This window comes from Phyllostomus discolor, chromosome 10, assembly GCF_004126475.2.
Source record: "Phyllostomus discolor isolate MPI-MPIP mPhyDis1 chromosome 10, mPhyDis1.pri.v3, whole genome shotgun sequence".
Lineage (NCBI taxonomy): Eukaryota > Metazoa > Chordata > Mammalia > Chiroptera > Phyllostomidae > Phyllostomus > Phyllostomus discolor.
Genome location: NC_040912.2, coordinates 80,640,652 through 80,926,967, shown reverse-complemented (window position 1 = coordinate 80,926,967; position 286,316 = coordinate 80,640,652). Strand labels below are relative to the sequence as shown.

Here is a 286,316-nt window from a genome sequence, read left to right as displayed (position 1 = left end):
ACCTTTTCCACACTGAAGGGTCTTCAAAAGAAAAATTCACTGAAGCCAAATGCAGCCTCTCACAACAATGCCAGCTGGCCCACTGATACAGATGGGTTCCTAGAACACTCACCTAATGGGGAAAAACTGTACTACATGGGGCCTGTCCTCCAGAAGATAATTCCAGGGTTTTTTGGGGCTCGCCTTATAGCACCCAAACCCTCTGGTTTCCTGGCATTGTGTACTTCTGATTTCTACCACCGGTTACTTGCTAAACACATCTTATGGGACAAAGAGTGCCCCATAATTCTTACATCGTTTTAGTGATTTTAAAACCTGTGCCGGCCTAGCATGTGCCATTGTTCCACAGTCATTTATCAATGAAATCACTACGCTGGTTCATCTAGCATCTGCGAACTGTCAGGTTTCTTTCGTGCTGGTCAACACTCCCACGCTCTGACCACAGCATATGACGGGCCAGGTTTAACCAGGAATGTCTCTGTGTGTGCCCTGTGGATGAGCTTGGGCCGAACTACTTGGCCACACATAACACGGATGACCTCATGGGCCCACATAACATCCCAGCGTTGGGCCACTACAGCTGGTCAGATCGGGCCAGCGTCTCTATGGTTACGTTGCTTTAGATCACAGGTGGCAAACCCAAGGCCCACAGGCCAAATCCAGCCCTCCACCTTGTTTTATCCGGCCCGGCACCTTGTTTCTACCCTGCCGAGCTCTCGCTTAACTGTTAAGGAGCAGTTACATTTACACAGTCCTAAAATTACATTCGACCCTTTGAAGGCAACCACGAGGCTGATGTGGCCCCCGGTGAAAATGAGCTTGACGCCCCTGCCGTAGATGTTCAGAGGAGTCGGGGTGTCACTCCTGCTGTCAGGAGTGTCGGCAAACGGCTGCCCTGGTACAGAGCTGAGACAGTAAGCCCCTAAGTCAGGCAGTAAAACAAAGGCCCAGATAGTTGGTAAGACTCTGCGAGTGTAAGTAACTACAGAGAGAGAGAAAAGTTGATTGGAATTAGTGACCACTGTCTGGCTATTCGAGAACCTGACCTGTCCTACAGGGACAGCAGTGAGGCTCCCCGTGGCAGCTGCTGCCGGACGCTCGGGGGAGCAGAGGCACCTGGCCTGCCACTGAGACAGAGCCTGTCTTATAGGCCAGCGCTGTCCTCTGCCCAGACCGGGCTCAGGCCCAACCAGACCGCTGCTTACGGGGCTAACAATCCCTGGTCATCCACCGCCACTGCACGCTGGGTGTTAGCAGCTCTCCCTAGCAGTCGTGTGTCTCTTGCAAGTGTATTCTAATTTGATTTTTATCTTCTGTCACAACAATATACGGATGGAGAAGCTGTAAATGATCACCTTACACCAGCTCACTTGACTGATGGCGAAGATGAGAAACAAAGACTCTTAAGTATCATTGCATCTTATTCTCAAGTCAATGATCCATCAGATTCATTTAGTCAAAGTTGCCTTCAAACCACCTTTAAGTCGCCCATGAAGTACATGGTATACAATCTCTTCCGTTACATTTACACGGCACAAAGCTCATGTGCCATCTTTTAATAAATAAAAAAGCTGCTAGTTTTCCCTCCAGTGTCAGACTCGATCCCTGTTTCTCCAGGTGGATACCAAAAAAAGCAGCTGGCTTCACACTTGGGGCCCATGTTGGAAAAAGTGTCTCTAAGCACTAGAATCCCCAGTATGGCAAGATGCTGAAACCATGAATACACAGAAGGAGCAGAGACCGCCCCAGCTCACAGTAGCTCGTTCTACAACTGCCCTCACCGAACTCGAGCTGAGCATAGCTGCCCGCACAACCTGCGTGGCACCTCGCCCGCGTCCCAGTCCCATGTGACTGCCCGTGTCAGAACGGGGCCCCCGCACTGCACCCTTCCTCAGGCCTCACCGCGGAGGCAGCGGTGCCCCTCCCCGGGCTCGTCCCACAAAACCCCAGCTTGCTCTTGTCTCCCGCGCCTTGCAGAACATGCCACCCGTGAGGTCCTCAGTCTGGGGCTATGTCGCAGCCAGATGCAGGAAAGGTATAAGCTGACCATGTGCAAGTCTAAATGTCACTAACTCCCCTAGTACGACCAGGCAATGTCTCAAAATATTTTCCCTTCAAAAAAAAAAGAATTTCCCTTCACCGCCCTGTTCCTCCCCACAAGGCCTTAATAGTAGAGAAAAAAAGAACTCATTCAGCTGCACAAGGAATGGAAATGCTATGCGCAAAGCCTCCCTCGCTCCAGTACGGTATGCACTGTCCCTGCAGGGGAGTAACAGAAGGAGCATTCAAACGTGGAGGCCTCGCAGAAAAACAAACACCAGGCGTGTGTCCAGCGAGCAGGCTGCTCAGTGGAAAGGAAAACACCATGTATGTGTACATGTGCCCTGTGAACCCCTGTGCGCAGGCAACTAGAAAAACACAGAACTTCAAAGTCACACAAATGAAAACTGACTGAAGGAGGAACGAGAAGAAGCAAAATTCTGCCCTTAAATCAGAGCCAGGTAACTGCTGATTTGCACAAAACAGTAAATCTGAAGAAGCCTATTAAGACATCAAGTAACTGAAGTACATCCAATAACAAACTACAGCCCTTCTTGATGATTTTAAATAAGGTGGTTTCTCTCTCCCTTTGTTTGTTTGGGAGGGTTACAGTTTCAGGATAAGCTTTTCAAGTTCAATGTACTTCTTCGGTTTCCACCATCAATCCCGAAGTCTTATTTTCCACATGTGAGTGACCTTCCTTTTATGGTCGGTGTAGCAATAAGTTTTCTTAAATTGCATCAACAGAAGTTTTCAAACATTTTTAAAGGAAAAAAAGGCCCGTCTTGCAGGGGTTCTTCCCATCATTCCATTGGTTTGTGAGGCCGGGGTCCCCACAAAGCACCCAGGGCGAACGTGACCTCCACGATTACAACCACTGCCACCCCCCCCCAACTGCACCCTGAAACCTGCTGGTTCTGAGCTCCGCCTGCATCTCGGGAAGATGACCTCGTCTGAGAACTCTGTGCACCCGCCCATGGTCGCAGAACTTACGGCGAGGAGAGGCTGTGTGGCCCTGCATCAGCCCGTGTTCACCTCGGAACGGCTGGGTGCCCCCCCCCCCCCCGGGTGGAAATGATCCTGTCAGTGACACAAAGTGTCACTCCCGAGGGAAGCCCTGATTTCCAAATGAGCTGTGTTCACAGGGTATGACGGAGGGACCTTCCTCCCCACAGAGCCACTGTGGGAGCAAACACACAGTAACAAGGCTACGGTGACCGATGGCAAGGGACACCCAAGCCTGCAGCGGCTGGAATACCCTCAGGGCAGTAAACCTCTATTCTTCGAGGCTGCAATTCATTCATTCCACTGACGACTCAGCCATTTCGGATCAAATCTTGTGAGCCGGGTGGTATGATCGAGGTGGGTATCGTAGATTTTCATCAACAACCAAGACAGTGACAGTAGAATAATGACACATTTTGCATGGTTCATAAACTGGTTCCGAAAGTGACCGCAGAGAAACAAAAGTATTCTGACCAAAGCCAGCATGTCTGGACTAAGATCTACTATTTATTGGGTAAGTCTGCAAAGCACTGCACATCACGTACATTATCTCCATTGTTGCTCACGGAAGCCCTATGAGGTAGGTATTGCGTCCAGATCTTACAGAGAATATAACAGTTTCAGAAAAATAAGCTGTCTGCCCACAGTCACACTGCTCGGGAGAGGCCAAACCATGGTATGTTCCTAATCTGTCTCACACCGCAGGATGCGCTGATGGATAAAACGCATCTGCACGTACCAGAGCGGCACGTTTTCAGAGGAGCAGAACCACTGCACTTTCTAACTGCATGTACTCTCAGCATCGCCTGTGTGTGTGGGAAAGGTGTCATAAATAATCCTCCAGTTTACTGCTTCTGCTAGAACGTCCTCAGAAGAGGCATTGTCGGTGAAGCTGCCCAACAAGCCCTCCAAAACAAAAACGCACAGTGAAATGGGACTTTGCTTACATTTAGTGCAAATGACAGTTTTAGGGCATTTGCTTATGGCTACACCTGCCTAGATACGTGTAACAAGGTTCAGGGTTGTCACTGTAACAGCAGAAGACAGGAAACAGCGTGACTATTCATCAGTAACAGATTAAATAAATTACGGTATATTCATTCAACTGAATCTTATGTAGCCAGGAAAGGAAAGCGATTCCGTATTCCTTACACACGGGCATGGAACAGGAAGAAAAGGTCGGGGCAAAGCCTATGTACGGCTGTTTCCATCCGGGTAAAGGCCCCGCGCACGTGTGTTTGTTCAGGCACCGAGTCTTTCGCAAAGGCGCACAGTGAACAGCGCGCAGTGCCTGCCTCCTGCGACAGGAGCTGGGAGCTGGGGGTGCGGGAGGCCCTTTATTCCGAATCAGGTGCAGGAAAGTGATACAAACATTTTTAATTTTTAAAAATGGACTGAATATACATTCAACAAATTATAGTGGCAATTTCTGATTGCAGGGAAAAAAAATCAAGAAGTTTTCTTGTGAGAATCACTACAGTTGTAATGCAAATACCTTTTTTTAATGTGAAAAGGCATCATTTTTTCATCATGTAATGTCAAATGTACCTATAATCCCTTAAAATAAGTATGATTCTTTTGAGTGAAAAGAGCCAGATCAAATACATCATTAAGGAAAAACACACATACTAGACTATGAAGTCTACTGAGAACAAAGGCCATTACTTTACATATTTTTTAAATCCCCCAGTTCCTGGTGGGGTTCTCAGAATGTAGTTTCTCAGTTGTAGTAGTAAATTGATTGATTGGTTAAGTTAGCAACTATGGAGTTATATATGTCATTTATACTGAGAACAGTATAAAGTAAACGGATAATTCACCAGAAACTGGCTTCTAGATTTTAATTTTAATGACCTTGAATCAACATAATTTAGTACCAAATGTTTCAACACCTATTATAATCGCTAAACTGTGAAATCAGCATTATTTATATCTGATCAGCTATACAAAACTCAGCGAGTTTTCTTACGAAAAAGGCAGTAGAAGTCCCAAAGAATAAGGGAGAGACCGCTAATGAAAGGCCATGTTTACTAATCTAGCACCACAATTCCAGCCTCAGGACCTCCCAAGCGACTGGCAGGAGGAAGGGAAGAGGGGAGGGCGTTGGAGACGTGAGGGCAGTTCTTAACTGGTGGCCCCTGAGTGCGCTCGCAGGCCGTTCGGGTGGAGCGAAGGCAGAGACTGGAGAGTAAGACACAGGCTTTTGGTTCACAGGGTGCAGGAGGTCCGCGAGGAGAGACTTCCGGGGGCAGTGCTGGTTCGGGCCTCATGAACTAGGGGGCTTCTTCTTGGCATCCAAGTCCTTTTTAATTTCTTCAAGTTTTTTAGCCAGGTTTGGCATCTTTCAAGAGAAAAGAGACTATTATAAATTTGTATCTATATAACCAATATCCTTTCACTTCTGTTCCCCCAAAGATAAACGGTTATTGTATAAGTGTTTATTTTCCTCTGAAAGAGACCAGCTAAACACTGGTGGTTTTAGCCTCCTAACTGCAGAAGGAGGAGCTCAGACGCAGTGCGCTAGGGGGCGCTCCCTGCCTGAACGCCACACCCGCCGCCTTTGACTCTTACATGCCCACTGAGCCCCTCAATCCCTGTGGAGCGGGAGTCGCACACAGAAAAGATAAATGTGGTGCAAACTGATAAGGCCCTTGCCTAGACAATCGTGTGACTCAAGTGAAGGTTGACAGAGGGAATTCCCTTTGTCACACCAAAGCCTCACTACAAAACAAAAGCTAGTACCACTTTTCCCCTCCTTGTGTCTTTAAAACAAGCTCCACCCTTCCAGGATCACCATTCACGGGCAGTGTGCCGCCTGGTTTTCAACTTCCCCATCTCTAAAGGGAGGCAAACACAACGCCCACGTCAGAAAACTGCCCCCTTGAATATGCTGCGTCATATAGATCCGCCTCCAAGATTCCTAGTCCTCTCTACTCCTGGGCACAGGGGCTGAAAAGATTATCTGATTAATCTTTAAGTTCTTGCTTATCACATAACACTGCCACAGAACTGTGAGAACCTAACTTAATATTACTCTGGGCTAACAAACACGGCACAGGATCACCACAAGACCATCTAAAGTGATGGGATTTTGCCGTCTTGTGCAATTATGAAGGGCAGATGCTTCTGTGACTTTGGAAAATCTTTCTACAAAAACAATCAGGGCTCCCCCCCACCATCTGTGGACCCCCTCTATGCCGGGGGGCACACCTTACTTCAACAAAGACAAGTCCCTACGAATCGGTTACATGGGATCATGGAAAAAGTGAATTTGGTCACTTACGTCATAATTCTGAGCCAGATACATTCCGACCAGGTTGCCAAAAGTAAATCCAAGCTGAAAGAAGAGAACGGGAAGAGTTACACTGGATACTGAGCTCGGTGCCGTCAGACGCCACACCAAACAATACAAACAATATTCTCCTAAGGAGCTAAGCCCAGCTAGAAGCCCCAGGGTCCTCTAGGGATGAACGGTGCACAGTGTTAAACTCACATCTTGCTCCTATGAAATAAACTTTAGGCTTACTAAGCTTTAAACACCAAAAGCATAATTTAAATTGGTTTGTTCGTAAATTAAGAAATATAAAAGATGCTATGATCTCTGATCATAGAAACTTTCTGATCATTTGACTAATCAGACACATGTTATGAAATAGTATTTTTATCAAGGGGGGGCACTAACAAGCAAAAAGATTGGCCCTGGCCGGATAGCTAAGTTGATTTGAGTGTGCCTGATACGCCAAAGTTGTGGGTTCAATCCCTGGTCAGGGCACATACTAGAACTAACCAGTGAATGTATAAGTGGAACAACAAAGTGATGTTTCTCTTTCTCTTTGTCTCTCTCTTTCCCTCTCCATCCCCCTTCCTTTCTCTCTAAAATCAATTTTTTTAAAAAAGATTTTTTTCACTCCTATGGGTTGAAACTAGGTAAACAGATATTTCCCAAACCAGAAAGAGTATTAAATTGCTTAAAAGAAAAGGCGAAGGGGAAAAACCAACTGGGAATGTTAGCTCCAAACCAAACAAAAAGACTATGGGGTTGAAAAGTTTTCAAAAAATAAAAAATAAACTAGAGTTTTGGTTCCACTATTATCTAACTGTTCCTGTAGACAAGAAACTTAATCTCTTTGGAGCTTTGCTAATTTGAACTTCCTGATTTATAAAAACATTAAACTAACAATATTCCTTCCAGTTCCAACATTCTAGGATTCTTGCTTATTACCATGTTATCTCAAAATAAATACGGTATATCTAATGTGGCTTCATGTTGGCAACTTCATCAGACATCAGAGTGCATAAAAATACAGCAGGTACCTAAAAACACAAAATAAAACAAAAACAATGGGCCACTAGACAAGTCACACCCAACCGTACTTTCGGAACACTGCCAGGTCTCCCAGCGGGACTCTGGAAAAGTAAATACCCAACATAAGGAGACAAATGTTGCGCGTGAAGAGAAATGTAGGGAAAAAAATGTGTAAAGTCCAAAAGCAGTCACATGTTCATGGGATGTTTTGTAGGCAAGTTTAGACAGTAAATAGTTAACAATCTAAATAAAGAAAAATCTAAAAAAGTAAAATCTAAGTTTGAAAACTGATAACTCATTAGCCTGAGAAGTTAGCCAGGAGCCAGATGACAGGAGGTCTTGAATGAGTCCAAAACCCCTCTGCAGGCCAAGAACTCTCAGTATCTTCCAGGCCAAGACCGGGAGCCTAACGGGTAGTCCATCCAGTTGGCTAGATGCTATCCCCATGGTCCCCTCCACATCACATCACCCCCCTCCCCCAGTTTTCCCCGCGGAGAAAATAGCAAGCAAACATGAATGAATGGTGTCTCCCCCCCAAATCAATGAAGATAAACAAAATAGAATGGAGGGTCCGGGAATAAGCCTTTACAGTTACAGTCAAGCAATTTTCCACAAGGGTGTTAAGACATTCAATAGTTTCTTTTTTTCTTTTTTCTTTTTTAGAGTGAGGGAAAGGGAGGGAGAAAGAAAGGGAGAGAAACATCGATGTGAGAGAGAGAGAGCAATTAGTTGCCTTCCGCGCACGTCCCAGCCGAGGTACGCGCCCTGACCGGGAATGCGGGACAACACCCAACCGAGCCACGCCAGCCAGGGCGAGACATTTAATAGTTTCAAAAAATGGTGCTGAGACAACAGGGTGTCCACCTGCAAAACCATGCAGCTGGGCCCTACTTCACATCATAAACACTTAACTAAGAAGACCTAAATCCAAGAGCTAAAATGATCAATCTCTTAGGATAAAACACAGCAGTCAATCTTCATGACCTTAGGGTAGGCAATGGTTTCTCGGGTATGCTACCAAAGGCAGAAGTGACCTAAAAAAGGATAAGCTGAACTTCATCAAAATTAAATAAGTTTGTAGTTCAAAGAATACCATCAAGAAAGTGAAGACAACCCACAAAATGGAATAAAATATCTGTAAAACACAGATCTAATAACAGACTTTTATACAGAATATATAAGGAATTCTTACAACTGAGTGATAAAAAGAATAACTACCCAATTTAAAAGTGGACAAAGGATTTTAAACAGACTCTTCTCCAAAGCAGATATACAAAATAAATGGTCAGCCAGCAAATGAAAAGATGCTCACCACTGTTAGTGAGAAAATGCAAATCAAAACCACAACGAGGGGCCACGAGACACCTAGGAGGGTGGCTGTAACAGAAAAGATGAACCAGTGTGGGCGAGGATGCGGGGCATGGGAAGCTTCCCACACTGCTGGTGGGAATGGAAACCGGTGCGGCCACTGTGGAAACCAGTCTGGCAGCTCGCAGGCGCCATCTGATGCTGCAAGTCCACTTTGGGGCACATGCCCAGGAGAGCTGAAGCATATATGCACATGCAAACTTGTACACGCATGTTCACAGGAAGACTCTTCATAATAGTCGAACGGTGGAAACAACCTAAATGTCCACCCACTGGTGAATGTATTAACAAGGTGGGTATATCCATACCACGTACTATCAGCCTCAAAAGAGAATGAAGCACTGATTCACACAACAACATGTATGAACCTTGAAAACATTACGCTAAATGAAAGACAGCCAGGAAAGACCATGTATCCCATGACTGCATTTAAAGCACATGTCCGAAGAGTCACACCCAAAGACACACGAAACCACTCGGCGACTGTCCCGGGCTGGGGTCAGTGAGAGGAGTGGGACACGAACACTGGTGGGCACGCGGCTTCTCCCGGAGGCGAGGGACTGTTGCTAGGAAACTGCACAACTCGACGGACGTCTTAGAAACCCTGGCTCCTACACTTCAAATGGGTGAATTACAAGATGTAAATTGAACATCAAAACTATAAAAGAATCAGTAAGGTTTGGTAAACTATCAGCTACACGGGATAAAACTGAGGAACTCAAGAACAACTCAAGGTTTCCAGGTGGAATAAATGTTTTAAAAGCAGGAAACATCAGAGCAGAAAAGCAAGGAACACTCAGACGAGGCGGGCTTTGTGCGCGAGCTCCCGGGAAAGCGCTGCCAGTCTCCTGCGCGGCGGCCGCAGCAGGTGAGTGAGTCCCCACGCTGCCTATTAACAACGCAGAGCACTTGGTTGGAAAGGAGGGAGCAACTCCAAAGCCCTCTGCCTTCTGACCATTTGCTGCTCAGTCCCTTCCCCATCAGAAAGTTACTACGTGTATAAATCACCCATCAAAGCTACAACTGTTGACTTGGGATGGCTCCTGGCAGTAACCTAGAGTGAATGCAACCCGAGGGATTGGAATGTGACTCATCAAGTTGCACTTTCAAAAAGTACGTGCCCAGATCAAGCTACGACAGAATCTGGACCATCTTATATTTACTGACAACAGCTTACGAAATCTAAAATCTCGCCTTTTATTTAGCCAATGTAACTACAACTAGCACTTAAAAGAACACCTAAAAGTGATTTATGGTCTCAGGGGAGAAAAGCTGCACACTGACAAGAAAGCCAGAAGTACACATCATCGAACAATGAAGATAAATTGATCATTTTATCTCTCAATTTTAGGCTCAGCTGTAGCTGTCAGAAGCCCTGTCCATTCCAGGGAGGCAGAAAAAAGTCACCCTTTTTTGTGTCCGACTCTTTAACCACGAAGATTTAGTGTGGGGAAACACCATCAACGGCTTCAAGTGACAAAAACCCACGTTCCACAAATTAAACAAAAAGCTGCCGAGGACACAGCCTACATCCCTTCTGCTACCACCACAGGGAAGCACGATTTTAACCTACAAACTAGTTTGGGGGGGGGGGGGTGTAAGTTAGGTTTTATAGTCAATAATTTCCCTTATAGAATGAAGAAAGAAAGAAAAAAAGCTGTTAATTCGCTCCCAAGCCAGTGAACTAAATGGGGACAGTCATGAAAAATTTAGCAGGTGGGACTCCAGAAAGGTGCGTCGGGTAGAACTGGTTTGCTTATTCTCAGAGAAGCCGATGCAAATATTCAAACATCTTATGGCTATCTGAGAGGTCATCAGGCAAAAAAGGAATACCTAATTAGATCAATGAAATCACAGGGTATGTGGCTTCTTCCCACGGAATGTACGACCTGTTCTAGGAAGACAAGGCTGAAACCCACAGAGGGGCAGTGAGCGGCACACAGCAGGTCGCCAACAGGCAGCCTGAACGGCCACACAGTTTTAAGTACTTTGTGTTAAAAACCCAATGTAACTCACACTAACGTATTAAAGGAGAAAAGTCATGTGGTCACCAGGTGGGGAAAGAGCATGGTAAAGTCAGCAGCCAAAAACTCTTAAACTATCAGAAATAGAAGAGAATCTCCTTAATCTGTTACAAAATATCAGAAAATAAACCTCGCTGAAGCTGGGGACCATTTCCGATACAAGGAGAAACAAAAGTAGGATATCCACCCTCGTTCCTTCTTTTATTTTAACATATAATCTTTGTATCGCTTTTTTTTCCATTACCATTTAGTCCTCTTTACATGCCCCCCTAGGCCTGCGCACTCTCACTGCTTTTACTGCAAGCCCTAGCTTGAGGAGGGAAAGGGAGTAACAATCGGGAAGGAACACAAAGCTGTCATGTTTGCCTTCACTGGGGACGTGACTGCCTTCCTTCCAGCACTGCCTTCCCTGAGTCACCTCCAGGTGACCCTACCGACGGGAGACAGGCAGACTTCGGGAATGACATGCATGCAACAAAACTATCAGCATTTCCCCAACATCAGCAACAACTAACTCGAAAATGTAATTTTAAAAAGGATGCCACTCCCAACAACAAAATTCGACATAAATTTTTAAAAAACCAGGGGCAAGACTAATACGTCGATTTAAAAAAATGATGAAAGACATGCATGTCCTAAATAAATGGAGAGATGGATCAGAACAGTGTAAAGATTTCAGGAACTTAAGTCCTCAGAAGGCTCATGGAAAAAGATGGGAGTTGGGCCATTAGGAGTATTAGGGAAGGCAAAGGCAAAAGCAAAGCAAGCAAACAAACAAACAAACAAACATGGGAAGGTACGAAAGCAAGACGGTCCACAGGTTGGCACGGACAGGGAAGTCTGGCCAGCCAATCCAAAACAGAGGACGCACACTGACGGGCAGTGGGGAAGGAAACGGGGCCAGGTGGTTATCATCCGATGGGGAAGGACACAGAGACACTGACAGTTTCTGAGCATGTGAACAGGCTGCTGATTCCAGACGACCGCTCCAGCAGCTGCGAGGGGACGGAACCAAGGGCAGCAAGGGAGGGAAGCACGCACAGAGCCGGAGGTGACAGACAGACAACCTTGCTCTTCTCTGCGGCTGCTCCGACCACATCGGGAGCGGCACATTTAAACAGAATTCAAAACTAGACTGCCTATTCAGAGAAGAGGAACCAGCCTGAACCTGAATCATAAAGAAACAGAGATGTCTAGCCTACAGGAAAGACTGATGGGGTGGGGGAGGTTACCAAGATATGCTCCTTTGCGTATGTAAAGGGTTGTCCGTAGGTTAGAGCCGCTGTTTATCATGGAGTAGAACTGAGTGAGGAGACGCTGACCGAAATCGAACTCAAAGACCTGTGGGAGTGCTGAACCTGCTGCCGCCGGGGGTGACCCATCGTAAGCTGGATGCCCTTTTCGTAGTGGAGACGGGAGCATCAGCATGTCAGCTGGACTGGAGAACCTAAACCAACTTTCCAACTCAAAACCTGCATCTCTACACCGGGCAGGCTAGTGCAGCTTGTCCAAAGGTGGGGTAAAAAAGACCTGCTCTAGGAACTTGGCAGTGGGAATGTAAGGACAGAACCTTCCATAACATGAGTAATGAAGACTTGATGGCTTAAAACAATAGCTACATTTACTGAATGCTTACTATGTGCACGCCAGCTCTCTTTCATGAACTAATTCAAGCTCTTCACAATCTTACAGAGCAGGTCCAGTTACTGCCCAGTTCGTACTGGGGAAACTAAGCCACAGATCAATTAAGTCACTTGCCCCAAATTACATAGCAGGTAAACATAGGTGCCAGGCACAGCAGCTAAATGACATGGAGAATGAAGGGGAAAACAATAAGATTATGTCAATATTTCAAATTGTAGAAAGCCGGGACCAGGGAACTAAGAAAGAAGCTGGGTATGGTTGGCAGGGTGGGGAAGAGGTGATGGGTCCAGGGTATGTGGAGTCTGAGATAGAAGATATGACAAAAGATATTGAGTAGGCAGTTTTCATTTTCACCAGTAGCTTCCAGTAACTTGATTGACTGCAATATCTGAGTACATTGGCTGTCTCCCACTATTGGCTTCTAGTGGGTGGAGGCCAGGGGTGCTGCTCAGCACCTTCCAGTGCATACGATGGCCCCACAGCAAAGGGTTATTTGGCCAAAATGTCAACAGTACCGAGAAACTTCGCAAACCGCTTTTGATACATTCCATCCGTCACAGCACCTTCTCCGTGCACTGCAGAAATCTTTTTTTTTTTGCGTTTCAGTTGCATTTTTACCTTTCCTGAAATAATAAAGCGTAATACGCCAAAAATGTTGAATATCTTCTTCCATCTCCAATATTAAAATGGCTGCAAAGAAATTCACCAATTTTGATACGGTTTTTTTAAATGCACGCTGAAATGACAGCTGTCACAATACAATCTAACAAGATTGTTTCCAATGAAGTTAAAGACATCTAAGCACTACAGAGCCATCCTGCAGAAAAACTGAATGAACTTTTTGGCCAACCCAGTGATTCTTTGCTGGGGGGCTGTTGTGCACACTGGGAGGTGTTCAGCAGCTCCGCCGGCCTCCACCCACCAGTAGCCAATAGTGGGAGAGAGCCACCATACTCAAAATATCCAAATCAACAGTTATCGGTGCTAGTGAAAAACGTGTCTTTTATTTTACAGAAAAAACTACACAGACTTTTCTGCCAAGCCAGTCACCGCCATCAAGGGAGCAGCCACAGCAGCAGCAGGAGAGGAGGTGGCAGCAGGACGGCAGGAACAGGCTCTCGGGACCGGGATGCCAGGCAAGCATTTTCATCCCAGGAGGAACGAATGGTTCATAAGCAGCACAACCCCGGGGAGTGCGTTTCAAACAGTGCCCCAGAAAATGACAACAGCAAGGAACATCATGCAGGGCGCCAACATGTGTGATGCCAGTGCCCACGTGTAACTCGTGACTGTCCCCTCACTGCCAAACGCTTCCCTTCCCCTACACTTCTGAGGATACACTGACCCCGTTTCTGAGAAGCAACTAAGTCAGAATTACTGATACCTTGTTGATGAGAAACTAAACATGTCTGAGTCCTTATTAAGTGTCCCTGTTTTAACTACATCTATGTGTTAACTCATGTTTAATCCTCACAACAAAACCATGAGACAGGTTTCCATTTTCAGATGTGGAAACTGAAGCATGGAGAATTTCAATCAGCTGCCCACGTGCCCACAGCTTAAAAGTGATAGAGCAGGAGTTCAAACCCACGAGTCTGACCTCATAAACACTAGGACATGACCGCTGGACCCCAGGTAAAAGCTGGGGAGACCTTAGGGATCTTCTACTTCAATCCCACTGTTTTATACCTGAAATGGCTGTTTTACATGTGAAAAAGCAAACAGAAAGACTTGTTCGAGTTGACCGAGTCGGTCAACCGCTGGACAGAGATACAATCCTGGTGAAAAGTAATTCTAGCCACTTCTTTCAGCACGTGCAGTGAGAACAGAGGGCCAGCCTTACTTCCTGGCTGGGAACTCAACGGACAGCTTCAGCCTCTCCCCTTCACCAGTCACATCCGTGTTTATACACAGCAAAGGTTTATTCCAAAACCAAATAAACCCACTCTGCAAAAGCACTTGGAAAGTTAAGGATAACTGAACCAATGTCCTCCCATCTCATCAAGGAGCTGCAGCTGGAGGCTGGCACTCAATTATACACTTTGGGGCAAACTGATATTGTTTGAAACTGTTTCCTACAACTAAATAACAGTTATTATTTGTGACTCCTATTTAGCACACTAGAGAAACTTCCAGAGACAAAGCAGCAGCCCTTAGTTGGGCAATTTATGTCAAGGATACCCCCTTTTGGCGTAGAGAACTCAAAGTCAATTACCATCTCAAAAAGGAGGGCAGCAAGTGCCATTCCCCCCTAATCTCCTTGATAAAGAACTTAACATTTGAGAAAGCACCTCATCCCCAGGGCACCAGATTCCCATTAGTCACCTGGAATATATTACAATACCGGCCTCTTACTAGAGGTAGAAAGCATCAAGTGTTGAAGACACAAACATTTGGAAGACTCTCTCTTCGAAATCTGATTGGCAAGACCGCCTGAAACCTTCACCAGGCAATCTGGAATACACCGAGCTTTGCCAGAAAACCCGTTTTTAACCGAAATAAAGAGCCCCAAGAAATAATCTGCTTAGTCATGGTAACGGTCACTTTCCTCTAAAAAGAGCACTTTGGAAAAACCACTTGTAGACCAGGGTCTGACTCATGCCAGCAGCCAGCCGTCCTCCAAGTCTGGAAGCTGCAACCACAGACGAGGGCTCCCTAAGCCTCCAGCTCTGACTCAGTGTTTCTGCGCCTCCCGAGGTGGCTTATGATCGTAACTCAAGAGTTTATTCCCGGCCCTCCTGCGTCCTCAGAAACGCGAAGCAGCAGGGCCACAAGTCTGGACCGAGTTTGTGCCTGTGTCAGGGCGGGAGGACAGAATGGGGGACGGGTGACGATAAGACATAAGGACCCAAAAGCTTTATCACGAGGATGACACAGGCACCCAGGGTAAGCACGATGGCTCTCAAAATGCACGGTCTGACACATCAAAGTTTTCGGGGCTTGAATGGCTGCAGAAAAATACCCGCGCAGAGTCTGAGCGAGGCAGAAACAAAACCCCGCAGCCCACCCCGAGAGGCAACGAGCAGGCTCGGTGGGGCTGCGGACCCGCGGGGCCGGGGCCACGCCCATGCCCCCCGGACCCAGGCCGGATCGACGGGGTCCAGAGCCCCCGAGGGTCCTGAGCCGAGCCCCCAGCCTGCTTCTCGGCAGCTCCACTCACCAGGAATTGGAGCATGATGTTAGCGAAGAGGGCGAGAACGGCGGTGTCAACTCGGTGGGCCGTTCCTTTCCTGCCTCCCCCGGTGCCAGGGGCGGGACCCGCATCAGCATCCGGGTCACCCCACGCCCCGCCCTCTTCTCCTCAACTCACCCGGAAGCCGCTAGTGGCGCCCCGGCTCCCCCTGGCGGAGCGTCTCCGAATTACTGGTTGAGTGGGGCGACCCGTGAGAAAGCCGGGGTGGCATCAGTCAGTCCCAAGTCCCAAGCTGGGCTGGACGGTTTGGAACATTCAGAATCGAAGGCCCCAGTCCCAACATCCCGCTTCTGTAACGCTGGGTCGGAGTCCCGGAATCTGCATTATTAGTACCAGCACCCCAGCCATTCTGTTGCACAGCCAGGCTTAGGTCCTTGGGACCTACAAGCACTGCAGGACGCAGAGATTCCCACCCCTGGGTGCAGAGCAGAATCACCTTTGGAGCTTTCCAGTCTGGTCTTCCCCGGGCCCCACACAGAATCTGCCCGACGCGAGGAGGGTTGTTTTTGCAAAAGTACCACCGGTATGCTATGTAACCTGCCGTGAAGACCTATGATAGAGATTAGGTGCCTAAGTAGTTAAGATGGAGACCTTTGGAGTCTGGCACAGCTGGGTCCATTTCACCATGGCCTTGCATCTCCTGGCAGCCGTGAACAAGTTACTGAAGTTTGCTTTCCTTCTCCGTAAGTGAGGCTTAGCGCCTTGCTGACTTGTTGCAGGGATCAAATGAGACAATGTGAGGGTCCAAAAATTGCTTGTCATGTGTCTGGTGTGGACAGTGAGCTCTGGAAGAGGTCTCGTGTCCTCTGTTCACCCAGAGCTACCCTGACACTGTGGGCCACTCTACTCCTGGTCCTCAAATCCCTCCACGACTCCCATCAACACACACACTGACAAAGCAAGTCACCTTTCTCTCTTTGCACTCAGCTTTCTGAATTCATCCTTATAGCTATAAAAAGTAGAACTCCGGTTCCAGATAAATAACAATCAAATCATAGGAGTTTTAACCACATGGGAGTGTATTATCAAGTGGACAATGATGAGGGATACAGGAAAGCTCCGAGAATGTAAGCATGTTTCTATTTCTGCTTTTCTTCATACATCTGCTTCATTGTTCTCTTTGCCTTCCTTTTTTTTCTGCTTTCTAGAATACGGTCCATTGTAACACGTATTTGATATTACTCGTTAAGTTGTCCAACCAATAGAAGACTGGATCACTCTTTCCTAACCGTTTTCAAATACCTGGGAAAAGAAGGCAGGCTGGTGGAGCTGATGTCAGATTCTCCCAGGTCAATTACAATGAGAAGGGGCGGGGTCTCATCGAACTGAAGTGGCTCCCACCAGGGAGGAGATGCTGGTAGATGGCTCTAACTCTATTTTCCAACACTTCGAGGGTAAAAACTTTGCTCAGCCAAGTCCAGGAGGAGATGCTGGTAGATGGCTCTAACTCTATTTTCCAACATGTCCAGGGTAAAAACTTTGCTCAGCCAAATCCTGACCAGGGCTTCTCAGACTTTAATATGCAGACATATCACCTGGGGACCTCATTAAACTGCAGGTTCCAATCCAGGACACCTGAGTTGGGGCCTGACATTATACACTTCTACTACGCCTCAAGTCGTAAGACCCAGACCGTGAGCTACCTGAGGGTACGGACTTCATCCCTTTGGTTCATGACTTCATCTGCCCGGCAAGTGCCCGGCACAACCTCTGAACACAAGTATTTATTGAAGTCTTTGCATGAAACCTTATTCCCTTTTTCCAGATAGTCTTAACTGAAACCTGACTTTTTAAAAAAAGTTTTTGACTGATTGATTTGAGAAAGAAACATCAATTTACTGTTCTACTTACTCAAGCATTCATTGGTTGATTCTTGTATGTGCCCTGACCAGGAACAGAACCCTCAACCTTGAGGCATCAAGAGGATGCTCTAACCAACTGAGCTACCTGGTCCGGGATAAAGCCTGACTTTTCTGCTAAGACCTTTCAGAGGCTCTTCTTTCTCAAACAACCATAAGCTGTGGAAAATAAAGGCAGAACTCTTTTGCTATTTTGAGGTTTTTACTTAAATGTCCTCACATAAAAACACCTCCTTGCTCTGGCTGCTGTGACTCGGTTGGGTGTTGTCTCACAAACTGAAAGGTCACCGATTCAATTTTAGTCAGGGCACATGCCTGTGGTTTGCAGGTTCGGTCCCCAGTTGGGGTGCATCCAGAAGGTGGCAAATTAATGTTTCTCTCCCTTCCTCGCTCTCTTAAATCAAAACTTTTTTTTAAAAACCCACCTCCTTTAACATTCATGTTCTCCCTTTACTCTTTCACAATGCCTTAATCTACTGACTCACTAGGCAGCCCTCTCATTCCCTGAAGGCTTTAGCAGCTAACAGCCCTTTCAGCCCCATGCTATCATACTCATGGGTGACTTCGAAGGCCATGCACACTTGTATTCTCCAGAATCCTAACCCCTAGTAGCGGCCTTCATCTTCATACCATGTTGGCAATCCACTGCCATGTTTCTAACACACACTTTTTCCTGTCCTGGACCTACTCCACCTGTGTAGAATTCATTCTCAGATGGTACCTCCCATCCTGCCGACTTTGACCTTAGCCAGATGTGCAGTCTATCAGTTGTTCCATATTTTCAGCAATGAGTTCTCTTCTGGCTTCACTCCTTTTCTCTCTGATCTCAACCCCAAGAGACTGGAACTTCAATCACGGCGTATTAGCCTCCATTCTCTTATTCGTGGGTCTTCTATAATACTTGCCTCTTAAAAATTCTAATTCTTAATCAATCTGCCTGTTTCAGTTCCATACCAGTGATTGTGAACATCAGACAGAGAACAGGTGGATCCTTCAGCAAATGATATTGACCTACCTTGGTTCTTTGGTATTTTTTTCCACCTGGAAAAATTAATAATTTGGGTTCTGATCTCATACTTTACACATTAAAAAGTTACAGTTCAGTAACAAATTAAACAAAACAAAACAGAAATATTAAAATTTCTAAAGAAAGAAATTCTTTTATAACCTCCAAATTGGAAGATTTTTCACATGACTAGCATGATACAAAATGCAGAAGTCATAAAAGAAAAAGTGAAATCAATGACAGAAAAATAAAACTTTTTTGTATGGCCAAAAAAAAAAAAAAGAGAAACATCACTTGTAAAACAACTGACAAAGAACGCCTACAAATCAACAGACCAAAATCCAATAAAAGGTGGTCGAAGGGTGTGAACAGCTCACAGAAAAGGACACAGAAATAGCCTGAAGATGTAGAAAGACACTCAGTGGCATTCATACTCAAAGAACTGTAAATTACTACCATTTTTCTCCAAATTGGCAGAAATCGAAAAGCTTGATAACACACCGTATTGGAAAGAATGGAGAACCAAGCACAGCCATACAGTTCTGATATGGATACAAACTGTCAAAACTTCCTTGGAGGGCAACATAGCCAAAATGGTCATACATTTGAATTAGCATACTCTTTGTCTCAGCAACTGCATGAAACTGAGTATGCTCAAAACCATACAAATGGGTGAGTGGAGCAGAACAGAGGGCCCAGAAACAGACTCTCGTAAACACAGTCAACTGCTCTTTCACAGAAGAACAAATGCAGTACGATGAAGCAAAGCTAAGGCTCTTCAAGAAAATGGTGCTGGAACAACTGGACAACTACAAGGGAAAAAAAAAAGCTATACACACACCTTACACCCTTCAGAAAATTAACTCGAAATGACTCATAGCACCCTGGCTGCTGTGGCTCAGTGGACTGCGTGCCGGCCTGTGAAGCAAAGGGTCACCGATTCAATTGCCAGTCTAGGGCACATGCCTGATACTTCAATTAAAACTAAAACCTTCTGTTCTGCAAAAGACAACAGAGTTAGAAAAGAGAAAATATTTGCGAAAAGTGCATCTGATAAAGGACTGTTATCTAAAATGCACAAAGACAGCCAACAATAAAACAAGCTGATACTAAAAAATGGGCCACAGACCTATATGGAAACCTCACCAAAGATAAACAGGCGGCAAAGAAACATATGCAAATATGCTCCCATCACATGTCATCAGGGATATGCAAATGAAAATGAGAAACCACCTCATGCCTAGTAAGTAGATTGGCCAAAATCCAGAAAACTGACACCAAATGCTGGTGAGGATGCAGAGCGATGGTAACTCTCTCACATGTCGGTGGGAATCGAGGTGGTGCAGCCGCTTCGGAAGACAGTTTGGTGGTTTCTTACAAAATAGAACATAGGCGTACATGCGATCCAGCAATTGTGTCCCTCGGTACTCCCTCAAAGGAGACGAAAACTCACGTCCGCGTACAAACCGACGCAGAGATCTTTATAGCAGCTCCGTGCCTAATGGCCCCAACTTGGAAACGACCAAGATGTCCTTGTAGGTGAATACTTAGGTAAACTATGGTCCTTCCAGGCCACGGAGTATTATTCAGCACTAAAAAAGGAAGGAAAGAGCTATTATGCTGTGAAAAGACAAGGAGGAAGCTTAGATGCATATTACTAAGTGAAAGAAGCTAGTCTAAAAACACTGCATACTGTACGATGCCAACTATAGGAACTTCTGGATAAGACAAATCAGTGGAGACAATTAAAAAAAATCATTGGTTGCCAGGGGCAGGGTATGGATAAATGAGCAGGCAGAGCGCAGAGAATTTTTAAGGCCGTGGAAATACTCTGTATATTTTGATGAGGGACATAGCTCATTATCCATTTGTCCAAACCTGTAGAATGTACATCCTCAAGAGTGAAGCCTGAGACACACACCATGGGCGCTGGGTGATCACGCTGTGTTGATGTAGGCTCACCCTGGGTAGAAATGCACCCCGCTGGTGAGTGAGGCTGCTACCGGAGGGTGCTATGCACGTGTGGGGGCGGGGGCATCCTGGAAATCTCCGAACCTCCCTCTCGGTTTCGGTGTATCTCCCTCAGTCTGCAGAACTGGAACCGCCGCTGATGGTGTGAACAAACAGGAACTCTCCCTCCGTGGGTGGGGGAAATGGGTGCGAACGCTAAGAAAAATATTGCAATGTTTAGTGAAATTAAAGCTCTTCATCTCCAAGGATTTCCATTTCCAGTCACATAAACCAGGGAAGAAGCCTCTGGCATGTCACATGTCCGGTCCCAGGAGACACACAGGATAATCATCATTGCAGCGCTGTGTGTAGTAGCAAAATATTGGAAACTTAAATGAATACTAGCCTACCCCAGTGGAATCCATAAATTAGGGTGTTTGTAAAATGTGATACTTCGGTCCAATCCTTGCAATAAACAGGAATGAGGAATTACCAAAAACACAATGTTGAACAACAACAAAAAAATCAACCTGCAAATTGCTCCACAGTATGATGACACCGCTATAAAGATTAACAACGTATAAAACAGTACTTTTTACTGCCTATGAACACATATGTGAATGACAAAGATCAATATACATGAATTTTGGGCAAAAGCTACCTCTGGGAGAGAAGTAGGGGGAGGGGACCGGGGAGCTCACAGGTGCCTCTGCTGTATCTGCCATATTGTATCTCCTTAAAAAAAAAAAGAGAGAGAGAGACTCAGAGCAAATATGATTAAGATTTGATCAATCTGGGCATAGGACATGAAGAAAGAGTGGGCACTTGCATGTTAATTAGATTATGTTATTTTGTATGATTGGAACAGTACACAATTTCTTAAACTAAACTGAATGATAAAAACAAGTCAAAGGGGTTTTTTTAAACAAGATATTCACAGGCTGAGAGTATCAATGTGCAGATTGCAACGGGCAGGCCAGTGGTTCAATGGGGGGGGGCGGGGGACGTATCAACCACCACCGGCACCCAGGGACCAAACAGCGCAGAGGGACAGACTGACATGCACCCTCTGACGCGTGCCGAGGGCATAATCCCACCTGGAGAACGGCAGTTTCTTGCCAAAAATGTTTAACCTGAATCTAACTTAAAAAAAAAATCAAATTGTGGGAACTTTTTTTACCACAGCTAAAAAATGTCAGTGTTCACTAAAGAACTCTTCCCTCTCCCCACAGAAACGGAGAGGAAATGTTCCAGAATAAAAAGATGACTAAATGAATGGATGATTCCTCATCAGTAAATCCTGGGTAAAACACAAACGCTCAAGAAGTATTTTGGGGGCAACTGAGGATATTTAAATAGGAACCAAGTATCAGAAAATTTCCTGTGAGATGTCCTGCGTGTGCGGGTGATGCTGTGACTAGGGAGGACACACCCCTGCTATTACTTGCTGATAAACACGACAGAGAAAGCGCCACAGCGTGCACACGACTCTCCAACAGTTAAGGAAGGAAACGGACGCGTGCACACATGAAGGAGCTGAAGGGACGTGTGAAATGTCAACTGGGAAGCCAGGGGAAAGGTGTATAGGTCACCTGCAAATAAACACAAGAAATAGGTGATTTTATAAATTCTTTTGCCCTAATTGTAGCTCTCCTACTAGTTATACAAGAAATGTAGGCAGATAATTAGAGAAATTTCACAGTCATTTCTAAGGAACAAAGGAAAATTAATTCATTGTCATTTAAATGCAGAAAAGAAAAAAATTTAGGGAAGATGGCTTGACTTTCTGAGTCACTCCTGTAACACATGATTCACAGTGCTGAGTGCAGTGCCCCCTTAAAGAGCACAGCTATAGGGTATTACCCACCGTGCCCTGCAGAGTGACCCTAAATACCACAGAAGTGTAATGCAGCTACAGAGAGAGAAAAAATGAGAATTTTCACACTAGGCCTTTAATTTAGCATTTGGAACTGTATCCCCTGGGAAAACCACCACTACGGAAAGTTTATATTGATACAATGGATTCCTAATAACATCAATCACTTTCCAGATAAAATATCAAAAAAGATTAACTATACATTTGTTTCATTTTGTTTTTTTAAAGGTGTTTATTTTTACTAGCGAGGATAAAACCGGGCAAGGAAGTTTACAGAAAAAATGTCCATATATAAAGAAAGAAATAGCAAAATATTTTTTGGTCATAATTTAGACACAAACTAATGTATAAAAAGGAGACGGTTTCCCCCAATTCATCTCTTCCCCAGGAGGGTGCAGAAGCGCGGGCTCTCAGTTCCGGGATATCCTCAGCAGGCCCCGAATGCGTCTGACAAGAGCTTGTATAAAACTATAGCGAGAACGAACTTTTGAATACAGTCCTTCAATGTCCAGGAGCTTCTTTTGTAGTGATTCTCCAAAGGCGTTGATGGCGTCAGCCTGAAGCTACAGGGAACACAGATGACATCTCACTGTTAACACTGCAGTCCCAAGGTTTATTTTATTCTGTGTCTTCCAATTTAAAATACCTCGGAGTCTTTATAATGCTGGTCCTTTCCCATGTCCCAAATTGAAAAAGAATCACATTTTCCACCTAAGAATTTATTCATATTGCTTTTCCCCTTTCTTTTCCTATATGAATGTGTAAAATGTAAAGCCTGATTTAAATAACTACCGATGCTGCTGTAGACATGTGTGCAAAACATTTCCCGAAGGGCTGTGCAGAGAGTTGCTGAGGCCCTGGCTGGGCAGTGCAGTGGGTTAGGGCGTCGTCCCGACAGACCAAGGTTGTGGGCTGAATCGACCAATAAATATGTGGAACAGCCAATCAATGTTTCTCAAAAACGAAAAACAAAAAACAATGTCTCTTTCTCCCCTCTTGCTAAAGCCAATCAATTTTTAAAAAATTTTTTAAAAGTTACCAAGAGTAGATGCTTTTGGAGAAACAAGCAAAGGATACACTGGAAAGAACTTGTACTTTTAACTTCACATTGCAATTAAAAAAAAAACCAAAACGTGCACGCTTTTACTTTAAAACAAGTGTAAGTGGGGGAAGACAATCTGGTATACACTTTGGACCTTAGCTGTATTTCAGAGTGCCTATGTAGTTTCAGATGGATCTTTTTGGTGTCACAGTGAAAAGCTAAAATCCAGCACAAAATTCTGTGAATCTACCTGCCTTCAAGTTTGGATAAAAATTGAAGCACAGAGAAGGCTATTTTTCTAACTCTAATAGACCAGTCTAATGAAACAGTCATTAACTCAACATATATTTATTAAACAGCTTCTGGAAGGTATATTCTTTAGCTAATCTGCAGATGGCCTCACTTCACATTAGCCCCTCTAAACAAACCACGCTAAAAAATAAATTCCTGCTACACAGTCCCTCAGAGGCAGATGTAGCCAGGGCTGGGATGACAGCGTAGTGCCCACAACGTCTCATGAACTTGGATCTGAAAAGTGCTGTGGCTGTGCCTTTCTCTCTGGGTAAGGCCCAACCTTCAGCTTTAAGAAAGGCAGTGGTTTAGGGAAAAACAGAGCCTTTATCACATCACAGTCAAGGACATTTCCTTTAGTGGCCTCAGGGCAGATCTGGCTCCCAATACCACGCACACACCTGGTGACGGCTGTGCTCCTAAGGCTTTGTGTCTGTCTCCTACGAGGTTTTCATTCTAACTGTTTTCGGAATGCTCCTCACGCACCCCCAACACTGCCGATCAGGGGCTCCCAAGTGCACAGTGCTACACGTCTACAGTCACGTGCCCCACAAGGAGGTGCTGGCCAGCACTGGACCGCCCGTGTCACAGAGGTCCCGCAACATCCAGACGGAGCTGGAAAACCCCTACCACCTCGTGACCTCGCTGCCCGTCACTAGAGAGGGACGGTCTGGTGCACTGTCTGCTCACAAGCGACTCTGCAAGGACGCAGACTGCCCTGGAGGTATTCCCGAAGAGAACACCACCTCCCCGGAACAGCCCCTGGCAGGCCCTGGGGGGGGGGGCGGTCCCGAAGGACTGGCGTCGCTGCCCCCGGGGGCCTCCCAGTGGGACGAGGGGTGGTGGCAGGACGGCCGGACCCTGCAGGGGCCTGGGCCAATGTCTGTGTGTGTGTGTCTTAGTCTTTAATGAAAAGTTCAAAAGTAAATGTAAGTGAATAAATAATAGGAAGCAGCTAAGCTTATAGAATAAGGCTATAAAAATATTTTTGTACAGTTGTATAATGCGTTTGTATTTTAAGCTTTGTGTTACCACAAAGGAGTCAGTTTTTAAAAAATTAAATTTATAAAGTAAGAGTTATAAGACGCTAAGATTATTATTTTTCCTTGTTTCCTTAAGGTTAATTTATTACTGAAGAAAGGGGAAAGGAACACGTTCAATGCGGCCTGCGTGGACAGCGCTCGTGAAGTCCACAGCAGCGCGCAGCGCCGCCTGGGACCTTCAGGCTCACTCAGCGCTCATCGCTGACTCACCCGCGGGCAGCTGCCGGCCCTGGCGCTGCCTTCAGGGTAAGTGCCTCTACAGGGCACCACTTTTTATCTTTCATACCGTATTTTTACTGCACTTTTCCTGTACTTAGGTACGTGTGGTACCACTGGGTTGAAACTGCCTCCAGCATGCAGCACGGGAACATGCTGTCTGAACCGTCTGTGGCCCGGGCGTGTGGCAGGCTCCCCCACGCAGCTTGGCATGAGTGCGCACTGCGGAGTGCGCCAGCACAAAACCACTTACCGCCGCATTTCTAAAAACGCGTGCCATCCTTAAGCAACACGTGACTCTATAATGCTACCATCTACTACGGTGCAATGTGTAATGGCCACTCACAATCTCTTCACCAAATTGTTTTCTGAAAAATTAAGTGTTTAGTGATGCTCTGTGCCTTAACATTCTACAAAGTCAATTTAAGAAAACTAGGAGTTTCCAGATCGCAGGCCTACCGGTCACTGAGCTCCTACTCCGCCCCAGACACTGCCCGGGGGCTCCCACGGGAAGCCTTGGTTAACGCTGGCCAAGCCAGGAATGAGGCCGGACTCTCCTTCCCGTCTTTTCGACGAGGAAATGGAGGCTAAGTAAGGAGTTCGTTGTTCCACGTCACACAGCTGCTGGGTGGCCATGCCAGGATTCCAATCAGGTCTTTGCCTACAGCCTGAAAATGACCATGTGACCAGCATGCTAGACCTCTTCCTTTGTCCTGTCAGAAATAGCCACAAGAGTACCAGAACGAACCCTACCTGGTCTATGTCGTGTTGGCTCACCACAGTCAGTCCGCTTCTAAAATCCACATTGGCTTCAGAAGCGAAGGCATCTAGGGACAGAAGACTCGGTCAAACCGTCTTTGCCGGCGTAACTCTGCGGCGCCGTGGAGGAGCCTGAGGGCAGCGAGCTGCAGGGCCGCGGAGCACGCGGGCCGAGGCTGTGATGCTACCTCCCCTCTCGGGAAAGGGCGGCCCCGGGGGGCACGCTGCGGGTCCGGGCCAGGGTTCTCCCGCTCGTCCCCTGTGTGTCCCCCAAGGGACCCACTACTCGCTCACCAGTCCCCGAGGCTCCCTCCCGCAGCGAGAGCCCTGGCCTCAGCTGACCCACTTCCATGCTTCTGAACAATTCCTTGTGCTTAGGGGACTCTGCAGCTGGGCCACCCCGAACCGAAAGAAGCTGAGAAGCAGTGAAGGAGCAGCCTCTAAGGTGCTTTTGTGTCCCGCACCGTTTCCCACGGACAGAGGGCAAACACAAAATAAAGCTATGTCGAATTACTAAGTAGCCCTTGATTGTCCAACCCACTCGGTAACTGAGACACATAAAAAAACAAGTTAAAACGTGACTGTTTTTCACAGCACTAAAACCCAAAGGCATTTATGGTTCATTATTTCGCAGAACAGAGTTTACCTTGTAGCCTTCTGCTTTTAAACAGGGTCCTGGAGGCAAACAAAGAATCTTGAGAATCGGTGGGCGTGCAATGTAACAGGTAGTACTCCAGATGGCGCCAAAGAATAAACAGGCAGGTCTCTATGATAACTACGGAGGAGAGCTCGGATAAAGGAAAACGATCTCAACACACGTTTTGTACAAACCGGTTTTCGAGGGGGAGAAAAAAGGAGACTGCACCTTCTGCTGATGTACCCACGGCCTCAGTCTACCGGACAGCGGTGAGGCTCCACGGAACACGTGCCCCCAGAAAGCAGTGAGGTGCGCTGAGAAGGAGGTGGGGACTGTGGGGACCGTGGGGCACTATGCCAGCAGTCTCCAGGGTCCTTGGCTCTTGTCCTGACGGAAAGTGTCTGTACACATTAAGAGGAGTACTAGCTACTCCAAAAGATAAGGCGATTTTCGATGTGGAACTATATCAGGCAGGTACTAGAAAAAAAAATGAGCGGTGACTATGTCACTTTCCACGTGGTTGTGATGCCCTAACGATGTGAGAACAAGCAAACAGCTCCTGCCCTTGCAGAGGCTCTGAGAGCTGCCACTCGTGCCCCGCTGTGACTTCGTTAAGGATACAAGAGCAAAGGGAGAGCAGTTTGGCTCGATTGTTGATCAGCTTCACCAAACGCCGTCTCGCTAGAACGTATTTCTGGGCCGTGGAGATTTTATCAACACCAGCGGGCATCACGGACTGACACAACTAAGAAAAACAAATAAATACAGTAAGAAAAATGACACCAATTGTTAACAAACATTTCTGGTCACTTGTGATAAGCACTGTGCAAAATATTCAAATAAGTTTAAACACCCTGGCAAACAAGAGTTATTGTCTAGCTAGGAAGCTAGTAACTAAAAAACAAACCAACCAACAAACAAGGAGCCAAAGAAGCAACTGAATTACAAACGAATATTCATCGGTTGCTTTTTGAAGAAGTCCTGCCCCTGAAACAGACATTGCCAGTCTGCTGAGGGGCCGATCAACCCTGAATTTCCTGGCAAATTAAGGCGACACGGGGCAGGTTCCCCAGCAGGAGGTGTAACAGGGCCACGCAGATTTCCGCAGCAGCTGTCAGCACCTTCGGAGGACGACGTGGACTAAAGAGCGTAGAAGATACACTACACTCACCCACCAGGACCTCCCGCCACCTCTCCGTCTGGCAGACCTGCAGGCACACGGGTCAGTTAAAACTCGGACACCGGGTCTGGCAGAGGGCGAGCTGGTGCGGGGCTGCTGGAAGGTCACGGACTTGACTGTGAAGCTCCGGTTCCCCCGGCCAGCACCAGCATCGCCCACAAGCTACGCGTGAGGGGGAAGGGCTGCCAGGCGTAAACCGCACATCTCAGCGACCACCTGCACGCAGTCAGTAACCCCTGTGTGGCTCTGGGTAGTCAAACTTCCAGGGCCTCCGTTTCCTCATCTGAGAAACGAGAAGGGCAACGTCATCCGCTCGGGGGTTCAGGCAGAACCTGTAGCTCACGGCCTGGCACGTCGTAAGCACTCAGTGAACGTTCCCTAAGACCATCACAAGAGTGGGAAGAGGGAGTAGGCTTTGGCTGCTCTGAAGAGTTTTTCAGGAAAGCTGGTGCAAACCAGGAGTGGCAAGATGGTTCGACATCCAGGCTGCCGCAGGACACCAGGGTGCTTCAGCACCGGCCAAGGGATGCCTCGGAGTTCGGCTGTGCCAGATGGGAAGGATGGTGGGCTACGCAGGGAGAAGCCTGAGCCACAATGAACGCCAGGGAATGACTCTGGGTCCCTGAGAGCCGCAGTCACGTCTCATACGTCATCCCACTGTCTGCTGAGACCTCTTACCTAGGGAATCACATCTGCTGAACGAGCACTTACAATAGAAGCCTAAGTTTCTCAGCACAGGTTTTAGAACATAAATTACCAAACCCCGTATTCAAAGGGCAGCTGCCGTTCCACTGAGTGGCAGGTGGCTTTCTTGAACAGGTGTAACTTCACTGTCTTTCATGCAAGAGTTTCTATGCTTATGAGGCGTGGTGCTAAGGCAAGGGACTCTTCCTCAAGCCACACGGAGGAATCATTTTAATTCCTTCCGTCTTACCGCACACGTCCGTCATCTTCACCTACGAGCGTGACACCGGTCACCGGGCCCTTGCGAGTGAGGTCAGGGCTCCACAGCTCGTTACAGGAGTCATACCTCTTTTATCTCGTCTGGCGGAAGCTGCTCGACGTTCTGCAGCTTGTTCACACTCCGTCGGTGGCTGTCGTAATAGCTGAAGAAGTCGCTGGCGCTCTGTTTCAGCAGGTAGACAATGATGCCCAAACCAGGCAGCCGCCAGTATGGAACCACGGGAGCTTGGGTATCTGATGGAGTTGATGATAAAAAACAGTGTTCCACTCATAAGCATTTTATATGAATTTCAAATGACCTGTTTTAAAACAAGGGATGCCCAGGAATTTAAGGGCATGTAAACGATCATTAAAACCAACCCAAGACTACTCTTAAATACCACTGGCAGTTCAAAGGAGTGGCCGGGAGCCACTGCATGCATCAGGGGCGAACAGAGGGCTGAAGACCTTGAGCAAACGAGGACATCAGACGCATGGACACAGAGAGAGGTTACCCTTTATTGGGTGAGGACATCCTTCAGAGCCCCGCGTTAGTTAGAAACTTTTACACACACACACACACCCAAGCCATACACACGAGTTTGGAGTGTCCTGACCCCAGGAGGAGCTCCTGTCTCCCCTGACTACTCTAGTTTTAGGGATTCGTCTCCAGCCTGCATCTTTTGGGTTGCTGAATTCCCAGCTCAAAGTCATTCTTCCAAAGAGAGAAGGAAACACCAGCTAAGCCATTCAAAAACTGTAATTGGATTTGACCTTGAATGAGCCTTTACCACAGTGACTCCATTTGGGTAGCAGAACAAAACGGTCCTCCTTTTACTTGATGGCCTCCTGATGGGGCAGGAGGGCCGGCGAGACGGTGGAGAGGCCGTCCGCAGGGGGATGGGCAGGGGGACAGTCACACGGCTGTTCTGCAGGCAGCGTGGGTGCGGCACCTAGGGCACCTGCCTCTGAAGGGGGGGCTTCTTGAGAAACACCTTAGTGACTTCAAGTTCGGTCTGGAGACGGCCTTCGTTGAACGGCCCTGACGGCGGTGAACACCAAAGGGGGTCTGCATTTGCCCCCCTCACTACCGCCTCCCTCGACTGGGCTCCCACGTCAGGCCTCACGGGTCTTCGTGCCGCACCGCTTCGGGGGAGAGCAAGCAGCCCCGTGTCAGTGCACGCGGCCACCAACCAGGATATCCCAGACTCCTCTGATCTGCCGGGTCTCCCGCGCCAGTCTTCAGTGACAATGTGGCGGGTCTTTCTGACACGGGTCATCTGCACAGAGCCTTCTCCTGGTGACCTCATGGACCCTTGTCCCCACATAGCGAGCGTATGTGTGCTGCCTACCCTGGCAGGAAGACAGCCACCATGATGACGGTCTGACGCCAAGACGCCGCCACTGCATTTCGGGAGCTCTTCCCTACTACCTGGTCCCGTCTAGAAAGCCCTAGTGTCCAGAGGCCATCAGACGCAGACATTGGAAGGGGGCGGCTCGTAAGAAACCTGCCCACAGAAACAGCTTCCCCGGGGAAGGTCACCAGGCCCAGGCCGCAGGGGTGCTACAGGAAAGGGTCCCTGGATCACAAGTAAGAGTAAATGTACTAAATGTAACGACAGTAGCAGCAGCAGTAATGGAAATAATAACGGCTAACATTTAGACAGTGGGAGTGCCAGGCTCTGTCCTAAAGCACTTACATAGAGTAACACACTTCATCCTCACAGTAATTTATTCGAGCAGAGCCTGTTATTTCCGTTTTGCAGATAAAGAAACCGAGGCACAAGGAGGCAGTCTCTCTGAGGTCATGCCAACAGTCACTTGCAGAACCGGGACACAAACCTAGGCAGTGTCACCCGTCTGTGTTCTTGACCAGTAGGTTACACTGCCTCTCTACAGCTCAGTGTTCGCGAACCTACCGAGTACCTGCCCACTCCCGTGTGCCTAGAACTGACAGAGGAAAATACGAGTAACCCTAATTACACTTCAGGGGGAAGGGGACGGCCCTCCTGAGGCAGAGACAGAGGTCTCCTCCAGAGCCTAGGAGGATTAATAGACAGATTCATGTTCACGGACAAACCGCCGACAGAGAGGGGGCAGGCCAGGCTGAATGGCACCGCGGGTGACACGCAAACCACTGTTCTGAGCGAGGGGCTCCGGTAGGACGGCCAGTCACTCCAGAGTGAAGGCGACCTTTCACCCTCGCCGGGCCGCCAGGCCACCTCATGCCGGGATCAATCTCCCCAAGGTGGGACCCTTCCCACGGGGGCACCTGTTTATCCTAGTGACCTTCCTGGAAGCCAACTTCCTGAATACAGGAGAAAGCTAGACAATGTAGAATCAATCTGCTTAAGGCATTGTTTTGTATCTCTAAGTGACTTAATACTCATTTATCCCACACAATGCAACCATAAAGCTTTATAGCTACTTCCTCAATTTCTCTGAAACATACTTTCCCCTAAGTAAGACTACTCCCCAAATGAATCACTGAACGAAAAGTATCCTAGAGTTAAGGTCTCTTACTAGATAGTAAGGACTCCTGCTTCCAAGTAGAACAAACTAGAGTCGCACCAGAGCACGGGTGAAAAACCTGGACATAATACAGAACGACTACCCGAAGGTGCCCGAGGGAACAGGAGCAGAGACACACTGGCGGGGAGTGCAGTGCACAGTTCAAAACTACCCAACAGACAGACAACTAAGAAAACAGGAGCCATGCTCATGAGGCAAGAACACCAATCAAGTCTAATCTCAGATGAACCAGATGTTGGGAACTAGTAAATGAGAGTTTCAAAGTAGCTAATCAAGAGAAAACAAAATATGCTTATAATCAATAAAAACCACAGAAAATCTCAGCTGAAAAAATATGATATTAAAAAAAAACAAATGGAAACTCTAGACCAGAAAGAGACCATTTCTGAAATAAAAATTCACTGGGTATACTTACCAGCCCAATGGAGCTGACTGAAGAAAGAATGAGTGAACTTGAAAATAGGAGAATTGAAAATATTTAAAGAAAAGAACAAAGAGAAAAAAGATTGGAAAAAAAACAGAGTCTCAGGGACCCATGATACCCATGACCCATCAAACAGTGTGATGTGTTTGGAGAGAACGGGGCTATTATGTTTTCATGTTTTTCACTCAGCCAGCTCACTCCCCAATCCTAGACCTTTACTTTGGGGACTCGGCGACTATTCAAAACTATACTCTGGTCACAAGACTCTTCTAGACGGGTCGGTCCTCAGAACATTCTAGAATTCCTCTACTCTCTCGAGCTCCCCAGTCTATCCACAGGTCTGACAACAGAACCTCCTCACCACTCCTTCTTAAAGTTGTTCAAAAAATTTCTAATTGCTACTCATAAAGAAAAAAACAACACATCTCCCTGGAGCCCATGAGTGTAACCACAGAAGCCCCGCGGCGCAGAGAGAAAGCGCGAGGCTCACCTTGCCGGGGCCCCTCTCTGTTCACGGTTTCTGACAGGCTGGGCGTGAAGAGGCACACGGCCTGCTGGAAGGCGGGGGAGCTCTGCAGCATGAGTGACTGGCAATACTCCATGACGTTGGCACAGATCTGCGCGGAAGAATCAGAGATAGCGCAAGGTTAGCTCCCCAAATGTCCTCACGTGGGGATCCAGATGTGAAGGAGAATGAAGTTAGGATCAATTTGTAAAATCACAACAAAGTTATAAATCAATTTGTAAAATCACTCAGAGGTTGCTGTTATCGAATATTTCTAAAACCATAAAAACCTTAAAGACCAGGCACACAGTTCTCAGTTCTCGCACCTGCTGCATCGCCAGTTCGATCTCATCTTTCTTGCTCACTCTGTCTCCCTCCACGTGATCATCCTGGAACTTGAACTGCCGGAGTCTGTCGGAGCCACCGAAGCGACTTAGCAGTCCCAAGCACTGGCGCTAAAGAAGAAAAAGATACTTTGTTCATATCTAGTTAAATATGTTTACAATTAGTGACTTCTCTTTCTGGAGGGACATAAAAAAGAAAAACTCAGTGGGGAGTGGAACTACTGTTTAAAGGATCTGATTTCTCACTGCCAATGGAGTCAACTGAAGTTTGCAATATTAAAATTCACCTTTTTGCCAATGTTATACGCTTGGCAGTCAACTCATCACAAGAATGCCATTATTTAAGAGCAGTGAATCCCAACTATCTAAGTGTTTGCCAAAAAATTCTCTGTATCACATCAAATAATTCCTTGGTAGATACTCACTATATCGACACAAGTCAATCAACAACGAGAAGCAAAGTGAAATGGCAAACAGAAGACGACCTGTAACAAGCTCGTCCGTGATCATGCTCAACTAAAGCTCACGTTTAAAGGTTGCCACTCCTGTGGCCACTTAGGAGACTTCATAAAGAGGTTGGGAACACACAGGTGTTTCTTGGCAGATAAAATGCCATCTGTTTGAAGTGCTGGCCCATTTCATCTGAGAATACAATTTTCCCCAAGGTGTCAAAGGGAAAGGATGAGCTTTTCAAAACTGGCAGTGTGTCCAGCGGTTAGTGCACGGGTTTGGAATCAGAGGCGTGGACTCTATCAGCAAGTGTGTGGCTTTCTGCCGCGTGACCCGGAACAAGTTACTGAACTTCCTCAACCTCCACGGCAGGGGTGCCAAACTCATCTTCACCGGGGGCCACACCAGCCTCGCGGTTGCCTTCAAAGAGCCAAATGTAATTTTAGGGCTGTATAAATATAACTACTCCTTAACTAGGGGCAAGGAGCTAGGCACTGCCGCCAGGTAGAAACAAGGTGCTGGGCCGGATAAAACAAGGTGGAGGGCCAGATTCGGCCTGCAGGCCTTGTGTTTGCCACCTGTGGTCTACGGTCACATTTCTGGAGTGATAATAGCAATTCCTAGCTTAGAGGACTGTTGCCAGGATTATCTGAGGCACTGAACTGTATTTAAAGTGCTTAGTATAGTGTTCTGCACATAGTGCATGGACAATAAAATCATGTGTTTTAAAAATTGGTATTACACACCTCCATTCACATACACACACACACATACACACACACACATTAATACCTTATTTAGACTGATGTTTAAATAATAAGTTTGGATAAGGCAAAATGTATTAAGGAGACAATAACATAAACTTACTTTGTCAGAATATTTACATCTATTTTTAGAACTTACAACTGGCTGCTTGCTGTTCTTACAATAAAACAGATGCACTAACACACGTCCTGAGGTCACCTTATGAATGATCTGTCAAAACTATCTTTGTCTCCCTACCAATGAAATAAGTTAAAAGGCTGAAAAAGAAAACAACAGCCCAGAATATCTGGGTTTTGTTGGTAAGAGTGTAACACAAATAACGCAAAAGGCACACACGTGTGAACCCTTGGCCCAAGTGATACCGGTGCTGTTCCTCAATCTACAGTTTAAAATCTCGTACACAAAAATGCTGACGGCAGCATCTACTTCTGGAAACTTGAAAAACAGTTCATGAAAAGAGGACTGGTTAAGAACATTGCTGTATCAAAGCCAATGGACTGTAAGTTCGATACATGAACACAACTATGCTGCGGCCAGTAAGGAGTGAAGGTGATCAAAGCAGGCCGGGAGGCTCCCTGAAAGACTGTGATAAAACATCTAATTGATAAGCTATCGAATATGTTTGAATATATTGATACACAGTTGGAGAAAAGTTTATGAATATATTAAAAAGAAGTACACAAAAACCAGGCAAATAAGAAAAGTACTTACTCAGGGAAAACAACGTTATGCAGAAAAGTAACATATTGTCCACAACAATTACACAGTAATAATAATGTAACACTAAACACTGACCTAATCGAAATTGTGATACAACTATGTTGATAGGGGTGGGGGGGGGTATAAGAAATATATATATATATTTTTATGATGGAAAAAGGGAGTAAAGAGATTCCCAGCCTCCTTGATGGAAGTCAACAGATGATTCCTAAAACTGGGTAACCAAGCAGCAGCAAAAATAAGCGTGTTATTTAGGGATGACAAAGAATCAGTTAGAACCGTTGAGAGGGTTGGCCCAAACCCAGGGAGCAGCATGGGAAGGATGAGCGGGTAGTCTGTTGAAAGTCTCACAGCTGCTCTTCAGAGGAATAAGAATCAGTTACCTGGAATCTTCCAATGTGTCCCTGTAGCTCCATTAGAGACCCTTCATTGACGTCAATATCCAGTTCACTCAATATACCTAGGAAAGTTGGAATGCTTTCAAATGCAATTTTATCATCAAGAAAATAAAAACATTAAAAAGGTAGGAAGGCAGTCCTAGGGCTTTCTATTTTTTATGTGCATAAACAGACAGACTGTGCCAAGAGGAAGTTTGGAGAAACAGTACAAAGATTCGTATGCAATCTAAATCCAGACTGGAGTAGTGAACCGTTACTACCAATTTCCAAGAAGTCACGTATAGCTGCCACATAATAAAAACCTCACTCTATGAGGTGTGCATGTCAGTTTGTAAAGAGTCCCGTCCCTGAAAGTCCGCCCGGCAGCCTGGACTCACCGGGAAGCGCCGCCTTACTTATCACCCCGGTGAGCAGGGCCAGCTCCTGCAGGGAGCCGGCGCTGGGGTCCTGGCAGCGCAGCACGGCCTGCGTGGTGTCCGAATGCGCGATGAGAAACTGCAGCACCTGGGCCGGGGAGGGGGAGGAGAAACAGGAGACGCAGAGGTGGAAGCATTAGGAATTACAAATGTATAACTCATCTTTCTTGTAATGTTGAAGCGATTAATTCAACGTAATGAAGGAGAACATTAGACAAGCATCTGCTTTTTGCACTTACATACTTTATTTATTCTGGAAGTAAACATCTACCTAACGTTCTTAAGAAACATAAGGTATTATTTCAAAGTTTAAAAACTAAAATATGTAGAAGCTACTGTGAAAGAGTATAATTTAGAACTAGTGTGTGAAAACTATTGTTTGACCCCTATTTTGTGTCTTTTTTCTCCAAATGGAACCAGAATGTAAGTTTAAAACGGGCATCACGATGAGCTGCTGAAGTTGCCTTGAGAAAGTCTGACGAGTGTGACAGGGGACAGCCACACCAAAGCTTTCGTTTAGTTCTGCTCTGGGGCGGGCACCACGGATGCGGTAAAAAGCCTGCCCTTCAACCCCTGCCCTCCCACCCGGCACTCACACTGCACCATCACGGAGGACTCTCATTATTTTCCCACGCAATTCCTCCTCAACCGGACCACAAACACCCTCACAGAGACTACGCCCAAACAAGCCAGGCCTGCGAATCTATCGGGAACTGCGCCCCTGTTTACTCGTTCAGTTCCGATTCCTGGGCCTGGCCCATCGTCGCCGGACGTGAAACTCAGTAACCCGTGTTTGTTAAAGAACCTTCTAGCCCTGGATGGCATAGCTCAGTGGATTGAGCACGGGCTGGGAACCAAAGTGTCCCAGGTTCGATTCCCAGCCAGGGTACATTTCTGGGTTGCAGGCCATAACCCCCAGCAACCGCACATTGATGTTTCTCTCTATCTCTCTATCTCTATCTCCCTCCCTTCCCTCCCTAAAAATAAATAAATAAAATCTTAAAAAAAAAAACCAAAACAAGTGTCCTTTAAAAAAAAAAAAAGAACCTTCTTAGGGGATTCTGTTATAGTCGGTACAAGACTGGTATTGGAGAACCAACATCTTATGCCACGATGGTCAACTTCTACTAAAAAAATTTAATCTTAACAAAGCAGAAGACAAGGGGAGTCTTTGAGTTTTAAAGGAGTGACTCAAAGGCCCAGACGGAAGGGGCAGAGCGTCGCCCAGGCGGGTGCAGCCCAAAGCCAGGTGCGTGCCAGAAGCAGCGGCGCCCTGTCCTGGTGGTCAGCCTGAACTGACAGCGGGAGAAGCAGACGGAAGTGCCATAAACTACCGCCGTAAGTTACTAGGACGCAGTTCCTGAGGGTATCACAGTGGTAGAGCAATACAATTAGGCTGTAATTCATAATGATAAGCCCATAATGATAAGCCCAGTTAATCACTATATTGCATTATTAGTTTGAAGAAACAAAGAAATACATAATTTGAAGGTTTCATTGAAAAGCAATGAAAATAAAACTGATTTCTGGTGCTCAAAAATGTTTTTATGAGTTTGAAAATTCATTTATTTAAATCACTTCATCCTCTAAATACCACTGATAAATGTGGCGTATCATCTATCTTTTGCATTTTCTGCAAGGCCTGACACAGTTTACAGCCTCTTCTCAATCAATACCTGGTTAAATCACATTTTAGAAGCCAACCTATTCCTACCATAGTAACAGCCTTCTTTTATGAAGAATGAATTGACTGGGTTGACCAAAAGGTTCACTTAGTTTTTTCCGTACCATAGCATCAGTAGTGCTTAGTAGTCTTTAACTTCATTTGAAACAATTTTGTTAGCTTGCATCATGACAGCTGTCATATCAGCATGCATTAAAAAAAAACTTATCGAAACTGGTGAATTTTTGTGCAGTCATTTTAATATTGAAAATGGAAGAAAACATGCCACACTTCCAGCACATTATGCTTTTTTTAATTGGAGAAAGGTAAAAAAACACAACTAAAATGAAAAAAAAAAAAGATGTGCACAGTGTATATAGAAGGTGCTGTGACTGATCGAATATGTCAAAAGTGGTTTACAAAGTTTCTTGGTACTACTGACACTTTGGCTAAATAATTCTTTGCCTTATGCAATGGAAGATGTTTAGCCGCACCCCTGGCCCCACTAGAGGCCAATAGCGGGAGAGAGCCAACACACTCAAAATATCCAAATCAATAAAGTTACTGGTGAAAATGAAAAAATATGTTTTATTTTAGAGAAAAATATAAAAGGACTTTTTGGCCCACCCAATAGATCTCTTGCCTCCTGTGTCACTGTTCTATTAATTAGTTGTGTGGTTTCATTCAAACGAAAGCATAAAAACAGGTCAGTGAAGTTCAGAGCAAAGCACAGGGTCCCGTTGTTGACGCCAAGTGCGCCACACACAGGACCCTTCCCGTAAATTCCCTCACGCTCCCTGTGCCTGGGGCTCCCACATTCGGAACGTGAGGCTGTGGCGCTCAGGCCAAGTGTTCCACACTAAGATGTCTAAGATTTGTGCGCTGACGTTCCTCTTACCTGCCCTGCTGCCTGCAGGTGCTGGGCCATGCTGGACGTGAGGATGACCTGGCACAGGCGGAGAGCTGGGAGGAGAATCTGACGGTACCGGTCCGCCGGGGTCGGGATGAACACTGGGGGGTCCCTCATGCCGAACACGCTTCATTCGTTGCCAGCGAGCAAGGAGAGAGCAACAGTGCAAGGGTTAAGGCGCACTTGGGCGTGCGTGCCTGACCGTCCATCTCCATGGCACGCCACCGCAGGTGGCTGATGAAGACGCGAAGCGGCTAATGAGCACTCTGCACCCCACAGAGACAGTAAAACCCAAGAAGCTATCTGAATTCTGAAAAGTCTTATAAGATAATCAGTGCAATTTGAGAAGACAATGCTTGAAATGTCTTAAACATATTTATTCTACTCTAAATATTCCCTTGGGCCCTAGAAACTATGAGTAAGACACAGATAAGAACAAGTCCTTCCCAAATTTCCCTCTCTTGTAACCAAAGCCAAAAATGAACCTACATTTGCAGTCCACTATTTTTTCAAAAACACATGGCCCTGGCTAGTGTGGCTCAGAGGTCTGAGTGCTGGCCTGAGAACCAAAGGGTCGCCAGTTCGATTCCCAGTCTAGGGCACATGCCTGAGTTGCAGGCCAGGTCTCCAGTTGGGGGCACATGAGAGGCAACCACACATTGATGTTTCTCTCCCTCTCTGTTTCCCTCCCTTCTTCTCTCTCTAAAAATAAGTAAAATCTAAAAAAAATATATTAAAAGAACTTTTGGATGTAAAATAGTTCTACAGCTAATCCTGAAAAACTTGAACATTCACTTTGACAATGACTCTTTTGAAGAATGAATAAAAGGAAAACTGACCTTAGTGTTATTTGCCACTAGGAGGGCAAGCTGTTTGCCTACGAATGTCACAGCAATGTAGACAAAAAAGGAAAACTAAAATCTACACTTAAACTGAACTGGGAAATCTGCTGAACAGCTTGAAACTCAATATAATTTGACCTGAAGCTTTCAAATTGGCAAGCAGCTGGTAAAACGTTAAAATGAGAAAATACAAAATGTTATCCCAGTCATCAGGAATAGGAAATCCACAACAAACTGTAATTTTACCACGCTAGTTTAAAATACCACTATAACTGAAAAGAGTATTTCTACCGAACAAAACAATAAAATTGGGAAGAAAAACATTTCCTTTCAAAATGCTCTCCCATTTCCCACTTACATAACTGCTCTACAATGGAAAGCTTTAGCTCCCACCCACTTTTGCCCTTATTAGCAACTTTATTAGTAAATGGCAGGGTTGCATGACCGCCCCCCCAAAAAGTCATCAAGGTAAAAGACTACCACTCAGAATCATGAACCAGTGGCAGCTCCGGCTGGTGTGGCTCAGTGGATTGAGTGCCAGCCTGTAAACTGAAAGGTCGCGGGTTGGATTCCCAGTCAGGGCTTGTGCCTGGGTTGCAGGCCAGGTCCCCAGTGGGCGGTGTGCAAGAGGCAATCAATTGGTGTGTCCCTTACTGATTAATTGACCTTTCCTTCCCTCTCCTTTTTCCTCCCCTCCCCTCTTCCTAAGAAGTAAATTAAAAAGTCTTAAAAAAAAAAACAGTGGTAAAATTATGTTGAAATGTCTTTCTTCCTTAATAATCCTTCATGGGAAACTCAACAGAACAATCTGTATGGACACTTACCCCTGCGGGTCCATTTCCGGGCGCATGTCATAGACCTGGCACTGTGCCAGCCTCACGATCACCCCCGACCTCAGCAGCTCTAAAGCGCCCTGCTGTATCTTAGCCACTCTGGTGAGAAACGCCTGAGGAGTCACCAAAGGAAAATCGTCACCACAGAGACCACACCCCAGGCCGCAGGCAGAAACGAGACTCTCGCGGCACATTGCCGATCCCGAGCCATCGCTGGAGAGAAGTTCTGAGCTAGCTACGAAGGGGCACACTGCACCACCTTTCTCGTGGGATTTTTTGAGGATTAAATGGCACAGCATATCTGAAGTGCCGCATACAGCGTTTTGCACAAATTAAGTATCCAAACAAAGAGTAGTTTCTGTCATCACCAGGTGGGCTCATGGAGGGCAGGGAAGAGTGTTTTGCTCACAACTGTGTCCTCTCGTACCTACTGCCGTGCCTGACGTATAATACACATTTAATAAATACTTGTTGAATGAATAAACGAAGGAGGGAGAAAGTTAATCAACTTAAGTCTAAGACTCCAGTGCTCCTACTATTGTGACACTGTAACATTCTTAAGCAGGAGAAAACAGAGAAAACAGATTTGGAGTCAAGGAGATGATGAACTACAGACTGGACTGAAAACCCTGTGTTTGAGGTGGAGCCAGCGCATCCACACTGGAATGCCCAGGAGGCAACCACCGTCCCAGAACCTCGTGGTGGGGGGGCCGCTTTGCCCCCGGCCCTCCTCGGAGAGCACGGGGTGCCGCGTCACTCACCACCACCAGCAACCTAAGGAAGGAGCAGTTCCGTTATCCAACTAACTCTCTCAGGATCACTGCCACTTAACTTTGGCATGCCTGGGAGATACATTTCTGGGATATGTCCCCAAATTTAAAACTCTGTAGAACAGTCACAGTTCACATGATAGAAATATTCCCAAGGTATTATTTCACATTAACATTGTGTACTACATCTATCACCACAGGAAACAAGCAGCAGATCTAACCTCAAATGAATACAGAGCCTTACCATCTTAGATTCGTAAGTATAAAGGGCTTTTAAAAGCGGTGGTTGCGGCGTGAGTAAGCTCTGCAAAGTATGGTCATCCTCTACCAAGCTGTCCACCAGCACCTTCAAATAGCCACTGTTGGACAGGTACAGGAGCCACTGCTGCTGCTTGTCCACGGCGACGATCCGATCGAGTAGAGCCAGCGCCAGCATCTGAAGGCACATCAAAGCACGAGCGTGGGGGTGGCGGCCGACTCAGAGACAGGGGCGACCTGCGTCTGCAAGTGGTCCCAACCCTTCTCACAAGGAGAATCGATGCTTGCAATAAAACTTTCTTGTTTTTTTGAGAAACTGAAAGCTACATATCCAAAATCTCAACTGATCAATAAAAGGAAAGTTTTCAGGATAAAGTTTTACTTTAGAAGCAAAACCCAATACATTAAAATGAGAACATTAAATATATTTCAGCAGAACCTGAACATTACTTGTTGAACAAAAATTCTTTAAAATAACCTTTTCCTTATAGTGATAAAATTTTATACATTCTAGAAAACACAGAAAATACACAGCCTGATAAACAGTCTGAGAAGCAAAATTAACCTGGTGTGGCTCAGCAGACTGAGTGCAGACCTGTGAAGCAAAGTGTTGCCAGTTCCATTCCCAGTCAGGGCACAGGCCCGGTTGCGGGCCAGGTCCCCCGGTAGGGGGCGTGTGAGAGGCAACCACACACTCATGTTTCTCTCCCTCTCTTTCTCCTTCCCTTCCCCTCTCTCTAAAAACAAATAAATAAAATACTTTAAAAATTTTTTTTAAGTTAAAAGAGTTAATCCATTTTAGTTTATCTCCTCCTAGTCTTTTTTCTATGCATAAGAATACATTTTTTAAACATAATTCAGAATTTATCGCAGTTTATATTTTACCCCATTTCTTAGAATCCTGTTTCCCATGGTTTTTCAAATGCACGATTCACATGTTATATAACTTCCCACTAGCAGGAAGTTATCTGCAGCATCTCTGTTGTTTCTACCAGTGTCAGGTGAACCTCAGAATCAGCAAGAAGATTATTCTGAGGGAAAATTCTGAACTAATTAAGATTCTAAACAGAGTTAAGCAAAACATATGACTAAACCAAATAAAAATTCCAAGTGACAGTAAATAAGCAAGTTCACTAAAATACACTGCAGAAAACAATTCTCAGTATGTAACATGCTTCTAAAATGTTGAGTCAGTTTATGCCTTCGCAAGTTAAAACATTTATTCAATTATAACACTGAACAGGAGTTGCTGTACCCTTCCAATCTCATGGCCGTCACACGCGTCCCGACAGACCACTTCCATGAGCGCGGCGCCGTAGCTCTCGATGATGGCGATGTTTTCTCTCTGTAACTTACTAAACACGTCTTCAGGGGCTGTCAACCTTTCCCACATGGTTTTTTTGGCTACAAGAGTGACAGCAGAAAAATCTTAAATACTCCAATAAAAAAGGTTTTGGTCAATGAATCATTACGCTACAAGTGCAACATGCTAGTAGGTATTAGCTATCAAATTACAATAAGGGAAAATCGCAAATTACAAAGACACAAAATGAAATATGACGATGTGAGGTGTTACGGTCAAGAGCAACAACATTCAAGGGAAACAAACAGAGAAAACTTAAAACTGAATGCTAATTCTCAGATCTGTCAGATATGCAAGTTATTTAGTCTTTGTAAGTCAGGTTCCTTTCAATCAAAACAGGGAGAAGGGCTGGCCAGTTTCTAGTAGTTTGGCTAAAGTAGAAGTAGTGTGGAAAAATAAATACATAAACATTAAAATTCAGTTTCTGTTTCAAAACAAAACATAAAGTAGGTACAGTGTCTGGCACAAAAGTATGTGTATAATAAATACTGTTTAAATTTAATATTTCTAATTTGAAACTTAAAAGCACTATTACCTGGGGAAAAAAGTACTTTGTTATTTAAAATAAGTCAAAATAAGATGTAACTATGGTTAAAAAAATAATTAAGTGATAAAATTACTCTAACAATAGATCACATGAAATTTAAAGACAAAGAATTTTCTTTCACAGTTGCACTGCTTTACCACATCGTGATAATATGACATAAAAATCACGATGTAGAGCTCCACCTAGCGGTTGAGTGTTGATTTTGCCAATTCAACTGAACACAAAATTAATTTTAGACCAGAAGAAAATAGGGGAATTGTGTTGAGGTAAAGGGGGAGTGGGATCCCTATTGCTGTCTCACTAGAAAAAGCTCCTATTTGTTTAAAAGGCTTCTCTGAACTATTATTTTTAATAACCTTAAAAATATTTTTGTGCATTAAGTGGGTAGGACACTTCTCTAAATACATCATTTGGCTATTGTTATCTTCTAAGAACGATATTATGTAAAACTATATAGCCAGTAAAGAATAACATTAGATAATCTGGGTCTTAGACTCAGAGTGGTTTTTAAGAATCTATGTACAAAATAACAAATACTCATAGGGTTCCCAGGAGGGCACGGGAGTCCATTATGTAACTCTGGCACAGAGCATTATACCCTGACTAGTCTGCTGTCAAAAACATGTTTCACATCTGGAGACCAAAGAATCTGGCTCACTACTATTAATTAAAAACACGAACTACGTTTTAGAAAGCAGTGTTTATCACTATTTTAAATATAAGTATCTTCTGAAGAAGTAATTCCACTTCTCAGAATGTGTCCAAGAAAACCTCACAACCGTGTATAAAAAGACATATGCATGCTATGGATGAGTGTGTGGATGGTAGAGGGCCATTCAACACAATCCATTGAAAGAAAACTGTGCACACTCTTATCAGGGAAATTCCACAGTGAAGTATTCTTCTTGAAAAATACATAGGCATGTAAAAGAATATTTGATGCAATATTTTTTATAGTAAAGTTAGAAATAATTCAAATGCCTATGAACAAAGCCAACTGTAATGTAATAACATTACCTCCGAGCTCTGGAAGAACACAGCCATTTTAAAGGTTAGGGTTAGGGCCAGAGGGAGAGTTACAGAAATATAGGCTAAGATCCTATTTGAGGGGTTTTCACAGTTCTCACGTGTTACCTTTATAATTTTAGAAAACTAAACATTCTTCCTCTACTTTAGAGTAAGTCCCTTTCATGATTCCATCAAGGCTCATTTATTTCAGCTTGGCTTAGACAGCAGATAAAAAAGTGATTTTTAAAAGTTTAACCCATCACTAAAACCAGAAAAGTTTAGGGATCTATCTAACTCTACCTGCTTCCAAGGTGTCGGGTTCATCTGGTCTCTGGGCGATCTGCAGGTAATAGAGTAGAGAGCCGTACAGGTGTGTCCTCACTCGCTGGAACCCGCCACCTAGGGAGACACAGAGAACACTTTTTTCCAAACCAAAGTTAAAACAAATACAAAAGCTGTAATTTATAGAAAATTCAGATGAAAGGACCTGTCTTCAAAATGAAGTCTAAGAGTTTCTTCAATATGATGTGAAGCGAAGAATCTCCAATAGAAGCGAAACCCACCACCGGGTTCTCCGCGGGCGCAGGGGAGGCGATGGAGCCCTCGAGCATAAAAGCGTAGTGGGCCTCTCCGAGCCCCGAGGCTAACGGCTGCTTCTGCTCCGTGCGGACGGCCTGGCTCAGGTGGGCGGTCAGGGTGAACACAGCACCTGCCACCACGGGCATCAACTCCTGTGCTGCCTCGTCGTCCAGTATCTTAGAGCAAAGACAAGTCAGAGTGAGGACCCTGCTTTTGGCTACACTCACCGATACGCTGTATGTATGCTCAGCTGTTCAAATACCATAAGAACGAAGACAGCGCTGCACTGTTCAAAGAAAACAAGCTAGTACGAGTACATACGATGCTGAGTAACGCGTGCTCTCGACCAGAAGGGATTCCTTGCAGAACCCCCTAGGTTTTCAGGGGCCAATCACATAAATGGCCTCACCACTAGACTGTCCCATTCCGTAGGTCTGGTGAGATCTGTCCATGAGAATTTTTTTTAAAACTCCCTAGATAATTCTGATACACCCTCTAGCTGACAGCGGGCATTGTAGAGAATCAATACCTTTCTCAAGGAAAGGCTTCACACTGGTGTTGCACGACTCTATGTATTCCTAGTCTAAGTGGGAAGTAAAACGGAGAGTGGCACACTGTGTGCACACAAGCATCTGTGCAGCAGCGTGAAGTAGCTGAGGAAGCGCGTCACCTTATCATGCACATCTTGTAAAATATCACGAATAATCAGCTGCCGGTCCTCCGCCTGAATGAGGTCCTGGGGACAAGCTGTCAGGATAATCTCCACCAGCTGCCTCCACGACTCCAGCACGTGCCGCTTTGCGTGGAGACACTGCAACAACTTGTTCCTCGCCACCACGTACTGGAGGATGGTGCTGATCTCCTGGAGCCCGAGAAGTGCAATCGCGAGGTTAATTAGCACAGGGCAAATTAACACATGGCAAAACAGCTCCCTATTTTTTCACTGCCAGTTAATCTGAAAATGCTGACATTTGGGAAACCTTCCACACATATGCCAGCCAGCAGACAACTTTCCATGTTATACTGGTAGCCAGTGCTATGAAAAATGAAAAATAATATATATGGCTCTGTGTGTGTGCAAGGCACAGTGCAAAGGTGGTACACGAATGGCAACCAGCTTTTTAACCCAGTCTTCTTTCTCCTCGCAACTATCTACGTGTGCTAAATCCTTGAGCACTACAGTTGCCTAAAACCCAGGTTCTGTGGCATTTTCCCCTGATGTGTCTTTCGTACCTTTCCCTCTTGTCTGGGCCCAACCAGCTCTGTCTCCACATACGTGGTTCTGCCCACCTGACCTCTTACTCATAATTCCCCACTCATGTGACAAATGACCCTCTTCCCTCACTGACAGGCAGGAAGTGAAGTCTAATATGCAATATGGACAGGAAGCACTTCCTTAACCAATCAAGCAGAAAAAGTGTTACTATGATATCCAGACATTCACTTCAGTTCAGCTTACAAAAATCATAAAATCAAAAATGAAAGATTCCATTAAAGTTTAATTTTTAAGTCATTTACTAATTAATGAACTACAAGTCAATTTACTGTTCACTCTGTCGTCTAACTGGCACATCAGGGAGTTCAAGCAGTAAAGGGTTAGAACACACACACACACACACACACACACTCAGCAGGCTCACCTCCATCAGCAGAGGCCTCTGTCCGATGGCCGCCATGCCCTGAAGGGCATTCACTTCAGCTACAAGGACCCTGTGAAGAAGCTACGTAAGTGGGTAAAGAGAGAAAAATAAGACCATTTCAGACACAGAGAGAACAATACCCCTAGCAATTCATATAAACTGCCCTAGAAGGAAAAGTTTCAGGTACCTTTATATAAAATCTAACTGTGGCACTGTCCTGTTCCTAGTCAAAAACATCAGGTGCCCCTCAGTGCGAGGGGGGTGCCCAGGAGCCTCTGTGGCAGGTAAGTCAGCGCAAATGCCCTGGTTATCTTCTCCCTGCTAGCGAGGCCATTACCACTTACCGGGCAGAAAGGCAAACGGTTAAAACCACTCCCCAGTCGCAGCTGGGAGGCACGACGACTGAGAGAAAGGGGATGAGGAACCTTTTAAACAGGCAAAGTTAGGGCGGTCTACTCAGTCTGATTTCCCAGCTGTTGGAAAACTGGAAACCACAGTCCAGTAAACCAGTGCCTCTACCGGGAAATAATCACAACCTCTATCAACCAGTACCTCTATCAGAATATAATCAGTATATTATATATGTAATTTTTTAGTTTTATTTTATTTTAATTGTTCAAGTAGTTTTCGGTCTTTTACTCCCATCCCAGCCCACCCCCCATCCCTCCCCCTGAGAATATAATCAGTATGTTATATTTCTGTCTGATGAAGCAGGATGAACTACTGGGTACCGCACACACTGGAACCCCATCCTCACCTTGACGTTGCAGACCGTCTGTCCCCGCAGGTTCTTATGTTCACAGTTCGCTATAACTTGTTCAATCTGGACCCGATCAAAGAAATCCAACTGCAAAGGCTCGGGGATCTCCTGACTGAAGTCAATCGAGTCGAGAATACTTAAAATTTTCCGACGTACTGGAAATAATAAAAAGTAGTTCAATTTTACTCGGGACATTGAGAAGAGCAAGCCACTGTGTGCCAATCAAAGACAGTGAGTACTATGTTCAAAGAGCGCATTAGTCTAGAAAATAAAATAAATTTTCTATCTAATATATCTATTTGCAAAAATATTTTTTTCCTATTTATCATCCTAGTTACAACTTTTTTTTTGGATGACAAATAATCTTTTACGTGGCCTTTCTATACCAGTTAAGAATTTGAAGATGCGGGCATGAGAGTTATCTCCTGAAACTCTACTAATTGTGCGTTCCGAGGGCTTTACCTTTGGTAGCGGTGTCAAAGTGAAGGAACCCAGAGACAGACCGATTTTCATCTTCTACTCCTCCTTCGCCATCTGTTGGAGCATCCGTAATCACAGATCAGAAAAAGAACAACATACTTGTAAAATTTATTTGAAACTAACAAACATAAAGTGTTCTCTTTCTAGGTCACTGTTTCTAGGTCAAAGAGCCCTCTGCGAACAGGTAATTAAAATGCAAAGCTGATGAGGACTTACCAACCGCATTCCTCTAATTCTTTCTGTCCCTGTGGGAACCACTTGACAATTGTAAAGAGGATAATCAGAACTCCAAAAGAGGCAGGACCCAATCATGTCCCAGAGATGATTAGAAAAGCTTGTGCTTAATTTGCATATATAATACACACTGAAATATCTTAGGTCACGCTGGCTCTTTGAGACAAACTCTTCTGAAATCTGTGTATATATTAGCTGGCCTGAAGGTTGTGGGTTAAGCTCAAATCTGTGTAACTGACTAGAGCAAAATGTGGATGCTTCAAACAAAATTAAATGACAATTATGGGATAAGTCTACAATTTTGTGCTTTAAGGAAAAATCCTAAAGGCAGAAAGAACTTGTTTGGCCCACACTCACAAGCTCAGCACGGGAGCCAGACCTGTGCCTGCACCCACCCAGACCAGGCGGCAGCGCGGGGCCGCGATGGCCGCAGCCGCCTGCTCACCCGAGTATGGCTTCACGGGCATGTCGTCCAGCAGGAGGTGCAGGAGCCTCTGGGTGTGCGACCGCTGGCGATTCAGAGAAGTCACCCTTAGCTCTATCGAGGCAGTCTTCATCAGCCACGACATTTGGTTCAAAATAGATATTTCGTATTCTGGAAGTCAAATCCGTAAGTTTAGTTTCCCAGAAAAATAACACGAGATCAGAATAGGCCTAAATTCCAAAACTCATCACATATTTTCTCACAAAACTTAGTCAATAATTTATGAAACTTGGCAACATGAAAATTTATATTACTCTGTAAAATGAAAAAAGAAAAAAACATGCCAACGGAGGAAAAAATAAGGTAGTGTATTCTATAAAAAATGAGCAAAAGCAAATGAAGAACGAGATCAAGTTTCCATTACCAGCATAGTGTCACACAGATCCACAGAATTCTGAGTCCCTCACATTCTGACATTAATACAGAAGGTAATACTTAAACAAATTCTCAAATATATAAAAATATTTAAAAATTAAAAACAATCATAGCTTCACTTTTATTTCATAAGACAAACACACTTTAAAAACTTACAATTAACTTAAATTGTGTAACTTTCTGACATCCCTCAAGACAGCCCAGGACATCTGGTGGAACATCTCACCAGGGGCGGGACGTCCCCCCCAGCAGCCCCTGGCGAGGGGCAGCCGGGGCACTACGCTCGCCCACGGCCCTGGCCTCCACAAGGGCCGCAGGTGACCAAGAGCGGGAGCAAGCCGGGGCGCAGCTGCCAAGGCACCTCACCACGCACACAAGTTCGTGTGGGACACGGCTGAGAGGCGTGCGGTTGAGCCCCTCATGAGCAGAGTGCCGGGGAGCAGCTTGGGGTCTCCAAGGACAGGCGGGCTCTCGAGTTCATCAAGAAAAGTGGTGATGGTTGGGGGGAAGGTGGACACACATCCACACCAAGAGGAAGAGAGGGGAGCTGAGCCCGTCCTGGTGGCCATGAGAAAAGCAGCTGCCAAGCAGGACTGAGCCCCGTCCCTCTCTGCGCGTGTGAAAACAACAACAACAACAAAACCCATATAATTACGGTTGGGAATCACATAAGTTTTTGAACCCAATATTATTATAATATGCCCAACTTTGAAGTCCTACCTTGTGACAGTATAAACAAAATACACCAAATACTACTACTGCTGCTACTACTGCTACTACTTATAATAATAATAACAACAACAATAATAATAATAATAGTGGGCAAAGCTGGATCAATTTTTTTAAAATGTACCATAATAGGCAAGCCTGTTTTTCCAGTTAGGCATAAAAAAGGGTTTTTAAAAACTTTTTAAAAAAATTTTTAGAGATTTTTAAAAATTTATTTTTAGAGAGAGGGGCAAGAAAGGAGAAAGAGGGAGAGAAACATTAATGCATGGTTGCCTCTTGTGTGCCCTCCTGAACTGGGGATCTGGCCCACAACCCAGGCACGTGCCCTGCCTGGGAATCGAACCGGCAACCCCTTGGTTCAGAGGCCCATGCTCAATCCACTGAGCTACACCAACCAGGGCAAAAAACTTCTTATATAAACAAATCTTAGGACTAAAACTATGATACACTTATGAAAATGAAGTGAAAATTTTTTGCCAATGGATAACTCCCAAGGGTTTCTGACACCATTGCTCTACTGATAATCACTAGTTATAAAAACTTGTTGTGACCTTTTGGCTCTCGGAGCAACACCATGACGGTGGGCAAGAAAAAGCACCTGATGAAAGGTGGCAAAAAGGGAGCAAAGAAAGTGGCCGATCCGTTTTCTAAGAAAGACTGGTCCGATGTGAAAGCACCAGCTACATTCAACATCAGGAATAATGGAAAAACACTAGTCACGAGATCTCCAGGAACCAAAGGCGCATCGGATGGTCCGAAGGGCCGTGTATTTGAAGTGAGCCTAGCTGATCTGCAGAGTGATGAAGTTGCACTTAGAAAATTCAAACTAATTACTGAGGATGTTCAGGGCAAAAATTGCCTGAATTTCCATGGCGTGGATCTTATCCGTGACAAAAAGTGCTCCACGGTCAAAAAATGGCAGACCATGCCTGACACTCATGTTGAAGTCAAGACTACCGATGGGTATTTGCTTCATTTGTTCTGTGCTGGTTTTACTAAAACACACAACAATTGGATTCAGAAGACCTCTTGTGCTCAGCATCAGCAGGCCCGCCAAATCCAGAAGGAGATGATGGAATCATGACCCGGGAGGTGCCGACAAATGATTTCAAAGAAGTGATTAATAAACTGATCCCAGATCGCACTGGGAAAGGCACAGAAAAGGCTCGCCAATATATTTGTCTGCCCCATGAGGTCTTCGTTAGAAAAGTCAAAATGCTGACGAAGCCCAAGTCGGAACTGGGAAAACTCACGGAGCTTCCCGGTGGGGGCAGCAGTTGTGGAAAAGCTCCTGGGGGTGGGACAGGCGCTGAAGTCGAACGAGCTGATGGAGACGAGCCCCCAGACCATGAGTCTGTTTAAATTCAGACATTTAATGGTGACAAATAAAAAGGCCTATTTGTGATTTAAAAAAAAAATTGTTGTGAAATCATTGAGCCTGGATTTCCTAAAACATAAAGATGATGTGAAGTAGATTTTAAAAAACTCAACAGATCCCCACTGTCTGGATATAACATGAATTCAAAAAAACTGTTAAAAGCTGATCAAAATGAAAATTATGTAATGTAGAACCCTATAAAGCATGGGTAGCCTGGGATCATTGTGTTGGTCAGGTCAATAAACTAAGTTATAAGTAGTTTCCCCCATAATTAGTTTTCTATTTTTCACTTCGAGACCTAATATAGTTTTAATATATATACAAAAAAGTAACATAAAACAGAGATTTTTATAAAAATTATTTTACTAAAAAAAATCTGAATTTCCAGAATTTTCTTATCCTTCAACACAATTTAAAAATTTTGCTAGGAAGGCGATCAGATTTCATCTCTGACAGACTTTCAAAATCATCTTGTGCTGGCAGCTAAAACATCGGTCTTCTCTAGCACAAAGCACAAAAGCAACCCAAAGTGGCAAGCTAGTGACAAAAAGAGAACAGAATTCCACAACCACAACCACAACCCACAAATGTTACGTGAGTAAACCCACTCAACATGGACTTTACTAATTTTTTTTAAGGAAAAATAATGTCCTACCTTTGTTAGAAAAAGGTAAATGTTGCAACTGAGAAAATAAGAAGTCCTGGCTGGTTCTCAAGTACCGCAGAGTAGGGCCGGACGTGTCGGAGCAGGCGCATAACTGATAGATCACCTTCAAGTTCAAACAAGAAAGCCCCCAAGTCAATGTTGTTCTTATACATCTTAAGATAGCTAAAGCTACTAAGCAGAAGCATCAACAACACAAGCATAAAACCTAGAAGCTGGGCGTTATAAACAGTCCTTAGCACCTTAAGTCAAGAAGATATGTTAAAATACAAGTAAGAATGATGAAGACATTACTCTAGGACTAACTGTGAAATCACCCTAAATATATTTATTAACATCTACACATACAGTTAATTAACAAGTTTTAATATTTTAACTACTATTAGTATCAAATTACTTAGAAGTAACTTCTGCAAACCATAGTTTCTTTCTTTTTTTTTTTTAAAGATTTCATTTATTTATTTTTAGAGAGGGAAGAGAGGGAGATAGAGAGAGACAGAGAGAAACATCAATGTGTGGTTGCTGGGAGTTATGGCCTGCAACCCAGGCATGTACCCTGGCTGGGAATCGAACCTGGGACACTTTGGTTCCCAGGCTGCGCTCAATCCACTGAGCTACGCCAGCCAGGGCTACCATAGTTTCTTTAATCCCAACCTCAGGGAGATAGATTTACTAGAATTGAAGGAACTGAAGAATTACAAAAATCTACAGATTCAACTAAGTTACAAATATAAACTCTAAATAAAAAGTTAACAAAAATAATAGAAGTAGAAATAAATGCTTTTATATCAAATATAAGAAGATGTGAACAGCTATAATAAATATCGAGATTTCCACTAGATATATGAATATCATCAAGAGATAAAAATAGATGAAATGACAAAACACATTTTACAGGAGAAAAAATAAAAATAGCCAGTAATCAAAGAAAAATGTTCACCCAAAGACTTCTGGCCAAGATGGAGACGCAGGTAGACACACTGTGCCTCCTCACACAACCAAAATAGGGACAACAATTTAGAAACAGAATAACAACCAGAACTGACAGAAAATTGAACTGTATGGAAGTCCAACAACCAAGGAGTTAAAATAGACACGTTCATCCGGACCAGTAGGAGGGGCGGAGTCAGGCAGCCAGGCAGAGAGGGGTCACGGCACAAAGAGTGGTGGGACTGGGCGCATAAGACATCCCGGGTGTGCAAGACCACAGCAGGTGAATCCTGGGCATGCAGGTGGTGGCTGGTAGACCCCAGGCGCAGGGAGGCAACCGGCTGACCCACCGAGGCAGCAATTGTGAAGCAAGGCACTAGCCACAATCCAGGGTCCCAGAACTGGGAAATAGAGCCTCCGGGCACTGATTGAAAATACCTGTGGGGATTGAGGCACAGGGAGACACCCAGACTCACAGGAGAGTGCGTTGGAGAGACCCACAGGGTCCTGGAACGTACAAAGGCCCACCCACAGGGGAATCAGCACCAGAAAGGCCCAGTTTGCTTGGGGGAAGTGGGAGAAGTGACTGAAATCTGGCAGAGAGAGGAGCAAGTGGCATTGTTCCCTCTCGGACCCTGCCCCCACAAACAGCGCCACAACCCAGTGACCGGGTTGCCCCGCCCTAGTGAACACCTGAGGCTCCACCCTTCATACCTAACAGACTCAACAAGACAAAAAAAAATGGCCCAAACGGAAGAACAGATCAAAGCTCCACAGCAAATACAATTAAGCGACCAAGAGATAGCCAACCTATCAGATGCACAGTTCAAAGCACTAGTGATCATGATGTTCACAGAATTGGTTGAATTTGGTCGCATATTAGATGAAAAAATGAAGGCTATGCTGAGTGAAATAAAAGAAAATGCACAGGGAACCAATAGTGATGGGAAGAAATCTGGGACTCGAATCAATGGAGTGGACCAGAAGGAAGAAAGAAACAACTAAACAGAAATGAAGAAACAAGAATTCAAAAAAACGAGGAGAGGCTCAAGAACCTCCAGAACATCTTTAAATATTCCAACATCCGAATTATAGGGGTACCAGAAGGAGAAGAGGAAGAGCAACAAGTGGAAAACTTATTTGAACAAATAATAAAGGAGAACTTCCCCATTCTGTCAAAGGAAATAGGCTTCCAGGAAGTCCAGGAAGCTCAGAGAGCCCCAAAGAAGTTGGACCCAAGAAGAAACACACCAAGGCACATCATCATTACATTAGCCAAGTTAAAAATGAAGGAGAGAATCCTAGAAGCAGCAAGAGATAAGGAGACAGTAACCTACAAAGGAGTTCCCATAAGACTGTCAGCTGATTTCTCAAAAGAGACCTTTTAGGCAAGAAGGGGCTGGAAAGAAGTATTTGAAGTCATGAAAGGCAAGGACCTCCATCCAAGATTGCTCTATCCAGCAAAGCTTTCATTTAGACTAGAAGGGCAGATAAAGTGCTTCTCAGATAAGGTTAAGTTAAAGGAGTTCATCATCACTAAGCCCTTATTTTATGAAATGTTAAAGGGATTTATCTAAGAAAAAGATAAAAAACATGTACAGTAAAATGACAGCAAACTCACAATTATTAACAACCACACCTAAAACAAAAACAAAAGCAAACTACGCATACTACTAGAACAAGAACAGAACCACAGAAATGGAGGTCACATGGAGGGTTAGCAACAGGGGAGTGGGAGGAGGAGAAAATGGGAAAAAGTACAGAGAATAAGTAGCATAGATGGTAGGTAGAAAATAGACAGGGAGAGGGCAAGAACAGTATGGGAAATGTAGAAGCCAACGAACTTATAAGTATGACACATGGACATGAACTAAAGGTGGGGAATGTGGGTGGGAGAGGGTGTGCAGGGTGAAGGGGAGTGAAGGGGGGAAAATGGGACAACTGTAATAGCATAATCAATAAAATATATTTAAAAAAAGAAAACTGCTCACCCTTTGCAGTAACTTTTAAAATATAAAGGCAGTAAGACAGGCCTCCAATGCAAATCAGCAAAATGTTTAAATGTGAAAAACAAATCCCAGTATTTTGGCAAAATGGTAGAGAAAATTTTCGTTCATGAGTAATTCATTTTATAAATGTTTATTAAACTCTTTTCATGTACCAAGCACCATTTAACACCCACTGTAATTGTTATAATGACTTCCGAATCAAAATCTCAACTCATAAAGCTATTCGCATCCTTTGACCCACACAGCCTATCCTCACTATTGGCAGAGTTGGTACTTGCAAATTCAGCTACGTGCTGAAATGTACTTGTAACTCCAAAATCAAAACTTGCATGGTTTTGCAGTCATTCACGGAAAGGCACCAAGGGTGCCTTGGTCATTCATGTACCAAGCGGTAAAAAACTGGAGTGGCCCAGTTCGATGTGCTCTGCTGAGACTGAACAAGGCAAGGCTCTGCCGTCCCGCTTCAGTTCTCACACCACAAACAACTGCTCTTCTCCCTGTGCGTCAGTGCTCCGTTTTGTGCTTGTTCTTAGTGATGTTACTGGCTGACATGGTCCCTAAGCCTAGTGCTGGGATGCTGGGTGGTGTTCCCGAGGGTGGGAAGGCTGGGATGTGGCTTACGGAGAAAACATGGGTGTTGGGCAAGCTTCCTTCACACATGAGCTGCAGTGCCACTGGCTGTGAGTTCAATGGTAGTTAATTAATTATATATGCAAAGGTTAATTAATAATAAAAATATTAAGTAACATATAAAATAGTGTCTATAAACAGAAACACACATAAAACGAAGTGATGTATTCATTAACTGATGAAAATGTTGAGAGCAGAGGCTGGCAGGACTCTGACCCTATGTCTTCCCTAGGAGCAATGGTTCAATATTTGTTCAATTCAGCATTCACTGTAAATATATAAAATAAATTAACAACCAACTGCAAAAGCAGAGGAAAAAAAACTAGAAATGACCAAAATATAATTTACATTGAAGTTGCATAGAGAGTTTATACACTGAGCGGGAAACCCCCCACACAACTGTGTGTCCACTGAGATTAACCAAACAAGCAATATGTATGCACAAGGTAACATGTAAGGTATCACAAAGTGAAACTTCAACAGCCCTTCTGCAGCTGTATTCTTATCTCTCAAACAACCTTGACACTGATTTAATGCTCTGTAGACAAACAAAAACTGGTTAATATGAACTTCCCAAAACAAAACAAAAATCAGTCATTTGTACCAGATGCCGAGTGAAGAAGAACCAAGCACAGATCCCCGAAGACGTGGCACGAACTGTCACGGGGGGAGGACACAAAACGTGCGTGCATTCCCGCGGCACCGCAGACATTCTGCACGCACGCGCCCAGCATCCCCCCTACCCTCCAGACAAGGGAGGAAATTCAGTCTCCGTCCTTAAACAGCAGCACAGCCACCTGCTCTGCACCGAGAGCCGCTCTCAGGCTTCAGCTGCCAGTAGCCGGGAGCTCTCCAAACCTGCTTCCAAAGACATCTGCAAATCGAACTATCACCCGCATCCCCCCGGGCTGAGCCCTCCAACCCCGGCAACCCCCAGTCTTCTTTGAAGTGCACATGGGAGGCAAGCAAGGTGGTCAAATTGTCTTAGAACTATTGGTAGATACTGTCCCCAAAACTGCAGAAAATTTTTGTGCATTGTGCACAGGAGAAAAAGGCATTGGCCTAACCACTGGAAAATCTCTCCATTCAAAGGATGCCTGTTCCATAGAATTATTAAGAAATTTAAGATTCTGGGTAGAAACCTCTCGAATCAGAATGGGGCAGGTAGAGAAGTATTTAGGGTGAAAAGTTTGAAGGTGAGAATTCCTGTTACAAGCACAACCAGGAGGGTTTATTGAGCACGGCAGGCTCAGGCTGCGGGACCCACGGCTCTCCGTTCTTTATCACAGCAGTTCCGACTCCTCATTCGGACTGGAAACGTGGCATTTGGCCAAGTAATTAAAGGAATGGGTGTGGCGAGGGTTCTGGAAAATGTATAAGTGAAAAGTGGAAAGCCTGCCAAATTGTGCATCATCGCAGAAGGTGGAGAACTGACGGGGACAATTGAGGAATATTCCCAAAAGATGGTTCTGAAGACGGTCATCCAGATTTCCCCCAGGATGGAGATATGGATTTAAAAGATGTAGATAAAATGTTACTAATAACAAAAGACTTAAAAAAATAACATTGGAAATACTCTTCAATCCCAGAACTGGGAGATGGCCATTAAAAAACACACAGAAGTTTTAAGGTGTGTGGAAGGTTCGAAGGATGTTACTGAGAAAGCAGATGGCTCTGAGCCACAACCTGTATCTTTAGGCTGCACGCTAAATATCGGTGCTTGTAAACTGATGTCAAACTGTCAAACTGTTACTGATTAACAGTTATCTGGAGGCTCTTGAAACAGACCCACTGAAGACCGAAGCACTGTACCACGGAGCAAGGGCGGCAGGGGCTGAACGAACGCAGCAAGCGCTGGCTGATCTTAAGAAAGCCCAGTAGACAGCTCCAGAAGAGAGCTATCCAGGCAGAACTGCTGAATTCGAACACAAGACAAAGGCACAAAAAGATACAGAAGGGAGCACATACAAAAATGTTTGCTTAATAAGGAATTCAGCTTTGCTTAAACATGACACCTTGATGGTATAAAGGCAATAAAAAAATTTAAGGGATGTTGTCTATTATATTATATATGGTCCCTAATTGCCTTCCTTGACACTTCAGTTCCCTATTGTTTACAGTTCAGAAATACTGATATGGGTTCACTGTTAATACAAATATTACAAAGTAAAAGAGAGAGAGAAAGAGAGAAAAGATGTCAGGCTCAGTCTCGACTTCTCACTTCTTGTACTGTTGGATGATGAAGGTTATCAATAAGGCCTGAGTTATTTCACTTTGCTACAGTCAGATTTATTTAAACAAACAAGCTCTTTTTAGAGGTTTGAATTTTCCTCTGAAGCATAAACCTACAGGCAAAGAAAGCATCTTTCGTTAACAATGGAGTGGTGCTTGTTAACATGCAGACTCTGACTCAGCAGCTCTGGAGTGGAGCCTGAGCTTCTGCATTAACAAGCCCCCAGCTGGTGATGCTGGTGATGCCGGTGTTGGACCACGTTTTTAGTAGCGAAATCACAGGCTGCTGGTTGGTACAGACATGTTTTGGCCAGTACAGTGTTTTAAAATCAGAGGGTCTGGCAAACCAGGGCCTGCATTCCAACATCATAAAAATTAGCAGGGGCTGAGAGCAGGCCAAGTACTCTCCAGTCTGTCAAATTCTCCTCTCCCTCCCTCTTCCCACCTTTACATCTTAAATCTGCCTTCGGTCTCTTACTTCACCTGCCTAAGCCCCTTAGCTTAGATGATTAAGCTTCCCCATGTGTGTCAAATTCTACAACAGTGTGCAAAATAAATATACATCGAGTTTCTTCCCCCATTAAGGAAGAGTTCACTTTGATTCAAGCAAAGTAACACCTAGCTCAAGTACTTACAGTAAAGGCTGTTTGGACAGCCAGAGGACAGAAGAAAAAATCAGAGGGTCTGGCAAACTGGGACCTGCATTCCGACATCATTAACTTCTACTTAGAGGTATTTTTGTTATTTTTCTGCTTTCTGACAAAAAGAAAAGCAGCAAAATAACAAAAATACCTGTCGGTAGAAATTAATGATGTATTTCTTACCATGAAAATGTGAATCAGGGTGCCATGTAAACTGAGAAACTAGTTGCATCTTACAAAGCCTAGTTCTTAAAATATTTGTAAAATGGATAAAATAAAAAATAAACACAAGTATAAAACACAAGTGAAAAACAAGTAAAACAAAAGTTCTCATTATAGTTTAAACTTTACACTAATTTGACTTCCTACCACCTTACATATCGCTATAGCGCTGCACAATTTACATGGTTCTTAAAAAGAAAGAACATGGTTCTTTCGCTCACATTCTTACATCTTACTAAGTCCAACAACACCCGTTTCACAGAGCGCAGAGCACAGAGAAGCTTCACGGCATGCCCAAGGTGCCTCAGCCAGCAGGGGGCAGAGAAGGGGCAGGAGTCTGCTGACCCAAACCCACCGCCCTCTTCCCCACAAAGAAGCAACTTGAAACACAGCATCCTTGGACAGTTTCTACACCACCTGGTCAAAATCCATCTCGAAAAGCCAATTTCCCTCATTTTTCAAGTGATCAACGTAGAGGATCTACAGATCTCTAGGATCTTGGAGTTTGTGTGTTATGACTTTTACCCATCAATGAAAGACGGGTCCTACTGTTATACTCTCACTTCTGTGCGGTATCCAAGCCTCGAGTTAAGTTTCTTCTATTGAATGCTGCTGCGTGCGGCCTGCTGCATACCTGGTAACACAGCTCAGCGAGTTGAGGAGACTCTCTCACGGCCACTGGGCCTGTCCTCCCTTCGGTCCCCTTCTCCAGGATGTTCAGGATGGCGTGAAGGCATGTCCGAGGGCAACCTAACACTCCTACGTGAGACCAAAGGGAAGTTCAACTTTCTTTTGAAGTGCCTGCATTGAAAATCTGAAAATACCTTTATAGAAGTTAAATTCTTTCAGCATCTGCTCTGCTGTAATCAGCTTTACAAATATTGATAGAAAAAGTTGATAAATACTAATTGTTTCAGGCTCATTCGTCCATCCAGACTGTCAGTCCCAAAGACTGACCATCGCACTACGTTATTTACTTCTTTCAGTGAATTACCCCAGGAGCCCAGCATCCAATAAGTGACTATTCAGCTACAGATGTATGGAAAGAAAGAAATGTGTACGTGTCTCACGGTGATACCTGGGTCTTGCAGATTTGTGGTGCTGACGGGCTTCTTCAGTTCGAAGCCCAGCAGGTAGAGAGCGAGGCTGGGTGGGTTGCGCTCCAGAGAGGTGATGAGAAGATTCAGGATGTGGATTCTTGTTTCATGACGGATTCCAGCTAGCTTCTTTTCAAGTTCTGAGCCTTAATGTGAAAACCACAAACAAAATTAAAAACAATAACAGCATAAGTCAAATTTAAAAATATAAAACTTTTACTCCAAACCTCTATCTTTCCGTTGATTTCAGTTTACCTGGTCAGCTATCACACTGAGTTCAGATTTACTAAGAGGTTTCCCAAAGCCTTACACATTCAGGCTAGCAAATTCTCTAAGTTCTCGTACACCAGTCACCACTAGACAGGTAACAGTTTCCTGAATATTAAGTATTTATGTAAAGTCAAAAATATACATGTTAACCTAAGACTTACCCTCTTCTAGACGTATAAATTCTTCTGTATCTTCACTATCCAAACACTCCACAAATCCAGCCATCAGCTTCTGACTTATACTCTAAAGTCATATAAAGATAAAAAATAAATGATAAAAAGTCTCTAAATATTAGAGAAACTATAGTAAATATGACATATAAACATTTGCCTACAAAGAAAGGCAAATAAATCTACACCAAGTAAAGCATTTAGGTTTCAGTTACATTTCTAATAGAACACTCAGTTCCTTAAATTGCCATGTTAGCTCTCTACAAAAATAAAGAAATAAAATTTTTGTTTATTTCTTTCAAAACTTGCTTCCCTATTTGTCTTTCCCAAAGAATGAAACTAAGTTTGTTTGTTTTTTAAAGTATCATTAAATTGCTGTTTTATGACTCTTCGTTATATACTAAGTGCTATGGAATCTTAACTAAAATATAAAATTCTCATCTTCTATCTAAAATTCTCACCCTTAGAAATGTACTACTTATCACTAGTTTTATATTTCCGGGCTGAGAGATGAGATGCTGCTCAGTCTCCTTATGAAACTTAGCAGGGTGTTAAAATCGGTAATAATTCACACTCAAATGAATGCCAGTGAACTGAAAAGCTTCGTCTTCACCATCCCTTGATCATCACTCAGTGTTCGTGAACTTCACCCAAAAACCCGATTAGCTATCTGTATTTTACTACAAATAGTGGTTCTCAGCCTGGAGGGCACTGCCGCTCCAGAAGGCACTTAGAATGAGCGAGGGCATTCTGAGTTGTCACAGCTGTAAGTTACTACTGACACACAGTGGCAGAGGACCAGGGATGCTAGGAGTCCAGCAGTATGATGGACAGCTGTAACACAAAAAAGACCTGTCCCACCCAAAATGCCCCCATTTCAGAATACCAGCCAACACAGTGATCCGATGTAGAGATACAATGGCAGAAATGTACATGAAGAGAAAAAATAGCAAGCTCCCAATTGCAGCTACTCAGCAAAGACAGATGATAAATTAGATTAACACAGAAATAGCTAAAAACTCTCTATAGTGTCATACCAAATGAAGTGCCACAAACGTGAGTTACTGGAAAGCCACAGAAGTAGACAACTCACAACAGTGAGATACATTCAGCACGGCAGAGGCTCACGGAGAGCAGAGGAGGAGACAACAGATGCAGAAAACCAACGGAAGTTATACTCACTTCAACGCGCTTGGAGTAGCAACTGTCTCACTGGACATTACAGTAACATATAATAGTACAAATAGTATCATCACTACTACAGTATATGTTGTATCACTGTACTATTTGTTATTTTCTTCAAATATAAATCACAACCCCTTACATGACTAGGTTTTCACCCAACATACATATTTACTCTTGAAGAATTTTTCCAAAAATAAGATTCTTCCATAGACATTGTGGCTTCCATACGGACTCAGAATGCACAAAAAATTAGCAACCACAAAATCAGTTACCTGGTCATGTGTGAAATCTCCAACCAATTTTATCTGAATATTGGTGTTGCAAGAGATACAGCAGAGGATCTTGGCACTTTCAAAAGCCAATTCTGGATTAGTATTGCCGTGATACAGGTACCTTTAAAACAGGTAGAAAACATTGAGGAATACCGTGATGAAACTTGACTTCTCACTGTTCTCGATAAAGAACATTGAGAAGCGGGGCTTCTCCTACCCACACTGCACTTTGGGTAAATCAGACAACGCTTTCCTCTTCTAACTATGGGCAGCCTCTTGTGGGTTGAATCGTGTACCCCTGAAATTCCTGTGTCGATGTGTGAACCCACAGGGACCTTGGAAACAAGGTCTGTGGCGAGGCAGTCAACCGAGTTAAGGTGAAGTCACTAGGGAGGGCCCTGCTCCAATGACTGGTGTCCTCAGAGAAAGGGGAAGTTTGGGCACTGCCGCCCAGGGAGAAAGCCACGGAAAGCTGACGGCAGAGGTCAGGGGAGGCGTCTACAGGCCCTGCGACGCCAGACCCTGCCAGCGGCCACCGGAGGCTAGAACGCATCCAGTGAACAGTCTGCTCCGGGTCCTGTCCTGCACACCTCCAGTTTCCCTACTGGAGCCGCAAGACACTAAGATTGTACCATTTTATACCTGGAAATGCTTAGGATGTAAAATAATTAGGAAGAAGAGGAAGAAACTGTAAAGGAATTAAAATCACAGGAGCCAGAGAAAGCAAGAAAATGAGGCCAAAAAAAAAAAGGCGGTGCATTAGGGATCTGACCAGTCTTGGAAATCCAAGCTGGATCACCCAGCTGACTCGTGCCGTCCTCTCCACCTGCACCTGTGACTTACCTGGCGATATTCACCACGTTATCGGCCTTCTTGGTTCTGGGATTGATTCCCTGCAAAAGCTGTTCTAGAGGAGAGACTATCAGAGCCAGCTGACTCTCCCTCAGGAGATCCATGAAGAGGTTTTCCTTCTGCAGGGTAAGATTGAGAAGTGCCAGGCAGTGCTGCACTGCTTTCTCCAGGTGTTTCTTCCCTACAAACCAAAAATTGAAATCACGTGAATCTTAAAAACGCAGTCGAGTCTTAGGAAAACAAGATAAAAGACAAGTTCTAGACTGAAAAAGCCCTCAAGTTCTCAAAGCGTTCACCGCAGCCCCACGAAACTGCTCACCCTTGTAAGTCATGGTCATTTTTGTGACTCAGATGACTTTTATGCAACGGCTTCCAGTCATTTTTCCTGTAATTTTCCCTAATTATTTAGAGCAGTGTTTCTCAGAGGGGGTGGGGGCGGGGGAGAGTATTCTGGCCCCAGAAGACACTGGCAATGTCTAGAAACCCACTTGGCTGTCACAACTGGCCAAGTGCTACAGTGTCTAGTGAGTAAAGGACTGCAATGCACAGGACAGCCTGCACAACAAAAATTATTCAGTCCAAAATATCAACGGTGCCAAGGCTGGAAAACTGTTGGAGTAATACACGATTATTGTGGAAAATTTAGAAAATAAAAAAGCTAAAAATATCAACAAGGATCATTTATAATCCCATCATTCAAATTTAAAATTCGTGGGCTCTGAAGCCAAACTGCTGAGGTTCGAATCACAGCTCTGACACTTCCTGGGGAAAGATGTGAAACCTCTTTGTGCATTAATTTCCTTACTTGTTAACAGGATATGGTAATATCTACCACAGGGCTTCCACACAGATTAAATGCACTAATACATACTTTTCATTGTACGATTCCCTGAAAACCCTACTATAGATGCAGAGAGAGAATCTTACAAGTGAAAAGGAACTTCAGAGATAATCTGATTATTTCACACCCACAGATAAAAGACAAACTATCAAAGCTGTTCCCAAGACACAAAGACACTCGGGCACGCACCAGGGAAAGGGGCATAGGTGTCAAGCTGCTTCACGCCTTCTTCCAGCAGACTCAGAGCAAGCTCCAGCATCGGTGACTCGTTCAGAAGGTGGTACATCAGGCTAAAGCCTGGTGGCTTATAGGCCATGATTTCTTCTCCTACATAGAGCATAACATAGTCCAAAAGACAGTGAATTAGTATTTTTCTTATACCTTTGACTCACAAGAAATGTATGAGACTTATAAATTAAATGGCACCTAGACAGATACAGGCAAAGTTTTAATTTAGAGACAATACACAGACTATATGGTGGTAATCCCCCAAAAGGCTGATCTGCATACAGCGACCAGTCTCCTATGACACAGTCCTTACAGATACTAAAGAATCTGTAAGGCAACCTTCTTTGTCTTCCCGTAAGTAAATTTTACTTTATTTTGTCTCGCTAAGAACAAAAAGATTGAATTCTAGTTTAATTTATAAACAGAAAGTATATTACATATAATATATAATTTATAAATTATAAAGTTCCGTAAGTAGCTGACACCTTGTTTGAAAGTGACCGAATTAATTACCTTGTAGCTCCACAAACTGGTCTACAAAATCTTCAAGTTGAGGCTCGTAATCTCTGAGCAATTTATAAAACACCTCCAAAACAACTTCAGCCACTTCCCACTACAGAAAGACACGAGTATTTCAGTAACAGTAACACAGTCCAAGGGGAGAGCCGGGCGAGGCTCTTCCTCCCCCCACCCCGCTTTTCTCCAGAAACGAGTGAAGTCCATCTGCTTTATTAATTTATTCTAGGCAACACAGCAACACACAAATACCAATTCATTTTGCTTTATGTTGCTAAATGACAATGAACTGGCAAATTCTTCAAGGTAGAACCTTGGAAAAGCCCTACTCTTAAAGCAGTGTTTCTGCAGCAGATATCTGGGCTTCATTAGCAAATCTCAAGCACTTAAGTGTCTAGTCATAGTCCATTTATAATTAAGCATCAGATTTGGACAATTTTCCAAAGTGTTAAATAGTTCCAATTTCCTCTAAGAATCTCAGCTGAACAGGATCGGAGAAATCGCCTCCTCCACCCACCCTTAGTTCCCGGGTGAGTCAGTGATGCTCAAGGCATGAATGGTTTCCCCAGGACCACAGAGCTTGGCAGCAAACCTGTGGGAGGTCAGGCCGTGAACTTGAACTCCAGACCAGTGTTCTACCCTGTGCCTTGAGCCAAAGACATTAAAAAGATATAACCACTGGTAAGCTTGCCCCAAAAGAACCCATTATCATCTCTTTCTTAAAAATGTTTTTAAAAACTATGTAACAAAAAGAAAAAATATTTATGCCAAAAGAAAAACAAGTATCTACAACAGTACAGACAGTAAAATTAAAACTTCATTTTAAAAATTCATGGCATAGCCCTGGCTGGCGTAGCTCAGTGGATTGAGCACAGGCTGCGAACCAAAGTGTCACAGGTTCGATTCCCAGCCAGGGTACATGCCTGGGTTTCAGGCCACAGCCCCCAGCAACCACACATTGATGTTTCTCTCTCTCTATCTCCCTCCCTTCATTCTCTAAAAATAAATAAATAAATAAAATCTTTAAAAAAATTCATGGCATAGAATTTTTAAAAGGCCGAGTCTGGTAACTGTACACAGATTTTTTAAAGTTATTATTTTAAAATCACTATTTTCACTGTACATAATTTTATTAAGGCTGAGTTTGGGAACTGGGACTATAGCGTGATTTTTTTGTTTTTAAAGATTTTATTTATTTTTAGGAAGGGAGGAAGGAAGGGAGGGAGAGAGACATCCATGTGTGAGAAACATTGATTGGTTGCCTCCCTCACGCCCCCAACGAGGGATCTGGCCAGCAACCCAGGCACGTGCCCTGACCAGGGATCAAACCGGTGACCCTTTCAGTTTGCAGGTCAGTGTTCAACCACTGAGCCACACCAGCCAGGGCCAATTTTTTTTAACTATTATGTTTAAATTATTCACTTTTCCCTTTTTCAAAATTTCAAGATCAGTTATTTAAATAAAAAGGCTTATCACCATGTAATAATAGGTTTCAGGACTGACAGATACACACGCTGCCTCTGACACTGCACACTGGCTACTCATCTCAATCCAGAGCAGTGTTCCCGGCTCTAAGTTACGTCTGAGGAAGACACTCAAGAGCAACAGTCACAGAACGGAGGGCAGATTCCTGGGGTAAACGGGTTGGGCGGGAACTGAAACGAACGGCAGGGAAAGCAGCAGCACAGAAACGGGGACAGGCTGGGCGAGAAGCGGGAACGCCGGGGAGAGCGTGGCTGGCTGGCGCTCTGACACGTAGGTCACTAAGGACCCTTTTAAGAAAAGGAAAATCAGATATCCCAAACACATGCAAAAAATGTCAGGACAGTTTATCTCTCATGCAATAACTCCCATGAGTGAGGTATGGCTGCTGTTACTGTTTCACCCAACAAGGAAACACGTTACCCAGGGTAATTCCAGGGCCTAAACGAAATGCGTGCCCCTCTCAGTGTTCACTTTCACTACACGAGAAGCAAAAATTATAAAGCAACTGACACGAAAATGAATGTCAGCTACTTGGGACTAATTTAGAAATAAATATATTCAATGATAAGGCAATGAATAACTAAACTATGCTAGATACAAGTAATGATTATGCAGTCATTAAAAAGACTGTTTCCAAACAATCCTCATTATGTTTAGTGGCCAAAAATGATACAAACTAATGTAACTAATTATCCCAATTTAAGTACATATGCACAGGATAAAGACTAGAAGTAGTCATCTTTCCTTCGGCAACAAGATTATGAATGACATAATTCCTTGTATTTTTATTTTTCTATATTTTTCCAAATTGTTCCAAATGAGCATAAACTTACTCTTATAATCATTAATACAACAAATAAACCTAAAAGGTTCAAAAACAGCAAACTATAAATATAAGGCAGAAATGTCCCTACAAGATACACCCTAGGGTACTCTGTGTGGCAATAAACAGCATTATCAACTAAAGTGAGTTACGTCAGAACCTGGAAGGGTCTCTTACACAGTGGTTATGCCTGAGTCTGAAATCAGAGTCCTAGGTTCAAATCCTGGTCCTAGACTTTAGGCAAGTTCCTTCCCCTTGCTTAACCTCCATCTGTAAAATGGGAATATTAATAGTACCTGCCTCACAGTGATACTGGAATTATGTAAGTATGATAAGTGCAATTGTGAGTGTGTTGCAAGCAGAACAAACGTGCATCAATGTCAGTGCTCCCTCAGCTTTTATCCACGGCAGACATACCGAAATGGATCACGATACGCTTTTCCACTAAGCCAGACAGACCCCACTACCCAGAAGTACCACTAATAGACAGAAATTGGTACAAATTTAAACTTATTTACGTCCCTAACCTAAATTATCCTAACAAAGGACAGTGTGTTTCCAACTGAAAAAGGTGTAATATTCTTGATTCCATTTGGGGCAAAGTTTGTTCATTAAGGATCTGAATGACTATGAATTCATATCAATTAAATTACTGATCACTAAAAGTCAGTGCTTTGGTTTTAATGCCCAAAACTATTTTTTAATGCACATAAAATAATCAGACCATAGACATTTCAGTATTAAGACTGTGAAGTGTACTAATTTGTAAAAGCTAAAATGAATTTGCAGCATCTTATACCTTTAATAGAAAAAGCAACAATAAATGAATAAGAAGAAAGTTTTTCTCTGAACATAACCTTTTCAGCTGGTCTCCGGTAAGCTCTTGTGCGGAATCGGAGGAACACAGAATCTCTAAGGAACTGCAAATAAGGGTCAAAGCCAGGGGGCCGCAGTCCAGCACCCAAATTAGAAGGAAATGAGCTCTCCACCAGGGTACTAATAAGCTGGCAGAAGGCCCGTGTCAATGGGTATTCTTCACACCGGGATTCTATTTCATTTAGCTCAACCTTCCAAAGGAAAATAAAGAAAATTTGATCATATAAAAATATCAGCTATAAGGTTCAAAGCACTTTGCAGATATTAACTCATTAATATTTCTACAGTATCAAACCAAAAGACATGTAACAGGTTATTACCATAATTCATTTAGAGAAAAAAAATCACAAAATATTATATACTAGATCTTAGCCAAAAGGCCAAGCAGCGATACAAAGTATTACATGAATCTAGATCAATGAGAGGAATTTCAAATTTACACATACTGTTCCCAACTCTGAATTAAAAATAGAAATCCCAAATGTTTCTTTAAAAAAGAGAGAGGGGGTACAGGGAGAGAAGGAAAGAAACAGAGTCCCACTTCAGCCTGACCCAAGTAAGGTCCTTAAACGGAGCTCAGACTAAACCTCCAGCCTGGACGGCTGCCACGGGACATCCTTCCCCAGCTCTGAAACCCAGAGTACTTTGGTTCCTTTCATAAAAAGTTTCAGCACTGACCAGCAAGCCCTTCAAATGAAAATACATTAAATTTGAAAATTACAGGAACTTAATAGAGTAAGAATAATTCTTGGTCCTTCCATCTTGTGAGTATATCAATACAGCAGTCAAACTAAAAGGAAAACTTTACCTCTATACCGATAGCATGCCTCTGGCTTGGAACCCTTACGGTCTGCAGTATCTTAAAAAAATAAAAATGAGATGTTAGGAGCACTCCTCACTCATCAACGAAAAGTACTGACTTTGCGATGTAACAGTCACAGTCTTCCCCACCACACCCACAAATCTTACAACGGCAATCCGAACGGACGACTGAGGGGTCTCGGAGGACTCTCATTAGCAACCGTGTCAGGGCTGGTGGGACTGCCAATTACCCTGGCTTCAGAAAACCGGTCATTGCTAAGTGCACACAAGATGTGTTTTCAGCAGATTTCCTCTCATATGTTCTAGGGCTGAATCTTAAAAGGATTTATGGGTTGAAATCTCACCAGTGTTCTAAACACTGGTGTGTTTTATAACCAGCCCCACTGTTGGTACCAGGAACCAAGAAGTACATTTGTTAAGAACAGGTTTCTTATGTGGGCGGAAGTTCTGAGTTAAGATGTTCTGTTCCGACCTTGCTAGGACCATACAGTCAATTTACTGTTGTGTAACCTAACTGTCTTTGCAAGCTGAGAATATACTATTAGATGGGATTGCTTAAAAAAAAAAAAACAGTCTTACTCTGAGGACAGAACTGTCTAAACCCAATCACACTGCATCTCAGGTCTAAAGAGGCACCAAGCACTTAGGACGCTGGTACATCCCGAGACACTCATGAGTGAAAAAATGAAGCATCAGTACTAAACCAAAGTGACCGGGCCTCTCAGCACATAACAGCTCCCTCAGTTCTTGTTTGCATGAAGTATCATTGACACCCTCAGGACACATATGCTAGGATGTAATTAGAATATTTTGCTGCTTCAAAACAGTTGCTTCTAGGAATAATGTGTTAGAATCACGGGCTCCCTTACGTTGTATTATTGCTAAGACAAACGGTCCCCCAACCATTTCCCTATAAATACCTCTACATAGTATATTCTTATTTTCCTTTTCCTCTTACCACATATAGAAAAACTGTGCCTTGGAAGGAAAAGTCCAATAGGCCTCACCTCTAAAGAAAGAAAAGGTGGCAGACACTCTTCCGGCACAGGACAGGATGTGCACAGAAGGAAGCAGCGGAAAAGAAAAATGGGCACTCCCCACACTCAATGAGTGCAGGCGGCTCCCGAAGGCTTACACAGATCACCCTGGCCTCGAAGACCGAGCTGAGGAGTTCTGTCCCTTCACCGATGTCTTCCACTGAAAAACTAAGTCTTCCGGGAAGAACCCGTCTCCGCTAACCCAGTGACACTGTCACTGCTCCCAGAGGCAAACCCAAACCTACTAGTTTCTAATGCTCAGGACCAAAAGGGTAACTTGTAATTGGGAAGCTCACAGTATATAAGTTTTAAATCGGGTGCTCTTTCTTGTATATTATCAAGACTCACTTTCCAAACTGTAGTAAGGTAAATAAAGGCGCCTGTAACACTACCTGAGTGTATTCCAACGACTGCCAGAGGAGAGCAGCGATTTCGGGCGATTTGCCAAAGGCAGCCAGGGTCCGCAGCAGCTCGGCCTTCAGCACCGGGGGAATGCTGCACTGCAGGAGCCCCAGGGTCACCACCACGGGGGTCCACTGCGGGTGCTCGCAGAGGGCCAGGCGGGCGTTTTCACTCTGGGCATCGAGCACAAAGAGAACAAGAGACTCTCCATTTTTAAAAGCTAAGAGAAACGGCCAGCAATCATCTAAATTTCTAGCACTTACACCGAGTGTTCATAGGCTTAATACATGCTACAATAAAGAAAGCATGCGCGGCTTATGCTTGAAGTCTACCATTGAAACAAATCAGACCACTAGCTCGGTCAATGTAAAGAACTGAGGAGAAATACCCTTTGTAAAACTAGTTTCACAGCCCTAAGTGTGGAAATGATTCGTGCAGAAATAAATGGTCTGCCAGGGTCACATAGATCTTACGTAGGCACTTCATATCTTTTCTGGGACAATGTACTGTATTGGCCGAAAAGTTCATTTATAATTTTTTTCCCATAAGATGGCTATAGTAGTGCTTAGTTGTCTTTTAACTTCACTTGAAACAATTTTCTTAGATTGTATTGTGACAGCTGTCACATCAGTGTGCATTCAAAAAAATCAAAATCAGTGAATTTTTGTGCAGCCAGTTAATTTTAATATTGAAGATGGAAAAAGATAGGCAACATTTTCAGCATATTATTCTTTATTATTTCAAGAAAGGTAAAAAACGCAACTGAAATGCAAAGATGCGGGCAGTGTGTACGCTGTGACTGAGCGAGCGTGTCAGAAGCGGTTTGTGAAGTGTCTTGGTCCTGTTGACATTGTGGCTGAACAGTTCTTTGCCGTGGGGCTGTCTTATTCATTGGAGGATGTTTAGCAGCACCCGGGCCTCTATCTACTAGAAGCAATAGCAGGAGATAGCCGACATACTCAAATATCCAAATCAGTAAAGTTATCGGTAAAAAATGAAAAATGTGTCTTTCAGAGAAAAAATGTTAACAGATTTTTTTGGCCACCCCAATACCATAGTCTACTGTAATGTAACACATAAATGAATATGTACTTGTCCTTTACAGAGAAAAAAATGGAGGGATATATGGCAGCAAATATTCCATTTTAATTCAATAAGAAATTATTACTAATTTTGTTTTGATGTTTAATAATGTTAAGCATTATTGGAAAAAAGGGCGGAAAGGACAGAATAGAAGACACTATTCCCATCCTTCAGTCAGAATGTCAGATGGAGCAACTTCTCTTTGCTCTGTTGGACAACAGAGGCAAGTAGCAGGGACCTCTGAGTGGAAAAATTATGTAATGAAAATAAGGTGTTGTACAAAGACTAATTTGGTAGTGGCAGGTAAGATGGTTTGGTGTAAGTAGAGAAGAGTAATTCAGTAAATCACTTTTCAATTATAAACATTCTTTATGTACACATACACACATCCACACCGACACAGGGAAACCTTCTAGAAGGATGAGCACCCAACAACTGATTCTTACTTGCCCTCATAAATATTTTCTTCCAGGTTTATGTTGTCATTTTCTTATGAGTTTATGGCAATAAACAGGACTACTAGAGACTTCCGGCCAAGATGGAAGCGTAGATAGACACAATGTGCCTCCTCACACAACCAAAAGAAGGACAATGACAATTTAAAAACAAAAAACAACCAGAACTGGCAGAAAATTGAACTGTATGGAAGTCCGACAACCAAGGAATGAAAGAAGACACATTCATCCAGACCGGTAGGAGGGGCAGAGATGGGCAGCTGGGTGGAGAGGACTCACGGCAAAGCGGAGGCTGGTGGGCCCATGGTGGACCCAGCGAGGCGGCAACTGTGGAGGGGCGTGCAGCATGAGGCGGCTCGTGGACCGGGTGGTCCCACATTTGCACGCAGATAAACCAGGCAAAACAAAGCGGGAGCTGGAGGGACCGCACAACTCAGGGCTCCAGCGCAGGGAAATAAAGACTCAAAACACCAATTGAAAACACCTGTGGGGGTTGAGGTGCCGGGAGAAATCCCCAGCCTCACAGGAGAGTTCATTGGAGACACCCACAGGGGCCTTGAACATACACAAGCCCACCCACCCAGGAATCAGCACCAGAAGGGCACAGTTTGCTTGGGGGAAGCAGGGGAAGGGACCAAAATCCGGCAGAGAGTGGAGCAAGCCCCACAGTTCCCTCTCAGACCCCGCCCCAACACAGCATCACGTCACAACCCAGTGACTGGGTTGCCCCGCCCTGGTGAACACCTAGGGCTCTGCCCCTCATACCTAACAGGCGCGACAAGACAAAAAAAAAAAAAAAAAAAAAAAGGCCTGAATGGAAGAACAGATAAAAGCTTCAGAAAAAATACTACTAAGTGACAAAGAAATAGCCAACCTATCAAAAGCAGTGTTCAAACCACTGGTAATCAGGATGCTCACAGAATTGGTTGAATTTGGTCGCAAATTAGATGAAAAAATGAAGGCTACGATAAGTGAAATCAAGGAAAATGTACAAGGAACCAATAGTGATGAGAAGGAAACTGGGTCTCAAATCAATGGAGTGGACCAGAAGGAAGAAAGAAACATCCAATCAGAAAACAATGAAGAAACAAGAATTCAAAAAAATAAGAGGCTTAGGAATCTCCAAGACATCTTTAAACATTCCAACATCCTAATTATAGGGGTACCAGAAGGAGAAGAGGAAGAGCAACAAGTGGAAAAGTTATCTGAACAAATAACAAGTGGAAAAGTTATCTGAACAAATAATAAAGGAGAACTTCCCCATTCTGGCAAAGGAAATAGACTTCCAGGAAGTCCAGGAAGCTCAGAGAGTCCCAAAGAAGTTGGACCGAAGGAGGAACACACCAAGGCACATCATCATTACATTAGCCAAGATTAAAATGAAGGAGAAAATCCTAGAAGCAGCAAGAGATAAGGAGACAGTAACCTACAAAGGAGTTCCCATAAGACTGTCAGTTGATTTCTCAAAAGAGACCTTTCAGGCAAGAAGGGGCTGGAAAGAAGTATTTGAAGTCATGAAAGGCAAGGACCTCCATCCAAGATTGCTCTATCCAGCAAAGCTTTCATTTAGAATGGAAGGGCAGATAAAGTGCTTCTCAGATAAGGTCAAGTTAAAGGAGTTCATCATCACCAAGCAATTATTATATGAAATGTTAAAGAGATCTTTCTAAGAAAAAGAAGATAAAAAAACATGTACAGTAAAATGATAGCAAATTCACAATTATTAACAACCACACCTAAAACAAAAACAAAAGCAAACTACGCATACTATTAGAACAGGAACAGAACCACAGAAATGGAGAACACATGGAGGGTTAGCAACAGAGATTGGGAGGGAGACAGTGGGGGAAAGGTACAGAGAGTAAGTAGCATAGATGGTAGGTAGAATATAGACAGGGGGAGGGTAAGAAGAGTATGGGAAATGCAGAAGCCAAAGAACTTGTATGTATGACCCATGGACATGAACTAAAGGGGGCAAATGTGGGTGGGAGGGGGTGTGCAGGGTGGAGGAGAGTGAAGGGGGGAAAATGGGACAACTGTAATAGCATAATCAATAAAATATATTTTTAAAAAGAAAAAAAAAAACCAGGACTACTAGAACCGCACCATCCAGAGGTGAAGAAACAAAGACCTTAAGAACAGAATCCTACAGGAAGCTTCCCATACAGACGGCAGGGTAGGTAAACACCGTGCTCACCTCCTCTGATGCCCATATCAAAATTACATCCAAATACACCTGAAACCTATCGAATTTTATTAACCAATGTCACTCCAATAATGTCAATAAAAAGGAAAAAAAACAATGAAAAAAATTACAACTAAATTATAGAACAAGCATCCTTGACAATGACCAAAAAACTAGCTAAACAGAACTCTTATAACTAAGGATATAAAGAAGCCACATCAAGACTGGGTTATGCAATGAAATAAAAAAAACAAAGCCAAACAAAACAACAAAACGTAATTCTACACATGTGCCAAATTCATCCCTAACAAACAATGATACACAAAAATCTGGGGGCTCCATCCAGTGCCACTGTGCTGGAAAACAAAGTTACACTCTTACGTGCTGTGGATGGGTCACCTACCCAAGTAATGATGGTGGACGTGAGCTGCAGAAAAGCGATCAATCCGTCCTGCTCCTTCTGGGTGATGCCACGCAAAGGAAGGTGACGGTACTGGACGCTGTCTGCACTCGGGAGGTCCTTCCGGAGGTGCTCGTGGTAAAGCATTAAGGAGTGAAAAAAATGCTCCCAGGAAACAGGACTGCCCCCTGCTCCCTGAATATTTTCAACTGTAAGGAAAGAGAGCACAAAATTTTCTTTCAAAAATGTCTAAGCATTTGCTTGGAAACGGAGGAAGAATACAAATGTAAAACAGTAAGTTTTGCTTTGCCCTGGCCAGGTAGCTCAGTCGGTTAGAGCGTTGCCCCAATACGCCAAGGTTGCAGGTTCGATCTCCGATCAGGGCACATACATGAAGCAACCAATGCTTCTCTCTCTCCCCCTAAAATCAATAAAGAAAATTTAAAAATCAAAGGAAAAAAAACAACTACAACCTTTGTCTTTGTCTGAGATAAGTAATGTGCTGAAAAGGGGCCAGAATCCACGTGTGAGCTAGAAGTCTGGATTAGTTTTCCTCAGGACTAAGAAGGGGTGGCGCCCAGGTAAACGCCAAGGTGAGCCACCTGGAGGTCAATTCTCCACTTCACAACCAGAGCCCCTCCGTGTTGTCGTGTAACTGTACGGGGCCACTTCTCCCACCAAAGAATTCCCAAGTGTGGGGCTTAAGTTCCCACAGAGAGAGCTAACTAACTACACTCTCGATTTGTAAACAATGCTACTGGCTCCACACCAAGCAGCACGAGCAGAAGCACAGCACATGGGACCAGCTGGCCTTGACAGAGCAGTCAGACGCCGTCTCCGCAGCCAGGCCGGTCTCCGTTCCAATTGCAGCTCCCCAGTTACTTGTGACTCTGGGTAAATGACTTCTCTCAACCTCAGTTCCCTCAATGTGAGAATGAAAGAAATAACATCTACCTAGGAAAGCAGATGTTTAATAAATATTTCCTTCTCTTCCCTTTTGCTGTGTTTTTAGTTTAACCAGACTCGAGTCTGAAAGTTAAATGAGGACTTTGGGAGAGGGATGAAAGAAAAACCATTAAGTACAGACATTCAGAAAACAAGCACTTATGAAAATAAAGACACCGAAATTATGCCACGGGGTGTGTATATGGCTCTGAGCACCAGGTGCGCTCTTAAAAAAATTTAAGTATTAATTTTGATTTCATAAACTAAACTGTATTTTATAAAGCAAATGATAAAATTCCCTCATCTGTGAGACCATAACCAAGGCATCGCTGCGCATACAGCCACCCTGTACTTCTCTCCCTGTCACTGTAAACATAACTTACACATCTGCAGAACTACCACAAGTAACCAACAGTCTTCCAAAGACAAAGGGATACCGAACCCCAGGACGTCGCAACGAACCTACACGACACCCGGGCTTTGCTCACCGTGACCGCTGCCGTTGACCTTGAGCAGGCTGAAGCAGTAGTGGGCGCACTGGGGCCCGCTGGCCAGCCCCCGGAGCATCTTCAGGTAGGGAATATAGATGGTTGGAGGCAACAGGTCACCCATTTGCCTAACAAACTTTGACAAAACAACCTGAAAGAGGTGGAAAGCATTGGTTTACATAAAGCGTATCTTAAATCTAAGGCATCGTGGACTAGCTAATAAACACTACATACTAACTAAAACTAATGAAGTACTCTGATTTAACCCCCCAAAAGCCAAAATAATCTGGTATTCTACTTGGGGAAATTTGCTTTTTCAACCTTGTTATTAACAATTTAATGCAATTACAGAATATTTTTGTGAATATAAGGTACATTTTTTTCCCAAACATCTCAACGTCAGAGAACATAAGACTAGTCACATTTAAATATGCAAAACAATTGAAAAAATTTACCAATGTAAAAGTAACCTATAAATTCAAAGATAAACCTAGAAATCAGAGTTCCTAAATTCCAGTCAAATTCAATATAAAGACCTTGTAACCTAAAAGAATTTTCGGTAGTGACCTGAACATATTTTGTCTGTGTTCCTGCCAATACCATGTTCCTACACTCCTGTTCTGTAAGTCCACCTGTTAGTGTTTCCTTCTTTCTTGTTTACTCCTTAAATCTATTATCGACAGCTAAAAGTATTATTCAGACACATTAGTTGGAACTCTAAGCTGAAATTACACAAGTCTCTGGAAATTATTATTAAATCTGTTAGGTGTAATAACGATTTTGTAATTACGAAGAAAAATACTCTTATTTTTAAGAAACAAATATGGGCCCTGGCTGGCATAGCTCAGTGGATTGAGCGTGGGCTGCGAACCAAAGTGTTGCAGGTTCGATTCCCAGTCAGGGTACATGCCTGGGTTGCAGGCCATGACCCCCAGCAACCACATATTGATGTTTCTCTCTCTCTCTCTTTCTTCCTCCCTTCCCTCTCTAAACATAAAGAAATAAAATCTTTAAAAAAAAAAGATAGATATTAACTTCACCAACAAGAAGGCACCACTATCTCATGCTGCCTATAATTTACTATAAAATACTCTGACAAGATAAAAGTAGTAAAAATAACTGCAGTAGATGAAGCAAACATGGCAAGATATTAATAGCTATAAACTGAGATGTTGGATGTCATTAGAATTAATTTCTCTTCCATGGTTGAATATTTTCATAATACAAAGTTCTTTTTTAAACCTTTAAAAATGTTAATAAATCCACCCTGGCCAGGTGGCTCAGTAGATTGGAGCATCATCTCACACACCAAAAGGCTGTGGGTTCAATCCTGGTCAGAGCACACACCTAGGTGGCAGGTTCAATCCCTGCTTGGGGGATGTATGGGAGGGCACCCATCAATGTTTCTCTCTTATATTGATGTTTCTTTCTCTCCACCCCGCCCGCACCCCTTCCTCGCCCTCTCAAATCAATAAGCATATCTTTGGGTGAGGAAAAAAAACTGAATAAATCATTTTCTAAAACATTTTTTAAATGGGGCCAATAATAAAACAATAAATATAACAAATACAGTAAAATAAATGGCATCTGATGATAGGCTCCAGCACAAATGGAAATTAAATACATGGAAACTTCTAGAACAGGAAATCCCAAAGACAGATATGGCAAGCCATCTTATTTGCTACTTCATACTTCAGTTAATACAGGACAGAAAATGAGCTTTTTCCGCATTATCTACTGACTCATAGGCATTCTGTCATCATTATAACTTCCCAGCTTTCTCATTCAGTACTTGAGCCTCTCCTATGTTCTCCAGCCTGTTAAGAATGAGGCGCACTGGTGGTTGTCGTGTCTGTGGAAGACAGGCTTGTACTAGTGAAACTCCAACAAGTTACACATGAAGAGACCAGACACCCTTCTGTCTCTCACAATCTGACACATACCTAGTATGTTATAAAGCCTGGCTACATGAACTCCAAAATAATCAGAACTCAACTGTGAGAGTTTCAAATCTCTTTAAATAAAAGGAAAAAGTGTAAGCTTCTAAAAGTTACACTACTGGCCATTTGTGTTAATAGCAATAAATCAGGAAAAAACATTGCCCACGTTTCCAAACTCCCAATTACCACCTCAGAGTGGAAAAGTTAACAGTGAGAGCACACCTGGCGCTGAGGAGGTCGCTGGTGAGCCACGCCGAGGTAGGAGCCCAGGAGAGTGGTCGTCTGCAGAGGCTCCGAGGGACACCAGTATTCTAGGGCGAGCTCCAGGTTGAAAGGGTTCTTCTTATACAGCTCCCCAATCTGCAGAGAGTGAGCAGAGACTGTGGGAAGATGCATGCAACTCAAAAATTACTTTTAAATGAAAATTTACATTCTTAATGAATTCACCTAAGATAGTGGAGCTAAAACTTCCAAAGTTAGGAAAAAATCACGTAAGAAGGAAGACGACAGTCCACCCAATATAATGGCTTACCAAGAGCATTAGGTGTTCCAGATCCCTCCTAAGCGAAATGGGGGGTTCATTACCCATCTGCATACTCATGTGAATCATTCGAGCATCTTCATCGGCCCGGTTCCTCAACTGCTTCACCTAATAAATATATTACATGTGGTTTGAGATGTAAATTTATTATGAGTGAATAACACTGAAGTCAGGAAATCAGGCAACAATGTAAAAGTGATTACATAAAAGACAAACTGTTTAAATACCAATTTTACTTTAATGACATGAAGAACTATGCTAGCAATTTTATTATATTACTATCCAAAATTTATAGTATCTTCTTTAAAGATTTTATTTATTTATTTTTAGTGAGAGGGGACAGGAGGGAGAGAAACTTTGGTGTGAAAGAGAAACATCGATTGGTTGTCTCTTGTATGTGCCATAATTTGTAATATCAATATCTTCAAATTTCAAAGCACTTCCCCACAGTAGAGAAGTTGAGTTGTACTATAGTGTTTCCCAATGGGGACATCACTGGTGTTTTGGGCAGCACATTTCTTTACTGGGTTGGACTACCCTGAACACTGCAGGACGGTTTAGCATCCCTGGGCTACCTACTAACCACCACCAACACAGGTTTTGTAACAAGCAAAACCGGCCCCGCTCTTCCCAGACACGCTCTGAAGGGCATTCCAGCCCTGGCCGAGACTCATTACCTGATAACATTTGTATGAACTAAATGCCAACTGAAACAAGAAACTACTTCTCCCTTACAAAAAACTATCGCTAGATAAATCCAAAATTATAGTTGGAGATTTCAACACTCCTCTCTCAATATTCAGTAAGACAAATACGCAGAAAATCAGCATGAATATGAAAGACTTGAACAATACTATCAACCCACTGATCGAAGAAGTCTTAAAGAAAATTAGAAAATATATTAAATTGAACAAAAAAGAATACACAACATATCAAAGTTTGTGACCTAAGCCCTGGCCGGCTAGCTCAGTTGGTCAGAGTGTCATTCAGATTTGCCAAGGTTGTGGGTTTGATCCCTGGTCAGGGTACATACAAGAATCAACCAATGAATGCATGAATAAATGGAACAACAAGTCAATTTTCTCTCTCTCTAATTTCTCCTCTGTCTAAAATCAATTAAAATTTTAAAAAATTTTTTGACACAGCTAACACTATAATTAGAGGTAAATATATAACATTAAATGCTTCCATTAGAAATAAAGGCTTCAAATCAATAATCTAAGCTCCCACCTTAAGAAACTGAAACGAGAAGGGCCAATTAAACGGGAAGCACAAGGAAGATTGTAGTAAAGAGTAGAAATAAAAAATACTTAAACAAAGTATAAGAAAATCAACGAAGCCAAAGCTGGTTCATTGGGAAAAAATCAATAAAATGTATAAACCTCTAGCTAAGTTAATTTAAAAAGAGAGAAGACACAAATTACCAATATTAAGAGTGAAAGAGAAAACATCACTACAGATCCCACAGGCATGAAAAATGTAATACAGGAATATTAGAGAAAACTTTATACCAACCAATTTGAATGAAATGGACAAAGTCACAAACCACCAAAGCTCATTCAAGAATAATCCTGTAGGTATTTTTAAAAATTTTAGTAGCCTGGATTTGTGTGAATAAATTGTGTACCCCATCCAAGCCATTTATGATTTTATATATTCAGATTACTCTCATCCTTCATTTCCAGATACCATTATCATTCCATAACCAAAGTCCCGTCAGTACTACTAATTAGGAAAAACATTAAGCCCTAACCTTTCTAAGACTTCATTTCTGCACATGTAAAACGAGAGGGCTTCTTCCTATTCCAACATTCTGTGGGGTTAATGTATCACGTCCTTCACGGTTGTGAGGGGTCCAGTTGTCTGCCGTGTTCCTTGACTATGCTAGTCCTGAGTGAGCTACCTTTAGCTTAAGTAAGTCCATAGTAACTTACTGTCTATACCTCGCATTGACTTACTATTACTACCTATGCTTTTCTGTGTGTACATCTAACCTCTCCAGCTAGGTTATAAATTCTTTGCTGGCAGGGAAATGAGTCTCCTACTTGTCTTCTTCACAACTCCTATCACAGTACCTGGAAACACGAGAAACTCGATACACAATTCATTAAATAATGCACTAGCACTTCATTCCCTGATTGTTTATTGTCATATCGGTGTTTTTTTCCATTTGCTTTACGTTTTTCAAGGGGTATGGTATCAGAACCATACAAGGGCATTACACATGTAGGTCATTGAAGAGTGCTTTTTAAAATATGCACACAAAAAGTGATTTTATAGGACTTCACTCCCTCTTTTATTTCCTGCTACCATTTTGATGGCTTTCTTGGAACAAAACGGCACAGACAGCATCTGTTATGAAGGAACTGTCTGATATGGCTCTAAGAATCCATTTTTTGGATCAAACCCTTTATTCAAAAGTAGCCTTTGCATTAATTTCTATAATCTATATGTTACCAGTATCAACGCAGAAGCCCATTTATATACTATAATTAAGAATCTAAACAATTACCTGTGCAATGACAGTTTCCACTATGGCTTCCAAAATTATGTATAGAAATATACACAAAGCAACTCAGCATCAATCCCTAGGGTAGCATGGCATTAATAATTTCGTACCCATTCAACATTTTCACTGAACTATTACTCTCTCATTATAAACCACTCTCAATGTGAAATATTTCTTTTAGCTTACTCTCGGTTTACAGGTTTTATTATTTCATTTTCATGGATCACAAACTAACTCACAAGCTGTAACAACCTCTGTCAAATTTTAGTCTATACTAAAAGATTTTATTAGTTTCTAAAACAATATTAGTTTCACTGATAAATTTTAAATTAATTTATAAAATTCTTCTACTACTTTTTTTTACTCATCGTAAATTATTTCACCAACCTTCATTGGCATAAGTGCAAGGAAATCTGTGATGAGGTTGTGGATTCTACGAATATAGAACTCCTCCTGATAGAAGTTTTCCGACACCACGACGGATTCGGTGAGGAAGAGGAAGACGTTGTCAGCGATCGCGAGCTCGGCCATGGCTTCATCTGCTTCCGTGAATTCAGCGAGAGCTAGAAATGTATTCAGAGAAACAGCACATGGAAGAAAACTTATCAAACTAGATGACAAGCAAAGTCTTTAAAAAATAAACTAGATTACAATATCCCGTAATATTCTGGTGTTTCCAAACTGCTCAACCTCCTAGCATGTGCTATGCACCAAATGAAACTGGATTTAACTCTAATTGACTCACAAACCCCACAGAAGTAGTGAAAAAGCACATTAGAAAGCCACATGCTCTTCACAGTAACATCATGAATGATGAAAAATTACTACAGAAATCTGCGATGTAACACTGATGTAGTCAGGGAGCTACTATCAAAACATTAGCATCTGAAAATGATGCTAAGGCTTTAATCTCAGTCAATGCAATGATCTGGTCATTCAGAAAAAGTCTTCACAGCCAATAAGTGAGGCCAAAACTTGAACACAACCACCTAAGTAACTCTACTAATTTGGTGATCAAGTAGCAAAAATTGAAAAGCAAATCTTAACCTAAAGAGAAACTGGTCTACTTGTAATTTTTTTTGGTTTTTGTTTGGAAATTTCAAATTATCTTAAAAAAAAAAAAAAGACCAAACCTCCACACACCCATGGGCTAGCTTCAATATTACCCATATGGGCAATCTCTTTTCATTTGGATCTCCATGCACCCTCCCTCTCCACCAAAATTAGATTCAAGCAAATTCCAGACAATTTAACATTTCACTGGTACTTCAGCATGCAACTCAAAGGTACTTTAAAAAGAAAATAAACCAGGAACAAGTATAAAGGACACATGGACAAAAACTAGGGGCGGGTAGAAATGGGAGGGAGGTGGGGAGGGCTGGGTGGGTGGGCTGGGAGGGGAGTAAAAGATAGAAAATTGTACTTGAACAATAAAAATAAAAATAAATAAATAAATAAATAATAGAACTAGAAAGAAAAAAAAAGAAAATAAACCACATACACATACAATACCATTATCATATCTTAAAAAATAACTCCTCGATGTCAAATATCCAGACAGTACTCAAATTTACAACTGTCTCATAAATGTTGTGAAAGATTTTGGTTTTGTCTTTTACTTTTTATCTTTTGTGCAGTTTGTTTGCTTGAATCAGAATCCAAAGAAGAGCCACATATTGCAACTAACTGATACGACTGTAGGCTCCTCCTCAATCTTTAAAATATTTCCCTTGTCCTTTATTTGCTGAAGAAACTGGGGCTTCTATCCTGCAGACTTTCCACAATGTGGTGTGGCACGCATCCCAATGGTGCAGTTACCACATTTTCTGTCCTCCAGGCAAACGAGAAATTGGCAGTTTTCTCTAGAGAGGCTTGATCTTACATTCAATTTTCTTGGTAACAGTTTGTCTTAGGTGAAGTTGTGTCCTTCCACCGAGGAACACACTGCTGGTGACTTCTTCTAAATTTCACACATGAAGATGCGAGGTGAGTCTGTGGCACTCTGGCTTTGGAAGGGGACTGCCACAGAGCTGACTCTGCCTGACTGCCAGACCAAGTGTAGACACAGCGCGCCACCGAAAGTGTCTTCGCTGCTTGGAAAGGGTCGGGAGGGAGCTACACCAGGATAATCTCACCCAGAGGAACAGTGCTGGGCTTTTTTGTGCTTTGTTTTGTTCTGCATTTTGAAGTAAAACTTACATACCTATCCATTCCATACAAACTCCTTGAGAACAAAATAGTTTCTTAATTCTTATTATGAGTAATAATGATTACTGAAATTACCAATTAAGTAAATATTAATAATAATAACAATAATTCCAAATCTTCACTTGAATTCATAAGTGTTGGAATTAAAATTGCATGATGATCAATTCAAGAACTATTTATGGAAGACTAGGTAATAAGTGGCATTAATAGCTTAATGTAAATTGAGTCTTAATGTTAAAATCAGTATATTTAAATTTTGTGAAAGTTTATCACAATTCCAAACACATCCTTTATAAATTAATGCAATAAACATGTTTGATAAAATTTTAAGAAGTCTATGAAGAGAGTGGGGACTAATTTTTTTAAATTGAGATGTTTATTAAAACTTCTGTTATTTCAAGAAATGCCCATTTCTGAAATATAAGATAAACAATTCATCCTTTGTAGCAATTTTTAAAATTCAGTTTTACAAAAAAATTAGTTTAAAAATGTTAATTATAATATCCCTAATTATCAAAGCTTCTAAAAGGGTATGGGCATGTAAAGCTAAAGAGATTAAGTCGCCAAAGACCTAGGAGTGCAAACGGAGTCTGGGTGCCCAGCCTGCGCCTACCTACTCCTCCACGGCCAGCTGTCCCACGTTCTGTCGTGCCTCTCAAGGTCAGGGCAGCAGTACAGTAACTTGCACGTGAACTTAATGAAGCATTGTATAGCCACTTAAAAGTTTAAAGGGTCATTTTATGACCCCCTCAAAAAATTAGACTCCAGAAACAGAATTTGCACATGATTATAAATGTCTAATTAGCCATCTATCAGCTTTAATAAAAAACCACTTGGCCGAAGAAAATCTGCTAATATGGAAAATGCTTTCTGCAGCCCCTTTGGGGACCGAACACCACCAGTGCACAGGACCTTCCGGAATCACACAACTGGGAAGACAGTGGAATCAGCTGACACACCAGGACTAGAAAACATGTACAGGGATGGTAAACTTTAATACAGTCTTCCCAGATTGACCGCAAAAACAAGCGACCACTCTGGGACTTGGAATGACAACGAAAGCCCAGCTCTCAGCCCGTGAGTGTGCACCACTGCTTGAGCGTGATAATTACACGAATGTGAACAGCAGAGTAGGGTGTGCGCAGTGGGCAATGAGTGGTTAAATCAGAATCCCACATCCATTCTTGATTCGAAGATCTCCTTTCTAACGTACTGTATTTAAGGGAAAAAATATTTCATATAAAATCTCTTTGGGAGACAAGGGGGAAAAAGCTGTATTTCTCCACCTTACAAAGTTTCACTTAACACAGTTCTGGATATCTTCCTACGCTCATGGTTAAATGTGGCAAAAATAACACCCCTCCCAAAATACCATTAAAACTGATACGTTCCTTCTCATACCAGAATCTCCTACAGTCAACCCACCTGTCACGTCAGGTAACTGAGACACTCCCCGCAGCGCCAGGGCCCAGGCCAGCCTGACGGTGGCCTGCAGCCCCGGCAGCTTCCAAGGCTGTGAGTCCTGGAGGCGAGAGTGGATGGTGGCGATGTACTGCCGCTCCGTCAGCAGTGGGAGCTGCTGCATCATGTCTGCAAACACAGAAACAGAGCGCTGTGCCACGGAAGCAGGGAAATGTGCGCTTGGACACGGAGAACTAATGTCTAAAAGTCAGAAACATCACAGAACTTTCATTAAAGAATTATGACTACTTAATATTAAGGCTTGAAAAACCAAAAATTACACTACTGTAAAAACTGCACACAAAACAAAAGATATTAATAAACCTAAATTTTAATCCATTATTTTCTATGGGTTTTAAGTGTACTATAAATAGATTAGAAAAATAAAGAGCTGCTCCTGTTTTCAGTATATAAATTCTAAAATATAAATCAATGCTACTTAAAAGTCAAAATATTAGAACCTTACTATATAAATAAGCCAACCTGTATTTAAAATATCAGGTAAAAACTGACCAAAAACAGGAATGCAAACTGCAAACAAGTACCTACTTTGATTGTAACAAATGAAATAGCCAAATGATAATCAAAGAATTTTCAAATTACAGTTCAGTTGTACTGTGGTACTTCAAACGAGCACAGAATTCTGAATACTAATAATAAATAAATAAGTAAATGAGAAACCACTGATCACCTAAGATTTCACTTATTTTCTTATACTTCCTGTTGATGTCATCTTGTGAATAATTAGTTCACAACTTTCAAGAACACATTCTTTTTTGTTGTTGCTGTTGTTGTTAAATCCTAACCTGAGGATATACATTTATTGATTTTTTGAGAGAGGCAGGGAGAGAGAGAAACATCAATGGGCTGCCTCCCGCACATGCCCCAGCCTGAAAACAAACCCTCAACCAGGTGTGTGACCTGACCAGGAACCGAATCCATGACCTTCCGGTGCATAGAAGGATGCTCCAACCAACCACGCCACACGGGCGAGGGCTAAGAACACACTCTTTATTTAATTTCCTATACTTTGGAAGTTTCTGTCTACTACTGTACATGCACTAATAATTCACTTCTCCCATTTATTAATCATTGATAGACAGAATAACAGAAATTACAAATGAGTTAATCAATCTAAGCACCTGAAATTGATACAACCACAACCTAGTGCCAAAACCTTTACATCTTTGTTAGCCTATGAAACTTTCCAGGCATTTCCCTGTTTTTGGAAAGTCCCAGTTTACAAACTTTCACTCATACAGCCTGCCCCTAATTAGCTCCGTGATTCACTGCAGGAAACCTGACCAATGTGCTAACGAGCGGCGGCACTCCTGTGCGAGCACGGGAGCTGCTTCCTGTGCGACACACGAAGGCCTGTGTGACGGCCTGACAGGAGGAGGGGGCTGTGTTTTACATGAGCCTCTCCCAGGGGCTCAAGACAATCCCCCAAGATGACAGGCACATGTCCCTTCTCCTCATACACCTGATGACAGAGGTAGATGATGCAATCTAGTGAACAGTGGATAATTATTGGAATAATTATAAATATCTATTACACGAAATGGTAATAATCTTTCTCTGGGGGGATCATTTTTGAGATCCTCAGTTCTGAGCGGTAACTGGTTATGTGGTTACCAAGTAAATATCATCTGCTTCAGAGAAAATAAAAGTCAAAGATGATATGCTACTAAAAAATAGTAGCTCTCTCTTAGAATGTTTTCATGAAAGGTTTGAAATGTAAATAAATAGTAAAGAAACAAGCAATTAAGTAAATTAGGCATGTGTAACTCATGAACCTGTGTTACATAACCTTTAACACTTTCCCATTCCAAAACCCAAAAAACAATAAAAACATCAAACAGGATTATAATTATTGTTTAAATGTAGTCTCATATCTAAATATTCAAATGCAGGACATAGGCTGGGTGGAAGAGAGGAAAGGGGGGAAAATTGGGACAACTGTAATACGGCAATAAAATATTCAATTAAAACATACACAGAGTCCAGCAGAAGTAACGCATGCTTGAGTGTGGTTGGTGGGGTAATAATATGGGTGTAATAATTTATAGTTTTAATGTGAACATGTCACCTAAAATGTCATACGGTGTGTTTGAGTGTGATATTGTTATGTTACAGAATTTACATCTTATGATTCTGTAGTAAAGAGTTTGTGATAAAAAGGGGGTGTTATTTGTGCCAAACCCTGTATATATTCAAATATAAAGGAATAAAAAGTGTACATAAAGGAATAAAAAGTACAATTTTTAACTGTAGCGGGTAAAACAGCATCCTTCTTAAATGCTATGCCCACAACCTTACATCTGATTCCTAGAAATAAGTGCATTGCATTAGCAGGGATGGAACCCAGTACCGTCGCGCTCCTCTATGTTCTGCTCTACGAAGCTGGTGTCGAAGCAGTACAGCAGCGCCATCAGGAGAGCCAGGTTCACTGAATCCAAGGAGCCGTTCGCCTCCACTGTCACTCTTTCCAAGTGTCCGATAAGGAGCAGGGTGTCATCTTTGCCCAAAGGTGACTGGCAAGCCCAGGCGAAAAGGCTTTCTGCCAGAGACTGCCTGCACTCCTTGATGAGATCAGAAACCTGGAAATAAAAATGTATGATTAAATATGTGTACAATAAAAATGTATAGATAAATCACACTGAAGCCTGGCCTTACTCCAAAATCTGAACTATCTTTTATAAAGGCTAGCTAAATAAATGTATCTACATCTTACAATCTCACCTCTGAAATTCTGAACAAACCCTATTGTTAATTCCTCGTTCTTAAGTTCCAAGCTCCTGTGTGGGAAAACCAATTTCTGGAAGAGTTCATTCCAAAAGAAGAGCTAGAATGGCACAAAGGAACTAGAAAGAAGCTAAAACAACCACTAGTCTATTTCGCAGACACAGTGGCCTAAATACTGTAACATGCATTATTAATTTTCCTATGCCTGTACCGGAAGAATGTTCTAACTGTCAGGACTTCTCTGCCTCCGAGATTGGACAGCCCATGAATCGATCGTGTGAAGCCTTGCCTCTTTGCGGTGCTTTTCACTGCCCAAACCTCTCTCGCGCTGTAGTTTCTCAAACTCATTGTTCACATCAATCTGTGACACCAGAGTGAGGATTTTGTAGGTCAGCCCTTGCTCCATCAGCTCATCTGTAAAGCGAGTTGTCATGGAAACCAGTTCTGGGCTGTAATAAAAAGAAATCAATAAACAAAGTTATGACGACTAGTAATGCTTATACTTCCTCATTAGATGGATACCGCAAACGCTCTTTTGACAATATGTTGTGTTACTGCAAACAACCGATGAATTGCAACCTAGATCTTTTCATCCTTCTTGGATCACTGAGTTTCAACAAGCTTCTAACCACAAACAACTGAATCATCTTTCATTTGTAAACAAAGCAAAGTACATTTAAACACGTTGTGTCAGTCTCAGCAGAGAAAGGGAGCATTTATGACTTATGTTACATTACTTAAATCATACATATTAATGAGAGATTTTTGTTGTTTCTAACATTACAATTCTCCAGGTAATTTCTAATGAACCCCTGAAATCCTAGGAAGCACACAGACCTGAGTTCGAGGGTCCACGTCTTCCCTCGTCTAGACTGTATCAAGGCTTTCAGGGAATTTGCAATGCATCGCTTTCCATCCCAGTATAAAAGAACAGCTACTAGTCCTCTGGTGAGGCCAGGAAAGTGTGGCTGCTGGTGCTCTCCTAGAAAATGGAGTGGAGAAATAATTTAGTAAATGAGTACTTATGTAATGTGCTTAGGATGAGACAAAAATCACTGTACCAAGGTTCAAAGAAATCACAGATTCTCAGGGCTTAAGGGCCCCTGGGGTCCTCTACCCCAAACATCCACCCACTGTTTCATTCTCTTTCTCAGGAAATCTTTCCAATATTTAGAAGTTTCTTTCCCTAGAGTCTTTTCTGTTTCATCTTCGTCACTCACCCTTTTAGCTGTTCTCCTTCGAGTAAGTTCCACTTGGTCTTTTTTTTTTAATGCACCCTGCCTATAGTTTCAGTCTCCTTTCCTATGGCTTTTTCTCCCCTTAGTTCACTTACCCCCCCCACGCCCCTCCCTTCTGTCCCCCAAATCCATCTCACTGCTCCACACCTCTGTGCAGCCGACTGCTTCGTGTGGATGCCCTTGGTCCCCTAAGCGCATGCCTATTCCATTTGACATACACCAACTCACTTTTCAACACCCACCTTAAGCCTCACATCTTTGCGAAGACGTCCCTGTACAACCCAGGGTCAGTTTAACCCTCTGCCCTCCAGACCATCACTAAGTCTTGCACAAACCTGCATCAGCGTACTTAATGGTGCTGTGATTATTTGCTTCCATGTCTTTCTCCATTACTAGACTAGGAGCTCCTTTACACTAGTTGAGGTTTGGTTCATCTTTATATCCCTGGAATCTTAACACAGTGTCCAGCCCATGGTATGCAAAAAAATAAATTTTGTTAAATAAAAATTCTGAGTTAAACTCAAAACTCAAGCATGTCCAGTTAACATCTCCATCACGGGATGGGAAAACCACCTTATTTATTCTCAATGTCCCACTTCTTCTAACACAGCCTCATGTGTGGCAGCCACATTGACTTCCTTTCACTTACACTGTGTACATGGCTTCATGCGGCTCCTTTGTTATAATTACAATGAATTTCTTATTTTATGGAAATCTCTGTTTTTTTTCTATATAGTAGCCAAAGAAACAATCTCAAAGTTATTCTAGATTAAATCTTCTGATTAAAATTGCACTTAGAATAAAATCCAAATAATTTTCATGGCCTGTATGACCGAACAAGGTCTGGCCCTGTGTGTGTAGCTCCATGAGTTAGATCATCATCCCAATACACCATGGTTGTATGTTCAATCCCCCGTCAGGGCACATACAAGACTCAACCAAAGAATGCATCAATAAGTGGAACAACAAATTGATGCTTCTCGCTCTCTTCCCTCCCACCTTCCTCTCTAAAATCAATTTTAAAAGATTTTTGTAAAAAGACTGAGTAGGGTCAGATTCCTGCTGTCCTCGTCTCCCTTCTCTCTGCCCCTCACTCCCAATGTTCCCAGGGGTCTTTTAACCCTTTCTCATGCCTCTGTCCTCACCTCAAGCACCTGCTGTTTGCTCTGCCTGGGAACTCCCTCCCAACAGCCCTGGCATGTGTCATCCTGAAGGCCAGGTCAAGTGTCCCAATGTCACCGAGGCCTTCTCTAAGTACCCTATTCGACTTGCCTCCATCTATCTCCCACTGCCTCGCTTTATTTTCTTCCTAGAACTCTGTATTATTAAAGTGATCTTATTCTGTCCTAGTCACTATCTGAATCACTCCTTCAAAGAGCAAACTCCAAAAAAAGCAATGACCTTACCTTCTTCCTCATTATATGACAATAAGTGCTTTGTGCCATAGAATTTCTCAGATGCAGCCCGTGATTCTTTGCTAGTGAACAACCATGTGAAAGCTTACATTAAAAGTTAAGCTACCTCAGTGCCTCCAGTCACTAAAGCCTTCCATTAGCCAAAGGGAAACGAAAGGAAATATTCTGAATATAGCTTTTCAAATCAATGGCATCCTTAGAAACTATTTTGGAATCTAAACTGACCCACTACCTTGAACTCCGAGTGAATAATTTTGTAATTCTTACTACCTTCCTGTAGGTTCAGTTAAATGCCAACCTACCAGCAAGGAGAAGCTCAACAGCTGCTAGTTCTCCAATGTCAAAGAGGTCGCTGAGGATGAAGGCCTCTTTAATGAGCTGCTCGGGAAGCAGCCGGGTTCCTTGCTGACCCTGGATGGCCACTCCCTCCGTGCTGGCTTTCTGAACCTTCTCGTGTTGTTGGACATTCTTTGGCTACGATGGCAAAAATAAGTACGGTCATGTAATGAAAAGAGTCCATTGGAAACGAGGTCTTACACAGCTACCTAAAGAAGTTGATTCTAAGGCAGACTGGCAACATGACAAAAGAGGTATTTCTTGCCAGGTCATCTACAATTAGACCTTTAGGAGGTGGCATTTTACATTACCTTCACCTTTTTACCCTACTACTGCCTTCTCAGTAAGGGCTTCTGCTGAACTCTGAACTACAACATTTTAAGAAAGCACACAAAATAGCTTACTGCTTTTCAAGTTTCTAAGGAACTTTTCCATTTATATGTTTAATAAATAAAAAAATAAACTCTTCAAGTGGAAAATAACACACAGATATATGAAGTGTTGCATTAATTAGTGGGGCTAATGATAGCTTATTGGTATATTATTTAAAAAATACTCTTCTCCCCCAAAAAGCCTTACAACTTGGTTCCGATATTTAACGAATAACATATAGTCCAGAATTACTTCATGGATCACACTATCTTAGACATTTTTACACCTATAAAAAGGCTACGAAGGTCATTTACTCCAGCCCCTCTATTAACAGGGGGAAGAGCTGAGGCCCAGATAAGTCAGATGGCCAGCCTGCGGGAAGAAAACTCCAGTGGAAGAGCCCACACCGGAACTCGGCTCAACTGGCTCCCAAGCTGGGACTCTTTCTAAGAAAAATAGCTAAAAGTCCTAAAAAGCAAAAGGCCATTTCTGGTTAAAACAAACTCAAAAATAGTTCTTATATGATCTTGTTAGTTTATAAAATTGATAAATGGCAAGAATAGGCATTTCCAAACACAAATCCTCTCCTCTTAGTACTCTATTCCTGGATGAAAAGGATTTCCAGATGCAGTAATTAATGATACGCAAGATTTGATTTGTTCAGCTAATACAACTCACATAACATTATGAAGAGTTAAAATTTTGAAGTGTACCTGGAAACAAATAAAATCATCAATCTTACTGAGCTTAGAATGAACCATAAGTCACAAATTCCAAGGAGGCTCATTTTTCTAGAATATACTGAACTCTCTAAATTGTATTCAAATAGTAATATATCTCCGAGCTAGAAATAAATCAATATTAACTTCTCCGGGAAACACAAAGAAACTAATAACTGGTTCTAGGAAACAATGACATTTTGAGAGAAAGCTCGAAATCAATGGACAAGTACAAGTAACATATTTCATTTACATGCATTAAGAGTTTATGTGCTCCTTCAATCTTTAAAAAAAAAAACAAAAAAGCAAATCCAAAAAACAAGAAAGAAGATTTCCTACTGGGTTTCTGAACAAGGAGATGAAGTCAGGTTTGTGTTTCTTCAAAATCATGTCAAGAAGGTGGATGGCTTCAGGCTGTCTTCTCCAGAGAGCATTTCCCACTGTCTGCCAGATGTCTTTGTAAGGGCCCCATAAACTAGCAGCTTAAAGAAAAAAATAAACAAAACCAACATCAAATAAAACGATACATTTGGAAAATAACTTAAGGTGTTGTCTACTCATTTTAGTCATGCTCATGGATACTTTTAAATACACCAAGTTATACAAATAAACCAAACATTAACAAAAAAGCATACTTATTAAAATTCTCAAGCAAAAATAGAAACATCATTTTTCTAACTTAATATACTGTAAATTCTGACTTTAAGTTGGAATATCAGCCGAACCTGGTTTTCCCACTTTATTAGCTGTGTGACAAAGAGTGAGAAAGTAACCTCCTTACACTTCAATTTCCTTTTGCCTAAAATAAGGACACCACCTGCTCCCTAGGGTTGAATGACTAAATGAGACGCACTAGATAAAACACACAATACAGTGCCCGGCATACCTCAGGCACGCAACACATGTAAGCGACTTTCCGTCCGAGTGAAAAGCCAGATTGGGGGATATCAGTTTGTAAAACTTAGCATCTAAGAAAAAAGAGCATTTTGGCCAGGATACCAGCTAATAAAAAAACAGCACAGAGTTATGAAATACTTTTGTAAATTCATGTAAAAAGGGTTACGTTTGGATTTGTGAAGGTAATAAGAAGTAATACCGAACTTTTGCTATGTGCCACTGAGCACAGTTCTAAGCTCTTTCCATGTATTATTTGTCTCAGAACACTATGAGGTCAGTGCCATGTCTTCCTCCATCTTTACAGACAGGGAAACTGAGGCACAGAGGTCAAGAAACTCACCCAAGGTCACCCTGGGCAAGTAGGTAGGGTGTGAACCCAGGCAGTCTGGCAGCAGAATGTGTGCTAACCACTAAGCAGCACTGCCTCCACACGGAAACAAGAAGGTGAATTTAGGTATTTCAGACATGTCCAGTAAATAGCCTGGGATGTAAAGAAATTAAGATCACATCTAGACATACCCAGGCAAATTTACATAAACTCAGCCAGATTCACTTATCTAAGAATATTTAAGCTCCATGAACAAACAGTATGATATGACAGGGGACAAGAAGAGAAACAATCCTGGTTTCCTTTTTTTTTTCTTAAGATTTTATTTATTTATTTTTAGAGAGGGAAGGGAGGGAGAAAGAGAAAGAGAGAAACATCAATGTGCAGTTGCTGGGGGTCGTGGCCTACAACCCAGGCCTGTGCCCTGACTGGGAATCGAACCTGTGACACTTTGGTTCGCAGCCCAAGCTCTATCCACTGAGCTATGCCAGCCAGGGCTACAATCCTGGTTTTCAAAAACTTGCAATCAAGTTCAAGAGACAAAGTGTAGGTAAGTGAAATATTCCACTAACAATACAAAGAGTATAATTGTCGCCGAAAACAATGTAAGAATTTTAAAAGATCAAATGATGGTCAAGGACTTCTAAGGAATGGCTATACACTTGTGCAGCAATTTGAAGGATGAGAAAAATGTGGGTGACAAAGGACAGCCAAGGGAAGGTGTGAAAGAGAATTCAAAGAGCATGTGTGAGAGAATGGTGTCAGACTGGTGGCTTTCAAAATTCGTTTCACTATAGTCCGTGGTAAGGAATATCTCATATCTCAACCCAGTACACACATACATGCAGAAGTCAAACAAGTTCCATGTGAAATACTAACATTCGTTCATTTATTACACCAGTGCACTCATATTTTGTATACTCTTTCCTTTTTCAGTGGAAGACCCATTACACTTATTTAAAACCCATTATTTGAAAGACACTACCCTGAAGTCCAAGGTTCTGTCTTCGAACAATCAGATATGGTTCCCATAAGTGTTTATTATAAAGACTCTGAAAGGGAAACTAGTCAAATCCAATCAGTCACTCAACAGACAACACTTAGAAATAAATAACTATACTAATTGTAAAATTATCCTAAACTATAAAGGATGCTCTGTAAACACATTTAACTGGTATCTGAGAAAACACAGAACCAAATAAAGTTACCAGGACAATACGACTGCCATGAAAGTGAACCTAATTAAATGCACTACATTTCTAGGAACAATGTCAGAAGAAGGCAATCTACTGGGGAATTTTTTTAAAAGAGGGATGTGTAGACAGAGGACAAGACTAAATCAGTCAAGCTCGATTATTCATTCACTCAACAAACACTTATGGAGGGCCTGGGACTATAGACTAAGCAAAACAGACAGGATGCCTCGTGGAACTTACAGACTGACAAGTGGGACATTAAACACAGACTAAAAACAGGTACCAGTACAATAAAAAATGTGATGAAGCGTAGCGCTGAGAATATATTAAAGGGAACACCTACCCTAATCTGAAGGGCAGGGCGGGAAATGGCATGTCAGGTCTTTGGCGTGGGGGAATGGAATCAGAATGCCTCAACCACACTCAGAGAGCAATCCTCCAACCCCCTGCTTTGCTCCCATACTTGCCAAACCTCTGATTAGAAATACAGAGCGTCATATAAATTTCTAGAGCAAAGAATGAGCTGACGCACCAGCAGGAGTACCAGCGTAGATATACTTCCCATTCAAGATCAATAAATTGGCATACTGGTATGGCATATATCTGTCTGTTACTGAGTTTCATTAGAGAAAGTCAACTACTAGGATCTGATCAACTCTGGACACACTAATAAAAGAGTTCTGGACCTGTCAAAATGAGGGCCTGCCCCTGGGTTCTGGTGACACCCCATCAGATGCTAGTTGCATGGTGCCTAACTGACTTCTCTAGAAATCGCCTTCTTGGCCCTCTCTAACTGCAAAGGATGTGTAGTTTTGAGCCTTGGATTTCAGAACAAGACGGCTTTTTTCCTATTGGTAAATGGGAAAGTTTCAAGTACTAGTAGGCAGCAGGATGAAATTGGTATTGTAGGACAAAGGCATGACTGGTGGACTCTCTAGAATAGGGAGTGTCAGGAACCAAGGATGAGAGGTAAGCCACCCCTGAGGTGGGAACCTAAACTACAACAGTGAAATAGACAAGGCCTGTTTGTAGAGTCAGAATTGGCCATTGACCGCCACTGGGTGCAAAGACAAGATACCAAAAATGACTCCTAGGCAAATTTGAATCTTGCCTTACAACAAGTACTTAAGAACTCTGACAAACTAAGGGGAGGGAAAATGCTGGAGGGAGTGGGGGTATCCGGCCAGGTGTGTGAGGACAAAGGGGGAAAAAAATGGGATAACTGTAGTAGCATAATCAATAAAATATACTTAATTTAAAAATAAGTAAATAAAAAGGAAAAAAGACCTATGGCAAAGAGTTGACAATAGAAAGTAAACTCTGTAAAAATAACACAATATACAATAGAACTGTGAGTAATTAATAAATTTCCCTGTATTGTACACACTAGCCTCAGTAAGTTCCGTTTCTGAAATGGTTTGATTTGAAACACTCAGCTTTGGATAACGTTTCAAGAATATCAGTCCTGTGCAAAGCAGAACAAAACGGGGCGGGGGGGGGGGGGGAGACTGCATAGGGCCAGAAGAACAAGGTGTCCAAGAGTGTTCTTGAGTGAGATTCTCGACAAGCAATTACCACACAGATACGCTCTTAATCGTGCCCACGAAGCTAAGTACATTTCAATCTAGCCACTGCCATTCTAAGCAGAAAATTCACTTTCACAATCCTTGCCCCGCCCACTAGGCGCCAACAGTGCTTCCCAGGAATCGTGACAATCAAAGTGCACCCACTCTGTCAAACGCCCCTGGGACGTTTGAAATTCCCCGGTTGAGAACTGCCAAAAGAGAACCCACCCCAAGTCTTTCCGAGTTCCTTCACTGCCTTCTAGATTCCACCTCGTCCCGAAGATCAAACACTCCAAAGGTACAGGAGCATCCAGAAATGACCACACCCGCAAGCAAAACTGGAAGTCATCTGATGAGCCCAGGGCACCCCTTCTCCTTCTCCGCCACCTTCCGAATTGCAGGGTTCATAATCGGGGTCCTCGCTTCCTGCAAAACCCCCCCGGCCTCCACGAATGGTCCCGGTGCGAGTTGTCAGCCCGCGCTCGTGGCTGAAAAATATCTCAGGTCCTCTGGCCTCATTGCCCGAGACTTGAGTATTCTGGCGAAATCCCGGCCGCAGACACATAAAGGGGTGGGGAGTGGGAACGATCAGGCTCGGCCCTGGGCTGCGAGAGATAGAACGCGCACGATTGCAGTGAACCCGGTCCCCTTGCCTCGACCCTCAAAGCTCAGCTCCAGGAGTAGAGCCGCAGCGCCATTCAAACAGGGGAAGGGCCGGCACGCTAGGTCCAGAGCTAGGGAGAAACGAGCACTATGCACAATGGGAGGCGTACGCTCCAAAGAACCCCACAGCCCGGGTGTCTCCCTGGAAAACCGATCGTAGCCCTGCCCCAGTTTCCCTTCGGCCCCACCGCACTTACCCGAATTTACCGCCAACAGCGTCGCCATCTTGGAGGCGCACCAACAGAGGCCAGTGCGCACGGAAGCCCCAGAAAAGTGGGAGGCTGCCCGGGGCGATACCTGAACAGAAAGGTACCACGCTGGCCCCTCCGAACTGCACGCCAGACAGATCCAGGGGTACAACGACTCGGAAATCTGCTCTGGGTCGCAGAAGTCAATTTTTGCCGCGGTTATTAGCATTCAAATAAGGCGAGGGCAACCCGATCGAAAAAGGGAGGTCCTTGATTTAACGTTAATTGTGCAGTGCATCCTGGGACTTGTAGTTTCTTGTTAATAGTGAATAGAATTGGTGAGGTGGGACAAAAAAAGATATTCTGAAATGACTCTCATTTAAGATATATAAGAGCCGTAAATCCAAATCGTCATCTTCATTTCAAATTAAATATTCCCTGCATTGCTCCCTTACTTCTGGGAATGGAGAAGTGCATAAGGTGCCTAAACCCCAAACAACCAGTTTGAGTTGTTACAAACTAAGTTTTTATTACATTTCAATATATAGAGTGCATTGAGTCAAACACAGTTGCATAGAGTGAAACAAAGAATAACATTTTATTCTGAAGTTTTCAGATGATACAAAATTAGAATAATGAACGCCCAGCTTCAATAACATCGCCAATTCCTGGACCCCACCAGGGTCCCCAACACGGAGATTATTTTATTTTTTTTAATCCTTACCGAAGGATATTTTTTATTGCTTTGAAAGAGACAGTGAGAGAGAAGCAGTTGGCTTCTCTTAAGTACCCCAACTTAGGCATGTGCCTTGACTGGCGATCGAAACCATACCTTTTGGGCATACTGAAGAATGCTCCAACCAACTGAGCCACATCGGCCAATGCCAATATGGATATTATTTTGAAGCAATTTCCAGACATATCATTTCATACTAACAAATACTTTTCTACTTAAGCACCCGCAAATAACTGGACCTTCTTTCTTTACTTGATAGATTTTAGTTTGCTAATTTTCAAACTCAAATGTACCCATTCCCATTTGCTATCACATACCAGATATTTATTGAGAATGTCACAGCATAATGTAATAATAATGCATAGCATGATATATGTATATATTATTTTATATATTTTATATGTTATTTATATATTATTATTTCATTATCTCATTTAATCCCTGAAACAATGCTATCAGGCAAATAATATAATTATAGCTACTTATCACAGATGCCCCTGTGCCTTACTGCCTCACTTTATCAACTCCCCCAACATTCCACTGCGGCTGGGAGAAAAGAGTTTGTATTCCCATTTCCCTGTTGGAAATCATGATTAGATAATTTAGACAAAATCACAGAGTATGTTGTTAAGAATATCAGGCATATTCATTCCCCTGCACAAATAACACTAAGAGAATGTATATTAGGTGGAACACAAAAGTCATCGGTGATTTTTTTTAAAGTCATTGTTATACAGAGAGAAATACCTGCCAATTAAAGTAGTTTTAAGGAGTGAAGGGGAAGGGAGAATGAAAAGGCGAAGTTTAGTGTGAAAGTGAGAAGAATATTGAGCAGAAACTTGGCAGGAAGAAGCATTCAGAGAAGATTTTCTTTCTTAGCACAATTATGACAAGCCCTCCCCTCCACAAAGTTGTATCCCACATACTTCCTTCTGGGTAGGTCCCTTTGCTTTCTATGAGGGAGTTCAACTTCCTGCAACTCCCCCTCACCCGCCAGTCACACAAGCATTCTGTCCCCTGACCTGTGGGACATCACTTTCCTAGTGTTCCTTCTTCCTCTCCATTCCTCTTTTTAAGTTTCTTATGAGAACTTCTCTTCCTCTTCACACCATTAAATGTAGCTCTTCCCTTTCTGTCATCTCCAGCCTCTATTCTCTTTCTTCTATGCACTTCCGATGGCTTCTTACTGCCACCTCTGAACTGATGAATTCTGTATTTCTATTTCTAGTCCAGTCCTCTCTGCTAGACTTCAGATTTGTGTGTCTAACTGGTCTACCCCACTTCTCTACTGATTGCCACTGAGGCATCTCAAAATCAATAGATTAATGCGTAACTTAAATGAGCACTCTTCTCTTAAAACCTCGCCACCTGCCCTGGCTGGTGTGGCTCAGGGGATTGAGCACAGGCCTGCAAACCAGAGGGGCGCTGGTTCGATTCCTAGTCAGGGCACATGCCTGGGTACAGTCAGGCTCCTGGTAGGGGGCACATGAGAGGCAACCACACATTGATGTTTCTCTCCCTCTCCTTCTTCCTCCTTCCCTGCTGTCTAAACTAAATAAATAATTAAAAACCAAACAAACAACAATAAAAAAAAACCCTTGCTACCTGTACCCACTTGGTTGCCAAAGCCAGAAACCTGGGAGTCTTTTTAACATTCTTCTTCCTTCAGTTGCCAAATCCTCTCCATTCTACCTCATAAAGATTTCTGGATCCCTTTACTTCTCCTCTGCCCCTGAGGCCGTTGTTCTCTTCAGGTCTCATCTTCTTACACTTGGTATTTTGCAATTGTCTTCCCACTGTCCTTGCTGGTTTCCACCTCGTCCCCCTCTCTCAGATTCCCAAAGGGATTTTCAAATATGCAAATGAGATCATGTGCTTGCCCTGATCAAAATGTCTCAGTGACCTATTCTAAGGGTAGTATTTGAAAACTCCTTGGCAAGGCCCTCATGCCACTTCCCAATCAGGTTCAGCCTCTTCACCTTCACTCCTCCTCAACTGCCCTTTACTCCGCCCATTCTGGATAGCACTGTTATTCCGCCCAGTACAACATGCTCTCTTGTACCATGTACCGATGCCTTTGTACCTGCTGTTCCGATTACCTGGAATGCCCTTCCTTCCCTTGCCCATCCTTCTGTTGACCACCCACCAAGTTATCCAAAACAGGACCAGTCCAAAACGGGACTGGTCTTCCAAGTCTCAGGGCTGTGTTAATGATGCCTCCCTGATACTATTCTTCATTCCCCCTTCCAGTGCAGGGGTTTCTTTCCATACATCCTTGCTGCACTGTGACCTACCTCTGTATTACAGCTCTAGGTGCCAATGATTGTCTCCCTGTTAAAACAGTTAGCTTCTTGTAGAAGACTGTTATTAAAAGGTCCCCAATAAATCACACTCCTTGAATCCAAGCCATTATGTAATCATCTGCCACATTGAATTTGGATGAGCCTTATGACCGGCTTGGACAAAAAAAAAAAATGCAGTGGAAGTGACATTGGGCAATTTCCAAGCCTAGAATTTAAGAGGTCTTGCTGTTTCCACTTTCGCTCTTTCCCTCTTTTGCTGCCCTGAGAAACCATGCAAGTAAACAAGATACATAGCACTCTAAGCATGTTTGTTACATAAAAGTAAACTATTTCTAAGGCAAAATAAATGCTAAATGGACCAGTCCCATTATGCACGGGGGGAAATAAGTTCCAAGCACCCCAGTGGACGCCTGAAACTGAAGATAGTACTGAACCCTGTATATACTATGCTTTTTCCTGTACCTACATAACTATGGTAAAGTTCGATTTATAAATTAGGCACGGTAAGGATTAACTTGCTTGTAACTAATAATAAACTAGAACAATAATAACAGTATACTGTAATAGAAGTTATGTGAATGTTTCTCTCTCTAGTAACCAATCTGATAACCACCCTGGCTTCTAAGTGACTAATTGGTGTGGATATGCTAACAAAGGTTGCGATTCAAGTCCTGGGCGGGACTGACGGAGATTTCATCACACTCCTCAGAACAGCTGTTGAAAACTTATGAATTATTTATTTCTGGAATGTTCCATTTAATATCTTCAGACTGAGGTTGGCCGCGGGTAACAGAAACCGTGGAAAGCAAAACCAAAGGTAAGTGGGCACTACTGTGTACTTAGATACACATTCAGCCCCTCCGGCCCCCCAACCTTCAGCACGGCAGCCCCCTTCTTCGTGGGGCGCTCCCTCTGACCACCGTGACCACATCGTCCTTCCCTCGGAATCTGTGTCCGCACTATATTCTCGCTCTACAATACATCAACCCCTTAGTCCGGTCGCTCTTCTCAGGCATCACCTTTCCCCACCCTGCTCTTGTGCACCAGGCTGCATGAAAGGCTATGCTCTCCCGTAACGTGTTCTAATTTTCCACAACTTTGTCCGTCCCTCTGTACGTAGAAGAGTAGAGGAACCCAACAGGTAGCCAACAAACATTTGTTAAATGAATACAGCTGGGGAAAGGTCAAGCTACTACTATCTCCTGACCCACTGCCAGACTATATTGTCGACTCCTTGAAAACAGTTTCATAACCTACCATCTCTCTGGCAAGTGCCTAAAAACTCTAGAATGAGAAAACTAGGTCCCTCCTTTGCTAATGCTCGGACTACCAATACAGACCTGAAGAAGACAGGGTACTCCGTACTGCCTTTTATGAAAAGCCAGGCTCCAGCTGCGGAATCAGCGGGTTGAACCGCCTCGAGAGGTTTTCCTATGGATACATGTGGGAATTTTGGTGCTGGCAGAAGGCGCGTGCCACCACGGAGCATGGCACGAAACAGGGAACGGGTTGGAGATGAGTAGTGTAAAAGGACTGGTAGCAAAGTCAATTGGTCCGATCAAAAGAGTCTCGATTATGCTCTGGGCACTAGCAGGAACACTTGGCTCCAGTCCAGGGTGGAGAGTGTGTGCAGGCGAGTGGGGAGTTGTGCAGGAAGCCGAATTCTGTCTGAGTGTGATGAAAAGCAGGGCATTCATCACATCCGAAGAACACTCAAAGCGAAACCATGTACCAGGAACAAGAAAGCATTAATTGAAATAAGCTACGGCACTGTTCAGGATATGATGTAAACTCAGAAACAAAGGACAATAGGAAATATTCCCCTGCACAAACAAATGCAAAAATTAATTAGACGATCTTAAGAAAGATTCCAGATCGACAGGAAGCTGTCGTGGGTGTCATTTCTCTGCCACAATTGGGCTTATGGCCATCAGCAGTGATGCGTATTTTATCATTTCTCATGTCATGGAAGAGTTGAGATTTTAAGAAGATACTGAAAATAAAGTACCACATGCTGATGGAGCTTAGGAGAGACTTTTATTGAGACAGGTTGCCCTGAATCTCATTTTCTACTTTGCCAGTGACTTACTGTGTGATAGTGAGCAAGTTACTTGACCTCTCTGAGCCTGTGTTTCCTCATCTGATAACATAGAAATAAGAATATTTTCCTTGGTTTGCTGAAAAGATTCAGTGCAATAGCATATCAATTTAACACACAAAACTTAGAAGATATTCTGTTGTAGTAATAGAACAATCAGAGCAAAGACCCATGAAGGGGAACTTTGGAAATTAAAGAAGGGAAAAATAAGCTACAAATAAGAGTGTCTGATAAAGATGGGTTAATGCAGTACTAATAATAGTGTGGTGTCATTGAATTCTATTCATGAGATTCCCATGGCGATGTTAACTCAACCATGTTGCACAGCCCTATACATTTTAAATTGCACATTTAATAAGCACTTATGTAGTCATATGGCTAATTTAAATGCTTTTAAAATTAGATTGAAAATTGATGTGGTCAGAGGAACACAGAAGTTACTGTGATTTTAAGATTTCAATCTCCACCCATAAGCATGACAATCCTAAAGCAAGGTAATCATTTTTAAATGTAATTTAAGAAAAATAAGAACTAGCTAGCCTTGAAATACTGTTGCTTCTTGGTTTCTAAAATTACCTCTGCATAATACCTAGAGAAAGATTGGGTACCCACTTTTTTATTGTGATAAAATATACAAAATCTAACATTTACCACTTTTTAAAAGATTTTATTTATTCATTTTTAGAGAGAGGGGAAGAGAAGGAGAAAGAGAAATATCATTGTGTGGTTGCCTCTCATGCACCCCATACTGGGCACCTGGCCTGCAACCCAGGCATGTGCCCTGACTGGGAATTGAACTTGCCACCCTTTGGTTTGCAGCCCATGCTCAATCCACTGAGCTACACCAGCCAGGGCTAACTAACATTTACCATTTTTAAGTGCACAGTTCTGCAGCATGAAGTACATTCACACTATTCTGCAGCCATCACCCCCATCCACCTCCAGGAGTCCTTCAATTTTCTCCACTGAACTCTGTAGCCATTCAATTCTCACTCCTATTCTGCCCCTCCTCCCCAGCCCATAGGCAGCCACCATTCTTCCAATTCCCCACATTTGATTATTCTAAGTGGAATCATACACTATTTGTCCTTTGTCCATTGGTGACTGGCTTATTTTCACTTAGTATCATGTCCTCAGGTTCATCCATGTTATAGCATATGTCAAAATTTCCTTCCTTTTTCAGGCTGAATAATAGCCCATTGTATGCACACACCACATTTTGTTTATCCATTCATCTGCTGACGGACACTTGGGTTGCTTCCACCTTTTGATTACTGTGAATAGTGCTCATGAATGTGGGCGTACAAAATCCCTTCGAGTCCCCACATTCAGTTACTCTGGGAATACACCCAGGAGTGGGACTGCTGGATCGTATGGTAACTCCGTGCCTCCTTTCTGGGGAATCCCCATCCTATTCCACAGCAGCTGCACCGCTCACTTCCCACCAACAGGGGACAAGGGCTCCGATTTCTACGAATCCAAGACAATGAAGCGGTATTTCATCGTGGTTTTTGATTTGCGTTCCCTTAATAATTGGTGATGTTGTCCATCTTTTAATTTGCCCATTTTTTAAAATCCTATCATGTTTTTTTATTGTTGTTGTACAGTTGTAGTTCTTTATATATTCTGGATGTTAATCCCTTACCAGGTATTTATTTTTGTTTCATTTAATATTTGTTTTAAAATGCATTATTTTTTTTAATAGGTTCGTTCTGCAAGTGACCAGGAAAATGTTTTAATTATGTTCAAGCCTTTAAGTTTAGGTCACTCAAAGGGCTCCTTCCTTTGTTCATTTTTCAAGCAGTGAGAGTATAAAAGAGAAAACTGAAGACACCATAAACCCAGTACTGAGATTATCTGAAAAACATAATTTTAATAACACTTTTGGTTGGTGATGTTTGGAAACCTTGATACTAATTAAATCCTAAAACTAGAAGACACTTATGCAAATCCAGTCTATCTTCCTGCCTTCAGACAAGACAAGGCATAAAGAAGTCAGAGGAGAACAATTCTCTGAATAAACACCATTTTTCTCAAAGAATGATTATAAATTTAGGAAACACATGTGACAGGTGGTTTGAATCAATTAAGGTATACATATTAGGTATTAAGTATTTTTTAATGTAAAAGTCACTGGTGTCACCCTGGCCAGTGTGGTTCATTTGGTTGGAGCGTCATCCTGTAACCAAAAGGTAACAGGTTCGATTCCCAGTCAAGACACACACCTAGGTTGCAGGCTCTATCCCTGGTCCAGGCGTGAATGATCCCAGGTCTGAGCACATATGAGAGGCAACCAGTTGATGCTTCTCATTTGTATCGATGCTTCTCCTTCTCCCTTCCTCTATCCAAAAGCAATGAAAAATTGTCCTCAAGTGAGGATTTTTTAAAAAGTCACTGGTATCATTTCATAGTTGCGAATAAAACTGTACCATCATAATGGAGATATAGGAAGGAAAGAGTATGTCAAGACTTCAAAAAGAAGGGACCCCTTCATTAAGAATACACACAAGCCTAATCACAAAATTGTAACCCACATTAGAATGTATGCTCTGTGTAAGCAAAATATTTATTTTATTCACTCATGTCTCTTGAGGACCTAGAACAGTACCTAATACCCCACAGTAGGTGATCAATAAGTATTTGTTGAATGAATAAATGTGCAGAAGAAAAAATTGGTGTATGGAATAAGATTAAGAGAGAAAGAACTATTGAGAAGGGTCCAAGAAAAGAATTACAAGGAAATTTAGAAAATATCTTAAACTGAATGAAAAGGTACCTTGTAAAATCAAATCAAATTAAATGTGTGTAGAAGAAAAAAACAATGAATGGAAATCAAGCAAAAAGAAAATGGAAAAAAATAAAGTCAATGAAATCAACTGCTTGTTCTTTGAATAAAATAAAATTGATCTATGCCCCAGCTGGTATGGCTCAGTGGACTGAGTGCCAGCCTGCCAACCAAAGGGTCACCAGTTCAATTCCCAGTCAGGGCACATGCCTGTGTCGTGGGCCAGGTCCCCAGCACGGGCATGTGAGAGGCAAGCACCCATTGATGTTTCTCTCCCTCTCTTTCTCCCTCCCTTCCCCTCTTTCTAAAAATAAATAAATAAAATCTTTAAAAACAAATAAATAAAATTGATCTAGAAAAAAAACCCCACAAATTACCAATACCAAGAAAGAAAGAGAAAACATTGCTTCAGATGCTACAGACATTTAAAGAGAGTAAGAGAACATGAGCAACTCTATGCCAATGTATTTGACAACTTAGAGAAATGATCAATTTCCCTAAAAGACAAACATTTCCAAAACGGACAACCGAAATAGCTTTATATCTGTTAATGCCATTGAATTTGTAATGAAGAACTAACTATTCAAAAAGAAAATTCAAGGCCTCAGCCACTTCCTTGGTGAATGATAACAAATGTTTAAGAAATGATACCAATCAATCCTGCACAAACTCTTTCAGAAATCAAAGGAATAAACACTTCCCAGTTAATTAATCTTATGAGGTCTTTATTAATCTGATAAAGTCAAAGACATTACCGAAAAACAGAAGAAAACTACAGACCAATATTACTTGTGAAGATAAAATGTCAAAATCCTTAATAGGAACAAATAGAAAAACCAACTCAGCAATACAGAGAAAGGGTAATTAATACATCTGGACCAAGCGAACTTTCAAAACTGAACTTTAGCACTTTCTTTTCAATCACAGAAGGATGGACTTTTGTGAATTCTGTTTGATAAGGAGAGTAAATGGCATAAGAGAATTTGAGAGTATGTATCCAGAGACATTACTAAACCAGCTGGAACCTTTGCCTAGGCCAGTCCAGGCCTTATCCCCACAGGACACTGGCAATCACAAATCTAGGTCTTTTGCTTCCCTTTTACCAAGAAGACATACCACCTTACTTCTGGTAACAATTGTTTTGTTTTTCATTTTTCCGGAAGTAATTCAATCAGCAACTTCTTGATGAGAAGGGGACACACTCCGATGTCTGGATTGGACCCAGTCTTCCAAATTTCTATGACACACATTTACAATCTGTTCCTTAGCATTTGCTGTAGTCTTAATATTTGTATCCCTGCACATTAGAATACATGGAAATCCTCATCCCTAATGTGATGCTATTAGGAAGTGGGACCCTTAAGAGGTGATCAGGCATTGAGGATGGAACCCTCACAAATGAGATGAATGCCTCTACTAAAGGCTCCAAAGCACTGGCTCTTGCCTTCCACCAAATGTGAATACATGAGAAGTGAGCACCCTGAAAGAGGGCCCTCACCTGCCCGTGCTGGCACCCTGACCTTGGACATGCAGCCTCCAGACTGTGAGAAATAATTCCAGCTGTTTATAAGCCACCCAGTCTATGGCATTTTGTTATAATACCTGAATAGACGAAGACAAGATTTCTTGCACATGACCATTTCATGCAAATAGTACAATCACCACTTTAGTTTATAATTTGTAGTCATTCGTAGTTTCACTCTCAGATTACTCATGTGGCGAAGTAACTGCATCAAGGCTAAATCCGTCACCAATGGGTGTGAGAGCAGAGACCACCTTCCTCCTCTCACCGTTGACCTTCAGCGGCGAGCGGAAGCACCTGGCTCTGCAGACAGTTCAATCCGTGGGTCCGTGACTCTCCAAGGATAACCTCTCCCTGACCTCATTCCACAGTTCTAAGACATTTTATTGATTTTTAGAGAGAGACAGACAGACAGACAGAAACATCAATTTGTTCCATTTTTCATTTATGCATTCATGGGTATGCTCCTTGTATGTGCCCTGATCGGGGATCGAATCGGAATGATGTTCTAACCAACTGAGAGATGCTTCCTGCAACCAACCTGTGTGAATGGTTTCCACCCCACCCTTGACTCTGTCAGTGCATCTATTCATTTTTTGTAGGACTTAGCATAACTGAAGCTCTGCATTTGCTTTTTTTTAAAAAAAATATTTATTTTTAGAGAGAAGGGAAGGAAGAGAGCAAGAGAGGGAGAGAAACATCAGTGTGCAACAGATAAATTGATTGCTTGCCTCTCACACATGCCCAGACTGGGACCATGCCCACAACCCTAGCATGTGTCCTAATTGGGAATTGAACTGGTGACCTTTGGGCTCACAGGCTGGCACTCATCCACTCAGCCACACCAGTCAGAGCTACATTTACTTTTTCACTTGTGAGGAAGAGAAAAAGCAGTCCTCTGATACCCAGGAACCAGCCCAATATAATTTTTCAGGCCGGTGCTGCTATGAGCTGGCCTGGCACTCACAGCGAGATCTTGCTCTTATCCCATCGAACATAAACAATGTCACAGAACATTAACTTCAAACAAGAGCACTCTGTGACCATGGTGAATCCTAAAAACCAAGACCACTTATAATCATATCCGAACAGAGAGAAAAAATTACCACTGTCCAAACTATGGAATACCAAATATCCTCCCTCCAGCTCACATGGTTAACTGCCACTTCTTCCTCAGTTACAACTTTAGCCTTACTCTCATGGGCCCTCCCTACAGATGAGATGTATTGGTATGCCCTGGCCGGTGTGGCTCGGTTGGTTGGAGTGTCCTCCCATGCACCAAAGGCTCGCAGGTTCGATTCCTGGTCAGGGCACATACCTAGGTTGCATGCCCGGTTCCAGTCCAGGCACATGTGGGAGGCAACCGATCCATGTTTCCATCCATGTCTCACATTGATGGTTTTCTTTTTTCTCTCTTTCTTTCTCTCTCAATTCAATAAATGTATCCTAGGGCAAGGATTAAATACACACATACATACACACATATGTATGTATATATATTCATATGCCCAATCATAGAATTACCCCCCACTTCTTGGAAACACCCAGTACAGACCAAACTCTGTTTCTGTGGACCCTCCTCTAAATTGCCTAACCCAAAGCCAAATCCTTTTTACTTTTTTTAAAAATTTATTTTTAAAGAGAGTGGAAGGGAGGGAGAAAGACAGGAAGAGAAACATTGATGTGAGAGAGAAACATTGATTGCCTGCCTCCCACACGCGCCCCAACTAAGGACCCAAAGTGCAACCCAGGCATGTGCCATGACTGGGAATCAAACCAGCGACCCTTTGCTTTGCGGGATGACACCCAACTAACTGAGCCATACCATGAGGGCAAACCCAAATTCTTTAAGTCTAACACTCTCTTACTGAAATGCCCTCAGGGTTCCCCACAGTGTGCATTCTTCTTATCAGCAACAAGTTAATAAACCCAACTTATCCAACTACAAGTATGTCCTAGGTGTATTCTTGATGAATACAATCCGTGGGCCTTGCACAGTGTCTGGTACTTAGGAGGTGCTTAATATCTTGGATAAATAAATAAATGAGAATGAGAATCCTAAATTATGTAATCCCCACCTTCCCGGGCAGAGGTGGGGGACCTGTCTGGGCGGTTGGTCTTCCCAGGAGACTTCTGCCTTGCTGCGTCACTTCATAGCTATCCACCTTCATGATCACCCTCCTTACACTCTTGGTGCTTTCTTCTCTATGTCTCTTGCTACACAGAGAAGTTTTCAACTATTTAAAGCATGTTCAGACCAAAATTCTTCTGTGATCTTGGCTTACAGAGTTCTCAGCACTTAAATATTCTCTGGATGGTAGCCGGCAGGCCAAATGCCCGCCCCTGGGTCTGCAGCGTGGTCCTCTGTGATGTTCTTTCTGAGCAAGAGTTTCTTTGACAATGCTCTGCTGACCCCCTCATTCACTCTGCCCAGCTTCTAATAGAGTATTCCATCTCTGTGTTGAGGTTCACTGATAAGGCTCCACAGTTTTTCGTTGCTTTTTTCGGATTATAACAATAACACGTGTTCACGACCGAGCATTTAACAACACAGAGTGGTGTTAAAAAGCTGAGATGAGCTACAATCCCATAGCCAGGGGTCTTGATTTAATTCCAGGTGGACATCTTGGTACTAATATTAACTACTAATATCATATATTGACTTTGTTTCTCATGTTCTTAGTAAGAATAATTTCATTATTTTTCCAAGTTACCACTCTCAACTTTATTTCTCTCCGAGAACATTTTATGTGGAAACAACTCAAAAGCCAGCATATTGATCCAGCGCATGGATGTAAGGTCCTAAATTTATGTAGCTGAATGCCCAGTACTTAAGATTTAGATTTCTTCCAATTTTTCATTGTTACAAATACTTCAACAAACATCTTTATGTATGAATCTTTGCCCACATCCTTTAGAAGGGTTTCCTAGAAGTAACATTATTAGTTCAATATGGCTGAATTTTTTTAATACTCTCAGTAGATCCTGAAAAATTGTTTCAAAGACTTTACATTCCTGCTGGAGGCTGTATCTGATTTTCCAACCTTTACCAACTCTAAATATTAAAACTTAAAAATACAGGTTATTGGGAAATTTGTATTTTTTAAATGGTACCTAATTTTAACTTGTTCCCCCCACCCCCACTTATTTGGATGTGTCTGGAGACTTGGAAGCGTGACTGCCCTGCCTTCTCTTACAAATGGGCCTTGACAGCTTATTTGGATGGCCTAGCGGGGGAGCGGATGTATGCCCTTGACGGAGACCCGGTCCTCTCTGTCACAAGAGTGGTCCTCTTCCACCCAGGGCAAGTGCTCAGCCTCGGGAGTGGGCCGGCGCAGCACAGGGAGCGGTCAGGGAGGACTGTGACACCCGCCTGGCCAGCCAGACCAGCAGAATCAAACCTGGAGGTCGGTGGGGTGACAGCTGTCACATCCTAACTTGTATTTTTAATTGCTGGTTAAGGTCGGGAATTTGTTCAAATAAATGTCTTAGGAGTCCAATTACTCTCCCTACTCTATAGTTAAAGCATAATTAAAGCGTCGTCTCTTAAAGGTGATGTCGGTGATAGTAGTTTTCTCAGATGGACAGACTATTTATTACAGGACCTCCATAAATACGAACGAGAAACAAGACAAGTCTGATAAGGAGAGAGACTATTTTAAATCAAAACGGAGGCAGAAAAGTCAGGGCGTGTGGTTGCCATATTCATATACCATGCTGACTCCAGAATTACTGGTGCGGAAGAAACTGCCAGGTCACAATTTCAAGGGATCAAGATTTAGAAAAAGATTTCAATAAATTTTGCTTATTTATTACGTGCTACTGGGTTAAGCCGTGACTATGAGTATAGATGCGAGGAAAGGGAAGGCAGCGTATTCCAGGCAGGAACTCAGTTCTGCCAAAGGTCCAGAAATACCCCACGCTATCCTGGCAGTACTGAGCAATCCTTTACATTTGCATTTTCCTCAAAACAAAGACCCCAGCCTGCAGCCAGAGCTACTTCACCCCCTCAGAGTTCTCTGAACAAAACTGCCTGGATCCAAACCTCTATTTTTAACCCCCTGGAAGCTCTTTTAAAATTAATCACTGGATCTGAGCATGTGAAATATGTTCTGAGCACCCCAAATAGCTTCAATTATATTACATTTTATTCAACTAAATTCAATCCAGCAAACAATTATTGAGAACCCACCATGAAAAGCCAATTTTTAGAAAGAGGCCCATAGGAATAACATATTTCAACACAAAACCACAATCATTGGGACTCTATGAAATGGATAAATATAAAGGAGCACAGAAATCCAGGTAAGGGACAAGAAAAACTCTTACCTCTTCTCCTTTTGTGGGATGGGCGAATCAAGAATTTTTCAGGAAGTAAGGGAGAGAGAGGAAGAAGAGAAAAAAGTGGGAAAAAAAAGAAAACAATTTTAGTTTCTTTCCCATACCCACAGACTTGCCCTTCTGGCAATTGAAGCCCCAGTTCAGCTTCCCAGATTTACCTGTAACGGAGGGAAGTAGCCAAAGCTTCGGGGCGGTCGGCTGAGAGTACTGGGCAACAGCAATGGGCCATGGGCGTGGCTAGCTATGGAAAACCAGATCGGCATTTATGAGACAAACACATGTGACTGCATTTCCAAGTTTTTCTAAACCGCGTTATTGAGGTATGACTGACGTGTAAAAAGCTGTGCAGATTGAATGTATCCAACCTGTTGAGTTTGGGGATAAGTATATACTTGTGCAACCATCCACACGATCGAGGCCATAAGCATATCCATCTCCTCCCAATGTTTCCTCCCACATACTAATAAATAATAATTATATTATACTAATTAATAAATTATTATTATGTGTGAGACAGGAACACTTAAGAACTATCTTCTTAAAAAGGTAAAAAGAAAAAAATGCATAAGAAAAAAAGTAAAAAAGTAAAGGAAGCAACCTCTTTGCAAATTTTTTTTAAAGATTTTATTTATTTATTTTTAGAGAGGGAAGGGAGGGAGATAGAGAGAGAGAAACATCAATGTGCAGTTGCTGGGTGTCATGGCCTGCAACCCAGGCATGTGCCCTAACTGGGAATCGAACCTGCGACACTTTGGTTCACAGCCCACGCTCAATCCACTGAGCTACACCAGCCAGGTCTTTGCAAATTTTGAGTGAGCAGTAGCTAGCTACAAGCAGTATGCCATGTAGTAGATCTCCAGAACTTATGCTGCATAACTGACACTTTGTACCTTGTGACCATGACCTCCACATTCCTCCATCTCTCCAGCCCCTGGCAGCCACTTCTCTGTTCCTATGAGCTTGACTATTTTAGATTCCATATGTATTCAATATAAATAAGATCTGCTGTATTTCTAACTAAATGGATCTTTACAGGTTACGGAGCCCTCTTTCCTTCATGTGTTATCTCGTCTGTTCTTATAACAATTTGGTAAATGAAAAACTATTATTCTCCAGTTTTACCAATGAGAAAACTGAAGATCAGATGAGTTAAGTGACTTGTCCAAGACCATCCAGGAAGTGGCCCAGTGAAGCATAAAACCCAAGTCTTCTGACTACAAGTTCAATGCTTTTTCCAAAAGAGAAAAGCCAGAATACATTGTGAAGCTTGCTGATAGTATTTGTGCAGCCAATGGCTCCTGCTCCTCAGACTATAGAGGTCCCCTTTAAACCTGTGCTGAAAGCTAGACTTGAAAGAGGCAGGGGGCAGGGGAGGAAGTTTTTAGTTGCACCATTGATTTAGGCAAAAGATACATAGCACTCTAAACATAACACTCTAAAATTTTCAGCTGCCCCATAAAAGGGGAGGTAAAGCTAAATAAAGAGAGGTACGCAAGATCAACTATTAACACAACAATACTATCATATTACTATCCTATTTTCATGATGTAATAATACTTATTAAGTAAAAAATACTTAATGCTCAAGTAACACTTATTAAGACCCATTTAGTGCTTACTATATTCCAGGAACTGGTTAAGGGTGGGTAAACTCATTTAACTCTCATTACAGTTCTAGGAGGCAAGCACAAGTGTGATTCCCATTTTACAGGTGAGGAATCTGACATACGGAGAGGTTAAGTTGCTTAAGGTCACACAAGCAGCAAGTGACAGAGCCTGCTACAAACCCAGAGAGCTGGGCTTCCCAAGGCTATGTAACCACTGTCTCGCACTGCCTTTTCTGGTGCCTGCAAAACCCCTTCCAGGAACAGCCATACCTGACTTTGACGTGGGCTAGGAACGTCCCCATAAACTGTGTTCCCATGGCATCTTTTACATCACCTGTCAAACATTCCTCACATTTCCTGTAATCACTCGTTTAATGGCCTATTAACCATAGTCCCAGAGTTATGGAAGCAGATGCTGTGACTCTCATGAGCCACTGGAACCCAAGCCCCTGGCTCAATGCCTGGACCACAGTAGGTGCTCAATGCATACTTATTAAACTGATTAACAGATTAATCTAACCAGCACTTCTTTAATGTTCACTATGTGTCAAGCACTGTTCAAAGGGAAAATACTTAACAACCCTATGAAGCATGTACTGTTTTTCAGATAAGGAAACTGAGGCACAAGAGAAGTTGAGAAAATTGAACCGGTAATAAGGAACAAAGTCAAGATTAAACTCAGGCTGTCTGACTTGAGTCCATGTTCTTAACTGCTAAGTGCAATGAATACATGAATGAAGAATGACATACCTACCTCTGTATACTATACAGTCTGGGATTATTTATTCCTGAGGCCTTTGTATGCCATTTGTTTTCCTAGCAGCTTCTTGATGGCTTCCTTGATGGCCTGGGTTTGTAATTTTTCACAGGCCTCCTCCAGTGGAAAAATGATGAATATTACAACAGCAGCTTGGCTGAGTGAAGTACCAGATATGCCTGTCTCAGTTACTCTGCTTTTAATTTAGTCTCTACAAATGCCTAAAAAAAAAAAAAAAGAGGTGGAAACACTTGTCTAAATCTTTGGAAGAAAACTAAAAAACTGGATTCTCATGGCATTGCTAGATGTCAGTAAAGTGCCAAATGGGGAAAAAAAGGCTAAAAGAATTACTTTATTTCCAAACCTGCAGCATTATATTTTGCTGAAACCTTTCAGATCCAGAGAAAATGGTGAAAAATATTGAAACGAAATTAAATACATGTATTTAAAATAGCTAAACAGAAACTTCTGCTATGACATTTTCTACAGTTTATTACTTACTTGATTTGTTCTACTAAAGCTTGTGCCATGCAAAGAGAATCCCGGTTCCTTAACAAGTATTTGTACCTACTGGAATATTGAAAGAAATGAAAGGTTGCTAGGTGGGAAGTAAATGTGCCTGAACATACAAGGATTTTTCAAAAATTCTTATTATTTTTTTTATCCTCACCCAAGGACATTTTTTTTTCATTGCTTTTAGAGAGAGAGGAAGGAGGGGAGAGTGAGAGAGACAGGGGGAGGGGGAGGGGGAAAGAGAGAGAGAGAGAAGCATCGATGTGAGAGAGAAACATCAATTGGCTGCTTTCTTGTACACACCACAACCGGGGATCGAATCTGCAGCCTAGGCACGTGCCCTGACTGGAAATCAAACTCATGACCTTTTGGTCTGCAGGTTGACCCTCCAACCAAATGGACCACACCAGCCAGGGCAAGAAAATTCTTAAATCTCTTTTACTGGTAGATGGAGCCCTTGAAATGAGAAAAATCACACAGAATGGAGCCCTCGATGATGAAGCAAGAGTTATCATGATGAGGTCTATGTTTCTCCCACTTGATTCTCACCAGAGTATGACACCTGGCTGCAGCACACGGGCCACCTCGATATGCAGCGCTGGCCTTGCAGCCCTGCAGGCGCTCACTGCACACATGCTGGAGAGAGGGTCACACAGAAGGGAAGACACAGTACTGTGTATCTAACCCCTGTGTTCTAGAACGGCTCTTCAAGAATGGAATTGACCCCTCCAAAGAGATAAAGTGAAATAAAAAGTCCTGTTTTCCCCAAACCTTTTGAGACAATCAAACCCAGAGGAGAAATTAGATATTATTTAAACCACAAACCAAAAGTCTGCAAGTGGAATCGTTTTTCAAGGTCTTCCCGATGAATCATGCATGATTACAGTTTTTGCCTCCGTCTCTGTGTTTGTTCCCCAGTAGAAATAATTTATTTTATTTTGGCACCACATTGAGTATGCAGTGAAAAGAATGTCTCCCTCCCACCCCCCACTCTCAACCAAAGATTCCTTACTTGAGGGAATAATCATTACTAGTCTCCTGTGTATCCTACCGGAGATATTCTTTGTGTATACAAATTTTTTTTCACAAATGATAATATACACACACCCTGCCTTTTTCATACTGTGATGTGCTGAATGTGGCTTCATACCAGTATAGATACATGTATATCGCTTTTTAGAGGACTCTATGGAATTCCATTATATGCCTATACCACTATTTTTTAGCCAGTCTACTGTCATTAGGCATTTTGACCTTGTTTTTTTTTTTTTGCTATCATAAGCAACACTGAAAAGAATACACCTAAACCTACAGACCACAAGTATTTTAGATGGAAAATAACATTAGTAAGACACTGAAAAAGGATGCTCTTTGAAACATTTTGGGGGGAATAAAATTATTTTTACCCCCCAAATTATTTTTTTAATGAAACACAAAATCTCTAGTAATTGAGAACATTGAAATATAGTAGAAATTAGAAGTTTACAATGTGCACGAAACCATGGATTTTTAAAAATAATTACTCTTTTTATAAGTAGGATGGTTCAAGAGTTAAGGGAAGTGTTTGGATAGCAGAATGAGATGGTTGAAGAGAAATAATTTTGGCTACATGTGCACGGATGTTTCCAGTGTAATGGCCTCAAAGCTGGAAAAGGTATAGAATACAGGACTACAGTTTGAAATGACTAAGGCTGGGAGAAGGATATTAGTCATGAAAACACAGCAGAATGAACAGGTTCAAAGAGGGTTGCAGGAAAACACAGCAAAGTAAGAGGCAGAGGACAAAGGCAAGGGAGTTAACAATGGAACTAAAGGCAAATCTCCAATTACAAAGAAATAATAACAGCATCCTAAGGGTGGCTACACAACAATGGGCCCAAATAGGGTCAGCATGGAAGCCTCCTTGCAAATATGATTATGCATGTCAACCCATTACCAACCCTGGTCCATCCAACTTGGGCAAGGAGCAGCTGGGGACAGCTGGGGAAAGCAGAGGAATCAATTAACACGTCACCAAGTTCTGCTGGAGTTTCTGGACAGCTAAAGCTCAGGCTCTGCAGCTAGAGGCCTGTTGTGGACCTAGTTAGTGATGCAGGCGGGGAGAGTGAGCCAGGCTTTACCTGTGGCGGGATGCCACAGATGTCACAGTGTGGTCTGAACCGTGCAGAGCAACGGCGATGAGAGTGATGCCCACGACATCTGCCCTCTCAACCAGACTGCTCCAGCTGCCAGCCCCCGCATCTGCCTGTTTTCCGAGCCTGCTTCTCCACTTCCCCACCAATTCTGTGAGTCATCCAATATCCTTCTAGTAAATTTATTTTCCACTTATGTTAGCCAGGGGTCCGTTGCTGTTCTTTGTGTTCAAGAGCCCTGACTGACAAAGTGAACATGAAGTTAGCAAGCCACTTCAGCTACAGCCAGCCTCTGGCAGACAAGGACAGGGACAGAGATCCCCAGAACTGGGTCCTAAATGGGATAACTGCTAACACTAGCCTGTAAACTTGGTCTCTCTTCAAGAAAGGCCAGAGAAGCAAAAAGCAGGGCAAAGGTACATAACCTTGGGGATTAGACGACACTCCTTTCTTCTGATGAGGTTATCAGGACTGTCACAGGGTAAGTGTCTGAAGGTGCTTCTCCCCAGCAAAGGGCAGCTGGGTGGGTACAGGAGAAGGGAGGGCAGAAGTCAAGAGGAAATTGATGAAAGTATCCAGAGCAAAACTGCACACTTCAAATCCAACTGTTTAAAAGGAGCTTCGTGGCAGGTGGCATAGGGTCTATCGCTTGGAAATGCTAAGTCACCCAGCAGGCTGAGCCATGGGGATCCTAGCACAAGAGGGAGTGGAGCCCTTGAACTTGATCCGTTAGCAGAAGGAGTTAGCGTCATTTGCTTTGCTCACTGCCATAGCCTCAGTGGTGCCTGGTGCATTGTAGGTCCTCAATAAGTACGTGTTGAATGAATGAAATATTTGTTAAAGGTTGGACGCCCACCATTAGTCAGCATTAGTCACATCAGGGCACCTCACATAGGCAGGACGGAATGACATTTGGGTTTCAATCCAGACCTGTCTGACTCTGAAGTCCAAACTATTAGTCACTGGGCTCCATCATCTACTCCCTGGACCCCAGAAGCTGCAATTGCTCGGGATTCTGCTGCCTGCCAAGCCATGCAAGACGCCCACCATGACGTTGGTGCTCACCAAGCTGTCACCTGCCCTGCTCGCCATCTCCTCCCTCACTGGGCATCGTTGTGGCAGTTATACTGGATCTGTCACGTTGCCAAAACTCCTCAAATTCTGGGCCAGTGTGCTTTGGATGTCCAGCTTTATGAATGACTATTAAAGTCATGATGTTTGGATAGCAATGTCACACAGCCATTTGAGGGAAATTGCTTTTTCAGAGTTGACTCATGGCTGACATTTCCTCCTCTCCCCAGTACATATACCTGGGTGCACTTGGGTGCCCACATGACTCAACTATGAGTTTACAGAGGGCGTTAAACTGGGACACAGATCAGAGTGAAAAATCATGACTCAGTATCATCCCCCGGCCCTCCGGGACTAAAGCTTTGTGCCAATCCTGTACGCTAGGTTCTTCCCTAAAGGTTCGTCTCTCTGGAGACTTTCAGGGATCTTCTCTCACAGACTTCTAGTGGCTGTCCATCCCTCTGTCTCCCAGAGGGGGCCATCCTGTGTCTCCCAGCAGTACACACAAATGAGATTCTCCCAGGGATCCCTTTAAGTCAAAGTTAACAGTTTCGGGTGTAATAAATTCTCTTCCACTTCCATGCAATAAAACCAACAAGATGAGAAAAGGTTTAAATCAAGATTTTATCTTACATGAAGAGGTATAAAAAGCAAAATGAGAGTGATTGAAAGCAGGTCAGTGGTGGCTTGCGGCTGAGGTTAGGGAGAGAGGATGGACGGCACAGGGGTACTAGGAAACTTACTGGGTGAGCGCGCTGTTCTACACCTGGGTCATGGTGGGGCGTACATGACTGTATACCTGTTGTACGAGGTTAGAGTCCTTCAGGCACAGACCTGGAGGGAAGAACTTGGGTGGCAGTAGTCACGTGGGAGATGATTGAACAAGTAAAGGAAGTGGAAAAGCGTGGAAAGTGAGACAGGGAAGAGAGAAAAGGGGAGTGTTAATGATCAGTTTAGCCCTGGCTGGTGTGGCTCAGTAGATAGAGCACCAGCCTGTGAACCAAAGGGTCGCCAGGGTCGATTCCCAGTCAGGGCACATGCCTGGGTTGCAGGCCAGGTCCCCAGTTGGGGACATGCGAGAGGCAACCAATCTTTCTTGCACATCAATGTTTCTCTTCCTCCCTTCCCCTTGCTCTAAAAATAAATAAATAAAATATTTTTAAAATGGTGGTGGGTAGGGCAAGGGAGAGTAATGAGGGAAAATGGGGACAACTGTAATTGAACAATGAAAAATAAAATAAAGAAGAAAATATATGATCAGTTTACTGTGGTAGCAACTGGTGTTTAACCCTGTATTGGCTTGAGGTGTATTCCATAATCTCTCACTGTTTTTTAGACATTTTATTTTAAATTTTTTATGTATTGATTTGAGAGAGAGAGAGGAAGGGAGAAAGAGAGAGAAACATCAATTTGTTGTTCCATTTGTTTATGTGTTCATTTGTTGATTCTCGTATACCTTGGCTTACCAGGATGCTCTAACCAACTGACCTACCCAGCCGGTACCTAGATATTCTATTTTTAAAATGACTTTTAGGAATAACTTCAAAGTTAGGGTAATGTAGCCTTTCTCCTTAGAATTTGTTCTCCTTTTACCAAGTACCTGCTGCAGTCAAGGGCAAACTGGGTTAGCTAAATCACCCACTTTTATTTATTTACTTTTAGAGAGAGTGGGAAGGAGGGAGAACGAGGAGAGAAATATTCATGGATGCCTTTGGCGCACCCCCTGTTGGGGACCTGGCCTGCAACCCAGGCATGTGCCCCGACTGGGAATTGAACCGGCAACCCTTTGGTTTGCAGGCCAGCACTGAATCCACTGAGCCACACCAGCCATGGCCCTACTTCGTTGTTAAAGTCACGCATTTCAGGTTCCAGTCAAGGAGAGAGGGTCTCCAACTTCAGAGATATGTTGAATTCCAATTCCCAGGTGTCTCTGGGAGTCACTGGGAGGGGAGGTGTCTCTTAAGCCACTCCATTTTCCAGCTGTCCCCCTCAGACTAGCAAATGGTTTCGGGGTAAAAGCAGTAGCCCTTTATGATCTTTAACAAGGAAAGGGATCTTTATTTTTGTCAGCCAAAGGACTTAGTTTTGATCATTAGCCAAAGGCAGCCTTGTCTCTCAGATGCCTTTTTTTAAAAAAATGAACAAATGCCCCTTGGACAGAAATGGCTTCATTTCATCTCTTTAAGCTGCAATTCTCTCCCAGGTCAAGGTTTCTATATTATGATGTCTTTGATGCTTTTTAGTAAATGCTGCTAGTACTTATCCAACTTCTCTTTTCGTTGTCTTAGTGGAAGGATAAAGGATAATTAGCCCCAAGAGGCAGGATGTGGAGTGAAGAGAGACACGTCTGGATAGTCGTGGAGATTCATTCCTGTTCCTCTTCCGATACTGTGGCAGATAAGGTAATATTTCAGCACATACTCACTCCACTCAAGCCCTAGGAGAGGAGTCTGCTTCCCAGATCTTTTGATGTTGCACTTGGCCATGTAGCTTGCTTTGACTCCTGAGATTTTGCCACATGTAGTGTAAGGGGAGGCTTCAAATGTGCTTACATATCTGGGCTTGCCCTCCTGCATCTCTGCCGTTGCCATGGGAACTTTCCTGGGGGGGGGGAAGCTGCTGCCCCTTCAGCCTGCATCCCACAATGAACGTGCATGTAAGCCGTCCTGAGCCTAACCCACAGAGGGGCCAACCCCGGCTGCTCATGCAGCCTGAAGCACAGCCATCCACAGAAGCCCAGTTTAGGTGTGATGACCCCCAGCTGACCTGAAGTTGCATGAGAGACAATATTTTATTTTAAATTTTTATTTTTAACTTTATTTTTATTGTTGACACCCATACAGATGTCCCCATTTCCCCCCTTTTGCCCACCTCCACCCAGCGCCTGCCCTTCCTTCCCTCTGGCCATCACCATGCTGTTATCTGTGTCTTTGTGTCACATATGTGTTCTTTGCAAACAATAATTCTTCGAGTCACTGAATGTTGGGAGTAGTTTGTTAACACAGCACTTTTGTGGCAATCGCTAAGCATACGAGTCGCTGAGCAAGAAGCTGGCTCAGCAGATTTGAGTTACTGCCATAGAAGAAAAGGCTATTATCAGAATCGGAGCTCCAGAAGTTTCAGTCTCCTAACAGGTCATTTCACCAACCAGGAGGTTCTCACTGTCACATAATTGCCTGGATACTCCCCCTTTCCCCATCCTCTGCACGTAGCTAAACATCACAGGAGTATGCTCCATCACCTGGAAACTCCCCCCTTTTGGGGGCATACCTAGTCTACTTGTGCCCGGCTTATGCACGTGTCTATAGGATAATGCCTTGCAGGATCTCGGGCAGGTCTTCCCCACTCACTCTGAGTTTGCATTTACTCTCTGCAGCACTAGCAGTATGTGTGCCTCTGTCCCTTTGTGCCATCAGGGGACGGGTGGGTCGGAATCGTCTTGTCCGCTACTACCGCCAGCCAGAAATCACTATCCCCCTGTTAAAAACCCATCACTGAAACTTAGCAAGTCTTATTATTTCGTGTGCATTTTAAAATGGTTTCATAGTGTTATCGCTAACCCATAGAAATGCTATTTTTTTGTATGTTGATACTGGAGCCGACAGCCTCACTGAACTGTCTAGTTTTCATTGTTTGCTCATATAGTCTCTCGAATTTTCTATGGTGATGGTTCTGTTATGTGTATAGGATGAGGTTTTCCTCTTTCTAGTTCTTATGTCTTGTTTCCTTTTTATGTCTTTTTGCAGTGGTTAGACCCCCAGGGTGATGCTAAATGGTAACTGTGATAGTAGTGAATGAACATCCTTGCCATGTTTTAAAGAAATGCTTTTAAAATTCTATATTAAATGTAATATTTGCTATAGGCTTTTAGGAGATTAAGGAACTTTCCTTTTATTCCTAGTTTGTTAAATATATATACTTTAATTTTTAAACATTGACTTCTTATTGAAAGCTTTTTCTGTATCTATTAGAATCATCAAGGGTTGCCAGTTTGATCCCCAGTCTAGGGCACATGCCTGGGTTGTGGGCCAGGCCCCCAGTAGGGGGCGTGCAAGAGGCAATTACACATTGATGTTTCTATCTTCCTTCCCCTCTCTAAAAATAAATAAAATCTTTTCTAAAAAAGATCATCATAGGTATTTCTTTTTTGTTTTTCCTTTCAGGATCATCAAGTTTATCACAACATTTAGAAGAACCAAATACTTTAATAAGAACCCCCAGAAACATGGGAGAAAGGGGCCCCAGGAAAAAGTCTAGTCTCTGGAGTTTCATTCAGGTGGGAGCCAAGGGGTGCACTGGCAGTGAGGGCGCCCTCTCCTCTTGACCCCCGGGGGCCACCCTCCCAGCTCAGCAGGTGTCTGGATGTTTCTGAAGGCCACAGAAATGCAGGGCACCCTCTTGATGTGAGTCCCGTGCAAGAACTCCGCAGCAGTCTGCACACCTCTGTCGTCCACTGGACCGAGTCCTCTCACCTTGCACACACACAGGGTATTTCTGGCACTGCTCTCGTTTGCAACTGTTTGCAGCCAGCCTCTGCAACTGTTTGCAGCCAGCCTCTGCCTCATCTTCTGCACCTTGTAGCCAGCCTCCCTGGAGCTCAGCATCTCCAAATTTGGCATTTAAAATGCAGGGAGTGCAGCTTGACCTCCCCAGAGTCTTTCACTGTGGCCCTGCCTTGGCTGTCCACAATTTTAAAAATTATATTGGCTTGACTCTTGTCCTTTTGAGATGCTGCTTCTTGGTAGTCGGCCTATAGAACATGAGTCTAAATAGGAAACTAAAGGCCCGCATAGCCACCCCCTCCTTGTCTTGGGGCTGTGGCCAGAGGGAGGGGCTGGAGTCACCATTAGGCTGCCCAGAATGAAGAAAATTTCCCATGCTGGTTCCTTCTGGGGCTTCACCACTGCTGCTGCTGTGGGTGGAGGGGGAGCCCCCAGGGCCACACTGGAGGGCTGGGCTGGGTTCCTCATCCTCCATTCCAAGCTGGGTGGGGCAGTGGTGGTCCTTGACTGAAGGCAGGTTGGGGGACTGGCAGGCTCTTTGGTCTTTTGCCCCGATGGCTGAATCTCATGGGTTGGGTCAGGAAAAGGGCAGGGCCTGACCCTGATGGTGCAGCCCCTCACCTTGGTTTTCCTGGTACTGCAGATCAAAGTGCCCTTCCCTTTACTGTACTTTCTTGCTGTTACTGACTCCTGGGTCTCATCCAGCTGAGGTTCTTCATTATCTCTGTTACCTGGGGGCACCTGTGAGGCCCGAGTTCCTCCTTCTGGCCCATGTTGAGCCACACGGTTCCTTCATTATATCTTCTAGGGTTTTGCTGGGGTTGAGGGTCATTAATTTTTTCAAAGTTTTTGACATTTGCCCCAGTTGCTGAGCTGCCACCACCAAGGACTCACAACCTTCACCTTGATCTCCCCTTGCCTCCTGACTCCCATCCCTGCAGCCTGCCTCCTCCCGCCGCATCCTTCTACAGGCTGTTTCCACTGAGGAAACCAAATAGTATAGAGTGTCTGCTCACTCTTTCAACACTTTTGCTGATGCAAGTAAGGGTGACGATCTGCTTCCTCCTGGCACTGAGAATTATATGCATATAAGAATTCAACAGAGAGCCCTAGCTGGCGTAGCTCAGTGGATTGAGCTCGGGCTGTGAACCAAAGCATTGCAGGTTTGATTCCTAGTCAGGGCACATGCCTGGGTTGCAGGCCATGGCCCCCAGCAACCGCACATTAATGTTTCTGTCTCTCTCTCTTTCTCCTTGCCTTCCCTCTCTAAAAATAAGTAATAAAATCTTTAAAAAATATGTTTTTTAAAAAAGAATTCAACAGACAAATGGCAGTAAGCGCCTTCCTGCTGTCCAAGGGATGTGCCTGCAATGGTACTGTAAAATATGTAGAAGTGACTCAGCTACAGGGTGACCCACACAAGAAACACATGCCCGTTCTCCGTAGAGGCTGGACTGGTTAAGGACGACCAGCTGAAGATTCACGGGCTGTAAGTGCTTTTGGCTCACTGAAGCCTAAGTGAGGATTCCCTTGCAATGAGTAGAATTTCCCTCCTTCTGGCCCTTGTCACAAGTTTAACAACCCCACAGCTTGTGTCGTGTAACCATTTGGGATCTGCTTTTAACTTGGACTAGTGTAACTCCATGCAATAAACTGAAAAGAGTCAAAAAAAAGTTTTTGACGTTCTATAGATATGACATATGGGACGTGGCAGTGCCCACTCAGTATCTGCTGCTTCACTTCCCACAAACTGCAGGGTCCTTGTCACCACTCTGCACAGAAATCCCCCCAGGCTCTCTATATCAACCCCAGGGTCACCACAGGTTTGGCACAGGGATAGCTCTGGGGTGGCACAGAACACGCTCAGCTCATGGCCCGTAAATTCACTACTGAGGCCAAAGTCTGCAAGTTTTACATTCAGCTCAGCATCTGAAAGTATGTTCTCTGGCTTCAGGTGCCTGTGGATGATGCCCCTCCGGTGACAGTAGTGCACCGCTGACACTGGCTGCCGGAACAGGGCCCGGGCCTCCTTCTCGGCCGTGCAGCTGTGGTCCTCCGAGTAATCAAACAAGTCCCCTCTGCTCGAGTACTCCATAGAGAGGAATGATGTTTCCCTGGTGGCAATCACCTAGAATAACTTTATAATATTTGGGTGATTCAAGTGCTTTGCACACTGGACGTTTTGAAAAAGGCTACAGGAACCCAGCTGATTGATGAGTGACAGCCACCTCTGCCCTGGCCAGATTGTGACAGGCCAACCTCACTTTGGCAAAGGTTCCTGGCCAGTAGTGTTCAGGCGCTTATAAGGCCAATATGGGGCTCCTTGTCAGCAAAGAGAGTTGCAAGTGCCCTTGCCATGGTGACTTGCTAACTTCACTAACTGAAAGTGCTATCAATACTAAGTTTACTAACTATGCTACCAAACAATGCAAACTATACTCTACTAACTGCAGTAACTAATACTAACTATGGTAACCAATGTTAACCATGCTTAACAGTACTAATAAACAATGCTAACTATACTAACTATACCAATACCAATTATATTAACTTTAAAAATTCTAAGGGGTATTTGAGATCTTGTTCCTCGGTGCATGTTGTCAGATTGGCTCAAGTAAACTCTTATATTTTTAGCCCTGGCTGCTGTGGGCCAGGGGACTGAGCACTGGCCTGCAGACTGAAAGGTGGCTGCTTCAATTCCCAGTCAGGTCACATGCCTGGTTGTGGGCCAGGGCCAGCTGGGGGTGTTTGAGGGCAACCGGCCTATGTTTCTCTCTTTCTGCCTCCTTTTTCCCTCTCTCTAAAATAAATTAATTAACTAAATCTTTTTTTTTAGTTTAAAAAAGTCAAAAAAAAAGTTTTAAGTTTAAAAAAAAAAATCTAGGCCCTGGCTGGCATAGCTCAGTGGATTGAGCGGGCTGCGAACCAAAGTGTCGCAGGTTCGATTCCCAGTCAGGGAACATGCCTGGGTTGCAGGCCATGGCCCCCAGCAACCGCACATTGATGTTTCTCTCTCTCTCTCTCTCTCTCTCTCTCTCCTTCCCTTCCCTCTCTAAAAATAAATAAATAAAATCTTAAAAAAAAATCTAAAGAGGGACCTGGCTGGTGTGGCTCAGTGGATTGAGTGGCGGCCTAAGAACTGAAAGATTAGCAGTTCAATTCCTTTAGGTATCTATACACACACACACACACACACACACACTCCCAAAGACCCAGAAGTGAAACTCTTTGGTTGTATGGTATATATTAATGGGCCATTTTGTATTCCTCTTACATGAATGCTTTAAAAAATCAACCTGATAGGGGAACTCAAGAGTTAAAGGTTTGAGCCTTAATTGATAGGCATGAGTGACTAATGCACATGGAAAGCTGTCATTCTAGGAACTGGATGGCACGTCCCACGTGACTCCAGGAGACCCGCCAGCAATTCAGCTTTGGTGCCCCAGGGGGTCTGCTAGCAGGGACAAGGTATTTGAGTTGTTCATTGACAGATAAAGAAGTGCTGGGAAAAACCGCCCCTGGACTGCAACTCTTACCTGATTAACCTTTTCCCCAAACCTCTTACCTACACCCTTCCTTCTCCTTAGAAAAAGGTCTGCTGGAGATGCGATGTTCAGATGGTTTTTGAGGGTATATAAGCCACCGTCTTTTTAGATAGCTGGCATCTGAATAAAGTGCCCATAAAGATACAATCCTTTTCTCTACTTATTGGTTATAGTAGGGACAGGCGACGTAAATGCTAACTTTGCCAGTTTCAAAACCAGCCAACTACAGCCTTACAGCCAGCTAACCATCAAGTAAATAAAGTTTTATTGGAAACAGGGCCAAGATTAGGGGGAGAGAAGTGAAACAAGGTTTTATAAATTCAGGGGCTCATCTTGTCTTTATTTTACACTTTAGGATTGTATTCATTTTCTGGCATCAATTTTGATTGTTAAAAATGTTATATCAAAATATCGTTTACCTGTATACTGCATCCTTTGGTGCTTGCTTCAATTTTGTGCTCGAGGCAAAAGCCTCCCTCACAGACCGTAGTGCCAGCTTTGTCCCAGCCCCAGCCCTGCCCTGGTCTAAACCACTCATTATCTCCAGGCTACACAATAGCTTCCTAACTGGTCTCTCCACCCACCTGTGATTCCTTCCCCACGTGGCAGCTACTGGGATCTTTTGAAAAGCTAAATTGATTTGTGTCACTCTTGTGCTTCAAATCCATTCAATCATCTCTTAATCTACTTAGGATAAAATCCAAATTCCTTGTAAAACCCTGAGTAATCTGAAGGTTGCCTTCTTCCCTAACCTCCTCTCCTTCCATTCTGTCTTTGTCTGCTCCGATTTCACTTGCTAACTTTCTGTCCCTGGAATGTGCTAAAGTCATTCCTGTGTCAGGGCCTTGACACGGGGGCGTTCTTTAAATGGATGATCCCTTCTAACCTTTCAAATTTCAGATTAAGTATCTCTTTAGAGAAGCTTTCCAATCCCAAGTAAATCCCTCCTGATATTTCTATCGTTCTGTTCCTTTCCCTTCCTATTACTCTGACAACATGCAGAATTTTACTTGCTTCTTATTTTGTTACCTGTTTTCCTTTAAACCTTAAGACCTTTGAGAGAGCTTACTGCATTGCTCACTACCATATACGCCCACTATTTAGCATTTAAATACTCACTAAATAATTAAAACTAAAAAAAAATAAGGTGTTATGGTGGAATGAGCCGCCAGAGGGAAAATAAAGGCAGGGCCCTCACCATTACAACCTAACAAAGAACTTAATACAGGAGGCTAAAAAGCCAAAGCTCACACCGCTGGCCCAGGAATCCTGAGACTGGTCCAAGAAGGCTGCCAGGCATTCAAACAACAAGTGAAAGTATGATAGTGTAGGAGGTGGGAGGGCCCTTGAAGGTCTGGGTGTATCATCTCCACCAACTGGGAGAAGGAAAACCTTGAGACCGTGTATTCATTCCAAGGCCTGGAGGGGGGAAGGGGGAAGGGGGAACTACAGTGTCAAAGAAAAAAAACCTATAAGACAACTTTAGGTTAATTGCCTGCCTCCTGTCACATATACAAGATGAACAAATAGAGTCTGGAGCAAGATAATGATTTTGGGCTAACAGACCCCCCACCCATACCCTACATTGGGGGAGTCATGTCTCTCCAGGGGAGAAGCTGGTACCACCTTTACCCACCAATCAAAATGTAACTTCTTCACTCCCACCCCAGCAACTATATAAGTCCCCAGAACAAAGGGCTCTCTTCTCTTGGCCTCCTTGGTTATCTTGCCACATGGGGGACCCCTGGCCAGCTGGCCTCTGGTTGGAGGCGGGGCCTGGCCACTCCTGGCCACCCTGGCTCTGCTCTCCTTTAGAACTTAGCATTAATAAGCTTTGCTTAAATGCTAGTCGTCTCACTGGCCTGTAATTCTTTACTGTGGTGGCAAGAACTGAGTTTCTCCTGTAACAATGGTAAAACTCAAAGTGAATGGACTTTTAGGGGGAAAAAAAACTCCACAAATGTTCATTTATATTAAATGAATATTAATCTGGAAATAACAAAGGTCATAAAATGATCATTTCCTTTGGCCTAGCAGGCCTACATTTGAGACAATATCTCAAGAATAACTTGAAATTTTATTGATTGAAAGTACTGATACATGTATATAACTTATGAAGGTTGAAAAAATGGAAAACAACCCGTAAATCTGGTTGCCCATTAACCTTCCCCTGGTTTCATTCTCCTTCTCTAGCCTAGACAAGCCCAACTACATGTTGCTCCCATAGGAGAGAGAAGGAGAGTGAGAGAAACATTGATGTGTGAGAGAAGTGTTGATCAGTTGCCTCTGGCTCGTGCGCCCAGATGGGGACCAGGCCTGCAACCCAGGCATGTGCCCTGACCAGGAATTGGACAGGTGGCCTTTTCCTTTGTGGGATGATACTCAACCAACCGAGCCACACTAGTCAGGGAATACAGCCATGATTTTCAAGTTCACCAACCTCAAATGGGCAATTATCATTTCCCTGAAATCTTGTTGTTTTTATGATGAAGCTGTTTTCCTGCTCTGTACAGATGTTATTTCAATATTCACCATACTTCTTTTACTAAAGGAGCTACCCTCTGCAAGGCTGTTTAAGTCAGAAAACCTGAGAGCCATTCATGAGAACGTCCCCGTTATCCAGTTCATCACCACGTCCTAGTTTCAGTCTCAAAAAGCAGATCTGAATTCATCACCTCTTTTCTATCTTCAGTGCCACCATAATTAGAACCAGTATCTGGATGACTGAGATGTTCTCTTAATCAGTTGCTCCATTTTCATTCTGTTTTTCCTACCCACTCTCCACACAGCAGAGTGATCTATTTTTAAAAATGTATAAAATTAATTCATACACACAGTAAATCAATACAGCAATTTATAAAGAAAAGGTTATTTTTTTCCCTGTACCCCTTTCCAACTGCAATCCCCGAGGTAACCAACCACACACTAAAATTCAATGTGTACATTTTCCCCCATTCTTTTTTCTGTGCTATACAGAAATATATTCAAATATTTCTATTGGTTATTTCTAAAAATGGATTACATTCTGTACAATATGTCATGTTGTTATTTACTTATTCTTTATCTAATACTATGTCATGGACATTCTTTCAGGTCAATATACTATTTCCCTTTCTCTTATTCATTGATTGATTGATTGTTTTTTTCCCCTTACTCCTTTCTCTTTTTATTTTTTATTTTATTTTTTTTAAAGATTTTATTTATTTATTTTTAGAGAGGGAAGTGAGAGAGAGAGAGAGAGAGAGAGAGAGAAACATCAATGTGCGGTTGCTGGGGGTTATGGCCTGCAACCCAGGCATGTACCCTGGCTGGGAATCGAACCTGGGACACTTTGGTTCCCAGCCTGCGCTCCATCCACTGAGCTACACCAGCCAGGGCTTCCTTTCTCTTTTTTATATAGCCATGTAACATTCCAGAGAGTGAAAGTAAAAAAAAAAAGTTAATAATTTCCCCAGTGATAAACATTCAGTAGCATGTCTTTTAAAATGTAAAATAGATCATGCGTCTTTCCTTCAAAAGCTTTCTTTTCCCCATGCAGTAAGATCTACATTTCCTAGCATGGCCTGTAAGGCTCTGGAATGATCTGGCTCTTGCAAGCTCTCTTTAAATTCATTTTACACCACTTCCGCCCTTGCTAACCATAGCCCACACTAGTAAGTTTTTTTCCACTGCATGGTCCCTGTGTGTTTTCTACTCTTAACCTGTACAGGTCTTCCTTATCTTCCTCTTCCCCACCAATCTAAATTAGGTTCCCTTCTTAAATGTTCTCATCACATCCTATAAACACCTTCTGAGTACTCATCACCAATTATACTTACATATAATAATTGATATTTATATGTCTGATTATTTCATTTCTACCTTTTTCACTAGGCACCATGCTTTCTGAGGTCCGTGTTTGCTGTACCACCAGCACTAAGAACAAATGCTTGAAGGTAATTAATTAAGTGAATAGATGTCCTACACTGAGGAATCACTAGGCAGCTCAGTAATAGAATTTCATGTTAATTAACTTTTAATATTACACGAGAATTGTTATATAGATAAGTTTATATGAAGTATATACACATATATACATATAATATGAAAAACTGGTAATGTAGGATAGTAAAAGAAGCATTGGCCTTAGAGGGTAGTGACTGTGACTAATCGGTTGGTGACCTAGGAAATGTCCGTCTCCACCAGCAATTTTCAGCTGTCATATTGTGAGAGGCATACTGGTGTGCTGCAAGAATTTTTAGAACATGCCATACCTGACTACTTACTTAGTCAGGGTTGCTCACCTTTTCCCCCCTACGTTTTCAGATTTTAAAAAATGACAACAACCAACACAACAATAGTGGTCTGGTTAGATGAATCAAAATGATACCTATTTTTGGTCAGATTGGCAAAAAATATAATACATTTTGTGCTGTGCCACAGAGTTGTAGTAATTAGTTTATGCGTGTTAAGAGATGAAAAAGGTTGAAAAGTGCTTGTCTCCACCAATGAATGACTCTCAGTAGGTGTGGTATTGCCCCCTAGTGTTAGATAGTCTGGGAGGTACTGCTGGCCTTTGGAGAGCCAGGGCCACTAAGCAAGGATTCCTGCAAAATGTGCCTGTCAGTGTCCCTCACAAAACACCTGCTTATCATGACCTGTACTTAACACCTGACCTATTTTATACATGAGCCCAAAACTCCTTTTTTATTTTTACATAATTCTAATAGCAAATATTTTAGGAATGTCTGTACAGTGGACACTGAGGACAGACTGGTGTTGTCCACCAGAGGTGGCTGGAATACCAGGTGTCAGATGGCATTCATAGCTTTCACATTCACGGGGATTTTATTCACAAGTACTGGCAAATGATGATTCCGTTACATTTGCTAGAACAGTCACGTCTGAGCATTTGTATATTGAAATATAAATTATTGGATTATACATTCCTTTCTTTGTTTTTATACATGGCACATTATTTACAAAATCATATATGTAGATAGGTTATATTATCTATGAATTTAACTTTAAGATAATAAAGGAGATGTTACAGAAATCTTTATTTAAAAAAGTTATGTTGGGTAAAATAAGGTTGTGAACCATTACTGATTGAGATGATGATTCATAATGGGAAGAGTTCTTATTTTGTTCTTTTTATTAGTTTGTTTGTATTCCACTATAAAATTGGTAATGTGACAGACACACATTTAAAAAAATACAGGGGTGGGCAAAAATAGGTCTACAGTTTGTATGAAAAAAGACATACAGATTATGATTACTAATAAATAATAGTACAAGAATAGACGGTTTCCCCACTCACAACTGTAAACCTACTTTTGCCCGCCCCTGTACCGCTCCCATCCTGTTTAGATAGTTCATCACTTAAAGGTGAATCGAAATGATTTCCCAAGTTTCCTTGCTAGATAATAATTTTATGATTCTATAGCTTGAAATTTATGATAAGTTGTGAATTTATTACATATCTTAAGTTTTCACCACGTAACTGTTGTCTTTAGGCTTCACAGTGAAGAAACGGAAATAAAAAGAACTAATGTATTAAAAAAAGAATGAAGGCTTGTCACTATGAGATTGGGCGCACAGACTTAAAATCGCAACCTCTTTATCTATTTCCTTTCCCTGTTCTTTTTTCATAATTTCATCATTTACCGCACACTACGCATTTAAATCATGTATTTTTTAAAAATCGCCTCCTTTCCCTTTCCCCTCATCTCAACACACACCAGGACACAGTAATTCCTAGAATGGAAAGAGGGAATATTGTGTTTTGCTCACCAGTATCTTCCCATGTATACAACAGTGCGGGGCACACAGGAGGGCTCAGTGAGTATTTGATGTATGAATGGCAGAATACACGCCATAAACAAAAACGACTGTTTCGAGCGCCACTCTCACCAGAATTCTAGGAGGCAATGGGAGGAACCAGGAAGTTGATTCCTGTGACTTGGCGCACATAGGGATTGCGGGTGCATTCTGATATTCCTTGGGATGCATTGTGTGTGAGGATTTTGTGAACTTCGTGCAGGGCTGCGCAGGTTGGAAATCAAACAGTAACTTGCACCAAAATCCTCATAATGTTCTCAAATTTCCATAGTCAGAAACACGTTTTTGTAAGGGCATTGGTCTTCCGTTCTCTTGTTCACCGGTACAGGGCAATTTAGGATATTTCTTCACTGGAGATTAATGGTGAGGATGGGATGAAGACTGGTGTCTCCAAAATGTGCAAACATAGGAAATGAACTAACTCTCTTTTTCACAAACAACCAATTCAGTATCAAATTCTCACCCTAGATTAAATCCCGCGCTCCTCCTACCTTGCCAATCTGCCTCTACCCCGCCCCTTTAATAGCTATGGTAGGCGGGGCAGGGGAGCGACATTCTTGGCTCCCCCTAAATTGGTTAAGCTTGCCCCGAGTTTTGCTATCTCACATTTGAGCAAGCACAGAGGAAGCGTAACCAACCACTTAACGAAGATCGCCGACCAAATGAGAGCGGAGCAGCACACGCGGGCAAAGAAGGAAGCAAAACACGAAGAAAGGCAGTAGTCTAGCAGCCACATGAGGTGGGCAATCCCATCTGCCCTGGGAGGTAGAACTTCAACTCCCAGCTTGCAATTGGGCAGTCACCGCCCGAGGACTACAACTCCCAGAGTGCTGTGGGAGCGTCCGCCTGCCACTCCTCCCGCCCCTCCCCCGTCCCTCCCTGCCGGATCGGCGTGCGCCTGCGCACGGGAAGCCGGAGGAGTCTTACCCTAATGTAAGATGGTGGCCCGTCTGGCTGTGGAACCCACCGAAAGCTGAGAGTGTCTCTCTCAGCCGTAAAGGTCGGACTCGCTGAAGCAATCAGGCCCCGTTCTGAAGAGTTTTTTCCCCGACACTTGTCCAGTGGTCTCTTGTGAGGACGCGGCAGCTCGTGGAGTCGGCTAAGAGAAAAGCGAAGCAAGGCAGGCGGGTGAGTCTATGCGGGGCTGGGCTTAGGGGAAACCCGGGGCTGACCGGCTACGAGAGAGCGGAGGCTTCGCTGGAACTATGCAGGCCGCACCCCCCTCTCTCCCCACCCCCCGCCTCATCCTCACCCTCCTCTTTCTTGGTCTTCCTCCTCCTCCTCTTCCTCCCTCTCCTCTCTACGCCACAGCAGTTACCACCGGGAAAAGAGAGCGGGGCAGAAGGCGGCGTGGCGGCAAGCACCGACTCCTTGGACAATTTCTTCAATTGGGGGAGTCGAGGCGGCTTTACGTCTTCAGCTCTCTCCCCTACATTTTTGTTGGGGCAGGAATCTTAGATCAGGACTCCTCGCTTTCCTAGCCCCCTTTCCCCTCTCTGACGTCCTTTCCCCGTGGCCCCGTCTCCCACGACCAAAGCCATCACTTCCACTCTGACCCGTGTTGCTGCTGCTCATTAATCCCACTGCTCGTTGCCCATTCGCCCCGCTGCTTGTTTTTTGCTCCGCTGCTACTACCACTCTGGAGTTAGCCTTTTGCCCCTTTCTTGCGCCTGCCGTCAGTCTCCCGTCTGTGTGCTACAGTAGAGCTTCTTCCGATGTGTACAGTCGTGCCTTTAACCGCATCTGTCATTTTCAAGCTGCCCCTTAAGTGCCTAGATGCTGCTGCTGCTGCTCATTCTAACCCACCTGTTTCACGGCTTTCTTGGAAATTGTCCGTTCCTTTCCTCTTTCCTATACGAATTCTTTCAACGTTCACTTCCAGAAAAAAGGGGTGTCCCGTGTTGGCCCCTGAAAAGTCAAGGAAGTTGGGAAGTGAATGAAGTGAGGTAGGGTACTGTCTGAAACGTCCTGAGTGAAGAGCGTTTACTTAGGCTACTCAGGAGAGGGACGTTTTCGTGTTGTTTTCAGCGATTTGTGGATTATTCACTCTGTTGGGAGGGGTTTTTTTTCTTTTTCTTTTCGGACCAATTTGTCCATGCTCCTAAGCGTTCTTCTGAATTGCCTCTCCCCAGGACACTTAATGTGGGCTCTAATTATACTAACACATGTTAGCCTTGGCATTTCAAAATAAGATAAATCTGGCACACAACCAAATTCGTCTGTGAACTCCATAAGCAAATACATGTGATATTTTGATTATGTGTAGGTTACATGTGGGTTACAGATCCCTTCCATATTGTGACATTGATTATTGAATAAGTGAATTATATTGATGTTCAGCTTAATTGATGACATATTTTATTTATGTTTGAGTGGAAATTTCCTCTCCAGCCAATATCAGACTTAGTATTTTTGGATGGGAAGTTCTCTCTTTTAACAGTTTTAGAACGGTAAGTATCTGAATACACTGTTTTTTTTTTTTTTTTTGAAACCCCATTAGGATTTTAATGCAAAAGAAAAACAGATTTTTTTCTTCCAAAATTAAATCCCCCATTTTTCCATAGAAAAGACGAGGGCTGGGGAAAAGAAATGACAAAGTGTGCACATACACATTTGGTAGCAATCTTTGTCATTAGTGTCTTCATTAAAAAACAGAAAACTAGTCGTGGGTGGTGTGGCTCAATGGGTTTGAGCACTGGCTTTGGAACGGAAAGGTGGTCAGTTCCATTCCCTGTCAGGACACACACCTGGGTTGTGGGCCAGGTCCCCAGTAGGGGGCGTGCAGGAGGCAGCTGGTCCACGTATCTCTCGCACATTGATGTTTCTCCCCCCATTTCTTCTCCCCCTTCCCCTCTCCCTAAAAGTAAGTAAAATCTTTAAAAAAAGAAAGTAGAAGCAAGAGGTAGCTTATGAAGTGTATGTTTTTTGTCAAAAGCTGATTTGTAAATCAGCTTTTTCAGTGTAAATTGAAATACACTGATTAATGGCATAATGGGAAGAAGGAGCCCTAGCTTTAATCAGACCACTGTGAAAAAAAGAATTACCAGAAAAGTGAACAGGATTACATATACCAGATACATACATCTCATGTTTAAATAAGATTGTGTTATTCAGATATATGTAAAAATGTTAAAGTTCATAGTAGTGATCTCATGCAGCAATATACTTATTTGCAAAAAAGTAACACCTCAATGTAAATACAGATACATAGTTACCCTTTTAATCACTTTTGCATGTTAGTGTATTGTGATTTTTACAAATTTTACCTGTAATACTAGAGGAATCTTACATTTGGCGTTATGGTCACTTGATTGTGATATGTGGTCTGTTTAATCAACTGTAAACTGAGATAGAAAAGCCATTTATAAAACTTCTTTTTTTCCTTTTAGCTACTTAAGCCCCAATTTGGAGAAGCTAAATAAGTCCCTACTGTTGGGAATTGGAAGCAATTTATATAGCAAACCTTGTTCTAAGTTATAACTTGAGATCTTTAAAAAATATTACTTACATTTAATTTGTCCCAGGAGGAATGTGTTTAATAAAATTGATTTTCACTCTTAAGTAAAAATGTATTTCATTTTTCTTTGTAATATGCTGGTGGAGAAGCTTTCCATTTTGAACAAACCTAACATACAGGTTTGGAAGCCCTTGGCAGTCATGCTTGGCTCAGTTGTAAGCAGTGTGTTCAAGAGAGGACTGTTTGTCTGGCAGAAGACGGTAAATGATTTTAATACATCTTTTCTGTTGTACAGGTATTTTGCCTCAGTAAATAGTCTCAAGTAATTTTCTCTACTCCACACTTTCTTCCTGAAGTCATCAGATTCTTAGTTTCAGCACTCTGCAGTCAAAATGAGTTTACTTTGAGATCTTGATCACATCTGAAGATACCTAAAGTTTTCTGACATTTGGAGAGTAAATAGGGAGCTAAGGTTTCAAAATATTTTTGTATGGTTTAAATTTTTAGATGTAACATTATGAACATTGCAGCTTCACTTTTGATTGTTGGAATACTTTTTGCCAGGTTCAGTTGTTGAATTCTCCAGGTGAATAGATTATTTCTGTAGGAAGGTGTGTGAGCACCAATTAAAGTTGACTTATTATTATAAAATTTGTTTTCATGAAGTTGCCAGAAAAATCTTTAGTTTATTAGGATGAGACAATCAAATGGCAAAATGCAGGGAAATTGTCTTGTAATGCCTTCAACTTCAGTCTGAAGGGAGTAGTACTAATAACCTGTACCTATTTCTGGGTAAAAGAAGGAGGGTGTTGCTTCCTGATGAACTCCTCGCATTCGGAGAGTTTTATTTTAAAAATTATTTTACTTGTCTTAAGAGAACTGAAAACTGTTTTCTCATTTCAACAGTGTGTTTTTACAAGTCTTCTCTTAGTCTCCTTTTCTACTGCTGTTTTTCGGGTGAAGCCACACTCTGTATTTTCATGTGGTTTTTATTTTGGGGGTGATGCCCACAAATAATGCCGGAAAGAATCTATTTTAACTCTGTTACTCTTTTTCTAGACCTGGTGAAATAGAAAGTTTTAATTTGTGAAAACTTTAGCCTCTGTAAAATTTGGTTAGCTTTGTGTTATTAAGTATAGTACTGTTTTCACTTTTTGTGAAAGAAGTTACATCATCTCATTTGGTTCCAAAGAAAAACAGTAGTGAAATAGGTTATAGAGATTTTTAGTGTTCTAGAAATAGTATAAGTAGAATGTACTACATACTTTTCTCAAAGGATTTCTTAATCTAAGTGGAACTTATAAATGGTTTTCATCCCGCTGGAATAACATGTATTGGATGAAACTTATTAACATATTCTGAGATATTTTTTAAATTTTATTTTTCAGTTACACTTTGCATTTGATGACATTTGTATTAGTTTCAGGTGTAGAGCATAGCATTTAGACACCATAGACTTAAAATGTTCTAACAGGTTCTGAGATTTTAAAAGTTTATGTTACCTCAGAGATAATAGGAACAAGTTGCAAATGTCCATTCTTATATAAAATGTGGCAATATCCCTGACATTTTGAAGATAGTAACATATGTATATTCTTCAAAAGTTGAGAGTACACAAACTATACAGACAACAAAATTTACTGAGTTATTTAGTGATGCAAGGAAAGAAGAAAGTGGACTTTTTTTCCTTTTAAGTGGGACTTTTCAATCATATATTTAATGATTTTCTGAAAGAACTTTTTCCAGAGTTGTTTTTCATTTCATTACGTGGCCTTCTTTATTAGAAAAGATTTTGTGGTTAATATCAAATTTTTCAAGTGTGGTAATAGTAATTCAGTGGGTTTTGTCACATTTCTGTTTTATGCTTTGATTGATTGATTTATTTTGTCAGGAAGCAGTTTATAGAAGAAAACATTTCAGTGCTCTTTTGGCCTTAGGTTAGCCATTCCATAGCAGACTTTTTTCTTTTACCAGAAAAGAGAAATTATTTTTACTTGCTAAGAAAACTTAACTTTAAAGATAGTACAAGTGACAAGGCAATTTGAGGATGAGTTTTTTTTTTCCTAAGGAGTTTATTTGTGAGGATGGTTTTATTTTTACTAAGCTCATTTATATAAGAGCTTTACCCTGTTTTAAACTTTAATTGTATTGGGGATGGGTGGATGATGTATTGCTATTAGAATGAACCTTGCTGTTAGTATATGTGTCAGATACCTGTTTAAATAAAATACGCTTTTTTATTTTTTGGTTATGGTAACCCACATCTCACCTCTTGAGTATCTAGGGAAAATTGGAGAAGAGGAAATCCGAATAATCAGATTGGTTTGTGTGTATGCCTAAAAACAGTTTGGGGGGGGGGGAGTCAAGGCGAAAGAGCAGTGTAATGAGAACAGAATGCCAACATTTTAAGATAGTAGGTGTTGTATTACAGTTTTTGGAAGAAATTAGTGAATAATGTTGTAGGGAAAATTGTATTGATTGAATTTTGAAAATTAGCTATACACTGAAATATAAAAGGGGTGGAGTATTCTTTAGCAGCAACAAATGCATTGTTATTCAGCCAAATATCTGAGATTTTTAAATCATGTTTTGCAGTCCTTGTAATGAAGAGGAAGTGCTAATTTTTCTGATTTTTTAAGGACCTAATTCATTCCCTGTTAACAGGAATAGGTGTCTTCAGATCGAATTTCCTGAAATAACATTGACATTTGTAGCAACTTTTCTTTCCTGATTTTCTGCTTTTCCTATTTTGCTTATGATTTTTTTTCAATGTTCTTGATTTTCAGCGGTTGTTTAGGTGGACCCTTTTGAGAATACTATAATTCAATAAAAATTGGAAATATAAATAGTATTGTTTTTAGTGGTAAGGTTAATTCTTTCTTTTGATGGAGATTCTGCCTAATTTTGATTTGATTTTCCCCTTTAATTTTTATTAATTCTTAGGTAAGGATCATGAAAGTTCCCTGCCAAATTGGGATTGGGTCTTTCCAGAAATTTTTTTCTTACTCTAAATGTGGACCTAGGTATTTGTTGGTTAAAGAAAATGATACAGTGTATTTCAGTTTTGTCATTGAAAATGAAGTAAAGAGACTATTAGTATTTTTTTAAATAAACTTTTTAATGTGAAAAATTTTAAACAAGTATAAAAGTGTTCTCTATGTAGCTGTCACTCCAAAGATGATCAATTCACAGCCCATCTGGGTTCATCTGTATCCACTCTTACTTCACCCCGAGACCCCTGCGCTTTGACCTGGATTATGTTGAAGCAAATCCTAGCCATCTCAGTATTTCTTTTGTACTAGACCTCTCTTGACATAAAATATCTTGTATTTTAAAATCAGAGTTATTCAGTTAGCTTGTCAAATAATCTTTGAGTACTTATAGACCCATTCCTTGGGAAATGGTCCTATGACTTTTTTGTTTTAATTTTATTTTTGAAGTTAGAGAGAGGGCAAGGGGAGAAGGTGAGGGAGAGAAACATCCATGTGAGAAACATCGATGATTGCCTTCTGTATGTACCCTGACTAGGAACTAAACCTGCAACCCAGGCATGTGCCCTAGCCGGGAATTGAACCAACAACCTTCTGGTTTGTGGGACGAGGCCCAAGCACCTATGCCACACTGGCTGGGGCTTGTTTTAAAATTATGTTTTTTATTATTTTTTAAAGATTTTACCACCTTCTGAGAGTTTGTTGTCTTGTTGGGTATATTTCCACAATATAATTAGTGTTATTCAGAGCATTAAGCATTATACAAATATTGTGTGATACATATAGCCTGGGTCATATGTTAGTATAGGGGTATCTTCAGACTAAGTTCTTGGAGAAATGAGACTTGAATAAAGAATATGTACTATTTGCATAGGCAGACATGATGTGAGAGGGATGTAAGGAGTTTGGTCTCGGTGGAATAAGATGTTAATTTTCAGAAATGGTGTTGGAGAAGTTAGTATAGTAGGGTAGAGCTAGATAATGAAAGGTGTGCTCAGTGTCCAGTTGAATTCGATCTGTTAAGCAGTAAGGAGCCATTAGAGGTTGGTGGGGGACAGGATATGACAGTAAAGGTGCTTTTTAGAAAGATTGCTCTTTCAGTAGGGTGCAGCATATTTTGGGGTTAACAGCTGAGTGTGAAAAATTAACGTCTATGCCACCAAGGTAAGGGGCCGTTGGAGGGATGTTAGTGTGGAAATTCTACAGGGTTTGGGCTAATTGATCCCTTTTTTTTTTTTTCAGTCTCTTATATCCCAAAATGACACCAAGGTTTTGGAGAATAGAGAAGTGAGGAAATGTCTATTTGTCTTTGATAGTAAACTGCAATTTGTTATCTAAGCCCAGCTTTTGGAAAGGAAATGGTGCATGATTACTCAAATAAGCTCAAAAAATTTTCAGTAGAAAAAAGCTACCAGTTCCTTCAAATAGTTTTAGATATTTTATTCATGGGCAAATAAGAGTTGGGAAGATAAAGAAAATTTTATTATATGATATAAGAGATAGAACATACTTCATTTATAATAGAGATAATTTGTCCCTCATCTGCTTCTTATGTGTTGTATAAGTTCAAAAGGGGCACTAGGTAACTTATATTTGAATGGCTTATAAACAGTGTATATTATAACCTGGGTATCTTTGAAGTTTAATAATGACCTGATTAGAAGAGAAGACATTCTGATGAAATAGGGCACTAAGTATTGTCAGCTCCAAGCTCCCTTAAGGATGGAGAAGTTTAGGTCAGCAGGCGAATGAAGAATGTAGGCACATTATTAAATGAAAGTTTATTCTTTAATTTATTTTGATATACTTTGTTTCGCAAAGGTGTTATTAAAAACAGGTCTAGTTCAACAGCAGCAATGTTTATTATATTTGGAATTTTAAAAAAGATCTGAGACCTTTGAAGTTATTCTTTGTTTTGGTTTGTTGACTGTTCATTAAGCCAGCTTTCTTCATCTGTTCTATTGTATACTTCTAGATAGCATGTTTCCTTTCTGTTGGGAAGGAAAATTTCACGTTTTATCTTAAAGCAGGGGGAAAAGTAGATCATTTGCTTCTGGCTTTGTAAATAGTAAATGACTAGTACAATACTATTTATCATAGTTTATTCTTTCCTGCTTCCTTCAATAAGATGTATATTCCCTCCCCACAGTATTTAGTGTGTAGCTCTCAAGGATTCTCACAATGAATCTGAAACTGTCTCAAGCTTAAGTGCTTACACAGCTTCAAACTTAAATTTATCTTAATTTACTAATCATTTTAGGGTTTGTTATTATAAAAGATATGACCTACCATAATGCCATGTACTTCTTAGGTACTTGGGAAATAATAAAGATAAAATCGATGGTGCAGTGTACTACATTATTGGGAGAATCTTTGTTTGATTGACATTCCTTCCATCCTAAGACCTCCTTAATTCTAGTAGTGTGAATGAGCTATTTTTACATTTTTTATTTCTTTAGTTAGCTGTTCATATGTGCTAATATGGACACTAGAATAGAAAGCTATTGTCCTCCAGTTTAACAGGAGCTTTACTGTGTTAATTTTGGATTTAAGATTGAATTGAGATCCTCTGTGTGCAGAAGAATCTTGAGAAGGATTATTTATGAACCTTAAGTGCATGTGGGAGGGAAGTAAATATCAAATATGTAGTATACTATTTGAGAGTATCTTCAGTGGTAGCTGCCAATCCATTCTTTTCCCCAAGAAATTTTAACTTAATCCTTTTGAGTGTGGAGCCATTTATATAAGTATCGTAGTGGATTGGTGGTGGGGAGAGGAGAAAATGTCTCCCTGCTCCAAAGACATCTCTTCCAGATTTTAATAACTTAAGTTAATATCAAATTGTTAACACAGTATATTTTTCACTCATAATTCTTGGAAGGGAGCTGATTTTGTACAAGTAGATTTGGGGTTGCCTTGGGTAGTCGGGAGGTAGGTGCATTGTAAACCCAAGAAAAAGGAGGAGAGGAAGCAATATTAATTGGGAAGACTTCAAATTCCAATAATGGCTACTGTGTATTTTTGCATGAGGCATTCACGGCTCTGGATCATTTGCTGCCTTTGGCTACATACTTTAGGTTTCCTCGGTTAGGTTGTCAGTACTAATTGAGAAGGCTACCAGTTTTAGCTTTTTATGAATCAAAACTATTGTCCATCTAGGCTTGTGCATTTTAACCTTTCCAGCTCAACACCTGACAAGTTTTGTGTCTTTACCAGAAGGAAAGGGAAAAGGGAAAGAGAAGAAAGTGGTAAATATGATGATCTCCATCTGCTCATATGTTAGGGTTGTATTATTCTAACATATTGTGTATGGAAGAAACTCTGCCTTTCATTTTTCATTTTATGTAGTTATAAAATAGCTTCATGAATTTATCAGATGAATCCTTAGAAACCCTTTGTTTGATCCTTTAACCGTAGAGTTGATGATAAGTTGAAAGGTATGTAAGTTAGATGCTTATTGAAACTTACTTGGAATTTCTGCTTCTACTAAAATCTTTTGTCTTCCTGGACCTTGGTCTTCGTGTGAATTTTGCTTCCAGAAAGTCAAGTTAGCCTTTCTTTAAGGTAGTTATCTTCCTCGAATTGTATTCAGATCTGTTTTGATCCCGATGAAAACCAGTATGACAGTAAAATACTTTAATATAGGAATGCTAACAAAAGAACATATGTCATGAGTAACCATATTTCTTTTGCCATACCTAGCAAATATTTTCAGCAGCTTTATAGAACTCTGAATAATACACGCTTGTGCTTATAGATTATACTTATATGGCACTAAATTCTAGAATTTAAAAAAATTGGCATGATATTAAAGGAAATATTAGTCTTTAGTATTTGGAGTTAAGGACTAACTTGAATGATTTTTCATAGTTGAACACAGGTTTCCATGCAAGCCCTTTGAACTCTCCCTCTTTTTATTTATTGCTCCTATTAGGAGTGCAGTATAGTATGGAGACAAACTGCCTGCGTGTGAATCTTGGCTGTCCCACTTAGTACTTTGTCGGACTTGGAGCAAGTTATTTACCTTGTTTGGGCCTCAGCTTCCACAGTTGTAGGCTGGAGATATTAGGATTGTTGTGTGGAATAAATGAATTAATGCATGTAAGTGTTTGGGGTAGTGTTTGGCATGTAATAAGCCCTATATAAATGTTTGCTATTTTTATACATTTGAAAGAATAAAAAAATCCATTTTTTTTGAACACCTCGTTTTTTATTCAATATACCTTTTTATGTCTTAAGTATGGGCATATGTTTTCATTAGTTACAGTATCAGCTGGAAACATAGGTAAGATATTGGATGGAATAATCAAAGAACTGGCCTTTCTGGAATTTTTTTGAGTCGGGGGAATAATGTAAATGAACCCTGGGTAGGTATGCTGGAAAATGGTTATGGAGTATTTTTGAACAAAGACAAGATAATTTAGATTGCTTGATAAGAGGAGAATCATTGCAAGATTTTATTTTTTTTAAGTCAGCAGAGTGCTGTGTTTTAAATAGTATTTAAATAGTAATAGTAAATTCCAGATGGTGTTGAGGTTTTGAGTGTCCTTGATAGCATAGGTTCGTTTGTTTGTTTGTTTGTTTGTTTTGTCTATTCTGTTCACTAATCCATCCAGAGTGACCCATACAGTGTGCCTGGTTGGAGAGAGGTGTTAAAGAAATATTTATTGGATAAATGAACTTGAAGGAAAACTGAATTTAAACAGAGATAGAAGCTCAAAGGACCCTAAATAAACTTTTGGTATTGCCACTTTTAAAGAAGTGAGGGGAAAAGGTATAAAGGAGCAGTTGGAGACATAGAAGGAAGTTGGAGAAGTATGTCTCGGAAAATGAAGGAAGAGATTTATCAGGAGAGAGAAATTACGAACAGAGATAGGAAAGTCCAACATAGTATCACTTCTATTTGAAGACGTAAATGATTGGCATAGTCTAACACAACACTCAAGGAGCATGAGAATCCATAAGCCCTTTGCTCATGGCGTGATGATTACTAACTACATTAGAGCAAATTTAATAGATTGGGGATATAATTGGAAATGTAAATCAAATTGGGGTAGGTTAAGGAAAGTAGTATAGTGGAGATTGTAGGTAAAGACCATTCAGTCTAGAATGACTGGAAAGAATGGCAAGAAGCAGCTCTCGTAGTTACTGAATATATACTTGGAGAGATTCTGTGTGTTAGAGATGAGGAAAACTTGAAGCGATTTGTGCTGAATGTTGTTAAGTTTTATAGTAGACAAGACTTACTATGCATGTTGTTTCAGGGCTCTGCTACTTGAGGAAAGCTCCTAATCTTTTTATTTTTTATTTTTATATTTTATCGTTTATGCTATTATAGTTGTCCCAGTGTTTCCCCCTTTGCCCCTTCCACCCAGCCTTCCTTTGTTTGTTTCTGTGCATTCGGTAGAGCTGCTATGACTCTCTGTTTTGGTAGCATGGCCTAATGTAGTATGTGTCCTATAGGGCCCTGCAGCACAGCCTCCCCTATCACCCAACTGGGGGCTCAAGGTGTGCCCTTTGTGTGGGCTGAGTACATCCTCTTATGGTTGAGCCTTGATTGTTGTTGGCAGGTCAATGGGAAGGATTTACCCAGGCCAGTCAGCAGCAAGGACTGGCTCTGACCACTGACCACCAACCTCCACCCTCTGTGGAAGATCAGCTGTGTAGGGGCAGGGTGGTGGCACTCCAGCATGTCTGCAGCTGTCCATTGCGTGCGCAGGCTCTGGGGTTTCCAGGTGGTTCAGTCCAAGGTCAGCCCCCACCTGTGTTTTGCCTCCCTGCTTGGGCTATAAAAACAATCTGAGATGGCTGCTACTTGTGCTGGGCTTGGAGATTCCCAGGTGAAGCCAAAGCTGTGAATCTAGGCTGGCTGCTGCTAGTGCTGTTCCTGGGGCCATTTAGCAAGAGGTACGGGCACTGGTGCTCACTGAGGCTGGCTGTTACTTGTTTGACAGGATTTTAGGAAGTTATAAAGCATGAGCCAAGACCAGCCATTCATGAGAAAGCTGCTGTTAACCACCTGGGTGGGCCCATAAGTTGGCGGGGGTGGAGCCTCCGGGGATTTCAGGATGAGGGGCAGGGCAAACAGTGTTAGCCAGGTTGACTGAGTCTCAGATATGGTAACTGCCTGCCGGCTCTGTGGCTCTGTAGCTCTGTGGGGTGAGGGTTCAGAAAAGGGACAGTGACCTCTGCCCACATTTCTGCCTGGAGAAGCTCCTGCCTTGATGCCAGACACTTCAATTCCTCTGTGTAGACTACTGGTGCCTTTCCAGCTGCTGGAGCCCAGAGGGAGTAAGTCTGAGTAAGTCCATGTGCGGGTTCTTTTAATTTTTTTTTTAAGATTTTATTTATTTATTTATTTATTTTTAGAGAGGGAAGGGAGGGAGAGAGACAGACAGACAGACAGACATCAATGTGCAGTTGCTGGGAGCCATGGCCTGCAACCTAGGCATGTGCCCTGACTGGGAATCGAACCTGTGATGCCTGGTTCTCAGCTCGTGCTCAATCCACTGAGCTACGCCAGCCAGGGTGGTTCTTTTATTTTTTAAAAGATTTATTATTTATTTTTAGAGAGAGGGGAAGGGAGAAAGAGGGAGAGAAACATTAATCAGTTGCCTCTTGCATGCCCCCAGCTGGAGACCCTTGCCTGCAGCCCAAGCATGTGCCCTGACTGGGAGTGGAACCAGTGACCTTTTGGTTTGCAGGTTGATGCTCAATCCACTGAGCTACCCAGCTTGTGTGGGTTAAAAGGAACTGCTTGGGACTATAGAAGTTTCTTCCACCTACTCAGTCTCTGCTGGTTTTTGCAGCTAGAAGTTATGGAGACTTATCTTTCTGGCACTGGAACCCTGGGCTGGGGGGCCTGGTGTGGGGCTGGGACTCTTAGTTCCCAGGTATCCCTCCTGAATTTTTATCCACCACACTTGGATATGGGGCCTAAGCCGTTCAGCATCTCCACCTCTCCTACCAGTCTGGATGGATTTGGTTTCTTTAATTCCGTAGTTGCCAGACTTCATTCAACTCGATTTCTGACAGTTCCGAGTGAGGTAATTTAGTGATGTAACTTTCACATGGTCGTGCGGGAGGAGAGCCATGTTTACCTGTGCCGCCATCTTGAGCGGAAGTAGCCTAATCTTTCTGTGGCTTATTTTTCTATGTGGAGGCAGTGGTTAGCTCCTATTTTCTAGATCTGTAGTGAGGATTTAATTATTGAATCTTTTAAAACCACTTAGAACAATGCTTGATATGTGGTAAATGTTTGATAAATGTTAGCTATTGTCATCCACTGCTGAAAGGGAGTACAGAGTAGACTTAGAAACTTGAAGAGAAGAAATAGGGGGAAAAGAAATTAATAAAGTTACTGCCAAATAGGGCAAGAACTAAATGAAGAGGTCTTAGAACCTTGCTCTGACTTTCCCTCTGCTTGGAGAAGACTTTTCCAGATATCCACATACCTGCCGCAAACTTCTTCAGATCTTTGTTCAAATGATATCCTTTTCACTATGCCTACCCTGACTCCTTATTTACAGTTAAAATCCAGGTTCCTCACACCATTATTTGTAATATTTTTGTTTTTTTTTCTATAATACTTATCTTCAAACATATAAACCACTTATTCATTATAGTGTATACTGTTTGTTGTTGATCTCCCATCTACTAGGGTAGGGATGTTTGTTTCCTGATGTATCCCAGGTTCTGTGTACTTGGTACATAATAGGTGATCAGTATATGGTTTTTGAATGAATAAATTATTTTACCATTGAAGTTAGGTGGATGGTAAAGTTAGGAGAAATGAATTCAAGGGCTGGTGGTGCTACTTTTTGGAGGAGAGCCCATTTTCTGAGATTGATGGACACTACATAAAAGTTGACCTCAAAGACTTCCTCTGCTTTCTCAAATAAGTTCTTGATCCATTTGATACTGGTTTTCCTGGAGGTCACTTGGGAAACCCACTTGCTGAGAAAAGGAAAATATAAGATGAATCTTTTTTTTTCCTACAATAATTATATTTTACATTTGATTAGCTAATAAAAGCTCATCTTGAGTGCTCATTAGATGCAAGGCACCGTTCTAATTTCTTGATATTATTAATTTTCTGAAGTTCTACAACAACCTTACTAGTACATTACAGTTTCCTTGCAAGCCATCATTAGGAGTGGGAGAAGCCATTCGATCTGAGGCTAACAGCATGCTTCCCTGACTCTTGTTTCGGTGGACAGGGAGCTTCTGGTTACGTCATTCTGCATGCCAACACTCACAGCCTTGGCACTGTTTCTTGCCTGAAGTCCATAAGGACTAATCCTGTTATAACCTTTGTTCCTTTTTATGTCAAGTCACTGTCAGTCTTTCAGGTGACACTTCATGTCTCCCACTGTAATCCTTGCAATGTTCTGAATGATTCCTATCTTTTCACGTCTCTCCATCATCAGCAGCATTTTCCTGTGTCTTTGTTTTTCCCCTGGATCACTCTCCTTTCTACTTTTCTGTACCCCTTTAAAGTGCTTGCTGTTGAGTTTTTCATTTTTTCTTATATGCCACAGTCAAGGGTCAGCAGGGAGTTCCATGCACTGGGTTTTTTTTTTTTTTTTTTTTTTTTAAGATTTTATTTATTTATTTTTAGAGAGAGCGGAAGGTAAGGAGAAAGAAAGGGAGAGAAACATCAATGTGTGGTTGCCCTTCAAGCGCCCCCTACTGGGGACCTGACCTTCAAACCAGGCATGTGCCCTGACTGGAATCAAACTGGTGACCCTTTGGTTCTCAGGGTGGTGCTTACTCCACTGAGCCACACCAGCCAGGGCCCATGCACTGAGATTTAAGAATATATTTCCCATTCTGACCCCCTCCACTGAATTGGAGTCAAAGAGGGAGACTGGTTCCACTGAGCCTGGAAATGGGGCAGATGTCTTCCATTCTCTTCTTCTCCCTAAACCTTGTATGTTAATAGGTTGTATTGTCCATAAACCCTTATGTTTGCTGGCAAGTCCTGCACCCTGGGTTACTCCTTATCTTTTCTTGACTACCTTAACTCCTAGCTCACTGTCGTTCTTACTAACTCTATGCCTCTTTTAATTCTTGGTAATTTCAACGTATGCTATCTATGGTACTTCCGGTACTGTGACCTCTTAAGTTCTAAATTCCTCTTTTCTGATAATCTTGCTCTCTCCCTTTTCTCAGCCACTTACTTTGCGATCATATTTTACACTTTGTTATTACCAATATATTGGACCCCTCCATGATTTTCAATTCATGCATCCCTTTTTCTTCCTGTCTATATTTTTATCTGTTTTCCATCTGTATTTCTATCTATATTTTCAGCTCACTCTACGTACTACCCCAACTCAACAGTCTTTTATTGTCATATAAAAGGACCTTCAGTTCACAGATTCTGTTCCCTTTTCACTGGACCTTGCCCCCTTGATTACCTTTCTTCCCTCCTTGCATAGTGTACATTCATTACCTACTGGTCAGTTACTGTCTTCATTCCCTTCAGTACACTCTCAACTCTCTTGCTCCTTTCTTCTTCATACTTACTTGGCAAAATCTCAATGCTATGTAAATCAAATTCTCTCAGTTGCAAATGACTGAAGAAAAATACAACAATGTGACCGCTCTCACTTAAATTCATGGTAAGAAACCTCAGGTGGCCCTTAATATTGTCTGGCAGTCATAGCGCATTTCCCTAATTTATTCAGTTTCTCCACTCCTAGATGGATTAGTGCCTACCCTTGCCTTTCTCTTTAAACTGTTCTCCTCATGTTCACTTTGAGTTTATAGATCTGCTTTCTACTTCATTGAGAAAATAGAAGCAGTCAGAAGAACGCTTACGGGCTGTACTGCCACACCTTGTGTAGCTGCTGGTTTGGCTCACAGACCTTGCTTGCCTTTGTTACTGTAGATGAACTGTCTTTACTTGTTTCTAATCCCGGTTCCTCTGGTTGATGCATTAGATCCCACCCCCTTTCATTCACTCTGGACATTGCTCTAGTGATCCTCCCCTGCCCGCCCCCCCCCCCCCCCCCCCCCTTTCGTGCATCATCAGTTCCTCTCTTCTGGATCATTCTCATCAACATGCAAATGTGCTATTATTTTTCTCATAAAAGTATCTTCTCTTGATCACTCTTACTTGTTTTACTCTTATTTCCATTGCTGCAGAACCCCATTAAATCATTGTCTAAATATGTTTGTTCTAGTTTTCTCATGTTCTCTCTACTCCTATTCTACCCAGGCTTTTGCCACTACCATTGTACCAAGATTGTTTCTGTTCAGGTCTCCCAACAATGACGTTGTTAAATCTCATCAGTGCTTTGTCATATGTGATCAATATACATTTGATGAAGTTATTTTTTCCTTTTATATACTTGTTTCACTTGCCTTTTAGGACACCACATCCCCCGGCTTTTCTCAAAACTCATGGGCGGCTCCACCGCCTTCCTTAGTAGAAGCTCCCTTTTGCCTACTTCTATCACTGGAATGTCCCAGGGCGTCGTCCTTGATTATCTTCTCTGTCTGCTCTCACTACCTTGTGATCTCTGCTAGTTTTGTGGCTTTGAATATCTTCTAAATGTTGACGACTTTAAATTTATTTCTCCAGTTCAGACCACTCTACTGAACTCTAGTTTTGTATCTCTGTTGCCTACTCAATATCTCAACTCTTAAATACCTCAAACTCAACATGTCCAAAAATAGTCTTGCTTTTCCCTCCCAGATCTGCCCTCTCATACCTGCTGTACCCACATACATAGGGGTCTGCGTCTCAGCTGTTGGCGGCTTCGTGTTGGTCAGACCAGAAATCTTGGAGTCATTTTTGATTCTGTTGCACTCACATTCCACATTGATTCTTTCTGTCAGGAAGTTACTGGCTGTACCTTTAAAACATATGCAGAATTGAGCCAGTTTTTACCATTTCCATAGCCACCATCATCTCTTGCTGGGTAATTGCAGCAGCCTTCTAACTGATTTTCTTGCTTTTACTCTTTTTTCTTTAGTCTATTACACAGCTGTCAGAATTATCCTTTGAAAACACAAGTCGGATGTCGAGAGATTTTGTTCCATGTTTAGCAAATTTCATGAGTTAAGATGAGAGAGTATTCTAGTCTTATTTTACTAAATCTCCTTTGCTTGGAAGGCATCTTTACTATAGGCTTTGATTATGCCAGCTTTTATGGGTGGGGAGGAGTTGTCAGGGATAGTTCATGGCCTTCTTCTTTTCTTCTCACTAACCCTCCACCCTAAAACAGGCAGACTTGACACCTTTATTCCTGAGGAAATTACAAAGAGAGGGTGTGAGTTGGTTGGTATTCCAAAAGTTGCTTTGAGTGGAAGACTGAACCACCCTTTCTTCATAGAGGTCTTTATTTTACTGCAGCCTCTAACCTCCTTTAGCAACCCTTGCTTTGCCCCTAACCCCTGCCAAATTTAGTGTCCTTCTACCCGTACCCTTCTGTATTTTTCCTTACTTCCAGATGAAAGTGTTGTATTTCTTAAGACTTTGACTCTATTTAAATTAGTATTTTATTAAGGGTTTTTAAAAAATTTAATTTATTCTTAGAGAGAGAGGGAGAAGGAAAGAAATGTCATTGTGAGAGAGGCACATTAATCGGTTGCCTCTCCTGCGCGCCCAGACTGAGGACTGAACCCACAAGCCACACATGTGCTCTGACCAGGAATCAAACTAGCGGCCTTCTGCTTTGTGGGTTGATGCCCAGCTATTTGAGCTACACCAGTCAGGGCTACATTAGTATTTTATACTCTTAATTTACCTCAGATATCCTGAAACCCTTTTTTAAATAAAGATTTTATTTATTTATTTTTAAAGAGAGGGGAAGGGAGGGAGAAAGAGAGATATCGATCAGTTGCCTCTCGCACATGCCCCAGCTGGGGACCTGGTGTGCAACCCAGGCATGTGCCCTGACTGGGAATCGAACCAGCGATTGGTTCACAGGCCAGTTCTCAATCCATTGAGCCTAACCAGCTAGGGCCCTCTCTACATTCTTTAAAGATATTTATGTTCTTTGAAGGAAATGTTCTCTAGTGAGTTTCTCTTTGATTACCTTTCAAAGGCTTCTTTTGTACTGGAATCAACAATTCTGTCACAGATGGTGATGTGTACATACATTAACTCTCTCTTGGTTTTAGATCATTTTAGATTATTGTACTTAATCTCTGGGTCTGCAGGTAGATATATTCCTGTTTTCTCAAGCTGTTTCTTAGACCTGTGTTGTCTAGTGTGGTGCCCACAAGCTACAAGTGGCTATTGAGCACTGGAAGTGTGGCTAGTCTGAATTGAGGCGTGTGCTGAGTGCAAAATGCCCACTGGAGTTTGATTCCTCTGTACAAAAAATTACAGAATATCTCATTAGCAGTTTTCAAAATCATACATGTCGAATTGGTACTATTTGGGATATATTAGGTTAAATAAAATTAAATACCTATCTTTACCTTTTTTAAAATGTGACTAGTAGAAAATTTAAAATTATATATGTGGTTTGCATTATATTTTGATTTGACATTGATATCTTAAACTTATCTTCCTCTCTGCCCTAATAATTTTAGAATTATTTTAACTCAGGATCTCTTATATATTCACTAAAAGTGATTTTGGTATTACACATTATAAGAGGACTTTTTTCTCAAGTTAAATACTTTTATGTTGTTATCCTTGTTATTAACTTTCTCAAAAGTTTCTTTTTTAAAGATTATTTGATTTTTGCTATATCCTATTTGTGGTACTTCATAAGCACAAGTTATTCTTTCTGTACATTGCCTGGAAGAATTTTGGAGGAATTTAAAAGTATCAGAGTTGATTTTTAATTTACTTTTTAAAAAATAATTGATTTTAGAGAGAAAGAGGAAAGGGAGTGATAGAAACATCAAATTTTTGTTCCAGCTTATTTATACATTCATTGGTTGCTTCTTGTATGTGCCTTGACCAGGGATTGTACCCCAGCCCTGGCATGTTGGGATGACACTCTAACCAACTGAGCTATCTAACCAGGGCATTTTGTATTTTCTTGTTAATATTAGGACTATTAATAATACATTTTACAATTCTTCTGTTATTAACATTAACTTTAAAACTTCAGATAAAGGCAATTTCTATATGATAAAAAAGAAAATGGCTTGAAAACTTTACATAATGAGGACAGAGATTTTGTCTGTTTGAACATAAAACCCAGTAAACATATAAATAAGCAAAAACACCTGCTTTGAGTCAGTGTGCTGACACAGGTTTTATAAACTTTATAAACACGGGCCTTAGGAGCCACTACTGCTGTTTCTCTCTCATGTTATAATACTTTAAAGATTTAAGTTTATGGTTGTATTTTTATTACCCTTTTTGATCTGTTGGAGAAAGATTTATGTTGGGTTCAATGAATATTTTTTAAGGTTAAGCCTTGAACTGTGTGTTTAAAACCAAATGGTATATGGTTCAGATCTGGGTAGTTTTTAAGTGAACAAGTGATTATTTGGTAGCTGTGGACTATTTAAAGGGAGATATTTACTTCTGAGTTCCAAAATACATTTCACAGCAATTCGCGTCATGTTGTTACCATAAAGGCATTAACAAAAATGACTTTGTGAGACTTTGAAAATAATTTATTTACTGGAGAACTGTTATTTTTATTATTATTACTCAAAATGTCCACAGTGCATACTTAGGTATTAAAAGTTATATAAAAGCACATTCACAAGAAGAGTGTACAAGAAGTAAAAACATTTGGGCCTACAAGCTTGAGTCCTTTTTTAAAATGATTGGATTTGATAAAAAGGTTTTATAAACAAGGATTTGGGGAGAAGACATCTAGGGAGAAAAGAATCAGGAAAATATAGATAATAGGATTGTGGGGTCAAAAAAGAAAAGTGAGCTCACTAAACTCACATTCCTAGAATGGTAACTTTTCATAGACTCCTGAAGACAGAAACAAAATTTTGCTACTCATTGATTTTCTGGATTTTAGAATATCACCTTTACCTTTTTGGTTCCTGCTAAGCATTCAGGATTTCTCTTGGCTGTGTAAATAGACTAAGATTTAGATTGATCCTTAAGAATAATTTCTTAATCCACCTATGTTGTATATATCACTTTTTAAAAAATTACTGAGTAGTTTTTCATGGTGTGGATGTACCACATCTTTGTTTAACCATTTACCTGTTGGATATTTGCATTTTTTTTTTTTAGATTTATGGCTCTATTAATAGAGCTGTTAATGAATATTTGTGTGCAGATTTTTGTATGAATGTAAGTTTCTTGTTCTGGGATAAATGCACAAGAGCACAATACTGGGTCATCTGGTAAGTGCATACTTAGTTTTCAGAAAACTGCAAAATTATTTTCTAAAGTTGCTGTGTGATTTTGTATTCTCACAGGGATTGGAGGAGTTTCTCTGCATTCTGCTTAGATTGTGTGTTATCCCTGCTTTTTATTGCAGTCATTCAGCTAGGTGTGTAAATGATGTCTTATTGTAGCTTTATTTGCACCCCCTAATGGCTAAAGATACAGCACATTTTTTAAATGTTTTTATTGGCTATTTTTTTGTCTTCTTGGGTGAAATGTCTGTTTATGTCTTTTGTCCATTTTCTAATAGGATTTTTTTCTTGCTCTTGAGTTTTGAGAGTTCTTTATATATTCTAGATACAATTTCTTTGTCAAATATGTGGCTTGCAAATATTTTCTCCCAGTTTGTTGCTTTTTTCATCCTCTTCATGAGTTATTCAGAAAGTTTTTAATTTTGGCAAGACCCATTATGTTACTTCTTCCTTTTATATATTGTGCTTTTTTGTCAAGTCTAAGAATTCTTAAGAACTAGAGTCCAAAGTCTTAAAGATTTCCTCTGTTTTTTTTTTTTCTTAAAAAAATTTTTAAAGAGTTTATTTATTTTTAGAGAGAGGGGAAGTAAGGGAGGCAGAATGGGAGAGAAACATCCCTCTTGTAGCCTCTCTCAAGCCCCCAACCAGGGACCTGGCCTGCAACCCAGGCATGTGTCCTGACTGGGAATCAAACCTGCAACTTTTCAGTTTGCAGGCCAGCACTCAGTCCATTGAGCCACACCAGCTAGGGCTTTTTCTAAAAATTTTGTAGTTTTGCATTTTACATTGAAGGTTGTGATCCATTTAGGGCTAATATTTGCATAAGATACAAAGTGGAGGTGGAGGTTCTCTTTTCTCTTTTTCTTTTAAGTCCACTTGGTCCATCACCATCTGTTTGAAAGACTCTTCTCCATTGAATTGGTAGTGTAGTATTGTCAAAAATCAGTTGGATATATTTGTGTGAACCTGTTTCTGGGTTTTCTGTTGTTTCATCCATTTGCATATCTGTCTCTTCCTCAATACCAGACTGTTTTGATTACTGAACTGAGTAGTAAGCTAAAACATCAGGGAGGGATTCCTGCCACTTGATTCATATTTTTCGAATTTGTTTTACGTTTTGTAGGATCTCTTCCTTTCCACACAAATTTTAGAATAAGCTTTTATCTATACCAGCAAAAAATCTTTTTGGGCTTTTGTCAGTTATTACAAAATTACATTGCACCTATAGATCAATTTGGGGAGTATCAATATCTTTACTGTGCTATGCCTTCCAATTAGTGAACATGGTCTCTCCAGTTATTTTCATCTTTGATTTCATTTATCAGCATTTTATGATTTTCAATATACAGATCCTGCACATTTTTAAAGATTTATATCTAAGTATTTTGTTTTCTTGGAAGCAACTATAGATGATGTTGTATTTGTAATTTAGGTTTTCACATATTTATTGTTAGTATATAGGAATGTGATTGACTTTTGTGTATTAACCTTGTATCCTAACCTTGCAGAACTCATTAATTCTAGGGGATTTTTTTTATAGGTTTCTTGGTATTTTCTAGGTAGAAAGTCTTGTCATCAGTTTTTTTTCTTGTGTTCCAATCTGTTAGACTTATATTTCCTTTTCTGACTTTATTTGCTTGCTAGAGCTTCATAACTGTGTTGAATAAGATTGATGAGAACAGTCATTCATGGCTCATACTTGAGCTTAGGGGGGAAAGCATTAGTTTTCACTATTAGGTTGTAATGATTGCTGTGGGATTTTTATGGATGCTCTTTATCAAATTGAGGAAGTTCCCCTCTATTCCTAGTTTACTGAGAATTTTGTTGTAAATTTTGTCAAATGCTTTTTCTGTCAATTGATAGGATCATGTAATTTTTCTTATCACTTTGATACAGTAGATTACATGGCTTGCTTTTCTTTGTTTATTTAAATATTTTTTATTTATTGATTTTAGGGAGAAAAAGGAAGGGGGGAGAGAAATATCGATCTGTTGTTCTACTTATTTACACATTAATTGGTTGATTCTTGCTTGTGCCTTGACTGGGATCGAACCCACAACCTTGGTACGTAGGGATGATGCTCTAACCAACTGAGCTACCTGACCAGGGCTTGACTGATATTCAGATGTTGAATCAGCCTTGAAATCCCAATAATACTTTTATGCATTGCTGGGTTTATTTACTAATATTTCGTTCAGGATTTTGCATCTAAATTCATTGGTTTGAAGTTTTTGTTTTTGTTTTTGTTCTTTGGTACTGTGTGTGTCTGGTTTTGGTGCCAGAGTGACATTGGCCTCATAAAATGACTTGGGAAGTATTTCTCCTCTTTTCTGGAAGAGGTAGTATAATAGTAGAATTAACCCTTTAAATTTTTGACAGAATTCTCCAGTGAAGCCATCTGGGCCAGGGGATTTCTTTTTCCTGAGTTTTCAAACTATGAATTCAGTTTATTTAATGGTTAAGACTATTCAGATTATCTGTTTCATTTTTTTTAGAAGTTTTTTCATATCTTTATTGATTTTGCAGAGAGAGGAAGGGGTGTTAGAGAAAGAGAGAGAGGGGGGCGGGAAGAAACATCCATGAGAGAGAGAATCAGCAATTGGTTGCTTCCCATGTGCACCCCAATTGGGGATCAAACCCATAACCAAGGCAAGTGCCCTGGCCAGAGATTGAACCCTCAACCTGTTGGTGTACGGGACAGTGCTCCAAGCTGCTGAGCCACCCAGCCTGGGCTTATCTGTTCATCTTGATTGAGTTTGGGTAATGTGTGGTTTCTGAAGAATTGGTCCATTTGTTCTAAGTTGTTGAATTTTGAGTATCAAGTTATTCTTAGTATTTCCTTATTGTCCTTTTAATGTCTGTGGAATCTGTAGTGGTAATCTATTTCATTCTCATATTTATGATTCCTGAGTTTTCCCTTTTTATCTTTGTCAGTCTTACTAGAGGTTTATTAATTTAAATATTCATTATGAGGAACCAGCTTTTTTTTTAAATGAACTTTTTTCTCTTTCAGTTTTATTGATCTCTGCCCTTTATTTTTTCCTTCCTTCTACTTGCTTTGAGTTTATTTTCCTCTTCTTTTTGTAGTTTCTTGATGTAGAAGCTAAGGTTATTGATACAAGACCTTTCTATCCTGGCTAGGTAGTCCAGCTGGTTAGAGTACTGTCCTGATATGCCAAGTCTGCAGGTTTGATCTCCAGCCAGGGTACATGCACTAATCAACCAGTGAATGCATAAATGAGTGGAACAACAAATTGATCTCTCTCTCCCCTCTCCTCCCTCTTCCTCTCTCTCTAAAAATAAATAAATGAATTTAAAAAAGACCTTCCTTTGTCTCTGATGAGAGCATTTTTAATGCTATAAATTTTCCTCTAGGTACTGCTTTAGCTGCATTTGACAAATTTTAATATGTTGTATTTTCATTTTTCTTAGCTCTGTGTATTGTAAATTTTTCTTTGAGACTTCCTGCGTGGTGAATGGATTATTCATGAGTATGTTGTTAAGTTTCCAAGTGTGTGGAGTTCTCTTGAATTCTAGTTGGAATCCATTATGGTCAGAGAATACTCTCTCTATGCAACTTTCCCTCCACTTGCTGTACCATCTGTTCTATTTGGTTCATGTTCCTTATGATTGGTTTGTGCAGCATCATTGGCATTTGCTTTCTTTTTATTCTTATTTCCTCCCCATAGAATTCTTTATTTCTTGTAATTTCTTTATTTTCATGTCTCACTTGACATTTTTTATAGTTTTACACAAAATTTAATATTCTTTTTTCTAAACAGTAACTAGTTTTTATCTTGGCAGTATAATTTGTGCTTACAGTAGTGACAAATTGACCTTGAAATTTTACCAGTACGAGGTGAAATATCATGGTTTGTTTTTGCTATTCTTTCAAAAGGTACCCACACAGTATGATTCCCTGGATGAACTTTGCAAAATAGAAATTATATCCTCACCTTTAACAGGAACCTAATCAACAAAACAAACAGATAAGCAAAATATAACCAAAGACACCGAAATTGAGAACAGGCTGACAGTGACCAGAGGGGAAAGGGGAGGGAATTTCAGGGGAAAAGGGAAAGGGTTTGCAGGAACAAGTAAAAGGACACATGGACAAAAACTTGGGGGGGGGGCGTGGAAACAGGAGGGAGGTGGGGAGGGTTGGTTGGGGGGTGGGCTGGGATGGGGGTCAAAGGCAGAAAACTGTACTTGAACAACAATTAAAATAAAAAACAAACTGATTTGGAATTCAAAAAAAAATTATACGCTAAGCATATTGCTTGGCTGTACATGGGAAGCAGATTTGTGTTGTCACCGCACCTCACAGGACACAGGATGAACACCTTGGCTCTAATATAGGGCTGATACCAGGTGTTTAATGAAGAAGTATGATAGGAATTGTCAGAAAAAGGTTAAAGGATGTGGACAGGATTAATTTGTGTGGCTTCGTGAAAAGGTAATACTTGAATGAGTGGCAGGTAGAGTGGGAAAGAACATTGAAGTGAAACTGGAGAACAGTATCTCTATGAGGTGACTGGACCAAATGAGCATGGCCTGTAGGAAGGAGAGTGTGGAGGACGTTCTATGAGGCCATAGGGCCATGCAGTGCTCCAGAGGCAGTCTCAGACAGAGGGTTGCTGAGCACGGAGAAAGTATTTAAATTTGAGCAGGAGGTAATAGCTGATTTAAAAGTTCTTAATCTGAAGAGGGACTTGAGGGATGAATTTAAAGCATTAACATAACTGGGAGCTTGCTAGAAATGCAAAATTTAATACTTCACCGCAGACCTAGAGAATCAGAAGCTTCATTTTAAACAAGATACTCATGATTTGTATGCATGATCAGGTTTGAGAAGCACTGGTCTGAGGGAAGTTATTCCAACAGAACTGTGTGCAGATTGGATTCTAGAGGAAAGAGATTTCACTTAGAAAATTATATTCATTATCTAGTTGAATTGGAGATGAAAGGGCATTAACTTAAGAGAAAGTTAATAAAAAGGAATATAAGCAATAGGAATTAATGAGCAGGGTCTAGAGAATGCAGGAGAGTGCTGAATGGAAGATTGTGATCAAATTTTGGAACTGGGCAACTGAAAAACGGGTAGGTCCTTGACAGGAAATAAAAAGCCTAGGTGTCATAAAAAAGCTGTGATTATTTTTTACTCCCCACCAGAACTTTTGTTAACAGAAAATCAGCATGGTAATAACACTGGAGAAAATCTTTTAAAAAAGCAATGAAAAAACTTCAAAATTCCTAAACCCTAAAACAAGTAGTATTTTCATTTTTTGCATGTTATCTCGATTTCTTATTAATTTGTGAAATTGTTTTTACATTGTTCTTATTAGTAGAGAGCTATTTCTTATAATTAAAAAAAATAACAGCGATTCCAGTATTTCCATTTTAGATTGGTAAAGATTAAAATGTTTGGTTCTGATAGATCTTAGAGTACATACTGGTGCAGTTTTGTAAAGGACAATTTGGCAATGTCGTCAAAGCTAAAAATTACACATACTGTGCCTGATCCAGCCATTTAATTTCTAGGAATTTGTTCTACAAATATATTGCTTCTAGGACAATTAATCTGTGTGCTAAAGTGTCAGCTTTACGAGTTCGGAGTATCAGTGTGTTCAGGAACATATTTTTCTAATGCACATGTATAAAATTGCATTATCATGGAAGAACTTTTCAGTTTATTCTGATTTAATTAATCCTTTGAAAAGTTATTTTGTTTTATCCAGCATCTTCTGATACCTCACAATCTTTTCAAAAGTTATTTTATGATTTCTTTAGCATTTCGTATTTTTAGGATTTTTTTGTCAATTTCAAAGTCTATATTTAAAAAAAAAACATCCTTGCTTTGGATGTTTTTGACTAAAATTTGCAGTTATTTATATTGGGTGAAATTTAATGCTTTTAAGGGGGTTTTCTTTTTTTGATGCAATTTGGTTGTACTAACAACTGTAAACCTACTTTTATCTCCCCCTGTATGTACATGTAACATCATCGTTATTCATTCATCTGTTGAAGGACAGCTAAGCTGCTTCCATATCTTGGCTATTGCTAGTAATGCTGCAATCAACATTGAGGTATATGCATTCTTTAGAATTAGTGTTTCGGGTTTCTTCAGATAAATTCCCAGAAGTGGAATCTCTGAAACATAAGGCAGTTCCATTTTTAATTTTTTTAAAGATTTTATTTATTTTTAGAGAGGGGGGAGGGAGGGAGAAAGGGAGAGAAACATTGATGTGAGGGAGAAACATCGATTGGTTGCTTCTTGTACTGTCTGGGGACCGAACCCACAACCCAGGCAAGTGTCCTGACCTGGAGTCTAACTGGTAACCTTTCGCTTTGTAGAACAACACCCACACCAGTGAGCCACACCAGTCAGCACCCATTTTTAAACTTTTGAGGTAACTCCCTACTGCTTTCCATAGTGGCTGCTCCAGTCTGCATTCCAACCAACAATGCATGAAGGTTCCCTTTTCTCCGCATCCTTGTCAACACTCGTTTGTTGACTTATTGATGATACCCATTCTGACAGGTATGAGATGATATCTCATAGTGTTTTTGATTTCATTTACTTGATGATTAGTGATGTAGGGCGTCTTTTCATGTCTCTTGGCCATCTTTATGTCTCTGGAGAAATGTCTGTTCAGGTCCTCTGCCTATTTTTTTAATTGGATTTTTTGGGTGGTGTTAGGTTGTATGAGTTCCTTATATATTTTGGATATTAATCCCTTATCAAATATATCATTGGTGAATTATCTTCTTCCATTCAGTAAATTATCTTTTTGTTTTGTTGATGGTTTCCTTTGCTGTGCAAAATTATTTTTAGTTTGATAGAGTTTCATTTGTTTGTTTTTCTTTTATTCTTCTTGCTCAAGGAGAGAAAATTTAAAAAATGTTATTGAGATCAGTGTTAAAGAGTTTACTGCTTATGTTTTCTTTTAGGAGTTTTATGATTATAGGTGTTACCTGTAAGTGTTTAATCCATTTTGAGTTTATTTTTGTATATGGTGGAATAAAATGTCCAACATCTTTTTTTTTTGCATGTGTCTGTCCAGTTTTCCCAACACCACATTTTGAAGAGACTGTCTTTACCTCCATTGTATATTCTTGTTTCCTCTGATGTAGATTAATTGACTGTATAAAGGTGGATTTATTTTTGGGTTCTCTATTTTGTTTATATATCTATTTTTATGTCAGCCTTACAGTTTTGATTTTCGTAACTTTGTGGTATAGTTTGACATTAGAGGGCATGATACCTCCCACTTTGTTCTTTTTCAAGATTTCCTTGGTTATTTGGCGTCTTTTGTGGTTTCATATAAATTTTAGAAATAGTTTAATTCTGAGAACAATTCCATCAGAATTGTTCCATTTATTCGTATCTTGTTCAATTTCTTTCTTCAGTGTCTATAGTTTTCAGAATATAGGTGTTTCATCTCTTTTGTTAAATTTATTTCTAGGTTTTTTATGCTTTTTGATGTAATTGTAAATGAGATTGTCTTGTTAATTTCTCCTTTGAATGTTTGTGGTGTATAGAAATGTAACAGATTTCTGTATATTGATTCTGTGTCCCACACCTTTACTGAATTTGTTTATTCTAGTAGATTTTTTTTGGTGGAGTCTTTATGGTTTTGTATGTATATTATCTTGTCATTTGTAAATAATGAGAGTTTTATTTCTTCAGACTCAGATACCTTTTTGTGTATTTTTCTTGTCTGACTGTGGCTAGGACTTTCAATACTATCTTGAATAGAAGTGATAGTGGACATCCTTGTCATTTTTTTCTGTTTTTCATCATTGAGTATGATATTAGCTGTCAGTTTGTTATAAATAGTATTTACTATGTTGATATTTTCCTTCTGTGTCATTTACTGAGAAGTTTTATCATAGAAAGATGTTGAATTTTGTCACGTGCTTTTTCTGCATCAATTGAGATGATCATATGGTTTTTACACTTTATTTTGTTAATGTGGTGTATCAAGTTCATTGATTGATGGGTGTTAAACCATCCTTTCATCTCTTTGGCATTAATCCCACTTGGGCATGGTGTATAATTCTTTTAATGCACTGTTTATTCTGATTTCCTAATATTTTATTGAGAATTTTTACACCTATGTTCAAGAATATTGGTTATTAATTTTCTTTTTTCGTATGGCCTTTTTGGTTTTGGTATTAGGGTAATGGTGGCTTTATAGAATGAGTTTGGACGTATTCCTTCCTCTTCAGTTTTTTGAAATAGATTAAAAAGGATATTAATTCTTTGAATGTTTGGCAGAATTCACTTGTGAAGCTGTCTGGTCCTAGACTTTTGTTAGAAGTTTTTTGATTACTACTTAAATTTTTTTGCTAGTAGTCAGTCTGTTTAGAGTTTGTATTTCTTTCTGGTTCAGTCTTGGAAGATTATATAGTTCTAGAAATTTATTCATTTCCTTTAGATTATCAAATTTCTTGGCATTTAATTTTAGTATTCTTTAATAATTCTTTTTGCTTTTGTGGTGTCACATGTAACTACTTCATTTATGGTTTCATTTACTTGGGCTGTCTTTCTCTTGATGAATTTGGCTAAGGGTTTGTTCATTTTGTTTATCTTTTCAAAGAATCAGCTCTTAGTTTTACTGTTTTTTCTTTTCCTCTCGTCTCTTTGATTTCTGTTTTATTTTTGCTTTAATCTTGACTGTCTTTTTTTCTTTTCTGTTTACTTTTTTTCCCTTTTTTGTTTTTGTTGCTTGTTTAAGTGTAAAGTTAGGTTGTTTATTTGGGATATTTTTCATTTGTTGAGGTAGGCTCATATAGCTATTAACTTCCCCCTAGAACTGCTTTTTCTGTATCCTATACATTTTTAAAAGTTGTGTTTTTATTTTTATTTGTTTCAAGATACAATTTAATTTCTTGTTTGATACCCTCTTTGATCCATTGGTTGTTCAGTAGGATGTTATTTATTCTCCTTGTATTTGTGTTTTTTTCAGTAGTAGTTTTCTAGTTTCATGCCATTGTGGTCAGAAAAGATATTTGATAGGATTTCAGCCTTCTTGAATTTATTGAGACTGTGGCCTAATATGTGATCTGACCTGGACAGTGTTCCATGCTGAAGTGTTGTATTGATGTTTTATTAAGTTGATCTGGTCTAATATGACATTGAAGACCATTATTTCCCTACTGATTTTCTGCCTAGATGTTTCATCCATTGATGTGAGTGGGTTATTAAAATCTCCTACTATTATTTTATTACTGTGGACTTCTTTCTTTATGTCCACTAATCGTTGCTTTATATATTTAGGTGCTCCTGTGTTGGGTACGTTGATACTTAGGATTGTTATATCCTCTTCTTGGATTGACCACTTGATAATTATGTAATGACCTTCTTTGTCTTTTTTTTTTTTTAAGATTTTATTTATTATTTTTAGAGAGGGAAGGGAGGGAGATAGAGAGAGAGAGAAAGAGAGAGAGAGAGAGAGAGAGAGGGAGAGAGAGAGAGAAAGAAACATCAATGTGCGGTTGCTGGGGGTTATGGCCTGCAACCCAGGCATGTACCCTGGCTGGTAATCGAACCTGGGACACTTTGGTTCCCAGCCCGTACTCAATCCACTGAGCTACGCCAGCCAGGGCTCCTTCTTTGTCTTTTTAAAATTTTTTACATTTTTTTCTTTTAAAGTCTGTTTTGTCTGAAAGGAGTATTGCTACCCCAGCTTTCTTTTCATCACTAGCTGCATGGAATATCTTTTTTCAATCCTTCACTTTCAGTCTGTATGTCTTTTGATTTGAAGTGGGTTTCTTGTGAGTAGCATACAGATGGGTCGTGGCTTTTAGTCCATTCAGCCACCCTTTGTCTCCCTACTGGAACATTTAGCCTATTTACGTACATTCAGAGTAATTATGGGTATGTACTTATTGCCATTTTATTTAATGTTTTTTGGTTGATTTTATAGTTCTTCCTTTTTTCCTTCTTGATCTCTTTCCTTATGGTTTACAGTTTTTCTTTATTGTTTTGTCTGGGTTTTTTCTCATTCTTTGTATATATATTTTTGTAGGTTTTTGGTTTGTGGTTACCATGTGGCTTATGTATATCATCCTATACCTATAGCAGTCATTTTAAGCTCATCGGTGTTTAAGTTCAAATGTATTCTATAAGGACTGCAGTTTTACTCCCTGTTCCATGCTTTATGTTATTGATGTCATGTTTTAGATCTTTTTGTCTTGTGTATCTTCTAACTACTTATTGTAGTGTAAGTTAAGTTTGATGCTTTTTTCATTGTCTGGGGACATTTTTTTCATTGTCTGGCACACACCTAGACTGGGAATGGAACCCTCAACCTAGGTATGTGCCTTGACTGGGAATTGAACTCTCAGCCTACAGTTATAGGATGATGCTCCAACCAACTGATCCATACCGGCCAGGGCAAGTTTGAAACTTTTTTCTTTACCTTTGTAGTAGCATTTTAAATGTCTAATTTGCTGTCTTTATTAAATACTTGGTTTTTACTTGTACAGGTTTCTCCTTTGTCATATTTTCCTTTTACCAGTCATGGCCTTTCCTTTTCTGTTCAAAGAAGACTGTTTAATATTTCATGTAAAGCTGGTTTAATGGTGATAAACTCTTTTAGTTTTTGCTTGTCTGGGTATTTCTCCGATTTTGATGTCTAAGTAGAGCAATAGTTTACCTTTTTAACTGAGTATCATTTTGACCCAGCAGATGTATTTTCCCTCCAAGGATATTGGGAATACAACCATTTTAATTAGTCATGCCAGCATTAATGGATTTTAATCAGATTATCTTCTGTAGAAAACTACATTAAATCATTTAAGATTATTGGTTAGTTATCCACATCATGACATTAAACTTTTTCAGACTTTTTTTCCAGTATTTTTTTTACTCATTGTTTTTACAAGGATCGATTCTTTTTCTTTCACATTTAGAATGAACATTTAATTTGGTTAGATTTTGTTTGTAATTAACTTTGCAGATTATAGCTTTGGTACTTGTTAGTTTTTATTTGAACTTGCTTCTACCAAATTCATTTTGTCTACACATTGTACATCGAGATTTTGTCTACAGGATTTGACTCATCAGGTTTTAAACAGCAGCATATTTTACCAGGTAGAGTTTTAGTCATGGTCTATTTAATTTTGTTGATTAACAATGCCATTTGAATTCTTACAAGTTAGAAAAAAGACTGATGTTTTTGTTCTTCGCTAATCCATAAGAGAATTGTAAGCCGTTTCTTTTTGTATTGTAAGACTGCTATGTCTAATGTCACATACAGTGAGTCTCAGAATTCTTCTTTCAATTCTCTTGTTTTTCAGTTGCCTTCATCCTGAAGTTACTGGTTGGCCTCTTTTATTTTGGAGGCTTCCTCTTCCAGTGATGAGGTTTTAAAATGCAGTATTCTTTTTGCACGTGACTTATCTATATCTTTGTTAAAGTTTTGTTCTGTAGTTGACATTGGTTTTTCTATCACATAGTTAACACCTGTGGAGTACAGCAAGACAATTTATTGGGTGTTGGAAATACAGATCTTTATACCAACCTGAACCAGACCTCAGCCTGTTCAAATTGACTGCTAAATTGTGTTAACTGCACTCTCAAGAGCTAGGCAAGTTGAAATACCTTACATTGCTTTTAGTTAAATTATTTTGAGAGAGAGGAGAAGGGAGGGAGAAAGAGGGAGAGAAACATTAATATATGAGAGAAACATTGATCAGTTGTCTCTCACACCTAGGCGTGTACCCCAACCTGGCGAACTGGTGACCTTTACGGTCATGGGAGGACGGCCATCCCACTGAGCCACAGCAGTCAGGGCAAGGAAGATGTTAACTCTTAACCAGAGCCTTGGTTATGCAACCTTCTATGCACTATATTAATGTTTTGAATTGAAGCCTATTTAAAAATTAAGATTGGTTATTAGCATAATGAAACAGAGTATTCCTGGAAGGAAAGTCATAGAGGACTATTGTGCTCTTGGAACAGAGAAGTTCTTTTGTCTCGTGTGCCCCTCGCCTCTGAATAGAATAATACACCACTTTCATCCTGCAGTGTGACAGTCACTGTGCTTGCATTTCTCTGTATGTCTGCTCGGTTCAGTCAATTAAAAACGTACTGTTTATTTCTCTGCCAAGTTAGGAATGCCACAATATATTTTGCGGGAAAGTGAATAAAAACTTTTTGTCATGTTTTAATAGTTTTTCTTGTTTATTCAGCCAAAAATATTAGCGTAGCCTTCCTTTTCCTTACTGTTTTTAAATAGAGTTTTAAAGTGTAAGTAATTTAAGATAAATTTAGAAATATTTTCAAGTAATCTTTTAGATTAAGCATTTCACCGGTTTATGTGTTAGAAAACAAGAAATACTTAATAGGTTAAATGAAATTTTTATGTACTTTTCCATTTATGACACATTAGGACTCTTATTCAAACCTTCAAATCAACAGTTTCATTAAACCTGGTTCTAAGGCAGGTTCATCTTTCTTTTTCAAAAAATGTCAATGAGAAATTGTAATTGCATCTTTTAAAAGATTTTTAACTCTTGGCCTGGCTGCTGTGGCTCAGTGGATTGAGCACCAGCCTGTGAACCAAAGGTTCACTGGTTCGATTCCCAGTCAGAGCACACACCTGGGTTGCAGGCCAGGTCTTCAGTAGGGGGCACATGAGAGGCAACCACACATTGATGTTTCTTTCCCCCACTCTCTCACTCGCTTTCCCTCTGTCTAAAAATAAATAAATAAAATCTTTAAAAAAAAGATTTTAAACTCTTGTTTAGAGTTTTTTTATAATTTGCAAGGTGTGTACTTAAGGTGTTTTTTTTGTTCTTTAATTTCTTTTGGAGCCAGTCATCTTTTATGGCTAGTTTGGAAAGGTTGCTTAATTGCTGTAAGATGCTGTCTGCTGTGACCTAGTTGTTGTGAGGAACATTTAATGCAATATATAGGAAGATCTCGTTTGGCCAGTAAGTGTGCCTCCCAACTCTGCTAGGTGTAGGGATACTGCCTTCGAGGCACTAGCATGCAGGTAGCTGAGTGACAAAATTATCATATATACAGTCGTATAGTTATAAGCAGTGCAGTTCATTGTGTGCCCAGGAGCTGAACAAATGGAATACAGAGAAGGAAAAGAATCATCAGTGACTTACTTTCAAGACTGTTTTCTACCTTTAACTTCGCTTATCTCTCCATGAATTTACTTCCTGTAATACAATTTATCAGATCCCTTTAAAAGTAGTTTTTAACACGATCCTTTCTTAGGTTCTTACCTACATTTTTAGTGCTAGTTTCCAAGGTTCTGCGTCTAGGCATGTGTTACAACTTTTGTAATAGTAACTGTAAAATATTCTCTAGTTTAATAATGTGGATTTTTTTTTTTTAGGAATCTCACATTTTACAAGATAGCTGTCTTATAAAGACCCTTATAAAAATTTTTTCATTAAAATATCAAGCTTTTTCTTTTTTCAGTAATTTGAGTGGTGTCTCTGGCTTTGCATGCTTGTGACTTACTATCAACCAGAATCTCTTTTCTCTATTCCCAGTCTGCTGACTAAAGGTTTGCTTGTAATACAGGATGATTATCTTGAGTATATTAGGATTTAGACTTCTAGGGCATGTGTTAGAAGACTTCCCTCCCTCTCTTTCCTTACTCTTCCACCTGTGGTTTGCTTCCTTCTAAGTCTACACCACCAGCTGAATCGTGATCCAAACTCTCTAACAAAAGGAGAATATTCTGGGTCACATAAATGAGAAAGGCCAGGCAGTAGCATCATTCAGTCTCAAAGCTTTAAATACTAAATGTGTGTCAGTTAAAAATTTATATTTCATCAGCTCTCATGTCTCTGAACTCTAGATATGTTTATTTAAGTGATTCCCCATACATAGAAAAGTGCTTTGTACATATTAGATGCTCAATAAATATTTTGATCAATGAATGAATGTTCTTGGGTACCCTGGGAGTCACATTGGGAGTCATCTTTGAAACCTCCTTCTCTTCCCTGTTCAAAATCCATTTTATCCTCGTGCCAGAATATTTCTCAAACTTGTTCACTTTTCTCAGTCTCTGCTGTCATTATGTTGTTGTTCTCTCCAGACACTCTCGAGTGTCTTTTGTGGTCTTCTTATGCATCCTTTTTTCATGCCCTTCTCTTAGTAAAAGGTAAATTTTTAAAAAGTAAGGTAAAAAATGTGTGATATTAGGAGTGAGGCACGGGGTTCAGTGACTGATGTACAGTGAACTACATACTGCCTTGCTATAAGGAGAAAGTAGAAAATACAGTAATGTTTATTGTAAATCAAAGTTCACAGAAAGAATGGATACAAAAATTCGAGGAAAAATTTCTAGTGGAGTTATTTCTGGTTTGCTTGAGAATGGGAAAATATATTATTCCGTTGCTTTCAGTCTACAAATTAAGTACACAAAATATAATCTTAATGTATACATGTCAAGTAATCTGTAACAACTTTATTTTTCTAAGCTAATAGATGATTTTAAAATATATAAAGGAAATGAGAAAAAATGTGCTGCATAATTCAGTTAGAGCACCAGCATTTATATTTATATTTTTGCCATTGACTCTGTCCTTCCTGTATTTCCCTCTGGCATTCAGATTTTCCAGTAGTTTTACATCTTTAAAAAACGTTGACTCACAGTTGTGATGGGGAAAGTAGTGGCAGCGTGGAGTAGGCACACATGCACAGTGGTTTGCACAGCTACGTTTAAAACGTTAGCTGACTTATTTTTAAATCTGGAGAACTTGAAATTTACCTGTGTAAATAAAGGTCATCCAGCATATAGTAAATTTATTAGTCATTAATTTTTCTCTCCCAAACAACGAACATCATCATCATCATCAGTGCATAGTACTGTATCTGGCACATCGTAGGTACCTAATAGGATTTTCTGTTTCAAAACTGATGAGCTTAAGTTCCCTAGAAAATTCACAGATGGTAAAAAATAAACGTTACTAAACATGGAAAGTCTCAGTCTTGAAAATGGAAATATGTTTAAGGGAGGAGTACGAGTTTCGCCTAAATATCTAGTCTATTAAGTTCTTTTTTTTCCAATATGAATTTATTTCTTGTCTAGGCATTTAAATATAATATATAAACCTGCCCCATCCAGTGGTCTTTGTATTGTAGTAATATGCCATATTTTTTGGGGGGGGGTGTATTTAAATTTCTGTTCTTTAAATTTTTAAAAAAGATTTTATTTATTTACTTTTAGAGAGGGGGAAGGGAAGGACAACGAGAGGAACAACGAGAGGGACAGAAACATCAGTGTGTAAGGGATGTTTACATCAATCAGTTGCCTCTCACACTCACCCTTGACTGGGGACCTGGCCCAGAACCCAGGCATGTACCCTGACTGGGGATTGAACCAGTGACCTTTCAGTTTGTAGGCCAGCACTCAATCCACTGAGCCACACCAGCCAGGGTGTTTTTTACATTTTTTAAGTTTACCTTTGGTTACACAAGTAATGCATTTTTAGAAAATTCAAACTGTATAGACAAAGCAAAAGCCCCTCATAATTGAACCCCACTGCCTCTTCAGATCACCTGGAAAACTAACTCCTCAGGTCAGTGTGGCATGTGTACTTTTGAGATTTTGTATGTGCACACAAATATATACACTTTTAAAATTAATGTTTAAACTTCTGGTTTTCCTCGGGTGAGTTTTAGGAAGCTTTCTGCATTTTTCATCTGGTTTTATCTACTTATAGTATATAGTATTCTTGGTTTACCTAGCCAAGTCCTATCCTTTTATTTAAAATTAACTTCATTGATTAAAACCAGAGATCAGCGGCTTAGAAAATAAAACCGATTTATTAAAAACTTGCTTTAATAGCCATGCTATTTCCAAATCATCTTTGACGATTTAGTGCGTCAGTGGCCGTCTGATGTATGAGATACAGTGTGTATACAAAGAAGTACCTAGTAATTCAGTCTCTCCCCCAGTCTGAGTTAGTAAAGCTTCAAACTGTGTTATACCTTAGGAAGAACTTTGGTACACAGTAACCTTTTTAAAAACATTTCATCACTGTACTGGGATTGTGAGTGTTGAAGGCTAAAGACAAAATCCAGGTGATGGGCTTTGCCCCGACAGTGTGTGAAAGGGGTTGATTGGAGGTGAACAAGGCCTCTGGCGAGATGGGCTGAGACAGTGGCAGGGGGACACTGGGTGTGTCATGCCCGGGGGTTCTTCAGGTGATGACACAGGGAGGGATGACCTGAGAGGGGGTCCCGCCCAAGGCTGTTGTGGGGAAGAGACAAACAAGATAGACAGCTATAACCTGGGGCATGAGAAGTCAGAGTGGAGCCATGGTCGGGATGGCGGATGACCCATGGAGAAGTTGCCCTCTGGGGGACACAGTCGTGTCAGGCAGTGGCTTTCAGAACGTCCGTCCCTGTGAGGCGAATGTAATACTGGGTGGGATGGGCATCTGGCTGAATGATTGGCAGGCAATTTGGGGTGCTTCTAAGTCTTTCTGGATCTCTAGCCAATCTGCCTGTGTTCTCCAGTTACAACAATTTGGCTCTTTGGGCTTTTGTCCAGTGTTTCGATGGCCCACTTCTTGGGTGCTTGCCAAGGAGCCCTTGGTGTCAAGGGCAGGCAGGCCTGACCCCGGGTGGGTCCATGCCAGCCCTGTTGCCAGGGCCCAGAAGCCTGGAGCTTCTAGATGCAGTCACTTCCCTTTCAGGTTTTCTAGCTATTACTTTATAATGCTAAAATTAAGAGCCATTTATTAACATTAGATTTCAAAACATTGGGCTTTATTAAATAAAATAGTTTTCTTAAATTTTGGAATCATAAAATGTTGATTATCATTACATGTTTCCTAAGTAATATTTAATTTTATTCCTATCATTCATTCACGTTATTTAATTTCTTTAAAATACGTTGTGGTTAACCATAGAAGGTTGAATGTAATCTCTTTGCCTTTTTAGAATTTTAGAATCGGAGGGATGTTAGAGATTTATCTAGTACATCCCCTTCATTTCACAAAGAAACCTTAGGCCCATAGAAAGTCAATAACTTGACCAACTTCTCAAAACTAGTTTTGTAAGAATTGGAACTGTAATCTAGATCTTCTGCTATACACACATGGTTTTCTGATCCTTTTCTAATAGAGAAATAGATATTGAAATAGAGAATGTGCTCAATATTTCCATTTTTGAAGGTGTTCGTTAGTAAGAAAATCTGCCAGAATCTCTGTTGGCCAAAAGTATTTTGCAAAAGGGTTAGAGTGAAGTTTCTTGTTAGAGAGTCTTAAGTCTTTGTCTTAGTGGCACATGGTTGATCATTATCCAGTCTTGTCTTCTTCCGTCTCTCTTTTCCTTCTCCCCCTTCTCCTTTTTCTCTCAGAATGCAGACAGCAGGACTGGAAAGTAGACCTATTATACTAGACCAAAATAGGGAGATTGGACCTAGGTAGATAAGTCAAATTGGAGTAGGTTAATTATATTTTGTAACTTTCCATGCAGGTTCTGATGTTCCAACACCACTCACTAGAAACCAAAGGAACCAAAAATAGATTTTAGAAGTATCCCAGACTCTGTACCAAAGCTGGTAGTTTTATAAAGTTATTGAATTCTCTTTCCATTTGTTTTCCCACCTACCTCTGCAGGATTTTTTTCTATTTTTTAAAAACTTGTTTATCCTTTTTCAAGCATTGTTTGCTTAGGGTTTTTTTTGTACAAAGGAACTTAAAACACGAAACGAATATACTGGTAGGACAGATTTTCTTTTAAAAATTCTTTGAAATGTCACTGGTCTTTTCCTTATTGTTTAAATCTTAAGATTTGCTGAATCTCTTAAAAATATTTTACTGAAATCCCTAATGTTAAGAAAAGACATAGTTACTTTTAAATACCATCTTTATTGTACTTATTTCACCTGTTGTTTCTAGGTAATATTTTATAGGGAAAGCAAGGACAGGCTGTGGGAAAAGATGGAGACAATTAAATGATATATTTATTCCTGTAGCTATCAGTCATTATGTAGCTAGAGCTGGAGTACAGCATTCGTTGACAGTAGCCTTTCAAAGAGTTATGAATATTTGGTAACAGTAGTTAAAGAACCTTAGCAAAACCATGTATTCTTATAAGTGCCATTAAAATTGTTCATGAATTGTTCACAGTCACCTTTATATAATTTTAGAATTTCAATTTAAAAAATTAATAATCTAGTCAGGATAGGAGTTGGTGGTCTTATGGGACATAAGAGATCATATGAAAATAAGTTGTTCTCTTAAAAATAACTAAGAATTAAACTTACCATACTATGGTCCAATAAAATACAGTGACTGACACAAACCACCTAAAGTTCTAGGGTAACTTTTCGTCTTCATGGGTTTTTGTAGAACATGGTCTAGATCAAGGGTCACCATCTGCGGCCTATAGATTGAGTCCTTCTTTTCCTAGAGTGTTTTACAAGGTCCACGAACTAAGAATGGTTTTTATCGTCAAAGTCAAAAACAAAACGAAGCATATGCAACAAAGATTATATGATTGGATGTGGACCTCAGTGCCTAAAATTTTTACTGTCTGTCCTTTTCCCCCAATTTATTTACATTTAATTTTTTCAAGTTGACACATCAAATTTTTTTATTGTATTTTTTTCTACTATCCGTCCTTTTAAGGAAAAATTTGTTGATCTCTAATTAGAAAGAGAAGGTGCTAAATGGTTATATAGAACCATTTCAAGCCATTCAGAGTTACAGTAAAAGTAATAAAAATGAAGAAAATTACCACGGTTGGAACATTTGGTACAATTTTGTTTACAGTAGTAAGAAATTTGAAAAAATGTTTTAGGACCTGGGGACTGGTTAAATAGATCACAGGACAGCTGTGCTAGTAGAATACGGATGCAGGGAGGGTCATCACCCTCGGTTCATCCGAAGTGTTAATTTCACCAAGTGGGGCAGATCCCAGAGCAGGGTGCGGCATGATCCTTTTAGAAACAACAACAAACATATGTAATACGTAATTGCTGTCTGTGTAGGTGCACACACATTTAAATATTAGAATATGGGATTGTGGGTGACATTTTTCAGAAAAGACTTTATTTATTTTTAGGGAGAGGGGAAGGGAAGGACAAAGAGGGAGAGAAGCATCAGTAGGTTGTTGCCTCTGGTACGCGTCCTGACCATGAACTGAACGTGCAGCCCAGGCATTGACCAGAAGGCAACCGGTGCCCTTTCGCTTTGCAGGACAGCGCCGGGCCGAGCCACACTGGTCAGGGCGACGTTTCTTTTCTAATTGTCGCTTTCTTGTAATCGCTGATTACTTTATAGTGAAATTAAATTTACTTCTTGTATAGAAAAATTAGACTTGAAATAGAGTTTTAAGTCACAAAGAGAAGAGTTATATTAATATGTAAAATGGTCTTGGAAGTATGGATACTACTTTGAAACCTAGAAGTTTTGGGAAAAATTAAAGAAAATAGAACTGCTGTTAAAATCCTCTTAATGTATTGTCCTCAGATATTCAATAGGCGGAACATGTAATAATGGCATTTCATTGGGCTATTCAAAGAACATAATAAAATTTTAAGATATTCCTAACTACTTGAAGTATCATGTATTATAGGAAATGTGCCTTTCCACAAATCATTTGTTGGTGTCACCTACAGAGATAGAATTTTGACTTAGACCATAATAATCAAATTAAAATGGCATCTCTCCTTTCCCTTTCCTTTTTTCTTTTTCATTGTATTTTTTCCACTACCATTTAACCCCCTATACCCACTCCCACCTGCAGTCACCACCCTTTCCTTTTTCCTTCATGGTTTTTCCCTTCTATTCCTTTCCATAGTATATTATTGAATAAAATTTACGTAAAGTGAAATATCGATCATTTGCATATGTATACACACTGGTCTGCAAATGGTACACACCCAGATGGAGGTAAGGAACGTTACCATCACTCCAGGTCGTTGATTTGTCCCCTTTCCAGCGGTACTACTGCCCCAGCTAGGAGCCAGTCATTCTGAGTTTTGCTTAGCTTTGTCCATTCTCAGACTTTGTATAATGGGATCGTGTGTACTCTTTTTTGTTTGACTCCTTGCACTCAACATAATGATAATATTTTTATGGTTTATCAAATAGCATTTTGTATTAGTTTCTTTTCTGCTGTGAAGTAGGACTGAATTGTATGAATGTAGCACAATTTATCCACTCTGCTGTTGATGGACATTTAAATCATTTCCCTTTTTTGCAGGAGTGTGGGGAAGCAATTATGAATAATGCTGCTGTGAACGTTCTTGTGCACATCTTTTTGTGGGCATATGCACTCATTTTGCTTGGGAATATATCTAGGAGAGGAATTTCTGGATTTTAGGGTATGTGTGTTTAACTTTACTAGAAATTGCTAATTCCAAAAGTGGTTATCCCATTTTATATACCCTAATCAAAATGTGTCAGTTCTAGTTGCTTCATGTCCTAGGTTTATTGACCATAGTTATTCTGGTGATTGTGTAGTGACGTCTCCATCTAGTTTTGATTTGCGTTTCTTTGGTGACCAGTAGCATTGAACACATTAAGTGCTTTTGTCCACTTGTGTAAATTATATTGTCTTTTATTACTGATGTGTAGAATTCTTTTTATAGTTTGGGTATGATTTTTCTTTGTCAAATACATGTGTTGTGAATGTTTTCTGGCAATGTGTAGCTTACGTTTTTACTTCATTAATAGTGTCGTTGGGTGTGAAAAAGGCTTTAATTTTGATTAAGTTCATTTTACCAATTTTTAATTTTATGACTGTTACATTTTATCTGGTTAGAATTCTTTTCCCTATTCCAAAGTCATGAAGGTTAAGTATTTTACTAAATGTTCTTCTAAAAGCTTTATGTATTATTCTCATTTTTAAATTGATTTATCTGTCCCTTTATTTTTTGCAGGAGCTCTTTAGTATTTGAGATAGTAGTCTTTTGTTAGCAATATATAATTTGGCACTCACATTTTTAACTCTGTGATTCATCTGACACTAATTATTTATATGGTGGTAGAGCTTTACTTTTTTATCCACACACTCAGTTCTTCAATATCAGGCATGGATAGATGTAACTTTCTCCATTGAAATTTTTTTGGTGTCTGTCCAAAAACTAAGTACCACAAATCCCAGCACTGTTTTAATTACTGTAACTTTACAGTAAGTTTTGAAATCTGATTAAATTCTCCAACCTTGTTTTTCAAGATTGCTAGGGTATTGTAAGTCCATATAAATTTTAGAATCAACTTGCCAACTTCTATTTTAAAAAGACTATTTAGATTTTGATTCAGATTGCATTGAATGTATACATTAATTTGAGGACAGTTGATATCTTAAAAATACCAGGTCTTCCAATTCATAAACATTGTACATTGTGTATCTCTCCATTTATTGAGTTCTTTCATTTCATCAGTATTTTGTGATTTAATGTAGATGTATTTCACATCTCTTGTTGAATTTATTCGTAGGTATTTGATATTTTATTTGATATTATTATGAATGATATTGTAGTTTTACTTTATGTCTTCATTGTATGTTACTAGTATTTAGAAATACAGTGGAATTTTGTATATTGTTTTTGTATCCATTGATCTTGCTAAATTCACTTCGTAGTTCTAACAATTTTTCTACTCCTTTGGATTTTCTGTATATGGAGTCATGTTATATGCAAATAAAGAGTACCATATTTTGCCATGTATAATGTGTACCCACATTTTTGACACAAACTTTTAGGAAAAAATCTTTCATTTTTTTAATCCAATTATTTATTTATTTATTTATATTTAGATACTTGTTTTTTGTATCATAAAGGAATTTTAGCATTTATTTTTTAACATTATGGTACAAGAAATTTTATGTAACAAATAAGTACAGAACACAAGAACAGATAAAAAGTATATCAGGTACTACTCATGAGTAATGTGCACCCTTACTTTCCCTCAAAAATTCCGGCAAAAAGGTGCACATTATGCATGGCAAAAATACGGTAGTTCTTTTCCAGTCTTTTCCTTCTTTTCCTCTTTCCCACCCTCTCCTTCCGACTCTCCCACCCCACTCTTTCCCCTCCCTCTCTATCCCCTTCCTTCTTTTTTTTCTCTTCTTTCCTGTCCTTTCCTCTCTCTTGTCTCATGGGCCTCTTCTTTGTTTTTCTTTCTTTGTCTTACTGCACTAGTTAGACTTTTAGTAAAAGTGAAATAGGTAAGTTGAGGGCAGAGAGTTTTGACTTGTTCTTGGCTCCTGAAGAGAATTTACCATCAGGTATGATCTTAACTGTAGGTTTTTTATAGGTACTCTTGATCAGATTGGGAAAGTTTCTTTTTATTTCTAATTTGCTGGGAGTTTTTATCATCAATAGATGTTACATTTTGTCAAATACCTTTTCTGTGTCTTTTGAGAGGAACATGATTCTTTTTATTCCATTAATGTAGTGAATTTTATTGATTGACTTTTGAATATTAAATCAACTTTGCATTCCTGGAATAATGACAGTCATGGTATAATTTCCTTTACTATATTTGCTGTATTTTGTTTGTTAATTTTGAAAGAATTTTTGTGTCTGTGTTCATGAGGGTTCTTGTTCATTAATTTTCTTGTAATGTTTGTGTCAGGTTCTACTGATAGAATATGTGGCCTCATAAAATGCCTTTGGTAGCATTTCGTCTTCCACTCTTTTATAAAAGAGCTTGTATAAGTTTGCTATTATTTATTTTTTAAATATTTGGAGGATTCACCCATGAAGCCATCTGGGAAGGTTTTTAAATATAAATTAAATTATATTAACATATAGATGACAATCTAGATTTTCTATTTATCCTTGGGTCACTTTTAGAAACTGGTGTTTTTACAGAATCTAGGCATTTCCTTTTAGTTAAATGCATTGGCGTACAGTTTGTAATATTCTCATTAATGTCTTTACTACTTATGTTACCTGTACTAAAATCCCCCTTTTATTACAATGTTGGTAATTCATGTTTGTCTTCTAATTGTCTTTTGATTCGCTCTCTACATATAATATTTCTTAATTAAAAATTTTTTAGTATTGGCAATAAATTCTGGAATAATAGTAATTATAGCATCATATTTTACTCCTGATTCTAGTGAAATTCCTTTAACGTTCCATCATCAGAATGTATTGGGGTAGATATCCATTACCATGTTATAGGATAATCTTTGTATTCCAAGTTTATTAAGAAATTTTATAAGGACAAGATATTGGGTTTTATTAAGTAACTTTTTAGTATTTCTTGAGATGGACAGCTTTTTGTTTGGACCATTAGAGTTGATACATAATACTTTCTATCATGAAGTCCTTATACTTCTAGGAAAACTACTTAGTTTATTTAATCTTGTTGAATTAACCTTATACTTAGAATTTTTGTATTTATATTTTCATGTGAATGATCTGTAGGGTTTTTTTACTCAGATTTTGGTGTTAGGCTTATGATCTAGTTCCCTCGTTTGTTTCCCCGCCCTCTTGCTCTCTGATCCTTCACTACAATTTCAAGCACCTACTACGTACAAAGCAATATATACTTATCCTTGTTCCTTATTGTAAGGCAAATTTATTTGTCTTTGTTTTGGAGACTAAATCTTATAAATCTAATTTTGCTACTTGAGCACATTTTTTTTTCACCTAATTAAGTTGTAGTCTGGGTTGTTAATCAGACATTTCAGTCTAGTTATTCTGCTTGGTTAATGTATTGTTCTATACTCCTATTGCTTTAAAGCAGGATTTTCTTTTAAAAATTGTATATGTTCAAGTTTCTAGAAGTATTACAGGTGTTACAATTTATCGTAATTTTTGCCTAGTCCCAAAATATTGGTGAATAAGTGCATGTACAATGCAAGTGTAAACCACTGTCAAAGCTTAGACACTTCTACTTGTAAGTGTAGTGACTTTGTTTATAGTTATCTAAAGCTTGTAATTATTCAAACACATTATTACTATCACCAGCCTGATTCTTGAAGTCCCTGCCCCATTAATAGGGCGGGGACCTCCACTACACTGTAGTTTTACAGTCATTCTAATTGAAGGTAATGGTTGCATATTTCTCCATAAGATCACGACTAGATTGAAAAAATGATGTGGAAATTGTAACTGGTTAAATGGTGCTTAATGTTTTATTTTGGTCATTTTTTAAATTCTCTTCTTTCCATCCTCCTGCCTTTGTATTTTTCTTTATTCATATTTAATTTTTATTATTACTCCTTTTGGCACTTCTAGTATTTTTTTTCTTTTGAAACTGTAGCCAATTCTAAATTTGTAGGAAATTTTCTTACTCTTTTTATTTTTATATACAAATAGTATGGTTATTTAGAAGTTTACTGAGGTCTTCAACATCAGGAACATTTTGTAAATGTTTAATAAGTGTTGATTAACATCATTGGGGACAATTTTACTTAATACTTTAACATATATTATTCAGAATGGCGTTGGTTTTTTTGTAGTTGTCATATGGTAGGTATTTCACATCAGTGTTTCTCAGATACTGTATTTATTTCCTAAATTTGGTCTAGTTGGAAAACGAGCCTGTTCCACAGTTTGTGAAATTTTATATTACAGTTTAACTCAAGTTTGTGAAATTTTATATTACAGTTTTAAGATACAGAAAGAATTTTTTATGTATATTAACATAGTGCTAGGAGTTTCTCATGTCATGGTAAGGGCCAGCTCTGCGGGACCAGTACAAGTAAGTGCTTAGAGCAGAGAGAAACTATTTGCCTAATACGATGCTAAAAAGATTTCCCCCGAGAGACAGTTAAGAGAAACAGATTTGAAGGAAGTCTAACATGTAGACTCATACGCAGGTTTGCGAGGCTTCCCTTTTAATTTAGAGCAGGCGTTCCTGCTATTTGTTTTTGTAAAGCCTAAGTATGTTTTTACATGTTGCAGTGGTTAAAAAATAAAAAGAAGAGAAATATTTTTGACATGAGAATATTAAAGGAAATTCACATTTCAAAGTCTATAGATAAAGTTTTATTGGAACACAGCCACACATTTATATAGGAATTGTCATAAGTGCCTTTGCATTTCAGCATGAGTTGTGTGATTGCAAGTGCGTATGGCCCACAGAGTGTAAAATGTTTGGTATATGGCTCTTTACAAAAAATATCAGCTGACGCCTGGTTTAGAGCCTCTTATTTAGTTAACGTGTTTTCCATTCCACTGTTAAGGAACCAGAATATCCTTCATTTCCTCAGAATTTGCATGTACATACATTTTAGTCATTTTTTAAAAACCTATAGATTTAAATTCCATGAAGCCGTTTGAAATATATAATTATTTAAATAGACCATTTTGGCTATTAACAATGACTATATTTTTTCTAAATTGCTTCACTTATTGTTGATCATGGATTTTTATTTTAAAGTATGTGTACAGAGTATATGTATATGCAGTTTAGCGATTAATAATACAAGCACTTCAGAGACCCAGCCTTTGGGTTGGTTGAATAGGTTTACATTGTTATATGGATTTAGAGCTTTTTTAAAGCATCATTCTTTATGACATGTAACAGTGGCCTTTTGTTTATAAAATATTTTATTGTTTAAAACATTTAGACACATATATTCTCTTTGAGACTGTCCACAGAAAAACAGTTAGCTTAACATTTTCTGCTTGAAACTAGTTCATAGGAATAAATAGTTGTACATGTAACAGAGAATTCTGAAGTGTGTACTACTTTTACTTGGCTTTATAGTGTAAAACCATTATCATTCTGGATTTTACTGAGTCACAATAGAAGCAAAACACAGATGGAGAAATGGAAGAACAAACCAAAATGAAACAGTAATACTTTTTTGTCTTGTTTTTATGAGAATTAATAGCTATCATTTCTGTATGTAGGCCTCTTAAAAATCTTAATATTTTAATTTTATCCCACATAGGCTACATGGTAATGTGTCTAGAAATCAAGTGTATAGTATTGATAGTTCTAGGTAGAATTTATAATAAGCTTGATTCTTGTGTTTGTTTAGTATTAATATTTAAAATACACTTCTTTTTCATTAAAAAATCACTATTCAGGTACCTCTTATCTTTCCTTCTTCATGAATACTGCCTTACTCTACCCTCCCATGTACACTCAGCCAAACATTTGAAAAGATGGCCTTCCTTATTAGCCAGTGCTTGCCCTGCAGCGGAGAGACACGAGGAGTGGTAGTACGAAAAAACTTAGGGGTAGATGGATTGGAACTGATCTTGGTAGAAGAGGAGCATTTGTTTGGAAGCGTGTAATCTGGGATCAGAGTTTAAGAGGTTATAGAATCTTAAGTGACTGGGAGACAGATTTGAGTTTCTAAAGAAGTCACATTTAACCATGTTAATAAACCTTAATTTTAAACAAAATTGTGAGAGGATGAGACTGGCCCTTGCTCTCTAGTATTTCTCTTTGGATTACTTTTTTTCTACCTTACATGTTACCACTTGTGTATTATAAATTAGTGTAGAGAAGCACCTCTAAAGGACTAAGTTTTAAGTCCAGAGTGACTAGGAGAGTTGTAGCTTTTGATGCCTGGAGGCATTTGTTGCAGATAGGTCTCTGGGTGAATCCTCAAAAACCTTAAGATAGGCTTACCTTTCTGCCATGCATGTTTTCCCTAATAAGATGCATTTTCTTGCTGGTTTGTTTGGTTTTGTTTTGCCGAATTGAAAAACACGTTGATGGCCCTGGCTGGTGTGGCTCAGTGAAAAACACATTGATGTAGGCAGCTTCTGCTGACAACCTGTACAAGTATGGTAAAGAGCTAATTAGTACACTAATTAGTCTCTGCTTTGATTTTGTGCAATTTGATTTTTATCTTATTCATAATACTATCATATCAGGCTTAGTCTTGAATTTTTTAAACTCCTAGCCTTCTTCTGAGAGAGCATCAACTGATGGGAAACAGGTCGATGCAGATTCTTTAATTATACATTCAAAAGATTTTTTAATCTCGCCCTGGCTGGCGTAGCTCAGTGGATTGAGCACGGGCTGGGAACCAAAGTGTCCCAGGTTCGATTCCCAGCCAGGGTACATTCCTGGGTTGCAGGCCATAACCCCCAGCAACCGCACATTAATGTTTGGTTAATGTGCGGTTGCGCGCGCTCGCGCTCTCTCTCTCTCTCTCTCTCTCTCTCTCTCTCTCTCTCCCCTCCCCCACCCCACCCTTCCCTCTCTAAAAAATAAATAAAAAATAAAATGTTAAAAAAAAGATTAAAAAAAAGATTTTTTAATCTCTTCATTTTATTCTTTTCATTTTTTTATTGTACTTGATTTTTAACTAACTTCAAGTCGTCTTTCCCATTAGAGATGTAAATGTTCATTTTCTAAAAATTGGAAGGTAGGGGAAAATAAAAGGAAAAAACTGCTCATAGCCACCCTACTAAGAGAAAAACTAATGCTCTCCTGGTATATTTCTTTTGAGTCAGTCTTCTGTGTACCCTTTTCCCCACAGTTGTGAGAACCTATGATTTGCTATTTACATTTGCCCATAGTGCAGTGTTGAACATAGTAGATGCAATATTTGCACTCAGAGGATTCAGAATTTAATATCCTTAAAAAGTTACTTTTGAAAATTAATTTGATCTTACAGAATAAATGGATAATCATAGGAAAGGCTCAAGTTTCCAGTTCATTCCATTTTCTTCACTGTTTTTGTAGATATAACCACTATTACCAGCTTGTTTATAACTTTTTCTATGGCTTTGCATATGTAATTATATTTGTATATATAGAAGATATCTGGTTTCTTTTTTTTTTTTTCTTTTTTAAGATTTTATTTATTTATTTTTAGGGAGGGAAGGGAAGGAGAGAGAGAGAGAGAAAGAGAGAGGGAGAGAGGGAGAGAGACAGAGAGAGACATTAATGTGCAGTTGCTGGGGGCTATGGCCTGCAACCCAGGAATGTACCCTGGCTGGGAGTCGAACCTGGGACACTTTGGTTCCCAGTCCAAGCTCAATCCACTGAGCTACGCCAGCCAGGGCTTTGGTTTCTTTTTTTAATATAAAATGTTATACAGTGACTGCAGTTAGCTTTTTTCCTTCAATACGTTTGTATGTACAGATTCACCTTAGTTCATTTTATTGATATACCATAATTTTGCCATTTCCTATTGGTGGCATATTTCTGGTTTCTTGCTGTTAACAAACAGTGCTGGAGTTTTGGTATTTGTCTGCTAATTAAAATGTGCAACTGTTTCTCTAGGAAAGATACAGGGAAGTGGAATTAGTGGGTCATAGTGAACATTGAAATTGAATCATTCATATTGCTGTCACAGTTGGACCTTATAGCAGTTATCCTGTATCACTCCTGTTCCAACTTATATGTTGATATTGTTTAACATTTTATTTTATCCTTGCGAAGTCCAACAAATTGTGTTACTTTATGTAGCTCCACCCTTGACATTGGAGTTGGGGGTGTTGTCTGGCGATGGGGGACTCTGTAGAGACCCAGATTCCCTCCGCTCACCGTAGGCAACTGCCAGGCAGAGTACAGCCTGCATCTGTGTCTGCCCCACCACCCACCTCTGGTCCGTGCCACTTCGCTCCTGCTGCTGCTTGGCCCTTCTGGCCTGGGCCTTGGTGGCTTCCTCCTCACTCACAGGACTGGCCTGCGCAGTGCTGAAGTCCCTCGGGACTGGGCCTCCTTCTTGAGATCTTTCGGCCAGCTGATCTTGTGTCCTGTGGCATGGGTCCCATATTGTAGGCTTGCTGACCACCTTGAACTTTGGAGATGGTCCAAACAGGGACAAAATCCATGTCTCAAGCCAAGGTCCTGGGTAGCCATCTGGTATTGAAAGGTTCTTCTGCAGGAGAGCTCGTCTTCACTTTTCAGCCAGGGTGACCACAGAAGGGACCCCAGGAACCTGCCTGTATTTTAGTGCTGCTCCAGGACTCCTGGCTGCCAGCCAGCTGTCTATATCCTGCTTAAAAAAGGGAGCAGGAAATGCCACCCTGAGATCTAGGATGGCTGCTCACCCTGGAGGAGCCGGCTCTAGGCTGCTGGGTTTGGGCTTCTCCCTCCTCTTTGGTGGCATTCTCTGCTTTTTCACTACTGTGTGTGTCCACCTGCACGGGGAGCCCTACTGGTCTGGATCCCAGCTTTGAGGACACTGGCCTAGATCCTGTCTTGTTCTCAGGGCTTGGCTTGCTTGAGACAGGAAATGAGGCACTGGGATTCCAGGCTAAGAGACTATGACTTGACACTGCAGGCTGCAGAGGCCACTCGGTGCTGGGTGGAGGAGAGAGACCAGCCTTTCTTAGGTTTGAGCAGACTGGGGAAGGAGTACTGTGTGGCCCCAGGCAGATCCTGGGCTCCTGAGGCCATCCCAATTGGGACCAGTGCTCTTTCCTCAATTTCTGCTTCCCTTGCATTCTCCCAGGGGCTCTCTCACCTGCTCTGTTTGTTGTTTTTTCAAATTTTCTTTCTTTCCCGGTGTGAATCAACTTCTTGAGCCTTGGTTCTGAGTTGGAAGAGATGTTAGCAAAAGTGGAGAGCTGGAATTGGGGTGGGGGGTAAGGAGGAAAATAAAACAATATTTTGCCTGATGTTGCCCAGTGTGTGTGTTAGGAATTGGATTGAGGTGGGAATTACAGAGTATACTGGTTTGGGAGGTTTGGAGGACTTTTCGTTGCTGACTCTTAATTTGGGGAACAGGTTGTGGTAGGGCTTGGGTTCCTGCAGTTATTCCCACGGTTGTCCCTTGTCTTCGGAAAACACCTGGTTTTGATCCCAGCTCCGTCACCATATGCCCATGAAATAAAATCAATAATTTCAGCTATTCGAGAGAGTCAGATGGGTCTGGTCATGAGAATGCTTTGAAAAAAATTTAATGGAAAAAAGGAGAACATTTCAAGTACCTCAGAGGACCCCCTCACCCCCAAAATACTTCAGGTTCATAATGCTCTCCCTTTAGAGACATTCACTGTCCTGATTGGTATCTGTCATTTTCTGTGCATCCCTAAAATACAGCCTTTGTAAGTTCAATACTGTTGAGATTTACATAAACGCAATTATATTATTTTTTGTTTTCTTTGTTCAACATTATGTATGTGAGGTATTTTGTGTAGCTATAGTTCTTAATTTTTATACAACCATCATTTCTTTAAATATTTTTCCTTTTCCTTTCTTCTTCTTCCAGTATTTCCACTATGTGTATATTGATACACTTAATGGTGTTTTACATTTCTGAAGCTTTGCTCATCTTTCTTTATTCTTTTCCCCCGTCTGTAGACTGCATACTGTCCGTTGATCTGCTTCCTCCTGTCTCACTCATTCATTCTCTCGCCAGTGGAAACACACTGTTGCGCCCCTCCAGTGACTTTTAGTCGTGCTTTCCAACTCCAGACTTTCCACTTCTCTTTAATATCTATCTTTTTATTGAAACTCTGTAGTTGATGTGACATTTTCATTACATTTGACTACTTTAATCATGGTTTCCTTTAGTTCTTTGAACATATTTGAAATGGTTCCTTTGAAGCCTTTGTTAAATCCGACATCTGGTGGCTCTCACAGACTGTTTCTGTTGCCTGCTTTCTTCCTGGTGCACATGGGTCATACTTGCCTGTTTCTTTGCGGAGCACATAATTTCTGGTTGGAAACCGGACATTTTATTTTATGGAGCAGCTATGAGTACTGTTCTCCTCTCACCCCTCCCAAGGCTTGTTACTGCTATTTGCTTATTTGTTTAGTGACTGGGTAGCTTATTGGAGTGAAGTCTGTTCCCCTCTCCAGTGGTAAGCACCTGTTGTCCTCTAGGGGTGCAGACTTGGGTATGCCCAGGTGCCCCCTGGGGTGACAGTGTTTTCTTCAGGGCTCTCTTCCACTGTCTCCTTCCTTGACCACACCCAGATGTTAATAGCCAGCTGATGGCCTCCTTTGCCCTAGGACACAAATTGCTTCTCAACTTTCAACTTGATCCACAAGAAATTTGAGCTCACTTGAAGAGATAGCTCTTGAGATCAGAGCTTTGAAGTTTGTTCTGACCCCAGGAGGGCTCATCCTAGATGTCTTATTCTCTGCTTCTCCTTATTCTCTCTTGCAAACAACTGGTATATAGTTTAGCCTGAAGCGGAATCTTCTCCCAGTTGTTTCTCATCACAAGTTTCTTCAGTTTGAGATTGCGCATAGGTGTGAACTTCATACCCTGGTGCATAGGAATTCTTTTCCTTTGGAAGAGATTCAGAGCTATCTGTTTGATTGCGCTTGACTGAGCACAATCTCTGGTTCTGACTCTGGAGTTGAATAGTAGGTATAGTGGTGAGCTTTCCACTTCGTGTGGCAGATGCCCAGTTCAGTGACAGCACTTCTTGGATTGGTATACATTAGTCTCATGTCTTCGTGTTTTGCTTTTCCTGGTGTGGGAGCTGTGCTTTACAAAGTAGTTCAGTGGAGGGCAGTCTAGGTCCTTGTGTTTCCAACATGTAGCAGCAATATTGAGATCCTTTCCCATGAATGGCAGTTGGGTGGAACAGAGGAGCCCCCACCTACTGGCTGCACTTACCTGGAACTTAGCTTTAGCACCAGGTAGCTTTGGGTAGGAGGAGAAGTAGTACTGGTGTCCTGCACATTCTGACTGGTAGCCTGGTCAAAGAGCAGCCTATGTTTATATGGCTCCACCAGTGTGGAGTGAAGTTGCAGTTTCACTGAGCTGGAAGTGGGAGGAAAGGAGAGAACAGGTTTTGGTTCAGATACCATGCAGGGTGTCCAACCTATTGGCATCTCTTCTTTTGGAAGAAGAGTTGTCTTGGGCCACACATTAAATACATTGCAACACATAATCACAAAAACATCTCATAATCTTTTAAGTAAATTTACGATTTTGTGTTGGGCCGCATTCACAGCCATGCTAGGCTGCATGCAGTCCATGGGCTGCAAGTTGGACACCCCTGCCTGATAGTCTTGCTGTTTTTCCTGAGTTTTAATACATTTTCTTGAATAATGTTTCTTTATTTGTCTTAGGCCTTTAGGATCATTTCCAGATATTTGAAATGGTTGGTTTTAAGTAATTTTCACCAGTTTCACTGGGGAGTGGGTTCATTGAACTCTTTACACTCTTATTATACTGGAAGTGGAACCCAGAGAGATCTTTTGAAAATGTAAGTCAAGGCCCTGGCTGGTGTGGCTCAGTGGCTTGAGCACAGGCCTGCCAACTGAAAAGTGGCTGGTTCAATTCCCAGTCAGGGCACATGCCTGTGTTGCAGGCCAGGTCCCCAATTGGGGGCATGCGAGAGGCAACCGAATGATGCATCTTTCACGAATTTCTCTCCCTCTCCTTCTCCCTCCCTTCCCCTCTCTCTAAAAGTAAATAAATAAAATCTTTAGCCCTGGTTGGCATAGCTCAGTGGATTGAGTGCGGGCTGCCAACCAAAGTGTCGCAGGTTTGATTCCCAGCCAGGGTACATGCCTGGGTTGCAGGCCATAACCCCCAGCAACCGCACATTGATGTCTCTCTCTCTCTCCCTCCCTCCCTCCCTCTCTCTCTCTCTCTCTCTCTCTCCCCCCTCTCCCCCTCTCTTCCCCCCTTCCCTCTCTAAAAATAAATAAATAAAATCTTTTTAAAAAATCTAAAAAGAAAAAAAAATGTAAGTCAGGCCTATGCCATTTCCTTGTTTAAAAATCTCCAGTTCTCTTAGTTTATTTCACAAAGAAAGCCAAAGTTGTTCTAATGGCCTGTGATGAATCTTTACAAGATCCTGGACCCACCACATCTCTGTCTTTTTATTTATTTATTTTTTAAGATTTTATCCACTTATTTCTTGAGAGAAGGGGGAGGAAGGGAGAAAAAGGAGGAGAGAAACATTGATCGGCTGTCTCTCATACATGCTCCGAACCCACAACCTGGGCATGTCCACTGACTGGGAATCAAACCAGCAACCTTTCACCCTGTGAGATGACACCAACCAACTGAACCACACTAGTCGGGGCACATTGCTGTTCTTATCTTAACTGTTCTTCCTCTTGTTCTACTCCAACCACTCTGAATTTGCAGTTCTTCAAAACCTTCAGGCATGTTCCTGCTTGGGGCCTCTCTACTGACTTCTTTATGCCTGGTCTGTTCTTTTCTCACATATTTGCGTGGCTTATTCAGACACCTCCTTTAAATGTAACCTACTCCAACTGGCCCATTTACATTTTCATGAAACCTACTCAGACTGGCCCCTTCAAATTGCAATTCCATCTCTGGTACCTTCTTTTTCTAAACCATTATCACCTTATATCATATTATTTAATTTACTGATTTGTTATGATTATTGTTTAGATCTCCCAGTTAAAAGTTAGGCTGCAGGGCATTTATTTTTACTGGTTATGATCAATTAATGTATCCCAAAGACCTATACTAGAATTTGAAACATATTAAGAGCTTAATAACTACTTAGTGAATCACTGAATGAAGATAAAGGAAGAATTGTTAGAATGGCAAAAACCTTCATTGGCCAACTGTCTAACTTTATTAATAAAGTTAGAATCTGTTTATATAGATGGAGTAATAAGTGTTATTAGTTTACTAGATAGAATTAGAACAACCAGTTAATTTTCTTGATAAGAGAGGCTAACTGTGCTTTTGCTTTTTTGTTTTAAATCCTCATTGAGGATATGTTTACTGATTTTAGAGCAAGAGGAAGGCAGGGGAGGGGGGCGGGGAGAAAAAGAGAGAGAGAGAGAGAGAGAGAGAGAGAAACAAAAACATTGATGTGAGAGAGAAACATGGGTTGTTTCCTGTTAGCTTCCTGACCAGAGATTAAGTCTGCAAACAAGGTATGTGCCCTGACTGGGAATTGAACCTGTAGCCTTTTTTTGGTGTAAGAGACAGTGAACTGATCCACCAGGCTAGAGCTTGCCTTTTTTTTTTTTTTTTTTAACTGTCTCCTCTAAAAGACTAATCATTGTTGAATACTGATTAATTGGATAACTCCTCATTCTCCTGACCCCAGCCCTTGGGAACTTCCACTTTCTGTGTCAATGAATCTGCCTGTTCTAGATAACTCATTATCTGTGGAATCATATGATATTTGTCTGTGATGGCCTTACTTTATTTAGCATAATGTTTTTAAGGCTTATCCACATTGTAGCATGTATCAGTTTAGTGTGTGTGTGTATATAAATATAAAATATATGTATATAAAATACACTGCATTTTGTCTATCCATTTATCTGCTCATGGACACTTGGGTTATTTCCATTTTTGGCTATTGGGTATAATGCTGCTAATGGTACTGGTGTAAAAGTATCTGTTAGCAGTCCCTGCTTTCAATTCCTTCTGTATGTACTCAGAAGTGGAATTGCTGGGTCATAAGCTAATTCTGTATATAACTTTTTGAGGACCCACCAAACTCTTTTCTACAGCGGCTGCAGTACTTTACATTTTGTAATGTATTTTCAAAAGATTTTATTTATTTATTTATTTTTAGAGAGAGAGGAAGGGAGGCAGAGAAGGAAAGAAACACTAGTGTGTGGTTGCCTCTCACATGCGCCCCCCCAAACTGGGGAACTGGCCTATAATCCAGGCATGTGGCCTGACCAGTAATCAAACCAGCGACCCTTTGGGGTCACCAGCCCACTGAGCCACACCAGTCAGGGCTATAATGTATTTTTATACATATTTTTTGAACAGTGTTGTAAGCTCAAAGCCATGTATACAGCAGTTGATGAGTAATAAGGAATTTTGGGGTATGATTTTGAGTATATGATTTTTATCTTGTGGTCTTATTAGATGGTATGTGAGATTTTTGGTGATTCTAGAGCATTATTATATATGTCAGAATTTATACTGTGTTATATAGCATTAGTTGCAGGTGATGGAGAATAATAACTCAGGCAATGAGGTAGAAATTTCCTGTAGAATTTAAGTTTTTGAAAAAGTAATGTCATTTTTACTTTTTGAACATTTTCACTTTATACCCAAAGATATACAGTAATGACTCTAATTATCATAATTTCTCTCTTACCATGTTGGAAAGGGCATGGGTTTTTAAGTTGACCACCTTTCTTTTGAATTGTGTCCTTAATACTTAACGGCTGGGTCACCATTTGGCCTCAATTTCATCTTTTATAAGGGGATAGTACATTTTTACCAAGTCACTGTGAGGATTAGATCATGTATGTGAAAATGAATTTTTTTTCCACATTAACTACTGAGTCAAAAACTGATCTCTCTGTTCTATAATCCCCTACCTCATCCAAAAAGTTAATGAATTTATATCCCTACTTCTATCTCTTGTTTAAAAACATTTATTTCTGTGTCTTATAATTTTATAAATCTTATTTTTTAAAAAAGGATTTTAGTTTTTTGTTTTTAGAGAGGGGGAAGGGAGGTAGAAAAAGAGGGACAGAAACATGAATGTGCAAGAGAAATAAGGATCTCAGGTGCCTCCTGCACGCCCCCAACTAGGGATCTGCTCCACAACCCTGGCATATGCCCTGACTGGGAGTTGAACTAGTGACCTTTCAGTTTGCAGGACGACACCCAGTCCACTGAGCCACACCAGACAGGGCTATAATTCTTATTGTTTTAATTCATTGTTTTATTTTTATTTTAATATTAGTTGACTGGTTAATAAAATAAAAATTATTTTTCCCTAAATGAAAATCCTGGCCAAGATACATGGAGGGGAGAGAGTTTATTTCAAAGCATATTTTAAAAGCTTGGTTCAGTGGGGTTACATAAAGCTTATTTCTCTCTACTTGAAATTCCATTAAATTTTGTATCTTCAGTATTTTTCAGATGAGTGCATTTGAGTCCTAGACAGAGCTTTTGAGTGCCTTATCCAGAATCGTACAGTTACTTAGTGGAGGAGGTGAGGCAGAAATCAGCTCTCTTACTTCGTATTCTGGGTGTTCTTCAGATTCATCAGACTTCCTCCTATGTTTACTAGTTGTGTGATTATGTCTGGCCACAGGCTTGTGTGGTGTCTCTCCATGGTGCTAGAAGTGTACAAAATGTACTTGGTTTTGTATTAACCTTCTTAAGGGACTTCTTGCTATTTTGTCCTTTCTTTCCCCTCTAGACTGGGAGATTCATCCTCTTCCAAGCCTTTTTAAAATTAAAAGACAGAAGCAATCAAAAAGCAAAATCTCAGTATGTCATTTTTAATTTATTGTAATTTACTTTCTAGAAAGCTTTTCAATTCATAAGCCCTATATATTGTTTCCTTCCAGCATCCCATAAATTATTTTACTTAAAACTCAAGCTGTAGTTGTAGAATTAAAATTTTATAATCAAACATGTATCAGATGTGTAGGTAGCACATTTATTTTAGTTTAGTTGCCTGTTTAGTGATAGCACCCCTCGATTATTTTAGTGTTTAGTTGCCTGTTTGTAGAACACGTGTTTGAGTCTGTGTTTTCTACTGGTATAGTTTTTGGACATTCAGCTTGGAGGAGCCATTAGATCAGCTCTAAACCCCTCATTTTATATATGAGAGAACTTAGAATGGCAAAGTTGGGTCCGCAGAGCAAGATGCCCAATAAGAAGTTAATTGTTTGTAACTACATATACCATTTCTTTCTTTTTAAAAAGCCTTATTTTGAAATAATTATAGGAAGATATTTTATTTTTCTGCTAATTGTTAACAAAAGTCATGTAATTTTCCTAAATGAGATGAAGATAATTTTTTTAAGTTGGCCATTTGAACTGCAAAAATAATATTTGTTGTAACAATTCAGATAATACAGATTTTTCAGAAAATAAATTTGTAGCTTACTTTCCTCTGTTTTGTCTTGTGATATGGTAACACTTTGGTGTGTAACCTTTCATGTGCTTTATTTTTTTGAGAAAACAAATCAACTATATTAGTCTTCAACTTGTTTTTAAAAGTAAAAAACATCATAATGGACATCTCCTGATTGAACACACACATCTACCTTATTATGGCAGTGTCATTATTTACTTAATGATTTCTTAACCAATTCCGTGCAGTTCTCTATCGGTATGAACAACGCTGCAAATGTAGTAAAATACCTGGTACACGTGTGAGTATTAATGCTGGACAGATGTTTAGGTGGAATGAGAAAGCGGACCAGAGCACAGGTTCTGGGGCTGACTTCCTGGGTTGAATCCAGGCTGTACCACCTCATTGCTGTGCAACTTCAGACGAGGTAGTCTTTGTGCTCCCATTTCCTCTGTAGGAAGAGGAACATAAATCAGAGATAATGTCTACTTTGTGGGGAGACAAACTTCTCTGGCAGGCTGGTGGGAAAAATGCTGTCTCACTGTTTACAAACTAAAAAGATTGATCATCTTTTTACATGTCGTAATCGTTTGTAATTCTCTGAACTACTCATACTGTTCTCATTTTTTCTTTTCACTTATTTGCCTTTTTAAAATTGCATTATGAGATTTTAAAAAATGTACTCTGGACACTAACTCTTCATTACGTGTAGTGTATGTATCCTTTACTCTGTTGCTTGCCTTTCATTGTGTTTATGTGTTTTTATTTTGTGTTGCTAAGTTGAACATACCTTTCTTTTAGGGCTTCTGAATTTGTTTTTTCCCTAGAAGACCTTCTGTATCCCAAGATTTGAAAAATTCCATTTTTTCTAACACGTTAATAGGCTATTTCAAAGTATATTTCTTGACACAGATCATTTGGGATTTATTTTGATGGCAGTATAACATAGATATATACTGTTTTTTTCTTAAAGTGGAGAGACCAGTATCCTATTACTGATTAATTAGTTCATCCTTGCCATATTGATTTGTAATGTCACTTTTATAAAATATTAAATCTCATAAATTTATGGTTACTTTTCTAGATTTTTAATTTAGTTTCTTTGATCTTACATGTATATTTGTGCCAATGTCAAATTATTTAAATAGTAGTAGTTTTGTAATACAGTTTAGTATCTGACAGTGCAAATCCCACATTTCCCCTCAGAAGTTTTAAAGCAATTCTCATGCATTTATCCTTTTATGTCAGCTTTAGAATTATTTTGTCACATTATGTAAAAAACAAACAAAAAAACCATATTATTTTGATAGGCATTGATTGTATTGAGCTATATTTTGGAGGCTATCAGTTTTTTAACCTAAAACAGTGATTTCACCCTAATGTTTTTACCAGTGACTTTAACATAAATTGTTACCTAAAACTTTTCAGTTGTGCATAATTTACAAAGATACATTATTTTTTATTTATTTTGTATAATATATGCTTATTCTCCCAGAAGTTTTTGTTGACGTACTATACATATTTCATTGTAAAGTTAGATTATATGGCATATTTTTTTAAAGCTCTACCCTTTATTTTCTTTGCTAAGAGTTTGATATTAACATGCAATTTTAGGTGACTGAAGCCTTTGTCATTAGGCTTATTTTGTAAATTGTGATGCATTTTAGAATAATACCATGTTCCTTCAGTTGTGTGGAAGTTTTAAGTATCATTAGCTTTAAGGTCAGAGAGAAGACAGTTCACAGTGTGTTTGAAGGCTGAAGATCTTCTGTATATCACTTATTCCCCTAAAAGGTGCTATGGTTAGTACTAGATTGGTACCAAATGTTTTATGTAGAAAGAAGGAAGTTCTTTCGTTTTCCCGTTGAATCAGAAAAGTTAATAATGCCAGACTTTTTCTCTTGACGTGCAGAATATTTTAGGATTCCATTCTGAAGTCTATTCTGAGATGATAGCAGAAATGATCTGATTAATATTTTTCAAATATTATCATTTTTTGATAAAATGATTCTTGATAATACAATTTTTTCCAGTAGTAAATAGTATATTTTGTTTCTTCTCATGCAGGTCTTTGAAGTTCTACATTTTAATTCTCAGTGCTGAACTTCTTTCTCCCTTAAATTATTATAAACTTTTGCTGCTGTTTAATAAACGTGAAGATGTCTCGCAGTCCTGATGCGAAGGAAGACCCTGTGGAATGTCCTCTTTGCATGGAGCCCTTGGAGATAGATGATATCAATTTTTTCCCTTGCACCTGTGGCTACCAAATTTGCCGATTTTGTTGGCATAGAATTCGCACTGATGAAAACGGGCTTTGTCCTGCATGTAGAAAGGTAAATACTCCAACATAACTTTGTATACATGTGTATGAGTAAGTAGACTCTTGGCTTGATTGTTAACTATGATTGTATATGACCTTAGTAAAGTCACATAACCTCTTGATTGGCCTTTAGTTTGACTGTTTAAGAGGATTAGGAGTAGAGAAGCAAAGAATTTAGGTAGGATGGTATAAAATTGGAAAAACACATTTAATATTATGCCTATAGGGGATTCACTTTAACTTTCTAGTATGAAATAGAAGTCTTGATGTTTACTAAAATAAGTCATGGGTTAACATGACAGAAATTCTGGTTCAGAAGCTAATAGTTACTCATTTCTTGAGTGCTTACAGCAGTTCTAGGCTGATGATGCCACCCCCATCGTGCACTCCAGGAAAATGTGTCTTTGTAGAAACTTGGCCCCAGGCATCAACTAGTGGGTAATGGGTTTGGGATTCACATACGTCTTTTGAGTCTCTTCTCTTTTTTAAAAAAACATGATTTTAAAAATACTCTCTGGGATTTGTTTTAGTAAGTAGGTGCAAGAGTTAGAGTGTAGTGAATGACTTATTAGGGTGAGGAGGATTGTTGGGTTTCTATTTTGAAGGAAACCCAACATTCATTTGTGCTTAGGGCTTCATGCAAGCATCTGTTTTTTGCTTTATCATTAATGTTTGTATGATTTAAACCTTTTTTCTGTTTACTCATTTGAAAGAGTTCTTATATTTATTACTACTAGATTTTGAGAAAGTGGAAATCTGTTTTAGATACCTAGATTATTTTTTAAAATTTTGTTTTACAACTTTCTTACCAGAGGAATTAAATCTCAGAAGGCAGTATACATCATTATTCATTATTTTTAAAAAATTTAGTGGACGTGTATATACATTACATGAATGAAAAACAAATCTTAAGTGTTAACATAGTTTTTATATGTATAGTATATATAATATATAATACAGATTTATAATGTATATTTAATATATATAATTTTACTTTTTTATATAGTTAATATACTTTAAGAATGTGAATACAAAGGTAAATGAAAACCTTAACATTAGCTATAGTTAAAATCTATAATAAATTTGTGGTAATGGGTTTGAAACATTTAGTCATATTTTAATTGGTTCCTGGTTGTTTTTATAAGATAATTATATTGAACTGTTTTTGTTGAAAGTGGTAACTTTCAGGATATCCCAAGACTCAAAAGCTTGTGAATGTGATTGACTTCATGAAGTTTATTTCTTTCTCTTTTTCTTTTCTTCCTTTGTAGTGTTATACAGTAGAGTCTTAATTAAAAAAGACCAATTGTTATATTGGCATTAGACAAAAATCAGTTATTTGGGGAAATGGCAAAGAAATCCATTTCAATTTTAAGGGATTACCTAGAATCACCTCAAATCCTTTAGAAAGTGGAAGAAAAATAGAAAAAAATTAAAGATAAAAACAAAACTAACTTCAGCAGAGAGCACAGCTGGTCAGCAATAAAGGGTGCTTTTCTGGGGAGATCAGAAAGTTTGAGGAATACAAAGGACACAAGGCCATTGGGATCAATTTCAGTAGAGAAGCATTAGCTTAAAAAAACATAGAAAAACTGCTGAAGAAAGGTAAGAATAGTGGTGCTTTAAGTCCTGGGAAAAATACAAGTGTGATTGATTATAGCATTGGAGCAGCATATGGGTCCAGCTTAAGTTTTGTACCACATAGCAGAGACAAATGCTTTGTAGCTAGAACATGGATTATAAATTTGGGTCAGAGCCTTAAGGTGGATAGAAACACCTGGAAGAACTTGGACCTCTTATGCTGAGAAGATGGACTAACAACATATTCTTTCCAGCAATGTCTCCTTTCTACAGTCATAAAACAGCATCCTGCAGTAAACAAATATTATTTATAGGCTGACTGACAAAATTCTTACATGTAAACATGCAACAAACTAAAGTCAACAGATATTTTTAAGAAAACCAGCATTATTGAAGAGAAACACAAAAATTGGTAAGTGGAAGAGCCTAAGTGAGCAAACAGAAAGAAACTGTTGAAGTGTCATTGGTACTTCTCAATAAAGTACGAGAGAATGACATATTCATGTAGAAAGAATGTCTTTTCAAAGAATATATTAGAGATCTTGAAAACGAACAGCCTTATAGATGGGCTGAAGAACAGAAAGTACACATTTCAAGAGCAAATGAATAAGTTGAAAGATTGTACCAAGTGTTTCCTTGCAGAATATAGTGCAAAAAAGTTTGAGAAATAGAAAGCATGAGAGAAAAGTTAAGCTACGGAAAAGATAGATGTACTGGTTCTGACCTCTGCTAAGAGAAGTTTTAGAAGCAGTGAAGTACAGTGATGAGGGAAAAATAATCAAAGAACTAATGGAAGAAAATTTCTCACGAAAAGCAGTTCTTAAAAGGGTTCTGTGAATATGAAACAAGATGACTGAAAAAGATCAACATCTATTTATATAATTGTAAAATTTTAGAGGATGTAGAGTAACGACAGAGTTCTAAAGGCTCACGAGAGATAGATAGACTACAAATGAAGAAGCATAAAATTAATTCTGTTTTACAACCATAGAAAAGAGAAAATAATTGAGAAATTTGTTTTTCCAAATTTTTGAGTAAAATAACATTGAATGAAAAATTCTCAATTTCAGATGTAAACCCATAATAAAATACATTTCAGGCATACAGAGATTAATAAAGTTTAATATCCACTATACAGGACAAGTAGAAGATTTGAGGATTACTGCAAGGTTTGCAGCGGGAAGGTTGCAAGGTTAAGCAGCTGGAAGTAAAGAATGGTTATTAACTGAGACATGGAGACCCCAATAAGTATAGGTTTTTTTGAGACGATCAGAAACTCAGTTTTAGACTTATTAAGTTTGGTATTTCGATTAGGAATCTAAATGGAGATGTTGAATAGACAGGTGAAAATTCAAGTTTGTTTCTGGTATGGGAGTTATCAACATATAGAATGTTATTTATAAAAATAATGACGCTTGATGAGATCACAAGAAAGAGAAGGTCAATCGAAAAGATGAGAGATTGTCTAAGAATGAGCACCAAGGCTGCCCAACATTTACAGGAAAAAGAATCCAGGTTAAAGAAGTTTTAGATAACCTCCTTTTGGGTCTCTAAGTTACAGTCTATAGCTGAGGTGATTACTCCTTCCTTCCTTCCTTCCCTCCTTCCTTTCCTTTCCTTTCCTTTCCTTCCTTCCTTCCTTCCTTCCTTCCTTCCTTCCTTCCTTCCTTCCTTCCGGCACAGGCTACCCAGTCATTCCTAAGTGCAGCATTCTGAGAAAAATACCTGGTGGAAACAGCAGATGTGGGAACACAGGTGGTGTACTGACATAGCATCATACAGCATTCACTCACGTGGGAACCAGAGACTGGCCAGACAAGTGAGAACTTCAGCAAGGGTATTACTGTTTTAATCTCAGACATAATAGAAGGTACTGCATTTATGAAACAGGAGCAGGATCATATTAAAAACTTCAGTGAAGAATAAACACCATGATTGAAATTTAAAATATGACAGCAGAAATAACTAACTCAAGAAAAGAGTCAGCAGATGAAGTTGAGAAGAACTCTTAGGAAGTAGTGCAGAAAGACAAAGGAGAGAATATTTGAGAGAAGATATAACAGTATTTGAAGATCAGTCTCTAAGAGATCAAATAATAAGTAACTTTAGTGTTTTAGAAGGAGATCATAATGATACAGAAGGAAAATTATCTTAAAAATATGATGAAAGAATATTCCTAGGACCAAGACATTTTTCCAGATTGAAAAGTCTCATCAAGTGCCTGGCACCAAGTTTTTTATTTTTAAATACCAGAATACTGAAGCTAGGTACATTCTACAAGCTTTCAAAGTGGAAAAAAGGTCACAAATACATGATCAGGAATCAATCATTTCAGTCTTCTCAAAAGCAAAGACTTAAAGCTAGAAGGCACATCTAAAGGAAATTTATTTTCACCCTAGAACTCCATATCTGCTTAAGTGTTACATGGGTGAAAAAGGTGCACGAAAAGCCATTTTCAGGCCTGAAAATTCTCATAATTTTTTTACCTTTCATACACTCTCTCTGGGAAGTCTGCTGGGGGATATGCCCCACCAGTGTGAAGGAATGAGGAGAGAACAATGCATGGGACAAAGGAAACAGATGACCAAACACAGGAGAGAAGCAGCGGGTTTCTTGGGGCAGTGCGGAAAGAGGACAGCTGTGTCCCACACAGAGAGTACTTGGTGTTTTTACAGAGAAATGTCTTAGGGGGCCACTTCAGCAGTTGGGGGAGATTTGATGGTTGAATTAGCATGGAGATATAATCAGACAAAACACAGTTATTAACTGTAGAGAAACAAAAAGTTGGGCAGAATAGGAAAAGTAATCACATTGTATTAATACTGCAATGGCTTAGATATGGGGTAGGGGTTATGATTTATTGTTTTCCCATACAGGCATTGTATTGTTACATCATTATTTGTAGAAAAGACTATGTCTTCACTCTCCTGAAAAATCTATCGCCTGTAAATGTGTGTATCTACTTCTAGAGTCTGAATTCCATCTGCTGACAGTTATGTCTATCCTTATTGTCTTGATTACTCTAGGTCTTCAGATCTGGCATAATAACTCTTTCAACTTTGTTAGTCTTTTTAGAATTTAATTTGGGTGCGAAGTCTTAGCATTTCCACCTAAAGTTTTTAAAATCAGCTTGTTCAAAAAGTCTGCTGTTTTTTTTCTTGAGAATCCATTGAATAAACAATAGTTTGAGGGAAAATGACATCTTAAAAGTGTTAACTTACCTATTTAAGGAATAACGTTTATCATTTTACTTTTTTTTTCAAGATTTCATTTCTTTATTTTTAGAGAGGGGGAAGGGAGAGAGAAAGAGAGGGAGAGAGAAAGAGAGCGAGAGATGCATCAGTGTGTGGTTGCCTCTTGCTCACCCCCTACTGGGGACCCGGCTTGAAACCCAGGAATGTGCCCTGACTGGGAATCAAACCGGCAACCCTTTGCTTTGGTGCTCAATCCACTGAGCCACACCAGCCAAGGCCAGTTTATCATTTTATTATCCTAAGATTTAAAGATTTTTAAAATAATATTGTATAGTTTTTGGTGTATAGCATATTTTGTTGAATTTATCTGTACCTTTTCTGTTTTTTAAGCTGTGGAACATAATATTGCTTTTCAAATTCCATTTTCCATGGAAGGAAACCTGACTTGTGGTGCTAAACACACAGTAAAATGTACAGATGATGTATTGTAGAATTATACATGTGAAATCTATATAATTTTATTAGCCAGTGTCACCCCAACACACTCAATAAGAAAAAAAAAACAATTTTCCAGTTGTTGATTGCTATTATATACAGCAATTGATTTTTGTTAGAGTCCTGAGGACTTTTTACATAGATAATCATGTCTTCTGTGAATAAAGTTAGTTTTACTTCCTCCTTTTCAACATTTATGCTTTTTTAAGTATTTTTCTTGCCTTGTTGAATTGGGTAAGCCTCCAGTATAACAATGGATAACAGTGGTAAGAACAGATGTCCTTGTTTGCTCCCAGCCTTAGTGGGAAGGCATCAAGTATTTCACTATTAAGTGTTGCTGTCTGCGAGTTTTTTTATACATGGTCTTTATCATGTTGAGGAAGTTTTCTTTTCTTCCTTGCTTTCTGAGAGTTTTTATCATGAGTGGGTGCTGTACTTTGTCAAATGTCTATTCTGTTGAGATGATCTTGTGTTTTCTTCATTCCACTGAAGCAATAATTTAGTTTGATTTATTTTTAATTTTTAAATATAAATTTTATTTTTAATTACAGTTTACATTTAATATTATATTAGTTTCAGGTGTACAGGATAGTGGTTAGATAATCATATACTTTACAAAGTGTTCCCTTTGATATTTCCAGTACCCACCTGGCACCGTACATAATTATATTATTATTTTTTAAAGATTTATTTATTTATTTTTAGAGAGGGAAGGAAGGGAGAAAGAGAGAGAGAAACAGGAATGTGCGGTTGCTGGGGGCCGTGGCCTGCAACCCTGGCGTGTGCCCTGGCTGGGAATCGAACCTGCGACACTTTGGCTCGCAGCCCTCGCTCAATCCACTGAGCTACACCAGCCAGGGCTCATAATTATATTATTATTGACTGTATGCCCTGTGCTGTACTTTATATCCCCAAGACTATTTTGTAGGTTCATTTTTGAATCAACTATTTCTTTCAAGAATAAGCACCACAGATCATGATAGATCATCCTTTTTATGTTAAAGTTACTAATATTTTCAGAAGGATTATGTATCTGTAATGTGAGGAGTTTTTGTGGCTTTGTTTTATATTGCTTTTAGATTTGATATCAAAATAATACTGTTTTCATAAAATGAGTTAGGAGTGTTTTCTCATTCTCTGTATTGTGAAGGAATTTACATGTGATTGATAACACTTTTTTATTTCCTCTCCAAATTCATTATTAGCATGGATTCTATCAGAGTTTCTTCATTGATGAGCTGCCTGCAGAAACTAGCTATCACAGGGTTCTTCTGTGTAAACTCTTTCTGGAATTCTGTTTTAACTAGTTCCTTCTTTGTGTTATTTTGCCCTATAAATTTAAGTTGCCTCCATCTTTTCAAATTTTCATTGCTGTCCCACCGCTGTGTGTCATCGACTGTTGGGCCCTGTGCCGGGATCCAGGAAGTGCCATAAGAACAGAGGCTGTGACACTCACGATATTTCATCTGTCTTCCTTTTTTCTCAAAGTTCGCACACCTGCTTTTCATTGCCTGAATGTTATTCAGTGTCTGAAAACACATATTTTATATATTTTATCTAATTTTCTAGTTGTTATCCTGGTAGGCCTAGTCTACCATCTACTGTGTCCTAGCTGGAGATGAAAGTATATAAACACTTGAACTTTATAATAATGGAATCATAAATGTTGACCTAATCAAAATTAGGGTGAAAGCTTAGAAAGTAGACTTGGGAAGGATAGTTAAATCTTCAACTTGCATAATGTGATACTATCTAAAGCTGAAAAATGAAGTAACAACACAACGTGTTGTTTAATAACATAGTACATGACAAAACAATCATCTAAAAGAGTTAACAGGAATATCTGTAGAGAGAGGCAGCTCGGCAGGAAAGAAATGGGGGACTGCTCTTGTTCCTAATAAACCTTATAGAACTGTTTGTCTAGGAACACGTGTAAGAAAAATATCAATGAAACCAGGGAAAAAAGATACAGTGGACAAATGGAAACAGGAAAAGGAGCTATATTAATGCTAATATTATTGATAATCAAATTCAAGATCAAACACATTTTAAAAGGGCTTTTAACAGGACTTTTTCTTACTGATTAAAGGTCCCTCAAGTCATGAAACTTTATTTAGTTAACAGCAGAGCTTTGAAGTACGGTGGTACCATGGTACTCGTTAATTTGTTCCATAACTCACTAGGAGTGCTGAGACCGAGGAGTACCAAACGATGAAGCACTTTCTGTTGTGGGGTGGTGTTGTGACTCATACAAGTTCTAGCAAGTGTGATGAGTCCCGAGCAAACAAGTGCTGAAACATTTTTTTCTTAGTTTTCAAAATGCGATGAGTAGAGGGTTTGACGAGTTCTGAAGTTGCTGAGTACCAAGGTTTCACTGTATATTGAACTGATGTTGATACCAGGAGAAAACTGCATTTATATTCATAATGGAGAGACTTCTGACTTGTATATTTTAGACATTGAAAGATGAAGTAGACAATTAAAAGGAAATGGAAAATTTGAATTACACAGTCAACAAGCATGTATATGTTTGTGTGTGTACACAGTTTATACAAACTTGTACAGACCTTTAAAATATAAGTGCAATGGGAACTAAAATTGACTCTTAGGCCACAATGGAAGTATTAACTAATTCCTAAAATTAGAACTCACTTGTATAATTTCTTTTTATTTACCTTGCTTAGGATTCATAGAGCTTTTTGAATTTGTGGATTGGTGAGTGTCATTAGTTCTGTGAAGAGTGACACCATTATTTCTTCAGATACTACTTTATTCTCTTTACGCTTTTTCTGGGTCCCTGATTAAATATTTTCCTGATCTTTTCACTGTTTTCCATGTTTCTTAATCTTTTTGCTGTATTTCCTGTCTTTCTTTTTTCTTTTCTTAATGCATAGGTGGATGGTGTCTTCTGATCTGTCCTCTAGTGTTTGAATTTTTTTTTTTAGGTCCAGTCTGCTGCTAAATATGTCTGCTCAGTTTTAAAATTTTGCCTTTTGTTTTCCATTTCTAAAAGTAGTGTTTGTTCTTTCTTCATACTTGATTTTTTAAAATAGATTTTTATGCCCTGCAAATATTTTTAAGTGTGGAGCATATTTGTTTAAACAGATCAAGCATTGCTTTAAAATGTGTCCAGTAACTCTAGTAGCCCGTCTGTGAGGGATGTTCCTGCTGGTCGTTGTTCATGTTATTTTATTGCTTTATGTGCTTGGTTACCTATGACTGTTTCCTGGTTGTTGCTGTCAGATTATTTCAGGGTTCTCCAAGGCCCAGAGTGGATTTGCCCTTCTTTAGAGAGGCTTTGACTTGACTGCTGCTGGGTCCTATGTGCACTGGCATTAGGGGTGTTTCGAGCACAAAGGGCTTTGCCCAGGCCATCCTTTGGCCCCTGGGGTGCAGATGTTCCGCTGGGTGGGTTTCAGCTCTGAATGCTGTCCCTCTCCCTATTTGTTGTTACTAGACTTTTCCCTTTTCCCTTTGGGTTTTGACTCTCATCCAAACATTGACTCGGAAATTCCCCATTGCAGCCCATCATTGTTTTTAAGAAGTTGGTTTAAAATTAAAGTTTTTTAATAGTGTTTTTCATCGTCTTTAGCAAGAGGAAAAGTTAGAGCTATGAATGCATTTATTGGAATCAAAGAACAAAATAAGTGAACTTATTTCCAGGTTAAGAAAACAGAAAAAGAATAAATATTATGATAGTAGAAGATAAGGATTTAGCACAATTTGGTGAAATAGAAGAAAAGTAGTATATCAGTAAAGGGTAGAAACTGGTTCTCTGAAAAGTCCAATAAAATAACTCTTTGACAAGTCTGATTAGGAAGTACCTAGAAGACATGTGTAAATACATTAGGAATAAAAGTGGGAACATACTACATATATGAAAGAAGTTAAGTGATTACACTAGAGACCACAAGCCATCTTAAGTAGTAGTTTGGCAACTTATTGCCACATTAACACCAATAAAGATATTTTTACAGATTGATAATGCTTCTTCACAAGCACCCTATTTAGCATTAGTTTGATATAAAACACATAGTACTACGTTTAAAGAAAAAGTTTCTGCTTGTAATTTTTTATTTGATGCTACATTCCTAGAAAATTAAGTTTAACATGTGTTCAGTCAAAAAGTAGACCACATACACTTTTCTTTATTTTTAATGCTGCTGTTACTAGCTTTGTGAGTCACACTCTTTTTCTGCAGTTATTCAAATTCTGTCTCTTCACCTTTCATCTTTAGTCTACTTCCCTTCCTTATCTCATTGTATCAGCCTATTAATTTTCTGTCTTAGGTTCATAGAGTAGCCATTTACGGTGGCAGGTGTGGAGGAGGAATTGTCATGGGGTGCATGCTTTTTCAACTTTTTAAGAAACCTTTGGCAAATTACGGCTAACAAGATTTTTTATATTTGCTTTTCTGCTTAGAGTAAATTAGCACACTTTATATTGTCTAGGAAAATTTATTTATTTAATTCCTCCTAACAACAGAAATGCAGTTTCACAAATATGTTAAGATTAAAAAGCTAGTAGTATAACTTCCTACTGGAATAAGAGATATTTGGAGGATAAATCATAGCAAACTAATTTGTCTTGTGCTCTGCTATTGTTGTTTTTTATATTATGTGGCATTTGTTTTCTGCCAGAGTTGACTTTGAAGCTTAATGGAATTATATTTCCATAGGAAAACAACTTGGAGTAACACATAGAAGAAAGGCTAGGACAACCAGTGTTGTGTACTCAACATGGTGTTGCGTCATTGATACACTTGATGAGAGTTGATACTGCAACTTAATTTTTGATACTTGTCACTCTGTGTGTGTGTGTGTGTGTGTGTGCCCGCACACACGTACTTTCGTACTTTTTTTGCTTTTATGTTACTTTGCATCATCTTTCATCAAGATTTTACAATGTCAGAGAATGTTCACAAAGAGCACAGTCTTTGAGTGCTTGTCAAATTTTTCACATTCACAGAAGAATTCGAGTCTCAGAAAAGTTTCTCAAACTATCTCTGACAAAGAACCAGAATTGAAACTGTGCCCCCACCCCAATTTTCCATGCCCCAAGTCTGTTGAGGACCCATACAAGGTCCTGTTATGCATGCCTAGTTCCCAGCTGATGTCATGTGATTTACCACCTAAATTCAGTAACAACCATGCTGATAAATATCTTATTCTGCATAGTCCACTGATGACGTACATGAATGTGTGGCAGTCTTAAGTAGTTATAAACGTTTCCAAATGCTTATTCTTAACTGCTGGGGAACTAGGAGCAATCTGTATGTTTGACCCATTCAGGGAGAGAATTATCACCACTCTAGATGTTAAGGCAGGGCAGCTGCTTTCAAATAAATTGAGTGATAGCCACTCCAAAAAGAGCTACCCAGAAATCCTGTGGTAGGAAACAGATTTTCTGTGCTTAAATAAAAAATTTAAGTGACTTCATAGAAATGTATTTTAATTACTTTGTATGTAGTTCATCTTTATACTTGTGCCTTTATAGCTCCAAATGGTTTTCATGGGATTAAAATTGTTCTGGCAGATTAAGATTTGAAAGGAGAATGATACAGATACAGAAGAGTCAGTAGAGAAGAGAGGGAGAAAACTGAAATGGCAGACAGTTACATCGATTGAAGCATCGAACTTACTGTAGAAGATCTTTAACCATTTGGTTCCCTAAATTAAAATGCAAGAACATTTTGAAAAACGTATTTTTAAAAGAAAATTAACATACTCAATTTTCAATTCTAGAAAGGAGTTTGGTGTTCATTTGTCATAGATTTATTGAGCTTCTAAAATGTGTAACACTGACTTCATATTTGAAACTTCTTAGGTCATGCAAAAGTCAGATAAATTACTGAATTGGCTGTTTTATATGCCTGTTGCTCAAAAGTGAGTTGGAGTGTGCCAAATTGGAGCAGATAGCTAGAAGATTCAGATTTCTTAATATGGGAATCTAATGGTGTGGGTGCTTATATCCTGCAGGGCCTCTAGTTATATATACCTAAATATTTAAGAATGGAGTTTTTGGAGAGCTTAAGATATTATTAGTAGAAATTGAGGAACACAAAGGGAAATCTCACTTTCTTAATTGTCTTTTATTAACCTGTATTAAAAAATTGGAGCTTATTTTTATTTTTTGTTTTCACTTACATATGGGAAGCTGAAAGTAACTTTATGTCAAAGGCATAGCAGGGTTTCAGGTTTTTCTTAATTTCAACGTCTCTGGTTATATTTTGCATATTTGTTTGTTTTGTGGATTAGGTTCCACTTAAAGGGAAGATCATATGGTATTTGTCTTTCACCACCTGACTTATTTCACGTAGCATAATGCATTCCTGTTCCATCCATGCTGTTGCAAAGCATAGGAGCTCCTTTCCTTCGGCTGCATAGTATTCCATCATGTAAATGTACCATAGTTTTTTGATCCATTCATTTACTGATGGGCTCTTCGGTTTCTTCTAGCACTTGGCTATTGTAAATTGTGCTGCTATGAACTTTGGGGTGCTTAGGATTTTTTGGATGGGTGTTTCAGAGTTCTTAGGATATAATCCCAGCAGTGGAATTGCTGGGTCAAAAGACCATTCCATTTTTAGTTTTTTGAGGAAATTCCATATTGTTTTCCACAGTGGCTGCACCAGTCTGCATTCCAACCAACAGTGCACTAGGGTTCCCTTTTCCCTACATCCTCTCCAACTTGTTGTTTGTTGATTCTTTTTTATGATGGCTATTCTGACCAGTGTGAAGTGGTATCTCATTGTGGTTTTAATTTGCATCTCTCTGATGGCTAGCAGTGCTGACTGAGGATCTTTTTCTATGTCTCTGGACTCTTTGCATATATCCTCCCTGGAGAAGTGTCTGTTCAGATCCTTTTGCTATTTTTTAATTGGGTTTTTTGTCTTCCTAGAGTGGAGTCATGTGAGTTCTTTATATATTTTAAAGGGATGCAAGGATGGTACAATATTCACAAATCAGTAAATGTAATACATCACGTAAACAAAAGGAAAGACAAAAATCACATGATCATGTCAATAGATGTAGAAAAAGCATTTGATAAGCTACAGCACCCACTTATGATTAAAACACTCAGCAAAGTGGGAATAGAGGGAGCATTCCTCAACCTAATAAAAGCCATATATGAGAGACCTACAGCCAACATCACACTAAATGGGCAAAAACTAAAAGCTTTCCACAGTAAGATCAAGAACAAGTCAAGGTTGTCCACTTTCACTACTTCTTTTCAACATAGTATTGGAAGTCCTAGCCACAGCAATCAGACAAGAAAAAGAAATGAAAGGCATCCAAATTGGAAAGGGGAAGCAAAACTGTCATTGTTTACAGGTGACATGATAGTGTACCTAGAAAATCCTACAGACTCCACCAAAAAACTGCTCAGCCTAATAAATGAATTTGGCAAAATGGGGATACAAAGTCAATATTTAGAAATCAAAGGCATTTTTGTACACCAACAATGAAATATCAGAAACAGAAATCAGGAAATAATCCCATTTGATACAGCAACAAGAAAAACAAAATACCTAGGAATAAACCTAACCAAGGAGGTAAAAGACCTGTACTCAGAAAACTACACAACACTGAAGAAAGAAATTAAGGAAGACACAAACAAATGGAAACGTATACTGTGTTCATGGATTGGAAGAATTAACATCATCAAAATGTCCATATAACCCAAAGCAATTTATAGATTCAATGCAATACCTATTAAAATACCAGTGGCATATTTCACAGGTATAGAACAAACATTTCAAAAATTTACATGGAACCATAAACAACCCCAAATAACTGCAGCAATTTTGAGAAAGCAGAACAAAGTAGGAGGGACCACCATGCCTGATATCAAACTGTATTACAAGGCCACTTTAATCAAAACAGCCTGGTACTGGATAAGAGCAGACACATAGACCAGTGGAACAGAACAGAGAGCCCAGAAATAAACCCAAGTGTCTATGGTCAATCAATATTTGACAAAGGGGGCAGAAGCATAAAATGGAGTAAAAATAGCCTCTTCAGCAAATGGTGTTGGGAGAGCTGGAAAGCTGCATGCAAAAAAATGAAACTCGATCACCAGATTATACCATACACAAAAATAAATTCAAGGTGGATAAAAGACTTAAATATAAGTCGTGACACCATAAAAGTCCTACAGGAGAACATAGGCAGGAAAATCTCAGATATTCCATGTAGCAATATTTTCACTGATATGTCCCTACAGCAAGAGACATAAAGGAAAGAATAAACAAATGGGATCTCATCAAAATAAAAAGCTTCTGCACAGCATTAAAATGAAAAGAGAACCAACTGTATGGGAAAGCATATTTGCCAATGATACTTCAGACAAGGGTTTGATCTCCAAGATATTTCCTGTAAGGTACCTTGTTTACACTGGTTTTTCTCAATGGCATTGTTCTGTTGGTCCCCACTCCTGGGTTCTGATAGGCCTGATTTCCCAACAAATTGTGGCCTCTGTTTTGGGGATCTCTTCATATCCAGTTTTAGATGTTTAATGTGCCCCATCTTCCATTTATTATTAACTATTTGTAGTAGTAGTAATAACTGACTTATTGAATACTAATGTACAAGACAGAGTTTTAATAATTTCATAAGTGTATTTATCTTTTTAAACTCACAGCAGCCCTCTGAATAAAGTATTGGATTGGCAAAAAAGTTCCTTTGGTTTTTTTCTATAAGATGGCTCTAGTAGTACTTAGTTGTCTTTAACTTCACTTGAAACAATTTTGTTAGCTTGTATTGTGACAGCTGTCATATCAGCTTGCATTTGAAAAGAAGCTTACCAAAATTGGTAAATTTTGGGGTAACCATTTTAATATTGAAGATGGAAGAAAGTATGCAACATCTTTGGCATATTAATGCTATATTATTTCAAGAAAGGTAAAAATGCAACTGAAAGGCAAAGAGAGATTTGTGTAGTGTATGGAGAAGGTGCTGTGATTGATAGAACCTGTCAAAAGTGGTTTGCAAAGTTTTGTGCTGGAGATACCTCGCTGGACAATACTCTATAGTCAGGTAGACCAGTTGAAGTTGATAGCAATCAAATGGAGACATTAATTGGGAACAATCAACGTGGTATATACCACGCAGGATATAGCCGACATACTCAAAATATCCAAATCAATAAAGGTATTGGTGAAAATGAATAATGTGTCATTTATGTTATGGAAAAACCCACAAGAACTCTTTGGCCAACCCAATACTGTGACTCCCACTTTACCAAAGAGAAAACTAAAGCAGGCGGGTCGCATAAAGTTATATGATATCTAAGTGATATGGTCTCTTAGAGGGAAAGAGAGCCAGGACTCAAAGCCAGGCAGCATGAGTCCACAGTTCTTATTCAGGCCTTGTAGCCTTGGCATTAGCAGTAGTAAAACCAATATTGTAATGATGAGAAAGGAAAAAATTACAATAGCATAGCTGATCATGTTTATTGAGGATTACTGTGTGCCACTCATATAATAATTGCTTTATAAGTATTATTTTATCTTTTAGACCAGTGTTTAATATTATTTCATTTTACTTGTGAAGATACTGAGGCATAGAGTTTGATTAAATTACCTAAAACCACATGGCTAGTAAGTGTTGAAACTAAATTCAGACTCCTGAACCAGAGTTTCTTTGTATTCTATTTATTTCCCCTTGTGTTTCTCTCTTTGACTGGAAGTGTGTTGAAAACAATACATTAATTTCCTGATATATAGCAGGTTTTCATGAAATGTTTATTGTAATACATAAACCTCTTACACAGCACATTAGAATTTTCATTTTCTTGTAAACTGTGTGCTAGGCACTGTAGGGATCCCAAGATTGTTTTTGTTGTTGTTGTTGTTGTTGTTGTTTTAATTTTAGGACCTTTGGTGGTTTAAGTTTTAGCACTAAAAGTGGTTTGTGCTAAGCTCTAAAAAATATTTTAAAAACTATTTTATTTAACATTTAACTTGTATTAAATAAAGATATTTTAGGCAATTAAAATGTTCAGAAAATTGGAGATATAACAAATAACCACATACCCATCATCCAGAATTTGATCGTTGTTATTCGTATAGTTTTCCTATTTATTTAATGCTAACTTCTATGTTTGTTTTATGCTTAAAGCCATATCCAGAAGACCCAGCAGTTTATAAACCACTCTCCCAGGAAGAATTACAAAGGATAAAGAATGAGAAAAAACAGAAACAAAATGAAAGAAAACAGAAAATATCAGAAAATCGCAAACATTTGGCTAGTGTACGTGTTGTACAAAAAAACCTCGTCTTTGTTGTAGGTCTGTCTCAGCGTCTAGCAGACCCCGAGGTAAGTCCTCTTCTATTTTCTTCCTCAACATGACATTTTTTCTTTTTGCTTCTCTTATTTGAGAATAAGTGCTGACCCTGCCCGACTGTAGGATTCTGCCAAAAATGTTGAGACTCAGGAGAAAATGGGAAGCGATTTTTTAATAGTCACTAAGAAACCAGTAACCAGTTGTGATCTTAGACAAGTGTTTTAATCTTTCTTGGCCTCGTTTTCTTCACTTGTAAAACTGGGTGCTTGAACTGCAAGATGTCTCTAAAGTCCCCTCTAGTGCTAATAACCTGGAACTTGGATAATGGTTGTTTGTTGTCAGTTAGTCTGTCTTTCTGTAGCTATATAAAGATGACAGTGGAGATGCAGTTACGTGAACCCATTAAAGATCTGTGTTCTTTTAAGTCCTGCCCAAGTAGTAGTACTCACTTATAGAAGAGTTATAGAACTGTTATAGTGTATCATCATTCTTTACTCATTCGTGTCAAGCCAATTTTCAGGAAACAGGGAGAATTTGATGATAAATAATGGACCAGACTCTTTGTCATTTGTTTGGGGACAGGGAAGATCTTAACCTTGTTGTTATTACCTCTTTTCTCTCCTTCCACCACAAGCCTTATTAGGGTAATGTTGAACTCATAACTCGTTTTGATGCCTTTGAATGCATATCTAATTTTTAGTTTCTGATATACCAGGAAGTGCTGACTAGATTAATGGGAAGGCAGATAGAAGCTGATTGACAGCCAGAGTGTTTACTTCAGTAGGGGGGAGCTGGGTTTGGGGGATCTGCCTAAAGTACGCATTGAGAAGGCTTCAAAGTAATGCTCGTCATGGTGCCACTCAGGCTGTAGTGACTATGCCTAGGAAGGAGGGCATCATCAGACTTGGCTAAATAAGCTAAAGTCCCCAGGACGGGGAAAAGTCTCTTGAAGGAGTCTATACTTTGATTGGATAAAATTCAGTTTGAGAGAATAATAAATATTTGTTGATGATGAATTTACTGTGTATTGAGGTTAGGAAGGGCTTCCAATCAGTGGAGGAGAAAGTCAGGGAGATTTTCCTAAAAAGGCTCTATCATTAACAGTAAATATGGTGGCAACTCAGGAATCAACTAGGACCTACATCCAGGGATGCCAGCATTTTCGGGCTATGTGATCTTCAGACCAGGTTCTTTCTAAAGCCAAAAGGTGGGTCTAGAGTTCATGCAGGAAAACACTTCTTCAGTAGGAGATGTTAAGGAGAGAGCTCATTTTAGACCAATGATTCATCCCCGGCAGCCAGCTCTTCCTCTTCCTAAGCTAGTACCTAACTCCCCAGGCAGGTACAGTGCGACCTCACCCATGACCATTTCCCTGACCGCCACCACAACTTTTCATCACCTCCTCTGTCTCCGCAGCTGTCCTTATCTCTGCCTATCTGTCTGCCTGCCTGCCTGCCTGTCTGCTTATTTATCTGTCCGCCTACCTATCTATCTGTCATTCAGTTCTGCCTTTTTTCCCTAACCAGAAGGCACTCTTGCACTGCAGGTTTATTTATGTGCCTCTTCTTATTCCTAATCTTACTGAGTAGACTCTGTATTTGCATTTCTGAAACTGCTACTCCAATAATCTAATGTAAGTTTTATCTTGATTTGAGAACCTTAGATGTGAGGGTATTTGAATTTTTAAAATACATTTTGGGTCTGGTCAGCTGTAGAACTGGAGGAGGCATCTGGAGCAGCCCCTGGAGGCTGGGTAAAATTGAGGCATCCACCTGACGTTTGGATTACAGGTTTCCTACCTCCTCTTTAGAATCTATGATTTATTTTTACTACAGTATTCTCTCTTTATCATCTGTGGGGAGGGGGTGGGGGATGCGTTCCATGATGCCCAGTGGATGCCTGAAATTGAGGAAAGGACCAAACCCTATTTATGTGCACTATTTTTTTCTATACATATACCTACTATAAAACTTTATTTTATAAATTAGGCACAGTAAGAAGTTAACAATAACCAATAATAAAATAGAACAGTTTTAATAGTATACTGTAATCAATGTTATGTGAATGTGGTCTCTGCCCTTCTCTCAAATACCTTACTGTGCTGTACTCGCTCTTCTTACTGAGATGATGTGAGGTGGTGAAATGCCTTCGTGAGGAGGTGAAGTGAGGTCACTGACACAGGCATTGCGACGAGGCGGCAGGCTACTTGTGACCTTCTGACGACACGTCAGAAGGAGATCATCTGCTTCGGGTGGTTTTGGATCATGGAATCTTGATGATGTTGATGGTTGGATGTCAGAAGCAGATGATGTCAGTGGCTGGGGAAATTTAGTACTTTCGGACCACAGCTCACTGCAGTTATCTGAAACTAAAGGGAAACTAAGTGCGGATAAGGGAGGACCACTGCACTTACAGAAATTTCTTATTTCTGTTAATAACATGACTCCAGAATGACTAATCTGAAGAACTGTTATGCAGAAAGAAATTAATCTAGGTGGTGACCAGTGAGAAAGAACAATTTAATAGGAGTCTCAGTGTATGTTAAAAACTACTCTACTGGTTTATACTGTAATATAATTAATTGTTGCTCAGTAAGAGGACAATGTATTTTCTTAAATACTGGTTTTTCTCTCATTCCTCTTGAAAGTGGAGGAAGACCAGAGAGCATTGTTTTATCTATTAGATCCTATCACTTCTAAATAATAATATCTTTAAAAATTCTCTTAATTTGTCTATACTGTCTTTTCAGTTCGGAAAACATAGTTGACTTCATAAGAAAACTCAGAATTTCAAATTGTTAGTGTAACTTCCAGGTCAAAGGAGATCCTTATTATTTACTTATCTTTGGGTGATTAACAAAACAAGAGAGTTTAGGAAAATTTAAAAGTTATTTTGAAAATATTTTTTGTATACCAGAAAATTTCATACCAAGGTCGATTGTCAAATGTATCATTTATGGAACAATAGAAAAGCTATCTTTGAAGATATGGTAATTAGAGGTAATGATTAGAGGTAATGATCATCTTCTAAGTTGTAAAATTTCAGATTTGTTGGAACCTAATTCATTCACTTTGTAAATTAACTTTTGAATACTTACCATGTGTTGGGTATTTTGATGTTGGAAATAAAGTAATTTAGCAAGCCAATCACAGCCTCATCCCTTGACAATCCCTTACGGATTCGTGGGGAAGACAAAATTTAAGAACTTACAAGTGTACTGAGCATTGATAACAGGGAACTACAGGCCTGTTTGTGAATGTGTAATAGTGGGGAACTTAATGTACAGAGGGCCACAGAAAGCCTCCCTGAGGAAGGGATGATTCAGAATTACCAGAGATTGGTTAGGCAGCAAATAAGGACAGCTGAGTCCCAGCAATGTGGTGGCCTGAGAGAGCAGATTGTTGGAGGAACTGAAAGACATTGAAGACACAGCCACTTCATTTACAGATGAGAAATGGAGGCACGGGGAGGCTGAGTGATCACACAGCTATTTTGTGGCATAGCCAGACTAGGAAAACCTGTCAACCACACCCCTCACATACCCTGTCTTAAAGCTCCTGTTTCAGTGTATTTTACACTGAAGGTTGTTTTGTCGTGCATCCATTTATGCATCCATCCATCATCCGTTTATCCATTCATGCTTCCATCTGCTTACTGTTTGATTTTCTGTGCCATGTTCATGGATACTTGACTGTGGTTCCGAAGAACATATTTCACACATTAGACATGCTGTCGGGCATCTGTAATTCTGCCCATGACCTTTTGTATTCTCTGTTAGTATGAAAACTGGCTCTCTGTGAAGTAAATATTTAATGTTGAATATATGGATGAAATGGTGATACGCAGCATGCTTGGCTTACTCCCCATACTTTCTTAGTCACTTCAGTGGTACTTTGCTAGTTAACTGTTATTTTTCAGGCAGACCCTGTAGTGTTTGACTTAATATAAAAAAGTTTAAGTTTAAATTATTTGAATTTCTCTTGCTTGGGCGGGCCATTTCTTCTCGGCCATAGGCCATTTGCTGATACACTGCAGCCTACAGGTATTCTGTGTCCGCACAGAATGTGCGTAGAATGTCTGTGTCCATGTAATTCTTTTTGTTCGCTGCAAAGATAGTTAATTTTTCAGTAAGCAGTTATTGAGTACCTAAAGTGTTCCAGGCACTTTGTAAGATGCTGAGCACACACCAATGAGAAGGTAGTCCCTGCCTATTTACAAAAGTAACGATGCTGGTACATCGTTACAAAAGTGGTGCATGCTGTGGAGGCACAAGAGGTAGCACCTGACCTTTAGGTGGGAGGTGTGTACCCCTGTGCTATCTTTTGGGTCAAGTACTTCTGGCACAGGAACTATACAAAGGCTTCTATGAGAGAGAGCCTGGTCTGCAAGTGATTTGTTTGGCTGGAAAGAGTGCAGTGAGAAATGAGGCTGGTGAGGGAAGTGATAATGGATTATGAAGGGCTTTCTAACCATGTTAAGGAGTTTGCACTTGATCTTCAAGGCACTGGGAAGCTTTTAATATTCTTAAGAACAGAGTGACATGGCTAGGTTTGTACTTTGAAAGTATTGCTCTGGCTGCAGTATGACATGTCAGTGTAGTTATATGCAAATCTTAAGTTGTTATGAAGGCGCTATACCCAAAATTTGGCCAGAAACTTTTCATAATTCAGTGGTTTTTAACCTTATCAGACATAGCACCCACTTTTTAAAAACTAGTATTTTATAGCACCCTTTGACTTTCATGAAATGCCTTCTTCATAATATAACCTGTCTATATAGGTAATTTGCAGAAAATGTAATGGAGAAATAAAAGGAAAGTACTCATAAGAACACTTTCTAATTACAAATGCTTGGGTACCGCTACTCTAGAACCTTGCTACTTAAGGGCCGGCAGCATCAGTATCACCCGGGAGTTTATCAATGCGTACTCTTAGGCCCAGCCTCAGAACTGCTGCACCCAAACCTATGCTTTAACTAGACCTGAAAGTGACTTGTATGTGTCAAGTTTGTGAAGTACTGTTTTTCACTACATAATAAAATCGTAAGATGCTTACCTCTGTTTGTGGAATCATTGTGAGTGTGGCAGCTACAAATGCAGATTGCTATAGGTGTATGTATTGACAACTTGGATCCCAGGAAATGTCGGTGACAGTTTTCCGAAACAACTCTTAGTAAAATTCCAAACAAAGCATTTGTACTCCTCTCCTAATTACATATTATTTGCTTTCCTGTAAATTTAAAATATGTCAGAACTGTGGGAAATTACTTTGTGTTTATATGTGCCATGGAGTTTGTTTCTATGTTCATTTAATTGAGAAATCTTCTCGGTTTAGTGAGTGCCTTGCAGAACATTTCGGAAGTTGTGCAGGTCTAGTCCGAGCCTCTAAGCCATTCTGGCTCCCACCCACTGACCAACAGTTGTGTCTCCCAGTCACTCTGACAGGGTCCCCAATAAAAGCTCCCACAAATTCCCAAAATGCCCTCTTGCATCTGCCTTCACTGAGAACTACTGCCGTAAACTCAGACGAGACGTGATATGGGATGCTGATGTAGCACAGACTGTGGCCAGCCAGAACCCTCTGAAGCAGGTGTTTTGGCTGTGAGGCCTTTTGCTAAGTGGATGTTTATCCAGCTGGAACAGTGAATGAAGTTCTACACTCCACCTGCCAGGAAATTTTCAAAAAGTACCCTCCCTACCCCTCAGCCCTGAGACTTTGCTGTGAACAACCCGAGGGTCATTGCCTTCGTCACTATTACTGTCGTATTCCTCAGGGGATTTGGTGGGAAAAGGGTAATCATTTGACCTTCTGATTCATTAAAATTGTCTAGAAACAGAACAACACTATACTTAAAAGAACCTAAAATAAAGTACGGTAAAAGTAATTAAAGCTGACCCTTGAGCAATGTGGGGGTTAGGAGCCACTCGAAAATCTACATAAAACTTTGACTCCCCAAAAACATCTACTAACAGCCTCCTATTGACCACCTTACTGATAATGTGAACAATCAACACATATTTATGTATTCTGTATTGTATTCTTCTGTACTGTAAGTAATCTACAGAAAAGATGTTATTAAGAAAAGCATGAGAAAGAGAAAATTAATTTCTAGTACTCTGCTGTATTCATCAATACCACAGCTTTGCATTGTGTGTTTGCAAGATGAATCATCTGTCAGTAACTGCATCGACACTGTCTTATATGAAACAAAACACTGTGGATGTTACATATATTACTAACACATTAAAAATGGAAAGATAATTGAAAAAATTCATATTTACAGGTATAACCATGCATTGATAATGAAGAAGAAAATATGATTGTTTTATGATAGCGTAGCGTACTTGTATGATTGCTTTGTGGTAGCCTAGTGTGTACAGTAATGAATGAGTCATTAAAAAAATTTCAGACCATACAACATTATAGTCATATGCATAATGCGGTATTGGAAGCAAACCGCTTGTGATAATAGGCTGAGAGGCAGTTTCTCCAGTTCTAAGATAGGAATACTGTACAGTAATGTAATTCCTTGAAAGTAAACTTATAAAACAGTAAGAAAACACATTAATTTCATATTGAATCACTTACTGTATGCCTGTGTAAGGATTGGCTCTCCACTTCCATACCCGTCTTGTACATGATGTGCTACTCACAATGACCACTTAGGCAGTGATTATGGTCATAACAGAAATGTTTCATACTAATGCATTTGCTGTACACTTAATAGAGTTTTCACATGAAAACACATACAGCAGAGAAGTTTATTAACTGTCAGTGTGAAGATTACTTACTATTCATTAAGTGGAAGTGGATTATCATAACGGTCTTCATCCGCACTACCTTCACACTGAGCAGGCTAAGGAGGAGGAGGAAAGGGACTTGGTCTGTCTTTCTCAGGGGTGCAGAGGCAGAAGAGGTGGAAGGGGAGGCAGGAGAGGCAGGCACACTCCGTGTGGCTGAATGGAAATACATCCTAATTTCTGTCGGCTTTTTTACTTTTTCATTTCTCTGAAAATGTTTCTATGTGGTACCAACTTTTTTCCACTGTTTGGTTTCATTTCAAGTGTCTGTATCATCTAAGAGGTCAAAAGCAGGCTTGAATAATCTGAGCACTTCAGCCAGATTATCTAAAGCCTGGTGTTCTGGAACCGCTGCTGCATCTTCTTCCTCCGGGTCTGGGTCTGGTTTGGAGACACTTGTCTCCAGCAGGTCGTCTTCTCTTAATTCCTCTGATGTGATGTCTGTTAGCTGTTGAATTTCTTCAAGATCCATATCTTGAAGCCCTTCTCCCCTCACCTTTTTTTGCCATATCCACAACCTCTTTAATGATTTCCTTTATCAGCTCTGTCATAGAACTCATGAACTCATGTACGGCATCTAGGCATTTTTTGCCTTCCGCAGCTGTTTCTACAACAGCGATGCATCTTCAGTGGTGTGACCTTTCCAGACTCTCGTGATTTTCTCTCTATCAGGGTCCCCGTCCATAGCATTGGCAGCCCTTTCCAGCAAGCCCCATGTGTGATGAGCCTTAAAAGATCCTTGTGTCCCCTGATTCAGAGGCTGAGTTAAGGGACATCGTGTTTGCAGGCAAACACACTTCGACGCCTTCATTGTTCAACTGATAGAGTTCTGGGTGGCCAGGGACAATGTCCAATATCGAAGAACTTTAAAAGGCAGTTCCTTACAGGCAAGGTACAACACTTCCTGACTCAGGGACAAAGCATCGGTGGAACCAATCCAGAAAAAGGGTTCTGGTAGTCCAGGCCTTGTCACTGTACAACTAATTGAATGGCAGCTGGTGTTTATCTTTTCCCTTTAAGGCTCAGGGGTGAGTGGTTTTTACAGAGAAGAGCATTTGTACAAAACAGCGGAGTTAGCCTTTCACTTCCTACCTTAAATCCTGGTGCTCATGTCTCTGCTTTACTAATAAATGTCTGTTGTGGCATTTTTTTTCCCAGATAGGGCACTTTTTGTCTGTATTAAAATCCTGTTCAGGCAGATATCCTTTCTTCTCGTGATTTTCTTAATGGTGTCTGGGAACTTATCTCCTGCCCTTTGGTTGGCAGAAGCTGCTTCTATTTAATCTTGACATTTTTTAAGCTAAACCTCTTTCTTAAATTATCAAACCGTCCTTTGTTAGCATTAAATTCTTTAGCTTATTAACCTTTCTTTTGCTTTAAGTTGTCATATAATGACTTTGCATTTTTCTTGAATTATGTTAGAGTCTATAGGTATGCCTTTCTTATAGCAATCCTGTACCCCCATAAAAGGTGCATTTTTCAATACGTGACAACAAGGTATTTTTCAGAGGTCCCAGGTTTTCACAAATGCTGGTGTACCTGCAGCAAGGGCTTCACAAATTTCCTTTTCTTTTTTTACATGGTTCTTACTCTGGATTAATTTATCTCAAAATGGCAGATTCCGCTGCTGCATACCTCACTCTGTGATACGCATCAAGCCTTTCAGCCTTTTCTCGCAATGTCGTGACTTTGCTTCTTGGGAGCACTTCCAGCATCTCTAGTGGCACTTCCCATGGGTGCCATGGTGTTATTTGAGGTTTATGGTATTGCACTAAATGCAGTGAGGATACACGAGAACCTTGAGAGATGACTTTTTTCTGTGCTACCTACCCAGTGTACTGCAAGACAGCTGTTCACACAGAGATGATTAGCATCGCATGGCATATTAAGCAGATCCTTGTAATACTTGAGCTCTTTGCAGTAGCAACAGGAGGTGACTATGAAATTATTACAGTAGCACAGTGTATACTGCTGTTAATTTTATGCAGTTTGGATTTAATATTGCATCTTCCAACTGTATGGTGTTATGTATGTCTGTGCTTGTGTAAGTTTTGAAAATGTTTAAGTTTTTATATTAGATTTGTGTATATTTCATGGTAGTAAATAATAAAATAAATTGGTATCTACATATATTTTATTTATCCATGATATGCCTAACTCTTAATACTTTTTTATTTTATATTTCTAGGCTACATAGTTCATCTGTGAGATTTTTTCCAAATTGTTGCTAATCTCCAAAAAATTTCCAGTATATTTACTGACAAAAAAATTTGTTTATAAGTAGACCTACATAGTTCAAAACATGTTGTTCAGGGGTCAACTATATATTAAGTTGCAAACTGTTAAGAATTAATAATACTCCTATTGTGGACTGTTTCACAAAGATTTCAGTCTGTCTGATACAGAACATACCTAAATGTGGCTAATTTGCCAGTAAGTACCTTAATACAAAAACCTCTACCGTAATTTGCAACTACCTCAAAATTATATACATTCTGTCCTTTTCCTAACATTTTTCTTAAATCCTCACCCAAGGATATGTTTATTGATTTGAGGGGGCAGGGAGACATCGTACTGTTGCCTCCTGTATGTGCCAACACTGGGGATTGAACCTGCAATGTAGGTATGTGCCCTAACCAGGGATCTAACCCATGGTGTACGGGATGATGCTCCAACCAACTGAGCCACCTAGCCAGGGCTCTTTTTCTAAAATTTACCTGTAGACCTACTGTTCCTACAATCTCTCCAAACAGCAGGCTCTCTCTCAAAGGAAGCTTTCTGCGCATACCTGTTCAAGTGTATGCAAAGTATTCTTTCCAAACACTTTGTAATATTCTCACACACTATTAGCAAGGTTTTAAGAGAAGCTAAATGAGCACGTAAGGTGATCACAAGTATGAGGGGAAGTAACATAGAGAAGTAACCTAATAGAGTAAGGAATGTATGAGTTTGTTTCACAACTGTATGTTTCACATACATTATTTACCAGCAATAGAGAGGTAAAAAAATTGGAGAGTTGAGAAATGGTAATAACTATTGATACAAGGAAACTAAATAAATATATATACACAAATAGTGATAAGTCATAAAGCATTGACAAATGAAGAGCATTCTCTACTGTATTTGGAATTTGTAGCTCATAAACAATGCTTTAATATATCATATACAGTAGATTTTTAAAATAGTTATTTATTCTGTCTTATTCGTAAAGCATGCTCTGGGGGTGGGGTGGGGGGCCTCATTAATCATTAACCACACACATTTCTACCTTCTTAGCTTCTTCTTTTTTAACTCTGACTGCTTGCTCTTCAGGATCTCATAAATTCCCACTCGCCACATGTTGCTCATACGTGCACTTGGTGGCTGCATATAGTGGTGACTGAGCAATAGATTTATGAGTAAAGACTGTTTCTACTTAGGTCCTTGAGTTTTTATTTCTGTCTTTAATACATAATCTTGGTCATCGTTTTGAGAAGTAATTTGTTACAGGGATTATTTATTAATGAAAATGTGGTCAGGATATTTGATCTGTTTTGTGTTTGAGAATATTATAAGCATAAGATCCCATAGATTAGAACATAGTAGAAAATTCCAGGCTCACTGAGTCTCAGTCTCTGTTCAGTATAGAGCGAGGGTCAATAAAAACAGCCGTTAGACTCCGTTGATGACTTCCTGCAGGATGACCACATGGAGCATAACTAGGAAAATAGTCACATTTACTAGAAAATGTAAATTATTTTGCTTTCACTGAAGAGGATAAAGTTGATGCAAATGGGGCCGTTTGTATCTTATTTCTTCTTCTTTTATAGGTTTTAAAACGACCAGAATATTTTGGGAAGTTTGGTAAAATACATAAAGTTGTCATCAATAACAGCACATCATATGCAGGCTCACAGGTAAGTAATTATAGGGATTTTTGCTTTGCCTCCCTATGGTCTGGGTTTGACATAGGCTGTTCAGAAGGAAAATTTATTTTCTGTGATTAGAAAGCTTTAGGGTCAAGGACTTAAGTAGCACAGTGACCTCTGTTGGTGGGGTGGGGCCATTTTTTGTATTCATTGGACTTTTCCAGGACTTAACAGTGAATTGATAGTTATAAGAGGGAAATAGTAAACAAAAATTTAGTGATGATTTGAAGCGGAGGTAAAGTTGAGTCTATTATTAATTAGTCTAATAGGTAATGCTTTCTAATTAATAATATTTTTAGATATTGAAAACTTAGAGCATCTTTGTTACACTACTGTTAGCAGATAGACTATTCTTGAAAAGTGTATTTATTTTTTGGGAGAATATAATTTGACACAGTGTCTTTAGATCTTACCTTTTAAAATCTAATTTTCAAAGCTTGCTTTTTGTAACCTTGATGAGCCTGTCAAATGACTTTAAAAGAATAAGTGCCAGTCCCAAGATATTTTATTCATACTTCTTTTAGTCTACTTAAAAACAGATAAAATTTACCAAGTATGATTGATTTAAAATGAGCTAGTCTGTGGTTTAATTAAAGCTACTACAACTTCTAATTATTATGATTATTATTAATGATAGTAGTAGTAAGTGCTTTTAGAATTTCCTAGGCAAGTAGCAAGAGAAGTCTTTTTAAATGTTTTGCTGAATTCGAAATTAATAACAGCGTGTTTTCACTTTAGGGTCCAAGTGCCAGTGCTTACGTCACATACATCCGGTCAGAAGATGCACTCAGAGCCATACAGTGTGTCAACAATGTGGTGGTAGACGGCAGAACGCTTAAGGTAATGCAGTCCTGCTGGTTTTTTTAAAGGGGAAGGGAAAAATGTAGTAAGTAGAGGAGTACCTAGTATTTACATATTCTTTTCCCTAATAATCCACACAAGGTCTTTTTTCAAGCAGATGATGTTTCACATAATATCATGCATGTGGATCAGAAAGGGGGTCAGAAACAAAGACCAGCTGTTGGGAGGGGTAGGGAGGAGGGAGTAAATGTACAAGGAATTCGGGTATCTTACCGCTGTGAATTCAGGGCAAGACACAGGTTTCCATAGGGGGTGCTGAGGTGAGGGAGGCCGAGTCACCTCTCCTGGGAGTTACATGTTACTTTTGAAGGGAATCTTTTTGAAGATTGGTTTTTAGGCACCCATACCAACCTATGACAGCTGATTAGTCTACTGCTGACTTATGTAGGGTCCTGTTTTACCAGGTATGAATAAGCACTTTCATTAAGGGGGGAAATAATCATTTAAAATCTTCTGTATTTATACATTTTATTCTGTAAAAATGAATCTATTATTCTTATTAGAAATAGATATTAGTTCTGATTTGTTGTCCTGAAATATTTTGACAATTGATCAGTGCAGGTTTGAGTAAAGGGTCCCACCAAGCAAGCTTTATGTAAATGGAGGAAGAGCAGCATAATTAGAAAAGGGAAGTTGCTTTCTTACGTGCCTAACTACTCATACTGTGGAACAAATTTTGTCTCATCTGATCGCAAGGGAAGAGGATTTGCATGTTCGTGTCCTAGAAACCATAGACTGAGACTTGTTTTTCAGTTTTTTCAAATGAGCATCATCTTTAATAAGTCTTGCCAGTAATGGTTTGTTTCTCTGGTATCACAGCCATGCTTCTTGTTTTGTTGTGTCTGTGCCTCATTTTGGGTGAAGTGAAAGCACAAAACATGGAAATTCTCATTGTGGTGTCATTTCACATACTGAGTCCTTTTTCCCTCCTCCTCTTCCCGCAGGCATCTCTAGGTACAACAAAATACTGCAGTTACTTCTTAAAGAATATGCAGTGTCCAAAGCCTGACTGCATGTATCTACATGAATTGGGGGACGAGGCGGCCAGTTTCACAAAAGAGGAAATGCAGGTAGTAAAGTAATGTGAATTATCTAATTTACAGAAAAGGGGAGGACTCTTCTTTATAAGTTAAAATTGCTAAATTAGGGATTTCATTTTTGTAAACTGGCATTACTTTTAAAGTAGCATTTTCTAAACAGTGTTCCATGGAATGTCAGTTCTGCAGGCTCTTGTTATAATAAAAATGGGTCTTTGGTTCACTAAGTTTGAAAAAGCTAGATTAATGAAGATAAATAGGTTTCTTTCTAACAGGACTTCCCAGAATCTTTAATGTGCTAACGCACACCTAAATGGGATGGTACAACTGGAACTTAGTGACCAAGGAAAGCATTTTGGGAAATGCTACTTGAAGGGGAATGTCAGCAAAATGACAGCTAAAGCGTGATACTAAAATTATGAGTTTTGTTCCCCACACCCCGCCAACCTCTACTCTTTATGGAACATGCTAGAAAGTAATATTCCATCAAATGTTGCTGATAAGCTCACATTATTTTTATAAAGTGATTCTCCCCATGAAAGGTCCTGTAATCATAAATCGAAGGCTTATTATTTTATGTTCATTTTTACATTTCCTCTTCTCCTGTCTGTCTCCTTTCAATTTGTAGTATAAACATGTCTTTACAAGTAAAAATGTTGACCATACGGCATATTAAATGAGGATTTTACCAAAGCACAATGCTGTACTTCCCTATTGTAGATGAGGACTTCAGATTGTTGCTGTGGACTTTTGCAGGAACCCTTCTCATTTAGAAGGTGGGGGGCATTGATTACTACCTTTTATTCTCCAGGTCAAACTAGAGAAAGTCTAGTAGGGGCTCCTTTAAGAGCAGCTATTAAATAAAATGAAATAATACCTTTTTTGACTTGGAGTTACTACAGATTAAATCCCATTATAATAAATACATTGCAGTTCCTTGATATTGTTGTCTTTATGATCCAAAAGCAGTGTTAAAATAAGATATTTGTTGGATGACTTATTTGTTAGTTATCCACTGAGTGCTTTTTGATTTATTCATCCCTTCCATTCTTCTTCCTCTTCCCTTCCCCTGCTCTCTCCCTTCTCCTCCCCTTCTCCTTCCTTTTCTCTTCCCTTTTCCTTCTTTTTTCTTTTTCCCTCCCTCCCTCCCTCCCTTCCTTCCTTTTCCACGAAGCTTTCTTGGATGAAATTTTAACAATTTTAAACTGAATTTTGACTAATGGGGAGTATGCTATACTCAGAGACACTGTTAACTATGAAAATCTCTTGAAGAATTTCTGAGCTCCAGTTTACCTCATTTTTAGGTAGTATTGGACAGTAAAAGAAAATGGGTGATGCCTGAAACTATTATATTGTATGTTAACTTTAATTGAAAAATTGGGAAAAAATTTTTTTAAAGAAAATACATGGACAATCCATTATTAGAACTTAATTTGTAATGGGATTTAACCTGTTTTAGGATCTGCCCCTGTAGAATTATTCGATTATCAGCTTGAACTCTTTATGGCTAATGAAAGCCAAAGTAACTGTTCAAGTATTGATTACAGAAAGAATTTTCAAGGCTTTTCGTGTGTTGAAGTTGTAGAACCCACATCCAATTATATTTTTTCTTAGTAATTTAAAATTCATTTCATGTGGTTGACTGAAATTCATCTTGCTCTTCTTCACCTGCGTTTAAGTTTACTTTGTAAAGGGGTTTCTTTGTTAAAAATACTTTCTCAAAGTAGAAAAATTTGAGTAAATTATATCATGGCAAAAATCAGATGACTTTCTTGTTGTTACTGTACAACTTAAAATGCAGTACCCTACGGGCTGCGTAGAGATGCAGTTGAAACGGGCAAGAGCCCTCTCAGCCCTGGGAACGATGCATTGTGTCGCGTGGGTGACACGGTCGTGCCCCGTGGGTGACACGGTTGTGCCCGATGAGATGGCAGGCCCTGTTCTGGCTCGTGTGTGTTGTTTTGTTTTGAACTGTTCTCTTTCGGTTTCAAATTTCCCAAAACATCTGTTTAGACCACACTTGTAAAACAATTAGCAGTGCTGAAGGTAAGTAAAATGCCATTTTAGTCACGATATCCATACAGAAAAAAGTTACTCAGAGTGATTGCATCGCAATTTATTTCTGCTTACGACTAGCTTCCACAGTCAGTCTTTGCTTAATTTCTCCCGTAATGTTTGTGACGTTGCCTTCTGATACACAACTACAGTAAATGCAGAACTTTCTATGTTGTGTGTAGAGCAGGGATTGCCAGACTTTTTCTGTTAAGGGCCAGTTAGTAAATATTGTAGGCTTTTTGGGCCACGTGGTCTCTGCAGCAGTTACTCGACTGCTATTGTAGCATGAAAGCTGCCTCAGACAATTCATAAATAATAGACAATTCATAAATGATCGTTCATAAACCAATGTGACTGTTCTAATAAAACTTTATTTACAAAAACAAAGCAACTAGCTGTAAATTGGCAATCCCAGGTCTAGAGTTTAAAATACATTAAATAAGTAGAAACATAAAAATTTTAATCTAGAAAAATAAATTGATTTTCAGTGATCTTCAGAAAATTTAGTAATGGCATATGATAATTTTTATATGAAGATGGTACTTAAAAGTAAGTTTTTTTGAGCTAACAAAAATATTCTCTCAATACACTTTTCTACACAATAAAGTGGTTGGTGAAATGCCTTAATTAATGGAATATATATATACACATATATAGTTGTTTTGTTGGAAGAATGTTCATTGGTCTGGAAGAAATTCTGTGATAGCCTTCTCACAGGTTACTCTGACGTGAAAAGCCCTTACATGTTTTATTTAGGATATCTTTAATAATTCAGAAAGTAATTCAATATTTTATACAAGCCATTTTGTGAAACCTCACTGCAGTTTTAATTTCTTCTTTCATTTAGGCAGGTAAACACCAAGAATATGAACAGAAGCTACTACAAGAATTATATAAATTAAACCCCAATTTTCTTCAACTATCCACCGGTTCAGTTGATAAGAATAAGAACAAAGTGACCCCACTGCAGAGGTATGATACGTAAGTACCGGTCTTCGTGTGATTAGTGTAATTAGACACCTTGCCTTCATGTGTGCCGACTTTCTCTTTTCCTTCTACGTCAATTTCAGACAGAATCCTCCTTGCAGTGTCTGTCATTTATGCAGAATTCGGTGTGTTGAGTGGCAGAATAGGAAATGATGAGTCAGAATTTCGGGGTTTGAATATTGGCTGCCTGCTGTTCCCTATTGATAATTTAAATGAGCCTCTTGATAGCTTCCCATTTGTATTGGTTTGCCCTAGGAACAGCCTCATTGATAAATACATTATCAAAAGTAAATTAAGGGATGCTTGTTATTAAAAGGAAAGCTCTTGTCACTTAATTGAGGTTTTTCCCTTTACATATTGAAGGGAACAAAACACTAAAAGGGAGAGGAAGGTATTGAAGTGCTGTGTGTTGGGGACACAGGTCCTCATGGCCGTCTAGTCTCAGGGAACACCCAAGTCCCACACGCTTTGGGTGAGGAGGGCGTCCCGTATTCAGAATCTTAATCATCTTAAGAGAGTTTGCTTTTGTGCATACCTATATTGTGTCAATATTTAAACAGATTCATAGTCTTAAATGCCAAATCTCATTCTTGGCACTTCGTTTCTTGTATTGTATTTGGTAACTGCCTGTCAGAAAATGGTGTGATTAGTAAAAACAATAATTGGGGGGTTGTACTCTATTCTGAATGTTCCTTAAGTTTGTTGAGTAAGGACCTGTGTTTATTCTTACTAAATTTGGTAAGTTTAACTTTTATAAAATGAAATCACTTAAAACAAATAACTATAATTAGATGTTTTCTTTTTTTAAAAAATTTATTACAAAGTTAAATTTGCCTAAGTAATGTTTTGTATGTCTGGATGTTACATATGTAGTCCAGTGTCTATTTAGGACTAAAATAATGTAAGGGCCATTTTACAAATACAGATAATAACTACATTGATTATTTGTCAGAGTCAGTTTCTTCAAAGTTGTATTTAAATTCTTGAAGTCCTTGTCTCTTTGCTTTTAATAGTAAAAATTATTTATAAATCTTGTTTATACACATACACACGTACATGTTTATATAAATATATATAGAAGAGACTACAAGTAAAACATAAAATTACTGTGTAATTAACTGTGTAAATTTTGTATACGAGGTACATCAAAGCTAAGAATAAAAGCCAAGTCCAAAAGGTACCTCTCTGGGTTGATAATCTTTGACCCTTCCATTGATCTTTTTGTACCTTTTTACCCCTCTGTGTTTATTATGAAACATATGCTATTACTTAACTTCATTGGCTGCTGACTCTGTGGTGCTTCTTATAAGAATGTGATTATTGTAGTAAAAATTTGTTTCAGATGCTTTTAATGTTTATACATATCATTGTTCTCATTAAAAATGTCATTTGAATTAAAATCATATTCTGGGTTTATAGCCCTTAGAAAATTCAGAGCAGAAATTTAAATTTTAGATTATCTCTTTCAGATAACAATTGTTATTAATATTTCCTGAATATAAAAAGTAATATGTTTTTATTCAAGGAAATTAGAAAACTATATAAAGCATATGGAAGTAAATATTGTATGTATTCTTATTTATTTATTTATTTTTAAAGATTTTATTTATTTTCAGAGAGGGAAGGGAGGGAGAAAGGGAGAGAGAGAGAAACATCAATGTGCGGTTGCTGGGGGCCTGGCCTGCAACCCAGGCATGTGCCCTGACTGGGAATCGAACCTGCGATGCGTTTGTTCGCAGCCCACACTCAATCCATTGAGCTGTGCCAGCCAGGGCGTATGTATTCTTAATACTCAGACATTTTTACTGAAAATGATTTGGAGTATTTCCTTGTAGTATTTTTCCTTCCAGTGCAGGTATATAAATAAAATACATTGGTTTGTTACCTTTCAAAATTTAGTACCCATTATATAACTATTTTTCCATGTCATGAAAACAGTTTTTTACAGCTGAATAGTAATCCATTATATATGAATATTTCAGATTTATTAAACCAATCTTTTGCTGGTGTATATTATGTTACTTTCATTTTGGTGCTGTTATTTGTAATACTGTGATGGCCATTTTTATATATAAACATTCTGGTTATATCTTTGATGTTCTTAGACATAGAACTGCTGAGTCAAAAATTATGAGTATCCTTCATTTGAGTATTTTTGTCCTGCACATTTACCAGTATAACATAAAAAAGCTTTCTTATTTTATAATTATTTTAAAAAATCACTTATTAATTTATTGATGTTTTAGAGAGGAAAGGAGAGAGAGAGAGAAATGGCAGTTTGTTGTTCCATTTATTGATACATTCAGTGTTTGATTCTCGTATGTGCTCTGGCCAGGAACTGAACCTGCAAATTTGTCGTATTGGGACAACACTCTAACTGAGCTACCTGGCCACAGCAGAAAGCTGTCATTTTAATGCGTATTCGATGAAGAGCGAAACATTTATACATAGTGAATTCATACCTGTCATGTCTTATTGGTATACTTAAGTATTTTACGTGCAGTATACAGAGCTAACGTTCCTCAGTGAGTTGACCAGTCTATTTGTATTTCAGAATACTTAAATTTATAAATCCAGTTTGGAAGAATATATGTCATACAATTATAACATTGAGTCATCTCAACCATTAGCACGTATACCTCTCTATTTAAGTCATTTGTGTGTCTCAGGAAAGATTTTTTTTTTTGTCTTTTTCCTGTTTTATTGTATTGGATCTCCCACCACCAGTGCTTCCTGTCTGAGAATCCCTAGGCTAAACATGAAAGAACAGTGTCAGTGGTGCTAGAAGGCATCCATGTCCCCTTCTTTACTTTCATAGGGGTATCTCCAGTGCGTTAACTGCTCTTCAGTATGGTGTTAGCCGTTTACTTGAGATAAATATTTTTAGTCACAATATGAAAATACCTTGTTGTTTCTATAATTTACTGAGCTTTTTTCTTTAGATTGGAAGTGAAAATTGAAATTTACCAAATGTCTTTTCAGCATTTATAACTACTGTTTAGCTTTTCTTTATTTTTTGTGATCGGTTATAAATAGATACACATATATTTTATTGGCTTCCTATACAGTATAGTCAGTCAGAGCACATTCATAACTGTTTCAGTAACAGGAGAGGAGTTTCCTAGGAGCTGCAGGTTGTAGGGGGAGACCAAGGAAGATTTAAAGCAGTGTGCTCATTTAATTACTTTGCCCAAAGCCAGAGCTGCTGAATCTCAGCTGGGACTCAGAACAGATTTTGGTTCTATGCTTTGCATAAGTACATGATACAGAAAGTTTTTTTCGTAAGGGATGAGGGGTTGTTTTTTGTTTGTTTAAGTAGGTCCCCAAAATTTATTAAGGATGGTTGATGGCCGAAGTTAGAGTTGTGTTTTGTTGTTGTTGTTGTTGTTGTTGTTGTTGTTGTTGTTGTTTTGAGCAAGCTCCTGTAGCTTGTTTTCTTCCCATGCGAACCCCTGCGGGAGAGTGAGTTTGCCTGTCAGTGACACTGAAGGTCTGCCGTGGTTCCCGAGTCCCCATTGCCGTCATACAGGCTGCAGCGGTAGGGACAGATCTGTAAATAAATTTTCTTCTTCCCACGGGGAAGACGGACCAAGTTGGAAAGGTGAACAGCGTAACTCTTTCCACAGTCCTCCCCCGGAGAAGTTTTTCTTAAGTTGAAAATTAGACTTTGTAGGAAAAAAAGAAAACAAATGGTTCCTTTCCCTCTTTTCTTGGCATTCCTATGTAGTGAGGAGCGGCTTTAGAAGAATCGCAAGAAAGCAAAACCTGGAACCTTATACACTGACACTAGAGTACAAATATTAAGAGTATCGTAGCTACTAATCCTCACTGAACCCTGACATGGTCCCTCGGTACACATACATGATAGTAAGTATGTAATGTTCTATAATCTGCCTTTGTCCCTGTCTCACTGAAATGAAAATAAATTCTAAAAAGGAATGTGTCATTTTCTTTCTCCCCTCGTTATTATGAATTTGAGAGTATATCTGTCCAGTTGAGTATGGACTGTAGATGTGCTGTTTTTCTGTATTAACAAATTACTTTGACGAATACAAACAAGGAGAATGGGGAGTGAGGAAGAGACACAGTAGTGATGTTTACGGACTGGGGTATTTTGTTTTTAAGCTTGTGGTTTGAAATACCTTCATTTAGATGGAGACACTGTCTGTTTACCATCTGAAGACCTTGGGCGAGTTAGGAGCCAGCAGAGTTGGCCAGGCGTCCGAAGAGCCAGGTGGAGGCACAGCCCTGCCTGCCTGCCTGCTTGCAGAGAGTCATGAATCTTCACATTCATGAACAATTTATACCTATAAACAAAGCATTTAAATAGTCCTTATAGCTCTCAAGCCTAACACATGCAGGGGCTTTGAGGAAACCGGATTTGATAGGTATCTTTTCACTGTGTTCCTCTTCACTTCCTCTCGTCAGTGATCCTAGGATGTCAGGCGTCTCAATTTAATTAGAATCTCCAGGGGCAGAGACTGGAAATATACCTCCATACTTTTATTAAATAAATATAAACACGTGTATTTATTTTTTGAAAAGCTTCATAGCACTGGATTCCAGTTGTTGAGTGAATTGAAAAATACTCCTGAGAAATCGGTAATCTCATCATTATTTCAGAACTATTTAGGGCTAGAACTTAAAAAAAAAATTAGTGCAATTGTTTGTATGAAAACATCATATATTTAGGAATTTTTATCTACAGGGATTTAGACACACAGCATTACCTTCTGGAAATAATGCCTTGTTTGTGTTATGGGACCAAACTACCTATCAAAACTCTTTCAGCCTCGCTTGAACTCAGTGATTTTCAATCAGCTGTGCCTTCAGGTGTCTTGATTTCTCCTTTTCCCGGCACATGACTTGTAAGCATTTGACTGAACTGTAGGTACAGGTGGTCTTCCAACTCAGCTTTTTCAAAGATGACTGTTCTTGCCTCTCTCATTCTTCAGTTTAGTTCAGTTTATATCATCTGCTTTTTTTTTTTAGATCATCTAAAAAAAATGGTTGATGGCCGAAGTTAGAGAGAGTTGTGTTTTGTTGTTGTGTTCTGCAAGAGAACCAAATTAACATGCTTCAACTCTCCAGTACCTTTCTAGGTTTTTTTCCTTACTAGGCTACGTCTGCCCTACTGCTTTGTGCTGTGTAAATGGTTGTCGATCTTTCCTGGTGAAAGTGAAATGATCAACAAAACTTCTGTTTCAAAATGCAAGATATTTTTTTCAGTGTGGCAGAAAGAGGTTGATTTAAGAAAGCCTGAGCCGAGTGGCGGCTAGTGTTGGTGCACCGGCTGGGAATGTCGAGCTTGGGTGTTTAGCCTCCAAGTTTGCTACGTAGGGGTGGGTCAGAGGGTCTGAAGCTAGGGTAGGGCTGGAGGCCCTGGTGCTGGAGCTCCCTCTAGGGAATGGAAGCTGTGACCAGAGCCACTACAGGGAGTGGGGATTGAGTCCCTAGCCAAATTCAGACCCCGAATGGTACAGTGGGAGATTTTGCAGAATCTTGACAGTCCATTTCAGGATCAAATAGCCTTGTGCTGGTGGACATTTTATAGTACTTAGCAATCTGAATTGAAGACCAGAACTGGCCAGGAGACTGCACGGGGCAAGGATAACTCCAAGGCTAACATGCTATTCTTCCATCACTTTTGCCAACCGAACTGTGAGTGTGGCTGCTGTAGCCAGGACCCTGAGTGCTTGTTGCTACAGCACAACTTGTGAAAGTTCTATCAGGACATTCAGGCCTTTTCCCGAGTCCTACTCAATTGGCTGAGATGATCTTTAATCTCTTTAATCTGATCCAGGCTCAAAGGGCTCAGTCGAACAAGGAGAACCAGGCCTTGAAGCGCCTATGGAGAGCTGGCAGCATGAGATTGAATCCTGGATCCTGGTGTTGAGGGATAAGATGGAAAAGCTGGGGAAATCCATCAGCCAGCTGAAAGACCAGCAGGATATCTTCTGCGTTCAATAAAAAGCCCAGACCCCAGTGTGGATACCCTCTGTGGACCCCCGTGCACCAGACAGTAGCAGCTTCTGTGGGAGACTCTCAGTGAACTGGATAAAAGGAGAAAGGAGGTTCCGGATGCTTCTAAAGCACTGCTAACCCAGTTAACTACCCCAGTTGAGCAAGTGCTTCCAGAGTTGGAGGCATGGAAAGTATGGCTGTTGGAACACGCTGGAGAAGTGGCTCACTGCTGGAGTAAAGCTGCTGTTTTGCCTGCATCAGCTGCTCATGCAGCTGAAGGGCCGAAGTCACCTGGTTAGCTCTCAGGATGACCCTCTCACCAAAGAGATGGACCTACAAAAGGCCCAGGACACAGAATTTACAGTGTCTGTTCCACAAAGCCTTTGTGGTAGAAACTCAGCCCTCTGTGCCCTAAACTCCCCACCAGCCCTTCAACCTGAAGACTGGGAAGAAGTTTACTATATGAACAAGGCTGCTGGTGAGATTCCAGAAAGGAAGTGGGTCACTACCACAGAAATTGACAGGAGACTGTCATTACGAGGTTTTACAGTGTGTTATAGGTTCAAACCTATAGGGTCAAGAAAACCTTGACCCCCCAAAGAAGGGGCAGAGCTTAATTTGGAACTTTGGCTACCTGATCAAGCAACGTTCAGGTGATTTGGAAAGGGCAGCAGTGAGGCTACTGGGTGTGACAGAGGAGCTGCACATTACCAGCTACGTGGTTGGATACACCTGCCAGGGACTGAAGCAGGACCTGAAAACAGACACCCTCCATGTGGTTATTATTTCTGTTCTAAGATGAGCTTACTCTCAGATACCTGGGCCTCAGTTCTCTGGTTCAGTCTGCTTGCTCAGACTCCCAAAATCAGCACTTCTTTTCAGCCCCTCCCTCCCGGCCCCCGCGCCACCAAGTCCTTCTAGACTTTGCTGGACCCTGCTCTCAGTTGGCATTTTTACTCCGTTGGCCAAACCGTTGAGCTGTATAGCAGCTGAGCAAGCTGAGTGGCAAGCTGTTGGGCAGGACTCTAGGATCGAGGGTGCATTGTGGTACTGGTATGACTTCATTAAGCAAGAGAGCCTCCCAGGCAGACTTTTCTGGACACAAAGGACAAAATTCTGAACGTGATACATGATCATCTGATGTATATCTGGAACGATGGATGCATCATGGACTTTGTGAACCAGAACCAGGAGTACCAGCCACTAAAGAAGATCATTTCTGGTACCTACTTGCTTCAGTGAATCACCAAAAGGGAGAACACCAGGAGGATGATAAGGTTCTCATCTACTCTGTGCAGCCCCACACCAAGGAGGCACTGCAGTCACTCACACCGACTGAAAGCACCCACCAGCTGCTCGTTGGGGAGAACATAGCTGAGAACCTGCTCTGCTTCCTCTAACATCAGATCCTCTAAGGAGGAGGCTACTACTGGGATAGTTAATCTCCAGGAATGGAGGAAATATCCAAAACACAGGCATATTATGGTCTTGAACACCCAAGTGGATGAGCTGCAGTAGCTGCCAGAGCTTCACCTGGAGCCAGAACTGGAGTCATTGGAGGTGGAGCTGGGCCCAGAGCTGGGCCTGGAGTTAGAACCACTGCTTGAGACAGGGCTGCTCTGGGGCCAGGACTGGAGCCCACACTAGGCATGGTTTCACAGAGTGTCAGAGCCACGTGCAGGACCAGAACTGAAGCCAGAGCCTACTCTAGAGGCTGTCCCAAGGAATCCCAGAAGACACCTGCCATTCCTCCAAGATGTGTTTCTAGGCTAACCTGAGGCGCAAATGAAGGTCCCTGTACAGGCACACCTAATTTCATTGTGCTCCACTTTATGGTTCTTCACAGAATTCATTTTGGTTTTTTTTTTTAATTGAAGGCAAGGCCCTGCACCAGCAAAAAGATGGACTTGCTTTATTACGGTGGTCTGGAACTGAACCAGCATTGTCTTTGAGGTGTGCCTGTATGTGTGGCTGTTTCATGCCTGGTGTGTTGGAGGAGCAGTCCTGCTCAGAAAGACCTTTCTGAACAGAAGTGACTAGTAAACTGTGCTGACCTGAGGGGGAGGGGGCAGGGAGAGATTAGAAGGACACTTCTAGGTTTTTTTTTTGTTTGTTTTAAATAAAAAAAGCTATGTGCAATTTTCCTTGGCATACCCAGTCTTCTTTCATCTGAAATCGGTGGGACTTGGTAGTTTTTGATCAGAGAATATTTCATAGAGCAGGTCTCTTTCTTCATTAGTAAAAGTAGTGTTTATGGAAGTTTGTTCTTAATCTTCTTGACATGATAATGGGGAGATATGGGTAGGTGGATGTCGAATGTAAAACAACAGATTTGTTAATAGAATCACAGCTTATGGATGACAGAGTTTGATGAGGAATCAAGTTTGACATGGCATGCTGGGGAAGTTATAAGACCTTGGACCTCTTAGTGGTAGCCTCAGGCTGTCTACATTCTGTCCAGCCATTAGAGATCCAAGGAGTTCATATTGGAATTAGAGTTTGTAAATATAAATTTTCTTAGGGTTTTACCTGTATATTCAGGGTCTATATCAGGGTCAAAGATATATTCATATCTTTGTTTTCCACTTCTACAATGATAGTTGCACTTGTAATGGCAGATTTGATTCTAATAGACTTTTTATAGCCCACATAGAAAGTAAAGCAATTTCTAGGCATATCTTTATGCTTTTCATTTGTTATTCTTTGAATTCCTTAATTATTCTTAAAATAAATTGAAGGATGTCCTAAAACTCAGTGGAACATAAGCTTACTGATTCCTTGCTCCAATCCCAATTTTTCAGTGGCAGTCTTTGGATTGATGACACTGATCTAGAAATTTTAAACATCTTTGATAAAACTTTCCCAAAAATGTGTAAAAAATATGCTTATAAAACTGCAGCTGGCATGGTGGACAAGGTGATAAAAATTATTCTAATTAGTTGTAATTCATAAGCCTTTTAAAGACTTATTCTAAATACAATATTTCCATATATTGCCCTTGACATGAACAAGACTGATCTTGATTGTATTGAAAATTATTATTTAGTGCTCTTTGATGTTGGTGGTTGGGAAGGTTAACCAAGATTCTCCTCTTGTAATACTTTTTGTGTCTGTTAGCACTGGTTCCTTTCCCCGTTTAGCTCTCCTCCCAATATTATAAGAATAGTGCAAGTTTGGGGAATGTGGTGGAGTAGGTAGCAACAAAAATCTGTCTTCCGCCCTGGCTGGCATAGCTCAGTGGATTGAGCACGGGCTGCGAACCAACGCATCGCAGGTTTGATTCCCAGTCAGGGCACATGCCTGGGTTGCAGGCCACAGCCTCCAGCAACCGCACATTGATGTTTCTCTCTCTCTCTTTCTCCCTCTCTTCCCTCTCTAAAAATAAATAAATAAATTCTTTAAAAAAGAATCTCTCTTCCCACCCAGACAATAATCATATTGGCACAATCTGTCTGATGTAACTGTTTTGGAACTTGGAAGGCTTACAATTTCTGGGAAAAGACTTGTTAATTTCAATCAATCTCAGCTTTTAGTACAGTAGCAGCATAACAGGCGGATGTGTACATGGTTCTGGAGCACCTTGCACATAGCTTGAGGGAACCAGAGTGGGCAGAAAGGACCACTCCCATTCCCAAATGTTGAGGATCTCTGCTCTGCCCTGAATGCTGCGTGCTGCCTCTAATCACTGAGATGCAAACAATGAGTCAAGCAACCATTGTTGTGCCTCTCCCATTCTTGTAAGCGTCTCCCCCTCTTTTTGAAGTGATTTACAGGGGGCTTATAGGGCTAATTCTTAGTTCCTGTCAATTTTCACTTTTCCCCCTTAGGGGAGACGGACATAAAGACCAGGACATTAAAGAACAGCTGCGTGTAGCGGGGTTTAGAGAGTGACTCTGCGTGTCCAGGGAAAGTCTAAGAAAGGACCTGAGAAGATCTTGAGTTTATACCTAAGGCTTATCCTCTCAGCACAGGGACAACCTGTAACAGTCCCCCCCCCAAAAACAAACAAACAAACAACAGCAACAACAAAAAGCAAATTTGGGGGAAGGGGGAGATCTGATTTCCAAAGGGACTATGTTCCTAGATTCAAATTGCTAGTGTTCAACAACAACAAAAATCACAAGTCATAGAAAGAAACAGAAAAATACTACCTATTTCAAAGAGAAAAATAAATAAACAGAAACTTTCAGAAAAAGAATAGAGATATACTAGACCAAGACTTTAAAACACTTCTCTTTAAATATCTTAAAGAACTACATGAAGATGTGAAGAAAGGCAAGAAAGTGATGTATAAACAAAATGGAAATAAGAAACCAAAAAGAAATTCCAGAGCTGAAAAGTACAATAATTGAGATGAAAAATTCACCAAAAGATTCAAAGACAGATTAGAACAGGCAGTAGAAAGAACCGGTGCACTTGAAGATAAGACAATGTATATTATCAAGTCTGAGGAAAACAAAAAAGATTGAAGAAAAGTGAACCAAGCCCAAGGAGCGTATGGGACATCCTTAAGTCAATGAGCATACTCTTTCTCTGAGTTTCAGAAGAAGAGAAGAAGATAGAGAGACTGTTTGAAGAAATAATGGCTAGAGACTTCCCAAATTTGATGAAAAACATGAATATAAACATCCAAGAAGCTTAACGAGTTCTAAGATGAACTGAGATACATTATAATCAAACTTTATAAAGCCAAAGACAAGGACAGAATCTTGAAAGGAGCAAGAAAATCAAGTCATCACATGGAATGATCCTCAATAAGAGTATTGACATATTTTTATCAAAGACTTTGGAGGCCAGAAGACAGTGGACCAGTATATTTAAAGTGCTTAAAAGAAGGACAGAACATCAACCAAGAATCCTATATCTAGCAAAACTGTCTCCAAAGAATGAGGGAGAAATTAAGACATCTCAACTAGGCAAAAGTTGAGGGCATTTGTAACTTCCTGCCTTGCACGAAATGCTCAAGGAGTCCTACAAGGTGAAATGAAAGGACACTAGACAGTAACCCAAAACCTTATGGAGAAATAAAAATCTCAGTAAAGGTAAATAGGTAACAGAGTAGGTAGCAGCAAAAATCTGTTGTGAAAGCTAGTAATATTGTAACTGTACTTTTTGTTTCCTACATGATTGAAGTGATCAATACCTTTGAAGTCCAGTGTATTGATATAAAATACTAGATTGCTATAACTTTGATCAGTAGCTCCAAATTTTGTTTTCTATACAGTTTAAGAATCTGAATTCAAAAGAATTACTGGTTTGTTTTTTGGTACATAATATATAAAGAGGCAATTTTGTGATGTCAGCAGTTCAAAGGGGTAGAGGTAGAGCTTTAAAGGAGCAGAGTTTTTGTGTGCTTTTGAAGTTAGTATAACCTTACAGAGTGTTACAACTTTAGGATGTGAAATGTAGTCAGCATGGTAACAACAAAGAGAATATCTCTAGTATATACACAAAAGTAAATCAGAAAGGAATTTAAACATTTCACTACAAAAAAAGTCAACACAAAAAGATGGTAATGTAGGAAATAAGGCGGCTATAAAAATAGTGTGATGATATAGCTCCATCCTCATCAGTAATTACTCTAAATGTAAATGGATTCAGCTCTCCAGTCTGGAGACAGAGATTGGTAGACGGGATAAAACACATGATCTAACTACAAGCTTTCTATAAGAGATTCACATTAGACCCAGAGACACAAACAAGTTGAGATTAAAAGGATGGAAAAAGATACTCAATGCAAGTAGTAGCCAGAAGAGATCAGGTGTGGCTACACTGATCAGACAAAATAAACTTTAAGTCAAAAAAGATTATAGGAGACAGGGACATTATGTGAGTAAGTGAGTGTGTGTGTGTGCGTGTGTGTGTTTGTTCATTTTTTTAAGATCTTAGAGGAGAAGGGAGAAAGAGAGTAAGAGAAACATTGATCAGTTGCCTCTCATATGTGGCCCAACTGGGGACCAAACCACAACCCAGGCACGTGCCTTCACCAGAAATCGAACTAGCAACCTTTTGCTTTGCGGAACAACATACACCTAACTGAGTCACACTGGTAAAGGCAGGGCACTGTATAGTAATAAAAAGTGAAGTACAGTAAGAAGATAAGACTGTTGTAAACATTTATGCACCTAATAACAGGAAAAAACATAATTAAAGGGATAAGTAGTTTAATTGTTGGAGAGTTCAATACCCCAGTCACAATCATGGGTAGAATAGCCAAAAAGAAAATAAGAGATTTAAACAATGCAGTAAGTCAGCTGTATTTAGTAGATATACACTTAACATTGTACCCAAACAATAGAACATACATCCTTTTCAAGTTCACATGGGGCATACTTCAAGATAGACCATATGTTATATCACAATTAAATCTCAGTAGATTTTAAAAGATAGATATCATACCAGTTATTTTTTCTGACCACAACATGTTGAAGTTACAAACCATTGACAAAAGGAAATCTGGATAATTGAGAACATTAGAAATTGCACACTTCTAAACAAATAATGGATCAAAAAAATCACAAGGGAAATTAGAAAATACTTAGCAATGAAAAAGAAAATACAACACACCACAACTTACGGGGACCCGCGAAACTGATGCAAAGGGGGAAATTTATGGCTGTGCAGTAGTCTTTCCCTGTACGCAGCAGGGAAGTTCCAAGACCTCTGTGGGTGCCTGAAACCAGAGATAGTACTTAACCCTGTAGGTACACAATGTTTTTTCTATTCATACTTATGTACCTAGGATAAAGTTTAATTTATAAATTAGGAACAGTAAGAGAGTAATAACAATAGCTAAACATAAAATAGGACAATTATAACAACATATTATAATGAAAGTTATGTGAATGTGACATTAAATAAAGTAAGGGTTACTTGAACACAAGCCCTGATACCGTGACAGTTGATCTGATCACTGAGAAGCCTACTAAGTGACTATGCTGGACAAAGGGATGATTCATGTTCCAGGTGGGAGGGAGCCGGATGGCACAAGATTCCATCATGCTACTCAGAACGATGAACAATTTAAAACATATGAAGTGTTTATTTCTGGAACTTTCCATTTAATATTTCCTGACCTCAGATGACCTCAGGTAACTCAAACCACAGGATACAAAACTCTTGTGTGAGGAGGGACTACTGTAAGTGCTTACATGAAAAAACGAGAGATGCCGTCAGCAACTTAACTTTATAACTTAAAGAATAAGAAAAGAAGAAACTAAACCCAAAACTAGCAGAAGGAAGGAAATAATGAAGATTAGTGTAGAGATAAATGAAATACAGAATAAAAACACTATAGAGAAAATCAGTGGAATTGAAAGTTGGTTCTTTGGGAAGATTGACAAAATTGATAACCTGTTAGCTAGGTGGACTATTAAAAAAGAAAAGGCTCAAATTACTGAAATCACAAATGAAAGTGAGGGTATTAGTATAGATTCTACAGAAATAAAAGAGCATTATAAGAGAGCACTGTGAACAATTGTATGCCAACAAATCGGATTGCCTAGATGAAGTGGACAGATACACAAGAACAAAATCTACCAAGACCAAAAAGAAAAAAAAAGAAGACACAGAAAATATAAATAGATATATGACTAGTAAGGAGACTGAATTAATAATGAAATATCTTCCAACCAAGGAAAGCCCTGGCTTCACCGATGAATTCTGCCAAATAGTTAAAGAAAAACGGATACTGATCTTTCTCAAAAAGCATTTCTTTTAAATTGAAGGGGAGGGAACACTTCCTAACTCATTTGGTGAGGCCTTTATTACCTGATTACCAAACCTGGACAAAGACACTGTAAGAAGAATTACAGAAACTACAGACCAATATCTCATAGGAACATTGATGAAAAATCTGCAACAAAATAGTAGCAAACAATTCAGCACATTTAAAGGATTATATATACATCAGGACCAAGTGGGATTTATTCCTGGGATGGAAGGATGGTCTAATGTATGAAAATTAAACAATAAGAAAGGCCACATAAACAGATGTAGGATAAAAATAACTCATTCATTTGTTACAGGAAAAGCATTTGACAAAATTGAACATCCTTTTCATGACAAAAACAGTTAACAACCTAGGAATGAAAGAAAACTACTCAGTGTAATAGAAGCCTTATATAAAAAACCCACAGTGAATGTCGTACTCAGTGGTGAAAGACAGAAAGCTTTGCCTCTCAAGATGAGGAACAAGGCAAGAATGAACACCTACTTCTTTTTAACAAAGTATTGGATGTTCTAGCCATAACACGTTAGCCAAGAAAAAGAAGAGGTATTGAAATAGAATAAATAAAATTACCTCTTTGGAGATGATACAGTTTTATATGCAGAAAACTGATTCCATACACGCAAAAAAAAAAAACTTTGTTGTTAGAACTATATAATAAATTAAGCAGTGTAATAGGGTACAGAGTCAACACTCAAGAATCCTTTGCATTTTTATAGGTGAATGTGAACAAACTAAAAAGGAAATTACAAAAACAGTTCCATTCACAATAGCATCAACAATAAGAAAATAATTGGGAATTAAGTAAGGAAGAAAAAGACTTGTGCAATACAAAACATTGCTGAAAGAAAGAATGCATATAAATAAATTAAAACACATCTCACTTTCATGGGTTGGAAGCCTTAACATTATCAAAACGTCAGTTCTACCCAAAGCTGTTTACAGATTCAGTGCAATTTGTGCCAAAATTCCAGTGGAGGTTTTTGCAGCTAGTACACTCATTCTAAGGTCCATATGGAATCTCTAAATAGACAAATAATCTTGAGAAAGAAGAATTAAACTGGAAGACCCACACTTTTTTATTTCAAAACTCATTACAAAGCTACAGTAAACAAAGTAGTGTGTTATTTATTGGCTAAAGGCAGACATAGAGACCAATGGAATTGAGTAGAGTCCAGAAATAAACTGTCACATATAGGGTCAAATGATTTTTGACAATGGTACCAAGACAATTCAGTAGGGGAAAGGCAGTCTTTTCAAGAAGTAGTACTGGGGAAATTGGATATCCACATGCAAAAGAATGAAGTTGGACTCTTACCAAACACCGTATTCAAAAATTGCTTTAAGCCCCAGCCACATGTCTGTCGGTTGGAATGTCATGCCATACACCAAAGGATTGCAGGTTTGACCTCCGGTCGGGGCACATGCATAGGTTGTGGGTTCGATCCCCCGTCAGGGCATGTATGGGAGGCAGCTGATCAGTGTTTCTCTCTCACATTAGTGTTTCTCTACCTAAAATCAATAAGCATATCCTCAGGTGAATATTAAAAAAAATGCTTCAAAATGGGACCTAAATGTAAGACCTAAAACAATAAAACCTTTAAAAAGAAAGCATAGGACCTTATGACATTCACTTAGCTCCACAGCATTGAATTTGGAGATGATTTCTTGAATATGACTCCAAAGGTACAGATAAAAGAAAAAAATAGAGAAATTGTACTTCATGAAAAAACTTTGTGAATCAAATAACATTGTTACAGTAAAAGACATCCCACAAAATGGGAGAAAATATGTGCAAGTCACGTATTTTGTAAGGGACTGATAAGACTATATAGAGAACCCCTAAAACCCAACAACAAAAAAATTAGATAACTTGATTCAAAAATGGGCAAAGGACTTGAATAGACATTTCTTCAAAGAAGATTTACACAAATGGACAATAAATGCATGGGGAAAAAGCAAAACACAAGTGAGGAAATTGGAGCCCTTGCGCACTATTGGAGGGAGTGTAAAATGGTACAGCTGCTGTGGAAAACTGTATGGAGATTCCTCAGAAAATTAAAAAATTAGCATATGATTCATCAACTTCACTTCTGGGTATATACCTAAGAGAATCTTAGGTTTATACAGCATCTCAAAGAGATATTTGTCACCCACGTCATAGCAGCATTACTCACAGTAGCTTAAACGTGGAAGCGAGTGAAGTGTCCACGCACAGATCGATGGACAGGCAAACACATATCGTATACATACAATGTAGTATTATTCAGCCTGAAAAAGGAAGGGCATTCTTCAGTATGTTACAACATGGATAAACTGTGAGGACACTGTTACATAAGCTAGTCACAATAAGACAAATACTCTGGTTTCACTTACACAGGGTATTTCGAGTGGTCGAAATCATGCAGAAATTATAATGATGGATTCTGGGCGGGGGGATTGGTGAGGTGTTGTTTAGTGGGCACAGAATGTCTGTGTTTACAAGACAAAAAGAGTTATGGGGATGGTTGGTGTGATGATTTAACAACAGTGTGAATGCATGTATTTAGTAATGTTGAGTTGTGCACTTAAAGATATCTAAGATGGTAAATTTTATGTTTATTGTATTTTACCACATAGATATTTTAAAAAATATTTCAGGTTTATCTCAGATTAACCTGTATTGTGTACCCGTCTGTTCTTCATGTTACCACCAGATTTGTCTTTCTGAAACACTGCTTTCTGTATATCATTTCTGTGCTCAAAAATTTTCATTGGCCTCCAGTGTCTGACCTGTGTCCACCTTTCTGTCCTAAGCTGCCATTGATAGAATTATCTCTCAGTAGCTAAACTCATTACTTAACTTTCTCCCAGCTCTGCCTGCTGCCTTTTGATTCCTGATACACTTGTATTTATAATTCCCACCTTTAGTGCTCTTCTTTCCCTTGTTTTCCTTCTTTCTCTGAATGTGTAGATCTTTTTAAGGGCCTACTTAAATTTGAACTCCCCTAGAAAATGCCCCCTAAATGCCCCACTCGTGGTGGCTTCACTTCTAAGGACCTGTAGCATTTGTTGATTCAACAGTTCATCAGCTAGTTGGCACTAGCTGACACTCATGTGTGCTTGTTGCCCCAAATGTCTTTAAACTTAATAGGCTCAGAACTGTATCTTAAAATTATTTGTAATTACCCACTAGATTTAATAACTTGAATCGATTATAGATACTTTATGAATAATAAGAAGTAAAGATGCTCTTCAAGTAAGTTTTAGACCTGTCAAATTCAAGAGCATCTGGCAGTGTTTCTGCAGAAGATACTCTTGGTATTCAGGTTGGGTACTAGCCCTTGTTAAAATTTTTTAGAGCAATTAAATGTAGTACCAGCAGGTTGTCTGTAAGGTAACTTTGAGTGCATTTTCAGGCAATAAAATAATTTTGAGAAACGTGGAATCTTTTTGTTGTTTGGCTCTAGTATTATACCAGAAATAACTAACTTTGTTTAGGTATGTACCTGCCTTTTGTTCATGTGCCGGCTTAAGGTATAGGAGCAGCTTGCTAGTTGTGGGTCAATGCTGTCTAAGTGTTGTAGTGCTGCTAAAGATTTTTTTTTAAGTCAGATGAGTTAAAATGGACTTGAAGGTATCAATTCTGTGTTACGTTACTGTGGTACTGAATTTTCTCTATGTGGAAGTCAAGTTTTAGTGTTCTTTAAGAGTCAGTTGTTAGCACAAAAGTTTGTTTCTGTTAGTCTCATGTGTCTGTGTATACACATGCACATAGCTTCTGTAGGGTTGTGATGAGGATATTGAAGTGTTAAATTTATTGTTCTTAAGAACCTATAGAGAATGTTCCAATACCTTCTATGTTCCCTGTCCAACGCCTAGAAAAAGGGTATTATTTCAAGAAGTTTAATGGGGAATGTATTAATTGTGTGCACAAAACTAAAAAAGTAGTTAGGCTTTTAACCTATTACTTGTAGTAGTATCCATTTTAAGTAGTAGTTTTTAAAATAAGCTATTGTTTTTGGAGAACCTGATTAGAATGTAAGTTGCTCTGGGGTAGGGATTTTATCTTATTATACTTCTTTATATCCTTAACATCAACCTAATGTCTTAAATCATAATGCTTCAATAAATGTTAAGAGGATAAGATGTCTGTTTTTCTGGCTTTGGGGAAGTTTGTTTTTATTGTGGGAGAATGATTTTACTCTGATTTTATTTGGTTTGTTTTCTTTTTACAGCCCCATTGACAAACCTTCAGATTCTCTCAGTATAGGGAATGGTGATAATTCCCAGCAGGTAAGATTTTGATATTGTATCTTTTCATTTATCTGCTCTCCCCTCTTCCCCACTCCCCACCCCCAAACAGGGTATTCTGTGTAAGTGAATTTTCTAGATAGTGCACAATACTTTAAATACTAAACAATTTAAATTGTTAAATAGTAAACAATTTAACATTCTTGTTAAATGTATTGTAATTAGCCTTCTTTTTCTCCACAGAATCTGTAGAGCATAATTTAACCCTTTCATGACTCAGAATTACTATTATGACCATATGCCATTGTGCTCTGTGGCAATGTACTGGTGTCCTTAGAATCTCTTATTATTGGTCTTTTATAAAAAGATATATATTTTTTTAATTTTTAGAGAGAGGGGAAGGGATGGGGAAAGAGAGGGAAAGAAACATCTGTTGGTTACCTGTTGTACACACCCTGACTGGGGACTGAACCCACAACCCAGGCATGTGACCTGACCAGGAACTGAACCAGCGACCTTTCACTTTGTGAGATGACGTCCAGCCAACAGAGCCACACTGATCGGGGCTATGGTCTTCTTGACACTATGTGAAATGGTCCCAGACTGGGCTTTATCCATTCCTGATATAAGAGTTGTTTCTATGCCACATGCTTCCCTGTCCCTTATGTCAACTTTCTTTTCTCAGTGTACTTGCTTACAACAGTTTTTTCCCTTCCTCCAAATGACTATGGGATTTGAAATGATAACTAACTAGTTAGGTTCAAAGTTGCCCCAACAGTGCCACTGAATGGTGCCCTGATCTTTAGAGCATGTTTTGTATCATTTTATTCAGTTGCTAGTTTTTCACCAGTTAAGTTTCTGTACACCTTCTTACATTGGTAAAAAAATCGTAGTTCTAATCTCTTCCACAGTGTTTGTGAGACACTTAGAGATCTGAAATACACTGCTTTTCCAAAATATTTGCTTACAAATTCTATAAAAGAATTTGAAAATCAGTATGTCCCCTTTAGGTTTAGATTTAAGATTTTTGAATAATAGGTTTAAAAAATTGTAAAGAATGTAACTTCTAACATATTGTATGTTGGTATTTTGATTTGATCAAAGCAACTTATGTAAGTATAGATTTAGAGAAATCCAAGTTATTAAACAAACACTAAAATTATATTGGAAATTCATTTCTTATTGAGATTGGCAGGGCCATTTTAAAATTAGTTTTCATGTATCTGTAGATGAATATTACCTTTTAGTATAAGTTTCGGCAGTAATCCCAGTCATGTTTTTATTTTTCTAAATGTAAGTGCTAAGATGTCTTGTTCTTATAAATGGGAAATGGAAGAAACAGTATTATATCAGTGTCACTCAGATTTTTCAAACTCCTTTGAATCAAATACACCATAAGAAAGATGTATCATAAAATTGTTTTTAATGATGTCTGTGGAAATAACTTGATTAGATCTTCTTTCCATTTTTCCCCAAAACGAATGTATCGGGAGTCACCTACTTTGCCACAGAATCCAGTCCTGAGAGGCAGTCACCCGTTCATCCCCAGCCTGAATGCTTCTAGTCAGTTTCTGTGTGGCTCCCATGAAGTTTTCACTGTTGAGCAAAGTACCATAGTTAGGTCCCAGAGAGTGAGAAGTATTCTTTTCTGTGTAAAGTGAGAGACGTTAGGTTGTAAAGGTTGTAAAACGAGGAGACTGGCTTAGCCTTTTCAGGGGGGTCAGTTTTAGAAAAGAGTACTTATGGAAGTTGACGGAGGTTTTTTGAAAATGTGTGCACTCATAAAAAGCTTTCAAGGACCCCAGTTTGAAGACCTTTCCAATTCTTTGAATACCTTTCTATTCGAATACCTTTTTGTTGCAAGTTAATTGTGGCTTATTAAAATGTATAAATTTACATTGACTATTCTTTTCTCTCCCTGTTTTATTTAGATATCTAACAGTGATACACCTTCACCGCCACCTGGTTTATCAAAATCTAACCCAGCCATCCCCATCAGCTCATCCAATCACAGTGCACGGTCTCCTTTTGAAGGGGCGGTGACTGAGTCACAGTCGTTATTCTCAGATAACTTCCGCCACCCCAACCCTATCCCGAGTGGGCTCCCCCCTTTCCCCAGCTCCCCACAGACATCCAGCGACTGGCCCACGGCACCAGAGCCGCAGAGCCTCTTCACGTCAGGTGGGTGCGCAGCCGTGCTGCCGCGGGTCAGCAGTTCCTCCTCGGCCGGGCGTGTTTTCACCCCGTTTCCTTTGTCATAAAGTGCAATCGTTTGAATAAACTGCATGGAATTGGATGGTCAGAGGAGTTGTTATATGACCTGGAGCTTAGTTCTGTGTTAACAGACAGATTTCTCCAGAAATCAGTGGTTCGGGCATTTTTCCCCGGGAATAAAACACTTATTCCTCCAGAAGTGGGGCTTACGTTTTTATTCAGATTTGTGTTTGTGTAGTTAAATTTAAGGTTTTCCCAGGTGATAAAAGACAAAAATTAGTTTATATTAAAATTTATATTTTTGAACAATTTTCATTTTTATTTATTTTATATAAATAAAAGTTCTCTTACTAATATGAAGGATGGCATAATATAAGTTCTAAAATATGGATGGTAAAATATAAGTTCTCTTACTAATGTGAAAGATGGCATAAAATTAACGTTGACAAAAGCATCTATTGTCAATGGAACAAATTTTAAAAACAATAAAAATTAAAGATTCTTTGTTAAGTTATATTATTTTTCTTAGCAGTATATAAAGCATATACATATTCAAATTTGATTATACTTTTTAATACATTTTAAAATATGAACTTCACTAATAAATTCTGTTATGTCATATTTGTTATTTCATTTAAATGACTTATTCTGGGTTTTGATTATGAACAACTGAGTACCATTTGGATTTCAAGTACTTTTTTTTTTAAGATTTTATTTATTTATTTTTAGACAGAGGGGAAGGGAAGGAGAAAGAGAGGGAGAGAAACATCAGTATGTGGTTGCCTCTTGTGTGCCCCACACCGGGGACCTGGCCCACAATCCAGGCATGTGCCCTGACTGGGAATCGAACCAACCACCCTCCAGTTCTCAGGCCGCGCTCAATACACTGAGTCACACCAGCCAGGGCTCAAGTACTTTTTCTTTGATTAGCATAATCAGTGAATGTCACTCATAGTTTTTGAAATTAGTAACTTAATGAAATCATTGCTAGAACTATATGAAGTCTGATGTAATTTTACAATTTCAATGTACTACGAAATCGTACATACTTTGTGTATATTTGCCTTTATCTTGTAATATGATGTTTAACTTTCACTAGTATGGAAAGTTAAGCATGAAAGTGAGCTATGGATTTTAAATTCATCACTAATTTTCTCCCCAACAGAAACAATCCCAGTATCGTCCTCTACAGACTGGCAAGCAGCATTTGGCTTTGGTTCTTCTAAACAACCAGAGGATGACTTGGGTTTCGATCCCTTTGATGTCACTCGAAAAGCCTTAGCAGACCTGATTGAAAAGGAACTGTCAGTCCAAGACCAGCCTTCCCTTTCACCCACATCTCTTCAGAACTCCTCTTCACACACTACAACCGCCAAAGGTCCAGGCTCTGGATTCCTGCATCCTGCTGCACCTACAAATGCCAACTCTCTCAATAGTACCTTTTCAGTCTTGCCACAGAGGTTCCCTCAATTTCAGCAGCACCGAGCAGTTTATAATTCATTCAATTTTCCAGGCCAGGCAGCCCGCTATCCTTGGATGGCCTTTCCTCGCAATAGCATCATGCACTTGAACCACACAGCAAACCCCACCTCAAATAGTAATTTCTTGGACTTGAATCTCCCGCCACAGCACAACACAGGTCTGGGAGGGATCCCTATAACAGGTAGGTTCATTTATAACCCTTGAGAATTTGTGAATAATTCATGCCTTCGGGTTGTTGGGTGGGTAGGGAGGGAACTTTTGAATAACGGAGTGCCTATCATTAGTCTTGGAAATTTCCGGGGGAAAAAATTAAAGTTCTTACAATATAAAAATTTTTTATTGGGTGGATGCCTTGTAATATTGAGCTTTATAAGGATGGTGGAGTATTATACCTAGTTACTGCATGGAGTCATTTCACTTACTAGGATAGTTACCAAACTTTCATGTGCCATAAAGATACAAAAAGAAAAAGGAAAGATGGGCTCTGAAATTATTGGTGCCAATACCATGGTAAAACTTTTGATTATACATTCTAAAAGTAAACTGGTTCAAAAAAACTATCAAGATGGTAAAAAGCGAGAGCATAAGGGATAAAGCCACTCTAACCACTTTTGGCAGTTACTTATTTTGACTGATATACACCTACATACACATCAGAACTGTGCTATATATTAATAAAGTATTTAGTATTTGAGAACTTTGTTAATGTTTCACAGACATATATGTGCATAAGTATTCTTCCTGTGAAAAAAGAATTGTTCCAGGAGAGATATTTTCCCTTTGGCTGTGTCATTTTTATTGGGGGGTGGGGTGCATATTAAGTGTCTATAAGTGACGCCAGAATACTTCTGGTTTTGTACTATCTATCACCTTGAAGGTTTCAGAACTTTTGGGTTTTAAGGTCCCATATAGCTTCAGATTGAGTGACTCCTATATGTAATGGAACTATCTTATTAATAGATTTTTAAAATTTATTTTGGGCTTTAGAGGTGACTGGTAAAAGAGTTTGTTCCTCTTCTGATTCTCAAGTAGAATAGAACAGTCCCTCGCTCCTACGTAATTCATTAAGTTTTTTTATCCTTTGTCACAGCCTTTAAGATATGGCATAGCAGAATATTATTGTCATAATGTGCTTTTACCAGCAAGATGTTTGTTCTCTTGTTTGTAGCAAGGTCAATGAATGAATTTACAGAGGTCCATCAAAATTCTTTGGTTATAATCTCTTTATGACCAACAGTATTTCACTTTTAAGATAAGTAGGTGGGTTGAGAGTATTGTCTGTGGCTGTTGATATAGTGAAGTTAACAGTTGATACAGTGAAGTTAATTTACATGGTCTTGATAGCACTTAACAGTAGTATGTTGCACATCAGTGGGACTCCTGATATTTGTTTATTTGATATGATAGTTAGGTGACATTTTTTAATTCTCATCTATATGATATTCACAGAAACACAAAATATTTAGTTTCTGGAACTCCTTTTATTCTTCCTTCCAGAGTGTAATTTTATTTTGCTTTGTTGTAATCTTTGAGAAATGCAGAATTTTAATTACTAGTAGTGTACCTTGTTACTGATTATAACATTAAAATTAAAGCTACATTTCCCTAAATATTCTAAACATTTAAAAATAAAATATTAAACCAATTACAGTGAATAGTTGAGCTCCTGTTTGCCCAAGAAGAAACTAGGCCATGTGGGCAATACAAAAGAAATATAAAATACGGACACTGTTTCTAGGTACTTTATAGTGTAGTTGAGATAAAATGAAGATTACATATGAAAGTGGTAACTATATAATACTGGAATCCCAGAGACAATAATGGAACTTACGTTATTGAGGAGGTTTCATTGAAGAAGGAGAAATTGATCTGTACTGTTCTGTTTTGGATTTGGGATGGCAGGAAGCAAAGAGAAAGGCCTTTTATGTTGATGGGAATGTCTCAATAAAGGCATAGAAGCAGGAATTTGTTACTACGTCATGACGTTAAGATGGAACCAAACTGCCTTAACAGGAGGTGCTTCCTTGTGTTGTAGAGAGAGTGGACGAGAAAGTGGGGAGCTCAGGCAGCAAAGCGAACAGTGCAGAGTTCGTGTGATAGATAGGAGGGTGCCTTTGTGGAACTCTAGCTCTTAGCTGTCTTCTTTGTTACTTTTATTTGACTTACTACATGATCACTATCTGTTCTTCCAGTTTTATTATTATCATATTGTCCATTAGCACAAAAAGAGCAGTTTTGATCCAGATATTTCAAGCCAGCGGGTGCTCTTTCCACAGTGGTAATGAGTAATCATTGACTTGTGGGAATAGTTGTCCTCAAGTTAGTCATGTGAAATCCTCATCTAAAGTGGATAGATACTTTATGGGAAAAATTTTGTGGGAGGTGGGTAGGGTTTGTTATTTCAGATTTTCAGATTTTGATTGTGTATACTTCCTTGGTATTTAAATGGTGAGTTATTTCTAAGCTTGTTAGGTTATTTTTAAGGCTCTGATGACCAGAGAAATTTTAGTTAAAATGCACCAAAGTTGTTATCAAGAGTTACACAGAATCACCTTATGACCTATAAATATTTGGTAGATACCTCAGAAGCTGAACGTGCAAAACCTCAAAAGAATAGTTATATAATTGTAGCCAGATGATTCAGTATTTTTAGTAATAATTAGACATGATAGTAAAACTCTAGAAAACTATGTACATTTTAACTGTCTAATTTGAAGCAATTAATACCTAGGCAACATCTGCCTCCCCCACTGCTAGTCGTAACTCATTTGTACTTGTGTTGAGCTATTGAAATAGGTTCAACTTTGTATCCTGCAATGAATAAATATCATGGTATTTTACATAGGGTAGCTTCTCCTTCAGAGCTTAATAATGGAGAGTACATGCTCTGTCAGTGAGAGCAGCCACTTTACATATGCTTAGACGATGTTCCACACTGGAAAAGGCATGAATAGTTATTCTTTAGATATGGTGGAGCAAAATAGGGTCCCTGAGCTTCAGGAGCCGGTACTCAGAGGTGTCAGCCACCTGCTTACCCAGATACTACATCTGTGTATTTGTAGTTAAATTTTTAGTTTAGATTTGTTTCAGCTAATTATTCAAAATTGACATATCTGAAACCTATCATGGGAAGGACAGTTGCCAGAGGTTTGACAGAAATGTGGCTTCCACTTCCTTTGCCTAATTGAAAACATTTCAGTGTTTAAAATTAGTTATTTCCTTAATTAGGAAGATTTTTTTAGCAGCATATTCTTGGCAGCACATTTGTTTAAATTAGAAGGAATTTTGAAGTAAATATTCTTGGGGGAATCTTTAATTAGTGGGAGTTATAGTAAGTCCATGCAGATCTTTTTATTATTAGAACCATGTGCTTTCGTTTTAAAAAATGACTTCTCTGGTCCTAAAAAGTGACTTACCCAACTCTTCATTTTAGGAGTGGCAACACTGTGTTCCAGAAAGGTTAAATAATTTGTTAAAGGTCACACATTCAGTTATAAGAGAATTAGAATAAGAGCTCAGATTCCAAACCCAGCAACTGGAACGTTTCCCCACTGCAACCCCGATGCTCTCCTTCGTGAGTGAAGATCACTGGCGTGTACCTTAATGTGGCTTCCTGGCTGTAAAAATTGATTTTTGTTCTCACACACTTCCAGGTTCCTTTTTACCAACAGTATATACTCATGGGACAACTGGCCGAGGTCAGGGATATGGCCTATAGTTACAAAATAGAATGAAGTTTATTGACTTGGTGAAAATGAATCTTTTACTGAGTGTTCATTAGCACCATGTTCTCACAAAGGACTCCAACATAAAATTCAGCTTTCGCATCCTCCCTGTTATGTACTTAGGGTTTATAGAAGAATCCTTGCTAATTTACTGAAAGAGTATGAAATAACCTGTTCTAAAGACTGAAAGTCCTTTTTTTCTCGTCAGTTATCTTTCCAAATGTAATTTTGCAGATATGTTTTTCAAGAACTCTGCTGTTTTTATTCTATAATGCTAAAAATCATTTGGAAAAACAATAATTAAGTCTAAGTCTGTAAGCATGATTTCTTTTAATTTTTTTGTTCATTCAGTTTTACTTACGAGAGGGCATTTTTCTTTAAATTTCTTTGTTTCTAAACTAGCTGTTTTAACAGTGACTTGATTGAATTTTGAGTCATGTGTGAAACAAGTCACTTGCCATCAAATAATTATCAATTATAATTAGGAGAACTGATCTCATTTCGTGTACAGTTCTTTGACCTAGAAGTAGTCATCTCGCTTTCAGTCAATTGGATCATTGTGTTGTTGTTAGCATTGTATTGTTTTCAAATCACTTGAAAAGTTCACATTAATGGTAAATTTTCAGATGCTATATGGTAATTTGCAAAATTAATATTTTATCTTTTTATTTCTCTTTTCTAAACATAATTTCTGCTTTTAAAACATGGACTTGTCCTTTTTCCCTTATAAAAATCACATTTTCACCTCTGTAAATTTGTTTTTAATTTTTTCACAAGATACTATTACTGTTAGCAGTATCTGAATTTACAAGGGGTCCAATTGGCTTGGAAAAGAATGGCTTTCCTGGTCTCTTTTTCCTTTTTGTATATTTATAACCCTAAATATATTTGTTCTCATATCTGACATCGTATTATTAAATTTAAGGATGTGTTTAAAACGTGTAAATACTTTCTAGGTACTTGATGAACTTATATTTTAAAATTCATACTTGTTTCACACCCAGATTCCAACCATTAAGCATGTATTTTATATATGTATCAGTATTCCGAATATTGAGATCATTTTAAAGGGACTGTGAACAAATCTAGTCACCCGTAACTAGACCATGACTGACTTTTCCACAGGGGAAGAAGAGGTGAAGGTTTCGACCATGCCACTGTCAGCCTCTTCCCATTCATTACAACAAGGACAGCAGCCTACAAGTCTCCACACTACTGTGGCCTGACAACACAACTGAGAGGAGAGGATTAGACTCTGGGGTGCTTGCATGGGCAACCGGATTTTTGCATGATTCCTTTCTGATTTTGCATTTAATGTATACACCCAAAAGAGCCGATATAAACGTTCCTCCTGCCTACAACTAGCGTGTTACTTCATAGTTGCTAAAGTATTTCTTCACTAGGCGTTTAACACAATTTATGAGCATAATAATTTTGGCATTGTTTCTCATGAGTGATACTATTTTTAACTCACAAATAAACTTGTAGTACTAATTAAGATCCCAAATGAGATTAGCTAGAATTGTTCTTATTTTGGCTCTATTATTGAAAATATACAAAGATAATGGTAGTTCCTTGTTTTCTGATTTGTAAAAAAAAATGGTAATATCCTAATATAATCATGAAAACTTTGGAAATTAAGAAAATAATGTCTATTGCATTCTTTGAATACTTAAGAAAGAATACATATAAGACAAAATTGGTGGTGTCGTTTAATGCTCAGCAGGATGTTGTCAGCGATTGTTTTTAGTTGTATGGATTTATATCCTATATTATGCATTACATGTTTAGAAACTGTTTTTGTTCTCTCATTTGCACATTTGCACTTTCTTTTTGAATGGTTGTTAATTATATAGAGACGGTTAAAAAGAATCATTATAGACTAAATGCAATATAATCTCTTTTCTAATGCACTGCCTAGTATACCAGGAAATGCCTCAGAAACAGAATTTCAACCTAAGTTGATTTATCAGAAACTTGCATATGGGGTAAACATTGTATGTGAAAAGCAACCATAGTAGTGTAACATTTTTCTTTGAACAAAAGGTACTTCTGTGGGACATCTGTTGGAAATTTCATTGTTTAATCATTGAAATGTGATAATAAAACCGTATTGCAAGTACCTGACCAGAATGGGACTAAGGTGGAAGAGAAAAGAGATTGGGGATCCTCTAAACTTAGGCCACGTAAGTTGTCCTAGATCATTTCAGTTAATCGCAGAACAGAGTGGAGTACTTTATTAGGACACAATCTGACGTGATATTTTTGGGTAACACAATTTTTTGAAATATTTTTTAAAACTGATAATGAAAGACAATAAGCTGAATTCAGTGCTGAGCCGTGGACAAAGAGCTGATTCAGAAAACATGGCCTGAGTTACGCATCTGGCAAGAAGGGGGAAGTCACAGCTGCTCAAGAGGTTTCCACATAACTATTGTGACTTAAAAGATTGCCTTCATTTGTTAAAAATATTAAAAGGGTAATGTGAATACCAAAAAAGGAAGCATTGAGGTTTAAAATAAATAATAAAACACCTAATGAGGAGATGATACTTAATATCTTGTTGGAGTTGGAGTTTTCAAGGGCGTCTCTCTACATAAAGTCTGATTACTTTGCATTAGATGTAATACAAGTTAAATGGCTTTGTCCTGAGTTATAGTGGGGTAAGCTAAAATCTGTTCTTAGATATCCTTTATTTGGTTAACTGAGGGTGTAGAAGCACCTACTTTTCTAGCTATTTGAATTATTTTAGCGAAATTCTGCATAAATGACAATCTCTAATTTTTTGGAAGTCATTTTAGGACAGCATTACAAGAAATTTAGAAAATACAAATGAAATACTGTACACTTACTAGAAGCCTTTTATCATGGCTTCATGATGGTTGTATTTCTGCTGTAAGACATTCACTTCAATGTCTCTTGTGGCTCTGAGGCCCTGGGCTTTGGGAACAGACGAGCTCCCTGAGCTGAGTGGAGCGTCGCTTCCTCCAGCCACCAGTGCAAGCCTTTCATCTCCTGGATCTTCTTTCAGAGACGTGAGAGGTGGTTAGCTCCTGTTTACGTACTTCTCTGTGTTGAGAGATACACCTGTGAAACAAGACTTCTTTCCTGTGGTAGCTTCCTCTGTCCTCTCTCGTTCCCAGCCGGTGCCAAAACACCGTCAGGTCGTTTGCCCAGACTCGCTGGGACCCAGAACTGTTTCCCTGCCGCCTCCTCCCCCTCCCCACTTCCGCACACACCACACGCCAGGACAGTGCTTCTAAAGAAAGCTGCTAGGCTTCAGTTGATGCATTTTCACATAGAAAGCTAAAGATTATCCTCTACCTATCTTTGTAATTTGAGATCTTGTAGGCTGAAGAAAAACAAGCATTACTGTCTTACTTAATATTTCATATAGTATGGTTCTTAAAAAGATTAAAAAGATTTTATTTATTTTTAGAAATAGATCAGGGAGGGGAAAAGAGAGGGAAAAAAATATCGATGTGATCGGTTGCCCCTTGGACACACACCAGCCGGGCACCAGCTCGCAACCCAGGTGTGTGCCCTGACTGGGAGTCGAACCGGTGACATTTTGCTTTGTGGGACAATGCCCAGCCAACTGAACCACACCAGGCAGGGCTGGTATGTTTTTTTTTTTTTTAATAAAGTGAAGTCTTAACATCATAGTCATAATTAATTGTTCCAAAGCACAGAAGAAAGTATGCAGCACATAGAAGAGAGTATCACTTCACATAGCAAGTAAATTGATGAAACCAAGTAATGGTAAAGAATGAGAAGTTTAAAAAAAATCTTCAGATTATTTTTGATGAATTACTGCATCGTTGATCTGTCATGCACAAGGGAGATTTTGTATGCTTTTACCTACTTAACCTGTTTTTGTTGTTGTTGTTTTAAGATTATTTACTTATTTTTAGAGAGAAGGGAAGGGAGGGAGAGAAGCATCGATGTGAGAGAGAGAAAAAATATCGATCTGTTGCCTCTCACACAGCCCCCACCAGGTACCTGGCCCACAGTCCAGGCATGTGCCTTGACTGGGAATCAAACTGGCCACCTTCCAGTTTGCTGGATGATGCTGAACCCACTGAGCCATACCAGTCAGGGCTACTTACTTAACCTTTAAGTGGTGACTAGTTTGTTCCTTGAACCAGAAATTATGCCTGGAGTCCAGAAATCTTTGGACGTACTTGCAAAATTATGAGTCTGTGTGTATGTGCATCTGTCCATTTTTGTCTTGGAAGAAGATTCATAGTTACTAGATTCGCAGAGGATTTGGTGACACCCCCAAGGAAAACAGTTAGGAACTTCTGCCCCAAAATGTTTTTAATGCCACTGGAGGAAATCGATACCTAGACTGAGCGATTTTAATCATATGATGACTATCAAATGCCCGTTTATTCTCTTAAAGATTCCATTAGAAAATGTTTTCTGATTAATACTCTCATTCTACTGTTGCATTTTGTTTTCCAGGTGCTTTCGTATACTCTCCCCTTAGTTCAGAAAAGCATTAATGAAGCATTCAAGTGCCTGTTCTGTGTAGTGACCTGAACTAGAGCTTGACAGATACAAGTTGGTGTCAAGTTCAGCCCCTGTGGTCAAGGATAACAGTCCAGCAACAGTTTTATTTCAGATTATTTCTATGAGGTCAGCTCTTGCTGTATTTTAACCACAAGGACAGCCACTGCAGTCCAGATTCATTTCATTATTTATCATTCTGACAGTGGCAACAGAGGGTATTAAATACTGATACTTGAAATTCTTAAATATAAAACTTGGCAGGAGTGAAAAACACAGGGAAGGCATACATTTATTACTCTAATTTAAGTATTTCTCAGTATGTACGTATGCGCATGTCTTTCACTCTTAGCATCCTGCAACTTAAGTAGAGCTTTGTATATATGTGTTCTTTTAAAGAAAACAACTTGAAAGCATCATATGTGTGTACATTTTCACTGACATGGCTCCTCTTTGTAAGGTGTTCCGAGCACCTTGGAGACTGCCGGAGCCCTCCCAAGGTGACGCGGGTTTGTAGGGAGTGCCCCCCAGAGGCGTCGCCCCGGAAAGCCCAGAGGAAGGAGCGAGCTGCAGGGGCACCGAAACCTTACAAAGTGAAGACCACCATGTTGTTTATGCATGCGTAAAAAACGGGAGACATTTTCTCCTACGTTGAGCTGTAAGGTTTGGGATTTTTGTGTTTATTTGATCATGAAGCTTCCTCAAATCTGCTGAATTGGCTCTAAGAGATAGATATCATACAATTGAAAGCACAGTATTTTTGAAAAATTATATGTAAAGAGGTGAGAACCCAACACATGATACAGTATGTGTCGTCTTGTACAAAATATGACCCAAGTCAGTTATCTAGTGTCGAGCTAGTCCTTTGGCTCTTAGGGCTATGTCTCGCTCTTCTCAGCCTTCTGATCAGGATGAGTACCTAACACGTTGTCTCCTTGTGCCGAATACACGGCAGTAGTAGCACATGCCGGCATTGCGTATGAAATGCTGTGATGCAGGATTCGTATCGCATGGTGTCCGATGAGTTCACTAAACATTTATAGTGAGCCGGTTCGAGGGCAGGCTTCCTAAAAAGTGTATGTGTGTGTTTCTTTTTTTTTTTTTTTTAGTTTGAAGGCTAGGTGACATTTAGATGAGGAAAGGGGAAAATACAGTAAAGGGGAACAGATTGAACGAAGAGATAGAGGTGAGTGCTGTCTGAGGGGGTGAGGAGGGAAGGACAGATTGCAGCTGGACTCGTCTGAGGTATACAGGCCGTACAGGAAGATGGTGTGAGTGTGCAGAACCCTGAACGCTAAGAACAGTTGAGTCTTCATGTGGACGTGGTCAATGGTACAGAACTGTAGTTTCTTTGATAAAGATGATTATAGCATTTTAAGAGAATGAATCCTGCGATGTCTTTGCTTGAAACTAAGGCCAGTTAGAAAGCATTTGCAGGGTGTCATTGCTGGCCAGTATAAATTACACGGCCTGGGCTAGGAAGGTAATAGGAATGGGAAAGAAATGGTGAGTGAGAAGTCAGAAAGGTCCTGAGAAAAAGCCATTGGATCTGATTAGGTCTCTAGTGACCTTTAAAAGTGAATCTCAAAAGGCACAGATGGAAACCAGATTCCTCGGACTCACGAGGAAATGTCAAGGATGTGGACACAGCGGTCATTGAGTAGTTCCAGGTCTGGGGACAAAGGGGACGAGAGGAACAAGATTGTAATTAGATGGGTGGTAGACCTTAGCAGGCAGTGCCTGGAGATAAGTGAGAGGCCTCAGCATGGAAGGCAGAACGTCCGTGGAACCAGCTGGGAGGAGGACGGGGCACTGCCCAGGGAAGGCAGGCTGATCGTAGGTGCTTGGGAGGAGGGGAGCCTCCGAGAGGAGGCTAGGCCACGATTTAGCTCTAGACAGTGGGAGATGTCTCCTACTTGGAGGCACCATCGGAGAATCTAGGAGAGAGGACAGAACGGGAGAAGTGAGAGCATGAGGCACGTACAGGGGCCCCTCTCAGCAGTTATCGAAGGCGTGTTGTGTGGGACGGGGCGAGGGCGCGGAGCTGGGAGCCGGCCGACAGAGGAGACTCAATCCATCCGGGAGAACAGGCCCAGGAGGGCATCGGAAAGGAATTAAAGAATTGCTGAGTGAAGATAAGGATCAGATTTAACATTGTTAGAGTCTAAATGTGTATGATTGTGTATTTCCTCGGGTCGGCACAAAGCATCAGGCATGGACAAAGCAAACACGAGAGTTTGGTTAGAAGGCGAAGAAGCAAAGGACAGAAAGGTATTCAAGGAGATAATATCAAAATACCTAAGCTTGTCTAGAAGATTGCACTAAGGCAGGAAAGAGCCAGTGGCGTCGGTGTGTTGAAGAGAGTTCAGTGATTTTAGATTCTGTAAGGCGAAGAACAGGTCTAGTCCTGTTAAGCAAATGACAGGTTAAGGGACTGTGGTTAGTGTGATGACCACTCTGCTGAACAATGAGTGAGGGCCAGGAAAAGGATGATAGTTATCTCGCCTTTGGGGCTGGAGGTTGGAAAGGCGGCTGGTTTTTGTAAGCCCTACAGTCTCGTCTCTTCCTGCTTTCCCTCCAGTCCTTTCTTGAGAGCAGGAATTCAGACTGGATGAACGAGAACTGTGGCAAGTATGGTATTTATTGCCTGGGGAATCCTGGGACAGGTTTCCTGTGGACTGATCATCCAGCCGAAATCTTTGCACAATGGAATAAACATCCCTTTCTCAGAGTGTGGTGGGAGGACGTGGAAGCAGAGTGAAGGGGGAGGCCTGGGAAAAGCCAGAGACGAGATTGGGCAGGTGGCGGTAAAACGGAAGAGCGTGAGGGACTGGCCCGCGTGTTACTTAGGACGTGAAGGGTTCAGACAGAGCAGGTGCGGGCGATCGTGAGTCTGGTGGTCGAGGAGCCCACATTACAGGTGTGAGCTACTTTCTGCCACACTCCCATACAAACTGGAAAGAAACAACCTTCCTTCTGCATAGGGAAAGGGTCTTTTATAACAAGTTATGTTATAAAAATATTTTAATGGTTTTCCCCCAAAGAGAATGTGCTGTTTGAATAGATACATACCTGCAAATTGATATACCAATCTCCTCTTGGTTCTTATGTTTTTGTATTCTTAGATGTGACCTTTAGGAGAAATTGCTAAGGAAATTGTAGTGGAACAGGGATGGAGATGTAAAGATACGGAACATATTTTTCCTCCTCATTCGATTGATAACAAATGTCCCTAGTTTCCAGTACACAAAAATATTTTACATGCACTGAACTTGTTTCATATATGTGAGCTGAGGTATCGAGTATGACACTTAAAAATGATAATGCTTCCAAGTACAAGCCACTGATGAAGAATGACACTGCTTGTGAAACCGAGCCGAAGGATCGAGAGCCACTGCTCCTTGGATCTCCTTGCTGCCCTGGGGTTTGCTGCCGTCAGCATTCCAGGGCTGGGCGTGCCTGCCTACAGCTTCTCAAATCAGGAGCTTCTGAAAAGAATCATTCTTGAGAAGTCACAGTTCGTTAAGGAGAATCTGCTCTGTTTCACAGAGTTTTAGAGCATCTTCCCTGCGTTTGACTTACACGGAAATCGGTTCACACCTGTTCGATTGGTTCCTAGAACTGAGGGCAGTCTGAGCTGCTTGACAGTCTCACTGAAGTACCCAGAAGTTCCACGAAGCCTCTGGAAGTTGTTGAACCAATCCATGCCCCCCATTTTCCCTCCGACCGTGCTGTCTAAGGTAGCTATTGACCGGACTTCATTCTTAGCCCACTTTACACATTACAGTTGTTCTGAAGGTTCCTGGAAGCTCCACGCTGGGCCAGGAACACAGGGTCCTTGGAACAGTTTCATCGTCCCAGCTTCTCTTTGGTACTGGGACCCACTGTTGTGCTCTGTTCCAAAGCAGACCCCTTGCAGTATAATTTCTAAAGCCTTTAAAGCACCCCGCATTGTTAAAAAAATGAAGTGAAATTCACATAGCATACAATTAACTACTTGAAAGTGTGCAATTCACTGGCCCAGTGCTGTTCTTTAACTACCTAAGGGTTAAACTGGCACAACAAACAACCCACTCCAACCCTTGAGAATTCGGCCCGTTTCTTGTTGGGGCTGTGTGGTGGTGGCTGCACTGGGACGCAGTGCCTCATCCTGAGGCGGAAAGGCAGATCTTACACCGTAAAATACCCGCACTTCACAGTGGTTCTCCAGTTGTGGATCGAGCAACCTTTATACCCCACTCTCCCAGAAGGTGGCGTGGGGCAAGAGAGCACAGGGTTGTAGGCAAGAGACCTTAAGGTACTTTAAGATTTCCTGAGTAGGTAAGAATGTTTGAAACTACACAATAATTTTGAAATGGCAATAATGGTCTTTCCGTCTTGACAGTTGATTAGCATTATATAAGAAAAGGTTTGCTCAGCGAAGTTTAAGTGTAAGCCTAGCTCTGTCTGAGTATAAATAAGGTTGAATGTGCACGCGCGCACGCGCGTGTGTGTGTGTGTGTGTGTGTGTGTATTTTTTTTTTCAATTAAATCCTACACCTAGTGGGTGTACCGGAGGAAAAAAAATGTCTGGCCATCTCTGTGGCTTCTCATGTCTTTATTCCTGCTGTGTTCTGATTAATTTATATGTTTAGGGTAAGTGCTATATTTATATTCTTTCTCTAAATATTTTTTAAAGAAATAGAGATCCTATTTAAATGCAGCGAGGTTATAATACTGATGCCACCTCACCCCTGGTCATGTTTTACCTGAACAAATATTTTCATAGCTTTTTCCCATCAAATTCACTCCCATTACTGAGAATACTCATCTCGTGCCACACTCTTTGGGAAAACCTAAGGACAGGATAAGAAGGAACAAGGTTTGTCTTAGAAGCACGAAAGTTCAGAGCTATGAAGCCTATAACACAGTCTCGAACAATCCTGTTAAAGACCCAATAGTACTTATAATAAACAAGACTCAGAAGGATTGCGATGGGCTCATAATCACATTCCATCTTCTGAGTTTGCTTTCATGCATGCAACTCAAGGAGATATAAATCCTCCAGACAACTCCAGGAGAAACATACCTTCCGAGCTTCAGAACAACTCTCGTCTCTAAACTTTGTTGTGTCTCACAGTTGGATCAGCTCCTGCAAGCCCAGGGCTTCCAGCTGCGACATCAGTGCAAAGTGTCCATCTCTCAGCCATTCTCATCACAGATCCTGTGAGCTGTCCAGACAGCCTTGTGTTCAGTGTGGGCCAGTGATTTCGGAGCAACTTTAGCAGGAGGCACATGTAACCTTGAGGCACTCTTAACGTAGACTTAAAATAATTACCAGTGTCGGAACTAAAATAAAGAGTAAAACAGGTGGAACTAAGTTTACCCAGGATTTTTCTACAATGCCAAAAAAGTGTTTAAGACTAATACACATGACCCTAGGCTAGGGACACCTCTAATTTAAAACAAGTCTTATATTAATGGCACCAAGATGTACTACACCCACAGTAAAGGTGTGAATGCAGATTCATCTTTGAAGAGCTCCTGTATGCTACACCATGTAAAATGAGAGCATATCTGCGGGGTTTTTTAAACCCAGGAGGTTGTTTTCAGCATACTGAAACAGAGGGAAAGCTCCACAGGGATTTTAAAGATGATATCATCACCATGTCCAAGAAGAAATGCAGGAAGGCTGGCTGCAATCAACTTCTGTAGCCTAGGGCTGTTTCCTGATAGGTGAGGTCCTATCCCGAGGACTGTGCTCCTGCTCACGCTGCCAGCAGGCTCGCATACCAAAGGGATGTGTCTGCGAGCAGAACTTAGCGATCCGCAGCATTACTGGGATGTTTGTAAACATCCTTTACACGTTAGTGTTTGCAAGACTGACACCCTGAAGCTGTTTATTTTTATTTTTTTCTTAATTACATCTATAAGTGAGTGTCCAGCTAAAGGTAAAGGAGGCCCTAGGTTAGGACTTCATCAACCAAGTAGCAGGGTTTCTTGCTGGCTTTAAGCTGAGTGCTGGGCTACACACTGTTGTTCCACTTAAGTTTTTATTAAAATGTACGATTATGGCTTACTGATATATGCCCTATCCCCTCGCCTCCCATGTAGGGTGAGATTTGGTACCAGGTATGTTTCTTTTTACTCCTAAACTGTTAACATTCACTATTAACCTATCCATGGTCTTGCCTAGTCCCAGATAGCTATAAATGTGTCTTGCTTGAATGTTAGTGTAGTCAGTGCTGCTAGGTGTACATTCCCAGCACCTCACCTGTATTTTAAATGGCAGGTGACTGGAATGAAGCCTGTTAGTGAAATGCACAACAATCTTATATAATCTCCAAATACTTAATAGACAGCCATGCTACCTTTGTTTTGTAACATGCTTCCAGGTTTTAATTCTTGACCTCCCTGAGTCTTATTCTGTGCGATAACCTCTCTGTCTAGTTTCTCTTTCTTTGGACAAAGGAGAAAAGGTTTCTTTCTCTGTGTAACCTACCACGGTGAGAGGGGGTGGTCTCGACTAAATCTTAATGTGCACTCACTACCTGTGATTCCCCAGCAGGATCCCGGACAGGCCTGAGCTGTTCCTCATCGAAGGAGAAAGCTTTGTCCTTATCAGGCTGCCCAATTTCTGTGATCAGTTATCTCCCCAGTAACCAGTCCACTGCCCTTTAACTATTTCCAGACTGGCTTTGATTTTAAGGGATCTTATTCTCTTCTCTTTCTTTTAATTCAAAACAACACGTTTAAACAGAAAATATAGCCTGGGTTCTGGAGTAGATCTAGTAACAACCATGCACTGTTAAATGCCAAATTGATTAAGATTTGTGATACTGTAAGACCATCACTGTTCACTTTCTCCAACTTCTAAGTTTTTCTAGCTCTTTTAAAAATCATTTAATGCTGCCCTGGCTGGTGTGGCTCAGTAGATTGAGTGCAGGCCTGCGAACAAAGGGTTGCCAGTTCAATTCCCAGTCAGGGCATATGGCGGGTTGCTTTCTGGCCAGGTCCCCAGTGGGGGGTGCTCGAGAGGCAACCATACATCATTGTTTCTTTCCCTCTCTCCTTCCTTTCCCCTCTCTCTAAAAATAAATGAAATCTTTTTTTTTTTAGTATATGTGCTACTGAAGCAAGCACAAAAATAAATAAAATCTTTAAAAAGAAAAATAAACAAGAAAATAAAAATCACATAATACTTCTAGGCAATATGACTAAAATTCAGTGTTTTACCAATATGTGTAATTTTTAATAGAATTCATTTTTTTCACTAAAATATTAGTTCTATTTTAGTATAAAGCTCCAGGATATAGTTAAATAAGAAATGGAGTTTCTAGTCTATATTTGAGAATGTATTCATCTGATCTTCCTTCTTTCCTTCCTGCACAGTAAGACTCAACACTGATTGAGAATTGATTCTTCAAAACTATTTCTGGAAAATTTTTCCAAATTCAGCTGTAATAAATCATAACTAAAGATGAACATTTAAATAAACATAAATGATTTTTAAACTAAGGCTCCTGGTGGACTGGTGGTGAGCATTTAAGTCTTTGAATTCATCAGCAGTATTAGTATTAATTCTTTTAAAATCAAAACATCATTTGAAAGTTGGAAGCAGAAAGGGATTTTTGTTGTTTTTTTTTTCCCTAACCTGTGACTAAATAGTAAGGAGAAAGAATGAAATACTCTTGTGGTTTTGAATCATACATTATATAGATAAAATATTAAATTCAAAGCATAATGCTTGTTTTGAAAGTCAAATGTGTATAAAACAATCCTGACCAGCAGCTGAGTCCTGGTTTGGGCGAACAGTACGATGAGGAAGAACTGGTCAAGATATGCACCTGGTCTGCTGGGCGGAAGTGCCTGTCCCCGCGTCTGTTTCACTGGTTTGATGTAAGATAATGAGGAGGTGACTTCAGTTTTTGAAATAATTTTTTGAAATTAATAAATAAAGCAAATCATTGTTTTAATGCCCCCAAATACTTTCTAAAAACGAAGCTTATTAGCTCCTTTCTGAAGAATCTGTTCATTAAAATCATGTTTCAGAGCGTGAATAGTTGTAGCCTTCTTTTGGGGGCATTTTTGTGACTGACTTATGCCCTTAAGATAGGAGCCATCTTTCAAAAAAAAGATGAGACTAATCTTCACTGTCAAAATAAAAGTGAGTTGTGTGATCAAATGGAATAAAGCACTGGGTTTGATGTTTTTAATATTTTAATAACTTTTAGAAAATTAGGAAAATTATGAACATCAGAAATCTTAGGAATTTCAATAGACCCGTAGCCATAGATGGCAAAATACTTTGGTTTGAATATAAGCCAGAAGAGGAATTTCCCCCCATAAAAATAATTTATTGACACTAACCAATGAAAACCTATCACCGACTTTGCTCAGAATGGCCAACTTCCAGTGATCTGCTAAAGAAATACAAAAACAAAGCCTACCAGCGTGACTTTTCAGAGGCTGCTGTAGAATATTATAGCATCGAGCTCCAGAGAAATTGATATGGGGTAGACAATAAATCTTCATGGAATGAAAGCTAATGGTTGAGAGAGTCGTGTTAGCGTCTGATTGCTTCTGGAGGCCTGCGAAGCCCGGATCTGCTTTGTGTTACATCTGGACTCTTGGAAGCTCTTAATCAGATTTGTTTGGACATGAGGTATAAGTCACCTCTTGCTTGTACTGTGGCGCTCAGTGTTAAGGCTCCTCTCGCCACGCCGTGATCAGTTCGCTCCTTCTGTCCTCATTGCCTTGGAACTCGGGCAACCTCAACTCCTGCTTTTCCTTACTTCCCCAGCACCACCCCCACCCCGCCAGCCACACACAGACTTTTAAAAGTTTACCCAATAACACCTTTCTTAACATCAGTTTCTCATTTATGATACAAATCAACCTCGGTCTCTCTCCTTCTGTGTGTGTGTGTATATATACCCGTATATATACTTGTATACTTGTATGGGAAATTGTACAATAATACAAGAATAAACCCTGTCTTTCGTACTCATAACTGTAAGCCTACTTTTACCACACACACGCACGCACACAGCTCTTTCCCTTAGACATATACACACACTTCAGAAAGTCTCTTTAAAATGCCTTTCCTTCCAGAGCTCTTCATAGGTAATGATGAGGTGTTTTGGGAGTTTCATACCTTTTTTAAATTTTATTTTTTAATTACAGTTTATATTCAATATTATTTTGTATTTGTTTCAGATGTACAGCACAGTGATTACACGATCATATGCTTTACAAAGTTTTCCTCCTGATATTTCGGGTACCCACCTGGCACCATACATGGTCATTACACTATCACTGACTGTATTCCCCATGCTGTACTTTATACCCCCGTGACTCATTTGTCTGTACTTCTTAATAGTAAGGGGATTCTTTAGGGCAACTTGTAATTGATAAAGAATTTTTTCTCTTGGTTAAACCAACACCTCCTTCCCATTTATATTTCTGGTTAAATATGGGAAAGCAGTTAACCCCTGGTCTAGTAACTTCTAGATGTCGATGAAAAGTTCTTGGTTCTTTACAACCCCTCGACCCTTCACCTGGTTTGTAGCTCTCTCTGAAGGTCAGCGCTCCTCTACACACACATGCCCTTGACAGCGAATGCCTTTTAAAACATGAGGCTCACACTGCAGTAATCCAGCCATGAGTGGATAATCTGCTCTTTAATTAAAACCATTATTACTAATATTTGTATATTCCTTTTGGTTTACAGAGTTCTTTTATAAAAATACTCTGTGGGGTAGGTATTATCTTCATTTTGTAAATGAGGGAACTGAGGCTCCGAGTGTTTATCGTTTGTGATCTGCCCAATGTCGTACGATGTTTAATGTAGACATTGTACATCTATTTCTCTGGTCCTAATGTTACCTTTTTAAAAGTCCCATTACCCAGTTGTCATATTAAATGTGGTGACCCTATTACGGCCTTACAGGCCAGACCTTTTTGCATACACATGACTGGTTAGATTCTTCATCCTGTACTTCTCTGTAGTACTTCCCTGTATCAGTCAGATTTTTAAAATCTGAATGTCTTTCTGTTAATTTTCATGTGTTTGAATTTGGTGTAGAGTGTACCCTGTTTGTATATCCCCATCTTACAAGTTTGTCTTGTGGAAGAACTATGTGATTGTAAAGTGATAGATAAATGTCATTACTAACATTACTAATAACATTTGTTTGGAGGCTTTACGTTTAAGAAGAGTTGAAATTTTAATTACAGATTTTGTCATCCCTAGGATTGGCTTTTATTTGTGTATTTAAATTAACTTTGTGGGTTTTTTTAAAGCATAATAAAAAGCATGGAGTCAAAATATCTGCCAAGCAGACACTTTCAGGCTCACACACAGGATCTTAAGTCCTGTGCAGGTCCGCTTAAACACGGCTGTTATCCATGCTGTACGTGACCGTCTTATCCCGAAAGGTTACCATTGGAAATCTTCCAGAAACTGCTAAATTCAGGATATATTTATGGCATCCTAGAACCCTACTCAAAGAATAAATTACTTTGATATGACTGGTTCTTTTTTTTTTAACTTTTTCTTTTTTTGATTCTTAGAGAGAGGGGGAGGGAGGGAGAGAAACATCAGTCGGTTGCCTCTAGCACATGCCCCAAATGGGGACCAAACCTCCACAGCCCAGGCATGTGTCCTGACCAGGAGTCGAACCCACAACCCTTTGGTTTGTGGGATGATGCCCAACCGAACCACATCAGTGGGGTCAATATAATTGGTTCTTTACAGATATGCCTTTTGGCCCTCATTGGTTACTTTCTTGCTTTTGTCTTAAGGAATTTGTGTGGGATGGGAATGGAGCTAGCTGGTTTGGGCAGGCAAAAGAAGAGGAAAGGAAAGGGACTGTGGAATATAGAAGGAGGACGTTTCCAAACGAAAACAATTGTTAGTAGACCCTGCCTCCATGACTACTTGTTCCATTTCAAAATTGAAAGTTGAACTTCCTGTGTGTTTTAGTTAGAAGGGAACTGAGGTTCTAGTGAAAATGCTGCATATTATTTCCCATGAAAAATGCCCCAAACACAAGCAAGAAAACAGTGTTTGCTTAAACCTGTTGTTATTCATTTTAAAAGAAATTATCCAGTTCTTAACCTGTTTCAGAATTTCCCCAAGAACTAATGACAAGCATGTAACTTGTAGTCTGCTATTTCCTGCTTTTTCTGGCACTTCTCTTGACAGTGGTTTTGTGATCACATCTGAGGATTAAAATTCATTTTGCCCCTAGAGACTTTAAACTCGTTGACATTTGAGTAGATTCGTGTGTGTGTGTGTGTGTGTGTGTGTGTGTGTGTGTTTTGCATCTCTGCCGCCAGTTCTGCACATGGTTTAATCGGTCCTTTCTGGTTTGAGGGTTCTAAACCAGAGCCCTCTCTTCTAAAGAGGAGTCAAGGAAGCAAAATGAAGATGGAACCATATAGCCCTGTCTTCTCTTGGGGCTTAACATCGTGATATTACACTGAGTTGTGACTCTTCCTATTTTTCTCCTAGTTGAATTTAGCTTTTTCTTGCCATCAGCATTTATCCCCAGCTTCAGTCACTATGGATTCTGATTTTAATCCTCAAGGTTTATGAGACTGTTGTTACACAGGTAGGTTATATACCTCCCTCCATCTTTCCTAAGCTTTTCAAGTCTAACCCGTGAGCTTCTCCCTGTTCAGTAACTGGTTTCCACGGATTTCCCCCAGTTTGTTTTCCTTACTAGAATGATTTATCATTGCGTAGTCAGAATGTCATATTTTAGCATCTTCCAAGATCTGAGAAACACTGCACTGTGGGACCGCGGCCATCCTTTTTTTTTTTTTGACCTTTTTTTAGAAAGCTGTTGTCTCAAAAAAAATTGGAAGTACATGTCCGGTGCTATTCGTTTAGGAAACATAAATACCTCTTCAGGTTCAGCTCAGGAACTGTTCACTGCGTACGAAGAGAATTAAGTCAAGGCCCCTTTCCTGGAGGAGCTCCCAGTCTGGTAGGAAAAAAACGTAACGTGGGAACAGGCGATTGCAGTTCCCTGGGGTAATTGCAGAACTAGCCAGCACACCTGCCATCCAAGGACTCCGTTCTCGTTATTCTCACTCTTCGCTTCTGTAAGCCCCAAAAGCATGTCACGTATTTTGGGGGCTGCTGTCCACCATAGACAACCAGTTCTTTGTTGGCCATGAGCCCAGAATACAAGTTTTCTTCTTTGTTTTCACCTTGGGAAAGTGAGCTGGTCAGGGAGTGAACGTTACCGGGTTTATTTCCTTCTAGCCGATTTAGACCTTGGAGATGTTAAGGGGGTATGATAGCCTTTGTGTGTCTGCAATTCTGTCACTTGTCTTGGCGATGTAAGACAAATACGTCAGGGCCCCCCCCTGGGCCTTAATCCCCCCTGATCATCTTCTGAGGTCCCCGCAGAGGAGTCGGCGCTCAGCTGTGTGCTCACTTAAAGCTCCCAGCTTCAGATGGTGTAGGTTTCTTACGTTGGATTTTTTGCACCTCCCCCATCTGTTAGCTCTGTTGCTTGTATATTCTGGTTTAGGTTCCATGTCATTTAGGTTATACTGCTTCTAGAATGTATTTATCTAGAATGTGTGCATTAAATTTTAAGTTTACTTTTTTCCTCATTCCGTGTATAGCTTTATATAGGGACATTGTTCATCAGTGTTTTTCATGGTTTTCTTTTTTAAAATACATTCTGCTTCCTCACATCCTTCATCAGGCAAACATCTAGATGTTTTCATGGTCTCCGTTAGATGATCTGATTCTCCCCCAAAACAAAATTATAGATCTTCTAGGAACATTCTAGAAAAGCACACATTGTGTAAAATACATCTCCTTATATTTCGAAATGTTCCTGTTTTACGATCAGTTGCTTCTCTCTTCTGTACGGGACAGCCTCGCCAACTTCCCTTTCAGCTGCTCTTCCTCCCAGCTTCCCCGGTCCCTGATTACCCCACGTAGAAGGTGGCGGAAGTGTTCCCTTTGTCCTTATGCCCCTTCGCACAGCATCGTGTTGATCATCACACAGTACGATGCGGCTGCTTCAGCGTGCCTGCCCTCCCCTTGTCTTGGCCCACGGGGCCTGCCTGGACAAGGACTGGTTGGTGGTGTGCTCGGTGGTGGGAAGGAACACCTTGGTGTCAGGCTGGGTCAGATTACTCATTTGGACGCCTTTCAGCTCTATAACCCGGGGCGAATTCTTGAAGCTTCCAGAGCCACTCAGTCTCCTCAGCTGTCAGATGTAGCCGATACTTAGCTTATGGGATTGTTGGTGCTAATCGAGCCCAGAAAGTGTGTAGTGAGTGAATGAGTAGTGCCTGAAGTAAAAAAATGATAAAATAGTCAGTAGATCTGTGCGCTGTCTTGAATACATAATATGAGAATATCTTTTAAAATTGTTTTAAAGATTTTATTTATTTTTAGAAAGAAGGGAAGGGAAGGGAAGGAGAAAGAGAGGGAGAGAAACAGCAGTGTGTAGGTGCCTCTTGCACGCCCCCTACTGGGGATCTGGCCCACAACCCAGGCATGTGCCCTGACTGGGATCGAACCAGCATCCCTTTGGTTCACATGCTGGCACTCAGTCCTGGCCACACCCACCAGGGCTAGAATATCTTTTTTAAAAATATATATATTTCTTATTTAATAATCTTGGTGTGTTGGATTTTTTAAAATTATATTGCTTGTGTTTTGACACCTCAAGAACTATTAAGAACATGTCATTTGAGTTTTGGCTGAATGAACAGAATTTCCTTCGGTTTTCGTGCAGAGAAGCCCTTTGGACCCTGAAACTTAGCTGATTGTTCCTTTCCGAAGGAATGGCATCTCTTTGGGGAGAACTGTTTGATTCGTAGCGTGAGGCAGATATGAATTAAACAGGCTTCGGGGGCAAAGTGGTCTTCCAGCTCCTCGAGCCGGACCTTTGCTTTGGCAGACCGAGCAGATGTGCTGACCGTGTCAGTTTCTGAGATGCTGAGCCGCCTGCGGAAGGATGTGCGAGGCGTCTCCTCGCAGACCTTTCAGGTGGCGTGGGAGAAGAGACGGGTCGCAGGTCAGGGTGAAGCAGTAACCTCAGCAGATGTCACAGCCTCGTCTGCTGCCACGTGAGTGTGGTTCAGACCATACGAAGTGCTGTCTGTCGCCTGGGATGACGGAAGAGGAAAGGCAGACTTTTGGAAGACGGAGTGAACATTTATTGAAGAGACCGGGAAAGCATTCCAGACCAGGAGAAAGGCAGGAAGCGAAGACAGGGTAGAAAGCACACGTCATAGCTGACCCTCGGGCCTCTCTTCTCTTGTTTATGTCTTTTCTGCTTCCTTCTGGTGGGAATACGTTTTACCTGTTTTTGTTTTTACTTTGTTCAGTTCTGCAGTTCTCGGAATTTTCTTTTATTTGAGTTCTAAGAATTTTTCACTTTGTCTAATCTCTACTTTCAAATCTTTTGAACCCTTAAGCAAATCTGCTCTGCACTACTGGTCTGTCTTGCCTGAAGCTAAACGTAATTCTAGAAATCTGAGTGTCAACTCGGCCTAAGTAGGATAACATTTTTTCATAAACAATCCGATTTTATAAGTCTGTTTGAAAGATTTCATTCACGTAGTAGTCATTTTTCCTGCCAGTTTTAGTTAAATTGAAATGATTTTTGGGTGTGGCATAGGTGTATCATGAAGACTTTCTTTTAAGTTCTCTGATAAAACTTTTCTGGGCTCTATAAAGTTGAATTTGAGCCCTGGCTTATGTGGCTCAGAGGATTGAGCACTGGCCTGCAAATGAACCAAAGGGTCGCTGGTTCGATTCCCAGTCAGGGCACATGCCTGGGTTGTGGGCCAGGTCAGGTCCCCAGTGGGAAGCACACGAGAGACAACCACACATTGATGTTTCTCTCCCCCTTTTTCTCCCTCCCTTCCCTTCTGTCTAAAATAAATAAACAAAATCTTTTTTAAAAAAAGTTGAGTTTGACATATAGCACAAGCGTAATTTATATTTGAATTGCTAGAGGTATGTTGTTGGAATTTGAGACAGTTCAGGTTTTCTTAAAGCCATTTATTTACTGATGGAGATGGCGTCCAGCCCCAAACTGATAGGACAGGGTATATAGCGGGGCGGGGGTGGGGTGGGTTATAGGAGGGCACAGCGGCTGACAGAGGCTCCACTGTACTTCCTCCTAAGTAGTTGGACAAGCCTAGTGTTATGTAAAAATTCCAAAGGTACTTTCAACAACTTGGGGGTTTTTCGGGTGCAGAGGTGCACATAGTAACTAAAACAACTCCGTGAATGAATGCTGGCTACTGTTCTTCACCCACCGGCGCATTTCCGTGCCTGCGCCTGATGGGCCTCCCGTTGTACTAAACTTTTTATCCTCACCCGAGGACAACTCTTCTCATTGCTTTCGGAGAGAGACACAGAATGGGAGAGCCACGATGCAAGAGAGAAACATCGATTGGTTGCCTTCCTGTATGTGCCCCAACGGGGGATCGAACCCTCAACTGGCTATGTGCTCTGACCAGGAACTGAACCCTCAACCTTCCGGTCTACAGGATTGACGCTCCAAGCAACTGAGCCACGCCAGCCAGGTGTGGCCAGTCATTTTACTAAACTGTCAGAGTATTCGTTAATGACGGACAACCCCATGGCATTTCCTTGGTAGCTTTTCCAGGCCGTAGGCGTTGAGTTCTTCCCGAGTTTGCATCATCTCACCCTCAGGGAGTTAAGTTCCTTGAGAACGGGAACCACGGTTTTGGTGCTTTGTCCTCGGGTGCGATCCGGAAAGGGTTGTTGCCTTGACTTTCATCTTGGCAGCCTTAGCATAAGTACCTGTCGTACATTTTAAAACAAGTTTTGTTGCTGCTGAAAACTAGACTTGTCATCTTGCTGTGTGTGCGATGACCGAAAGGTGCTCTGAGCCAGGTAAACCGAAAGTACACGTCTCACACAGGGAGGGAGTGTGCTGTGTGGCATTGTGAAAGTGCTGTAAATTCCATGTGTTTGAGTCCTACACTGAGAAGTAGAACTACTATTACTATGATCCACTGGGCTCGCCTTCCTGCCCTCAAATCATTTAGAACCAAAAATAGTGTCTTGTTGTACATACCTGAAAATCATACATTAAAATCAGTGCTTTGGGTATCATGAAACATTCAAATGTATTAGCAATCCTCTAAAAACATACGGTCCTTCCCTAAATACTACTAATAATGAAATACTTTAAAATCCCTCATGTTAATATAAAATATGTTGAGTGACTTGATTTTCATTGTACTTGGCAGGATCTGTCCTAGCTATGGAAAGGGTAAGGTGCTTTCTGATGTCTTCTTTGTCTCTGCAATGCTTTGCAACATCGCGGTGACTGACGGCACCGTACCTCTGTGAGAATGCTCGGTGTTGTCCCTGCGATCCCGGGAGGAGGCCGTGGTGCGCAGAGGCAGCGCCCGGCGAGTGAGCCTGCCCCCGCCTTGGCCTTTTGGAACGTGTACTGTCTGTTCAGCGTTGAGCATGAGAGAAAAAAGGGTGTTAGACATTTATCCGGTAATAAGTGGGCTTCAAATTACTTTCCCGTCTCTTAGCTTTACAAGAGATCTTGTAAGGCAGATGTTATTTGTACTTATGAAGTAGGGCCCTGAGCCATGCACAGAATGACTGACACGCCCCGAGTCACATTAGTAACCCGCGTGGGGCTGTCTTACACGGCACATCTGCCGTTTCCAGCCCAGGGTGTCTCCGTTAGACCTCCTGCCCTGTTTGTGTTGAGTTACACCCCAGTGCCGCGTCCTGTACAGATAATGGGAAGTGCCGTTGCGTGAAATGGGGTCTAGTGGTCAATTCCCGGTGCTCTTGGGAAGGGAAAGTGTGTTCCCATGGGATGACTTAGAGCCCCAGAAGCAAAGGAATCTTCCTTTGTGTCAGTGGTTCGCAGCCAGTAATGATTCCCCCCCCCACCCCCCGAGTCATTGGCGGTGTCTGCAGGCATTTGGGGTTGTCAAAGCTAGGGGGTGTGTGCGTGTGTGTGCGCGCGTGTGTGTGCACACGTGTTACTGGCATCTAGTGGGTAGAGACCAGGAATGCTGTTAAACATCCTGCAATGCATAGAACGGCCCCTGTAACAAATAGTTAATTAAATGGTCCGAAATGTCGACAGTGCCGAGGTTAATGAATCCTGCTGTCTGTGTAGCCAGGAATGGAATGAACGGAAGTGCTAGAAGGTGAAGCAAAGCTGGGCCAGAGGCCGCGAGCATGCAGAGGAGGTGATTTCAGGTGCGCCGGACGGAGCGGAGCTGCTTTGATGGTGTAAGGGGTCCATGTCCTTTCTTTGTGCCCACACTCGGCACAGCGATACTGGAGAGAAGGGTGAAGGAAACTTTTCTTCTCCTAAGGGACTTGGAATAGCCGTCCCCTTCTGAGCAGAACATGTCGGTCTACTTCCCCATGATACTTGCAGCCTCTCTGTAAACTGCTCACCATGCTGTCGGGCTCCCCCAAAGTCTGGGGCACATGACTGCTCCTTGTCAAGACTGCAAGCGTTATAAACTGGCTAATTTCTTTCCCAAGCTATCTTACCGTTCACCTGGGAGGATCGCAGTTTCTCGCTGTTTCTCTACTTTGTGCCACATGTGAATTTCTTTGACTGACAGACTCTTGGCTGATTTCATTAGTCTAAATTAAGAAAAACAATTCTCATTTTTAAAAATAGGCTTTATTTTTCAGAGCAGTTTTATGTTTGCAGCAAATTCGAGTGGAAGTTTAGAGAGACTTCCCATATAGCCCCAGCCCATGAACAAATGTCTTTTGACTTTATTGTGATAACTAATTTTCAAATAAAGTTTATACAAATGCACCGTTAATTCTGTTAATGCACATTAAGGGTTTCTTAGTTCCAGTTGTAAATGTAAAGCAAAAATAAGGAGAAAATGGGTCTTGGTGAGCTGTGGGTATTTTCTTTCTCCCTGATCATTGTGGGAGAGAGAGAGGGTTCAGATCAGCTGTGTAGCTTCTCACTCACTTGGGCCGCCTAGTTCAAGGCTGTTCGTCTCCTTCAAAATGTTCCCGCGTAGTTACACACCGTCTTTGTATATCGGGGGTTTTATTTCCCTCCTAGGAGGTTTTCCTGGTTTTCTAAAGTTCTGTCTGACGTGGTTGCTGTAAAGGTTGAGTGTGCCGTAGCCGCCAGACCTGCCTGTGACTGAGGGTTTTCTGGGACCTTGTGTGTGACCTTGTTAGTGCGACCTTGTTACTATCTCATGCAGCTGGAGCCAGGGGGATATTGATGATTGTGTCGTTGATCAGAACTGCCCCCAACCCCCTCCAAAGTCCAGTTTGTGCCTTCGGCCAAAATATTTCTTTATCATGGCTAATGGACATACTATAATGCTGCTGTTTCTTTTATGCTTTTTTTTTTTTTTTAATCATGGGTTTCATAGGCCCCTGGGTTTTCCCTTAAATAGTTGGCCCATTAGAAAGTCTATTAATAAATGATACAATGGAGAGAGAGTTGGTGCTATTAAAAAAAAAAAGGACTTGGGTAGAGTGTAGGTTTAAGTCTTCATACACAAGTTCCGTGACCTTGAGCAAATTATTCTGGAGTCTGTTCCTTTATCATTAAATGCAAATCATCCCCCCCCGTTCTGCCTACCTAGGATCAAAGGAAATAACTAGCTGCGAGAGTGTGTTGTAGGTTGCACCACGCCAGGAGAGTGTGCGGTAGGTGCAGACAGAAGGGGGAGCTGTAGGAGCCTGCACCGACCGTGAACTGAAGGGGGTGGAAAGAATTTGTTTTCCCTCCTGTTGGCTCGTCTGCATTGCGGCGACGGCCTTCCTTCACCTTGGTAAATTCAGAGATGTCTCCTGTTGGGTTTGGTTGCAGTTTTTTGTCTTTTTATAAATAAGGCTGATGCAGGGCTAAACGATTCACCTGATGAAATACGGCATCGTTTGGCACAGACCAGGGATCGGTGCCGAACACAGCTCTGATTTCAGCAGGTAGCGCAGACGAGGCCTGTTACAGTGTTGTCGTCCTTGTCATCATCGTCATCATCATCGTCAATGGTGATTACTAGTTAGTTCTGTAGAACCCGAAAAAAGTGGTCGAGGCTGTTCTCAGAAACCCCGGTTGGTGCTTTGCCCCGCGTTCCTGTTTTCAGACAGCAGGCGTTCCAAGCAGTGGTTCCACTGCGCCTTCCCTCCCAGCCAGTCCGTCACGCTGTGCGGAGTCCGGCTCATGGAGGGCCGTTTTACACTGGCAGTGCGTGCCCTGTCGCGCCCGATGCTTTCATAAATAGACCCGGAGAACGGTGGGGCTCGGGCGGTGTTTTCAGTGGGAGCAGGGCTGGCCGACTGTGCTGGAGATTGCTCCATCTGAAGGGAAGCTTAGCCCCTGCCCGTTCGGCCTTCGTGACTAATGGAAAAGCACTCTTCAAATTCCAAAGCCTAGTCATTTGGCCTTTTTCCTCTGAAATGCATTAACAATTTTGTAATCAAGAAGAACTTCTTACTACTGCCTTATGTTGATTCTTCATAAAATGACTTTTCTTCCTTTTTAACGGGCTCAGAAATAAGCTCCTCGGTGGAACTTTGCAGGCTTGCTTTAATCTGTGTAGATAGGATATACCAGCTCAGCTGGCTGAATGCCTCGCAGGCAGACTTCACAGTAGAGCTGGAACTAAGCTGTGCTCTGGAGCACTGGCTGAGTCTTTAAACTGGACCATTGGTTTGCACACGCCCGATGGTGAAGAGGCCACGAGGACGAGAAACTCCCTCTCCTGGCCCTCGCGAGAGTTTTTCTTCACGCGTTTCAGGGGCCCTGCGCTCACCAGCACAACCCTAACCACGTTTGTCTTGCCAGGACCACTCATTTTAAATGCTCGATAAAGACAGAATAATTCCTCTCCCGCTTAACCACTAAAGAACAACCTCTGTTTCTAACGTCAGCTTTTTATTTTTTTTTTTTATCTTCCATTTTTTTTCTGTTGGTAAATCTCCCAGACAACAGCAGTTCTGTAGAGAGTTTAAATATGAAGGAATGGCAGGACGGGCTAAGGGCGCTTCTGCCCAACATTAACATCAACTTTGGTGGACTGCCCAATTCTTCCTCCCCCTCCAACGCCAACCACAGTGCCCCACCGTCCAACACTGCCACCACCGACAGCCTGAGTTGGGACGGCCCTGGCAGCTGGACAGACCCAGCCATCATCACAGGTAACTCTCCCCCTCCTTCAGCTCCGCTGACTGCCATCGGTTTGGTTTATCGCACAGATTAAACTAAAACAGAAGGCTCTTCACCACCATAAGCTTCCTGGCGCAAAGCGGCAAGTGTGTGGGTGGCTTGTCTCTCGCGCAGGGGTGCGGTCTCGCTTAGCTCTTAGCTCTGTCGGCCGGTGTGCAACAGGGCGCCGGGCGCCGCGGTCGCTTCCTTGGGTGTAAGTAGGTGCTGGCGTCCGCTGCGTGTGCGTGTGTGTCTTAGGTCTCCGAGTGCAGGGAGGCTCTGACTTGCCCTCCTAAAGGAACATACTCCACTTTGAAAAATAAAGCTCTCTATTATAAGGCTGGCCTGTTCACGGGCTCCTGTTAGAGGGGAAGCGCGGTGGGGAAATGACGTCATGCGGTTCTGGGGCCTCGCCCTGCAGCTGGGCCTCGGCGGGTGGCAGAGGGGGCCCTGTGTGGTTGGAGAGGGGGCACGGGTTGCCGTGCCCGTAAATCGGGGTCGTCGTGGGTGAGGGATGAAAGCGACATAAGGTGAAGAAGGTCTTACGTGGAAGGAGTTAAACATGGTGATTTCTTCTGTTCCTTTGCGGGTAAACTAAATCACCTTCACGCTCTTCGTTGTTGTTTGGCGAGTTCCTTCTTCCTTCTGCACAAACTCACCGTGTCCCCTCTTGTCTTCTTGTCTCTCCTCAGGTGTTCCCGCCTCTTCAGGAAACAGTTTAGACTCTCTTCAAGATGACAATCCTCCACACTGGCTAAAGTCCCTCCAGGCCCTCACAGAGGTGGACGGCCCCGGCGCCGCGCCCTCGCAAGCCCCCCACAGCGCCCCCTTCAGCACACAGATCCCTCTGCACAGAGCCAGTTGGAACCCCTACCCTCCTCCCTCAAACCCCTCCAGCTTCCACTCCCCGCCCCCAGGCTTCCAGACGGCCTTCAGACCCCCCAGCAAAACCCCCACAGATTTACTACAGAGCTCAACACTGGACCGCCACTAGGGAAAGAGGAGAAGCCGTTAGAACACGCAGGAGTTGTCCCTCCCTGTTTTCTCCCTCTCGCCCGCCCACCGCTCCCTTCTCATCTCTTAAGTTCTGAAGAATCCAGTTCCCGATCAGTTTTTTTTTTCTCCCTGCCCCCAGATGCAATGCGATCACAGGGTCATGACGATCTTTTCTTTTTTGTTTTTCGTTAATTGTAAAAGTTTCTGTTGATCCGCATTTGTGTGACACTGTTGAATGTTTCCTAAAAAGGCCTTTTTAAGGAAGGAAAAAAAAAAAAGAAATCAAAGGGCAGTCTCGGTACTTAGAAAATTACTGTTTGTCGCGCATAATAATGACATAATCTGCTTAGCAGAAAATGACGATTAATCTATAGGAAAGGTCAAGTAAACGCGTCATCAACTGCAGAAGTTTGAAAACCAGGTTAACTGAGATTGCTAATGATGAGGGAAAGCGGTGGCCCCCGGCCCCCATCTCGTAGCCAGCTTACCACTATCGCAGGGAAAATGCTTATAAATTAAATTTAAGTTTTAATTCTTTTGGCAAGTTGACGGAGAGCACTTGATTATGTCGTTGAGCAAAAGAATTTATTGGAAGTTGATGGAAAGACACATTGATCTGTAGTAGTGACTGGCCAATTGCTAAGAGTTTATTTACAAGGAGGGGAGAAGTGACTTTTTTTTTTTAAGGAGAAAAACGTTTTTGGCTTTAGATGGAAAGTAAACTCAAATGTTTTCAAGGAAAAAAAAAGTATTCACAGATTTAATACCTGTGCATAATGTATAAGAGCTGAAACATAAGTGATTCCTTCAGTCCTTCTCATCTGTCAGAATTTTTTTCTTTGACCTTCAATTCACCTGCCGAGGGCACTCTGAGATAGCACTGCTCTGGGGCCAGCCAGCACCATCAGGAGCAAGTCTCTGACCTCCCTGCCTGCAGCTTTTACTTAACCCTGTAGTTTCCGGACACTTGTGCAGTATTGAAAAGACAGGAGAAAAGAAAACAGAAGCTTGGCTATAACCTGACTCAACTAAAAACAAGAACATGTACCTCTTTCTTCAGAATTAAAACTAAAACTTAAATAAAACAAAACTTGATGATGACCCTTGAGCTATTCTGGCTTTTTGTTTTTCCCTTTTATTGCACGTGAGTTCGAACCGGTTTTGTGGTGGCCGTCACCAGGTGTTTCCGTTGATGGTGCACTGCCGGTGACAGGCGGGATGGTGTGGAAGGAGAAATGAGGGAAAAATAGCGCTTTGTTGTCAGTCGCTGCCGTTTTGAAGTTCGGCTTCGGCCGTTCCGGTGGCTTTCTGTGGACCCTGCCCCCCTGTGTTCTTCTAGAAGCAGCTGGAACCTTCCCCAACCCCCCCCCCCCGCCCCACCCACCGAGAAGCCCTGTGGCTGGAGGGGCGGATCGGTGGTCCATGTGTTGAGATGCGGGGAGACCCCATCACGGGGTGGCGTGACGGGCAGCAGATTGGGAAATACCAACGTCACGACCCACCGTCAGACCTTCTCTGGCCAGCCTTTCTGGGGAGACGGTCACCCCGCTCACCAGGAGAGGGCCGAGGACAGAAATGAAATGTTTCCACCAGGTCCCTGGGGTTCCGCGTGGTCTGTGTGTCTGGACTTGGATTCCATTGAGAAGTCCGAAGCTGGAGCTTGCCCGTTTCCTGCCACCTCCGTGAAGGGACGCTTTGCAGGATGCGTGAAGCAGGTCCGCTAAACCTCACATTCTGTGCTTGCGGGTTCACGCTCTCCTTACCTTTATGCTGTACTTCGACTGGCACCAACCTCCGGCCCCCACCCCACCCCCCACAAAAAACAATAAATAGTTTCAACACAGTTTTTGAAAAACATAAACAGGATAGGCTCAAACGTCACCATAAATAGATACTGACTGGGTGACTAGTGAATTGTTTTGTTTTGTTTTGTTTTTCTAGTTTACCAAAATGTTACTGTGATGCAGAAGAGAGGACTGCAGACTTCAGGTTCTGTCTGTCCCGGGAACTTTGCTTCGGTCTCCTGAACATTGACGTTGCAGATGATGGGTCAACACATACATAATAACCAGGAAGCAGCAAATTGTAATCCAGGCTTCGGGGGCTGGGTGGGGGGTTGGAAATCCCTGAGGTACAGGTGTATCAATAAAAAAGCGTGGCTTCGTCTGTCAAAGGAGGGAAATTCTACCTTGCAAGGCTGTGCTGTGATTGTATGTTTAATGAATCATACATCAAGATGATTTTAAAGGGTAATGAAACAGTAGAAATGGGTATGCTTACCATCCAAGTTAAAAGTCGAACCAGCTGCCCTGGCTGGTGTGGCTCGGTTGGTTGGAGCGTTGTCCCATAAACCAAAAGGTTGTGGGTTCAATTCCTGGTCCGGGCACATGCCTGGGTTGTGGGTTAGTATACGAGAGGCAGTGTTTCTCTCTTGCATCGATGTTTCTCTTGCTCTCTCCCTTCTCCTCTAAAATCAGTACTCATGTCCTCAGGTGAGGATTAAAAAATTTTTAAAAAATAGTAAAATAAAATTGAACCTGCCATATCCGAAGAAAGACCCCTTATCTGCTTTTCTCCAATATACTTTTCTTTCCTCGCCCTCCTCTGATAACCATTATCTTGGCTTCTGTGTTAACCTTTCTTTTCTTTAGGTTTGCCATGTATGTCCCTGAATAATACATTAGGTTTTAGAAAGCTGAGCAGTAAACCAAAACCCAGCTGTGTAAGAAAAGGGCAGTGTGTCACTATTATGTCATGGCTCTAGGAGAAGATAAAACAGATTGTCTGGGTTGTACTTTGGCATTACCTTCTCTGATAATTTATAAGAGACAGTGAATCCTGCACACAGTGTCCAGGACGGCCAGGGCATCCAGCAGGGCAGTTGCGTAAGTCTGGCCCGGGAGGGTGGCAGAGAGAGGGTGTGATTTCTCACCATGCTTCCTGCCGGTTTTCCGGAGGACTGGGTTGGTGTGCAGTGTGTCAGCTGGGCAGTTCACCAGGGCACGAAGAGGAGAGCAAATCTGTTTCATTAGGGCTGGTCAGAATCAGTTACATGCAGCAAAGAACCTGGGCCAGATGGACTTGGGCGTCTGTCGGTACGATGGGACAGCAGTGAGGGCCTTGGTACCAACAGCCTTCGATGTCTGTCTCTTGGGTCACGGCGCTCAGATCTGGCACACAGCTGTCGTCCCTAGTGTTTTCTCTCTCTCCTTCCTTGCGTCTTCCCCGCCACACCCCCGTCACATTCCTATATGCCATATCCTAGTCTTTTTTTTTAAATATATCCTTTATTTCTGTTGGAGTGACATCCTCCAGGAACTGGAGAATAGTGTGTGGGTGATACATATTTCAGTAACTGGCACATCTGAAAATACCCTGTCTCACTTGACGGTTTGGTGGATACTGGAATCTAAATTGTAGATTTTTTTTCCTTTAGAATTTTGAAGGCATTACTCTGTTGTCTTTTTCCAGTATTGCTGTTAAAGGTTCAGAGTGGCTTCAGATTTTTTTTTTATGTGTAATCTTTTTTTTTTTCCCTCCCTCTCTAAAGCTTGTCAAAATTGTCTTGTGCTCTGAAATTCCACAATGATGCTCTTTGGGGTGGGTCTGTTTTCATTCATTGTGCTGGACACACAGTAGGCTTTTAAAATCTGGCAACTCTTATCCTTATTAAGCTCTGGGACATTTTCTTGACTTGTTGCTGGGGTGAATTTCTTGCAATTATTTTTCCTGTCTTCTGTCTTCCTAAAAATCCCGGTATTCGGGTGCCATACCTTCTGAAGTTCTATTTTTTATCCCCCCCCCCCCCAATTTTTCCATCTCTGTCTTTTGCTCTTCTTTCTAAGAAGTTTCATCTCACCCTGGCTGGCGTAGCTCAGTGGATTGAGTGCTGGCTGCGAACCAAAGCATCGCAGGTTCGATTCCCAGTCAGGGTACATGCCTGGGTTGCAGGCCACGGCCCCCAGCAACCGCACGTTGATGTTTCTCTCTCTCTCTCTTTCTCCTTCCCTTCCCTCTTTAAAATAAATAAATAAAATCTTTAAAAAAAAGAAGTTTTATCTCAACTTTACTGTTTGTAGTTTCATTCTCCTGGTGTCCTGCTTCTCCAGGTTGGTTTTAGCTGATTGTTTGCTTGGATTTCTCTACCTTCCGTGTTAGAGACTGCACAGGCCCCTGGCAGTCCCGAGTTACATGTTCCTGAGTGAGACTGAAAAGCAGATGGGAGGTTCGGAAACGTGAAGGCTTGCCATGCTTGAGCTTCACCGTTGGGAGACCTGGGTGGGCTCTGTGTTGGGGAGCCCCTGAAGTCCACGCCTTCAGTCCTTTTCTTCAGGGCCCTTCCAATTGCAGAGGGAAGAGCCTTACGGTGGTCGGCCCCCAGGGTGAGTCAGACTGCTGCAGCGGTATCGGTGGTCTCCGTGTTCACTATGCGTGCATTTATTTACTCCCTGTTCTGAGTTCTTTCCTCTCGAGAGATTAAGTCTCCAAATATCAGCCCACTTAGGATAAATGTGGTTACTCTCCCATGTGGCGCTGGAGAATGAATCTAGGGAACTAGCCTCTTTTTTAAAATTTTCAAGTATTTTTTTATTGATTATGCTATTACAGTTTTCCCAGTTTTTCTCCCTTTATCCCCCCTCCACCCTGCCCCAACCTCCCAGCCTCCCCCCCCTTAGTTCATGTCCATGGGTTGTACATATAAGTTTCCTCTGTTTCCTATACCATTTTTTTATCTCTCCCCATCTGTTTTATGCCTACTAATTATGCTTCTTCTTCCCTGTACCTTTCCCCCCTATTCTTCCCTTCCCCCTCCCCACTGAACTCTCTCCATAGGATGTCCATTTCTCTGATTCTGTTCCTGTTCTGGTTGTTTGCTTAGTTTTTGTTTTCATTGTTTTTCTTTTAGGTTCATTTGTTGATAGTTGTGAGTTTGTTGTCATTTTACTGTACATATTTTTAATCTTATTTTTCGTAGATAAGTCCCTTTAACATTTCATATAATAAGGGCTTGGTAATGATGAACTCCTTTGACTTGACCTTATCTGAGAAGCACTTTATCTGCCCTTCCATTCTAAATGATAGCTTTGCTGGATAGAGTATTCTTGGATGTAGGTCCTTGCCTTTCATGACTTGGAATACTTCTTTCCAGCCCCTTCTTGCCTGCAAGGTTTGTTTTGAGAAATCAGCTGATAGTCTTATGGGAACTCCTTTGTAGGTGACTCTCTCCTTTTCTCTCGCTTCTTTTAAGATTCTCTCTTTATCTTTAATTTTGGGTATCTTAAGTATGATATGCCTTGGTGTGTTCCTCTTGGGTCCAACTTCTTTGGGACTTTCTGGGCTTCCTGGATGTCCTGGAAGCCTATTTCCTTTGCCAGATTGAGGAAGTTCTCCTTCATTGTTTGTTCAAATAAGTTCTCAATTTCTTGCTGTTCTCCTTCTGGCACCCCTATAATTCGGATATTGGAATATTTCAGGTTGTCCCAGAGGTTTGCAAGACTCTCTTAACACTTCTGAATTCTCATTTCTTCATTCTGTTCCAGTTGGATGTTTATTTTTTCCTTTTGTTCCAAATCATTGCTTTGACTCCTGGTTTCCTTCCTGTCACTGTTGGTTCCCTGAATATTTTGCTTTATTTCATTTTGGGTTTCTTTCATTTGTTCTTTTGACCAAGCTCAATCAGATCTGTGAGCATTTTGATTACCAGGGCTTTAAATTCTCCATGAGATAGGCTATCTTCTCGTCGCTTAATTTTCTTTCTGAGGCTTTGCTCCATTCTTTCATTTGGGCCATATTTCCTTGTCTGGTGCAGCTGATAGGTTGTAAGGGGCAGGGCCTTAGGCATTCACCCCACCCTATGCTGCAGAGCTGCCCATGGGGGTGGGGCCAGAGAGGGAATGTTGCTGCTCTAGCGCACTTTCCACCTGACTCTCCTGTGAGACTGGGAGTTTCTCCCACCATGGCAATCGCCATAGTCCACAGTCAGCTCTGAGTCTCAGTGTCCCCTTAAGTCAGCCCTGCCCTCCAGGTCTACCGCCTTACCAGCCCAATTGTTCTAGTTGATTTTTTCTTTAATTCCTTGGTTGTCAGAGTTCCATGCAGTTTGATTTTCTGATGCTTCTGCTATCAGATTGGTTGGTATCCTCCTTTTGGTTGTGCAAGGAAGTGAAGGGTTTCTACCATTGCATCCATCTTGGCCAGAACTTTGAGAACTAGCCTCTTAAAACGTCTCACTAATCCTTAATTCAGCCCTACCCTGCACTTCTTCTCCGTGGTTCTGGGGGCACCGGGTATAGTCACTGTCTGTGCCAGTGAGGATGGCGTGATGCAAAACGGGTTGGGTCTGGGCCTCTCAGGTCCGCCGGGCGAGTTCACGCAACCATCGGCTTGCCAGGTCGCCGTTTTTGTTCTTGTCCTCTTTCATGCTCTCCGTTTTTCTTTATTCTAATTTCAGTAGACTTATAGGAAGAAATAAAACTAAGTATGCAGGTTTAATCTACCGTCTTAGTTCTGATCTGACAAGCTAATAGGCCATACAGTAGAGGGAGCTTCTTGCTATGGGACAGCAAACGCCAGCCGCTAGGGTGTGCGTTTCTGGGCTCGAGTGGCAAGAAGTGGTTGCAGTGAAGTGGCTGCTGTCTCTCCAACACCCTCTTTCCCAGTGAAGATCTTTTGATTTCCAGTCAGTAGTTTGTTTTCCCCAAAGGTTCATCATACAGGACAGTATTTTAATGGTTAAAATTTTGGTCCAGATGTTAAAGGCAAGCGTCACTTGCCTTTGATTGCAATTTGGCGGGACGGTTGTGAGTTCAGTTGGATGTCAGTCATTTTCTCGGCCACATTGCATGAGAACCATTCCAGAAATTGCAGAGGAGGAAAAAATAGCCTGCCCTCAACTGTATATGAATTGTATTTCACAAACAGGGAGTAAGTGCCAACAATGTATTCCTGTTTCCACAAGGTTTATGCTATGATAACCAACGTGCCACTGAATGCCATTAGTCCTGTGCACTGTGGTTGGCCTGAACTTGAACACCTGGCATAGTCTGCATGCCATTTAAGTTTTCTATCAGATTTCCTACCAGCATCGTTCGATTCAAGGTCCTGATTATCCTTAAGGCACGTAAGCTATGCGAAGCCCGACTGCTCCCGTCCCTGAAACATAAGCATGAGGAATACCCCGTGTCTGATGCAGCTGTTTCTCTCCACGTGGAAGATGACTGAGGTCATTAGCATGAACTCGTTTAAAAAACCAAATACTTACCTTGTTATACAAATCAATACTCATTCTTTGCACTTAACACATTGTTGATTTAGTCCAGACCTAGGCTTCAGACGCCCGGGCCGGTTCCTACCAGGAAGACCTGCCTTTGAAGATAACGTGTGTAAAGCTGTTTCTGAACCAGCTGATGTCAAGACGTGAGGATATGGTTAGAAGAATCCCTTTAAAGGGTGAACTGATCGTATCTGTTGGTGGTGATTCAGATTCTTTGGGAACGAGCATAAACATTGGCCCAGATGTTCAGGGGACACCTAATAAAGAGCCATTCTGAAGAATATAATCTGCAGGTGGTTGATCTCTGGGGGGAACCGAGCATACTGGGCAGGTGTCTGTGCGTGGCATCTCACCTCCTTCCACAGTGGCAGGACGTCGGTGTCCAAGACCAGTGGAAATTAATAGGCCAAGTAGAATTTGTGTGTGGGGTTGGGGAGAGTGGGAGGCGGGGCTGGGACATTTAAAAACTCAAAGGCTAGCCCTGGCTGGCATAGCTTAGTGGGTTGAGCGTGGGCTGCGTGCGAACCAAACCATTGCAAGTTCGATTCCCAGTCAGGGCTCATGCCTGGGTTGCAGGCCACGGCCCCCAGCAACCGCACATTGATGTTTCTCTCTCTCTCCCTCTCCTCTCTAAAAATAAATAAATAAAATCTTTAAAAAAAGAATGTTTAAAAAAACTCAAAGGCTCATAAATAATTTAATTAAAAGACATTTAAAGAGAAATGAGTGATCTGTGTTTTCTTATTTTCAGCTTGCAAAACTAAAATCATGTTTATGAAATGCCTGGCATATTACAGATAGTCCAAAAGACTTCCTTTTTATTTTTTGTTGTCATTTTAGCAGCACAAATTCCTTGGCCGTTAGCTCCATAATATGCAGAAGAGACAAATAGGCTCAAAGAGGCCAGGTTCCTGCCCGCGGTCACAGGTTTGACCGCAGAGAGGGAACCGACCATTAGCTGTCCTTGGCTACATCTCCCCGTGACTCTGCCTTCCTCCCCTTCTGTCTCAGAGCTCCACGTGCTTTGTCGGTTTCCTTGTTCGTATTTATAAAATGACTGAGACAGGGAGCTACTATCTGCTTCCCCCGATCTTAGCGAAGTGGTAGTGGAGGAAAGGGTATGAAGAGATACGCATGTATCACAAGTCATAGAGTGGGTCAAAGGATGGTTGGGAAATAGAATCCTTGAGGACTTTTTGGACTGTTTTGTGCTTGTCTTGAATTTTGTTTAGATTGAATTAGATGACCAAGTTACCAGTATTTTCTGGATTTTGTACAGAGAAGGGTTAAAGCTAAGGTAATTGTCTTCGAATATTTAAGGATAGTTATGTAGGAAACAGGATAAAAGACACAACTGGTACTAAGACAGAAAAGAGAAATTTGGGTTTAATTCAGTCTCACATTTTCTCAAACATCTACTTGGGGCCGGGCTTTGTGGCAGGTGCTAGGGGGTCCCTGCTCTCACACTCTGGAAGAGTTTCCGTGGTTGACTGTAAAACAGGAGTACGTGTGAGTGTCAGAGTCCAGGTGTCAGAGGGGCGAAAGCTTTGGACAGGCTGAGACTCAGGTGGTGCGGGGGCAGGGGGCAGCCTGAGGAGAGGAAGAATTGGGAACTGCACAGAGCAGGGCTAGGGGCTGCATCTCAGTTTGGAGAGAACCTGGGGCTTGTCTAGCTGGCTGGTGGGAAAGAAGGCCTGAGGTGGGTTGGGTGCTGCTTCTTTAGAAATGAGCCACTGACTGTTTGTAAGCAGGAAAGAGAGGTGGTGAGACTGGGCTTATAAATACAGGGTCTGGCAGAAGTAAGGCCTGCTTGAGGGTGGTTGGTAGGGTAATAACATGGGTGTAATAATTTAATTTTATTTTGAACATGTCACCTAAAATGCCATGTGGTGTGCTTGAGTGTGGTATTGTTATGTTACAGAATTACATGCTTCTGATTTTGTAATAAAAGATTTTGAAATAAAAAGGCGGCATTTTTTGTGCCGGACCGTGTATACAGCCCTGGGCAGAAATGGTGAGGGTGGGAGCAAGACTGAGGTGGAGTTCTCTGGGTTCATGGAAGCACCCGAGGGATCTAAGGTTTGGCCTCAAAAGGACTGTCAGTGAGCCCCTAAAATTGTCTGTAAAATACTCTGTGTGTGTATATTGTATCAATACATAAACAATGCCCATGATGTCATAAAAGCCTAGCTACTCAATGCAAGAACTAGCCCAGGTGAAGGTTATTGGTTGATAAGAGGGTTGAGAAAGGAAGGAGCCGGAACAATTCAAGAGAGATTTCGAGTCTTGAATTTTTCAAGTTATTGGATATAGTTCAAGATGAAGGAAAACAATTTCAGAACTTCCCTGGGTTTCTCCTAGATCCTCTGCTAGACTGTAAGCTCTCTGAGCGCAGGGAACTCTTAGCCGGTATACCCCCAGCCCTATATGGTAAGGGGCCTGGCGCGTACTGGCCTCTCAGCAAACATTTCACCTGAATGGGAATGAAAGGCAGGTCCAGCACAAGTAATGCCCTTTTATTACAAAATCTTGTATTACAAAATCATCAGCGTGTAGTTCTGTAACATAATATCACACTCAAGCACACCCTATGACATTTTAGGTGAGATGTTCAAATGAAAACTATAAATCATTACACCATATCGTTACCCTACCAACTGCCCTCAAGCAGGCCTTACTTCTGCCGGACCCTGTGTGTACTAAGTGGTTTTTGAGCCAAATCACTGTGATAAATAACCGCATGGTGCTTAAAAGAGCTGTGGGCTCATCAAAAGGAACTGGTTGAAAAGGAAGATGATTCTTATTTCTGGACTTGTTGCGTTTGGGGTTCCAGCAGGACATCAGCTGGCGGTGCCCAGGACATAGTTGGGAATTTGGGTGTGGACCTTAGGAGAGAGGCCAGGGGTAGAAACAATAGCCTGGGAGTCACCTGTGCAGGGGAGAGGGGTGAGGCAGAAACTTGGGAGAAGAAGAGAGGAGCACTCTGCAGTGAAGGAGGGCTGAGTGAGTGGTGTCAGTGTGTGGCCATTTCCGGGCAAGAGTCATTCGAGGTGGTACTCTGTGTGACTGAGGGTTACTCTGTGTGAGTCAGGGGTTCATCAGGACACTAGGCCTGCCCAGCCACCGGAAGGGCTGGGAGAGGAAGGGCAGGAGGACCTCTGCTGGCTCTCAGGAGACCTGGAAGCACAGGGGTCACGGGACAGAGCTCGTGGCCGCCCGCAGCACCGGGCGTGGTGTCTTCAGGGCTCTGGGAATCAGCCCTCACACCCCACCGTTTGCCACCTGCCCAGACCTGCCACCTCTCAAAGTGTGGCTGCTACTCACCTGTGTGACTCAGCAGCGCCATCTACCCTGGGATCCAGCTGGAAGGAAGCTGAGCACCATGAGGCAGAGGACAGGGCGCAGGGAGTGAGGCTCCCCCCCTGCTCACGATGTCCTCGTGATGACTCGTCAACAACACACAAGTTAACCCTTGGTGTTCCGAGCGTCTGCAGTGGGTCACATCACTTCCCTGTCCAAACTCCAATCCCCTCCCCAATATTTTCATAATGAAAATTAACAGTTTGCTGCTATGGTCCCCGGTCCCCTCCACCCTAACAGACAGAATGGTATTCTCTACCTCGGGACCGCGCACCTCTGTTCTCTCAGCCTGGGAGTGCACACCACTCCCATCCTCACACCTGCGGTCTGTCTTCGGAGCTGTCTCTCGCACTCCCAGGCAGATCTGGGTGGTCCTGCCTCCCCTTGTACCTGCTACATGCCTTCATTGATGAAGGGAAGTTTCTTTCTGTCTACACGTACCCAGGGCCTAGCATACTGCCCGGCGTTCAGTTTGAATGAATGAAACATGGAAGGAAGCAGTGGGCGGTGCCTGTGATTGCATTTGATTGGCTGGAGAGCAGGAATGGTCTTCAGGGGATGACTTTGGATTCAGCGCTGCCAGGGGAAGCCTGTGGCGGAAGGCTACTGAATGAAGACTGGCCAGGAATTAAAGAATCGGAGATAATGTGCCGCAAAGAACTTTGATACGGGGACCATGACCACACAATCTGGGAGCCAAGTCCGAGGGAAGGAAGCCTTTTCCCCACCCCAAAGGAAGTCATAAGCCTGTTAGAAGTCAGAGGAGGCAAAATTACTTGGAAACGTAAATTGGAACAAGAAAGCCAAACGATTGGAATCAAGAGCACACCTGGAGGTTTCCTCATGAGAAGGGGATACCTGCCTCTCTGAGACAGGAGCAGACAAAAGAGAGGGTCTGGGGAAAAGTAGAAATGTTGAGGGAACCCATAAGCTCCGTATACGGAGCGGGCCGGAGACAGAATCGAGGTCTGGGTGGAGCTGGAGAACATCCGAAAGGTTCCACTCCCACTTTGGGGAATGAAGCAGGACGGTAGAAGAATGGCTAAAAGGAGCGGGCAGCAAGTAGCAAGGGCCAGGTGGAGGTTAACAGATATCTGAAATGGTGTCAATCACAATACTGCCATGTTGCCCCCAAATGGTCACCAGTCTTAGAGCGAAAGAAAGGAGAGGAGGTGGGGCAGACCTGGAGCTTTCCTAGACCTGGCAGAAAATCCCGGGGCTGAGGCTTTGGATGAGCGAAGGTATCAAAATTGCTCACCCTGACATTTGGGCCCACAGAAGGCCAACAGTAGGGGGCGCTCTTAAGCCATGCTACCGTCTATTGGGACCCATCTTGGTGCCGGTGAACTTGTGCACATGAACTACACAGCCTGTGGTCAGGGGACAGAGCCACTCAGAGACACACCACACCCGCTGAGAAGCTGGGCCTCCTCAATGATCCCTGACGTTTCTTCCGAACGTCAAGATTTTATGATTATTTTGGGATTACCGCAGTTACCAATAGCTAGAAAATTTAAGTGTAAAATTTAACGGAAGGTACACAGAATTTTTTAATAAAACTCACAATAGCCAAATTCTACACATTGACTTTCTTCCAGGGATATCAGTATGTTCATGTTAACAATATCCACATCACTTTTTTTTCCCCACTCTCAACACTTACTGTGCCCGGAGGCAGGGGCAGCAATTTGCTTTAGGGGTGCAGCTGGGAATGGAGCAGATGCAGCTCCCTGTTTCCCGGGGCTCGCACTTGGGTATGAGACGACCACTGAACAAATAATCCAGCAGTGAATAATATACAGTCATGTCAAAGAAGCGGAAGACTGTGTAATCAGCCTGGGGATAGGAAAGCATTTGTAAGCGAAACACAAGATAGAATACTCAAAAGGAAAAATATTGATCGATGAACTGAGTGTAAATTTAAGACTTGTATAAAATAAAACACCATGAGTGAAATCAGATCAACACAGACTGGGAGAAAATGTTTTCAACTTATGTCTCAATAACCTTACGTAACCTCAAGATTCCCCGGCTGTACCCGAGAGGCCCCTGATGGGAGACAGTGGCAAGTGTCCTGCTTCCTCCAGGGCCTTGGGGCGACTGCAGAGCCACCCTCGGCCGTGGTTTCTTCCTCTCCACGCCGGGATCTTTGGGCTCGTGTGGCTGCGAGGCAGAAATGAAATATTTGAAAACGAAATAAGGTGCACTACAGATGCAAAGAATGATTGCCTCATAATTTGCTACAAAACAGTTTCTTCTCATGAAATACTGCTGTCAAGCTTTAGGGTGATGACTGGGAATATGGGAAGAAGCGTTTGGCTGCACAGTTTCTTTCCTGTTCCAGAGCCCCTAGGCAGCCCCCTGAGGCCACAGCGCACCCTGGAGGGCATGTCTGGGAATGGCATCTGCACTTTTCCTTCAAGAAGACCCTCAGTTCCGCCCTGGCTGGTGTAGCTCAGTGGGTTGAGTGCTGGCCTGTGCACCAAAGGGTCGCCAGTTCGATTCCTAGTCAGAGCACATGCCTGGGTTGCGGGCCGGGTTTTCAGTAGGGGGGCGTACGACAGGCAACCACACATTGATGCTTCTCTACCTCTCTTTCTCCTTCCCCTCTCTCTAAAAATAAATAAATAAAATCTTAAAAGAAGAAAACCCTCAGTTCAAGTGGCTGCCAGATATGAATTCTGCTGGCAACTTTCCTGGGGGAGAGCCCATGATTGGGTTTCCTTGCCTCAGACGATCAAGATGCCACCTGTGAGTAATTACCCTTATTTGACATTTAAAGAGATACTAATCAGAGCAAGATGTTGGGATAACAACTGTTATCCCAGCTTCTCATTTTGGAAGAAGATGTCCTGTATGGCATGTGGCAGGGTACCTGAAGTATATTTGGAATCCTGTAGCTAAGAAGCTTTTTAGGGACCACCTAATGGGCCCTTCTATATCAGAGAAGGCTGAGTTTTAACCCAGTTGTAGATGGGTTAATATTTTGTTTGTTCCTTGAATACGCATTTATTGGACACCCCACCAGCTAGCGTGCCAAGGACGAAGAGACGTGTCCCTGACCCCTAGAAATCACAAGCTCAGGGGTGCAGACCGACATCAATACAGGATTGGGAAATATATGAGACATGATGACAAATACATAAGGCCTGGTGGGCAAAGTGACGTAACAGATGGAGGGAGGGTTTCGCTCAGTCACGAGGACGAGGGACAAGTTCACAGGGGAAGGAACACAGAGGCTGGGCTTCGGAGAACGAGTGGGTTTGCTAAGTTGAAGACCCACTCAACTTAGCGAGTGGGACTTGGGGGAGGGCACAGGGCACGGAGACACCATGGCATTCCAGTCAGGGGAGGTGGCAGGTGCAAGACAGTGAGAAAGACACGAGAGGGCTTCCCGGGCTGAGCGGTGCAGGAGGTGGGGCTGGGTAGGTGGGGCGTAGCCAGGTTTCAAAAGGCCGTGACCACCTTGCTGCGGAGTGTAGGCTTTCTCACAGTCAGCGTGCAAGAAAGGTCTTTTCCCATCTTAGAAGGTACTTTGGGTTGCACTATGCCGAAGAGCTGGGGGGAGAAGAAAATTGGAGGTGATGAAACCAGTTAAAAAGCTATTGAGAATAAGCCAGACACAAAAAACATGTAATTCCTCTGATAGAAGGTACCTGAAGTGGTCACATTCTTAGAGAAACAGAGGTGGACAGCTGTTACCGGGGGCTGAGGGTGCAGGGGGGCAGGGAATGAAGGCTTCTTTGTAGTGGGTGCCAAGTGTCAGACTGGGGTGACAGGGACGTTCCAGAGAGGCGTGGCAGAACAACACCAGTGCATGTAATGCCACTGAACTGCACGTTCAGGAAGGGACACAATAGTACAGTTGACGTTGTGTGTATTTTACCACACACACACACACAAAGCTATTGCAGTCACCCTGGTAAGAAAGTGTACGTGAGTCAGACGGAGACAATGAGAATAAAGAGGCAAATAGTGATTCATTCCCCCTCCCCCCATCAAAGTAACTGGCATGTAAGAGACATTTCTGAGAAGTAATGGCAGGACTTACGTCTGGGTGGAAAGATCAAGTAAGAGAAGGGGACAGAGATGACGGGGGTCTTTGATTTGGGGGATTGCGTACCCGCTGGTTCAGGAGTGAGAGTGATGAGTTTGATTTGGTGGGAGCGCATCTCCAGTGAAAACGTGTGTGTGCCCACACAAAACAAACAAACAAACAAACAAACACTAGAGCCCGGGAAGGAGGACAGAGGTAAGAGCGCCACCTAGGAGCCGTCAGTCGGTCGGTGGGTCGGTCGGTGGGTCGGTCGGTGGGCAGTGTGGGGCTGCAGGCATTTAGGGAGGAGCTGGGCTGGGGGAGGGAGGAGCCATAAGTGGGACCTCAGGGGACACCAGCCAGTGAGACTGAGAGGAAACAGGAAAGAAGATCCCGGAAAAAAAATGGTTTCATGGAAGTAAGGGGGAAAACAGCGTCAGGGTCAGTTATGCCCCATGCAGTGGAAGCCAGTTAGGCTGAAGACTGAACACAGTTGGCAGATTCGGGAACTTGGGGGGTTGTGGATGACCTTTTTCAGAGGGAACGTAGAAATAGTGAGTTAAGAAATGAATGGGGCCCAGGCTGGTGTGGCTCAGGGGGTTGGGTGTCATTACACAAAGCTAAAGGTCACTGGTTCAATTCCTGGTCAGGGCGCCTGCGACAGGCAACTGATCAATGTTTCTCTCTCACGTCAAAGCCTCTCGCCCTCTCCTTCTCCTTCCCTCCCCCTCTCTCTAAAAATAAATGAAATCTTTAAAAAAAAAAAAGAAATAAATGGGGAGTGAAGAAATGGAAGTCATCAGTGGAGACTAATTTCTTTAAAACACAAGATTCTTCATCTCCTTTGAAAATTGCACTCACTTTAATCTCTTTCTGGGTTCACCTTCTAGTATTTTCAATGAAAGCCCAGTCGTATTTATCAGTGGTTGTCACCGTCTTCACAGTGGAGACCTCGTATCTCTGTCCCACCCTCAGCCCTCCTCCTTTGGTCCACAAGTGAGGTTCCTGAGCTAGAGGGAAGAGAAAAACACCAAACTGAATCTTCTTTTGTCACTTTCATGACGCGCTGCAGACAGCTCCCGTGTAGGGAGCGGCGCCCTCTGCGTCCCCAGAGGTCCCCTCCACTCATGTAACGGTCTTCTCCTCTCTGTAGAGGAGGCTGATTCTCCTGCCTCCCAGTGAGGACTTGGATCGCGAGTCTCCAGTCGTCATAACACACATTCTTAACAGGTGGTAAGCTGAGTGTTACAAAACCCGGATCCCGGCTCCTTTAGCCTCTAACCTCCGTGTGATGCTGAGACAGTCATTCTGCTTTTCTGGGTCACATCTCCTCTTCCCTCCAGTGAGGGGGTCGGGTTAAGTGACTGTGAGAATTCGTTTCCACTCGTTACCTTCGTGACGGTGGCACCCATTTGCCAGGTGATTGGCCAGGACCAGGGGTGCGGTGTGTGAACAACTGGGGAATAGGGCTGGACTGCTGGTCCACACTGGGACTTGGTTTTCAGGACTCGCTGTCCCTGTCACTTAGCCCTCTTGCTTGCGGGGCTCCACGGCCTCGTGGCTTATTGGCCTCTGGTGTCTTCAGTCCAGTCTACTACTACGCTCTTCTCCTAGGCTGGCTTCTTAGGGCCCCGGTCTCGGTTGATGGATGCGTGGAGGCCAGGAGCTGACCTGGAAACCCCGGGGCAGGGGAGCTGGGAAGTGGGTATGGGGCCAAAGAGCCCTAAAGAAGCGAGGTGAGCTACTCCTCGATGTGCCGTTCCTTTCCCGTGTGAGCCACGGAGCCCACGTCCAAGTCACTCATGAAGATGGCTGGCGAGGGCCCAGGTGGGTGCCTGGCACAGGCCCCTAAAAATAGCGGAGGTGGCGCCACACTCCAGAGCAGTGACAGGATCAGCAAGTTAATTAGGAAGCCTGCCAGCGGTGACAAGAAAGCCGGCACATCCCCACTCTGATCCACCGGCTCCCGGGGAGCCCGGCGGCAGCATCTGCGGTGGGGGCTGAGCCAGTCGCTGCAGGGGGAGCAGCCTCCCGTCAGAGACTCCGCAGAGCCCACCGCTCACCTTCCCATCAGGTGATGTTTCGGGGGAAACCAGGCAGGGGTTCCATTCTCG

General features: G+C 40.9%; 4 protein-coding genes and 3 pseudogenes across 10 annotated transcripts; 5 read left to right on the top strand and 2 right to left on the bottom strand.

Annotated features, from left to right (window-relative positions):
* Nucleotides 1–3,532: 3,532 nt before the first annotated feature.
* On the bottom strand, nucleotides 3,533–15,687 carry STMP1 (short transmembrane mitochondrial protein 1). The gene is made up of 3 exons (XM_036010939.1): nucleotides 15,548–15,687; nucleotides 6,329–6,382; nucleotides 3,533–5,386 (listed from the first exon to the last, which is right to left on the bottom strand). Exons 1-3 carry the CDS (start codon nucleotides 15,560–15,562, stop codon nucleotides 5,312–5,314), a joined length of 144 nt encoding a protein of 47 aa, XP_035866832.1. The 5' UTR covers nucleotides 15,563–15,687; the 3' UTR covers nucleotides 3,533–5,311.
* A 6,980-nt stretch (nucleotides 15,688–22,667) lies between these two features.
* On the bottom strand, nucleotides 22,668–94,106 carry NUP205 (nucleoporin 205). Its single transcript, XM_028525484.2, has 43 exons — nucleotides 93,879–94,106; nucleotides 89,372–89,514; nucleotides 87,908–88,079; nucleotides 85,790–85,934; nucleotides 85,242–85,401; nucleotides 84,579–84,807; nucleotides 82,172–82,336; nucleotides 78,926–79,101; nucleotides 76,021–76,137; nucleotides 75,711–75,848; nucleotides 73,549–73,699; nucleotides 72,119–72,324; nucleotides 67,983–68,165; nucleotides 66,540–66,590; nucleotides 65,713–65,922; nucleotides 62,545–62,644; nucleotides 61,993–62,130; nucleotides 60,954–61,143; nucleotides 60,111–60,231; nucleotides 58,645–58,726; nucleotides 58,195–58,359; nucleotides 57,751–57,875; nucleotides 50,444–50,558; nucleotides 47,268–47,417; nucleotides 46,571–46,642; nucleotides 46,106–46,263; nucleotides 45,349–45,429; nucleotides 44,379–44,570; nucleotides 43,617–43,884; nucleotides 43,430–43,528; nucleotides 41,467–41,615; nucleotides 40,198–40,389; nucleotides 39,175–39,296; nucleotides 37,497–37,635; nucleotides 34,897–35,023; nucleotides 34,505–34,581; nucleotides 32,169–32,297; nucleotides 31,828–31,954; nucleotides 28,470–28,636; nucleotides 26,881–27,004; nucleotides 26,269–26,397; nucleotides 25,617–25,690; nucleotides 22,668–22,834 (listed from the first exon to the last, which is right to left on the bottom strand). Exons 1-43 carry the CDS (start codon nucleotides 94,096–94,098, stop codon nucleotides 22,682–22,684), a joined length of 6,231 nt encoding a protein of 2,076 aa, XP_028381285.2. The 5' UTR covers nucleotides 94,099–94,106; the 3' UTR covers nucleotides 22,668–22,681.
* Nucleotides 48,805–49,816, top strand: LOC114507593 (40S ribosomal protein S3a-like). The gene is given in 2 exon segments (XM_036010937.1): nucleotides 48,805–49,486; nucleotides 49,489–49,816. Coding segments are annotated over 2 exon segments (786 nt in total). The 5' UTR covers nucleotides 48,805–48,984; the 3' UTR covers nucleotides 49,773–49,816.
* LOC114507920 lies at nucleotides 54,022–56,049 on the top strand (annotated as a pseudogene).
* Nucleotides 94,107–127,686: 33,580 nt separating the features above from the next.
* Nucleotides 127,687–270,634, top strand: CNOT4 (CCR4-NOT transcription complex subunit 4). Of its 7 annotated transcripts, none has more exons than XM_028525184.2 (12): nucleotides 128,487–128,728; nucleotides 187,042–187,307; nucleotides 202,686–202,883; nucleotides 213,460–213,546; nucleotides 214,297–214,398; nucleotides 215,364–215,489; nucleotides 218,359–218,483; nucleotides 236,409–236,466; nucleotides 238,356–238,605; nucleotides 239,804–240,301; nucleotides 268,318–268,530; nucleotides 269,230–270,634. In XM_028525184.2, exons 2-12 carry the CDS (start codon nucleotides 187,134–187,136, stop codon nucleotides 269,529–269,531), a joined length of 2,133 nt encoding a protein of 710 aa, XP_028380985.1. In that variant the 5' UTR covers nucleotides 128,487–128,728; nucleotides 187,042–187,133; the 3' UTR covers nucleotides 269,532–270,634. The 7 variants fall into 7 exon arrangements, with proteins under 7 accessions (XP_028380990.1, XP_028380985.1, XP_028380984.1 ...); XM_028525183.2 differs by having other exon boundaries at nucleotides 218,359–218,492; XM_036010936.1 differs by lacking the exon at nucleotides 128,487–128,728 and adding an exon at nucleotides 168,130–168,675 and having other exon boundaries at nucleotides 218,359–218,492.
* LOC114507348 lies at nucleotides 164,664–178,509 on the top strand (annotated as a pseudogene).
* Nucleotides 223,537–227,673, top strand: LOC118497194 (annotated as a pseudogene).
* Nucleotides 270,635–286,316: the final 15,682 nt, after the last annotated feature.

Bases quoted from the DNA above. Each gene is read 5' to 3' on its own strand.
- STMP1 (XM_036010939.1), bottom strand. The intron at 5,387-6,328 runs GTAAGTGACCAA...TTCTCTTGAAAG, and splicing joins ATCTGGCTCAGAATTATGAC to ATGCCAAACCTGGCTAAAAA.
- NUP205 (XM_028525484.2), bottom strand. From the start codon at position 94,098: ATGCTAATAACCGCGGCAAAAATTGACTTCTGCGACCCAGAGCAGATT. The intron at 62,645-65,712 runs GTTATGTTCAGA...GTCTTTCTGTAG, and splicing joins ACCGGAGACCAGCTGAAAAG to TGGGAAGTGGCTGAAGTTGT. The intron at 57,876-58,194 runs GTATCACCGTGA...GGTCTCACGTAG, and splicing joins CACAAATCTGCAAGACCCAG to GAGTGTTAGGTTGCCCTCGG.
- CNOT4 (XM_028525183.2), top strand. From the start codon at position 187,134: ATGTCTCGCAGTCCTGATGCGAAGGAAGACCCTGTGGAATGTCCTCTT. The intron at 213,547-214,296 runs GTAAGTAATTAT...TTTTCACTTTAG, and splicing joins CATCATATGCAGGCTCACAG to GGTCCAAGTGCCAGTGCTTA. The intron at 215,490-218,358 runs GTAGTAAAGTAA...TCTTTCATTTAG, and splicing joins TCACAAAAGAGGAAATGCAG to GCAGGTAAACACCAAGAATA.